General features: G+C 47.4%; 3 protein-coding genes and 1 long non-coding RNA gene across 4 annotated transcripts; 3 read left to right on the forward strand and 1 right to left on the reverse strand.

Annotated features, from left to right (window-relative positions):
* Positions 1 to 13,533: 13,533 nt before the first annotated feature.
* Positions 13,534 to 14,696, forward strand: LOC122370905 (uncharacterized protein K02A2.6-like). Its single transcript, XM_043346855.1, has 2 exons — positions 13,534 to 13,731; positions 13,965 to 14,696. The coding sequence occupies exons 1-2, from the start codon at positions 13,618 to 13,620 to the stop codon at positions 14,694 to 14,696; spliced, it is 846 nt and encodes a 281-aa protein (XP_043202790.1). The 5' UTR covers positions 13,534 to 13,617.
* A 30,845-nt stretch (positions 14,697 to 45,541) lies between these two features.
* On the reverse strand, positions 45,542 to 180,013 carry LOC122370902 (serine/threonine-protein kinase/endoribonuclease IRE1-like). The gene is made up of 8 exons (XM_043346853.1): positions 179,948 to 180,013; positions 179,383 to 179,474; positions 176,602 to 176,733; positions 163,011 to 163,180; positions 141,830 to 142,011; positions 136,925 to 137,046; positions 93,346 to 93,487; positions 45,542 to 45,979 (listed from the first exon to the last, which is right to left on the reverse strand). Exons 1-8 carry the CDS (start codon positions 179,987 to 179,989, stop codon positions 45,758 to 45,760), a joined length of 1,104 nt encoding a protein of 367 aa, XP_043202788.1. The 5' UTR covers positions 179,990 to 180,013; the 3' UTR covers positions 45,542 to 45,757.
* Positions 180,014 to 198,382: 18,369 nt separating this feature from the next.
* Positions 198,383 to 202,242, forward strand: LOC122370903. The gene is made up of 4 exons (XR_006254637.1): positions 198,383 to 198,839; positions 199,830 to 199,982; positions 201,183 to 201,293; positions 202,078 to 202,242. It is a non-coding gene; the product is annotated as an uncharacterized LOC122370903 (long non-coding RNA).
* A 197-nt stretch (positions 202,243 to 202,439) lies between these two features.
* Positions 202,440 to 205,563, forward strand: LOC122370904. Its single transcript, XM_043346854.1, has 3 exons — positions 202,440 to 203,442; positions 203,741 to 204,036; positions 204,495 to 205,563. The coding sequence occupies exons 1-3, from the start codon at positions 202,560 to 202,562 to the stop codon at positions 205,179 to 205,181; spliced, it is 1,866 nt and encodes a 621-aa protein (XP_043202789.1). The 5' UTR covers positions 202,440 to 202,559; the 3' UTR covers positions 205,182 to 205,563.
* The last annotated feature ends 10,041 nt before the right edge of the window (positions 205,564 to 215,604 follow it).

The raw sequence follows: 215,604 nt of genomic DNA on the forward strand, positions 1-215,604 counted from the left end.
GGCCTTTGAAAGTCGCAGGATATTATAGGTTATTAGTATCTACAATTCGTATATATCGGAATTTTGATATCGGTGACCTAAGGTCAGGTCAATTTCGCGACCTCCCCATTATAAGTCATAGGGGGAAAATCAACTCACTGTTTTTTACCACTAAAAGGGGTCGGAATGGCCCCATATACCATACATGACTTCATATACGATCAACCTTCAATACCTTGAGGTCTGTTTTGCGTTGGGCAGCTGTGAGTCATGTGACGTCATCAAAGGTCACCAAAGGTTTTTGGCCAATAACTCAGTACAGGAAAAGATACAGACGCGTGGATGGTCTCATTGTGTTCAGCTCGTCAGACGCATCGAGATATACATGATGACCTCGAGGTCACGTGACCTGAGGTCAACCTTTGACGACCTTTCGAGGTCAACATATATATCATTTGTAAATGATTAGACATGATTGAGTTTATTCACGATCGATGGCAACACAAGTCAAATTCCTAAAACCAGACGTTTCGGCCACAGGGTGCCTTCGTCAGTGGACACTAGTGATTAATTAAATTAAAAACACATAGTATCAAAAACAATCGGTATAAATCGTTCGAAGTTTCGAAATGGTTTCGAAATGCATTTCGAAACCTGTGCATGCATTTCGAAACCTAATGCATTTCGAAACCTGTGCCCGATGTGTCGACTTCGAACGATTTATACCGATTGTTTTTGATACTATGTGTTTTTAATTTAATTTATAACTAGTGTCCACTGACGAAGGCACCCTGTGGCCGAAACGTCTGGTTTTAGGAATTTGACTTGTGTTGCCATCGATCGTGAATAAAACTCAATATATATCATTCGATGCGGATTGACGAGAGGATCACGATGATGCCCTTAGTTTGTTCCTATCTTGACTAATTCGAAAGTTATTCGAGAAAAAACTCTCTCCATATCTAGCGCCGCCATTTTGACTTTTTCGACCCCTGTGACGTCATCTTTGACCTGACCTGAAAATGACCTCTGTAAAAATTGTAGATCTTGGCCGTGCGTATCCGATGCCGTTTACCGCTTGTCGCTATCTTGCTTCGTTCTCGAGATCTCAGGGGGGGGCGGTCATCCGCCCCCCCCGTCGGTGCGAAGTTGGCGCAGACCCCCGTCGGTGCGCGGGTTAACCCTCGCATGTGTGCGGCGTTTTCCAGCTTCTAATGTGTAGGGGGGGGGGGGTTCGGTTGGACCCCCCCCCTTGCCGTTTGGCCCCTGATCGAGCTAGAGCTTCGCGGAAAAAAACGAGCGTGTTGCCCGTGACCAGAAGAAGCCGATGATACCCAATTTTAAGGTCCTAGGTCATTGGTTGACCTTCCAGGTCAGGTCAATGACCCAAAGTCGGGAAAATCGGGACCTATTAGAAAGTCGTAAAGTGTGGCTGCTAAGGGGTTTTTCGGGGTGCTGATCACGAATATCGTGTTAGTTTTGATCAGAGATGATGTCTTTAAGCATTTAGACCAGGTCGGGTCAGGTAAGGTCAGGTCAACCAGTAGGCGTCGTGACGGGTATTCGTAGTACGTGTCAACCGCCTCTGACAGCTTCGTAACATGTTACGAAGGCACCAAAACTACTTCGTAAATGTTCAAATGGTTGCTAAATTCGAATTCAGCTCCAAAAAACTAGCCTAGAAACATGTAAAACTCGAAAAAGTGAACCGAGGTCACCCGAGGTCACCAAAGGTCAATGACCTGACCTGACCTTCAGGTGACCTTGACACCCACCGTAATGCATGGGAGCAACATCAAATCACATGTTTGAACGTTTGAAACCACGAAAAGCTTGCAAACGCACGGCTAATGCGAGCCGACGTACGCCGAATCGCGATTCCGGCCAAACATGGTCTCGGCAAAGAGGTCACAGGTCAAAGGTCATTTGGGTCAGGGTCATGAAATTTTCAGGGTAGGTGTAAAATTGATCAATGCGAGGGTATTGAAAGTTTCGTCGCAATCGGCCGCTTTTTACGCGAGTTATTCGCGAAAAACCATGGGGGGGTCCATCCGACCCCCCCCCCCCCTACACATGCGAGGGTTTAAAACACCGATAGGCACCTCAGTGAAGCGAATGCCGGCCTATACCACCGATAAGCGCCCCGGATGAATAAATACCACCCGTCAACGCCGATAGGCGCCTCAGTGAAATTAATGCCGCCCCAATCTCCGATAGGCGCCCCAGGTGATACATGTCGCCCATCAACACCAACGGGCGCCCCATTGAAATGAATACCGCCCTTCAACACTGGCAGACGCCCCAGTGGAAGGAATGCCGCCCCACAATGCCGATGGCCGTCCCTGCACTGGAAAATCAGTTTCGCCCCTATACAGGCGCCCATAGAAGTTTGCAGAGTGCTATTCCTGGTCATAATCATCTCCCCAGTAAAAAAAAGCGCAAAATACGCCCTAGCACTAGGGGTGTAACCGCCCATACGGACAGTGCAATTTTACAGGCCCCAATCTCGGACCTCCCTTAACATTCATATGTTGTAAACGGCAAACCGCCCCCGATAAATGTTACACAAACTAATTTCCTCTCGCATATCGGCCATCAGGCGCCCCTTTTTGTCGCATGGAGCCTGCAACGCTATAAGCCCTCATATGTTCGTGCATTGGCGTTCGGAGGCTATCGCCTTCAAAGACGTCTCCATAAATGTTTCTTTTCGTCCCACACACAGGCGTCCCTCTTTCGCATGCAGGCGCCCCTCTTCCGCATGGCGCGCTTCTCGAGTGGCTGCGCCCTCCTAGCCTTTATCGCCTGGCAAGATTATATTCGACAGGGTCGGCAGCATCTGCCTTTGTTTCAGATAAGGATGCCCTCCACTCTTCAGCATATCAAAAGATGCTTTTCCCACGTCATTGCCACCCTCTTCGTGTCACAAGTGCCTTTATCAGTTGCGGTGTCGCCTCGCACTGCTCAGCTTTATGGCTGCCACACCTCTTAACTTCCTGCCTCCTCTACATATTTTCGAGGCGCCCCTTTCCATAGCTTTAGGGTGCAGCTGCCCCCCTTGCCCCCCTGCTTCCGCCGCCACTGGGGGGGGGGGGGGTGGTTGCCACCCCCCCCCCCAGGTAGTCTTTCTGCTCTGCACTCAACATTTTTAGAGCTAGAAGGCTGATTTTTCGTATAGCTGCTCCTCTATCTTTTCTTGATGTCCACTGAAAATTTCAAGTTTCTGTGACTTTTGGTGTCGGAGATATGACCTTGTTTTTCAGGTCATGTCATGACCCAAATGGCCAATTCTCGACATCTTGCGTTGGCTATGGGCCTTGTGAGCTTTTGACACCTTGATTTCGGCCTTTTTTACCAGTCTTACCTCCCACCTATCATGGAACATGTTGTTCGACGATGTACAGATGTCAAGGTCAAGGTCAAGGTCAACCTAGATCATCTGAGATAATTGCGTTTTAGGCAAGCGGAATTTACTTTTTGTGAAGTTTTTTGACTGCATTTTTGGTAAAAGCTTCTCAGATCATGATTTCATGTAATATGGACACATAAACAATCGGTGCACACATCAGTATACACACAGACACACACAGACATACAAACACATATAATTGACCTTGACCTAACTTGACCTGAAATGACCTCAGCAGCAAAAACCTGGTCGGGTAGTGTGAGACAGAGGTTCTAGCTGGCTTGGCACCAGAAAACGGCATCGTCATCGGTATATGATAAGCAGCGCACTTGATATCAAACGGTGACCCAAAACAGCAACATTTTTTAGTTTGACCTGACCTGGAAGGTCAATGACTGACCTGAGAAGGTAAAACTGGGTATCATTGGATTCGTCTCTTCCCAAAGAATCTTTTTGGTCTTTACCGCTAAGCTCTATCTCCAACAGGAACGAAATGGCGCGGGGGGGTGGCAACCACCCCCCCCCCCCATGTGCGTTCTAGGATGGGAAAATGGCATGTGCGGGCGAGGGTTAAGCTGCGATTGCATTCATGCAACATATTTCTTGGTCAGTTTTGTGACAAAGTATTGGAAATATAGTGCGGCAGAAAGCAAAACTTTGTTGTGAAACGACCATATGATAGTCCTCGGCAGGTCACGGTTAACCCTCGCCCCGTTGGGGGGTGGGCAATTTAGCGCAATATAGCGTGTATTTTCCTGAATAGCAAGAAAACGGCGGCGCGCAGCCCCGCCAAATTTTCAATAGCTACCTGGGCATTAATTTGACACCTTCACACAAAACTTCAAGTCTTAGGTTACCCAAGGTCAAGGGTTATTGAGGTCAAACTGAGGTCATGTTCGAGCAAAAATGAGCAAAAAACATTAAATCTTGAAACGCTCACATGACAAAAGCTACAGTTAACAAGCAATTTCGAAGCTCTATATCTGGTCGTGTAGAGAAAGAACGGCGCTACAAAACCGCTATCTGGGATTTTAAAGCTTTTGAGCTTTTGACCCCCAAATTGAAAAATTGGTCTGTTATAAAATTTAAAAAAGTTTTTTCGAGTTTAAAAAACGGAATATATATGATAGTCCCTGTTCTCGGTGATCTACATAACAAATTGTAGATCGATGGCTCCTTTTTTTGGCCAAGTTATAGCGAAAAGCTGTTCAAAATTTATGGCGTCAATTTTTAACTCAATTTTTAACAATTCTAGACTACGTAGCGCAAAACAAAGACCAGCATTAGACTCCCCGTGACGAGCTGCATCGAAACGATACCATTTTAAGCAAAAATGTCAAATTAGAAATTTGACCCGATTTGACCTGACCTTTACCTGACCTTCACCAGAACATAACCCAAACTGGCCCCCAAGGGTTGCCTGACCCACATAATCGCATTTGTCATGTAAAATGGACCAGACAACATGCATCACATAATAGTTATCTTCATATTGTGACTCTCAGTGACCTGGCCTCTGTGACCTAACCTGGTATCAGTGACCCCAAACAACAAAATATGTGTTTGACGAACAATTCCCCATCGAAAATAATTGTTATTCATCGATTCCTTATCGATGAATGACATGCATTTTACTCGATTTTACAACACATTTCTTGAAATGCCTGTAAACGGTGAAAATTCGACATTTGACCTGACCTGTGACGTCATCGGTTTGGCTGAGGTCAATGAAATTGAGCCAAAAGGTATTTTCTCGTTGGGGCCATCCAACACCGTTTGCTGCTTGTCGTTATTTTGCGTGGTTCTCGAGATCTTAGGGGGGGGGGGGGGCAAAATGCTCTCCCCCATGGGACCGATGCTCGGGAGACCATAACGGGGCGCGGGTTAAATGACAGAACTGTTCCCAAGAAATAACATTACAGTCGTCTCCCGGCTTCCGCTAAAACTTTGGACGACTACCTATGAAAATCGGCACGCTGCCGGCTCACCCCGCCCGCTGGCTACGGGTGGCCTTGACCGTTCAATGCCGATTGGCCAACGGCCGAGGTCTTGCGCTGGTCAGCAGGCAGAGAGGACGGGACGCGGTACTGCACATTGTGAGTGACCTCTGACCTTTCCCCGTCCCCTGACGGCATGCCTTAGCGCCGGCCCAGGCGATAGAAACCGGTTTTAGCCTCTACGCAGGCTGCCACTCTAACCCTTCCCTCCCCACTTTACTATGTGCCGTAGTACGCGCTCGCGAGTAACTGGGCGGAGCAAATGGTCACCGATACAGAGGCGGAACTGGTTGCCCTCCCGCTCGCCGAGCGACATACCGCTAAAACCCGCGAGACCTGTACATAGATAGAAGACGGTAGGTACTATCACACATATTCCGTTTTTTTTTCGGAACTCAAAAAACTTTTTGGATTTTTTGGCTAATATATAAAAAAAATGCATTTTTGATTTTTTGGGGTCAAAAATCAAAAATTTCAAAAATCCGAGATAGCAGTTTTGTTCAGTTTTAGCCCTGTCAATTCTACACCTTTAATATCTTGATCATTTTTCTGTATCTTCAAAGCTGTAGGCCTTACAGCTCTTCTCGCGAAGGTCTTTTTTTTCGGTCGAAAATGGCAGAACATGACGTCATTCTGACGTCATTTGTGGCTAACCTATCATAGCCTCTGGAATATTTTTTGGTCACAATGTGTAAAATTGATGCTCGGAGGGGTCCTGAAAGTTTGGTGGCAATATCTCCAGCCGTTTAGGAGATATCAACGGAAAAGGACAGGGGGGCGTTTCGCCCCCCCCTAACGGGGCGCGGGTTACCCGCACCCTACTAGGGCAGGCTATTTATAGCCCACCCTCTCGGTTTTCTTGCAGGAAATCGCAATCGCTTTGCCTATCCTATGTGTCAATGTAGGTCACAGGTATATTGTCACATGTATATGTCAGGTATATTGATACATTTTTATATGGAGACACTTGACCTGTACGTTTCTAGGAGGGAGACAGTCTGCAAACTTTTTGCACCCCTGCAGCTGAGATACTCGTAGATGTCTCTTTATTCCTATGGCTGTCGCCTACGCAAGCAGGCGAGTAGCAAGTTTCTCACCTCTATTCGAGCCCCGCGAGTGGCTCGGGGATCGACAGGTGAAAACTTCGTGAACATGTGAATGACCGTACGGGACAGGGAAGACCGTTTTTGAGGATCCAGTGCGACACAATTCACAACAAGTTTCTTTTTTTCCATTCTGCGAAGAACCTTACCAATCATGATAAGTCTTAACCCGGCAGTTGCTGGGGTATTTCGCCACCCACCGTTTGCTGGGGGGGGGGCGTTAAACGCCCCCAGCCGATAACTCGAGAACCAATAGGCGCAGCGAAACGCACGAGGCGGCAAACGAAAGAACGCGACGAGACGCTTTAGATGAGTACTTTAAAGTTGAATTTTGAGGTCACAGGTCGGGTCAAGGTCAGGTCAAACACCCAAAATCGGGCTTTCAGTACCATGGACTTCAGGACTTCGCAATGGGCGCCTCTCGTCATAAACTCTGTCAAAACGGTACACAATCCATCATATAGGGCCTACAAGAGTGTCAGCTCCATGTAGGGGTCAGTCAAGCATAGGTCAGGGTCAAGGTCAGGTCAACCGGGTAGGCACATATCCCCGAAAATCAAAACTGATATTCGCAGCCTGTGACATATGTTTTATGGGTAATTTAGGGCGTAGAATACGATGGCTACAATCATTTTATCATATGTGTACGTGTTTGGCTCAAAAAGTTCAATTTAAGAAATTCATGTATCATGGTCGTGAAGTAGTCACGAGAAATTGCCAAGATTCAGTTCAAGATTTTGGAAAATGCGGAATGATAATCAACAATCGAAGATAGACATTTGATTGTTCATGGTATTGGCAGTCTAATGGCGTTTACGGCATGTCTGTATGTTTATCGTGTGATTTTATATGATTTTTTGAACATTTGCCGTTTTTGGTCGAAAACTCAGCAATCATGACGTCACTAAAACCCTGATATCTCAAAAAAATTTCCAACCGAATTTTTTGAAACTTTGTGGCAATAAACTTCAATCAATTCCCTACAGGTACCCTAAATTTGGCGCGCCTGCGGCGTGCCGTTTTTATGCTATGGCCCGGCTAAAAAAGTGGGGGTGTTTAACCCTCGCCGGCACAGGGGGGGGTTGATGCAACCCCCCCTAAGGTTTTTCGCAAATAACTCGCGTAAAACGCAGCCGATCGCAACGAAACTTTCAGTACCCTCGCATTGATCAATTTTACACCTTCCCTGAAAATTTCATGACCCTGACCCAAATGACCTTTGACCTGTGACCTCTTTTCCGAGACCATGTTTGGCCGGAATCGCGATTCGGCGTATGTCGGCTCGCATTAGCCGCGCGTTTGCAAGCTTTTCGTGGTTTCAAACGTTCAAACATGTGATTTAATGTTGCTTCCATACATAAGGGTGGGTGTCAAGGTCACCTGAAGGTCAGGTCAGGTCATTGACCTTTGGTGACCTCGGGTGACCTCGGTTCACTTTTTCGTGTTTTACATGTTTCTAGGCTAGTTTTTGGAGCTGAATTCGAATTTAGCAACCAATTTGAACATTTACGAAGTAGTTTTGGTGCCTTCGTAACATGTTACGAAGCTGTCAGAGGCGGTTGACACGTATTACGAATACCCGTCACAACCCCTACCGGTTGACCTGACCTGACCTGACCCAAACTGGTCTAAATGCTTCAAGACATCATCTCTGATCAAAACTAACACGATATTCGTGATCAGCACCCCGGAAAACCACATAACAGCCACACTTTACGACTTTCTAACAGGTCCCGATTTTCCCGGTTTTCGGGTCATTGACCTGACCTAGAAGGTCACCCGATGACCTAGGACCTTAAAGTTGGGTATCATCGGCTTCGTCTCGTGACGGGCAACACGCTCGTTTTTTCCGCGAAGCTCTAGCTCGATCAGGGGCCAAACGCGAGGGGGGGGGTCGTACCAACCCCCCCTCCCCTTGTGCCGTCGAAGGATGCAAATTGGCCTGTGCCGGCGAGGGTTAACGCCCCCCCCCCCCCCAGCAACTCGCGGGTTAACCCTCGCCCTGGCAGGGGGGGGGTCGATGCGACCCCCCTAAGGTTTTTCGAAGATAGTGTAAAAACGGCGGCGCGCAGCGCCGCCAAATTTTGCACAGCCTATGGGGCAACCTTTTTACATAAGACCTGAAAATTTCAGGTCCGGGTGACCTTGGGTCAGGTCACCAGGTCAGAAAAACCGGTAAAAGGTCATGGTCAAATTTCAATTTTCTTTTTGCACCTGTCCAACTCACAGTTTTTGACTGATTTCCTTCAAACTTTCAGGATGTGCTAAGTTCACCGAGTTGTATAACATATAGTTCGGGTTTTTTGAGGTCACTGACCTGAGGTCAGTTAGAGGTCATTACGTCGTAATGTTAAGCCTATGGGAAAATACTAAATTCGGAAAATACTGGAGATATCCGCTTCGTTCTATCACTTTTGTGCTTTGAAACCACAGTACTTAACAGCAGGTCACTTGGTGCTTCTTTTTTTTGGTGTACTTATCCATGGGTCAGGTCAAATGAGGTCAACTGAGGTCAAATGACGTTTTTGCCAATAACTTGGCACATAATGACGCTAGAGCTTAAAAATGGTAGCATTGTGTTCCTGGTGATCAGCCGAATCGAATGATATGCGATATGATGCAATTTAGTTAACTTGAACTTAATTTATTAATTTAAGTTTACTTAAAATTTAAGAAAAACTTTAAGTACACTTAAGCAAGCTAAAAAGTATGTCATTCGACGCGCCTTGACGTGCTGAGTTCACTGGCGCTTTCCTTTTTGCTCTATCCTAATTAGATCAAAAGTTATAAGCGAAAAACTTTTGACCTGTTTTTAGCGAAATTTTTACATTTATACCCCCCAAAACCCCCCTAAATTTTGACGTAGAGCAACCAAATTTGCACAGGGGCGAGAACTCCAGGGGGCCCACCAACCTACCAAATTTGGTGTTTCTAGGTGCCATAGGAGCCAATCGCGAGGGGGGGGTCGCATCGACCCCCCCCCCCTGCCAGGCCGTGTTATGAAAAATGCCCTGCCAGGGCGAGGGTTAATTCCTGGAATGTATCCTTGCCCACTCTTGTTTGCCCACCTGTTGTGTAACGGCCGAGGCTGTTGTGTGACGGCCGAGGCCCGAGACTGGGTGACCTTGACCGGCGGGCGGTCAAGGCCGTGTCTGGCGCGGCGGGGCGGCGCCGGGGCGGAGGGCAGTTGTCAGTTGAGAATACAGAGCCGACCGAGAAGGGCGTGTCTGGAGCAGCTGCCTAGCGGAAGGTGGAGCTGGAGCAGGAGGGGAGTGCGAGGGAGAGGACACAACATTGGCGACGAGGATCTGTCTACTGCAGGCATTGGTAAGCGGCCTCACAGCGCTATGGAAACCGGCGTTATTCCACCGATTGCTCCCTTTGACTGTTCGGACCCCGGGAAGTGGGAACAGTGGAAGATAAGTTTTGATTATTATCTCGTGGCATCAAATGTTACCGACGAGGCTCGGAAGGTTGCGTTGTTCTTGCACATGGGTGGGTCTGAGTTGCAAGAGTTGTTTCATGCCGTGTCTGACCCCGCCGTCAAGATAGAGTCGTTGAAGCAGGCCATTGACGTGCTTGACGGTCAATTGTTACCACGTAAGAACGTGATTTATGAACGGCATATTTTTCGCAGAGAGGCCCAACGCCAGGATGAAGGAGTTGATGCTTTGTGGCCCGCCTCCGTAAGTTGTCACGGACTTGTGAGTATGGCCCGCTACAGGAGGATATGATACGGGATCAGCTGGTAGATAAATGTTCGAGCCACAAGCTCCGTTGTGCCTTACTGCGTGAGCCCAGTCTCACCCTTGCTACTGCTGTTTCCATTGCCAGGACGATGGAGGAGGTTGACAAGCAGGCGGAGGTGATGGAGAGTGGCGGAGGCCAGGAGAGCGGCTTCGCAGAGGCTCATGCCGTCCGTCACAGAGGTCAGCAGCGGCTCGCCACCGGGAGTCGCAAGGCAGACGAGCCTTCCGAAGGTGAGAAGCAGAAATGTTTTCGGTGTGGCCGGAAGAATCACGACTCTGAAGATTGCTTCTTTCAGGGCAGAAAATGTTTCAATTGTGGGAAGCTAGGACACATGGCAAAGATGTGCCGAAAACCGCGGCTTGATGCTAAACGCTCACTGGCTAATGTGGTGTCTGAACACGAGGATCATGTCTTCGGAGTCACGTCTAATTCTACGGCTGCCCGGTTCCCAGTGCAGGTTGGTGACGCTGTCTGTCACGTGTTGATCGACTCGGGAGCCACCTGCAACGTGATGGGGGAGGATACGTTCAGAGCGAATTTCACAGGCGTTGAACTCGAGCCCAGTGGCATTAACCCTATTAGTGGCAGGCTCCTGGCTACCCCCTATTAGTGGCAGGGGGGGGGCTGTTTACGACCCCCCCTTGATATCTCGAGATCTAACGGGCCGATTTTCAAAATTCAAACGGCATTCGATTTCGCTCAACGTGATCTACATTTCTAAAAAATAAAAATTGAAAAATGTCAATAGGGGGGGGGGGGGTAGAGGGGGGTAAAAACGGGCAAATTGCAGATACATTTCAGACTGTTTATCACGGCCAGGTTTCTGAACCAATCTTAACGCAACTTTTGCCGATCGATAGAGAATGAACCAGGAATTCACATGGATCCTAAAAATATGCATTTTCAAAAATCATAGGCGGATACAGATCATTGAGATTGGGGGTACACAAAAAGTATAGTAAATAAGGTTTTTGTTGGTACTGTTTCTAAAAAGGGTGGTAATGGTCTTGTTATGTTATAATTTTCTTATGAGAGAACGACTAAAATTGTATTGGTAATGCATAGGCGGTGTCAGGGCACCTATGTTGGGAGGTAAAACATAACCCCCCTTTTTGGACGCCTGGATCCGCCTATTATAGCAAAAACGTGTCAAAACAGGATGCACAATAACTGTATATGTTATCACATGATACCTTTCATTCACTGTTCGTAAAACTGGTGCAGCATCGTGATCTTCGCCCAAATGACTCGCTTCACGAATAGGACCCCCCAATTCCCAGTGCTCTGGAGCCGCCCCTGGTAAAGTTATGAACTTGAAATTTTCAGGGAATGTGCCCAATTTAGTTTTAGGAAAAGTCAGAAAATTTCAGCATCGTAGCTTCAGCGGTTTCGGAGATATTCCCGAAAAACCTGAGGGGTGGATAAAAACAACCCCCCCTGCCACTAATAGGGTTAACTTATACTCTTATGCCTCTCGAAAGCCAATGCATGTGCTTGGCAGGTTCCAGGCCCAGGTTTCTCATGGTGACGAGAGCACGTCTGCAGTATTCTACGTCGTTCCAGGGCGCAATGCATTTCTTCTGGGGAAGGAGACGTCAGAGAAACTGGATCTACTCCGCGTCGGTCCACAGGTGAGAGTGGTGACATCTGACAAAAAGTTTGTTGGACAGCATGAGAAATTGTTCGCAGGCCTCGGAAAGCTGAAGGGTTTTCAGCTACAACTGGCAATCAACCAAGAAGTGAAGCCGGTTGCTCAGCGACTGCGGCGGATCCCGTTCTCTGTCCAGCCAGCGGTGGAGGCCAAGCTGGATGAACTTCTTCAGCACGACATCATCGAAAAGGTGACTGGGCCAACCCCTTGGGTGTCTCCCATTGTTGTCATTCCCAAGAAGGACGGCCAGATCAGGCTGTGTGTTGACATGCGTCAAGCAAATAGTGCTATTGTCCGTGAGCGACATCCCATGCCTACCATTGACGACCTGCTTCACGAGATGAATGGTGCAGTCATGTTCTCAAAACTGGATCTCTCACAGTCATTCCATCAAATAGAGCTGGACCAGAGTTCTCGAGAAATCACCACGTTTGTCACCCACAAGGGTCTCTTCCGATATAAAAGACTATTTTTTGGTATATCTTGTGCCCCAGAAATCCACCAGCGCATCATACAGCAGGTCATCAGCGGATGCGAAGGTGCCAGGAACATCGCTGACGACATCATAGTCTTCGGCACCAGCATGGAGGAGCATGCCCAGCGGCTGGAGTCGGTGCTGCAACGCCTCTGGGAGGCGGGCCTGCGTCTGAACAGAGAGAAGTGTTCGTTCGGACTGCCGGAACTGACATTCATGGGGTATCGTCTCAGCAAGCACGGTATCTCTGCTACGGATGAGAAGGTCCGAGCGATCTCCAACGCCAGGGAGCCTCGCACGGCGTCTGAGGTACGATCCTTCCTGGGACTACTCAACTTTGTGGGTCGTTTTCTACCTGACATGTCAACGGTTTCAGCTCCACTCCGGGACCTGACGAAGGCGAAGACGACATGGCGGTGGACTTCAGTGGAGCAGAAGGCGTTCGATGAGCTGAAGAGATGGATCGCGCAGCACAGTACGCTGGCATACTTCTCTGCAACGCCAGAAACCAGGTTGGTGGTTGATGCTTCGCCTGTGGGTCTGGGAGCGGTTTTGCTTCAGTGTCAGGGGGGGCGTATTTCGACCCGTTGAATACGCTAGCCGAAGTCTGTCAGATGTTGAACGTCGCTACTCCCAGACTGAACGGGAGGCACTTGCAGTCGTTTGGGGGTGTGAACGTTTTCATCTGTACCTTTTTGGCATCGAGTTCGAGCTGATTTCGGATCACAAACCTCTCCAGGTCATCTACTCTCCAAAATCAAAACCGCCAGCTAGAATTGAACGTTGGGTCTTACGCCTTCAGCCATACAAGTTTCGAATCAAATATGTGCCTGGGAAAGACAACATCGCTGACTCTCTCAGCAGGTTAACACAAGAGTCTGCGATGTCTGGAGATGACGGCGAAGACTTCATCCGTTTCGTTGCTGCGCACGCTGTCCCAGCGACTTTGACGCTCCGAGACATACAGATGGCGACATCTCGTGACGGCGAGCTTCAAACAGCTCTGAGGTGTGTAGCTGCCGGCGATTGGCGTCGATGTCCCAAAGGGTACGTGCAGGTTCGGAACGAATTGTGCGAATATGATGGCATGCTGATGCGAGACACACGCTTGGTCGTTCCAGCAACCTTAAGGGCTAGGGTTCTCGATTTAGCGCATGAGGGTCACCAAGGGATTGTTAAAACGAAACAAAGACTGCGGAGCAAAGTATGGTGGCCGGGGATCGACGCCGATGCTGAGCGACGTGTGAAATCGTGTCATGCGTGCCAAATTGTGTCGCCAGGCAACCCACCAGAGCCTGTCATCGCTGGAGACTCACCGAACGGGCCCTGGGAGGACCTTCAGCTGGACCTGTGTGGACCGTTCCCGAGTGGTGAGCATCTGTTGGTCATCGTGGACAAGTTCTCCAGGTGGGTGGAAGTGGATGTGCTGAAGGATACTACTACTGCCGGTATCCTGCAGTCCCTGGAAAGGACTTTTGCATGTCATGGGTTCCCACTCAGTGTCACCTCCGACAATGCCAGGAATCTCACCTCACATGAGTTTGAGGAGTATTGTAGAATACGAGGCATTCGTCATCACACAGTTACCCCTCTGTGGCCACAGGCGAATGGGGGAGTAGAGCGGCAAAACCGGACTCTTCTCAAGGCGATCCGTGCAGCTGTGGCGGAGAAGAGGGACTGGAGATCGGCACTGGTGACGTTCCTGATGGCGTACCGCAGTACGCCACACCCTGCTACAGCCGTCAGCCCTGCTGAGCTCATGTTCGGCAGGACCATTCGCACCAAGATGCCGGAGATTGGCAGGGGACAGCCTCGTCCTGCCACTGATCGCGTGCGGGACAATGACCGACAGTATAAGGCGCGAGCAAAGGTGAACGCGGATCGCCGCAGGCGGGCAGAGCCTGCCGAGTTGAGCGTTGGGGACTTGGTGTTGGTCAAGGTTCCAAATAAGTCTTCTAAGTTGTGTGGGTCATTCTTTCCCAACCCGTATGTTTTGTTGGAACTGCGTGGGACTCAGGTACGTGTTCGCCGAGGGGATGGAAAAGTGTTCCGCCGCAACAAGTCCTGTGTCAAGCGGTTCAGGTCTTGCGAGAGTGATGGTTTTGTGCCATTATCTGTTACCGATGAAGACTGCGCTGCGTCGCAGAAGGTGGTACAACCGAGCCACCATGCCGTGCAGGATGCAGTTCCGAGTTCCGACGAAGACTGCGCTGTGTCGCAGAAGGTGGTACAGCCGAGCCACCCTGCCGTGCAGGATGCAGTTCCGAGTCAGCGCACTCGTAGCGGCCGTACTGTAAAACAGACACAGTTCTACGGCCATCCAGTTAAGCATTAGTTTTGTTGTTGGTGGAAAGGGAATGTTGTGTAACGGCCGAGGCTGTTGTGTGACGGCCGAGGCCCGAGACTGGGTGACCTTGACCGGCGGGCGGTCAAGGCCGTGTCTGGCGCGGCGGTGCGGCGCCGGGGCGGAGGGCAGTTGTCAGTTGAGAATACAGAGCCGACCGAGAAGGGCGTGTCTGGAGCAGCTGCCTAGCGGAAGGTGGAGCTGGAGCAGGAGGGGAGTGCGAGGGAGAGGACACAACACCACCGTTGCTTTATTTAGCTGCACTATTACATTGCAGTGTTTTAGTCACGAATTATGCGCAGAAAAAAAAAATGGTCAGCAGGCGAACGAAATGCACTGCCTATTCGCCGTTTGCGGATTGTTTGCTGTCGCGCTGTCGCATACGACAGTCGTAATTCCTGAACCTTAACCCGGCAGGCGGTGGGCCTACCAGCCACCTTCCACGCGGTGGGGGGGGGGCACTTTTTTGCCCCCCCCCCGTATCTCCGAAACTACTGGACGGATCCGGAAAATTCAAACGGCGTTCGATAGCCCTGTCAAATTTGTCGAGGGAAACCAAATTTCATTGACCTCGGGGTCACCGATGACGTCACAGGTCAGGTCAAAGATAAAATGTTTCACCGTTCACAGGGCTTCTAGGGAAAGCGCTATAACACCGAGTAAAACGCATTTTGTCGAAAATCAGCGATAAGGCGTCAGTTGTCTAGTACATATGTTGCTATTAGAGGTCACTGGTCATACCAGGTCAGGTCACAGGTCAGGTCACCAAAGGTCACCAAGGGTCACCACATAAGCCCAACTTTACTAAGGTTATGTGATGCATGTTTTATGGCCAGTTTTTCATTTCCAACTCAATGGTGTTGGTTATAAGACCATCAGGTACGGTTTAGGTCACTTTCTGGTGGAGGTCAGGTCAAGGTCAGGTCAAAAAAGGTCAAATTTCAAAATTGATATTTTTGCATAAAATGGGTATCGATTCGATGCAGCTCGTCACGGGGAGTCTAATGGTGGTCTTTGTTTTGCGCTACAAGGTCTAGAATTGCTAAAAATTGAGTTTGAAAATTTGACGTCATCAATTTTGAACAGTTTTTTTCGCTATAACTTGGCCAAAAAAAGAGGTATCGATCTCAAATTTGGTATGTAGATAGAAGGCGGTAGGGACTATCACATATATTCCGGTTTTTTTTCGAAATTCAAAAAACTTTTTGGATTTTTTGGCTATTATATTCAAAAAATCTATTTTTTGATTTTTGGGGGTCAAAATCCAAAAAATTCGAAAAACAGAAATAGCAGTTTTGTAGCCCTTTTGATTCCACACCTTTTATGTCTTAAACATTTTTCTGTATCTCTAAAGCTGTAGGCCTGACAGCTCTTCCCGCGAAACCTTTTTTTGAGTCGAAAATGGCAAAAATGACGTCACTCTTACGTCATTAGCGGCCAACCTATCATAGCCTTTGGAAAAATTTTTGGACACCATGTGCGCTAGCTACTCCCGGGAGGGTACTGAAAGTTTGGTGACGATCGGCGCAGCGGTTCTCGAGATATATCGAAAAAAGTAAAAGGGGGGCAAAAAATGCCCCCCCACCGCCTGGAAGGTTAACCCTCGCCAGGCGAGGGCCTTTTCCATAACACGGACGGCGAGGGGGGGGGGGGGTGGTGGTAAGACCCCCTGGCGATTGGCTCCTATGGCACTTAAAACACCAAATTTACAGGGTAGAATGGTCTATACGAGGTCTCGCCCCTGTGCAAATTTGGTTGCTCTAGGTCAATATTTAGGGGGTTTTGGGGGTATAAGTGTAAATTTTTTACTAAAACAGGCCAAAAGTTTTTCGTTTATAACTTTTGATCTAATTACAATAGCGCAAAAAGAAAAGCACCAGTGAAATCAGCACGTCAAGGCGCGTCGAATGATATACTTGTTTGCTTGCTAAAGTGTACTTAAAAAGTTAAACACATCTTAAGTACATCTTAATTAACCCGCGATCCACTGGGGTCTGCGTATTACACGCCCTACTGGGGGGGGGGGCTCTCCATAGCCCCCTCCTAACTCCGAAACTACTGGGCCGATCGTCAAAATTCAAACGGCGTCTGATAGCCCTGAAAAACTGACGAGCGAAACCTAATTTCATTGACCTCAAGGTCACCGATGACGTCACAGGTCAGATCAAAGTAAAAATTATTAGGATTTCGGCTTGTTCATATTTTGGGCTCTGGCCGCCGTCTTACAAGTCATATCAGGCTCGTTTTTGGTTTACACATTCGTGAACAGATGCTCTAGATACCTTGAGGGTACCAAACTTGTACTTTGATTTTCAGGTCAGGGTCATGTCATCACAGGTCACGGAAATATTATATCATGCGTCGGTCACGTGACACATGTTTTATGGTTCATTTAGGCCATAGATTTTGAATTTGATGTCGTCTGTGTCATTCGAGGTCATTTTGAGTCAAATTTAACTTAGGTCAGGACACTTTCAGGTCAAAAAAGGTCAAATTTTGAAATTTAAATTTTTCAACAAAAGAGGTGTCTATTGGATGCAGTTTTAGCTCAGGAACAAGATGGTTCTATTTATTTTGGCGTACGATGTCAAAAACGTACTGAAAAATTGATTTAAAAAACTAATAATTGTGAATTTTTTGCAATAATGCTTATATTTTTGAAGATATTTCGCTAAAACTTGCTAGAGTTAGTCATAAGCATGCGTTCTGTCACATATATTCCGTTTTTTTTTCTCGAAAAGTCAAGAACTTTTTGAAAAAATATAAAAATATAGATTTTGAATATTATTCTATAAAAATTTCGACATGTTCCAAATTTTGAAAATCCGAGATAGCAGTTTGATCGGACAGTCAATTCTGAGTCCTTTCATGCAAAGAAATTGGATCTAGCTTAACCCGCGCGGGGCTGGGGGGGTAAATTTTACCCCCCCTCGTGAATATTTGCAATATCTCAAAAACGGCGGCGCGCAGCGCCGCCAAACTTTCAGTACCTTTTCTCACCTCAATTTGACACGTTCTCTGAAATTTTGAGCGAAATCCGTCGGAACGTTTTTGAGAAATTGACGTTTTAGTGACGTCATGTTCGCCATTTTCGCCTCAAAAACGGCAAAAGTTCAAACGCCGCTAACATCTTCATTTTTAAAGGAATCAAGACGTAACAAAAAAGGATATACGTAATTCTACTTTGTCTATCAAATGGCTATCTCGGTTTTTTGAAAATTTTGGATTTTGGTCCAATTTTTTTTTTCAAAAAACTGACTTTTTTGGGAAAATAACTATAAAATCCAAAATTTTGAGTGTATCGAAAAAAACCGGAATATATGTCAGAGAAGTGGTCTATGTGCACCGACATACCAAGTTTTAGAAGAATCGGTTCAAAAATGTTGGAGTTATTCAAAATTGTATGACGTCACGACACACAAAATTTTTGAAAAAGACTTTTTTGGAAGTTGTAGACCTCGTACGGAAACAAAAATAGCACCATTCGATTCGCCGTGAAAAACTGCATCAGATAGACACCTTTTTAGGCCTTAACAACCAACTTCAAAATTTGACCTCACTTGACCTGACCTTGACCTGACCTCGACCTGAAATTCATCCAGAGGTGGTCCATATCACTTATTGAGTGTGCCTATTGAACTCTATGAGTAAAATGACCCATAAAACATGTGTCGCACATGCCCTTTTCTATATTTTGTTTTTGGTGACCTGACCTGACCTGACCTGACCTTGACCTTGACCTCTGAATGATATTGTATGCAACGGATATTGTCTTGGTAGCCTAAGAACACGTTTTGGGCGATCAGTCTCAGTCCATGACTCCATTCTTCGGCAACTACGGTGCAAGGCCGATACTGTAGGAACTTGCAATTTGTACCCTTGACCTGACCTTGACCTTGACCTCAAACTTAAAATTAAGTACAAGTTTTTAGTTGTTCGTGATGAGATCTCTCGATTGGCGTTTGAATTTTCCAAATTGGACCATTAGTTCGGGAGATAACAGGGGGGGGGGGTAAAATTTACCTCCCCCCAGCCCCGCGCGTTCGACTGGAGACCCCAGCCCCGCGCGGGTTAAAAACTGAGCTCTTGGGAGCGATTGCCGTGGTTCAATGTTTTGCGTCGAAATCGGCCGAACATGACGTCACTCTGACGTCATTTCCGGCCGACCTATGGTAGCTACGAAGTTTAAATTTTGACACAAGATGTCAAATTGATCAGCCGAAAGGTACTGAAAGTTTGGCGTCGATACGTCAAGTGCTTTGGAAGTTACTGCAGAAAAACGGGAGGGGGCTATGAATAGCCCCCCCCCCAGTGGGGCGCGGGTTAACCCTCGCCCCAGTGGGGGGGCATATGTTACCACCCTGTCGTGTTTTTTGCGTGTGAATAAAAAACCGCGGCGCGTAGCGCCGCGCCGCTTAAGGTAGCTTTTGGTACTTCAGTTTTGGACAATGTGTGAAATTTTTGACCCCAGGTCATGTCAGGTCAGGTCACCAGGTCAAGTTAACTGACCAAGCCTAAAACTAGTTTGCAATCATGTCCAGCCTGCAGTGTTTGTCAGAAAGGTTTGAAACGTGGTGGATTGCATGCTGTTATGGGCGCCTACAATTTGTATATCTCGGATTTTTTTATATCCGTGACCTAAGGTCAGGTTAGTGGCGTGACCTCTCCATTACAAGTCAATGGAGAAAAATGAAAATGCCTCTAGATCCGTGTGTACGCATTGGAACAGTCCAAATATTTCAGAATCACAATGATTTAGTCCACTCGTGATGACCAAGGTGTCATTTTTGCTGATAGCCTCTAGACAGGTCATCCGAGGTCACTTGAGGCTACAAACAGTTTTTTGCCAATAACTCGCGATTGGAAAGAGATAGAACGCTGGGGATGGTCTCATTGTGTTTGTCTTGTTCAGACGCATCGACTGATATGCATCATGACCTTTTCCGGTAAGGTCATGACCTTGACCTGAGGTCAAATTTTAAAGTTGACCTTTCAAGGTCAAATTATAGTTCATTCGACGCGTCTCGGCGAGGGGAGTACGATTCTGGCAACGGAAATGTCGTGGCTTTTTGTAGTCGAAAGTTATTGTCGAAAAACACTTTTCGTAAAAACAGCTGTTTTTGGAGTTTTTGCCCTCTGGAGGCTAAACCGTTGACCTGATGTCAAAATTGATAATATCCTTTTCAAAAGAAGAGTTCAAAAGCTATCGTTTGCTTTTCCATGCGTTTTTCTAGCTACCATAGTTCCTGAGATAGCGGCATGTTTTCTGAAAAATATAATGACCATTGGCTAATTTTTACTTTTAATGACCTCTGGTGACCCCAATATTGCTCTAATGTGAAAAATGACCGAAATACTTTCAAACGTACGCATTGAGAGCTATCGACTGCTTTTTACCGCGTCTTTCTAGCCCTCTTAGTTTTTGAGTTAGAGGTGTGTGGTAATTCATATGCCCCCCCCCCCCCACTAGGGCGAAGTTGGCTGAGACCGCCACTGGGGCGCGGGTTATGTCTTAACCCTCGCCGGCACAGGCCATTTTGCGTCCTTCGACGGCACGAGGGGGGGGGGGTTGGTACGACCCCCCTCGCGTTTAGCCCCTGATCGAGCTAGAGTTTCGCGAAAAAAAACGAGCGTGTTGCCCGTCACGAGAGGAAGCCGATGATACCCAATTTTAAGGTCCTAGGTCATCGGTTGACGTTCCAGGTCAGGTCAATGACCCGAAAACCGGGAAAATCAGGACCTGTTAGAAAGTCGTAAAGGGTGGCTGGTATGTGGTTTTCCGGGGTGCTGATCACGAATATCTTGTTAGTTTTGATCAAAGATGATGTTTTTAAGCATTTAGACCAGGTCAGGTCAGGTCAGGTCAACCGGTAGGGGTTGTGACGGGTATTCGTAATACGTGTCAACCGCCTTTACGTGTCACGGAAAAGAGGTCACAGGTCAAAGGTCATTAGGGTGAGGGTCATGAAATTTTCAGAGAACGTGTAAAATTGATCAATGCGAGAGTAATAAAAGTTTCGTCGCGATCGGCCGCTTTTTACGCAAGTTATTCGCGAAAAACCTTAGGGGGGGTCGCATCAACCCCCCCCCCTGTGCCGGCGAGGGTTAACCTGCGTCCCGCTGGGCTATTCAGCCATACGCGCCCTGCTGGGGGGGGCAGATTCTGCCCCCCTGTCTAACTTCCGAACCGATGGTCGTAGAAAGACGGAGAAAACGGCAATCGAAAGCTCTCAACAAGGCGGATCTTAAGAGCCCAATTTTTTGCTTAAGTAGGTCAGAGGTCAGGTCAAGGTCAGGTCAAGGGTACAAAATGCAAGTTTCTACAGTATCGGCCTTGCACCGTAGTTGCCGAAGAATGGACTGAGACTGATTGCCCAAAACGTGTTCTTAGACTACCAAGACGATATTCGTCGCACACAATGTCATTCAAAGGTCAAGGTCAAGGTCAGGTCAGGTCAGGTCAGGTCACCAAAAACAAAATATAGAAAAGGGCATGTGCGACACATGTTTTATGGGTCATTTTACTCATGGAATTCAATAGGCACACTCAATAAGTGATATGGACCACCTCTGGATGAATTTCAGGTCGAGGTCAGGTCAAGGTCAGGTCGAGTGAGGTCAAATTTTGAAGTTGGTTGTTAAGGCCTAAAAAGGTGTCTATCCGATGCAGTTTTTCACGGCAAATCGAATGGTGCTATTTTTGTTTCCGTACGAGGTCTAGAACTTCCAAAAAATCATTTTTCAAAAAATTTGCGTGTCGTGACGTCATAAAATTTTGAATAACTCCCACATTTTTGAACCGATTCTTCTAAAAATTGGTATGTAGGTGCACATAGACCACTTCTTTGACATATATTCCGTTTTTTTCGATAAACTAAAAATTTTGGATTTTATAATTATTTTCCCAAAAAAGTCAGTTTTTTGGAAACATTTTGGCCAAAATCCAAAATTTTCAAAAAACCGAGATAGCCATTTGATAGACAAAGTCAAATCACGTATAACCTCTTCTTGTTACGTCTTGATTCCTTTAAAAATGAAGATGTTAGCGGCGTTTGAAATTTTGCCGTTTTTGAGGCGAAAATGGCGAACATGACGTCACTAAAACGTCAATTTCTCAAAAAATTCCGACGGATTTCGCTCAAATTTTGAGGGAACGTGTCAAATTGATGTATGATAAGGTACTGAAAGTTTGACGTCGCTGGCGTAACGCGTTTAGAAGTTATTGGCGAAAAACGGGAGGGGGGCAGATTCTGTCCCCCCCCCCAGTGGGGCGCGGGTTAACCCTAGAACGCCTAGGGGGGGGGTTGTATCAACCCCCCCCCTGAGGTTTTTTCGAAGTGCACGCTAAACGGCTTGTCGTAGCGGGCTGAAATTTTCAATACCCTCTGCGGCAACCTTTGCGCATCTTTTGCCGAAAAAAATTGATCGGGTCATGTCAGGTCACGGAGTTATGACGTCATAAGAGGTACAGCCTCCGGCCGACAGTTACCAAACGTGTGCGCCGAATCCCTAGGTTTTCTGCCGGTGATACCCACATTGTTTGATGGATCATGATGAAACTTCCCATGCATATTGGGGCAAGCATTGGCTATCGTGTGGTGCAAGAAAATTGACCGGGTCAGGTCAGGTCACGGAGTTATGACGTCATAAGAGGAACAGCGTCCGGTACTATTTTTGAAAAGCGCCCGAACCACTATTTTGCTAATTCTTGTCACCTCAATGGGAATATGCAGCAATATTAGCTTCTATAAGGAGCAAATGGACCTTCCAAATCCAAAAATACAATCAGATTTCAAAAATTTAAATTTTGATTTTTCGAATTTCTGCCGCCGACTGTGACCTTGCCGACTTCCGGCGCTCCCAACGCGCCATTTTTAGAGCTAGGGAAACGAACAGGGCTGGGAAACATCCTCGGTGTGTCACCATTGGGAGTTGGAGCCCAACAATTTGTCACCATGGGTTTGTCACCAATTCCACGCCTTCAAGCGCTAAAATACGAACAATTCAAGATTTTATGACGATTCTAGAACTTCAGCTGACATTGATTGCACAATTAGGTCACCAATGCGCAGCATCTCATATGTATGAAAAATTTCAAACACAATGACTCTTTAATATCTCACGGATGCAGATGTGATGTTCGCTAGAATGTTCATGTTACTCACACAAAAAAAGCGCATCGCAGCATCTGCAACGTATACAACTGACCAATATTTACGGTGCACGCCTCCATGGGCGTTTCCAATCGAAACACCGAAACCGAAAGCATCCGGGCGATGAAAGGGTGTCGGCTACTGTTTGAAGCCGACGTAGTGAAATAGGTGAAATAAACGAGAGAAAAGCAGCTTTAAGGGCGCTCGTAATCATATTTCAAGTTTCACAACTCTTGAGGAGAGTGAATCTCATCAACAAATCTTGAAGTACAGCATTGCATAATGGCAATTTCCGCAATTATTATAGGTACACCATGATGTAATGAATGCGAAATCCCTGCTTCATATGAGCCAAAGGAAGCTTCATAAAGGAGCTCCATATAACCAAAGGAACACTACAACCCATCACCAAAGGACCAAACCAAAGAAACACTTCAAAGGAGCTTCATATAACCAAAGGAACACTACAACCCATCAATTTAGGAAACAATATGCCTCAAGAGAACATCATACGAAAGTGCAGAAAAGGACAATAATATCACTTTTTGTCAAGCTGGATTGCCCCTATTGATTCTGTTCATCTTTCCGGCCTGTCCCCACCAGACTGGAAAACACCTTTGCAATACGCCGGACGCCCGTGAGGCCCTCATGCGCTGAAATTCGGCGCAAGGGATTTTGCGCATAAGTTTCTGCACGATTTGCGCCGAAAGTTGGGTGCCTATTTGTGCCAAAAATAAGCCACTTATATTTAAAGCACGTGTGCACATCTACCGACTAAGGCTATATCAACCAGACAGAGCGTCCCGGAGCCTTGAGCGCTCTCCCATGTTTGAACGTCTGAATCAACTAGTTGATCCAATACCAAAATACGTGTAGCGCACTGTATCGTGCCGTGGAACAAGGTTCAGGCCAGAAGTTCCAGGGCCACAAAAATCGGCGGAGCGGTGTGTTCGAGGCTGGCATGGGCGCCAGCGAGGGCTGGGCAGCGGAGCAGCACGTGCTCCAGCACATCAGCCTTCTCGGCACTCGGCGCAAAGCGCGACGGGCACCGCTTGTCCGGGCACTGCTGGCACGCCGCAGAGGGGAGACAGCCGATTCGGTGCACTTACTGAAGCGAGCGGGCCCAGTAAGTGCCCAGGGCCCGCCCTCATCAGGTGCACCGAAACGGCATCCTCCCGGTCGGTGTCCTCCCGATCCTCTCCGGGGATGGGGAGTGGCAGCGTGCTAGCTAGAAGTGACTTGAATGGTAACTCGGACCAGTTGTCGCGCCATTTGACGCGAGGCCGCACAATGGACCACCCGGGTCAGCGAGCGGGCGTCCGAGGGCAGGGCGGCCCCTTGTTTCGCCAGGTCGTCAGCGCTCTCATTTCCCTCGATCCCGCAGTAGGCAGAAACTTGGGCAGGAACCCGCTGCAGGATTACTTCACGACCCTCGGCGATGTTCAACAAGGTTTCCCATACCTATCTCAGCGCCGAGGGTGGAGGCCTCACCTGGGCGGCCGCTCCTCCACTGAGTACTCATGGTGGCTCGTGAGTCGGAGCACGCGACGACGTGAGTCGGAGCATTGGGGACGTCTCGTCCCGAACAGACGTCCCGAGCCTCTCCAGAGCCGCCCGCGGGGCGAATGTGCTGCTAGATCGACCAGCGTGCCGAAAATTTCGGTGAACGCCATTCGCCGAAAAATTCAGCGGCCGCCATGCGCTGAGTTCAGCGTACACGAAGTTACGCCGGACGTGCGCTAAAATTTCCGGAACAATCTCGCCACTACGCCGGACATATTCGGCTTAACTTGTACTTTTTCCAGTCTGGTATCCACAATTATTGGCCATTATATTTGTTGGCAAATGAATCAATGAATAAATACCTACCATGTTTATTAAATATTAGCTATTGGAAAATTTGTCACTTTCTGCCTAACTAATCAATAAAGGGTGCATATACTAATATATTATACAATGCATCACTGATGCAGTGTCTAGGTGGTGAATTGAAAATATAAAAAGATGCAGGCTGGGAGATTAAGGTACTTTGTGGCACACCAAGCCCACTGCCTACCCAGCCATACATAGGGCTATACCTATCTAATTTTACTTTTTACACCCTCTAAAAACTGGAGAAATTGAGAAAATAAAGATATTAAAGGAAAGGAACCATCCTCCTTAGCTTGAAAAAAGAAACTACACAATACTAAGAATACTTTTTTACACAAAACATTTCTACATTACACCTGACCACATGTTGATTCAGGTAAGGTTAGGTTGCATTAGGTAAGCTTAGGTCAGCTTAGATAAGATTTTGTTGTTTTTGCTTGAGGTGTAGCTGTTTTTAAGGAGTGAATGATTATGTCAACAAGTTTCTAGGTTGATATATGGCTTGTGATAATATGGTGTGGTTTTTATTGAATTTTGAGCAGCCAGCAGTGAGGATAACCTAATGGTGCATCCGATGGGTGGAACTAAAAGCTAAGAAGAAGAAGAAGAAGATGAGCCTAGGCTAGGGTGCAAAAAGGCAATTTCACCATGCAAAGGAAAAATGCATAGTCCATGAAATGCATTCAATGGATTGATACTCCCTCAACATGTAACTTCAAAAGAAATTCCGCAAGTAAATTTATCCATTCCACAATTCGCCACATTTCCAGAAAACCAACAAATTTGAAATTTTGGAAAGAAAATCTTAAAAGGAAAAACATTTTGGGTATTTTTATGATGTGCGAATGAACTCGCAGAAGCTTGATGTAGCATCATTATAAAATCAATTGGCCTTTGGGTAGGTTGGTACTTTCTCCACCAAGGTAAGTACGTATCTCAGACTGATGGGAGAAAATGTAATATCAAGACAATAGACAACTAGATTTCAAAGTTCATTTTTGTTTTTGGAGGATATTAACTGACATACCTATCAATATCATGAGGCTGATGACATCATAGTGCCTAGTGGAGTGAGTACCTAATGTGTCATCAGTGCAGGGATTACACTGCCATCAAATTCTTTATATTTGACTGGTTTTCCTCCTGGTGGCCATCCCAACACATATTTGGTTTTGGCTCCTTGAAAAAAGCTGGGTTACAGCTCACCCAACTTGAACTCACCCCACCAAAAAACGTAGATTGTGATGGGCCGCCGACTTGATGAAATAAGGCACTTGTTCTGGTCCAGTCACAGATAAATCACAAAGGACAAATCACAAGTAATCTGGCAAGGCTGTATCAAAATCTTAACAAAACGCATCAACTAGCACGCTTGCCTCAAACGCTTCTTATTGTTATACTTCTACTGCTTCTACTCTGCTATTCAAAAATTTGCCAAGGCCATCTATAGAGCAAAGCAAAACGCTGTTCTGTTTGTCCGTACGCAGTAATTTCCGCCTGGCGGACCAATGAGCGTTGGTGACAGAATGGCGACAAATGGTGACTGTGTCACCATCGCATTGCGTTAGCATGGGACCGCACTGGCTCGTTTCTCAGCCGGACCACTTTGCTTACGTGAGAGTTTTGCTGATTCTGCTCATAGAACACATATGGAGCTCAAACGTTGAGGGACGGTAGAGATGCAACTTTTGACAAAGAAATGTAGAGATGCAAGTAGAACTGAAGGTATAACAAATGCATGCTCCTACTTGCTCGCGTGTTACAGGCCCTATGCAAGATGCAGTCAATATGAGAATGCGACAAGAATGCAGCCTCTCAGTCACAATATTTGTCACCGGGCACATCATATTTTGTCACCATTTACAATGGCACAATGGCAGCTTTTTTCAGCCCTGGAAACGAAATACATACCAAACGATAGAGAATTGATCAAGGAACACGATAGTGAAGGTTTCAAGTCGATGTCTCCCACCGTTTTGCCGCAATCGCCGCGGAAAGTTGAAAAAAGTCTATTTTTCCGAAAATTTGACCTTTGACCGGTCAAAAGTAGGTCAAATGTTGACCTAGGACCAAAAAATATACCACCAATCGCGAGATCTCGTTGAGAGCAGTCCGTTGGTTTTTTCCGCTAAGCTCTACGACCTTCCGTTTCGAAACGCCAGGGGGGGTTGTCGCAACAACCCCCCCCCCTGGTCGTTCGTGTTATGAGAAATGGCCTGGTCGTGCGAGGGTTAAGAATGGTCGAAATGCTTAATGTTGCATATCATTCGACTCGGCTGTTCCAAGAGGAACAGAATGATGCCATTTTGAAAGCTTTATCTTTATTTTGGTACAAGTTATTGGCACAAACGTCATTTGACCTCAGTTGACCTCAGTTGATCTGACCCATGAGCAAGTACACCACACAAAGAAGCACCAAGTGACATAATGTTAATTACTGTTGTTTCAAAGCACCAAAGTGATAGAAGTAAGCGGATATCGCCAGTATTTTCCGAATTTAATATTTTCCTATTGGCTTAACATTACGACGTAATGACCTCTAACTGACCTCAGGTCAGGACATGAAAAAAAATCGAACTTAATGTTATACAACTCGGTGAACTTAGGACATCCTGAAAGTTTGGAGGAAATCAGTTCAAAACTGTGAGTTGGACAGGTGCATAAATAAAATTGAAATTTGACCATGACCTTGTACCGATTTTTCTGACCTGGTGACCTGACCTGAAACAGCAGAGACCTGAACTTTTCAGGGAAGGTGCGAAAAGGTTGCCCAAGAGGGTATGCCAAATTTTGCGGCGCTACACGCCGCCGTTTTTACGTTATTTGCGAAAAACTTTAGGGGGTTGCATCAACCCCCCCCCCCACTCGCCGGGCGAGGGTTAATCTTATTTTTAACCCGCGACCGCCTGGGGGGTGTCGGATCCGACCCCGCCCTCCGTTTTTCTTGAATAACTCATGAACCGCTTACGCTATCAACTTGAAACTTGGCATACCTTTTTCCCCATCAATTTGACGTCTCCTGTGTAATTTTTAAGAACATTTCTTCAGAACTTTTTTGAGATATATCGATTTTAATGATGTAACTACATGGCGTTTTCAGTCAAAAAGTGGTAAATGTTTTAAAAAATCGCCAAAAATCAAGGTTCAAAGCAAATTCCAAATTAGGGACATAAATACAAGGTGTCCCAGAAGTCTTGAAGCTTTTTTATTTTAGTCGTGTGACCTTGCTATGCGACCGATTAAGGCGAATCATGCCTCAAACGAAAGAGAATGAACTGAAATTTTATATTTTCATGCGTAGAGCACCACTTTAGTCAGGTGGTCACCGTTGTGAGTCGCACAAGAACGAGCGCGAGAGAGCACGTTTTCGCTGCCGCCAAGATCTCCCGGTTTGCGAAACACCGGTGTCGCCATGACCGTTTCTTGTCAGCTTCAGAGTCTTATTCCCTGAAGCGAGCGACATAATATTAGCGACATATGTTTGCGACGGGTTGATATTTGTTTAAGCACCATAATAATGCGACGAATCAAAGGATTACAACGGGCTGTTGCTTAGCGCGCTCAAGCAGCTGAGCCTTATTTTCGTAATGGATGCGTGCAAACATGTCAGGAGACTTTCTGATCAGTAAATCATTATGTTGCTAATGTTTTCTCGGAGATCCAATAATCTGTTTCCTGGCTCGCTTCATGAAATAAGGCTCTGAAGCTGACCAGAAACGGGCATGGCGACACCGGTGTTTCGCAAACCGGGAGATCTTGGCGGCAGCGAAGAACGTGATCTCTCGTGCTCAATCTTGTGCGACTCATAATGGGGGCCACCTGAATTAAGTGGTGCTCTACGCATGAAAATACAAAATTTCAGTTTATTCTCTTTCGTTTGAGGCGTCATTTGCCTTAATCAGTGGCATAGCAAGGTCACACGACAAAAATAAAAAAGCTTCAAGACTTCTGGGACACCCTGTAGATGCAGCTCAACGAGTTCCTTAAAATGGTTATCTCGGATTTTCCATAAAATGCGTTTTTCATCCCTAAAAAATAAAAAAACTATGTTTTCGGAAAACAGCTAATAAAATCCAAAATTTTGAGAATTTAAAAACGGAACGTATGATATAGAGCTATATCAGAACATAAGCTGTCCCAAATTTCAACTTTCTATCTTGATTTTTGACCCCCAAATTGCAAAAAATAGCTCCAACATGCAAAGGGCATGGTGACGTCATAAGCATTTTCGTGAATTAGAGCCACTTCTGAACATCGCATATGAAAACAAATGGCACCACTAGGTTCCTGGGACAAAGCTCGTCTAGAAAAGTGCATTTTTATGTCAAAAATAAAAAGTTGAGTAATTGACTTTTTCTTAGCACTCGTTTATTTATGTATGGTATAAACGATTTTTTATGCTTTCAATGCACACTTATCACCAGCACAGTGACTTGGGGTCACATTTAACCCTCGCCCGCACATGGGGGGGGGGTTGCCGACCCCCCTCCCAGGTAGTCTTTCTGCTCTGCACTCAACATTTTTAGAGGTAGAAGGCTGATTTTTCGTATAGCTGCTCCTCTATCCTTTCTTGATGTCCACTAAAAATTTCAAGTTTCTGTGATTTTTGGTTTTGGAGATATGACCTTGTTTTTCAGGTCATGTCATGACCCAAATGGCCAATTCTTAGCATCTTGCGTTTGCCATGGGCCTTGTGAGCTTTTGACACCTTGATTTCGGCCTTTTTTGCCAGTCTTACCTCCCACCTATCATGGAACATGTTGTTCGACGATGTACAGGTGTCAAGGTCAGGGTCAAGGTCAACCTAGGTCATCTAAGATAATTGCGTTTTAGGCAAGCTGAATTTACTTTTTGTGAATTTTTTACTGCATTTTTGGTAAAAGCTTCTCAGATCATGATTTCATGTAATATATGTAGACACAAAAACAATCGGTGCACACATCAGTATACACACAGATAGACACAGACATACAAACACATATAACTGACCTTGACCTAACTTGACCTGAAATGACCTCAGCAGCAAAAATCTGGTCGGGTAGTGTGACAAAGAGGTTCTAGCTGGCTTGGCACCAGAAAACAGCATCGTCATCGGTATATGATAAGCAGTGCACTTGATATCCAACGGTGACCCAAAACAGCAACATTTTTTTAGTTTGAGCTGACCTGGAAGGTCAATGACTGACCGGAGAAGGTAAAGCTGGGTATCATTGGATTCGTCTCTTCCCCCCCCCCCCAAAAAAAAAAAAAACTTTTTGGTCTTTACCGCTAAGCTCTATCTCCAACAGGAACGAAATGGCGCGGGGGGTGGCAACCCCCCCCCCCCCCATGTGCGTTCTAGGATGGGAAAATGGCATGTGCGGGCGAGGGATAACCATCACCATCGGATTCGGCGTGAGAAATTAGCCATAAAATATGTGTCGCACGCCCATGTAGCAGAAAGTGAAAACCGTGACCTTTCGTGACATGACCTGACCTTGACCCGTACTTAGTATGACCCCTATACGCACATGGTACAGGGACCCGCAGTTGCTACTGTGCACATATATTACCAATTTAGAATTGTGCTATTATTTGCTAAGTGCTGGCCATTGGAGAAAGGAAATGTAGCGCAAAGCATGGAGGAATAACACATGTTTGCTCCTAGGACGTATGTTTTGTATAATTCCTCTTACCGCAACAGATATTCTTCCAAAACTACAATCGTGCTATTTTTCCGTGCCGGTTGCCTCCCCAGAGCTCGTCCTTGGTATCGCCACTAGCTCCCGCTCCCGCCACGTGAATGAAAGTCACGTGACTACTACACGTTTGCGCTCAGTACTAACACAACTAGCCCGAGGGCCGGTCCGTAGCGGGGAGGGGTAGAACGCCAGAGCTCCAGCGCAGTGGAGGTGGTGGTGGCCCGTATCATTAAGAGGCAGCCGTAAGCAGAATTACAATTGCCGCAGTATGATATTATAATAAAGTTTTCTTTGAATGTATTGATTTACAAGAAAGTGCAATGCTTATCAGATATAATAAAACGGCATCCAAGGCCTTGGAAGAACTATAAAACATATTCAGCAACGTATAAATTTCTGATACAGGCCATGACCTTCCACCTTGCCTCCGGGGAGGACCGCTCAGGAATCCACATACCGAACGAATCGAGGCCTCGCAGCGCGGCGGCAGACGAGGTGGATAAACCATCGCCAGATCTTTCGATTACTTATGTTTCCAGAAGAAGGAGGGGGGAGGGCTGTTTTCAACCCACTCACCAATCCTTTCCTTATTAACTTATAGCTTATCGAGACGTACCGGGACGGCTGGGACCACTTCTGCGCCTGCCATCTATCGGGCAGTGTTTGAAACTACAGCGGGCGCCGGCCGGCCGCGCCGCGCGGCGCCGTTACCGGGCTATGGAGGCCAATGAAGTGGTGTAAAACCAGACGAATTTTTGCTTGTAAAGCAAAGAACGAAAAATGTACACTCACCACAGTGTTCAGCAAAGTACTGGGAACAATATGGATATAATTTAAAGCTAGTACGATGCGAACTGTTGGTTCCCTAGAGCAGTATTTACATACTTGTAGGAGATAGGACTTTAACATTACGGGAGCTTCTAAACTGAGCTCGCAAAGTACTTGATTGTAAATATTTTCATTTAGAGGCAAAAATCTAAAAATGTACAGTCAGAGTGTTGTTCCCAATGCTTCTAGGTACACAATGAGCATAAATTTAGCTCGAAATGTCATCACACATTGGTTCCCAGTCAAGTTTAACACGCGCAGTGGAAGGGGGGGGCGGATTTCGCCCACCCCTCCTGTTTTTCGCCAATAACTCGCGTCGCAAACATATTATTAATGTGACATTTCGGCTCCCTGTCCAGAATTGAATTGCGGATCTTCTCGTGCAAGAAATAAGGAAATCGGTTCACAACTTTTCTAGTAATAGCTGTGTAAAGTCAAACATCCTGCCGCCGCGGCGGCGCGGCGGCGCGGCGGCCGGCGCTAGCCGTTACGCGCCGCCTGAATTGTAGACTGTGCCGGGGCGGGACGGTTCCGTCTTTACATCGCGCTCCTTACCGCTGATTATATCAGATTCGCGTCAAATTCGGTGAGAAGACTGAGAAATGTACAGGCAATCATATGATTAAGGAATTTTGAAAATCGGCCGGTAACAATTTGAGTTATGAGTGTGTAAACACAAAATTGTGATTGCCGCGTTTCCCGCGTCGGCCGATCCCGCTTCAGCCGGCGACATCTTACCCTTAGCAGGCTTCTAACTACCATATTTATTGTTGGATTATCTAGAAATTCACCATACATACTAACAAATGTTTGTTCTTTCGTATAGTGAAAGAAAAAAGAAAATCGGCCGGTAACTTTTTCAGTTATCGGCGTGTAAACGCAAAAAGTCGCTAATATGGCAGATTTGACCACATTTGACCTCATTTGACCTTGAAGATATTGACCTAGGGTCATGAAATTCACACACAATAGAGTTCCCCATAGCCCCCACCTACCCTCCAAATTTCGTTTTTCTAGCTCCAGTGGGAGCTGAGATCTTAGGGGGGGGGGCGACATCCGCCCCCCCCCCTTCCACTGGGCGTAGTACTCGCAACCCTTCCACTGCGCGTGTTAAAACGACACTTTGTGCCGCAGAGCCTATCTCTTCCAATGGATGGCGGCTGGGTGGCGGTTGTAGTGGTGGACAAGACAATTCTTGAGTGAAATGAAATCATTTGCTTTCAAAGAAGAATTTTGAAGAACTTGTAATAATTGACAAATGATCGTTAATTACAGTGTATAATTTCAAGTTCATGGCAAATGAAAATATTGTAAACAATGCTAGTGAACCCCAGTACCGCCGCGCGAGAAAGCAAGTACTCGACGCACGGTCTGCCCGCCACTTCTGAAAATGGTCCGCGGCCGGCCGGCCGCGACCCGACACGAAAAAAATGCAACCCAATGGTGGCTGTCACGAAATGTAGCGAATAGTGCCTCAGCCAGAGTAAACTTTAAGCATTGGAATTCAGGCCAGTGATCCTGAAGCATTATTTTATTTTTGTCGTGCATAAGCTGGGATGACGTGGGCCAAGTTAATTGCGAAGAAACGGTTTTAGTTTCAGAACATTTCTGAGGCCAGTCGCGCCAAATAGTAGGTATACGTTTGTTGCAAAATGTCAAATAGAATGTTGACGTGCTATCCAGATGATGGAATTTATTTGACACAAGAAGTCAAAAGATGGCATCGTTCGTCATCCTGCATATACCTATAAATTGATTCGTCACCTCGGTTCGAGCTCAATAGTTCTTTTCGCGGATGATCGGTTTCGTTTTTAGGGGGGGGGGGGGGGCAGCAGCCATCCTCCCCAGTCCCCCCAACAATTGTTGACAAATATTGTGATGGCCTATGCATTTCAGATCCCCTGGAACAGTCCTTTTTGGCTCTTTCTCGTTACCTATACGCTTAATTTCAACAAAAATTTGACACAATCAGTTTCAAGGGCCTACCTAATTTTTACTAATATGGTCTTTTAACAAATTGTCAAAATGAAAGGCACTTGTCATTGACTTGTAATGGTAATCGATCGGAAAACTCTGCGCCGTGGTAGAGGCTAGCATAGCGTAGCAGCGTCAGCTGTTGCGCCGCGGCTAAGCTCCGCCCACTGCGCCGCGACACCGAGACCGGTCATTCGCCTCTCGGGGTCGGGGCGGTGCGGAGCTCTGGCGGACTGGAACAAGGCGCACGCTAACGCAGGTGTCCTTGCGTGAATGTGGATCGTATCTCGCGCGGAGAGAACGAGGATGAAGAATGCAATGCAATGCAGATCGGTGCATGTATAAAGCGATAAGCACTCCTTCTAACTAGAGAGTAAGCTCTAGAATGTTATTGCCTACAAAATAAAAAGAATCTTACAGTTTCAATAATGTATAACCGATAACGAGCTTCTCCGCTGCCCTGTTTTCCTACAGGCTATGGTATATTTAAGGAGCAACGAAACAGAATCTACTGGATTGTCTTAAGATACGTATGTGCTATGGAATGTGACATTCAACGGCCTTATTTAATCGAGGATATCCACATATGTACTTACATTTCATTTTTTTTTTTAATAAAATTGTGTTATTTTTTTGGTGTGAAAATATTCAATTTTCCATAATAGTTCCACAATGCTTTGAGGATATCGTTGATAGATCTTATGGCTGAAAAAAACATTAACCCGCGCCCCACTGGGGTCTGCGTTTAAGACGCCCTACTGGGGGGGGGGCTATTCATAGCCCCCCTCCTAACTCCAAAACTACTGGGCCGATCGTCAAAATTCAAACGGCTCTGATAGCCCCGGAAAAACTGTCGAGCGAAACCTAATTTCATTGACCTCGAGGTCACCGATGACGTCACAGGTCAGCAGGGGCGGTTCTCCCATATAGGCAAGGTAGGCAGTGCCTACGTCATTTGTCGTCTCCCCTGCGTCTACACCCTCACTAGACTGTGGCTTTTGATTATTTGATTGCTTTTGTTAAATATCTTTTGCTTTCCGTTTTTCAAAATGGGTTGAAGCGAAAGAAAATTGCCTAAACTTCTCAAAAACGTCGATCAAAGATCGTATTATAACAACAAGTTGACAAAAACCTTTGCCTAATTGTGCCTACCTCGTCCTACTAGATTATCGACTATTGCCATGTTGAGGCTATTGAGTCTTTTGGTAGAAAAAGTTTAGATGGTCGGCACATCGACTAGGTGCTACCTTCTAGCTTTCAAACTGAACTTTTTATTAAGTCCATTTATCATAGAATAAAACACATTTTACGTTATCAATTTTTATCATTAGCTTAGGGAACCTAGCGTTGTTATGCCTGTTGTGTTATTCTATTGTTTCTTAAAGGAAGGGTGCCACCTTCCGAAATTTTTGTTCTATGAATCTATTTTACTTATTTGAATTTTTAGACGCGTCCACAATATACAAAAAACCGAAACATTGCATTTAATACATTGGCCAAAAAAAAGATCGTTGTTTATATCACCACTACAACTCAAGGTCGTTTGATGTGGCAGCAAGGACGGCTGGCATATCCTGTTGTCATGGCAACATATCATTCTGCCATTTGCATTGATGGCGCAACTGAGACAAAAAGATGAACAAATAAAAAGGAAGAAGATAACATGATTTGAACTTAGTTGTAGTAAGTAAGTTGAACTAAGTAAGATACGTCAAAAGAACATCAAATAAGTCGAGTAAAGGTTTTTCCTTTACAATGCTTAAGAGATCTATGGAACCCTTCACCCTTCATGCAACTTACTAGAAAAACTTCCCAATTAAAATTTTAAAACTTAAGTGTATACCATAAAGAAAAAATATACCCTTTCAAAATGATAAAACATGCTTCAAAAGTATAACTTTTATACATACCTTTGCTGATTTCATGTTTTATAAAATACCCTTAACACGACGAGGAAATAGTGCTGAAGATTTTTGCCTGCCCGAATGCTGGCAGCAAAACTCGCAAATGATTACTTCACGTGCGGATTCAATGCTGACCGTCTCGAGCATAGGTAAGTGAAGCCGGTTTTTAGGTTCATGTGAGGCTAATCTTGTAAAAACTGCGTTGTGTCCAAAAGGTGGCACCCTTCCTTTAAAAATTATATGGGACGAAATAGACTCCTACTGGGACACTAGCTTCCCTCTGGCGGCAGACGTGTAAGCTCTAGTTAAGTTAATGGTTTTTGTAGATGACGCTGCTGTCGCTGCTTGACGCATCCCGACTGAGCAATAAGGCTGTCTTTTCCTCCCTTTTACCTATTCTGTATTCAGCTTTTCTGTCTCACCTACCAAGTGCCTACCTACTTTCAATAGGTCAGCGCCGCCCCTGCAGGTCAGGTCAAAGTAAAAATTATTAGCATTTTGGTTTGTTCACGTTTTGGGCTCTGGCCGCCGTCCTACAAGTCAGAGCAGGCTCATTTTTGGTTCACACACTCGTGAACAGATGCGCTAGATACCCTGAGGGTACCAAACTTGTACTCTGATTTTCAGGTCAAGGTCAGGTCATCACAGGTCACGAAAATATTATATCATGCGTCGGTCACGTGACACATGTTTTATGGTCCATTTAGGCCAAAGATTTCGAATTTGATGTCGTCTGTGACATTCGAGGTCATTTTGAGTTAAATTTAGCTTAGGTCAGGTCACTTTCAGGTCAAAAAAGGTCAAATTTTGAAGTTATAATTTTTCAACAGAAAAGGTGTCTATTGGATGCAGTTTGAGCTCAGGAACACGATGGTGCTATTTATATTGGCGTACGATGTCAAATACGTGGTGAAAAATTGATTTGAAAAATTATAATTGTGATTTTTTTGCAATAATGCGTATAACTTGGCCATTTTTGAAGATATTTAGCTGAAACTTGCTAGAGTTAGTCATAATAACGCGTTCTATCATATATATTCCGGTTTTTTCGAAAAGTAAAAAACTTTTTGGAAAAAATGTAAAAATGTAAATTTTGAATTTTATTTCATAAAATTTTCGAAATTTTCAAAATTTCGAAAATCCGGGATAGCAGTTTGATAGCGCAGTCAATTCTGAGTCCTCTCATGCAAAGAAATTGGATCTAGCTTAACAACTGAGCCATTGGGAGCGATTGCCGTGGTTCGATGTTTTGCGTCGAAATCGGCCGAACATGACGTCACTCTGACGTCATTTCCGGCCGACCTATGGTAGCTACGAAGTTCAAATTTTGACACAAGGTGTCAAATTGATGCAGCCGAAGGTACTCAAAGTTTGGCGTCGATACGTCAAGCGGTTTGGAAGTTATTGCAGAAAAACGGGAGGGGGGGGCTATAAATAGCCCCCCCCAGTGGGGCGCGGGTTAAAACAGAGAAAGATGTCTTTCGTCTACCGTTTTTGTCTCGGGTCTCCTGTCTCTGCTCTAGCGTTTATGCACATTGTTTGCTGTCCACCAGCCACCGTCTACCGTTAGTCTCATTGTCACTTTTTCTCATCTTCCTTTTTCTTTCTTCCTCCGTCCTTATTTGTCGTAGAACACCTTAATAAATACAACTTCATGACGTGCAAACAAGTGCTCCACTCCGCTGCGCTGCGCGCACGGCCCGCACGCCGGCCGGCCAGACTGCGACTGCCGCCGACATGACCCGAGGCTGGACCGCAAGTGGGCGGAGCCAAGCCGCAGTGACGACCAATCAGAGGGGAGACAGCGCCCAGCCTGTGCCAGCCTCTAAGCAGGGCTCTGACGACCTTAACATTATCAGTCAATGACAAGTGCCTTAATTTTTTAATTTTTGTTAATAGACCATATTGATAAAAATTAGGTAGGGCTCTCAAACTACCAATGCCAAAATTCGGTTAAGATCAAACGCATATACAACGAGAAATAGCCGAAAAGGACTGTTCCACAGGGTCTGAAATGCATAATAAAATGCCCTCAATTGTGTTACGTATTTGGGGCTCTCAACTTCGATTTGTTAAAGCTATTTGTCTATTTATTATAAAAGCTGTCAAATTTGCCGTATCATTAAAATTCTATTGAGTTTGTATTTCACACTTATCTAAAATGAACAATTTTATCACTGGCCTCTTTTATGAATGGATGGTCGCATGAATGAACGAATGAATAGCTCTACGTCATTTGAGCATCAGCTGAAATCAATCCTAAAATTTAATCTACCAGTCTGCAACGAAAAGGTTTAACCTTCGCCCTGGTGGGGGGGGGGCCATTTTGCCCCCCCCCCCCTGTGGTTTTTCAGCGATAACTCAGAAACCACTTGAGTTAGCGCCCTGAAACTTTGCATAGCTGTTTATTCAACATTTTTACATCATGTCCTTTTTTGGGGGGTTCGGGTCAGGTCAGGTCAGGTCACAAGGTCACCAAAACTGACACCACCTCTAAAAAAGTTCAAAGCTCTCTCAAAGGCACAGCTTTTATCCGATCGATGTAAAATTTACAGTACTTGAAGATGTCACCCAGCTCTACAAAATGGCTATCTCGGATTTTTTATAAATGTGACCTAAGGTCAGGTCAGGTCATCGCTGCTCCCCATTATAAGTCAATGGGAGAATCGAAAAGTAGTTGTTTTTCAGCTAAATCGGGCGTGATTGTTCCTATATTTCGTTATTGAAGTGTCTTGGGTCAGCAAATCACAGCCCATGTGAAACCATTTGCTTGTGACCTCGCTGAGGTCACGCTAGGTCATCTCCCTGGTCACCAGAGGTCACCAGCGGTTTTTCTGCACTTACTTGTTATTGAATAGAGATAGAGACTCCGTTCGACGTTTATCGTGTTTGTCTCGTCAATGCGGATCGAATGATATGCAGCATGACCTATTTCGGTAAGGTCATGACCTTGACCTGAGGTCAAATTTTCAAAATGACCTTTCGAGGTCAAACTATATATCATTCGACGCGTCTCGACGAGCCAAGCACGATGGTGCATGAATCGTTTCTCTATTTTCTCGTGAATGCATGCTATAGTTAAAAACATTTTCAACGAAATTTGCCAAGTTGACCTTGCATGACCTCTGTAGGCCAAACCGTTGAGCTGAGGTCAAATCTGACGAACCTTGGCGAAAGAGCTTGAAAAGAGCTATCGATTGCTTTTTTCCGCGGCTCTCTAGCTCTTCTAGTTTCCGAGCTACAGCGGAATATGTCCGGCAACACCGAAAACACTGAAATTTGACCTATGATGACCTCTAGCGACCTCAATATTGACCTTAGCGAAAAAATGACCGAAATACTTTCGAACGTACTTGTTATGGGCTTTCGTTTGCTTTTTTCCGCGTCTTCCTAGCCCTCTTCGTTTTCGAGTTAGACGGGGGGGGGTCATTTTGGCCCCCCCCACCAGGGCGAAGGTGGCTCAGACCCACACCAGGGCGCGGGTTAAAAACCAGTGCAAGTTAGGTGCAGTTACTAGTCTATGCCGTTTTTTATTAAGTGTGTCATAGCTCCTTAACCCTCGCGGGCCCGGGGGGGGGCGTTTTTCGCCCCCCCTGGCGAATATTTGCGATAACTCCCGAACGCTTAGGGATAGGAAGGCGAAACTTTCAGTACCTTTTCTCCCATCAATTTTACATCTTCTCAAGTAAAAAATTTGGACCTAGCCCCCTTGATGACGTCACAAGGTCCATTTTTCTAGACCCCTGCACGGCAAAAATCGGCGTCACAGACGCAAACTTCAAATAGCTGCTAAAAATAGAGTTTTAGAGATAAAGACAAATTACGAGCACGGCTGTGTAGCGTTTGACCTAGAGAAAAATAGAAAAATAGTTTTGGTGACCTGAGGTCAGAGGTCAGGTCAACGACCCCGAAATGTGGTTTTAGTTTTTCGCAAATAACTTCGACAAAAATGGTCCTAGAGCTACGGCAGTGGTACCATCGCATTCGCCTTGTCAAGCCGCGTCGAATGATATATATTTTGTTCGGAAAAGGTCAAGTTTCATGTTGACCTCATGTGACCTCGAATGACCTCTGGTTGACCTTGACACATGAAAGGTCGTTTATGATGGATTTGTACCCGCTGATCACGAATCTGGCATCTATTTTCCTCTAAGCCTTCATTTAGAGCTTCCGGATGGCAAAATTGTCTTATTTATTATTACTAACTTGAATCAGTGAAATAGCCTCTAGCAGGGATACTCTTCTGTGACCTTGACCTTTGAGCAGCCTTGTATCGTAAGATGAACCACAAATAGGGAACTGATAAGCCTCAAAACATTTCAAAACATCTTGGAAGTTAGCACGCAAGATGTGCGAAAAAGTGCCAAGTTTGAGGTCAATTTTGAGCGTGACCTTGACCTTGACCTTTGATTTGGAGCACATTTTCAGAATCCTCAGATTCTCTTCTTTCGTTTGACACCCAATTTTGCCGGTTTGATGCAGCCTACCGTCCTCTAGAAGGCTTACTTTGAGATCACTACACATGTGCCGGTTTTGGCCTTTGACCTTGACCTCTGACCTTGAAAATTGACCTGAGGTCAAAAATTTTAGGTTCATTAGAAACGTCTCGTAAGGACCTTTCGTTTGGTATCGCTTTTGTTTCCGTAGCTCCCTTATTTACGGAGTTAGACAGGGGGGCGAAAAACGCCCCCCCCCCGGGCTGCGGTGGTTGGGATTACCCCCCGGGCCCGGCCGGGTTAATCTTGAGCCGCTTCTCTCACAATTCATTTTATGTAGTGCTTTCATTGTTCAAGAAGTTATACCTAGTATTCGAGCTCGTTGGTCTTAAAAACTGCTATCGAAGTAAATTAAAGTGTTTCGGGCTTCGGCACTTAAAAACCAATCGATATTTAACCCTCACCCATTTAGGCATTTCTTTTCAGCGTCTTACATGTAGCGGAGGGGCGTAGAAACCCTCAGCCATTCGGCCCTTGATAAAAAGAGCCAGTGCTTCGCTGAAAAAAGCAAAAAGAAAAAGAAAAAAGAGCGAGCTGCTCGTAACGAGAGAAATCCGATGATTTGAGGGTCCTGGTCATCGCTGACGAGAGAAAGCCAATTATTACGAGCGAGCGAGCGCAGCGAGCGAAGTGAGTCTTTTCAATATAACGGAAAAATCTCAGTATGAGCGGCCCGGCCCGGCCCGGCCCAGCCCGGCCCGGCCCGGCCCGGCCCGGCCCGGCCTGTAACGCTTTTGAGAGGCTTATATCTCAGCAACCGCTGGACCGATTGGCCTGCGGTCTTTTTTGCTGGGTAGCCCCATCCCTTCTACCCTGTAATTGACTACTTTTGATACACCTCAGTGACTGTCGTGGCACGTGCCACGTGAAAAGTCAAGGGTGTTCAAGCTGTTTTGCAAAAGTAGTGATTTTGAGAGGCTCATATCTCAGCAGCCGCTTGGGCGATTGACTTGCGGTAATTTTTATAGGGTAGCAGCATCTCTTCTACCAAAAATAGGATACTCTCGATGCATGTGGGTCAACCCCAGTGCACGTGCAAAATACAACAATAAGAGGTGTCAAATTTGTTCCCATTTTAATAACTCGGTAATTACTGGGGCGATTTTGCTGAAACTTGGCATACAGGTAGGCACCCACCAGGCAATGCATTCCCATGTGTTGCGGTTAAGGTGCTACTGCACGTGCGCACGTGCAGGGGGCGCTTCCAGATCTCGAGAACGGCTGGGCCGATTGCGCTCAAATTTGGTACACGGTTGGGGACCAGTTAGTAGGGTGCCGTGCAAAAGTCAGTTTGGACCCCGTTTGCACGTGCGCACGTGCAGAATGCCGCTTCCAGATCTCAGGAACGGCTGGGCCGATTGCGTTCAAATTTGGTACACCGCTAGCGACCGGTTAGAAGGGTGCTTTGCGCAAGCCCGTTGGAAGTACCCTCTCGCCCTTCCGCACGTGCAGGGCTCACTCATGGGCTCATGGGCTCACTATCTCGCTCGCTCGTTCTTCGCCCAAAAGGCGTTTTACTGGTTTGTATGTCCTGGTCAATGTTAAGATCCTAGGTCATTGGTTGACCTCCCAGATCAGGTTAATAACCCAAAGGCACGGAAAATTGGGTCGTGCTAGAATTTCTAAAAGTGAAGTTTGCTGGGACTTAGCTTGCTTCTGTTTCCGAATTTGCACTTGCTTTGATCAAGGATGATGTATCAAAGCATTTGGGGTAGGACGGGTCACGCCAGATCACCCATCAGGCGTTCTGCCGGCTATCCATAGAATGTTAACCAGCACTTACAGCCTTGCAACATATTGCATAGGCACTATAACTGATACCTAAGTATGCCTAGTTTTCAAATGCTAAAATGGGTGCTAAATTTCAAACCAACGCTTCCTAAAAACCACAGTAAAAAGGTGTTAATTTAAGAAAGTTAACCGAGATCATTTCAAGTAAATGACCTTGGCTTAGCCTGAGTTTCACGTGACCTTGGCACCCACAACAGTCAATGAGGCAAACATTAGATAGTATATTTCACATGTTGTCACGTCCCTAATTACGCAACGACTATGGAAACACACAGAAGATGTGCGCTGACTTTCAATTGCTATTCTGGCCTGACATGATCTTGAGAAAAATAATCACAGGTTAACCTCGCCCCGTTGGGGGCGGCCAATTTGGCCCCCCTGTGGTTTTTCCTGAAAAGCAAGAAAACAGGGGCCGCCAAATTTTCAGTACCTTCCCGGGCATCAATTTGACACCTTCACACCAAATTTCAAGTCTTAGCTCACCTTTGGTCAGGAGTTATTGAGGTCAAACTTAGGTCATGTTCGAGCAAAAATGAGCAAAAAACATGCAAACTTGAAACGTTCACCAAATCTACAGTTACCAAGAAATTTCAAAGTTCTTTATATGGTTTAGTAGACAAAAAGCGGCGCTACAATATTGCTATCTCGGATTCTCAAAATTTTGGGTTTTTGACCCCCAACAATAAAAAAATGATTTTTTTAGAAAAACTCAAAAAATCAAAAAAATCCGAATTTCGAAAAACGGAATATATGTGATAGTCCCTGCGCTCTTCTATATACATACTAAATTTCAGATCGATATCTCGTTTTTTGGCCAAGTTATAGCGAAAAAACTGTTAAAAAATGATGACGTCAAAATTTTTAATACAATATTTATCGACTCTAGACCACGTGTGGCAAAACAAAGACCACCATTGAGCTCCCCGTGACGAGCTGCATCGAATCGATGCCCATTTTATGCAAAAATATCAACTTTGAAATTTGACCTAATTTGACCTGATCTTGACCTGACCTTGACCTGACCTTCACCAAAACGTGACCTAAGCTAGCCCCAAAGGCTGCCTGACCCACATGATCGCATTTGTCATGTAAAATGGGCCATAAAACATGTATTACACGACACTTTCATATTGTGACCCCCCAGTGACCTGACCTCTGTGACCTGACCTGGTATCAGTTACCTCAAATAGCAAAATATGTGTTTGAAGAACATTTCCCCATCATTGATTTTCAATTAAATGCATTTTACTCGCTTTTACAACGCATTTCTTGAAATGCCTGTAAACGGTGAAAATTCGACCTTTGACCTGACCTCTGACATCATCAGTTTGACCTAGGTCAATAAAATTGGGTCACAAGGAAGTTCCCTGATAGGGCTATCCAACACCGTTTGCCGCTTGTCGCTAGGTTGCGTGGTTTCTCGACTCTCGAGATCTTGGGAGGGCCAAATTGCCCCCCCCCCCTGTCGTGATTTGTGCCTAGCGCCGTTCAGTTTGTTACGCGCTCAGCGGTAGCGGTCAGCCGGCCGGCGAGCGGCCGGCGCGGTGGGTGCACGCGTACGGGTCGTGGGCCGTGTGCTGTGTCTATGGCCCGGGGCGGTGACCCGAGCTTATGTCAGGGCCGGCCAGGTAGCGCCGGCCAGTTGATCTCTGGACCTCCTCGCGAGCGGGTACGGTACTGATACCGCCCCGGTCTGTGAGGCAAGGGCCGGTCGTATCAACTCGGGCTCCGGGCGGAATCGGTTTAGCTACCGGTCCACTGCACCCCGGTGTCGGCGAAATTAAACACTGGCAAATAACTTAAACTATCAATGTCCCCACTTGAATATTACGATGTATTGATCTCGATGTAAGGTCCGCTGGTTTAGTTTGCCTCGTTTGGGTCGCTTCAATTAGGCAATTATTAATTGCCTAATTGAAGCGACCCAAACAAGGCAAACTAAACCAGCGGACCTTACATCGAGATCAATACATCGGTGTTAGGCATAGTGTGAGCCTCGTCATATCTCTTTGCTCAGTTGTATGCAATACAGATCCAATTGAGTTAATTTCTTGTTATTTGAAAATCAAGGTAAATCGTTCGGTTGGTGTCGTCACCATCGTTCTGATCGAAAGACGTAAATGTAACAAATACAGTCCACTTTTATCAGTAATCACAACACCCCCCCCCACGGGGGGGGGCTCCGGGGGGGTTGCTCCGCAGAGCCCAACGGGGCGCGGGTTAAAGGTAATTTGGTTCAGGGATTTAAAATTCTCGGAGAAGATGCAAAAATGATGAGGGCTATTTAATTTTCCGGGAAGTTGTAAAATTGATTAACCCCAGGTCACCAAAGAATCGTCGCAATCCTTCGCTTTGCCGCGATTTATTGGTGAAAAACAGGGGGCGCGGTCTATTTACCTGGCTCTACTTATATGTGTGGTGAGGGTTAATATTCATTTTATCTATTTTTTCACAGGTTGTTAAGAATATGGTAGGGAATAAAATATATGAAAATTTGCCAAATCGAAGGTGCCGTGTTTTTTGCTATTTCAATTTGTGTGCTTAAGAACAGAGTTAAGCAAATTTCAAGGTCATATATTTAAGTAGGTGCAATTCTAAACAAATGCTTAAGAAATTACCTAAACAGTAAGGTTTATTTCATTCAAATCAACCAAGTACAACCAAAGTTATGGTCGTTCAAAAATATAAAGATGCAACATTTTGTAAAAATTCGATGCCCTTTATTTAGAAGACCTGTTGTCAGAATGTGCAAAAAACATCAATGTAATGTTCGGGGCGACACAGGAACTCGCTCACAAATTTATAATGAAATCGCTGATGGTAAGGTGCAAAACAGCCGATTTTTGTTCGATTTGACATGGAATGCCCCATATACCACCGCGTGCTACAAAACGTTTTAGTCAAACATTTAAAAATCGTTAGATATTTGCGCTGACGTCACACATTCAGAGGGGTATTCCTAAGCATTAGCCCCTCTGAATCAAAATGCTGCAATTTTGAAATTCAATATTTCCGATTTAAGGCATTTCTCGATGTTGTGAGTGCCGAAACCGGTAATTGAGCCAGGGACCCCATTTTGGCTATCTCAACTCAAATCTAATGTTAAGGTGGGAGGGTCCCTTTAATGTAACACAATTCACTTTGTATACGAAACCTATAAGTCCCTAAAAAATAATCCTATTTACAGCTTTTAAAAAGATACAGCTTATACAGCTTAGGCATACAATTTTTTCCTGCACTAAGATAATATTCATTTATCTCCACAGAATATGGTAAATTAGTGCTGCTGAAGTTCGCTTTCGAAGCGTCTCCTCCAGGCATTCCACATTTCTCTAGTGCCATTTTGGATCACGGAACATGGCTGGACGCGGGACAAGTCCGTCTGCGAGCTTGGACGGACCACGTGACCACCTCCTCCCCTCCCCCTCACTCCCGTCCCCTTCCCCAGCAGGGCGTCCGATCTAACCGCGCCCCAGGCAGTCGGCTCTGTCCGACCCTCACTGGTCGAGCCACGGCCCGGTGCCGCCTGAGTTTGTGCCGGGTGCAAAACTGGAGCAGTAACTAGCGCCGGAACTAGTAATCAGCACGACCATCGTCAGATGGCAGGAGTGAATGGAATAAGCGGTTCCAGGTTTCAGAAGGAATGGGGCAGGAAAAAGCACTGAAAACAATGTTTTGCTGATATAGCCATAAAAAGTTCACTGAATTAGGAGAGCAGCACATCAGTTTAAAGCCCTTCAGATGGTGGTTTTAATAAACGCACAATCATTTCCCAATTCGCCTCCAACGGTGTCACAGGCCAAGAATACGCTGAAATACTAGTGTGTACAGAAGCAACTGCGGGTCCCTGTACCTTCACTAGGTCTTTGAGGTCATTTTTGGTGAGTTTCGAGCAGTAGCTATCGATTCCGCTGTCTGTAAGCCTAATCATGCAAAACCCCAGAATTTGACCTTTGACCTGACCTTGACCCGAAAGTTGACCTCAATCTTAGAATCTTAAGAGTGCTTTGGGAAGGTGTCTTAGAGACCTTTCGAAAGCCGCCTCTCGGGGCTCGATACGACCATTGGTTCTCGAGATAACAGGGGGGGGGGTCGGAAAATACCCCCCCCCCCAGGCTGTCGTGGGTACGGAAATAGCTCAGGCGGTGCCGGGTTCAGGCGACAGCAATACCTTTTGAAAATTTCTTTTGCGACAGCTTGAACTATTTTTCACCTTTGTCGATACGACCATTGCTTTCGAGACAGCAGGAGTGTGCTGAATCCGACACCTCCTCATGCCGTCTTGGGTTAGGAAATAGCCCAGGTGGTGCCGAGCAGAACCGACTACCATCAGAGCGCGGGCAATAGACACCGTCACACATGAATCCTCACCTTATTTCGAATCAACCGCAGCAGCTGAGATACGGTCGCCTCCCTGTAGCTCTGGAAGTGGCCTTTGTCCAGTGACTTGTCGATTATCGTCCTCCAGTCCCTGGGTTCACCCTGCTCACCCTGCTCTCCGAACACCCGAGTGGGACATTTGTCGACCGTGGCCTTCAGCTCTTCGTCTTTTGCCATGATGAGGTCGCTAATGGCCTGTAAACAAAGCCACATTTACGAGTAAGGGCTCTACTAAGAGACCTTTCGTCAATCATATTTTTCTCGTTTAGCATCTGACTCCTTTCAATCCCACTTCTATTGCCTAAATATCAAACCAATTCATGTGTATTAGGGTGGTCATTTTTTCGCAAAGTATATGGAGTTATCGTTCCAAGCCTCGATTAGGATGCACTTTTTCATGCTGATTCTAAATCCGTCGAGAAAAAATGAAAAATTATAAATAATTACCCCTGTACCTAAGTCTTTGAAGTTTTTCGATGACGTCAAACATAGACCTCTGTACACATGGACTGGACACATAAAATCTTGCCATAACCACAACGGCCCTAAAAGTAAACATTATAACTCGGGAGCCCGTTTACCTACGACATCCATTTTTTTCACCGCCGCATAGCCCAATTCATCGAAATTGATGGGCACCATCCGCCACACAGATGCGGTGTGATGGGGGAGCACCTGCACGTGGCGCGTGGGAGATGTTTATGGAAATGGCTTGACAGTATCTCTGGAATGGCTGGGCGGAATGACTTCAGATTTGGCACACAGCTAGGTATAACATACTTGCCAATAACACAAGACCCCAATTGTGAGGTGCCGATGTATAGTATATCTAAAAAGTATGCCCCCTGGTTTCGCTCTCCCACAGGAGGCGAATCGGTAACTTGGCTGAATCCCAGTTGCGGCACCCGGCCGCCAGGGTCGCTGCCGCGCGAGCGCGGCCTTGACCGCTCGCATGTCATTGGCAGTTCGGTCCCTCCCCATCTCTACCGAGGTGAGGAGGGGAGAAGAGGAGAAGAGAGGGGAGGGAGCGGCATCCGCTCGGCACTGGGCGATACCTGGCTGACCCCGCGCTCCCTCGCTGACCTCCGTCCTGCCCTCAGGCAAAGACCGACTTCCTCGGCCCGTAGCGGCCGAGCGGAAAACCGAGCTCGCGGGGTGGGACTCCATTGGCCCAATCTTATAAATGGAATGCTGTCGTATTCACGGCATTAAATAATATCAATAGTGATACCAGCAGTGGATGTGGTAAAATACAGTCCAAAACAAACGGAAGCACACGATTCGTGCATAACCCTCGCCCGACGAGGGCCTTTTCCATAACACGGACGGCGAGGGGGGGTTGGTACGACCCCCCCTGGCGATTGGCTTCTATGGCACTTAGAAACACCAAATTTACAGGGTAGATGGGTCTATGGGAGGTCTCGCCCCTGTGCAAATTTGGTTGCTCTAGGTTGAGGGGGGTTTTGGGGGGTATAATTGTAAATTTTTGGCTAAAACATGCCAAAAGTTTTTCGTTTATAACTTTTGATCTAATTAAGATAGAGCAAAAAAGAAAAGCACCAGTGAACTCAGCACGTCAAGGCGCGTCGAATGATATACTTGTTTGCTTGCTTAAGTGTACATAAAAAGTTAAGCACATCTTAAGTACATTTTAAGTCTTGACCCGCGCCCGGCTGGGGGTCCTGGATTTCCACGCCCTGCTGGGGGGGTGTTTGAACACCCCCTTCTAACTCGGCTCCTGGGCCACGTAGCGATACGCGGAAGGCGGCGTTCGAAAGAGCGCCAAAAATAATGACGAAATCACTTCGGTCACTTTTTGGTCAGGTCAAAGGTCAGGTCACCAGAGGTCATTGAAGGCAAAATTTCGCCGATTTTCAGGTCAAATGTCGACAATTTCCAGGAAGCCAACGCATAACTCGGGAACCAATAAAGCTACAGCGCCACAAAAAAGCGCATTCGATAGCCCTATTAACGCCCTTTCTGAGTTATTCTCTCAGATTTGGCCTAACTTCAACGGTTTTGCCTGCAGGGGGCAAAAACTGCAAAAATAGCCGATTTTTTCGGAAACAGTTTTTCTGCAATAACTTTTGACCCAAGCCTTTTACGAGCTTACTTTTACCGGCATCGTGTTCCTCTCGTCAAGACGCATCGAATGAACTGTAATTTGACCTTGAAAGGTCAACTTGAAAATTTGACCTCAGGTCAAGGTCATGACCTGACCGGAAAGGGTCATATTGCATATCAGTCGATCCGTATCGTCGAGCTGAGCACATCTAAGGCGTTTTCACCGCTCTAGCATGCCTCTATAAAAAGTTATTTGCGAAAAACTGTTAGACACCATTCGTGACCTGAGATGACCTCAGGGGCATAAATAGGGGTCACGGACACCATTTTCATGTTCAGTGTGTCTAAACCACTTGTAATTCAGTGTTTGGGAGTGTTTATAATGTCTTTCGTCCAAAAGAGGCGCAGTTCAATTTTCTCCCATTGACTTATAATGGGGAGGTCGCAAAATTGACCTGACCTTAGGTCACCGATATCAAAATTCTGAGATAAACATTTGATAGATACTGTTACCCTTATTAATCGCTGAAAGTTTCAATGCGATCGGTCACTCGGTGTAGCTATGGCAGACATTGAAACTTTTTATGAGGTGAGGTCACTTCAAGTGACCTGGTGACCTGACCTTGAATGACCTTGGTCTGAAATTTTCACAACATGTGCAGAATTGATGTATGATAAGGTGTACCAAAAACAGCGGCGCTCCGCGCCGCCGTTTTTGAGATATTCGCAAAAAACCACAAGGGTTTTTGAGATATTCGTTTTTGAGATATTCGCAAAAAACCACAAGGGTTCAAACACCCCCCAGCAGGGCGCGGGTTAACCCGCGAGTTGCTGGGGGGGGAGGGTTAAACGCCCCCACTTTTTTTCGCCGGGGCATAGCATAAAAACGGCGCGCCAAATTTTGAGTACCTGTAGGGAATTGATTGAAGTTCATTGTGACAAAGTTTCAAAAAAAAAAAAAATTGTCGGAAAATTTTTTGAGATATCGAGGTTTTAGTGACGTCATGATTTCTGAGTTTTCGACCAAAAACGGCATACGTTTAAAAAAAAATCATATAAAATCACAGAATAAACATACAGATATGCCGTAAACGCCATTAGAATGCCAATACCATGAACAATAAAATGGCTATCTTCAATTATTGATTATCGTTCCGCATTTTCCAAAATCTTGAAGTGAATCTTGGCAATTTCTCGTGACTACTTCACGACCATGATACATGCATTTCTTAAATTGATTTTTTTAGCCAAACACGTAGACACATGATAAAATGAATGTTACCATCGTCTTCTACGCCCCAAATTACCCGTAAAACATGTGTCACAGTCTCTCTGAAATGTTCAACACAACAATACGAGGGGGCGGTAGGTACGCCGGCACGGAGCGCCCGCGGGCCTAAGATTGCTGGTAGTGGGGTCGCTCGTGACAGCCTGGACACAATGGGGAGACGCCAGCAAGCAAAGGCGTGACTTACCGGATGCCCTTTCGCGTGTGGAGCGTCCCATCTCCGGGAGATGATCGCAGCGGCTGGAGCGCGCACGCACGAAAAACATGAGCGGCCGCCGTCTGACGTGCCACTCACGCACTGGAGGCGCCCGGCGGCCGGCGCAGTGTCCTCGCCAGGCCGGGCGGGCTGTGTTTGCTTACCCGACCGCTGGCGCTTATCTAGCCTCCAATTGGCGCCCGCACCCTCTGTGGCCGGCTCCCTCATATGCCGGTCACCTCCAGGAAACGGGGGGCCGGTTGTACCTCTAACGCCAACCGTTAATGTATTTTGCACGGAACTGACGTGAAAAGACCATTATTGATTATCGTTCCGCATTTTCCAAAATCTTGAAGTGAATCTTGGCAATTTCTCGTGACTACTTCACGACCATGATACATGCATTTCTTAAATTGATTTTTTTTTAGCCAAACACGTAGACACATGATAAAATGAATGTGACCATCGTCTTCTACGCCCCAAATTACCCGTAAAACATGTGTCACAGTCTGCGAACATCAGTTTTGATTTTCGGGGATATGTGCCTACCCGGTTGACCTGACCTTGACCCTGACCTATGCTTGACTGACCCCTACATGGAGCTGACACTCTTGTAGGCCTTATATGATAGATTGTGCACCGTTTTGACAGAGTTTATGACGAGAGGCGCTCATTGCGAAGTCCTGAAGTCCATGCTACTGAAAGCCCGATTTCAGGTGTTTGACCTGACCTTGACCCGACCTGTGACCTCAAAATTCAACTTTAAAGTATTCATCTGAAGCGTCTCGTCGCGTTTTTCGTTTGCCGCCTCGTGCGTTTCGCTGCGCCTATTGGTTCTCGAGTTATCGGCTGGGGGCGTTTCACGCCCCCCCCCCCAGCAAACGGTGGGTAGCGAAATACCCCAGCAACTGCCGGGGGTAAGGTCAGGTCACCAGGTCACTTTGAATGACCCAACCTCAAGTCACTTTTTTGCAAATTTGTCACCGTGTCAGAGCTGCAGTAGATGTCGGAGGCCTTTGAAAGTCGTAGGATGTTACCTATAAGGTCAATAGTAGCTACAATTTGTATATCTTGGAATTTTGATATCGATGACCTAAGGTCAGGTCAACTTCTCGACCTCCCCAGTATGTCAATGGGGGAAAATCAACTCCGTGTTTTCACCACTAAAACGGGTCAGAATGGCCCCATAAACCATATATGACTTTCATATACGATCAACCTTCACTACCTTGAGGTCTGTTTTGCTGATGGGCAGCTGCAAGGTCATGTGACCAGTGACGTCATCAAAGGTCGCCAAAGTTTTTTTTGCCGATAACTCCGTACAGGAACAAGACACGGCCGCGCGGATGGTTTCATTGTGTTCAGCTCGTCAAGGCGCAACGAATGATATACATGATGACCTCGAGGTCACGTGACCTGAAGTCAACCTTTGACCTTGATCTTTCGAGGTCAACATACATATCGGTCGATGCGGATTGACGAGAGGATCATGATGATGTCCTTATTTTGTTCCTAGCTTGACTAGTTCGAAAGTTATCCGAGAAAAACTCTATGCATATCTAGCGCCACCATTTTGACTTTTTTGACCCCTGTGACGTCATCTTTGACCTGACTTGAAAATGATCACACTAAAAATTGTAGACCTTGTCCGTGCGTATCCCATGCTTTACCGCTTGTCGCTATCTTGCTTCGTTCTCGAGATCTCAGGGGGGGGGGGGCGGTCATCCGCCCCCCCCGTCGGTTCTAAGTTGGCGCAGACCCCCGTCGGTGCGCGGGTTAAAATCGACAAAACCTTGACATCCCATGACGTCATTTGTCTCCTGAGTCCTCTCTATGTGGCAGCATAGAACCGTAAGCCCCTGAAAAAACACCTTTCAACCCTGAGGCCAGGAATTCAATAAATTTCACCTGACCGCATCGCTTTTTTAGCGGAAGCACCTCGGGCCTGTAACGAAATTCATTCCTACCCCGTCTTCCGCCTCCCTCTGTACCTACTGTCCAGCCCCCTTTCCCACTAACAATATTCTTATATGGTCCTCGCTCCTCACCTGTGACGCCTGTCCTGGCCCACTTCTCATTGGTGCTATGATATGACGTACATCTATATCCCTCGCACGACCAGACCATTTCTCATAACACGAACGACCAGGGGGGGGGGTTGTTACGACCCCCCCTGGCGTTTCGAAACGGAAGGTCGTAGAGCTTAGCGGAAAAAACCAACGGATTGCTCTCAACGAGATCTCGCGATTGGTGGTATATTTTGTGGTCCTAGGTCAACATTTGACCTACTTATGACCGGTCAAAGGTCAAATTTTCCGAAAAAATCAAACTTTTTCAACTTTGCGCAACGATTGCGGCAAAACGGTGAGAGATATTAACTTCAAACCTTCAACAACGTATTCCCCCCTCAATACTGCATCATATATGGTGTTTTTGGTGTATTTACCCTATAAAAGTAAGAGGCCTATTGCTGATGAGTGATATGGTGTCACATCACCCTCCGGTGTTTGTCCCGATTCGTCGGCTGTTGACCACTGCTCCGCTATAAATACTGTAGGTAACGACTCAGAAAAGATATGTGGATATCCACTGCAATGTGGATAGCATCAGCAGAAAACCTCGGGACTCGGTACACACTTCGTGAAAATCCGGCCGGAGGCTGTACCTCTTATGGCGTCATAACTCCGTGACCTGACCTGACCCGGTCAATTTTCTTGCACCACACGATAGCCAATGCTTGCCCCAACATGCATGGGAAGTTTCATCATGATCCATCAAACAATGTGGGTATCACCGGCAGAAAACCTAGGGATTCGGCGCACACGTTTGGTAACTGTCGGCCGGAGGCTGTACCTCTTATGACGTCATAACTCCGTGACCTGACATGACCCGATCAATTTTTTTCGGCAAAAGATGCGCAAAGGCTGCCCCAGAGGGTATTGAAAATTTCAGCCCGCTACGACAAGCCGTTTAGCGTGCACTTCGAAAAAACCTCAGGGGGGGGGGGTTGATACAACCCCCCCCCCTAGGCGTTCTAGGGATATGTATGACGTGTGTGTATGACGTTTGGATATAGCGGCCGATGCCGAACGCCGAGCAGGAGCTGTGAAAGGAACATTCGAAAGCCAACCGCCGTAGTGGCCTGACGTATCGTTATTCAAAGTCTCGGCCGATTGTTTATTACTTTTGGATTCTATCGTCAAATTTACAATACATACTTGAAGAAAAGAAAAACCGTGTTGGTTATACGGCTGGAACAAGAGGTCCCAAAACAGACTATCACAGAAGAAGAAATTGTTTATTTACTTTTTACATTTCTTACAAATGGTGCCGTGACCCGGATCTAATAAAAAAACTCAAGAATCGAAATTGGTTCCGCAAGAAATTGTCCTACGAGTCTACGAACAGTAAGCTGTTGTTATGGGGGCAGACCCGTACCTGTTAGGCCCGCATACTGGCCACTCTGTGACGTCACCGCCTGGGGCGACCGACCGGCCGCTGACCGGCGGTCGGGTCGCGGCGCCGGGTGGGCGTCAGTCTGCGGCGGAGCGCCGAGCGAGGAACAATACAGACTGGAGTGCACCACGACTGTGTAGTGCACGGAGGACGAAGAGGAACGGGCGCGTGTGGCACATAACATTTTGGCGCGGTAACTTACCTCTCATTGTATGATATTTGATATGTTGAAATGCATATGAGCGGCATGCTCCAGGAACGTGACTGAATATTTCATATTTTTTCTGGATATTTTACCGAGCATAATTTTTTGGATATAAAACAATTTATACCATTTACAGTTGAGTATTTATAGAACATTCATATTTATTTAGATCAATTGAAATATCTAAAAATATTAACGATACATATTTTGTTTATTGAGCGGAAAGCTCACCGTCCTCAAGTATGGATCCCAAGCTGCTATTCCTCACCCAGGCAAGGAAATTCTCTGGCAAAGGTGGGGAAAACTGGGACACTTGGATATCCCATTTTGAGGCTCAAACTCCCACCTTTGATGAGGAGAGTCGCCTTCAGTGTCTTTTGAGTCTACTTGAGGATGATGCCTTGGATGCCATGCTAGCCCTGCCCGTGGGGGTCAAGGTCAAATATGCTACTGTGAAAGCAGCACTTGACGGTAGGTTCGGCAGGAAGGTCGATCGGCTCCAGGCGCATGCTGAACTCAGTCGCGCAGTACAGGAGCCCGGTGAGTCGGTGGAAACATTTGGTGACCGGATTAGGAAGCTAGGAAGGCTAGCCTATCCAGATGCCAGCGACGGCGACAGAGCGGTGGAAAGCTCTCTCACCAGCCGTTTCATATGTGGGCTGCAGGACGAATGGACCCAGAGCAAAGTTTGCAGTCGTAACCCTGAGACACTAATGGAGGCAATCCAATTAGTGCAGACCCTACGCAGCCGCCAGGAGGCACTCCAGGCGGTGCGCGCGACAACAGCAATTGCTCTGTCTGCCACATCGGGAACCAGCCGTGGTCCCGGGGGAGGTGACATGGACAGCAACGATCGTGTTCGCGCTCTGGAGCATCAAATCGACGAAATTGGTCGCACTCTGCGAGCACTCACAGCAACGGATCGCCAGGCGGGGTCATGGCAACCAGCCAACGAAGGAAGCAGGTGCTACAACTGCGGCATGACCGGCCACTTCCGAAGGAGATGTCCCACCCTGAGGCAACGCACACTGGACGACAACAACCAGCGAAGACAACCAGCGGCCCCCCCCCCCCCCGGGGTAACGTGCAGGGCGCTGAACCTCCCGTGCCGCCGTTCTGCATGTGCTGTGGACGTCAGGGACACTGGATGGCGGACACTGGACTCAAGAATTGTCTTGTCCACCACTACAACCGCCACCCAGCCGCCATCCATTGGAAGAGATAGGCTCTGCGGCACAAAGTGTCGTTTTAAACTGGACTGGGAACCAATGTGTGATGCCATTTCGAGCTAAATTTATGCTCATTATGTACCTAGAAGCATTGGGAATAACGCTCTGACTGTACATTTTTAGATTTTTGCCTCTAAATGAAAATATTTACAATCAAGTACTTTGCGAGCGCAGTTTAGAAGCTCCCGTAATGTTAAAGTCCTATCTCATGTTGTGAAACATGTTGTGTTGTGCACATGTTGTGAAAATTTCAGACCCAGGTCACCTTAGGTCAGGTCACCAGGTCACGCCAAGTGACCTCACCTCAGAAAAAATAAGAATGCTCGTCATAGCTACACCGACTGAACGATTGCCTTGAAACTTTCAGCGATTGATTAGAGCAACACTATCTATAAAATGTTTATCTCGGAATTTTGATATCGGTGACCTAAGGTCAGGTCAATTTTGCGGCCTCACCATTATAAGTCAATGGGAGAAAATTGAAAAGCATCTCTTTTGCACGAACGCTATTCTAGACACTCTCAAACATCGAGATGTAGGTAAAATAGACACACTGAACCAGAAAATGGCAACTGTGACCCCTCGCTATGTCCCCGAGGTCATCTCAGGTCACGAACAGAATCTAACAGTTTTTCGATGATAACTTCTGATAGAGGCGTGCTAGAGCGCTGAAAACGCCTTAGATGTGTTCGGCTCGACGTTGCGGATCGACTGATATGCAACATGACCTTTTCCGGTCAGGTCATGACCTTGACCTGAGGTCAAATTTTCAAGTTGACCTTTCAAGGTCAAATTATAGTTGATTCGACGCGGCTCGACGAGAGGAACACGCTGCTGGCAAAAATAATGTCATTGCTCTTTTGAGTCAAAAGTTATTGCCGAAAAAACGTTTTTCGTAAAAACGGCTATTTTTGGAGTTTTTGCCCTCTGGAGGCTAAACCGTTGACCTGAAGTCAAATCTGAGAACATTACTCAGAAAGGTCTGTAAAAGGGCTATCGAATGCGCTTTTTTGCAGCGCTGTAGCTCTACCGGTTCCCGAGATAGCCGTTGGCAGTTTCCAAAATGTTGAAATAGTCAACATTTTACCTTTGGTGACCTCTGGTGACCTGACCTTTGACCTGACCCAAAAAATGACCGAAGTGTTTTCGTCCTTATTTTTTACGTTCTTTCGATTGCCACTTACCGCGTGTCGCTACGTGCCCCAGGAGCCGAGTTAGAAGGGGGAGGGTGTTCAAACACCCCCGCGGCCCGGCGCGGAATCTCAGAGCAATGGCCCGGCGCGGGTTGAATTATATCCATATTTTTCCCAGTACTTTCCTGAACACTGTGGTGAGTGTACATTTTTCGTTTTTTGCTTTACAAGCGTAAAATTCGTCTGGTTTTACACCACTTCATTCGCCTCCATAGCCCCGTAACGGCGCCGCGCGGCCCGGCCGGCCAGCGCCCGCTGTAGTTCCAAACACTGCCCGATAGATGGCAGGCGCAGAAGTGGTCCCAGCCGTCCCGGTACGTATCTATTACGTGCGACTCAGAGCGCATGTGTGTTTTGGCGACCATCACTTTAACCCGCACCCCAGTGGCGGTCTCAGCCAACTTCGCCCTAGTGGGGGGGGGGGGGGCATATGTTACCACCCACCTCTAACTCAAAAACTAAGAGGGCTAGAAAGACGCGGTAAAAAGCAGTCGATAGCTCTCAATACGTACGTTTAAAAATATTTTTTGGTCATTTTTCACCTTAGAGCAATATTGGGGTCACCAGAGGTCATCAAAGGTAAAAATTTGCCAACTGTCATTATATTTTTCAGAAAACATGTCGCTATCTCAGGAACTATGGTAGCTAGAGGAAAACGCATAGAAAAGCAATCGATAGCTTTTGAACTCTTCTTTTGAAAAGGTCATTATCAATATTGACCTCAGGTCAACGGTTTAGCCTCCAGAGGGCACATAGGCGTAGGAACCGGGGGGGGCCAGGTGGGCAAGTGCCCACCCACTTTTTGAGGTGGGGGGGCCAACCTTGTGTTTTGGCCCCCCCCCCCACTTTTTACTCGAGGCCCTCCCGTCTCGAGTTGAGAGGACGTCGTCAGTCGTCACCTTGCAGAATAAACAAACTCGGTAAAAATAAGTTCCACGAATCCCCACGCACGGACTCCAAGGGACCCTAGAGGGTCCAAGGAGGCCCTCTATCCATACTTGTCAGCGGAGGCCTCTGAGACTTATGGCCTGAGGGGCCCTAGTGGATCTGAGGAGGCCCCAATATCCACACTGGTCTGGGGAGGCCCCTGACACTGGCGGTCTGGGAGGCCCCTCTATCCATACTAGTCAGAATAGGCCCCTGACACTGGCGGTCTGGGAGGCCCCCTAGTCCCTACCCTCACTAGTCAGAGGAGGCCCCTCCATCCTCAATAGTCAGAAGAGGCCCCTGAGACTGATGGTCCAGGAGGCCCCTCCATCTACACTGTAGTCAGAGGAGGCCCCTCATGAGACTGATGGTCTGAGAGGCCCTTAAAATCACACCAGGCAGAGGAAGCCCATGAGACTGATAAACTGAGAGGCCCTTCTATTCATACTGACCACAGGAGGCCCCTGAGGCTTGTGGTCTGGGAGGTTCCTCTATGCACACTAGTCAGAAGAGTCACCTGAGACTGATGGCCTGCGAAGCCCTTATATTCACACTAGGCAGAGGAGGCCCCTGAGACTGATGGTCTGAGAGGCCCTCATATTCACACCAGGCAGAAGAGGCCCCTGAGACTGATGGGCTGTGAGGCCCTTCTGTTCATACTGGCCACAGGAGGCCCCTGAAACCGGTGGTCTGGGAGGGCCCTCTATCCACACTAGTCAGAAGAGGCCCCTGAGACTGATGGTCAGAGAGGCTCTTATATTCATACTGGCCACAGGAGGCCCCTGAGACTGGTGGTCATAGAGGTCCTATAGTGAATCTGAGGAGGCCCCTCTATCCACACTGTTCTAAGGAGGCCCCCGAGACTGATGGTCTGAGAGGCCCTTTTATTTATACTGGCCACAAAAGCCCCCTTAGATTAATGGTCTGAGAGGCTCTTCTATTTATATTCACCAGTGGAGGCCCCTGGGATTGATGGTCTAACAGGCCCTTCTATTTATACTAGCCAGAGGAGGCCCATGAGACTGATAGTCTGAGAGGCATTTCTTTTCATACTGGCCAGAGGAGGCACCTGGGACTGGTGGTTTGAGAGGCCCTACTATTCATAATCGGCAGAGGAGGTCCCCGAAATTGAGGGTCTGAGAGCCCCTCCTATTCATAAGTAGCCAAGAGACGACCCTGAAATTAATGATCTGAGAGGCTCTTCTGTTTATACTAGCCAGTGCAAGCCGCTGAGGTTGGTGATCTGAGAGGCCCTTCTATCAATACTTGCCAAAGGTGGCCCCTGAGACTGATGGTGGCCAAAATAGGCCTCCGATACTGATGGTCTGAGAAGCCCTTCTATTCAAACTAGGCAGATGAGGCGCCTGAGAATAATAGCCCGAAGAGCCATGTGGCGGCAACTGGCCGTTGAAAAAAACTCGGGCCATATTGCGGCTTGTTAGGGCCCCACAGAGCTCATGAGAGCACCTCAAGGGCTCCTAAGCAGACACGCTTATCTCCATAAGGGTGCCACACCGGCTTCTGAAGGCTCCTTGTAGGCATCCAAGGGCCCTTTCCGGCCTCTAACGGCTCCACCCGCCCGTGATGTCTCCACACCATTGTTTATGAGCGCCACACACCGGCGCCTTTGAGGGTCATACCAGTGTCTCTTAAGGCCCTACATCGTTGGCTCTGGGGGCCCCACACCGGCGCCTCAATGGGCCACACACCTATGCATCTCAAGGCTCTATAGGTGCATCAGAAGGATCCACACCGACACCTCTGAGGGCCCCACACCAGTATCTCTGAGCTCTGAAGGCCCCACACCGGTGACTCTGAGGACTCACCGGCGCCTGAGAGCACCATGTTGATGTTTAACGGCTCCAAAGGCCACTGAAGGCACCACACAAGCTCTCACTGAGCTCTTATGTCCCATACCGGCGTCCCTGAGGGTCCACATCTTTCGGGCACCCATCGGCGACTCTGAAGGTCCCACACTGACACTGTCGGCTCCGAAGGCCCCACCTGCGTCTGAGAGCATGGTGCAGTCTCTAAGAACCACACAGGGCTTCTGAAGGCGCCTGGCAAGCTCTATAGTCTATCGTTTTAGCTCTGATAAGTCTCATGCCGCCCTCTGCATAATTAAGTCGCATTCATTAACGCACGTGCCGATTTTGTTCCAAATTCATGTGCTTATAGTGCAAGATTTGGCAAAACTCATGAGCACTGTAATGCGTCGTTGGAAAGTTGTCTGCTTGCCCTCCGAGATGGTCAACATGACCATCGGTCACCTGCAGACTGTGCTAGTGCTGGAGCTGATCCGCCGGAAGGCCGCTCACATTGAGTATCTGCTTTGAGGAGCTGCCGCGACTAACCAAAGTGTTAACATGCCATGTGGCACCTGCTGTCTGTTTTGCCATATTTTGGCGAATACAAGCATGTGCCATTTTAAAATGTAAGGTGTTTATTTTCGAAATTACAGCAAAAAATAATAGTATCCGTTTTTTCTGGACACCCTGTAAGAGTCCAACGCCGGCGCTTAACCCTCGCCCATGTAGGGGGGGGGGGGTGGTGCAACCCCCCCTGAGGTTTTTCGGAAATAGTGCAAAAACGGCGGCGCGCAGCGCCGCCAAATTTTGGGTACCTTATGGGACAAACCTTGCGCATCTTTTGATAAAAAAAATTGACCGGGTCATGTCAGGTCACGGAGTTAAGACGTCACAAAGGGAACAGCCTCCGGCCGGATTTTCACAAACTGAGTGCCAACGCCCGAGGTTTCCTGCCGGTGGTACGGAGATCGGTTGATGGATCGTGATGAAACTTCCCATGCATGTTGGGGCAAGTATTGGCTATCATATGGTATAAGAAACTTGACCGGGTCAGGTCAGGTCACGGAGCTATGACGTCACAAGAGGAACAGCGTCCGGTGCTATTTTTGAAAAGCGCCCGAACCACTATTTTGCTAATTCTTGTCACCTCAATGGGAATATGCAGCAATATTAGCTTCTATAGGGAGCAAATGGACCTCCCAAATCCAAAAATACAATCAGATTTCAAAAATTTAAATTTTGATTTTTCGAATTTCTGCCGCCGACTGTGACCTTGCCGACTTCCGGCGCTCCCAACGCGCCATTTTTAGAGCTAGGGAAACGAAATACATACCAAACGATAGAGAATTGATCAAGGAACACGATAGTGAAGGTTGCAAGTCGATATCTCCCACCGTTTTGCCGCAATCGCCGCCGAAAGTTGAAAAAAGTCTATTTTTTCGAAAATTTGACCTTTGACCGGTCAAAAGTAGGTCAAATGTTGACCTAGGACCAAAAAATATACCACCAATCGTGAGATCTCGGCGAGAGCAATCCGTTGGTCTTTTCCGCTAAGCTCTACGACGCTCCGTTTTCAAACGCCAAGGGGGGGGGGTCGCACCAACCCCCCCCCCCCCCCTCTGCATGGGCGAAGGTGGCAGATCGCCGTTTACGGGCGAGGGTTAAAGGGACCCCCCCACCTTCAAAAAAGTTTATGAATTGGCATGAAAGTGATGTCGCTCGGTACAGAAAGAGCGAAAACGAATATCTACCAAATTTCAACGAAAAATATTCACCGGTTTTCAAGATATACGACTTTTACTTTTGTTTACTTTTTGGGATCTCCGCTGTTCCTAGCGACTTTATTTGGAAGCAATAGTTTGGCAGCTGAAAGTGCGGCACTTGTTGCGCGCAAAGCAGCATATACCACCGCGTGCTACAAAACGTTTTAGTCAACCATTTAAAAATCGTTAGATATCTGCGCTGACGTCACACATTCAGAGGGGTATTCCTATGCATTAGCCCCTCTGAATCAAAATGCTGCAATTTTGAAATTCAATATTTCCGATTTAAAGGGACCCTCCCACCTTCAAAAAAGTTAATGAATTGGCATGAAAGTGATGTCCCTTGGTTCAGAAAGAGCGAAAACGAATATCTACCAAATTTCACCGAAAAATATTCACTGGTTTTCAAGATATTAGGCTTTTACTTTTGTTTACTTTTTGGGATCTCCCTGTTACTAGCGACTTTATTTGGAAACAATAATTTGGCAGCCTTAAAGTGCGGCAGACGTTGCGCGCAAAGCAGCGTATACCACCACGTGCTAACGATGGTTCTAGTCTAAGATTTAAAAATCGTTAGATCTCCGCTGACGTCACAAATTCTAAGGGGGCATACCAATGCATTAGCCCCTTAGAATCCGAAAACTGCAAGTTTGAAATTCCATATCTTCGAATTAAAGCATTTCTCGATGTTGTGAGTGCCCAAACCGGTATTTGCAGGCCATGGCCACCAATTTGGCTATCTCAACTCAAAACTAATGTTAAGGTGGGAGGGTCCCTTTAAGGCATTTCTCGATGTTGTGAGTGCCGAAACCGGTAATTGTGAGCCAGGGACCCCATTTTGGCTATCTCAACTCAAATCTAATGTTAAGGTGGGAGGGTATGAATTCATAGGAAAAGGGGCGCCCGCCTGTGTGCAAGAGAAGGGCGCCTGCCAGGGTCGTCGCCATGGATTTTTGACTGGGGGGAGGGGGACATATCGGCAGGTCGGGTCACCGAGTCAAGCAGCCTCTAAGTTTTGTGGTCCTGCATCAACCGTGCAGCTTGTTTCCTTGAAGATGGAAATTTAGTGTAAGTCTGCACAACTGCGGGGTTGAATCCGGAGACGGTCGGAGTTGACTATTCTGCAAATAGTCATTTTTAAGCATCTTCGGGTGTTTATTTTGGGGGATTTGCCCCTCGGATTCCTCAACCGGGGGGACGCGTCTCCCTGTCCCTCCGTTTTCGACGCCCATGGCGCCTGCGATGCCCATACGGCCGCCTGTGATGCTTATAGGGGTGTCTGATTGCAAATAACGGTACATATGATGCCTACTGGAGTGTCGACATGCAATTGAGGGGCGACTATCAATGCCATAGCGGCTCCTCCGTACGAAAGACGGGCGTCTGCATGCCAAAGAGGAGCGGCTCTGAGGCAGTAAGGGCACCTACATGCAATAGAGGGGCGCCTCCGAGGCCTACGTATATGGGCGTCCATATGCAATAGAGGGGCGCCTATCAATGCCATAGGGGTGCATTCATACGAAACAGGGGCGCCGGCATGGCAAAGAGAGGCGCCTCCAATGTCAATAAAAGAGTGGCGTCTAAGACAAGGGCACATTTTATGCAACAAGCAACAAGCCTGTTGGTCATATAGGGATGTCTCTGATGATGACTATAGGGTGCTTATATGCTAAAGAGGGGCGCCTGGGAAACGAGGAAGAAATTTGTATAAGGGTTTTCAGGGGTCATGCGCCGTTTACGACAAATAGATTCTAAGAAAAAAATCGGAGAGGGGAATAACTTTTAAAAATAGTGCGGACTTTCCGCGCTGTTCGCTTAAGCGGTTACGCCCCTGGCCCCTGGGTACATCTGCCCGATCTCAGAAGCTAGATTTGGAGGTCATACTTGAAAGCAGTACGATGAAAAAGTTGGAGGCCCCTGAAAATAGGAGGCCCCTTGGAAAAGAAGGCCCCTCAACAGGGTGGCCCACCCACTTTTCATGACGTTCCTACGCCCGTGAGAGGGCAAAAACTCCAAAAAAAGCTGTTTTTACGAAAAGTGTTTTTCGACAATAACTTTCAACTACAAAAAGTCACGACATTTCTATTGCCAGAATCGTGTTCCCCTCGCCGAGACGCGTCGAATGAACTATAATTTGACCTTGAAAGGTCAACTTGAAAATTTGACCTCAGGTCAAGGTCATGACCTGACCGGAAAAGGTCATGTTGCATATCAGTCGACGCGTCTCAAGAAGACAAACACAATGAGACCATCCCCAGCGTTCTATCTCTTTCCAATCGCGAGTTATTGGCAAAAAACTGTTTGTAGCCTCAAATGACCTCGGATGACCTTTCTAGAGGCTATCAGCAAAAATGACACCTTGGTCATCACGAGGGGACTAAATCATTGTGATTCTGAAATATTTGGACTGTTCCTATGCGTACACACGGATCTAGAGGCATTTTCATTTTTCTCCATTGACTTGTAATGGAAAGGTCACGCCACTGACCTGACCTTAGGTCACGGATATGAAAAATCCGAGATATACAAATTGTAGGCGCCCATAACAGCATGCAATCCACCAAGTTTAAAACCTTTCTGACAAACACTGCAGGCTGGACATGATTGCAAACTTTTTTTAGGCTTGGTAAGTTAACTTGACCTGGTGACCTGACCTGACATGACCTGGGGTCAAAAATTTCACACATTGTCCAAAATTGATGTACCAAAAGCTACCCCAAGCGGCGCGGCGCTACGCGCCGCGGTTTTTTATTCACACGCAAAAAACGCGACAGGGTGGTAACATATCCCCCCCCCCACTGGGGCGAAGGTTAAACGGATCCGCTGGTGCGTACAGTATGTCTAAAAAGTATATCCCCTAGTTTGGCTCTCCCACAGGAGGCGAATCGGTAACTTGGCTGAATCCCAGTTGCGGCACCCGGCCGCCAGGGTCGCTGCCGCGCGAGCGGCCTTAACTGCTCGCATGTCATTGGCAGTTCGGTCCCTCCCCATCTATACAGAGGTGGGGAGGGGAGAAGAGGGGAAGAGAGGGGAGGGAGCGGCATCCGCTCGGCACTGGGTGATACCTGGCTGACCCCGCGCTCCCTCGCTGACCTCCGTCCTGCCCTCAGGCGAAGACCGACTTCCTCGGCCCGTAGCGGCCGAGCGGAAAACCGAGCTCGCAGGGCGCGACTCCATTGGCCCAATCTTATAAATGGAATGCTGTCGTATTCACGGCATTAGATAATATTAATAGTGATACCAGCAGTGGATGTCGTAAAATACAGTCCAAAACAAACGAAAGCACACGATTGACGCATAATGCGCCCTCCCATTCAAATAAGCCCGCCCACTTCAACAGATGGTGTAGTTTCTTAGGGCGTAAAAGATTCAAAACACTACCAAACTTTTTTAGCTCGGCCACTGGGACCGTCAATATACAATTGACTGAAATGCATGAAAACCATTTTGCATTTTAACCCGCGCACCGACGGGGGTCTGCGCCAACTTCGCACCGACGGGGGGGGGGGGGCGGATGACCGCCCCCCCCTGAGATCTCGAGAACGAAGCAAGATAGCGACAAGCGGTAAACGGCATCAGATACGCACGGCCAAGATCTACAATTTTTACGAAGGTCATTTTCAGGTCAGGTCAAAGATGACGTCACAGGGGTCGAAAAAGTCAAAATGGCGGCGCTAGATATGGAGAGAGTTTTTCTCGAATAACTTTCGAATTAGTCAAGATAGGAACAAACTAAGGGCATCATCGTGATCCTCTCGTCAATCCGCATCGAATGATATATATGTTGACCTCAAAAGGTCAAGGTCAAAGGTTGACCTCAGGTCACGTGACCTCGAGGTCATCATGTATATCATTCGATGCGTCTTGACGAGCTGAACACAATGAGACCATCCACGCGTCTGTATCTTGTTCCTGTACGGAGTTATTGGCCAAAAACCTTTGGTGACCTTTGATGACGTCACATGACCTCACAGCTGCCCAACAGCAAAACAGACCTCAAGGTAGTGAAGGTTGATCGTATATTAACACGCGCAGTGGAAGGGGGGGGGCGGATTTCGCCCACCCCTCCTGTTTTTCGCCAATAACTCGCGCCGCAAGCATAATATCAATGTGAAATTTCGGCTACCTGTCCAGAATTGAATTGCGGATCTTCTCATGCAAGAGGTAAGAAAATCGGTTCACAACTTTTCTAGTAATAGCGGTGTAAAGTCAAACATCCTGCCGCCGCGGCGGCGCGGCGGCGCGGCGGCGCGGCGGCCGGCGCTAGCCGTTACGCGCCGCCTGAATTGTAGACTGTGCCGGGGCGGGACGGTTCCGTCTTTACATCGCGCTCCTTACCGCTGATTACATTAGATTCGCGTCAAATTCGGTGAGAAGACTGAGAAATGTACAGGCAATCACATGGTCAAAGAATTTTGGAAATCGGCCAGTAACAACTTAAGTTATGAGTGTGTAAACACAAAATTGTGATTGCCGCGTTTCCCGCGTCGGCCGATCCCGCTTCAGCCGGCGACATCTTACCCTTAGCAGGCTTCTAACTGCCATATTTATTGTTGGATTATCTAGAAATTCACCATACATACTCACAAATGTCTGTTCTTTCGTATAGTGAAAGATTGAAGAAAATCGGCCGGTAACTTTTTGAGTTATCGGCATGTAAACGCAAAAAAAGTCGCTAATATGGCAGATTTGACCACATTTGACCTCATTTGACCTTGAAGATATTGACCTAGGGTCATGAAATTCACACACAACAGAGTTCGCCATGGCCCCCACCTACCCTCTAAATTTCGTCTTTCTAGCTCCAGTGGGAGCTGAGATCTTAGGGGGGGGGGGGCGACATCCGCCCCCCCCCCTTCCACTGGGCGTAGTACTCGCAACCCTTCCACTGCGCGTGTTAAGTCATGTATGGTATATGGGGCCATTCCGACCCGTTTTAGTGGTAAAAACAGGGAGTTGATTTTTCCCCCATTGACTTATACCCAGCCAGCAATTTTGCTCCGGGCCCAAGCAGGCTCAAGTGCGGATTGCCCGAGATTTTTAGTCGGGCTAAAGTCGGCTAGGGCTTGGGCTAAAGTCGGCGTATGACACAGAAACGCCGACTAAAGCCCATGCTCTGCCGGAGGTATGCCCGCTCTGCGAGCTCCGGGCAGCCGTAGTTTAGCCCTAGTTGAGCGACGATTGGCGTTAGCCCGATTTAAGCCCGAGCAGTGAATCCAGTTATATAATGGAAATTACTCTGGGCCCGAGCGGGCTGAACTCCGGCAAGCCCACTCTGTGTGCCCTGTCTATCCCGACTTAAGCCATAGAAGTGAATGGGGTTTATACATTGCAAACTGCTGTGGCTTTGCTCGGGTTCGGCTCGAGTGACGGCTCCTGTTTTCTCAAGTCTCGACTTGACTTCATCTTGCTTTTGCTTCACACTGGATCAAGTAGCAAGAAGCAGCCAATGCACTTTCAGCAGGTTGTGTGGTTTTAATGCATATTTAAAATTGCTACGGTCACTCATATGCTCTGTTAACCGGTCATCGAGCATTGCGAAAGGAAAGTAGTGCTTGACTTTGATTGAATGTTTATTTCAAACGACTACAGACACGTCAAATGAAACACAAAAATACATGAAATAGTGGACTGCAAACTGCAGCAATAATATGGCATGAGTCATGAAAAAGCGCCATCAAATCTATAAATCAATCACAAGACCCGCTAGCCTTCCTCCCCGTTCGGTGTTCATAATACTTGGTTGAACACTTAACCGAAAGCATAAAGTAAGGACAGCAAGTAATCGCTCATAAGACATAAAGCAATTAGCAAACAATCGTTTATAAAGAACTTCACTCTGGTGAATGGGAGCTTTGGAGGCGTCTGGCTCCTCCACACACACACAACTGCAGTAGGTGGTCGGCCAGCTTTCGGCGCAGTTTCCGTATATGTAGGTATACCTACTTAATTATAAGCAGGCAGTTTCCGCTAAACCACTTGGCGAGGGCGACAGCGGCGTCCACCCGGTCCTGGTTTGTATAACTATTCCATTTTTTGGAACAATTTGCTCTAATGGTACGTACCTGAAAAAGAGGTCAATTGGTTTAATTTACATTGCATGTTTGCTTGAAAAATAACTTATTGTTGCATTAACTGTAACAGCACTTCTCATTGATCCGTATAAAATGTTCATTCGCATTTTTTCAACGCGGACAGAGAATGAGCGTGCTCGGTGATAAGTAGATAAATATTTGTGTTTTGTATTTCATTTTCCTGGTTCAGAAGTGCTGGTATTTCACAAAGATATACATAAAGGCACGGAATGCGGCTTTTCTGAGCGAGGGTATAAGTCGCCAGGCTGAACAGCTATTCAGCTTCATGTTTGATGGCGTGAAACTCAGTCAAAATAATGACGTTTACATACGATCAAGCGCACCATTCAATACAATTACCTACCGTAAAACTCCATGCCAGTCCACTTGAAAAGAGCAATGAGCACTATCCCTTCTTCGCGCTGTCACACGCGCCCAAACATCAACCACCAAATGCCCCAACACCGGTGTGTCGTTTCGTCGCACAGCGCGCAGACTGTCACAAACGCTGCACATGATTGGCGCAGAACTGCGCATGCGCGAACAGCCGAACAAGTATGGCTAAACTCCGGCTTTACTCCAGTTAGCCGAAGGACACAGCCAGCTTGATCAGCCCGCGCTCCGCCCAAGTTAAGCCTGTTTTGGATGCGTGTGCAGATGTCGGGCTGAGCTACTGCTATCCGCACGTGGGCATAGCTGCGGCAAGCCCAAGCTCAGCCCTAGTAAAAAATACATTGGTTTTGATCAAAGTGGGCAAACCCAAGCTAAGCCCAGGCTGCCCGACGTTTGCCACAGTTCAGCCCAAGTGAATTGCTGGCTGGGTAATGGGGAGGTCGCGAAATTGACCTGACCTTAGGTCACCGATATCAAAATTCCGAGATATACAAATTGTAGCTACTAATGACCTAATAATATCCTGCGACTTTCAAAGGCCACCGACATCTACTGTAGCTCTGGCACGGTGACAAAGTTGCAAAAAAGTGACTTGAGGTTGGGTCATTTAAAGTGACCTGGTGACCTGACCTTAAAAGGTAGGAGGTTCAAACTTGCACACCATGTGTAAAATTGATGAGGTTATAGTCATACCAAATTTCGCGGCGCTACGCGCCGCGGTTTTCCCGCTATTTGCGAAAAACCTCAGGGGGTGCGGATATCCGCCCCCCCCCCCGTCGGTGCGCGGGTTAATAGCCGTTTCCAGCACCCAAACTTTAGCCAGTGACGCCCTGTCCATTCTAAAGCGTTTATAAGATTGGTCCCAGCACCCGATTTGATATGAGGAAGTCGTTTAAAAAGCATCTTATCTCTAACCAATTTATTTATTATGGCCACTTTTACAGGACGTCTATAGAGCTTTGACTTTTACATTTCTTCCTCGTTCAGGAGCAACGTTTTAACCCTCGCCCATGTAGGGGGGGTTGGTGCACCCCCCCCCCCCCTGAGGCTTTTCGGAAATAGTGCAAAAACGGCGGCGCGCAGCGCCGCCAAATTTTGGGTACCTTATGGGGCAAACCTTGCGCATCTTTTGATAAAAAAAAAATTGACCGGGTCATGTCAGGTCACGGAGTTATGACGTCACAAAGGGAGCAGCCTCCGGCCGGATTTTCACAAACTGAGTGCCAACGCCCGAGTTTTCCTGCCGGTGGTACGGACATCGGTTGATGGATCGTGATGAAACTTCCCATGCATGTTGGGGCAAGTATTGGCTATCATATGGTATAAGAAACTTGACCGGGTCAGGTCAGGTCACGGAGCTATGACGTCACAAGAGGAACAGCGTCCGGTACTATTTTTGAAAAGCGCCCGAACCACTATTTTGCTAATTCTTGTCACCTCAATGGGAATATGCAGCAATATTAGCTTCTATAGGGAGCAAATGGACCTCCCAAATCCAAAAATACAATCAGATTTCAAAAATTTAAATTTTGATTTTTCGAATTTCTGCCGCCGACTGTGACCTTGCCGACTTCCGGCGCTCCCAACGCGCCATTTTTAGAGCTAGGGAAACGAAATACATACCAAACGATAGAGAATTGATCAAGGAACACGATAGTGAAGATTTCAAGTCGATATCTTCCACTGTTTTGCCGCAATCGCCGCGGAAAGTTGAAAAAGTCTATTTTTTCCGAAAATTTGACCTTTGACCGGTCAAAAGTAGGTCAAATGTTGACCTAGGACCAAAAAATATACCACCAATCGCGAGATCTCGGCGAGAGCAATCCGTTGGTCTTTTCCGCTAAGCTCTACGACGCTCCGTTTTCAAACGCCAAGGGGGGGGGGGGGTCGCACCAATCCCCCCCCCCCTGCATGGGCGAAGGTGGCAGATCGCCGTTTACGGGCGAGGGTTAACCCTCACCGGACCTTCAGGTTTTCTGAATACCGAGGGGGCGTTGGGGGGTTGGAAGTGAGGGAACAACCCCCTTTGCCGATTCGCCCCTTAATGAGCTAGAGCCTCACGAAAGAAACGATCGTGCGCGTCGTTACGAAATGCAGCGATTGGTTTCCGATTTTAAGGACTAGGATCAGCCGATGACTTCTGAGGTTAGGTCAAGTGGCCCAAGGCACAGGTTCGGTTTTTGGTAAATAGCTTCGCTAAACATGATCGCAGATCCGCGATTTTAGCAGCATCGTGTTTGTCTAGCTCAGGCGTGTCGAATGGTATACTTTTTCTTCGGGTGAGATCAAGTTAAGGTGTTAACCTCGGGTCAAGGTCAGGTCACAGCCCGTCAGGTCACGAAGCTGGTCAAAGCATAGAGATCTTATATACAATTTAATTTAGGATAGTTTAATTCAAGTCGGTATGAATCCGACTTGACAATTTACTAGGTGGGTTTTGCAGCGCTATTACTTCGGCATGTAATTATAAATAATTGCTAATTTCGATCCGGATGTCGTTATTCAATGCTGGCCTTTGCGCCCTCAGAAAAGTTTATAGTCATGAAGGCTTGCATTGACCAATACTTTCCATTTTTCAGCGACATTATTCGCCGTAGTTGACCAGGTATTTTTTCAGCTCTCCCCCGAATCATTTGGCTTAGACCCATGGCGTATCACCCGTGCATCGCAAGACGCACCTACCACACACAAGTTCACGATCCCCACGAACCCACATCAGCGTCCGTTCGCTTGGTGTGTGACCCCTTGACCTTTGGCCGCGACAACTGCCAGCTTGCCGGAGCACCCCTCCCTGCACGCGCTGCCCCGCCCGCTCCCCTCCCTCTCTCCCTCCCCCCCCCCGGGTCGTGTCACGAAGGTTCGGGCTTACGCCAGGCACGTAGCTAGGATTTGGCCAAGGGAGGGGCGGAGGAATCCCGGGGGCCTCCTTTCTACAGAGGGCCTCCTCCCTAAAGGGGCCTCCTTTCTACAGAGGGTCTCATGCCTACATAATTACATATACAATATAATGCAGACTTTTGTTCAGCTTTCATATGGCCAGCGCACTGGTATGTTTCTTTATTCTAAGCGCTGCAGCGGTAAGAAACATACGCATATCACAAGTCTCCGAGTGGCATGGTGACTGGCAAAAAAAAAAAAAAAAACTCGGGCGCCGTCGGCGGCGGCGGCGTCGGCCGGACCGCAGCAGGAGGGGGAGGATCTGCGAGGAATGGGTGGATACTGGATGACGCCAGAGTAACACTTGGTGTATTATCATATATCTTTCAAGCGCTTAACCGTATTCCGGGTGGGCTCTGAAAGACTCTGAATCGGGCGGGGGCCTTTTTGGCCCTCGTCAGAACTCGAAAAGCACGAATCGTAGCGACAAACGGCTACGGCGTTTGATAGTTCGTTGAACGACTTACAACTTTTGTAAACAACTTTTTTGGGTCAGGTCAATATTGATGTCGCCAGAGGTCATAACAAATAATATGATTTATAACGACCTGCATTACATAGTTAGGTCAACTTCAAAATCTGACCTAGGAAGGTCACGCTGGGTACCAATCGGCGCGTCATGACCAGGCGAACGCTTTGTTACACTAACAACTATTTAGCCTCATCATGTCGTGATTTATTGGCTAAAAACTGTTGATGACCTCACCTCGCCTCAGATGATCCTTCCCGGTGCCACTGTCAGTAAATGCCACCTGGGTGCTTACAGATCAGATAATCTGACGTAATTCAGAAAGAATTGGGTGATCTTGACTCGTTTACTCGAAGCAGGACACAGTTCATTATATTTTCCAATAGGCTTGTCACGATTCTGACCTGACTGACGTCTGCAAGATTGAACTATACGGTTATCAATTCTTTCTGTGTGAATGATGCCACGTTTACTTGCTGTAAGTAAAACATGGTTTCGTTAGTAAATTTTCCTAGGCCCAGGTGGTTTGCTTCATTTACGCCGTAGATGAAACAAACAAATCGATGGATAGGTATATATTAATTTCCCGGTCAAATAAATTATTATGAGTTGTGCGAAGCATGGCTATGGGAATATCATCACGGTCTGATAAATGGTTTGGGTAATTGCATGCATCGTAAAAATACCAACACAGCCACAGGTATGAGGTAACTATATATTACAGAAAGGGGCTGCTGTGTTCATGGATTAACCCGCGCCCTGCCGGGGGGGACACCCCCTGCAGTTTACCGTGAATATCTCAAAAACGACGGCGCGCCACACTTTATCCTACATCATTTCTACATATGTTGTGAAAATTTCAGACCCTGGTCATGTTGGGATATTGTGACCGCGGACCGGCCGTGTGGGGCCGTGGAACAGGATGGGTCAGCGGCCCGGCCGTCCGGCCGGCGAGCCGCCTGACCGCCGCGCGGTCACCGCGCATGCGCTCTGTGCCGTGGTTATATAAGGGCGCGACCGTGACCGGACTGGGTCAGTCGGCGGGTCGCCGTGTCCGTGCTTGGTCGTCGGTCGCTGGAAGCACAATACACCGTGTCGTGGTATATGCCGCTTTATTTGGCCCTAACATATTTTGGCGCGGTCGGTAGGACCAATAACGTAAATGGGCTGCATATGAGTTTTTAAGAAAGGAGATTGCTGTGAGAGTTCTGTGACGGCCTACGCAAGCTCACGGTGGAAAAGGTGGACGGAGCCGGTGAGTAGAGACTTTGGGTGATGAGAGGTTCTCTCCAGTAGAGTTCAGTGTAACAAACTATGGATTTATCTACCATTTTCCTTTCAAGAGCCTCGAAATTTAGTGGAGAGTCGGGGGAAGTGTGGCAGAAATGGTTCCGCCGATTCGAAGCTCAGACGGCGAGCATGAAAGCCGGGGACCGGCTGGCGGCTATGGTGGGTCTTTTGGACGGAGTCGCACTGGACACATTCGCGTCACTCACCGAAGAGTCGCGGAAGGACTACGGCAGGGTGGTTGAAGCACTGAAAAGTCGGTTCGGTCGGCAAATAAGCACGTTGCAGGCTCATGCCGAGCTCAACCGAGTTTGCCAGTCACCTTCGGAGTCTGTTGAAGACTTCTCAGCCAGGATCAGAGAGCTGAGTGGGCTAGCCCAGCCGGCTCTGCCCATGGACCACAGCGCTATGGAGGGATTCCAGTGCGGCCGATTCATCTGTGGCCTCCTTGACACGCAATTGCAAGAGAGGTTAACCCTCGCCCGCACATGCCATTTTTCCATCCTAGAACGCACATGGGGGGGGGTGGTTGCCACCCCCCGCGCCATTTCGTTTCTGTTGGAGATAGAGCTTAGCAGTAAGGACCAAAAAGATTTTTTGGGAAGAGACAAATCCAATGATACCCAGTTTTACCTTCTCAGGTCAGTCATTGACCTTCCAGGTCAGGTCAAACTAAAAAATGTTGCTGTTTTGGGTCACCGTTGGATATCAAGTGCGCTGCTTATCAAATACCGATGACGATGCTGTTTTCTGGTGCCAAGCCAGCTAGAACCTCTTTGTCACACTATCCGACCAGTATTTTGCTGCTGAGGTCATTTCAGGTCAAGCTAGGTCAAGGTCAATTATATGTGTTTGTATGTCTGTGTGTGTCTGTGTGTATACTGATGTGTGCACCGATTGTTTTTGGGTCCATATCACATGAAATCATGATCTGAGAAGCTTTTACCAAAAATGCAGTCAAAAAAACTTCACAAAAAGTAAATTCAGCTTGCCTAAAACGCAATTATCTTAGATGACCTAGGTTGACCTTGACCCTGACCTTGACCCCTGTACATCGTCGAACAACATGTTCCATGATAGGTGGGAGGTAAGACTGGCAAAAAAGGCCGAAATCAGGGTGTCAAAAGCTCACAAGGCCCATGGCAAACGCAAGATGTTGAGAATTGGCCATTTGGGTCATGACATGACCTGAAAAACAAGATCATATCTCCGAAACCAAAAATCACAGAAACTTGAAATTTTCAGTGGACATCAAGAAAGGATAGACAAGCAGCTATACGAAAAATCAGCCTTCTAGCTTTAAAAATGTTGAGTGCAGAGCAGAAGAAAGACTGCCTGGGGGGGTGGCAACCACCCCCCCCCCCCCATGTGCGGGCGAGGGTTAATCAGCCAAAACGTATCCACACTGACTGACGCGGTACGCGTTAGTAAAGAATTCGAGGAGACGAGGAAGACGATCAAGGCAGTGCGAAATCATGAGATCGACGTCATCGGGGCGGTCCGCCCGGTTGGGGGTGAAGCAACCGTGGGTCAAGCAGAAAAGACTGTGACGGACAACAACCGGCTCACAGCCATCGAAGATCATATTCGTGGGCTACACGAGTCGATATCGGCCATCACAATGGCGCCGAAGACAACTGATGCGAGTAAGTCTCGCCGACTTCCCCGGTGCTACCGCTGCGAGCAGCCGGGTCATTTTCAGCGAGACTGCCCCGAGCGTAGCCGTGGTTCACCTAGCGTCAGCTGCTTCGGCTGTGGAGAATTGGGTCACCTCAAGCGACACTGCCCCATTTCATTGCCGTCGACAAGGGATGGGCGCGCGCTGCCGCTCTGCTTATTTTGTGGGCAGCAGGGCCACTGGATGGCGGGGTGCCAATACTTCCAGAGTGGCAGCAATGGCGGAGGCCACTCCGAGACAAGAGCTGCTGATCCCCGGCGGGGCGCCGGTGCGCATCAGGAAAACTGAACCGGACTGGAGCCGTGGGACAGGTCCCAGTCCTCTCTAAAGCGTCCCCACTCACGGCGTCGGCCGTTCGGGTCGTCATTCACGGCGCTCCGACATGGGCGCTGGTGGACACTGGTGCCGACTTCACCATGATGCGAAGAGGATTTTATGAGGGGAACCCAGCACTAAGAACAATCCGGCTCAGCCCGAGCGCGCGCAATGCTATCGGAGCGGGAGGTACCTCCCTCCAGATAGTTGGTGAGTTGGAAAACCTCTCATTATGCATTGATGGAGTCGGCTTCCGATGCCCGGTAGTGACCGTGGCAGACGACCTCGTGTACGACGTGATACTAGGTCGCGACTTCACGTGCATGCATCGCACGGTCATTGACGACGACACTGGCTCATTCAAGATTGGAACCATGAGCGTTCCCCTGCCGAGCCGGGAGCAGGTTCGACCAAGACGTGCGCGAGTGCGATTACTGTCGAACGTCGGCATTCCAGCACGGTCAGAGTGCGTGGTAGCTGGTAAGCTGGAGAGAGTGGACGGCGTGCAGAGTGATGAAATGGGTGCAGCCGGGATATTCGAGCCATCAACCGTAGCGGAGCGGGAGGGACTCCTGACTCCAAGGGCTCTGGTCGTTGCAGACGACGACGGGTGCGTCTCGATCATTTTGACAAATGTTGGGTCTGAAGAAGTCCGTGTTCTCAGAGGCAGTGACCTAGGGACATTTTATGATGCCACAAACGAGAAGGACTGCGAGTACAAGTTGTGCCTGGCTGCAGACGGAGGCGTTGGGGACAGTGATGATGATGACATTGATGATGTGAGCTGCAGAACAGAAAGGCGTCAGAATACGACGGTGACAGAAGTACTTGATGTGGACGGATCTGACTTCTCAGCGGAAGGAAAGGAGAAGCTCAGAACCATTCTCAGCGAATATGCAGACATCTTCAGTCAGTATGCGGGTGATATCGGCAAGACAGATTTGCTCGAACACCACATCGACACAGGGGAGGAGGCTCCCGTGAAGCAGAGACCACGGCGGGTACCAGTTAAACTCCGCGAGCAAGTCGAGATGCAGAAGACGCAGATGATGAAAGATGGAATAATTGAAGAGAGTACAAGTCCGTGGTGCTCCCCAGTCGTCCTGGCCAGAAAGAAAGATGGAAGTTTCCGCTTCTGCGTCGATCTCCGCGCGATCAACAGCCGAACTCGCGGATGTGCGCATCCTCTGCCGAGGGTCGACGAGGCGTTGGATACCCTAGCGGGGGCAACGTGGTACACGACGCTCGACATGGCGACCGGTTACTGGCAGGTCCCGCTGGCCACAGAGGACCGAGAAAAGACGGCGTTCTCCACGGGCAAAGGACTCCATCAGTTTAGGGTGATGGCCATGGGTCTCAAAAATGCTGGAGCCACATTCCAGCGACTCATGGAACAGGTGCTTGCAGGTCTGGACTCGAAACGCTGTTTAGTCTACCTTGATGACATCATCATATCAAGCAGATCCGAGGACGAGCACATCGCAACGCTCCGTGATGTCTTCAAGCGAGTGAGGTTGGCGAAGCTGAAGCTCAAACCAGAAAAGTGCCGCCTCGCAAAGCGCGAAGTTACGTTCCTCGGTCACCGGGTCGCAAAGGAGGGACTCCTACCGGACCCACATAACATCCAGAAGATACTCGACTGGGCTCCACCGAAGACGGAAGATGGCATGAAGAGCTTCCTCGGATTGTGCGGATATTACAGCCGTTTTGTCCCACAATACATGGATCTCACGAAGCCGCTGAGGGAAGCCAAGGTGGTGGGTGACCACCTGACGTGGACGCCGGAAGCTGAAGCAGCTTTTGAGAGTCTGAAGCAGGCGCTGACTGCACCTCCAGTGTTAGCCCTCCCTACGTTCCGTGGTACATTCGTCTTGTACACGGATGCATCCGACTCTGCAGTCGGTTCAGTGCTCGCGGAGCGGGTGGGTGACACGGAGAGAGTCATCGCCTACGACAGTAAGGTGCTGACAAAGCAACAGCGCAGATGGCCAACATATGATAAAGAACTCTGGGCCATCGTTCACGCCATCCGGCGATTCAACCAGTACACAGTTGGAGCAGAATTCGAAGTCGTGACCGATCACAAACCACTCACGGGTGTACCGGAGTCCATCAATGTGGAACGGGACGGGACGGGAAGACGTGGCCGGTGGGCCATCGAGCTGAGCTCTTACCAGTTCCGGGTGGTTGTCCGGCCGGGTCGTGATCACGGCAATGCCGATGCGATATCCCGGCAGCGACCAGTCAACGGCAATATCTGGACGGGCAAGCGCAGCAAGTCTTATCCCGCCGAAGCCGGTCAAGCACCCGTGCATACCGCAGCAACAAGAGCCCAAGAACCTGTTTCTGGTGGAGAGGAGGAATGTGTGGGGAAGACTCGAGGCGCAGCAGAACTTGACCAAGTCTGCGCACTGCCTACTGCGCCACCTAGTGCGAAGGGTGACCAGGCGGGACGCCTAATCACTGAAGCACCAGGACAATCGGAGTTGCAGACGGCGCAACAAGAGGACGAGGTCCTCAGTGTCATGCGGAACGCCTGTCTGGGCAGTCGAGAACCACCGCCCGATCACCCTCTCGCCGAGTGGGAGCTACTGCGTGGGAGCTGGACGCAGCTCGAAGTGCGGGAGGGCGTTCTCGGCATGAGGACGAAGTGGGGCTTCCGGGCCCTGGTCCCCGATTCGATGCGATCAAGAATCATGACGCTCGCCCATGACCATCCGACGTCCGCACACTTGGGACGGAGTCGAACAACGGAAAGAGTGCGACAGCGCTTCCTCTGGCCCGGCATGTTCGCGGACATCCGTCGGTACTGCAGCACGTGTGACCTTTGCCAACGGCGCCATCGCCCTGCACCGAAGAAACGGGCTCCTCTGGTGACGGAGGTCACGAGTCAACCATTCCGCAGAATTGCGATTGACATCACTGAGGTGCCGGTGTCGGAGAATGGCAACCGATATGCAGTAGTCATCATGGACTATTTTTCTAAATACGTACGAGTGTACCCAGTCAGACGGCAGGATGCCGAAACCGTAACCACGGTGCTGTTGAATTGGGTTTACGACATGGGGGTGCCAGACAGGATTCACTCGGACCAAGGAGGCCAATTTGAGTCTGCATTGTTCCAGTGCATGTGCAAGCGACTGGGCATCCAGAAAACGCGTACAACGCCCTATCACCCTGAGAGTGATGGTATGGTAGAGCGTTTTATGAGAACACTCAAGGACATGGTCGCCAAATACGTTGACCCTCAAGGAGCGAACTGGGACGCTGACATCAAGGCGTACTGCATGGCCTACAACACCTCTGTGCACAGCGTCACCGGATATTCCCCGTTCTTTCTGCTGCACGGATTCCACCCGAAAACGCCACTCGATGCGGTCATCAACCCTCCGGATCGGGCGGTAAATATCCGGTGCTACCTTGAAGAGCGTCTAAAGGCCATTTCAGAGGCTTATCAGACGACTATCAGGAAAACCCGGGCCAGTGCTACGGAGGCTGCGACCCGATTCAACCAGCGCGCGAGCGGAAAAGGGTTCGAGGCTGGTGACCGGATATGGATTCGGGATAATAGGGTCTCGGTCGGCGGGAAGCCGAAACTGGGACTGTACTACAAAGGCCCGGGCACCATCATCGGCCGCCTCGGAGGAGAGAGAGGAGTAACGTACCTCGTCCGTGACGACAAGGGCACGGAAAAGGCTCTGCACTTCAACCAGTTAAAGCCAGCTGTGGAACGGGAGTCCCACAAACAGGAAACGTCTAGAAGCACCCGGAGGGACGACGCATCGGACACAGCCACAGAAACGCGTCCCAGGAAGCAGACGGGGTCCGAGGAGACTGGACCGGATCCGCTGGCGTTGTATTACCTCTGCCGGCGGGCCCGAGATCAGGTGGGGAATGGGGGTACATCTGTGCGGGGCGCGTATGTGACCAGGTCTGGCACACTGTAAAAAAAGTTTAGCATTTGGGGTACTAACGGCTGCTATTCGTAGCACCTTTTAGCGTCAAAAGAACCCTACGACGTATTTACAAAGAAGCATGGTGCTAATACTGTGCTAATGATAGCTAACATTCCCATCAAATATTATAAGTTTAGATCACCTATTCTTCTACTGAGCTTAACGTCTACTTCTGCTAGTACCCAGTCCATCAGTGAGTGCTCTTTCAAGCTGGATTTCTAATTAGAACCATTTTAAGTGTTTTAGAAGTTGGTAATGCTGAATATGGTGCTTACGTTAGTATCACAATAGAACCGGACATGCTTACAGAGGAAACAAATTTGAAATTGGCGCCAAAGAAAGTAGCTAAGCCCTGCTTTACAAATCTCTGGGAGTCTTATCACCAGCCCTTTAGCACGTTTTGACGGCGCAGAGCGATATGCGCATGCGCGTGCCACGGCCACGTGTTGCGCCATTTTAGTGGAGTCCGTTGGTCGTGGTGGGAGTGTGTGCACGTGCTCCGGTATATGAAGTGAAATGAAGTGAAGTGAAGTGCTCCGGGCACATGCCACCGAGTGATAGCTCTGGAATGATAGCTTAAATCAGCTATTATCGGTGGAATCCGTCGTGCGTGGCATGGGAGTGCGTGCCCCTGCTCCGGGAGGCAGTGAGGTGGAGGGAAGTGCAGTGCAGCAGTGCAGTGAAGTGAAGTGAAGTACTCCGGGGCCGGGTGGTACATGAGCATTTGCCACCGACACATGCCACAGACACCGACGTTGATCGACTTTGGTGAGTCTGACAAGTTGTATCTTTTGACATTATCTTATATTGTTTAAGTGCTTCATATTCCGACTTTGGCAAATCGCGCTTCTTGGTCTGAAGGAAAGTTGTGTTGTTTGCGAAAATAGCTCCCAACAGAAAAAAAAATCTTGGAACTGATCCAGTTTTTTTTTTTGCTCCAGGCATGGGGCCTGGCCAGTTCTTCCGTCGACTACCACTTACAATGGAGGACAACTACGACAACAACACGGGGTCTCCGGTTCCGTCTATCACTAAACGCCGTCTGGTCGTGCATGAGGTCGAACTTATGGCCATGAACGGAACGTCGGTTCAACGACCCCCCCCCGCCTCCCCCAGTCGATCTCGCGTTAATCGTCGGTCACTGCGAGTGTGCAGGTATATGAGCGACCTTTCGTTATTTCCCGTGCGTTTGTTTGTTACGAGCGAGCGAGCGCAGCGAGCGAAGCGAGTCTTTTCAATATAACGGAAAAATCTCAGTATGAGCGGCCCGGCCCGGCCCGGCCCAGCCCGGCCCGGCCCGGCCCGGCCCGGCCTGTAACGCTTTTGAGAGGCTTATATCTCAGCAACCGCTGGACCGATTGGCCTGCGGTCTTTTTTGCTGGGTAGCCCCATCCCTTCTACCCCGTAATTGACTACTTTTGATACATCTCAGTGATCGTCGTGGCACGTGCCACGTGAAAAGTCAAGGGTGTTCAAGCTGTTTTACAAAAGTAGTGATTTTGAGAGGCTCATATCTCAGCAGCCGCTTGGGCGATTGACTTGCGGTAATTTTTATAGGGTAGCAGCTGCATTCTTTCTACCAAAAATAGGATACTCTCCATGCATGTGGGCCACCTCCAGTGCACGTCCAAAATACAACAATAAGAGGTGTCAAATTTGTTCCCATTTTAATAACTCGGTAATTACTGGGGCGATTTCGCTGAAACTTGGCATACAGGTGGCACCCACCAGGCAATGCATTCCCATGTGTTGCGGTTAAGGTGCTACTGCACGTGCGCACGTGCAGGGGGCGCTTCCAGATCTCGAGAACGGCTGGGCCGATTGCGCTCAAATTTGGTACACGGTTGGAGACCGGTTAGTAGGGTGCCGTGCAAAAGTCAGTTTGGACCCCGTTTGCACGTGCGCACGTGCAGAATGCCGCTTCCAGATCTCAGGAATGGCTGGGCCGATTGCGTTCAAATTTGGTACACCGCTAGCGACCGGTTAGAAGGGTGCTTTGCGCAAGCCCGTTGGAAGTACCCTCTCGCCCTTCCGCACGTGCAGGGCTCACTATCTCGCTCGCTCGTTCTTCGCCCAAAAGGCGTTTTACTGGTGTATATATTTACATTTGTTGTTCATGCAGATGATATGAAGTGTTAATAAATGTTCCATTATTATTTTTTAATTTTATAATGTGTTGGATGCTTGAAAGATGCACTTACACGGGAATATTGCAGAATGCAAAACACAATCATTGAGACTTGTAGTTATCACTTATCTAGGATATAACCTTTTTTGCACGTCTTTTCGGCCTTACACAATTTCCTTTTTGGTAATTGATTAGTCCTTTTTGCAGTAACTAGTGAAAGTATGTGCTGCTAAAGAAAGCAGTTTTTGCGAACTTTTCATGCAGCAGCTTTAACTAGTATAGATATTCTACTTTCAGCCCCAATGCTTTCGTTAGCATTATTCTACTTGTCGTGGGGTAACAATAGCGCTAAAACGGTTCATATGTGAGTACGGAAGGTACTAACTGCATGCTGTTCTTAGCACCTTTTAAAGTTTAGCACCGCTAGGGTACTGAAAATTGGTCTAGCAGGTGTAGGGTACTACATTTAGTACACGGGTGCTAAACAAATATGGGTACTTATATTAGCACCTTGATACTAAACTAGATCTCAGTTAAGTACGAATAAAATGCTTAGCTTAGCACCGCTAGGGTACTGAAAATTAGTCAATTGAAAAGTACCTCTATGGTGCTTAACTTTTTTACAGTGCAGAGTGTCGCTCCCCCCAGATCGCTTTCAATCCTAGGCCTCGGATGCTCTCGATGTGCATCACCAGTGTCTGAATCAGTTTGTATTTCCGGTCGCGTTCCGGTCGCGTAGTGTGTCGCGTTTCTTTGTTACTTGACCAAGTGGAAACGTTTCTTTTATTCTTATACTCGTACTTAGTCAGATCACCAGGTCAGGTCAAATGGCCGCACTACATAAGTTTCAATGTCTGCCAAAGCTACACGGAGTGACCAAACGCTTTGAAACTTTCAGAGATGCAAATGCACAAGAGCGACAAAATGCAAAAAATGTATGCCTTGGAATTTTGATATGGCACCCGTGACCCCTTTTTATAACCCTGAGGTCATCTCAGGTCACCAATGGTATCTGACTTTTTCGCGAATAACTTTTGATAGAGGCATGCTAGAGTGATGAATACACCTTAGTTGTGTTTGGCTCGACGATACGGATGGACTGATATGGAACTTAGCCCTTATCGGTCAGGTCGTGACCTTGACCTGAGGCCAAATTTTCAAGTTGACCTTTCAAGCTCAATTGATAGTTCATTCCACACGTTTTGACGAGAGGAACACGATGCTGGTAAAGGGAAGTTCGTGCAAATTTTGAGACGAAAGTTATTGCCGAAAACTGGTTTCCGAAAATATCGGCTATTTTGGCAGTTTTTGCGGCCACTGCAGGTAAAACCGTTGACGGCAAAACCGTTGACGGCACCCGGCATTATTTCTCTGAGCGCATTTATGCAAATAATTTGTTTACATAGGATAGGGCCTTCTGTTTACAGAGGACCTCCTCCCCTGTCCCTTCCTACAGTGGGCGGCGACGCGGTTGGGAGTCTATTCTGTACAGTTTCCTGAGTTCTCAGTTCTCACTATTGTGAGAACTGAGAACTCTCTATAGAGAGTAGCAGGGAATAGAAGCCGGAAGGTAATTTGCTTACAGTGGGCCTCCACTCTATGTACTTAATATACGACGCTGTCTTTGACTACCGGGGGCCTCCTGCCCACAGAGGGCCTCTTATCTACAGAGGGCTTCCTCTCTACAGATTGCCTCTTATCTACAGAGGGCCTCCTTTCTGCTAAGGGTGTCTTTCTCTCCAGAGGGCCTCCTTTACAGAGGGCATCCTCTCTACAGAGGGCCTCCTCTCTAGTCTCTACAGGGACCTCCTCTCTACAGAGGGCTTCCTATCTATGTAGGGCCTCCTCTCTTCAGAGTCTCGTCTCTACACAGGACCTCTTCTATACAGAGGACCTCATCTCTGCGAAGGGCCTCCTCTCTTCAGAGGGCCTTCACTCTACAGACGGCCTCCTACCTACAGAGGACCTCCTTTCTACTGAGGGAGTCCTCCTCTACAGAGGGCCTCCTCTCTTCAGACGATCTCCTCTCTACAGAGGGCCTCCTCTCTTCAAAGGGCCTTCTGATTTCAGACGGTTTCCTCTTTACAGAGGGCCTGCTCTCTACGGAGGGCCTCCTTTTTACAGAGGGCCTCTTTTTTACATAGGGTCTCTTTTTTACAGAGGGCCTCCTTTTTGCAGAGGACCTCCTCTCTACAGGGGGTCTCCTCTCTAAGGGGGCCTCCTCTCTACACAGGGCCTCCTACCCACAGAGGGCCTCCTCTCTACTGAGGAGTCAGAGGGGCCCTAGCGGTCAGACACAGACACTAGTGGTTATTCATAGGAGATTAGAAGGGTCCTAGCTGTCACTTGTCAGGCTGGTCAGAGGGCCCTGACTGTTCTGACGTCATTTTTTAGATTCCCGCGTGAATTTCGTTCGCCTCCGACGTGATTTTGGCCAACGTGGGCCGAAGGCCCACGTTTGATTTAGGCCGAAAGGATTCAGGTCGGCCCACGTTGGCCTGAATCCTTTCGGGGGGCCTCCTGAAAACCCCAAGGGAGGGGCGGGCGCCCCCTCCGCCCCCCCCCCTTGGCTACGTCCCTGGCTTACGCTACTACCGGCCGCTGCGCAGCTGTCACCTAGCGCGTGGGAATGTGTGGTCTGGTGCGGATTCAGCCAACTACCGGCTCGCGACACCAGCGCCACGTAGTGGCGACGTTACATTCTTTTTAGACATACTGTACGCTTCACGCATGCTAAAAGTAAACCCCCAAATCACGTGGTCGGAACTCCGACGAAAACTAAAGGGAAGATATAGCGAAATGACCGACCCGTACCTGGCTTCGGAAAAATTCAGGCGTCTAAAACAGAACCGTGGTGAGTCGGTACAAAATTTTGCTGAAAAGCTGCGGACAATGGCATCGGAGGCATTCGAAAATCTCTCTGCGTACCGGGACGGCTGGGACCACTTTTGCGCCTGCCATCTATCGGGCAGTGTTTGGAACTACAGCGGGCGCTGGCCGGCCGGGCCGCGCAGCGCCGTTACCGGGCTATGGAGGCGAATGAAGCGGTGTAAAACCAGACGAATTTTACGCTTGTAAAGCAAAAAACGAAAAATGTACACTCACCACATTGTTCAGCAAAGTACTGGGAACAATATGGATATAATTTAAAGGTAGTACGATGCGAACTGTTGGTTCCCTAGAGCAGTATTTACATACTTGTAGGAGATAGAACTTTAGCATTACGGGAGCTTCTAAAGTGCGCTTGCAAAGTACTTGATTGTAAATATTTTCATTTAGAGGCAAAAAACTAAAAATGTACAGTCAGAGCGTTGTTTCCAATGCTTCTAGGTACACAATGAGCATAAATTTAGCTCGAAATGTCATCACACATTGGTTCCCAGTGACCAGTCCAGTTTAAAACGACACTTTGTGCCGCAGAGCCTATCTCTTCCAATGGATGGCGGCTGGGTGGCGGTTATAGTGGTGGACAAGACAATTCTTGAGTGAAATGAAATCATTTGCTTTCAAAGAAGAACTTTGAAGAACTTGTAATAATTGACAAATGATCGTTAATTATAGTGTATAATTTCAAGTTCATGGCAAATGAAAATATTTTAAACAATGCTAGTGAACTCCAGTACCGCCACGCGAGAAAGCAAGTACTCGACGCACGGTCTGCCCGCCACTTCTGAAAATGGTCCGCGGCCGGCCGGCCGCGACCCGACACGGCCCCTGAGGCGCAACGCTTCCTAGTAGAAGTGTTCCAAAAACGCGTGAGCGACGACAGCTTGGCGCGAAACTTGATCAGGAAAAGATTCACTAACCTCGACGACGCCCTCGCTTTCGCTGAAAGTGAGCAGCAGGCCGACAGGACTTTCCAAGTCTGCTGCCATCACTCCCCTCCTCAGTCCGACGCCGAACCCATGGACTGCAGCGGTATTCAGTCCGCTACAGACTCTGAACTTCGGACCACTATTCAAAATCTAACCTCCCAAGTGCAGCGAATGTCTTGCGACATCCAAAAACTGAAACCGCAAAAACGTGCTCAGACTGCCCCACCGCAGGAGCGTTTCAACGTACCTCCGACTACTCCTCCACAGACTTATTTCAACGTTCCCCCGACAGCTCCCCGCAAGTCCGCTTTGATGTTCCACCCCCACTGATGTCGTACTATGGCAACGTACAAACTCCCCCTCAAGCCCCTCAGACTCCCAGACCGAACTACCAGTGCACCGAAGATTGATCCCCCATCTGTATCGCTTGTGGCACACCTGGACATGTACGCCGTCGCCGTACGTGCCGACGCAACTCAACCCGTCCCCCTCCCCAAAGTACCAAGGGAAACGCGAACGCGCGTCTCGAAAAATAGCGACCAGAAACGCGCCAAAAAAAGATGGTCCGAAACGGACAGTTTCTACGAAGAAAACAAAACTGGACCGCAAGCAGCACAAATTAACCCGCGCCCCAGTGTCAGTCTGGATTTTCCACGACCTAGTGTGTGTGTGTGTGGGGGGGTGTTTGAACACCCACCCCCTTCTAACTCGGCTCCTGGGCCACATAGCGACACGCGGTAAGTGGCAATCGAAAGAACGTCAAAAATAAGGACGAAAACACTTCGGTCATTTTTTGGGTCAGGTCACCAGAGGTCACCAAAGGTAAAATGTTGACTATTTCAACATTTTGAAAACTGCCAACGACTATCTCGGGAACCGATAGAGATACAGCGCCGCGGAAAAGCGCATTCGATAGCCCTTTTACAGACCTTTCTGAATAATGTTCTCAGATTTGACCTCAGGTCAATGGTTTAGCCTCCAGAGGGCAAAAACTCCCAAAATAGCCGTTTTTACGAAAATCGGTTTTTCGGCGATAACTTTTGACTCAAAGGAGCCATGACATTACTTTTGCCAGCATCGTGTTCCTCTCGTCAAGACGCGTGGAATGAACTATAATTTGACCTTGAAAGGTCAACTTGAAAATTTGACCTCAGGTCAAGGTCATGACCTGACCGGAAAATGTCATGTTGCATACCAGTCGATCCGCAACATCGAGCCGAACACATCTAAGGCGTTTTCAGCGCTCTAGCACGCCTCTATCTGAAGTAATTAGCGAAAAACTGTTAGATTTTGTTCGTGACCTGAGTTGACCTCGCGGACATAACGAGGGGTCACAGTTGCCATTTTCCGGTTCAGTGTGTCAATATTACCTATATCTCGATGTTTGAGAGTGTCTAGAATAGCGTTCGTGCAAAACAGACGCTTTTCAATTTTCTCCCATTGACTTAGGTATAATGGAGAGGCCGCAAAATTGACCTAACCTTAGGTCACCGATATCAAAATTCCGAGATATACATTTTATAGATACTGTTACCCTCATCAATCGCTGAAAGTTTCAAAGTGATCGGTCACTAGGTGTAGCTATAGCAGACATTGAAACTTTTTATTAGATGAGGTCACTTGAAGTGACCTGGTGACCTGACCTTGAATGACCTTGGTCTTAAATTTTTACAGCATGTGTAGAATTGTTGTATGATAAGGTGCACCAAAAACGCGTTTTTGAGATATCTGCGAAAAACCGGAGGGGGGGGGGGGTGTTCAAACACCCCCCACACTTGCGCGCGGGTTAAAATGAAACCTGATATTCGCCGATGTGCTATGTATCTCTAAGCGACCAAAAAGCATATTCGTTAGTAGATTCAGGAGCGGATATATCCCTTATTTCACGTGAAGCTTTTGACAAAATCCAGTGCAGGAAAATCAAGGGTTTTTCTACGAGAAGCTGCGTTCCTAATCGTTCTATCTCTGGTCATAGACTCACAAACTTCGGAACCGCCGTACTACAAGTCAAAATTGCAGGATTTAATCAACCGTTCAAGTTCCAAATCGTAGAAGTTCTGAAAAACGACTCTATCCTAGGCAACGACTTTCTTTCTGCATTCGGTGTTCAATTATATTGTGGACAAAAGACGATGAACCTTGACGGTAACGTCATCCCGCAGCGAATTCAACGTCTGACCTGCCAAACGACTACATCTTTAGTTCGAGTGCCTCACAAAGTTACAATTCCTGCTCAGTCGTACATAGAGATTCCTGCGTAGGTCAACCGTGTTCAATTGCTAGATCAAGATTGCATAGTTCAACCTTTGAGTAATGCAACAGTCCTAGGAGAAGAACCTGGTTTGTGTTTGGTCGAAAGTGTAGGCCACGTAGACAAAAACAAGCGTATTACAGTCGTGATAGTGAACGACACTGGCAGGGATTACGTTTTGCCTTCCCGATAAGTCATTGGCATTGCAGAAGTTTTAGACGATCCTGAGGTATGTATCTCAGCAGATAGCGAAGATGACGAAGCTAAAGTAGAGCCCAAAAAGAGCGACATCTCAGAAGCTAGCAAAGTATATTTATCTGACGTGTAAGGATCCGAAAGACGGTAAAGACGGTACTTAACGAACGAAATTTACTCATTGAGGCGCATGGTTGAAGATAACTTGTCCTCCGTTTCAGAACTCGATTCGATGTTGGACACCATGTTCGCTGACTTACTTAACGCCATCCAGGACTTCCGGAGGAGCGTCATTAACATGAAAATTATTTTCAGCTTCGTGGAAAACGGTATCGTGCCACGATCATTCCTTCCGCCAGCTCGTTTCACAGTCATTCTTGAAGAAATTCAGAAAATGGTGCCTCACAAACTTGCTTTACCGTTCGCTCCAACTAAAACCGATAGATATTATTCTGCTATTCATACCTAAACGCGGAGAACCGCAAACGGACTGTCAGTTTTGATCAATATTCCCCTCATGTCTGTCACAGATCACTTTAACCCTCGCCCGTAGGGGGGGGGGGGGTCGAACGGACCCCCCCATGGTTTTTCGCGAATAACTCGCGTAAAAAGCGGCCGATCGCAACGAAACTTTCAGTACCCTCGCGTTCATCAATTTCACACCTACCCTTAAAATTTCATGACCCTGACCCAAATGACCTTTGACCTGTGACCTACTTTTCGAGACCATGTTTGGCTGGAATCGCGATTCGGCGTATGTCGGCTCGCACTAGCCGCGTGTTTGCAAGCTTTTCGTGGTTTCAAACGTTCAAACATGTGATATGATGTTGCCCCCATGCATTAGGGTGGATGTCAAGGTCACCTGAAGGTCAGGTCAGGTCATTGACCTTTGATGACCTCGGTTCACTTTTTCGAGTTTTACATGTTTCTTGGCCAGTTTTTGGAGCTGAATTCGAATTTAGCAACCATATGAACATTTACGAAGTAGTTTTGGTGCCTTCGTAACATGTTACGAAGCTGTCAGAGGCGGTTGCCACCTACTACGAATACCCTTACTGGTTGACCTGACATGACCTGACCCGACCTGGCCTAAATACATGAAGACATCATCTGTGATCAAAACTAACATGATATTCGTGAGCAGCACCCCGAAAAACCCCATAGCAGCCACACTTTACGACGTTCTAACAGGTCCCGATTTTCCCGCCTTTGGGGTCATTGACCTGACCTGCAAGGTCAACCAATGACCTAGGACCTTAAAATTGGGTATCATCGGCTTCCGCTCGTCACGGGCAACACGCTCGTTTTTTTCCGCGAAGATCTAGCTCGATCAGGGGCGAAACGGCAAGGGGGGGGTCCAACGGACCCCCCCCCCCCCCTTATACGTTCGCGGCTGGAAAAACAACAATACGGGCGAGGGTTAACCCTCGCCCACACATGGGGGGGTTGCCACCCCCCAGGTAGTCTTTCTGCTCTGCACTCAACATGTTTAGAGCTAGAAGGCTGATTTTTCGTATAGCTGCTCCTCTATCCTTTCTTGAGGTCCACTGAAAATTTCAAGTTTCTGTGATTTTTGGTTTCGGAGATATGACCTTGTTTTTCATGACCTTGTTGTCATGACCCAAATCGCCAATTCTCAACATCTTGCTTCTGCCATGGGCCTTGTGAGCTTTTAACACCCTGATTTCGGCCTTTTTTGCAAGTCTTACCTCCCACATATCATGGAACATGTTGTTCGACGATGTACAGGGGTCAAGGTCAGGGTCAAGGTCAACCTAGGTCATCTAAGATAATTGCGTTTTAGGCAAGCTGAATTTACTTTTTGTGAAGCTTTTTGACTGCATTTTTGGTGAAAGCTTCTCAGATCATGATTTCATGTAATATGGACCCAAAAACAATCGGTGCACACAGCAGTATACACACATACACACACAGACACACAAACACATATAATTGACCTTGACCTAAGTTGACCTGAAATGACCTCAGCAGCAAAATTCTGGTCGGGTAGTGTGACAAAGAGGTTCTAGCTGGCTTGGCACCAGAAAACAGCATCGTCATCGGTATTTGATGAGCAGCGCACTTGATATCCAACGGTGACCCAAAACAGCAACATTTTTTAGTTTGACCTGACCTGGAAGGTCAATGACTGACCTGAGAAGGTAAAACTGGGTATCATTGGATTCGTCTCTTCCCAAAAAATCTTTTTGATCTTTACCGCTAAGCTCTATCTCCAACAGGAACGAAATGGCGCGGGGGGGTGGCAACCCCCCCCCCCCCCATGTGCGTTCTAGGATGGGAAAATGGCATGTGCGGGCGAGGGTTAAAGTATTTCAAGTTTTCAACGTTCCAGTACCGAAACTCTTGAAGGATCAAACGTTCATGGCTAACTATAAGATCGAAAAGGTTAACTTCGTGGCTCTGTCCGAGGATTCCCACAGATTCGCTTTTATTTACGATGACGACATGCATGTATACCTGAGACGACGACTACCGTTCTGTCCCCTGCGCCGACCGATTATGAACACTATGACATCAAGTATGTGTATCCCAGCTTTACTGACGGACCGCACTAAAGACATTAAACAATTTTGTGACAAGGTTATTTCAGTCACGTAAATACCGACCCGACTGCAGAATACTTTGGCAATGGATACTGGGTCGTTGTTAGTGCAACTATTCCGATCAGCTTTGACATTTCCTGTAAAGACAAATCTATCATCAACTCTAGTGAAACTTTGAGACTTGATAACCATCTATCGCTTGTGAAATTGGATTTCAGTTGTACTGCTCTGAACAAGTACTTTCGCCTCCCTACCCATTTCCGTACCGATTCATACTTGGACCCCGTCCAGATCCAACACGTCAACATGTCTCTCGCTTTGAACGATGTTTGGTCAAATGTACTCGTTGATCTTTCGGAAACTAATGTTTCACTCCCCGAAGCAGTAAACTTTATTCCCCCACTTTAAGACAAAAGTGTCCATTTGTCTAACTTGAAGAAACATATTCAGCAGATTCGAGTACGCAATGCTCAGCATAATAAAACTGTCGTTATCCCCGCCATCTCGGTCACAACGTGTATTGTGGTGTCGTTAGTGCTATTAACTGTTCTATACGTCCGATGTCATGTGTTTAAACCCGTTATGATCCGACCCCAGAAAGTATCCGCTCAAAATCCTGCCCCTGACAGCGCTATTGTTAAAGAAACGTCAAGTGTAGCTCCAAATATCAAGCCCCGGTAAAAACTCACGGACCGAAGTCCCTCGTGCTTTCAATGGTTAAAACCGTCTCCGACCCTCGCTTCTCAGAAATCCGCAGATGTCTGATACAAATATTTTCCAGAGGAGTTCTTTCTCCGCAGCAGAGGTGTACCGGTAGCGGCGCTCCCACACTCGGTCGAGCCGCCGTCGGTGCTAGTCAGCGCCACTGAGATCGGGCCGCCCCGCATCGGACACCCCACGTCCGGGGGCCCCGATAAAACTTACGCTGACGCGTGGTCTGGTCAGCCCGACACCGGACGGGCGACCCACAACAAGACGCGAGACGTGAGAACGTCAATGTGTCAACATCTGACACATCATCTGGCGACAGCGTGTCGACATCTGACACACGATCTGGTGTCAATGGACAATGGACTGACAAACACGTGTCAGACAGCAGCGTCAAAGGTGACCTAAACCCTCTGATTTCTCTGAACTCTCTGAACTCCCTGAACTGATGTGCCCGCAGCGGAATCTTACCAGTGATTGTGAAGCGAGAACCGAATCGATGTGCACGAGTGGGACAGTAGACTATATTTCGTAAGCGGACAATGATGAATACTCTACGGACTTATATCTACGAGGACTACAGCGATCGAGGAAAACGGGAAAATTGTGTGTTGCTGTGCTGTGTATATTGTTGTATTAATTAATTAACCCGCGCCCCTTAGGTGGGGGACCGAAACGGCCCCTCCCTGTCCTTTTCCGTCGATGTCTCCTAAACGGCTGAAGATATCGCCACCAAACTTTCAGAACCCTCCGGGCATCAATTTTACACATTGTGATCAAAAATTTTTCCAGATGCTATGAAAGGTCGGCCACAAATGACGTCAGAATGACGTCATGTTCTGTCATTTTCGACCGAAAAAAGACCTTCGCGAGAATACCTGTCAGGCCTACAGCTTTGAAGATACAGAAAAATGATCAAGACATACAGGGTGGAAAGTAATTACGCGAACATGTATTTTCTTACAATTTCGCCCGTCAGTGGAGATTTTGTATGAGCGCGGGATGTCATGGTTCATGATTGGTCGTGTTTGTTGTCGCCTCATCTACCAAAAGTGACCTTACTTTGAAAAATGACTTGGAAGGTCTTTAACACGTCTCGACTTCGAATGGTGCAAACGCCATACGCTGCACAAGACCACAATGGGCAAAGATCGCAATTTGGTGTTGCCAGGGAAAGCGTTTGTGATTATTTTGGCTGGATTGGTGCGGAAGGGACTCGGAACGGTCTCGGCACCAGCATTAATCAACTACACGTTTGGTTGAAGCATAATAAAACTTAAGAGGACTTAAAAAGCAAAGCCGTTGGCGGCAGCAAAACCTCGGCGAATTCAGGCGCCGAATGGGTGGTCACCATTTCCGCGACCAAACGACAACAGTCGACCCGAAAACTGGCGAAATGGTTTACTATGGCCGGGCACCCGATCTAAGATATCACGATTCATACATAAATCCGTGAAAATTCGAAAATCAAGCCGTACAAACAATCGAGATGGCCAAAATTCATGAATTAACAGCAGGATTGTCAATTTAAGTTTTCTAAAGACCGCCAAACCTGAACAGAGGAGGACAGGCAACTGGCTTTGTGGTTGGTGAGACATCTTCGAAGCTATTTCATCCGTCAAACCTGCAGAACAACTGCGTTGGGGGCTGCTGATGCGTCCGACGTCCCGCCCGTCCCAACCCTCAAACATCCGGCAAAGGAACACACATCAGCGTGTTATGAGCGCGCGGATGGTGTCAGAATTGCATGTAGTGACCAAAAAGGCCACCAAAAATAAAGTATACAACTAGTGGAACATCCTTCCAGACGAGTCTCTTTATCATCCACCAATGCACCAAAAGGGGCAAAATGATTGAGCGCACTTTTGTGCCCGACGCAAAGAAACTCTTCTTCATGATTGATAAAGTCCTTCCTCTCACAACCAAAAAGGCGCAAGACTGGTGCTTTGAGAACCTGTTCTTCTTCTGGGCATATGATGGTCAATCTGGGAATAGCCCAGACCTCAATTTGATCAAAAATATCCAGGCGACTCTTCAGGAGAGCGTCTAAGAGCTGCTAGTAGCCACCAACATCAATTGCCTCACCAGAGAGCTCCAGGAGGCGTGGACTAGGCTTTGGCCAACAGTGCTTGACATGCTCATGTCAATTATGCCTGAACGCCTTTGTCAGTGCATCGCACATAAATAGGAATATATGAAAGGATGAAATTTTCGTGTCACCGCCACTTTTTCCATTGCTATAAGACGAAAAAGTATGTTCGCGTAATTACTTTCCACCCTGTAAAAGGTGTAGAAGTGACAGGGCTACAAAACTGCTATCTCGGATTTCTGAGATTTTTTAGTTTTGACCCCCAAAAATAAAAAAAAACATTTTTTTGGGATATATTAGCCGAAAAATCAAAGAAGTTTTTTTGAGTTTCGAAAAAAACCGGTATATATATGATAGCACCTACCGTCTTCTATCTACATACCAAATTTCATATCGATACCTCGTTTTTTGGCCAAGTTATAGCGAAATAAACTTCAAAAATGATTACGTCAAATTTTCAAACTCAATTTTTTTGCAATTCTAGCACGCGCAGTGGAAGGGTTGCCAGTACTACGCCCAGTGGAAGGGGGGGGCGGATGTCGCCCCCCCCTAAGATCTCAGCTCCCACTGGAGCTAGAAAGACGAAATTTGGAGGGTAGGTGGGGGCCATGGGGAACTCTGTTGTGTGTGAATTTCATGACCCTAGGTCAATATCTTCAAGGTCAAATGAGGTCAAATGTGGTCAAATTTGCCATATGAGCGACTTTTTTGCGTTTACACGCCGATAACTCAAAAAGTTACCGGCCGATTTTCTTTTTTCTTTCACCATACGAAAGACCAAACATTTGTGAGTATGTAAGGTGAATTTCTAGTTAATCCAACAATAAATATGGCAGTTAGAAGCCTGCTAAGGGTAAGATGTCGCCGGCTGAAGCGGGATCGGCCGACGCGGGAAACGCGGCAATCACAATTTTGTGTTTACACACTCATAACTCAAGTTGTTACCGGCCGATTTTCAAAATTCTTTGACCATATGATTCCCTGTACATTTCTCAGTCTTCTCACCAAATGTGACGCGAATCTAATATAATCAGCGGTAAGGAGCGCGATGTAAAGACGGAACCGTCCCGCCCCGGCACAGTCTACAATTCAGGCGGCGCGTAACGGCTAGCGCCGGCCGCCGCGCCGCCGCGGCGCCGCGGCGGCAGGATGTTTGAGTTTACATCGCTCTCACTAGAAAAGTTGTGAACCGATTTTCTTATTTCTTGCACGAGAAGATCCGCAATTCAATTCTGGGCAGGTAGCCAAAATTTCACATTAATATGTTGATTGCGGCGCCAGTTATTGGCGAAAAACAGGAGGGGTGGGCGAAATCCGCCCCCCCCTTCCACTGCGCGTGCTAGACCTCGTAGAGCAGAACAAAGACCACCATTAGACTCCCCGTGACGAGCTGCATCGAATCGATACCTATTTTATGCAAAAATATCAACTTTGAAATTTGACCTAATTTGGCCTGACCTTGACCTGACCTTCAGCAAAATGTGACCCAGACTGGCCCCAAAGGCTGTCTAAACCACATAATCCCATTTGTCATGTAAAATGGACCATAAAACATGTATCACACCACACTTTCATCTTGTGACCCCCGGTGACCTGACCTCGCTGTGACCTGACCTGGTATCAGTGACCTCAGATAGCAAAGTATGTGTTTGACGAACAATGTACCATCGATGGTTTTCAAAAATTACCAATTTTCTCGATTTCACAACACATTTCTTGAAATGCCTGTGAACGGTGAAAATCCGACCTTTGACCTGACCTGTGACGTCATCGGTTTGACCTAGATCAATGAAATTTGGTCACAAGGTAATTCTCCGGTGGGGCTATCAAACACCGTTTGAACTTTGAAAATCGGCCGGTAAGTTTCCGAGATCTTAGGGGGGGGGCCGAAGCGGCCCCTCCCCTACGGGTGGTAGGGGCCGCCGATAGCCCTACGGGGCGCGGGTTATGTGATGCTTGCGCTGTGTCGTGTGTTGTGTACGTTATATCATGCATCATATTAGGAGTATCCCAAGCCGAAAATTTTGGTCAAAATTTCAGCTTTAAAGACCTCGCGTTGTGTTGTAACGAAATTCATTCCTACCCCGTCTTCCGCATCCCTCTGTACTTACTGTCCAGCCCCCTAACCCACTAACAATATCCTTATATGGTCCTCGCTCCTCACCTGTGATGCCTGTCCTGGCCCACTTCTGATTGGTGCTATGATATGACGTAGGTACATCTATATGTATGACGTGTGTGTATGACGTTTGGATATAGCGGCCGACGCCGAACGCCGAGCAGGAGCTGTGAAAGGAACATTCGAAAGCCAACCGACGTAGTGGCCTGACGTACCGTTATTCAAAGTCTCGGCCGATTGTTTATTACTTTTGGATTCTATCGTCAAATTTACAATACATACTTTAAGAAAAGAAAAACCGTGTTGGTTATACGGCTCGAACAAGAGGTCCCAAAACAGACTATCACAGAAGAAGAAATTGTTTATTTACGAGTACCTACTTTATACATTTGTTACAGGGCCTGACGGCCCTCGGAGCTTTTGCTAGAAAAAAACAAACTCGATGAAAGCTAACCTGGTAAAACAGTTCCATCTTCTTCGGCTCCCAGAAGGCCGGATGCCTGGCCATGTACTTGCTTGATGGTCTGTCACCTGGTGCTTTCTGAATCATTTCTTCGATCAGGCTCCTCACGGAGCCCTCCGGTACGGCATCCAGGCTGAAAAGGATTTTTTTTTAAGAACATCAGCCGTCCCGTAGTGTGGAACAACCTCGATGTCTCGCCGATTGTGACACCTTCCAACTAACACGGAATAATACATGCATATTCTTACTTTTCAACATGGGACCGACGACGAGAAATGTTATCTCTAAGACATTAACCTTCCAGGCGGTGGGGGGCATTTTTTTGTCCCCCTTTAGTTTTTTTTTTTCGATATATCTCGAGAACCGCTGCGCGGATCGTCACCAAACTTTCAGTACCCTCCCGTGAACAGCTATTGCACATTGTGACCATTTTTTTCCAAAGGCTATGATAGGTTGGACGCTAATGACATCAGAGTGACGTCATTTCTGCCATTTTCGACCCCCCAAAAAAAGGTTTCACGAGAAGAGCTGTCAGGCCTACTGCTTTAGAGATACATAAAAATGTTTCAGACATACAAGGAGTAGAATTCAGAGTGCTACAAAACTGCTATCTCGGATTTTTGGAATTTTTGAATTTTGACACCCAAAAATCAAAAAATAGATTTTTTGAATAAAATAGCCGAAAAATCCTAAAAGTTTTTTGAATTTCGAAAAAAACGGACTATATGTGATAGTCCCAACCGGCTTCTATCTACATACCAAATATGAGATCGATACCTCTTTTTTGGCCAAGTTATAGCGAAAAAAAAAAAACTGTTCAAAAGTTATGACGTCAAATTTTCAAACTAACTTTTTAGCAATTCTAGACCTCTTAGCGCAGAACAATGACCGCCATTAGACTCCCCGTGACGAGCTGCATCGAATCATACCCGTTTTATGCAAAAATATCAACTTTGAAATTTGACCTTTTTTGACCTGACCTTGACCTGACCTCCACCAGAAAGTGACCTAAACCGTACCTGATGGTCTTATAACCAACACAATTGAGTTGGAAATAAAAAAAACTGGCCATAAAACATGCATCGCACAACCTTAGTAACGTTGGGTTCATGTGGTGACCTTTGGTGACCTTTGATGACCTGACCTGTGACCTGACCTGGTATGACCAGTGACCTCTAATAGCAACATATGTACAGTCTGTCTTGAAAGTACCGCAGCATGGACTGCGGCGGCCCGGCGAACTGAAGGCCGGGAGGTCGGTGGTTTGAGAGCCCCAGAGCACGTGACGGCAGTGGGCCAGGAGAGAGTGACCGGGCAGGTCGCGTGGGGTGCCGCTCTCCCTTACTCTTTCCACCCCGCTGCGGCGCCTGTCGCCCGGGGGCACGGGCCGTCTGCGAGCACGAGTGGATAACTTGACCGGCCCGGCCGATCCCCCGGTGGCCGGTTCACCCTTGGAACCGTTTTATTCTCGACGAAAAGACAGACGTAGCCAATCTAAAGGATGAGCGCGACTGCTTGCATTGTCACCTTTCCATGCTTCTATCCTCAGCATACTGAAATCCTTCTCCTCCACGCCGCAACCCCCCTCCGGACTGGACAGGCAACTTAATCTCCTGCGGGCTGCTCCCTTGGAGCGGCACCGCTACTCCTGAGGGAGCGCACCCCGTAGCCGGGTGCAGTGAGTGCCTTGGGGCTGGGTGGCCTGTCCTCTGGACGGGCTCAGCCCCGGCGACTCACTAGGGTGCCTGCCCAGACCAATGTCTCCCCCTAATTCCTATCATCCTTCCGGCTCTGCAATGGTCTTGTCGACCGAAAGGGCCTAACCCAACTAAACAAACAAAACAAACTTGCATTGTTATCAGAACATGACACATATTGAACAATAATTTACGGTCATGGAACGGAACAGAATAAATGTAATAAAACTAAATAATAATGTGAATAACAACATAGAACAAAGTCAACGCAGTAGTTTTGTCGAAAATCTCGATGGATTTAGATCTGATCGATTGATCCATAACTTAGGATAAAGTAACTTGTTACGTATTTATTTATGCGAGATAAAAAAGAACTCCCATTCTGACCACCCTTGTTGAGATTGAAGCACAATAGTATTTAAGTGAAAGCTAATGGAAGTAAGATGGAATGGTAACCTTTTGCTCATAAACTAAAGGAAGCCAAAGCAAATCCTACACTTGGGTGTTCTTTGTCTTTATTTATGTGCCAAAGATTCCACCTTATTACAAGTATAATCATTATCATGCCAAAAGAAAAAACACGTTTCGAACCATTGATACTATAGAAGGTCAATGGCTGCTACATAAAAACATCACAAAATAACTAACACATTATACTCCATTCTTTCCTATCCATATAAGTTATAGGCAAATATTTGCATTTTACGATCGACTGGCCAAGCAAATGTTCGTAGCGCCTACTTCCAGGTAGAGGATACTGTCACAGTCTCCCATTAGCGCTCCCGTAACTTCCCAGCAAAAAACGCCCTTGTCTGAGTCTCGCAGCACACTGCCGTGTATTGAGCACCGGCACCGCGCCCCGGCCGGACGGCCCAGCCAGCCTCCGGGCATCACGTGATCGCAAGGGGCAGCCAGGTCAACCAGCGCGGCGGACAAACACAGCGCCGCCCCAGGGACGGCTAACACTCCCCCCTCTTGACGATTTTGGCAACAAAATATGCGATCTTGCACAATATTACAAACATTCCATACAATGAAAACACACTAACAGCGTGCACGTCAAACACACATGAAGCCAAAAACCCCAGTAACTGCACACGCAAGGGAACAATAGCTTAAACGTCTCGCTGGTAGACTGGTTTCAGGAAACGTACATGAGTGCGACGAGTGCGGCCAGTCTCCGGGTCCAAACATTCTACATGACGACGACCGGCCATTCCCAACACCGCGGTGGTGGCACCGTATACATATGCGACCATGGATGCTCCATTTTCTGAGACACGCCCCTCTGCCGCTCGAAATTGCGAATACGGACGCGATCGTGGGTGAGACAAAATGCTTACTTCGAAATCTAAGCTGTGTTGCGGCATTGGCGGTTATGTGCGGCGTGTATGCCGCATGATTAGTAAGCGGCGACCACTAAATTAAAGACTGAAACGCTCCAACCTGTTTTCAATGAAAGACACTGCATACTAAAAATGCCAATCGCTCTCGTCATAAGATATTTAGATTTAACCCTCGCCGGCCGAGGGGGGGGGGGGGCGGGTGCCGCCCCCCCCCATAGGGTTTTTTCGCGATAGCTCCGAACACGCTGGCGATAGAGAGCTGAAACTTGGCATACCTGACCTTTGATCCAAGCCGGATCTTTTGACACCAACCGCATTTTTGGGTCAGGTCAGGTCACTGACCTATGACGTCATAAGTGAACCTCTGCACGGTCTTCAGATGTCGCAGCTTCGCAACGCCCTCACTGCCAGAGGAGATGTCACAGGGAAATGAAACTTGCAGGATCTAGTATCCATTATGAATCCCACAACTTGTATATCTCGGATTTTTCCTAAAGGTCATATGAGGTCAGGTCATTTTCGTGACCTCACCATTATAAGTCAATGGGGAAAAATTCAAACTGCTATTCTGGCGCCGGGAACGATCTCCAACTATCTCAAGCACACAGAATCGTGATTTGATACACTCCTTGCAAGGTTAGATGCGTCACTTTTGCAATGTTGACCTTGCGTGACGTCATTTATGACGTCATCAAGGTCAAATTAGTTTTTCGTCAATAACTCTTGATCAAATTGAGCTAGCGAGTCGGGAAAGGCACCAATGGACTCAGGAAGGCCTGCCGAATCGAATGATATGCGACATGACCTCTTTCGACCAACTTCGTGACCTGGGGGTGCTGACCTGACCTTGACCTGAGGTCAACACCCCAAGTTGACCTGACCCGGACAAAAAGTATATCATTCGACGCGCCTGAGCGAGGCGAACACGATGCTGCCAAAATCGGCGCTCTGCGGCCGTTTTTTGCGAAGTTATTCACCAAAAACTGAACCGTACCCTGGGGCACTTGACCTGACCTCAGAGGTCACCGGTTGACCTAGGACCTTAAAATCGGGTACCAATCTCTGCGTCTCGTAACGGCGCACACGCTCGTTTTTTCCGCGACGCGCTAGCTCCACCAGGGGCGAAACGGCGAGGGGGGGGTCGTACCCGCCCCCCCCCCCCCTCGGCCGGGGCGTATGTAGAAAACCAATAGGTCCGGCGAGGGTTAAATAACTAAGTTTTCTGCATCATCATCTTGAACCAAATTAATGCTGTCAACTTAGTACTCACTCATTCCTTCCTTCGTTGGCTCCAAACAGTCTTTCGATTGTCTGGAAATCGTATGCCAAATCCCGCACCTGTATACGACTGGTGCATATAAAGGCCGATGTAAGAATTTCAATAGGCTCTCGCATGCGATTTCCTGGCTACCCAAAAAGTCTGTTTCAGTCATGCTATCAAAACATGGTATGTCAGCCCTGTCACCAGCTTATGACTGTTCTGCTTGTAGTGCCCCTGACCGTCACCGACTTCCTTCCCTCCTTAGCCCTAGAACGCCTAGGGGGGGGGGGTTTGTATCAACCCCCCCCCCTGAGGTTTTTTCGAAGTGCACGCAAACGGCTTGTCGTAGCGGGCTGAAATTTTCAATACCCTCTGGGGCAACCTTTGCGCATCTTTTGCCGAAAAAAAAATTGATCGGGTCATGTCAGGTCACGGAGTTATGACGTCATAAGAGGTACAGCCTCCGGCCGACAGTTACCAAACGTGTGCGCCGAATCCCTAGGTTTTCTGCCGGTGATACCCACATTGTTTGATGGATCATGATGAAACTTCCCATGCATGTTGGGGCAAGCATTGGCTATCGTGTGGTGCAAGAAAATTGACCGGGTCAGGTCAGGTCACGGAGTTATGACGTCATAAGAGGAACAGCGTCCGGTACTATTTTTGAAAAGCGCCCGAACCACTATTTTGCTAATTCTTGTCACCTCAATGGGAATATGCAGCAATATTAGCTTCTATAAGGAGCAAATGGACCTTCCAAATCCAAAAATACAATCAGATTTCAAAAATTTAAATTTTGATTTTTCGAATTTCTGCCGCCGACTGTGACCTTGCCGACTTCCGGCGCTCCCAACGCGCCATTTTTAGAGCTAGGGAAACGAAATACATACCAAACGATAGAGAATTGATCAAGGAACACGATAGTGAAGGTTTCAAGTCGATATCTCCCACCGTTTTGCCGCAATCGCCGCGGAAAGTTGAAAAAAGTCTATTTTTCCGAAAATTTGACATTTGACCGGTCAAAAGTAGGTCAAATGTTGACCTAGGACCAAAAAATATACCACCAATCGCGAGATCTCGTTGAGAGCAATCCGTTGTTTTTTTCCGCTAAGCTCTACGACCTTCCGTTTCGAAACGCCAGGGGGGGGTCGTAACAACCCCCCCCCCCCCGGTCGTTCGTGTTATGAGAAATGGCCTGGTCGTGCGAGGGTTAAAAGCCTAGTTTCCCTCCATCATCTCTACTAGATTTAGGTGATGCTCCGACAAATTCACAAACAAGACCGAACTTGTTCGGAGTTCGGACTGTGAGTTAACCCTCGCCCTTTAGGGGGGGGGGGGGGGGGTCGAACGGACTCCCCTCGGTTTTTTCGCGAATAACTCGCGTAAAAAGCGGCCGATCACAACGTAACTTTAAGTACCCTCGTGTTGATCAATTTTACACCTACCCTGAAAATTTCATGACCCTGACGCAAATAACCTTTGACCTGTGACCTACTATTCGAGACCATGTTTGGCCGGAACCGCGATTCAGCGTATGTCGGCTCGCATTAGCAGCGCGTTTGCAGTCTTTTCGTAGTTTCAAGCGTTCAAACATGTGATATGATGTTGCCCCCATGCATTAGGGTGGGTGTCAAGGTCACCTGAAGGTCAGGTCAGGTCATTGACCTTTGGTGACCTCGGTTCACTTTTTCGAGTTTGACATGTTTCTAGGCCAGTTTTTCGAGCTGAATTCGAATTTAGCAACCACATGAACGTTTACAAAGTAGTTTTGGTGCCTTCGTAACATGTTACGAGGCTGTCAGAGGCGGTTGACACCTACTACAAATACCCGGCAGGACCTCTACTGGTTGACCTGACCTGACCTGACCCGACCTGGCCTAAATGAATGAAGACATCATCTGTGATCAAAACTAGCATGATATTCGTGATCAGCACCCCGAAAAACCCAATAGCAGCCACACTACGATGTTCTAACAGGTCCCAATTTTCCCGCCTTTTGGGTCATTGACCTGACCTGGAAGGTCAACCGATGACCTAGGACCTTAAAATTGGGTATCATCGGCTTTCTCTCGTCACGGGCAACACGCTCGTTTTTTCCGCGAAGCTCTAGCTTGATCAGGAGCGAAACGGCAAGGGGTTATACCTTATACGTTCGCGGCTGAGTATTAACCCTCGCCCATGTAGGGGGGGTTGGTGCAACCCCCCCCTGAGGTTTTTCGAAAATAGTGCAAAAACGGCGGCGCGCAGCGCCGCCAAATTTTTGGTACCTTATGGGGCAAACCTTGCGCATCTTTTGATAAAAAAAAAAAATTTGACCGGGTCATGTCAGGTCACGGAGTTATGACGTCACAAAGGGAAAAGCCTCCGGCCGGATTTTCACAAACTGAGTGCCAACGCCCGAGGTTTCCTGCCGGTGGTACGGACATCGGTTGATGGATCGTGATGAAACTTCCCATGCATGTTGGGGCAAGTATTGGCTATCATATGGTATAAGAAACTTGACCGGGTCAGGTCAGGTCACGGAGCTATGACGTCACAAGAGGAACAGCGTCCGGTACTATTTTTGAAAAGCGCCCGAACCACTATTTTGCTAATTCTTGTCACCTCAATGGGAATATTCAGCAATATTAGCTTCTATAGGGAGCAAATGGACATCCAAAATCCAAAAATACAATCAGATTTCAAAAATTTAAATTTTGATTTTTCGAATTTCTGCCGCCGACTGTGACCTTGCCGACTTCCGGCGCTCCCAACGCGCCATTTTTAGAGCTAGGGAAACGAAATACATACCAAACGATAGAGAATTGATCGAGGAACACGATAGTGAAGGTTTCAAGTCGATATCTCCCACCGTTTTGCCGCAATCGCCGCGCAAAATTTGAAAAAGTCTATTTTTCCGAAAATTTGACCTTTGACCTGTCAAAAGTAGGTCAAATGTTGACCTAGGACCAAAAAATATACCACCAATCGCGAGATCTCGGCGAGAGCAATCCGTTGGTCTTTTCCGCTAAGCTCTACGACGCTCCGTTTTCAAACGCCAAGGGGGAGGGGTCACACCAACCCCCCCCCCCCCCTGCATGGGCGAAGGTGGCAGATCGCCGTTTACGGGCGAGGGTTAATTTGGTTCAAAACAATGATGTAGATAGTTATTTAACCCTCGCATGTGTGCGGCGTTTGCCAGCTTCTAATGTGTAGGGGGGGGGTCGGTTGGACCCCCCCTTGCCGTTTGGCCCCTGATTGAGCTAGAGCTTCGCGGAAAAAACGAGCGTGTTGCCCGTGACGAGAGGAAGCCGATGATACCCAATTTTAGGGTCCTAGGTCATTGGGTGACCTTCCAGGTCAGGTCAATGACCCAAAGTCGGGAAAATCGGGACCTGTTAGAAAGTCGTAAAGTGTGGCTGCTAAGGGGTTTTTCGGGGTGCTGATCACGAATATCGTGTTAGTTTTGATCACAGATGATGTCTTTAAGCATTTAGATCAGGTCGGGTCAGGTCAGGTCAGGTCAACCAGTAGGCATCGTGACGGGTATTCGTAGTACGTGTCAACCGCCTCTGACAGCTTCGTAACATGTTACGAAGGCACCAAAACTACTTCGTAAATGTTCAAATGGTTGCTAAATTCGAATTCAGCTCCAAAAACTAGCCTAGAAACACGTACAGCTCGAAAAAGTGAACCGAGGTCACCCGAGGTCACCAAAGGTCAATGACCTGACCTGACCTTCAGGTGACCTTGACACCCACCCTAATGCATGGAAGCAACATCAAATCACATGTTTGAACGTTTGAAACCACGAAAAGCCTGCAAACGCGCGGCTAATGCGAGCAGACATACGCAGAATCGCGATTCCGGTCAAACATGGTCTCGAAAAAGAGGTCACAGGTCAAAGGTCATTTCGGCCAGGGTCATGAAATTTTCAGGGTAGGTGTAAAATCGATCAATGTGAGGGTACTGAAAGTTTCGTCGCGATCGGCCGCTTTTTACGCGAGTTATTCGCGAAAAACCATGGGGGGGGTCCATCCGACCCCCCCTACACATGCGAGGGTTAAATATAAATATCCTATGACGAGAGCGATGGACATTTTTGGTATGCAGTGTTATCCATTGAAAACAGGTCAAAGCTATTGAGTTTTTAATTTAGTGGTCGCCGCTTACTAATCATCGGCATACACGCCGCACATAACCGCCAATGCCGCAACGCAGCTTAGATTTCGAAGTAAGCATTTAGTCTCACCCCGCGATCGCCTGGTTTGTATGTCGGTTCTTTCGCCTTGTGTCTCAAGTCATAATGCCGCTTTTGAAAGGCTTGGGATTCCCGCAGCTGCTCGTTCGCTGCCCTCAGCGTGGCTGCTACGGCCCGCATTCTCTCATGAACGTAGTCCTCAGAATACTTTGGCACTTGCCTCTCAAACAAGTGTGACACAGGGGTGTTAACATGTCTCATGAAATAAAGAAAGTAAGGTGGATAACCATGAGATGAGCAGACCTCTGTGTTTAAAGGTAGTGTGCCAGCTTTCCTGGACCGTATGGAGTTAATGGTCCAGATAAGGAGAACCGGATTTTTAGAACTTATCCATACCTTCAAAACTCATGGAAACGTCTTAAATTCTTCAAATTTTGAGTACCCCAGTGCGAAATTCGCCTCGACGGGTTGTCGGTCGTACTCGTACCCCAACCACATTTCACACCACTATGAACAATAAATGCACACACTGAAATCGCTATTACCGATATGCTCATCCAATCAAGTTTCGATAAACCCGTTCATCATCATCTCCTGCGGTTTCGAACACGCCTGTTAGTTGGTGCGGTAGACCGCGCCCAAAGCCAGGGCCCCGGTAACGTGAGGTAGCCGAGTCGGGGCAGCGTGCGCTGACCCAAGCCGGGGCCGCGCGTCCTCCCGGTGTCATGTGATAGCCCGGGGCTGCCCGCGGGGATGCGGTAGACCGCGCCCAAAGCTGCGGCCCCGGCTTGGGTCAGCGCACGCTGCCCCGACTCGGCTACCTCACGTTACCGGGGCCCTGGCTTTGGGCGCGGCTTCTGCTCATACTTTGTGGTGCGGTGGTGGTGCGTCGGGCCGCGCGCTCTGACTTCGGCCAAGAAAAATGCGTCAGCTGATCATTGTCATTTCTGCCACTTGCGTGTGGTGAAATGGGGTCATAACTTAACCTTCGCCCCAGTGGGGGGGGGGGGGCATATGTTACCACCCTGTCGCGTTTTTTGCGTGTGAATAAAAAACCGCGGCGCGTAGCGCCGCGCCGCTTGGGGTAGCTTTTGGTACATCAATTTTGGACAATGTGTGAAATTTTTGACCCCAGGTCATGTCAGGTCAGGTCACCAGGTCAAGTTAACTGACCAAGCCTAAAAAAAGTTTGCAATCATGTCCAGTCTGCAGTGTTTGTCAGAAAGATTTCAAACTTGGTGGGTTGCATGCTGTTATGGGCGCCTACAATTTGTATATCTCGGATTTTTTATATCCGTGACCTAAGGTCAGGTCATTGGCGAAACCTTTCCATTACAAGTCAATGGAGAAAAATGAAAATGCCTCTAGATCCGTGTGTACGCATCGGAACAGTCCAAATATTTCAGAATCACAATGATTTAGTCCACTCGTGATGACCAAGGTGTCATTTTTGCTGATAGCCTCTAGACAGGTCATCCGAGGTCACTTGAGGCTACAAACAGTTTTTTGCCAATAACTCGCGATTGGAAAGAGATGGAACGCTGGGGATGGTCTCATTGTGTTTGCCTTGTTGAGACGCATCGACTGATATGCAACATGACCTTTTCCGGTAAGGTCATGACCTTGACCTGAGGTCAAATTTTCAACTTGACCTTTCAAGGTCAAATTATAGTTCATTCGACGCGTCTCGGCGAGAGGAACACGATTCTGGCAATAGAAATGTCGTGGCTTTTTGTAGTCGAAAGTTATTGTCGAAAAACACTTTTCGTAAAAACAGCTATTTTTGGACTTTTTGCCCTCTGGAGGCCAAACCGTTGACCTGAGGTCAATATTGATGATGACCTTTTCAAAAGAAGAGTTCAAAAGCTATCGATTGCTCATCCCTGCGTTATTCTAGCTACCATAGTTCCTGAGATAGCGGCATGTTTTCTGAAAAATATAATGACAATTGGCAAATTTTGACCTTTGATGACCTCTGGTGACCCCAATATTGCTCTAAGGTGAAAAATGACTGAAATACTTTCAAACGTACGCATTGAGAGCTATCGACTGCTTTTTACCGCGTCTTTCTAGCCCTCTTAGTTTTTGAGTTAGAGGTGGGTGGTAACATATGCCCCCCCTCACTAGGGCGAAGTTGGCTGAGACCGCCACTGGGGCGCGGGTTAAGAGACGGCTTTTTCATATCAATTATTTTACATAAAATCATATTTCAAACCATAAATAATGTTCGACAGCCAAATAAAAGAAAAAATGCCAATACAGGCTTACAGTTTAACCCTCGCACGACCAGGCCATTTCTCATAACGCGCCACAAAGTATGAGCAGAAGCCGCGCCCAAAGCCAGGGCCCCGGTAATTTGATCGGCCGCTTTTTACGCGAGTTATTCGCGAAAAAACCGAGGGGAGTCCGTTCGACCCCCCCCCCCTAAAGGGCGAGGGTTAACTCACAGTCCGAACTCCGAACAAGTTCGGTCTTGTTTGTGAATTTGTCGGAGCATCACCTAAATCTAGTAGAGATGATGGAGGGAAACTAGGCTTTTAACCCTCGCACGACCAGGCCATTTCTCATAACACGAACGACCAGGGGGGGGGGTTGTTACGACCCCCCCCCCCTGGCGTTTCGAAACGGAAGGTCGTAGAGCTTAGCGGAAAAAACCAACGGATTGCTCTCAACGAGATCTCGCGATTGGTGGTATATTTTTTGGTCCTAGGTCAACATTTGACCTACTTTTGACCGGTCAAAGGTCAAATTTTCGGAAAAATAGACTTTTTTCAACTTTCCGCGGCGATTGCGGCAAAACGGTGGGAGATATCGACTTGAAACCTTCACTATCGTGTTTCTTGATCAATTCTCTATCGTTTGGTATGTATTTCGTTTCCCTAGCTCTAAAAATGGCGCGTTGGGAGCGCCGGAAGTCGGCAAGGTCACAGTCGGCGGCAGAAATTCGAAAAATCAAAATTTAAATTTTTGAAATCTGATTGTATTTTTGGATTTGGGAGGTCCATTTGCTCCCTATAGAAGCTAATATTGCTGCATATTCCCATTGAGGTGACAAGAATTAGCAAAATAGTGGTTCGGGCGCTTTTCAAAAATAGTACCGGACGCTGTTCCTCTTGTGACGTCATAGCTCCGTGACCTGACCTGACCCGGTCAATTTTCTTGGACCACACGATAGCCAATGCTTGCCCCAACATGCATGGGAAGTTTCATCATGATCCATCAAACAATGTGGGTATCACCGGCAGAAAACCTAGGGATTCGGCGCACACGTTTGGTAACTGTCGGCCGGAGGCTGTACCTCTTATGACGTCATAACTCCGTGACCTGACATGACCCGATCAATCTTTTTTCGGCAAAATATGCGCAAAGGTTGCCCCAGAGGGTATTGAAAATTTCAGCCCGCTACGACAAGCCGTTTAGCGTGCACTTCGAAAAAACCTCAGGGGGGGGGGTTGATACAACCCCCCCCCCCTAGGCGTTCTAGGGTTAAGGCTCGACATTGTGTTGTCTACGATTAGACAGCTGATAACTCATTCCCGTACGTCGTAACTCTATAATGACCTTTGCTTATTGTCACATGTGCGCCGCATTCGCGATTGTTGCCGACGCCTATTTGCAGGTCAGCCCACTACAGTTTTTATACATATCGAAAAACCGATAAACTTTTAGTCGAAAAAGGCACTATTCCAGGCCCATTTTTGATTTTTTTTTGCGATATTAGGTAAAAACAGAAGCTTCTTATCCTAGGAAAAATAAAATGGGAAATCTTTCAAAGGGGGCACACTACCTTTAAAGAAAATACGATAGCAGCCAGATAGGCTTCCCAATCGGTCCCGTATCTGTCCGAAAGGGTCTTCAGCCGCCGCTTAATATCCCTGTGCCGCCTTTCAACTTTCCCCACTGCTTCGTGGTGAAAAGGTACGCCATGCCGGAGAGTTACATTCCAAAACCTGCATAAATCTGAAAGCTTCTGACTTTTCATATTTGTCCCAGCATCAGTCTCAATAAAGCGCGGTGGACCGAATGTAAGAAAGTGCCCAGCCAGTGCATCGGTCAGACTTTCGGCAGAGCCCGAGTCCAGGGGATAGTAAACAAAAAAAAAACGTAAATTTATCCACGCATGTAAGAACCAGCGTCTTTCCTGTGATTCTACTACTGGGCATGTGCACAACATCCGCTACCAAGATATCACCCGGTCCAGCCGCCGGCTGTGGCAGCAGCGGCGGAGGGGCTACGCCCCGGTCATCCTTGCTGCGACTGCATCGTCTGCAACTGATCACGTAATTGTTGCAATCACGTTTCAGTCCTGGGTACCAGATCTGCTGAGAAAGCTGCTATAATAATTTTTCCCATCCACCGTGCGCGTGATGCGACGTATCGTGGTACTGACGCATGATTTCAAATCGTTTAGCGACCGGCCAAACAATTCTTAGGTCATCATTTGTGCCTCCTCGGCGGCACAGAATACCATCCTCCAGCGAAAATGAATCCACCTTCTCCCGTTTCAAAATCGGAGGGCAAAATTTAGGCCATTTTCCATGTTTCAGTCTGTGGACGACAGCTCGACAGTTCTTGTCGTGTTTTTGATACCACAGTATCTCATCCCTGCTGAGCGACATTGCGGGGACATGACTGACCAAATTCACCCCGGACGGTGAGTCCCTTCGGGCTTCCCCACCGCTGAGGGCGGCGGGGGGGGGGGGGGGGGTGCAGCAGCAGCAGGCTGTGGCGGCGCAGGACCGTCGGCGGCCGGCACAGTGGTCCCCGGCGGCACCGGAGAGCTTTCTCCCGCGACTTCTGATTGGGAGTTTTCCGGAATTCGCGAGAGCATGTCGACATGCCTCATCACTCCCGCCGGACGATGCTCCGTCAGAAATCTGAATTGACTGACGTACGCGCGCCACCTCACGATCCGGGGGTTCACCTCCTCTTTACTCTGAAGAATCTGCAGCGCACTCTTACAGTCGCATACCCAAATGAAATCATTGCCAGAAAGGTACTTAAAAAATTTCTTCAGACCTACAATGAAACTAAACAGCTCGAGCTCATAGATGGTCCACTTTCTTTGAGCCTTACTATATTTACCTCCGTTGAACGCAATAACTTTCTCAGTGCCCCCTTGAATCTGGCAAAGGACCTGTCCTGATCCCACTGTACTGCTGTCTGTGTATAGAATGAACTTGTCCTTTTCCTGCCGTGTAGGATACGCCAGTACGCGGTCGGACAGCAAACATTCTCGCAGAGAGTGAAACGCCTGTTCTAGCTCGTCATTCCAATAGAAGGAATCAGAATTGGCCAGTTCGACAAGCGGAGCCGAAATTCTCGAAAATGAGGGAATAAACTTTCTGAACCAGGCATAAAAGCCATAGATGCGCTTTGCCTCTCTCACGCTTGTGGGAGGCTTCAGTTCGGAGATGCAACGCACCCGTTCTGGATCAATAGACACCCCGTCAGGCGTGATCTGGTGTCCCAGATATGACAGCGTTCTCATGCCGATGCTGCATTTATTCGGAGACAGTTTAAGACCGGCACGACTCAGTCTCTCCAGAACAGCACGCAAAAGTTTTAGGTGACTGTCAACGTCCGGACTTGTGAGTAATACATCGTCCGCGTAAATAGATACGCCCTCGAGGTCCCCCAAGATACGATGCATCACCACATGCAGAAAGTATGAAGACTGTGCACAGCCCATGGGCATTCTTTGCGGGTAATACGTCTTCCCGAGCGCATAGAAAGCACAAATTTTCTGCGACTCGTGAGAAAGTCTTAAATTCCAAAATGCGTGTTTAATATCTAACTAACTAGCAATGTTCCATCCCTGCAGTAAATATAAAAAATCGTCAATGCTGGGCAATACAAACTTTTTTGGCAACAGATTCTTGTTGATCTGACGCATATCCTGTACAATCCTAAACTCCGACGCATTTCCTTTTGAGACAAATATAACAGGGGAGTTCCAATCGCACGGCTCTCCCACCGCAATGACCCCGCTAGCCTCCAGCTGCTGTAGCTGCTGTTCCAGCGCTTTCTCTTTTGCCCACGGAAATGGATACGGCTTAGCGAACTGCGGTCTCGTCCCTGGCTGAAGTTCCAAATCAACATTCCCACCCCTGTAACATCCAATGTCAGCGTAGCTCTCCGAAAATACCTCGGGAAATGACTGCAGAAGTGATGCCACCTTCTCACGACATGGCCCTTTTAACTGTTCACCCACCTTGAATTGTCCTAATACCTCCTCCGGCTCCTTTCCAACGAATTTGCTATCCCCCGCAGAAACAGCGTTTGTTTCGAAAACATTTCGATCTGATACATTACATTCAACATCCACACCATCCGCTGGCTGTAAATAGCCGACAACGTCTCGCCGGTGCAGGGTGACGAACCGATCAGAGCGATTTCTTACCATCAATGGCATTTCATGAACAGAATACGGTCGAACTAAAGCATCAGTAAATTCTAATTGACCACACTGCTGGCCAGTGAACACATAATCCAAATCAGTCGCCATGGGCTGGTCAGTTTTCACACACAAACATGACACTGATTTCGGCGGTATGCGAACGGGCCTTTTCAGTCTCACTTTCACCTGTCCCGACCCGCCCGAACAGTCCAACACCGCCCCGTGACATTGCAGAAAATCCCAGCCGAAAATACAATCGTGGGTTAGACCCTCCACCACAGTGAACTCAAACGTTACTTCATTATTCTGTCCCGAATCGGCAATTGCTACGGGCAGGCTGCAGGTACCTAAGGCTTTCAATGGGCGTCCAGAAGCCGACACCAACTGGGGAGCCGGCCCCAACGGTCGCTGGGGTGAAATAACTCTAAAGATGCGGCCATCAATCAGAGTCTTCTCGCTCCCAGAATCTAGAAGGCAATCACCGATAACATACCCGCCTATTCGAGGCGCACCGCCTATACCCGCCTATAGGCGCTGGGCTGCTGACCGCCAGGACCCTCATCAGTTGCAGTCTGCCGCCCCGCGCCCGGCGGCGAGTTCGCCAATTGTATTACACGAATCGGCCGACCAATAGCGTGCCTCCTGAGTGACGTCAGCGTGGCGTCATACTTTCGGTCCTCACCCTTGGTGGCGTCTATTGAAGCTAGGTTTTAAGTTAATGACATTTAAGCTATCTGGACTATGTTATCGCCGTGGTGAAGTGGTTAGAGTATCGGGCTTGTGATTCAGAGGTAGGTGGTTCGAAACCACTCGGCGACTTCGATTTTCGTGTCATCTGTCATTGTGCGTTTTTTTATACATTTGCAGCGCCGTGCACCTAAGAAATCAGACGTAGGCATTCTTCTAATGAATATGTTGCATAAGATAGATATTTGCAGTCCAACCGATTGGCTCGGTTTCGGTATTTTCCAATGGTCTTTGTTTGTATTTGGTTGGTAGCGGTGTTCTGATTTTCTGTGATTGACATCACTAATGCATAATGCATACTATGCGAACGTAGCCAATGGAAAGACAAATGGTGCTGAGCGATGGCCATTCATTGATCAATATTTCTCACTGCCAATGGGTGATAGCACGCAGCATTGACAGGGGCGGCGCTGACATTTTGAAAGTAGGTGGGCACTTGGCAAGGTAAAGTACCTAAATAAAAGTAGCGAAAACTAAGAGGGGCATTCCACGATAGATCGACCAAGGCCTAACACCCGACCATTTTTGATTTTGATGAAATCTTGTCTATAGGGTTCTCTTATGCCCTGAAGTCAATGGTGACAACGCCAGCCCCCTACGGTCAGCGGTTTAGGAGATATAGCCACGGGCATTTTGACGAGGTCACTCTGCAGAGTGATTTTTGAGGTGCTATATCTCCTAAAGTAATGAAGGAAATGCATTAAACCTGTACATCGTTGCGATGGCGGTGAAATGGGCAATTAATTGGCCATCTCGGATTTTCAAAAAAATGATTTTGATTTTTAGCTGTGACGTCATCAATTTTTAAACTTTCTGGCTATCCCCCTAGTACATTAAAATTTGCCATTATTTTTGCTCAGAAATAAAGTTCCGTCAATTTCCTTTCGACTGGGAAAAAACAAAAATGGTAATCTTTCTACAAATATTTTATTTTATTTTTTGAAAATCGCACTACAAACTCTGATTTACAGAATCGGGTTATTAAGCAATATAAGACACATCTGCGAGGACCAGTTACTTCCAAAAAGAGGTTATCTGGGTTTCGGCATATAATATTCTTCTCTTTAACTTCACTTTTGATAACAAAAAAAAAGAACTTTAATATTACTTGCACACCTGTGACTGTATCATCTCTTAGAGTTCACGAACTCTCAACGGATGAGGGTCGTGTCGTGAGCATGCATGCTCGGACGAAACGTTCCAAGTAAAAAGTGTGTTTGTGTGGCCGTGATCTCGTTCCTGTCTTGGTGCTTTGCCGTCTGTTATTGCAACTGCAATAGAAATGCACTCCGTTGTTTATGGCTTTCATTGCATCCAGCGTTGAAAATGATGATTCGCTGATGAAATACCTAGTCACATTACACCACCTTTTGCCTTCCTGAAACTACCAATTATTTTGTTCGTTTATAATTAGTCGGTTCGTAAATATGCTTTGCAAATCGACTGTCGGTTGGTCATTTGAGCTACGTTGATAAACAAGGCAGCTGTGGCAGCTCAAAAGTATGTATAATTTTGCCATTATATTGACTCCTGTGCAAGTAATATCAAAGTTCTTTTTTTTTGTTATCAAAAGTGAAGTTAACCTGCGCCCTGCTGGGGGGGGGTGTTTGAACACCCCCCTTGTGGTTTTTCGCGAATATCTCAAAAACGGCGGCGCGGAGCGCCGCCGTTTTTGGTACACCTTATCATACATCAATTCTACACATGTAAAAATTTCAGACCAAGGTCATTCAAGGTCAGGTCACCAGGTCACTTGAAGTGACCTCACCTCATAAAAAGTTTCGATGTCTGTCATAGCTACACCGAGTGACCGATTGCTTTGAAACTTTCAGCGATTGCTAAGAGCAATAGCATGTACAAAATGTATATCTCAGAATTTTGATATCGATGACCTAAGGTCAGGTCAATTTTGCGACCTCCCCATTATAAGTCAATGGGAGAAAACTGAAATGCGCCTCTTTTGGACGAAAGACATTATAAACACTCCCAAACACTGAATTACAAGTGGTTTAGACACACTGAACATGAAAATGGTGTCCGTGACCCCTGTTTATGCCCTGAGGTCATCTTAGGTCACGAATGGTATCTAACAGTTTTTCGCAAATAACTTTTGATAGAGGCATGCTAGAGCGATGAAAACGCCTTAGATGTGTTCAGCTCGACGATACGGATCGACTGATATGCAACATGACCCTTTCCGGTCAGGTCATGACCTTGACCTGAGGTCAAATTTTCAAGTTGACCTTTCAAGGTCAAGTTATAGTTCATTCGATGCGTCTTGACGAGAGGAACACGATGCCGGTAAAAGTAAGCTCGTACAAGGCTTGGGTCAAAAGTTATTGCAGAAAAACTGTTTCCGAAAAAATCGGTTATTTTTGCAGTTTTTGCCCCCTGCAGGCAAAACCGTTGACGTTAGGTCAAATCTGAGATAATTACTCAGAAAGGGCGTTAATAGGGCTATCGAATGCGTTTTTCCGCGGCGCTGTAGCTCTATTGGTTCCCGAGTTTTGCGTTGGCTTCTTGGAAATTGTCGACATTCGACCTGGAAATCGGCGAAATTTTGCCTTCAATGACCTCTGGTGACCTGACCTTTGACCTGACCAAAAAATTGACCGAAGTGATTTCCTCATTATTTTTGACGCTCTTTCGAACGCCGCCTTCCGCGTATCGCTACGTGGCCCAGGAGCCGAGTTAGAAGGGGGGGGGGGTGTTCAAACACCCCCCCCCCCCAGCAGGGCGTGGAAATCCAGGACCCCCAGCCGGGCGCGGGTTAAAGAGAAGAATATTATATGCCGAAACCCAGATAACCTCTTTTTGGAAGTAACTGGTCCTCGCAGATGTGTCTTATATTGCTTAATAACCCGATTCTGTAAATCAGAGTTTGTAGTGCGATTTTCAAAAAATAAAATAAAATATTTGCAGAAAGATTACCATTTTTGTTTTTTTCCCAGTCGAAAGGAAATTGACGGAACTTTATTTCTGAGCAAAAATAATGGCAAATTTTAATGTACTAGGGGGGTAGCCAGAAAGTTTAAAAATTGATGACGTCACAGCTAAAAATCAAAATCATTTTTTTGAAAATCCGAGATGGCCAATTAATTGCCCATTTCACCACGATCACAACGATGCAAAGGTTTAATGCATTTCCTTCATTCCTTTAGGAGATATAGCACTTCAAAAATCACTCTGCAGAGTGACCTCGTCAAAATGCCCGGGGCTATATCTCCTAAACCGCTGACCGTAGGGGTCTGGCGTTGTCACCATTGACTTCAGGGCATAAGAGAACCCTGTAGACAAGATTTCATCAAAATCAAAAATGGTCGGGTGTAAATCTGATAAAATTTTGGTCGATCTATCGTGGAATGCCCCAAGATGGAAAGTAAAAATCGCACGCTGGTAAGCAGGCTATTAGATAGCTTTTCGTGTAAGAATCACCATGCACAAAAAAAAGTTCGGCATAGCTGTTAGCGTAATCACGGGAAGAGATTATCAGTTTCCAGCCGTCAGAGCGTCATCTATAGGAGCTATGCCCTAACTATAACTTTTACATTTCAGCCGCCAGGGGGATACCTAAGTCCCCTTACTTGGAATCTAGTTAAAGTCAAAAAGATTTATATTAGACGTTTATGAAGATAACTTGGGACTGGTTGTTAAGTTGCATGCTCACGGCGGGCTGTCATCAATTTATCTCTATACATGTCTTATGTGATCGATGAAATAATACAGGAATCCGTTGTCATTCGAGTGTGTTACTTTCATAATAGCTCTTCCGACTTTGACGAATATCGACAGTGCCGTAACAAAATTGGTAGTTCAGGTATAGACTGCAACTGCAGTTCTTTTGCAACTTATTTCTTAATCAGATGAATACTTGTCAGAGATTTATTGGGCGTACGATATTGGCGTGCGAACGTAGGGGCCAAAAATACGCGTCTACGACCGACTTCTTTTTAAGAAAAAAGAACCGCTAAAGCAAGATTCGATCCACCGACCTTTCGTCCATCACACCGAGACTCTAATCACTCGGCTACGGCGACACACATATCCAATTGTACAATTGCAAAAAAAGTCTCAACTCAAATCTAGCCTCAATGCATGCGTTGTCGCGGCGGATGGCTATGACGTCGCACTAGAGATGTCGCTAGTTGATGGGCCGATTCGTGTAATACAATTGGCGAATACGCCGCCCGGCGAGGAGCAGCGCCGTCCGGCGCAGTTGTCGACATGTTTTTCACGGCTTGAGCCAGGTGGGCGCTCACGAGACGGCCATCGTCGCTGGGACCGGCCACGGCGCCTCTCCGGTGGTGAAGCGGATCGACCGCGGCACCGCCAGCACTCGTCTCTGGGCGGCGACCCCCGGCACGACGGAGGCGGTGGCGAGCGAGTCAAGCTCGAGCTCGCACGATGCCTCGGTGATGAAGATTGGGGCGCACGCCCCACGTCCCCGTCGCGGACTGGTGGCTCCAAGCTGCTCCAGCGAACCCGCTGCGAGGTAGTGGTGACCTCGCTCGCCGGCTGCAGGCGCTCCTCCCGGGTTAACTCCGCCACACAGCTGTCGAACGTCACCGCTTTCAGACGAGACAGTAGACGCTTCTCGGCCGGCGACAGCCCCACCAGGAAGTGACGATACAGAGCTGCATTGTAGGCCGGAACAGATATTTTCTTCACCCGTCCATCTTCACCCAGGAAGTCCGGGCACGCCAGTCGAGCGAGCCGTTTGATCTTCAGCCCGTACTCCTGCGCCGAGAGCGTACCCTTGACAAGCGTCGCTAAGGCTTGCGCCGCCTGCTCAACAGAGTCCCGGCCGCCACCGAACTGACCCTTCAGCTCGGCCTGTAACACTGAGAGGGTCAGCTCTCCTCGCGCATCTCCCAGAGTGTTGACAGCTTCGAGAGCAGCCCCTTGAGGCCTTGACACTTTGAAGCAATGATGCAACAAAGCTGGGCCTCTGGGATCCCGCCAAGCGCAGCCAACCGGCAGCACTGACGAAGAAAATGCTCCGGCGGAGAAGAGCCGTCGTAACACGGGAAGTCGCCGATAGACACTCGCAACTGAACACCGTGACCGTCCTCCATGTAGCGGAAATTCTTCAAAACTCCCAAACCGCTGCCACCATGTCACAGTCTCCCATTAGCGCTCCCGTAACTTCCCAGCACAAACGCCCTTGTCTGAGTCTCGCAGCACACTGCCGTGTATTGAGCACCGGCACCGCGCCCCGGCCGGACGGCCCAGCCAGCCCCCGGGCATCACGTGATCGCAAGGGGCAGCCAGGTCAACCAGCGCGGCGGACAAACACAGCGCCGCCCCAGGGACGGCTAACAGATACGATGACTTTGATAATCGTATACCAAACACGAAGTATGCAGATTTATGCGGAAGGTCACTGAGATTATGGGTATTAACATGTAGCGACATATTAATCTTTCAGTTCCTGAGTGCTCACTGTTCATTGTTCAGTTCAAGATGATAGTTGAGATCATACGAGGCTGTTTGGTGTGAATTTCATTCGTTTAACGATCTAGCAAAACCTCTCTCTCCTCTCTTTCTCTCTCTCTCTCTCTCTCTCTCTCTCTCTCTCTCTCTCTCTCTCTCTCTCTCTCTCTCTCTCTCTCTCTCTCTCTCTCTCTCTCTCTCTCTCTCTCTCTCTTTCTCTCTCTCTCTCTCTCTCTCTCTCTCTCTCTCTCTCTCTCTCTCTCTCTCTCTCTCTCTCTCTCTCTGTTGTTGCTCTCTCTCTCTCTCTCTCTCTCTCTCTCTCTCTCTCTCTCTCTCTCTCTCTCTCTCTCTCTCTCTCTCTCTCTCTCTCTCTCTCTCTCTCTCCCTCCATGATGCTGAAAATGTTAGCAGACTCCAACAAATGTTGCAGAGTCTACTATAATAGCTACCAAAGCAGTCCGGAAGAGTTGCGTCAATCCCCGTGCCTGCAAGTGATACATTTATGCTTATGGCAGTGCACTGGTCCGGAGCCAGAGTCGGAGTCGGAGCCGATTAGAAGGCCGAAGTCAGATTTGGAGTTGCGGTGGGAACAGCGCCGTCGCGACTCAGAATCCTTTTTCTTTATATGTACTTTCAGCTTCAAAGTAGCTGGCTAGATTTAGTACTTAACAAAGCAGGCTCTCTGCACACTGCTGCGTTGGGGGGGGGGGTTGCAACATGCCTCCACCCATACCTGATATTGCATCTTTTTTTTTACACTTGTGATGGCGGAATGAATTAGACCCAGATCTTCAAGGTCGGGTCACTTAGGTTACGTTATAATGTCCTAGCCTCAGGAAAAGTTATAATGCTCACCGGCACTGAAGAATGCTCGAGAGGTCACCGGTTGACCTGAGCTCTTAATCTTCACACTTACAGGAGGAGGTCGAACCAATGCGTCCCTCACGGCTTTTTCACGAATAACTCGCGTAAAAAGCGACCGACCGACCGACCGACCGACCACGGCAAAACTTTCAATATCCCGGAATTGATCAATGCTTTATCTTTCCTTAAAATATAATGACCCTGAACCCAATAGCCTTTGACCTGTAACCTCTTTCTCGATACCATGTCACGCCAAAATGCCGATTCCATGCATGTCAGCGCATATTATCTACGCGTTTCCAGGCATTTTGTGATTGGCACTATTTATTGATCACACCCTGATCATTCCCTGCAGGCGAAATGATCAGGGCCGACCTGATCATTTCACATGTCCGATCAGGAGCCGAACGGCTGTAAGGCGGGTCCCTAGTCCTACGGAGTACGGACCATTTCCATCAGTAAATGCTACAAAGCGGCCAATACTGGCAATATTAGAATTAGTTACCAGTCAATGTGTCTCGTAACCACCCACACAACTTTCTGGAAGCCCTATAGCTTAATCTGAGCGAAACGACGGAGACCGCACACGCTGCCCTCTGGCCGGATTACATGTGAAACACATAAATGTCTGGCGATGCTCGAAAGGGAAGCTTCACTTCCCATTTATCAAAACTTCATGTCAGGAAGAGAATTACTACGCTTAGCTGGTGTCTATGTATAACGTATTCATAAGAGAGCGCCTTGTCTGTCGCACTGGTAGCACCGAGAGCCCGCTTGCTCGCGCCCACCCCTCTCCTCCCTCCCTCCCCTCCCTTCCCCAAGGGTCAGGCGATTCAGTGGCCCTCAAACCTGACCGCCCTCCGCCGCGCCGGATCACCAGCGCCACCCCGCCATGCTGCGGTACTTTCAAGACAGACTGTACTTGTTCGATTGCTACGTGATATAACGTCATACACTAGGCGGCTGTTTTCACCGATAAGTCTACCTTTGATGTAAGGGCTGTCTGTGAAGAACTATTTAAACGGTTAATCACTTTTTTTGAACCTGTTGGCTATAGCTGTTAAAATTATTTTGTAGTCGACATTCAAAAGGGATGTTGGGCGCCAACCTTTCAATGAATGATTCGTCTGTTCCGATTTTGGTATTAGCGTAATTAAGCTTTCTTGATGTGTTGCTAGTAATTCCCCCTTCAAATAGCATGTTTTAAACGCCCCGTAAAAATGTCCCCAGCATATTCTAGAACACTCTAGCTGAACGATGACCTCGTCCTTCTCATCTACGTGACTTTCCAGGTCCTTGACTCGGTCGCCCAGTCTGTCGATCTCTGCCTTTAGAGTTTCGCGAAGCTCGTAGAAGTCACGGAAGAGAGCCGAGGTCATGCGGCTCTCCAGAGCGTCGATTGCGACGTCGAGCTGATCCTTGATCCTTCTGTTGCCTGTCGTGGAAGGGCTATGGGTCGGCTCGCCACGGCGCTCCCTGGCGCCGCGCTTACCAGCCGGAGCAGGATCACCCGACTCAGAACGATCACGCTTCTGACTGTCCGTAACTGTGAGTGAGTCGCCGTTAGTTCTCACCATTTCAATCACAGACTGACGCTGACCGGCGTCGACTTGCTCGCCGACAGCTGCGGAGTCGACGCTCCTCTCGTGACCAACACTGTCATTGGTGCGATCAGTCTGCGCGGGCGTGTTAGGGCGCGGCATCGTGCACTGAGGTCAAATCGCAGTTAGATCTGTCGGCACACTTGCACTGCTGCAGGCTCCGAAAAAGGGGTTAAGCAGCTGGCATTGTCGCTCAACAGCCCTTGGAAAAAGTCACCGGTTCCGCAGGTCGCACAGGACGCACTCCGCTGGCTCGCAACGTACGCGGGACGGGGCGGAGCGGCGCGCGCACGTCTGACCTCGACCGCGGTCACCGGTCGACTGGTCCTGCAAGTTTCATTTCCCTGTCAAAGCTCCTCTGGCAGTGAGGGCGTTGCGAAGTTGCGACATCTGAAGACCGTGCAGAGGTTCACTTATGACGTCATAGGGCAGTGATCTGACCTGACCTGACCCGAAAATGCGGTTGGTGTCAAAAGATCCGGCTTGAATAAAAGGTCAGGTATGCCAAGTTTCAGCTCTCTATCGCCGGCGTGTTCGGAGCTATCGCGAAAAAAACCTATGGGGGGCGGCACCCGCCCCCCCTTCGCCGGCGAGGGTTATATCCATACGTCTAAGATGGAGTTCCTCTTTACACTAAGCTAGCTCTTTCGATACGTTTTTATCTGACGTGGCTAGGCCTTCCAGCTGCTGTATTCTAGCGACTAGTTCATTTTCCGGCTTCTCCGAGGCCATTTTCTTTCTACTCCCATACTGTACACTGGGTCTATTTAAGATCTCCAGAGCCACCACGTGGCGCTACGGTCGGGGTAAGGCGAGTCCAAATCCCGAGGGAAGTGAGGTCAACAGTCATTGTGGGGGAAGGAGGGAGGGGGAGTGACGCGCTGCTATCGCGGCGTGGAGCGTGCGTAGCGCCAGGAGTGGGCTGTCCAGGGCCGCCCACCACTGCGCCAAGGCTGAGGGGAGGGGTATGATGGTTGCGGGTGCGTTCACTCCGGTATGGTGATTGGTGGTATCCTGTTCATGTGGAACCAGCAAGAATGCGACTGAAGGGAATCATTATCTCAAACAAACGGGCAAGCCAGAGGCAGCGTCAGTTCCAGTCAACATGTTGAACAATGATAATTGAAATCTAGGACGTATTCATAGCATGCAACTATATTCAGTCGATAGTTGCATGATGCTTTTCATGTTGCATGATGAGGCTTTTCTAAACTGTTATTTGAATTAGATATTTTTCATCTGGCACGCTCAGTTTTGGTGGGTTTTATCGGGTCGAAAATAATCAGAAAAGAAAAAAGAGTTGAAATGGCTCCAGACAAATGACCGAAAATATTTTCTTTCAAACCTACCTAAACATTTATAAGCGATAATTTTGACTTTTTGAGAGGATATTGGGGAAAGATATTGGGGAGAGATGTCATCGTGCTTATCTGTGTTGCAGTAGAAGATTTTTTGGTTTTGGTTCGTGTCGAGATAAAACCAGACCCGGGAGTGGGGCTTGAACCCACGACATCGCATTCAGCTCACAGGTTACCCAGCCTCAACGCTACGAGCACCTATCGCCCTGCGCAGCTTGCTCAGTGTTTCGGCTAAAGTTCGGCCAAAGCGTCTGACGTCTGTCAATGTCACGAGGCGAAACCCCAAGGTAAATGTCCGTCCCGGTAGCTCGGTCGGTAGAGCGTTGAACTCCATGTGCCATGTGGTGAGAACGCACGTCCCGGTTGCAAAGGTCCGGGATCGAAACGCGACGTGTGCTTGACGTTTTTGAGCCTCCTGACGGGTATGGTTGTGGTTGGTGGCAGGCCGCTGCCAGGCGAAGTCAGTGAGAGGACCGGCCGTGCGCGGCTATGTGGGCACGTTAAAATTTGGACTTTAAATTCTGCCATAGACCAGGAATTGCTTGATCGGAAGGTAGAGAGCAGGGTCAACGCAACAAGCTCAGCTTAGCGGGACTTTGTCCTTGTGATTCCTTTCATTCAAAAGGTTCAGGCCAAATTTATATTAACCCGCGCCCTGCTGGGGGGGGGTGTTTGAACACCCCCCCTTGTGGTTTTTCGCGAATATCTCAAAAACGGCGGCGCGGAGCGCCGCCGTTTTTGGTACACCTTATCATACATCAATTCTACACATGTTGTGAAAATTTCAGACCAAGGTCATTCAAGGTCAGGTCACCAGGTCACTTGAAGTGACCTCACCTCATAAAAAGTTTCAATGTCTGTCATAGCTACACCGAGTGACCGATCGCTTTGAAACTTTCAGCGATTGCTAAGAGCAATAGCATGTACAAAATGTATATCTCAGAATTTTGATATCGATGACCTAAGGTCAGGTCAATTTTGCGACCTCCCCATTATAAGTCAATGGGAGAAAATTGAAATGCGCCTCTTTTGGACGAAAGACATTATAAACACTCCCAAACACTGAATTACAAGTGATTTAGACACACTGAACATGAAAATGGTGTCCGTGACCCCTGTTTATGCCCTGAGGTCATCTTAGGTCACGAATGGTATTTAACAGTTTTTCGCAAATAACTTTTGATAGAGGCATGCTAGAGCGATGAAAACGCCTTAGATGTGTTTAGCTCGACGATACGGATCGACTGATATGCAACATGACCCTTTCCGGTCAGGTCATGACCTTGACCTGAGGTCAAATTTTCAAGTTGACCTTTCAAGGTCAAGTTATAGTTCATTCGATGCGTCTTGACGAGAGGAACACGATGCCGGTAAAAGTAAGCTCGTACAAGGCTTGGGTCAAAAGTTATTGCAGAAAAACTGTTTCCGAAAAAATCGGCTATTTTTGCAGTTTTTGCCCCCTGCAGGCAAAACCGTTGACGTTAGGTCAAATCTGAGAGAGTTACTCAGAAAGGGCGTTAATATGGCTATCGAATGCGCTTTTCCGCGGCGCTGTAGCTCTATTGGTTCCCGAGTTATGCGTTGGCTTCTTGGAAATTGTCGACATTCGACCTGGAAATCGGCGAAATTTTGCCTTCAATGACCTCTGGTGACCTGACCTTTGACCTGACCAAAAAATTGACCGAAGTGATTTCCTCATTATTTTTGACGCTCTTTCGAACGCCGCCTTCCGCGTATCGCTACGTGGCCCAGGAGCCGAGTTAGAAGGGGGGGGGTGTTCAAACACCCCCCCCCCCACGCAGGGCGTGGAATTCCAGGACCCCAGCCGGGCGCGGGTTAACAGCAGGTCACTTGGTGCTTCTTTGTTTGGTGTACTTATCCATGGGTCAGGTCAAATGAGGTCAACTGAGGTCAAATGACGTTTTTGCCAATAACTTGGCACAAAATGAAGCTAGAGCTTAAAGAATGGTATCATTGTGTTCCTGGTGATCAGCCGAATCGAATGATATGCGAAATGATGCAATTTGGTTAACTTAAACTTAGTTTATTAATTTAACCCGCGCCGTGCTGGTGGCCTGAACTTTCCGCCGAGTGCTGGGGGGGGGGGGGCGTTTTCACGCCCCCCCGTCTAACTCGGCTCCTGGGCCACGTAGCGACACGCGGTAAGCGGCAATCGAAAGAGCGTCAAAAATAAGACGAAAACACTTCGGTCATTTTTTGGGTCAGGTCAAAGGTCAGGTCACCAGAGGTCACCAAAGGTAAAATGTTGACTATTTCAACATTTTGGAAACTGCCAACGGCTATCTCGGGAACCGATAGAGCTACAGCGCCGCGGAAAAGCGCATTCGATAGCCCTTTTACAGACCTTTCTGAGTAATGTTCTCAGATTTGACCTCAGGTCAACGGTTTAGCCTCCAGAGGGCAAAAACTCCAAAAATAGCCGTTTTTACGAAAAACGTTTTTTCGTCAATAACTTTTGACTCATAAGCGCCATGACATTACTTTTGCCAGCATCGTGTTCCTCTCGTCGAGACGCGTCGAATGAACTATTTGTTGACCTTGAAAGGTCATTTTGAAAATTTGACCTCAGATCAAGGTCATGACCTGACCGAAAAGGGTCATGTTGCATATCAGTCGATCCGTATCGTCGAGCTGAACACATCTGACGTGTTTTCACCGCTCTAGCACGTCTCTATCAAAAGTTATAGCCAAAAAACTGCTGGCGACCGTTCATGACCTGAGATGACCTCAGGGGCACACAGAGGGGTCACAGGTGCATTTTTCCTATTCAGTGTGTCATGTTTACCTATGAACCGATGTTTGAGAGCGTTTTGAACGATATTCGTCCAAAAGAGGCGCATTTCAATTTTCTCCCATTGACTTATAATGGAGAGGTCGCAAAATTGACCTGACCTTAGGTCACAGATATCAAAAATCCGAGATATACATTTTATACATACTGTTACTCATATCAATCGCTGAAAGTTTCAAAGTGATCGTTCAGTCGGTGTAGCTATAGCGAGCCTTTGAACTTTTTCTGAGGTAAGGTCACTTGACGTGACCTGGTGACCTGACCTTGAACGGCCTAGGTCTGAAATTTTCACAACATGTGCGGAAATGATGTAGGAACACGTGTACCAAAAACGGCGGCGCTGCGCGCCGCCGTTTTTGAGATATTCGCGAAAAACCTGAGGGGGGGCGTAAAAACGCCCCCCCCCCAGCACGGCGCGGGGTTTACTTTAAATTTAAGAAAAATTTTAAGTACACTTAAGCAAGCTAAAAAGTATATCATTCGACGCACCTTGACATGCTGAGCTCACTGGTGCTTTTCTTTTTGTTCTATCTTAATTAGATCAAAAGTTATAAACAAAAAACTTTTGACCTGTTTTTAGCGAAATTTTTACATTTATACCCCCCAAACCCCCCTAAATATTGACCTAGAGCAACCAAATTTGCACAGGGGCAAGAACTCCAGGGGGTCCACCTACCTACCAAATTTGGTGTTTCTAGGTGCCATAGGAGCCAATCGCGAGGGGGGGTCGCATCGATCCCCCCCCCCCCTGCCAGGCCGTGTTATGAAAAATGCCCTGCCAGGGCGAGGGTTAACCTCTCAATCACTTGAAACAAACAGCTTCTCTCATCCTACAGTTCTGCGATATTCTTAGTTGACCGAAGGAAGTTTCCTCTAAAAGAACGAACGCGTTTACCCGAAAGAATAATTTCCGTATTGAGCGTTTAACCCTCGCCCGGCGAGAGGGGGGTTGACGCAACCCCCCCTCCCTAAGGTTTTTCGCAAATAACGTAACAACGGCGGCGCGTAGCTCCACCAAATTTGGCGTAAACTTTGGGGCAACCTTTTCGCACCTTTCCTGAAAACTTGAAGTCCCCGTCTTTTCAAGTCAGGTCACCAGGTCACAAAAACCGGTACAAGGTCAGGGGAAAATTGGACTAGCTTAGCAGCAACTGAATTCCAGAGTTCACTTAAATTGGTAACAAAGTATATCATTCGATGCGCACGGACGTCCTGAGTTCACTGGTGCTTTTATTTTTGCTCTTTCTTTACTAGGTAAAAAGTTAGAAGCGAAAAACGTTTGGCGTGTTTCAGCAAAATATTTTGCACTTATACCCCCCAAAGCCCCCCTAAATATTGACTTCACAGGTCACCAACTCACCAAACTTTCACAGGGGCGAGATCTCCTATGGACCCCAGGGACAATATACTTGTCGACGACAGGTTAATTCTCATCACGTTTTTCTTCGGAGATTCTTTGCACCTATGTTCTGTATTCGGTGTCAGGAACAAGAGTCGATTTATCTACCAGCGGGAGAGCCGACTATTGGGGGGGGGGGGGACAAAAGATAGTATGTCCCACCCAACATTTTGGTTGGGGGGACATGTCCCACCCGTCCCCCCCCCCCCGGTGGCGGAGCCCTTGCTCACTTATCCCTCATTTGGGGCTCTGGCGGGCTCCTGAGGGCCCATGTCTATCTCCGGGAGCCCTAGACGGGCTCCTTTTGGTCCTTTCAGTCCACTATAGCATAAGAGGTCTCCACGCGAGTCCTATACATCTGAGGGCGTACCCTGACGTCTGAGGTACCCAACTGCAGCTCCAATGGTCTCTTACACTGGCGGATCCAGGGAGGGGGCATTTAGGGCCATGCCCCCTTCCCAGAGGCCTTCCCAGAGGCCAGTGGCCCATTTGCCCCCTCCCCCAAACGATAATGAAACATAGTTCAATCAGTGCGTGGCCCAGGAGCCGAGTTAGACAGGGGGTGTTTTACCACCTCGACCTCCCGGCCCGCAAAGGGACCCAAGCACTGACTCGAAGCGGGTTAACTGGTCGACAAAAGCAATGGTAAGTGTTTACAAAGTAATATAAAGGCATGGGTCGGGTGGGCTACCATTTATATCTTTTTCTTTTTAGTTAAAAAAAATATTAATAGTGTCAGGACTGTGACGAAAAATAAGTGGCCTAAACCCGATGAGAAAACAGGATTTGGGGGTACCCTAGGTTTGGCTCCTGCATGAGTTGCCCCCCCCCCCAAAACGCAAGCCTGGATCCGCCAGTGCCCGGAATTAGCCTCTGTTTTGTCTGACCATGATTGCGTGTAAGACACCGCTCCAACTGGGTTCAACCCAGCCCAACCGATTCGGCTCCCCCTTTTTTAACCCGCGCCCGGCTGGGGGTCCTGGATTTCCACGCCCTGCTGGGGGGGGGGTGTTTGAACACCCCCCCTTCTAACTCGGCTCCTGGGCCACGTAGCGATACACGGAAGGCGGCGTTCGAAAGAGCGTCAAAAATAATGAGGAAATCACTTCGGTCAATTTTTTGGTCAGGTCAAAGGTCAGGTCACCAGAGGTCATTGAAGGCAAAATTTCGCCGATTTCCAGGTCGAATGTCGACAATTTCCAAGAAGCCAACGCATAACTCGGGAACCAATAGAGCTACAGCGCCGCGGAAAAGCGCATTCGATAGCCATATTAACGCCCTTTCTGAGTAACTCTCTCAGATTTGGCCTAACGTCAACGGTTTTGCCTGCAGGGGGCAAAAACTGCAAAAATAACCGATTTTTTTGGAAACAGTTTTTCTGCAATAACTTTTGACCCAAGCCTTGTACGAGCTTACTTTTACCGGCATCGTGTTCCTCTCGTCAAGACGCATCGAATGAACTATAATTTGACCTTGAAAGGTCAACTTGCAAATTTGACCTTAGGTCAAGGTCATGACCTGACCGGAAAGGGTCATGATGCATATCAGTCGATCCGTATCGTCGAGCTGAACACATCTAAGGCGTTTTCATCGCTCTAGCATGTCTCTCTCAAAAGTTATTTGCGAAAAACTGTCAGATACCATTCGTGACCTAAGATGACCTCAGGGCATAAATAGGGGTCACGGACACCATTTTCATGTTCAGTGTGTCTAAACCACTTGTAATTCAGTGTTTGGGAGTGTTTATAATGTCTTTCGTCCAAAAGAGGCGCATTTCAATTTTCTCCCATTGACCTATAATGGGGAGGTCGCAAAATTGACCTGACCTTAGGTCATCGATATCAAAATTCTGAGATATACATTTTGTACTTGCTATTGCTCTTATCAATCGCTGAAAGTTTCAAAGCGATCGGTCACTCGGTGTAGCTATGACAGACATTGAAACTTTTTATGAGGTGAGGTCACTTCAAGTGGCCTGGTGACCTGACCTTGAATGACCTTGGTCTGAAATTTTCACAACATGTGTAGAATTGATGTAGGATAAGGTGTACTAAAAACGGGGAGCGCCGCCGTTTTTGAGATATTTGCGAAAAACCACAAGGGGGGGGGGGTGTTCAAACACCCCACCCAGCAGGGCGCGGGTTAAAAAAACTGAGTGGAAACAATCAGAGCCGGCAGGTCATTGACCTTTGACAACGAAGGCCGACACAAGGCACCGCTCGCCAAGGGGATTCGCCAGTACCTAAATACAATTAATTTGTTTTTGCAATATCTCTGAAATTAGCTGAAACTTGGACTGTCGGTGGTAGTGTAGTGAAGGGTTGGGTAGGGTAGGGTAGGGTAGGGTAGGGGTAGGGTTAGGGTAGGGTAGGGGTAGGGTAGGGTAGGTTAGGGTAGTGTAAGGGTAGGGTAGGGTAGGGTAGGGAAGGGTAGGGTAGGGTAGGGTAGGGTAGGGTAGGGGTATGGTAGGGTAGGCTAGGGTAGTGTAAGGGTAGGGTAGGGTAAGGGCGGCGATTGGTGGTTCTGGTGTGGGCGGCAGCGATGGCCCCAGTGGACCTGTGGTAGTGATGGCCGGGGAGGCGGCGGGTTGTCTCACCTCACACCGCTTCTTCTGTCTGCATCCCTGGCACCACAGGTTCTTCTGCTGGGGACCAAAGTGCGCCCGACGGGTCTTGCCTCTTGGTGTGCCGCCCTCAACGTTGCCGTCTCTTGGAGGCCGTGTCTTCCTGCCGCCGCCGCCCTCCGGTGGCCGGGCTGTCGGTCGGGGCCCCCGGCGCCCCTCCCGCCGCCGCAGTCACATCGGGGGGACGGCGGCTGTCGCCTGCGATGGTCCGATGGTCCGTGTCCGGGTCCGGCGAAGGTCGCACCCCCTGTGGCTTCTGCACCCCCGGCACCACTGTGTGCGGTCCAGCATTGTGGTCCGGCATGCTCGAGGGAGCGTGGCTCTGGGGGGCGAGCTCATCTTCTCTTGGGGTTCCCCGTCCCAGAGGGCCTCTCAGGTCGGCCTGTGTGGGAAGGGGGGCCCGCCCCCCGTCCAGCGTTTTGTAGGCTCCTCGTTGTTGTAGTTGTAGTGCTGGCCTCTGCTCCCTCGAGCGTCTCCGCCGGTGCCTGTGGTGGTGGTTGCAGAGATGACGGCGCCGGGGGTGTTCCTGCCCCAGGGGGAGGGTCCGGAACCGGGGTCCAGTCTGCGCGCGCGGCGATGTTATAGCCGGGGAAGGTAGGCGCCTCCTGGCCCGCGCTGAGCTTGGTTTCCTGCAGGAGAACCAGGTGCGGGCGCTCAGAGGCTAGCCTCGCTCTGAGCTCGGTGAGCCGGGGCCAGATTCCGTTGCAGTTCAACTGCATGATCCTGAGGTCCCCCGGCCCACCATCCCGCCCGGTCTCCGGCAGGTCGCGCTGAGCTGTCTGTCGGCGTCACAGTTGGCCGGTTGACCTCGACCCGGCCGGTCGTGCGGGGCGGCGGCGCGCGCGCGTGACCGGCTGCCAGTGTGGTGAGCGAGCCTGGCCGGCTATCAGTGTTTCCGTGTTGGTTTTGCGAGTGCTACGCGCCGCACACCAATCATGACCAAGAAACGTAAGACGCTGTCACCGCCCCAGGAAGGACAGAGTGATATTTGTGCAGATTTGAAGAGGTTTATTGTGGAGGAAAATGAGAAGTGCGTCAAACAGATCGTGGACTCAAACAACAGGCGGTTAGCGGCGATAGAGGAGTCCTTAAACTTTGCGATGGACTCTCTCACGTCAGTGTCTGAGCGACAGCGCGCAGCGGAGTCAGACATTATACAACTGCAGAGGGAGACAGCTGACCTGCGGAGGCGCCTGCAGCAGATAGAAGTCGGCGAGGATAGACAGCAGCAGGACAAGCGACTCACCTGCTTGATCTTCTCCGGGCCGGCGCTGCAGCGCCTGACGAGCCGAGAGGACGCCGCGCGCCTCATCAAGTCGCTGGTGCAGCAGTACCTGCAGCGCTCCCTGGATGGCTCCCAGGTGAAGGCGATGGTTCGCCTGAAGAACGGTAAAATACTTACCGAGTTCACCACAGCCACGCCGGGATCTGATCGTGACTTCTTGTTCCGAGCTAAGTCCCGGCTACGCGGTTCAGGACTGTATATAGCCGAGTCACTCACACCCCGTCGGCAAGCTATGTTTGTGGAGCTACTGCAGCTCAAGAGGGAGGGTGTCATCTTCTCCGTCTTTACCCGGTCCGGTGATGTGTTCGCGTGTCGGGAGCGTGACTCGGCCCCAATCCGGGTCGATGACCTGGAGGCGGTGCGCCGGCTGGCCGGTGACCGCGCGCCCGACCACCGCGCGCAGGGGCGCGCCCAGGCGCGAGGCTCGGGAGGACAGCAGACATCGACTCGGAGTGCGGAGGAGAGGGGGCTCTACGGAGGACAGAGGAGGGAGGAGGCAGTCTTCAGTCCTCGGGGCAGGATGGAGATGGACACGCGCAGCACTGGTGACGCCGCGGACCCAAGCCGGCACGGCTCCTACTCTGGACCGGATCGCCCTAGCGGGGCGGCGAGCTCGGTCTCCCGCGACGCTGGCGGAGAGCGGGTATCGCTCCTGGACTGCGCTCGCGAGTCGCCAGTCCAGCTGGTGCAGTTGCAATCCAGTTCCCCACCAATCGAAGAGGGAGTATCTGAGGCTGACGTCGAAGGCGGCGGCGTCCCGGTCGTGCCCCGTGCGGGGCTCGGCGCCAGAGTCCGGTCAGCGTCGGTAGGTGCTCGACCGGTCGTGTCTACCTCCCCCGGTGTTGGCGACCTAGCGGCGCTCGTGTCGGTGACCGTTCCGAGCCAGGCGGCTGCGGCGGCCGGCCGGAGAGACGTGGTAAGCGAGCAGAGAGACTCTCTACTGCCCGGTGGACAGCGGAGTCAGCTGACCGAGCGGCTGAGGGGGGCGGGGGCTGGGGCGGTGGGGCCGTCGGGGCGTGGGAGGGGCGGGACGAGGACTCCGTCTGGCACGTCCAGGCCGGGAGCAGGGGGCGGGGATGGGAAGTTTAGAGATATTAGACAGTACTTCTAGGGTGTAATGTGTTCTGATTTGATGTGTATCAAGTCCGAAGCGTTTCCGTTTCCTTTTGTGGAGTGGAGTTGCTCAATGGCACATTGCCATTGGCCTTCGTATGCAGATGTTTTGTCGATTGAACATCCAAGAGTAGATAGCGCCGTGTCCCATGTGGACGTGTTTAGCATTGTATTCATACTGGAGGTCGGCTTCTGGACGATGTATCTGAGGTGCCGTTTCGCCATGTTTCTTACGTTCTGTTCATGTGCCCATAGACAGAGTGGTGTCCCAGGACCTGAGCGCCGGAGGAGTTGCTGCGTTGTCCGTGGCTGCGGCGGCGGGTTCGGCGCGGCGCGCGGCGGTGGCGACTTCCGAGGCGTGCCCGCGGGCCCTGGTGTCGGAGACTGCGGCCTCTGGATCGACGGTGAGGTTGGTGACACTCTGTGTCATTCCTCTCGTGGCCTGGGCTGGTCGCTGCCGCCCCCGCCGGCGACTTCGGCGTCGGCGGTGTCTATCGCGCACTCCTCTCCAATAATCCTATATTCCGACTCACATAACTACCTACTGTCCTACCCACTAGCAAATAAGTACAAACTACACCACGTACCCACTCATTCCCAGCGACATAGAAACTATGGCTGAGCTAAAATTTATGACATATAATTGTAGAGGGCTAGGGAGTCGAGAGAAAAGGAGAGATGTTGTTAACTTTCTTAAAAAGCTCGATTTTGATATTTATCTGCTCCAAGACACGCACCTTACCGAAAGAACTGTACAATATTTCAACACTATATGGAACGGAAAATGTTATCACTCTTTTGGAACTTACAATAGTAGAGGAGTGTCAATATTATTCAAACCAAGAGTACAGCACAATGTGATTCATGAGGAACATAGTCCTGATGGAAATTTTCTAACTCTTACCTGCACTATATTTTTAAACACATACACTATTACGACAGTATATGGACCTAATGACGATTGTCCAGCTTTTTTCGACAGATTGCAAGGCAAATTTGAGACGATACCTAACGAAAATATGATCATCGCCGGAGACTTTAATTTCGTAGCAGATCATTCACATGATTCAAACTATAATCGACAAAATAACCCAGGAGCAAAGAGAGCGTTTTCTGAAATTATAGAACGGTACAATTTGATCGATACTTGGAGAGAATTGCATCCTAATGGCGATGGTTACACTTGGACAAGATCAAATCCGGTCAAATTCGGTCGGCTTGATCGAATATATATTTCAGATCACCTTATTACTCACATAATATCAAGTAAAGTATGTCCTGGATACCGTTCAGACCATAATATGGTAACTCTCAGTATCAAAGAGCCACAGTTGAAAAGAGGCCCTGGGCTATGGAAGTTTAATTCGGCATTACTGGAGGACACTGCTTACAAAGAACTTGTTACAGAGATCACAATTAATACAGTAAGGCAATACGCAATTCCTATTTATGACGAGGAATTTATTTCAAATCCAAGTAATTTCAAACATATCCAGATGACTATCAGTTCTAGTTTATTTTACGAAACATTACTGATGATGATCAGAGGAGAAACGGTGCGGTTCTCAAAGCAAAAAGCAAAAACAAAGAGAGAAAAAGAAAATAAGTTGTTAACGGAAATAAACAACCTAAATGACATATTTAACAGAAGCAAAACACAAGAGGATTTAAAGCGATTAGACGATGCTAAACGAAAACTAGAAGAGATGAGAAAGCCCCAAATACAAGGTTTAAAAAAAAAAAGAGCTGTCTGTCGGCGCCGGCTCCCCCGGCGTGCCGCGCGCGCTGAGGCATCGGCTTCCCCCCGGCCGGTGGGGCCGGGGTTCAGCTCGATGTCGCCGGCTCGGAGTCGTATGAGGGCGAGGTACGCCGGTCTACCTCGCCCCCCGGCCGAAAACCCTGGCTCCGGCTCGGCTGCTGATGACGTCCTTGTTGTTGTGGCGGCTTGAGTTTTTGAGTCGAGTCCGCGTATTGGAGGCACTTGGCCCCCTCTCTCGAGGGTCCACCGACCCCACGGGCAGGGGGCCTCCATGTCGGCATGGTCCGTGCTCCCACCCCACCTCACTCCCCAGCCCTCGCCTGCCGCCGCGCCGCGCCGACCCGAGCCATGCCTCCGGGTTCGGCCCTCACCGCTGCGCTGACGTCACAGGTGGCCCACATCACCTTCCAGCCACCGACCCAGACCGGTGGCATACGGGTGGGTAGGCTGTGCCGCTTGACAAGTAAGTGAAGCGGCACAGTCTACCAGTACCAGGCGGCTGCTGCCAATGCTGAGCCATATGAACCCGGTGGATAAAGAGTTGTAGAACATCAATCTGCACCCGAGTGTACCAACCAAATGTTTGAAATATAGATGACCACAACATAAAAACATAGAAATCTTGATAAAAACTACAGATTCGGCCATGTCCGCTTGCTGGAATCTTCCACATCATCTCCAAACACAAAGGTTATCAAGGATTTCGAAACAGATGCGCCATAACAGAGACTTTAACCCGGCAGTTGCTGGGGTATTTCGCCACCCACCGTTTGCTGGGGGGGGGGGGGCGTTAAACGCCCCCAGCCGATAACTCGAGAACCAATAGGCGCAGCGAAACGCACGAAGCGGCAAATAAAAGAGCGCGACGAGACGCTTCAGATGAGTACTTTAAAGTTTAATTTAAAGTCTTTAAAGTCGAAAACTCAGAAATCATGACGTCACTAAAACCTCGTTATCTCAAAAATTTTCCGATCGATTTTTTTGGAACTTTGTCACAATAAACTTCAATCTATTCCCTACAGGTACCAAAAATTTGGCGCCGTTTTTATGCTATGGCCCGGCGAAAAAGGTGGGGGGCGTTTAACGCCCCCCCCCCAGCAACTCGCGGGTTAAACCAGCTGATTAAGTTGCTGCAAAAAAAAGATTTTGGATTGCTACATGATGCCTCGTGAATGATTTTATTGATGTAAATGACCCAACACGATATTGAATTCTAATGAAATCAATGCTGTGAGTGTTATTCACTACGAGAAAATTGATTTCCCTTCAATAATTCAAACGAAAAGGGCATATAAATAAATATTACGTCATCATCTTACATCCTTTCATTAGGGAAGAGAGGATCTTAAAAGTCAATCCTTGGTTCTTCTATTATTTTGCGCCACTTTGTATTCATTTTGTCTGCATAATGTGTTTTCTTGTAAAGATAAGAAAAATGCCGGTTAAATGAATTTCCATATCATTTTTGGGACGAAATTCAGGCTCAGGGCTACCTAATACCTGCCTTGTCAGCTAGACTTTCAGTGTCAAATTCTTTGTAGAATATCTCAGACCACATCTCAAGACTCAAGGCCAGTTTCCAAGCAGTGTTGATTTGTTTTGTGGTATTTTGATTCTGCCTTTTCTCCTAGGGAATGCTGTCATAAACATACCTATTACCAACCATTAGACTTACTAATTGATCGTGCTTTTGCAACATGAATGAGTATTCTTCCTTACATAGACCACAGTAGATACTTGACAATTCTAATTAACCAAATCTGTGAAATGCTGAGGTCCATGTGTTACCCCTACACTTAGCAATGTAACTTCTACCACAAAATGTATTTTGCAGTGGCTAAGAATTGACTGAACTTGGACTGAAATGCCATTTCCCATTACTTTCCATCATAATTTACCAAATAACTTAATTTTTGGGTAAAGTAATAGCAAATATAATTTCGGTCAAATTTCGGTCAAATTTTGGCTTGGGATTTTATCGGTCGGTATGCGGTCGGAAATTTTTCCCAAATTTCGGTTTCGGTCGGTATCGGTCAGACATTTTTGGGAAAATGACACCACTATCAGTCATTGACCTTCCAGGTCAGGTCAAACAAAAAAATGTTGCTGTTCTGGGTCACCGCTGGTTATCAAGTGCGCTGCTTATCATAATCCGATGACGATGCCGTTCTCTGGTGCCAAGCCAGCTAGAACCTCTTTGTCACACTACCCGACCAGGTTTTTGCTGCTGAGGTCATTTCAGGTCAAGCTAGGTCAACGTCAATTATATGTGTTTTTATGTCTGTGTGGTGTGTATACTGATGTGTGCACCAATTGTTTATGCATCCATATTACATGAAAATCATGATCTGAGAAGCTTTTACCAAAAATGCAGTCAAAAAAATTCATGAAAATTAAATTATGCTTGCCTTAAACGCAATTATTTTAGATGACCTAGGTTGACCTTGACCCTGACCTTGACACCTGTACGTCGTCGAACAACATGTTCCATGATAGGTGGGAGGTAAGACTGGCAAAAAAGGCCGAAATCAAGCTGTCAAAAACTCACAAGGCCCATAGCCAACCGCAAGATGTTGATAACACTGATCAACAGCCAAAAATGTACAGAGAGGTGAGCATTCGTTCCTACCTAATTCGAGCCCGCTGATTCCAAATCTGGTCACCGTTTTGCCCCATCGGGCTCAGTTTTTTGTCTGGCACATACTGATGCCTTAACCCGCGCCCTGTGGGGGGGGGGGGCTATTTTTTGCCCCCCCCTCTAGACTTTTTGATATATCTCCAGAACCGCTGCGCTGATCGTCACCAAACTTTCAGTACCCTCCCGGACATCAATTTTACACATTGTGACCAAAAATTTTTCCAAAGGCTATGATAGGTTGGCCGGAAATGACGTCAGAGTGACGTCATGTTCTGCCGTTTTCGACCTAAAAAAGGGTTTCGCGGGAAGAGCTGTCAGGCCTATAGCTTTGCAAATACAGAAAAATGATAAAGACATAAAAGCTGTAGAATCAACAGGGCTACAAAACTGCTATCTCGGATTTTTGAAAATTTTGGATTTTGACACCCAAAAATCAAAAAATAATTTTTTTGCATATAATAATCAGAAAATCCAAAAAGTTTTTTGAATTTCGCAAAAACCGGAATATATGTGATAGTCCATACCGCCTTCCATCCACATACCAAATTTGAGATCGATACCTCTTTTTTTGGCGAAGTTATAGCGAAAAAGCTGTTCAAAATTGATGACGTCAAATTTTCAAACTCAATTTTTAGCAATTCTAGACCCCGTAGCGCAAAAAAAAGACCACCATTAGACTCCCCGTGACGAGCTGCATCGAATCAATACCCATTTTATGCAAAACTATCAACTTTAAAATTTGACCTTTTTTGGCCTGACCTTGACCTGACCTTGACCTGAACTTCACCAGAAAGTGACCTAAGCCGTACCTGATAGTCTTATAACCAATACCATTGAGTTGGAAATGAAAAATTGGCCATAAAACATGCATCACACAACCTTAGTAAAGTTGGGCTCATGTGACCTGACCTGTGACCCTTGGTGACCTGACCTGTGACCTGACCTGGTATTGTCAGTGACCTCTAATAGTAATATATCTACTAGGCAACTGACGCCCTATCGCTGATTCTCGACAAAATGCGTTTTCCTCGGTGTTATAGCGCATTCCCTAGAAGACCCGTGAACGGTGAAACATTTCATCTTTGACCTGACCTGTGACGTCATCGGTGACCCCGAGGTCAATGAAATTTGGTTTTCCTCGACAAATTTGACAGGCCTTTCGAACGCCGTTTGAATTTTGCGGATCCGTCCAGTAGTTTCGGAGATACGAGGGGGGGCAAAAAATAGCCCCCCCCCACCAGGTCGCGTTATAAACAGACCCCACCAGGGCGCGGGTTAAATTCCCACTTTTTATGCATTGTTGTTGGCCTATTGTAGATATCCTTAGATCTTGATTATCTATCTTTTTAATCCATATTTACCACAGCCAGGCAACACAGATGAGCACAAAACTATTGAATTTGTTGGAACAGAAATGTATATCACACATCACAGCGCAATGTAGGTAATCACATATTGTACAATCACGGCAAAGTGCAATCAACCAACGGTATGGTCATCCATCTGTGCTACCTCTCGACCACACAGGCAAGATTTTTGGTCATTTCAAACACTTTGGCATCTTCCTTTCGCTCAGCAACTCTTCTTGTTAGAATCGCTTCTGATTCTTGCTTTGTCTCCTCCCCTGCTGACGTTCCTCTCTCTGCAGTGTCCAGCAGTAATCACCCATCATATTGGGACCAGACTTGCCCTGATATCTGCTCTCCATCACGGCGATGTCCTGATGGAACCTTTCCCCATGCTCGTCACTGACATCTCCAAGATTTTCCATTTTCCGGCAGTAAAAGAACATTACAAATATCAAGATAGTTCATATGCATTCTCAGTGTCGTGTCGACGGTGACGTGCGGACGGCTCACCGGGTCTCCATATTTGTGTTTAAAGGGTGATGTAAATCTGCCGTGTCTTACCCCAAGTGTGCTGTATAGCATCGATTAACATTTAAGAAATTAACAGCCATAAGATATCACCAATATTTTGATTGTCGAAAGTAAATTGGATCACTAGCCATGTAATATAAAGACAGAATAACAAGCTGAGTACATGCACCTAAGAAAAGGACGCAGTAATGCCAAAACCTAGCACGATAGTCGATACCCCATTTCTAGTGCCAGATTTGTATTTTGCATCCTAAATTACTAGGTGCGTTCAATAACTAAGTTCCGGAGAGCAATTACATAAAATTCACGCGGTCTACGCACGTGATTTTTTCAGGGACTAGAATTCAGACCTTTATGTCGAAGTGACCGCATTTTCAGCTTCTTATTCCATTTCTGTGACGATATGGAGCAGATCAAATAACACCATTTTTTTTACTGCTCTAGAAATGGCATCGGCCACCCGAGAGGATCAACGTTCAGTGATACGATTCCTAGCTATCCAGGGCTAGCCGGCGGCTAACATCCACGCCAACTTCGTGAATGTGTACGGGAGCCATGCTCTTAGTGATTCCGCAGTTCGGAAGCGGAAGAAAAAGTTTGGGGAGGGGAGGGAGAGCGTGCGCGACCTGGCACGTGCAGGCAGGCTGAGGACGATGGTCACAGCCACTGACGTCGCCAAAGTGGAGGATATGGTGATGGCCAACAGAAATATTACTGTCCAGGCGATAACAGAAACCCTAAACATAAGCCTACGCCAGAATCATTAGAGACCATCTCCTGCCAGTAATCGCCAGTTGCCGCCCCGAGAAGGCCCGTGGTCGGTTCATCCTGGCACCAGGATTACGCGCCTCCTCACCGTGCCCTCGTGGCGAGGGATGCCTTGCAGGCAGAGGGCATCGAGGTGCTCTAACACCGTTCCTACTCTCCAGACGTTGCACGCAGTGACTATTGGCTGTTCTCAGACATGAATAAAAATCTCCGGGGCCGGAGGTTCGGCTCGCGGTCTGCACTCGGGTCTGCTATTTACCAGTATGGCGAAAAGACCCCCACTCAAAGCTTCCGTGCGGCCGTCCGGGACCTGGCCAAGCGATGGGAACGATGCGTTCGCCTGCAGGGCGAGTTCGTCGAGCCGTGAGCCATGTTTGGTTGAGATGTGCCAAAAAATAAACGAGTTATATCAAAACGGAACTTACTTATTGAACATACTGGTACCCCAGACACAGAGCTTTTTCATTCGGAGTCACCGGCAATGTCATATAAAGGAAGAGTGAAATGTTGAAAATAGCCATTCAGAGCAGATACACAGACATACTGGATCTCAAAAACCTAGCCTTATACGCCATTTCTGATGCCAGATTCGCGTTCAGCGTCACAAATTACCACAGAAATGGGTATTCTGCTTTCTGTACTATGACAAAAGTCAAATTTTGTTGTTCAGTGTAATTGGTCATTTGGGTCATGACATGACCTGAAAAACAAGGTGATATCTCCGAAGAAACCAAAAACCACAGAAACTTGAAATTTTCAGTGGACATCAGGAAAGGATGGAGGAGCAGCTATACGAAACATCAGCCTTATAGCTCTAAAAATGTTGAGTGCAGAGCAGAAAAACTACCTGGGGTGTGTGTGGCAACCATCCCCCCCCCCCCCCAATGTGCGGGCGAGGGTTAACCCGCGCACCGACGGGGGTCTGCGCCAACTTAGTACCGACGGGGGGGGCGGATGACCGCCCCCCCCTGAGATCTCGAGAACGAAGCAAGATAGCGACAAGCGGTAAACGGCATCGGATACGCACGGACAAGGTCTACAATTTTTACTAAGGTCATTTTCAGGTCAGATCAAAGATGACGTCACAGGGGTCGAAAAAGTCAAAATGGCGGCGCTAGATATGGAGAGGGTTTTTCTCGGATAACTTTCGAAGTAGTCAAGATAGGAACAAACTAAGGTTATCATCATGATCCTCTCGTCAATCCCCATCGAATGATATATATGTTGACCTCGAAAGGTCAAGGTCAAAGGTTGACCTCAGGTCACGTGACCTCGAGGTCATCATGTATATCATTCGATGCGTCTTGACGAGCTGAACACAATGAGACCATCCGCGCGGCTGTATCTTGTTCCTGTAAGGAGTTATTGGCAAAAAACCTTTGGTGACCTTTGATGACGTCACATGACCTTACAGCTGCCCAACAGCAAAACAGACCTCAAGGTAGTGAAGGTTGATCGTATGTGAAGTCATGTATGGTATATGGGACCATTCCGACCCGTTTTAGTGGTAAAAACAGGGAGATGATTTTTCCCCCATTGACTTATAATGGGGAGGTCGCGAAATTGACCTGACCTTAGGTCACCGACATCAAAATTCCGAGATAAACAAATTGTAGCTACTAATGACCTAATAACATCCTGCGACTTTCAAAGGCCTCCGACATCTACTGTAGCTCTGGCACGGTGACAAAGTTGCAAAAAAGTGACTTGAGGTTGGGTCATTCAAAGTGACCTGGTGACCTGACCTTAAAAGTTAGGAGGTTCAAACTTGCACACCATGTGTAAAATTGATGAGAGAATAGTCATACCAAATTTCGCGGCGCTACGCGCCGCGGTTTTCCCGCTATCCGCGAAAAACCTCAGGGGGGGGGGCGGGCGGATATCCGCCCCCCCCCCGTCGGTGCGCGGGTTAAATAGCAAGATATGTACTACGCAACTGACGACCTATCACTGATTTTCGATAAAATGCGTTTTACTCGATGTTATAGCGCATTCCCTAGAAGACCCGTGAATGGCAAAATATGTGATCTTTGACCTGACCTGTAACGTCATCGGTGACCCCGAGGTCAATGAAATTGGATTTTCCTCGACAAATTTGACAGGGCTTTGGAAGCCGTTCGAATTTTGCGGATCCGTCCAGTAGTTTCGGAGATACGGGGTGGGGCCAAAATCCCCCTCCCTCCACCGCGCGGAAGGTGGCCGGGAGGCCCCCGCCTGCCGGGTTAAGTAACTATTGACCTGATATGAACTAGGACCTATTTTTTCGGTAGTTATGTGAAATAGATGTCCGAAGAGGTACTGAAAGCGGCGAGTCGAAATTTACGGCCACTTTTGAGTTAGCTGTGAAAAAAACACGCGCCCCCCCCTCCCCCGAAGTAGTCTCGGGTTAACATTACAGTAACTTACCATGCGTTTGCATCTCGAATGTTCATCTTCATGTGCCGTGCAGTTTTGAAAAATGGATGTCTTCCTTTGGAGAGGACGTAGAAGAAGACCAAGCCGAGGGAAAACACGTCCGCCGCACCAGGCTGAAAAGCAAACATTCTAATAATTGGCTGGATGGATGAAACCCAGAAAAAAAGTTAGCCGTATTCCATGCACCCCATGATATTGGCCAAGGAATCCTCATATTATGCATTGACTAAGAATTGCCTCTCCAACCATGGTCATATTCATTTCTGGACAGGTAGTCGACATTAGACGCGAAAATAGCTACCACTGAAATCACAGGCTTCCTACGTTTACGTTGAATTCGTTCTCAAGCAATGACGAGAGTATAGCAGTGAGCCATGATTAACGGGTATTACACTGAGAGCGCGACCCCTGGTAACCCCTTAGTGACATTTTTTACCAGATGGGGATGGTCACCACCCTAGCAGAAACTAAACCTAAACCAGGGTCTTACCTACCATGGGGGTGGTGGTTATAGCAATCATGGCGTAACTAGCCCCCTAGTCACTACTTTCACCGGTATACCAGCCCCCTAGTCACCAAAAACTTTGACGTAATCCCCACCTGCCTAAGGCCCTTATATCTATTAGCGAGTACATCTAACACGACCGTTAACCCTCGCCCTGGCGGGGGGGGGGGTCGATGCGACCCCCCCCTAAGGCTTTTCGAAGATAGCATAAAAACGGCGGCGTGTAACAAATTAAAATTTTCGCAGTGGTTACTTCTTGATAAAAAGAGTTCAGTTCGGCACCTCACTGTATTTCTTGACTCGAGACAGACGAGAGATAGAGAGATAGAGAGAGTCCAGGAGAGAGACCGAGAGCGAGAGAGACTGGGTCACATAGCGAGTGACCGACGATTCACGACTGACCACCCGGCGGCGGCCGGCGCAGTCGACGACTCCGAGTAGGGGTCGCCTCGGTCGTCGGTCGTACAAGCTCTGACATATGGCCTACAGCATCTGACAATGTTACACGGCGCGCAGCGCCGCCAAATTTGGCACAGCCTATGGGGCAACCTTTTTACATACGACCTAAAAATTTCAGGTCCGGGTGACCTTGGGTCAGGTCACCAGGTCAGAAAAACCGGTACAAGGTCATGGTCAAATTTCAATTTTCTTTTTGCACCTGTCCAACTCACAGTTTTGGACTGATTTCCTTCAAACTTTCAGGATGTGCTAAGTTCACCGAGTTGTATAACATATAGTTCGGGTTTTTTTTTTGAGGTCACTGACCTGAGGTCAGTTATAGGTCATTACGTCGTAATGTTAAGCCTATGGGAAAATACTAAATTCGGAAAATACTGGAGATAACCGCTTCGTTCTATCACTTGTGTGCTTTGAAACCACTGTACTTAACCTTCGCCCCAGTGGGGGGGGGGGGCATATGTTACCACCCTGTCGCGTTTTTTGCGTGTGAATAAAAAACCGCGGCGCGTAGCGCCGCGCCGCTTGCGGTAGCTTTTGGTACATCAATTTTGGACATTGTGTGAAATTTTTGACCCCAGGTCATGTCAGGTCAGGTCACCAGGTCAAGTTAACTGACCAAGCCTAAAAAAAGTTTGCAATCATGTCCAGCCTGCAGTGTTTGTCAGAAAGGTTTTAAACTTGGTGCATTACCTACATGCTGTTATGGGCGCCTACAAATTTTATATCTCGGATTTTTTATATCTGTGACGTAGGGTCAGGTCAGTGGCGGGACTTTTCCATTACAAGTCAATGGAGAAAAATGAAAATGCCTCTAGATCCGTGTGTACGCATAGGAACAGTCCAAATATTTCAGAATCACAATGATTTAGTCCACTCGTGATGACCAAGGTGTCATTTTTGCTGATAGCCTCTAGAAAGGTCATCCGAGGTCATTTGAGGCTACAAACAGTTTTTTGCCAATAACTCGCGATTGGAAAGAGATAGAACGCTGGGGATGGTCTCATTGTGTTTGTCTTGTTGAACCACATCGACTGCTATGCAATATGACCTTTTCCGGTCAGGTCATGACTTTGACCTGAGGTCAAATTTTCAAGTTGACCGTTCAAGGTCAAATTATAGTTCATTCGACGCGTTTCGGCGAGGGGAATACGATTGTGGCAATAGAAATGTCTTGGCTTTTTGTAGTCGAAAGTTATTGTCGAAAAACACTTTTCGTAAAAACAGCTATTTTTGGTGTTTTTGCCCTCTGGAAGCTAAACCGTTGACCTGAGGTCAATATTGATAATGACCTTTTCAAAAGAAGAGTTCAAAAGCTATCGATTGCTTTTCCATGCGTTTTTCTAGCTACCATAGTTCCTGAGATAGCGGCATGTTTTCTGAAAAATATAATGACAATTGGCAAATTTTGACCTTTGATGACCTCTGGTGACCCCAATATTGCTGTAAGGTGAAAGATGACCGAAGTACTTTCAAACGTACGCATTGAGAGCTATCGACTGCTTTTTACCGCGTCTTTCTAGCCCTCTTAGTTTTTGAGTTAGAGGTGGGTGGTAACATATGCCCCCCCCCCACTAGGGCGAAGTTGGCTGAGACCGCCACTGGAGCGCGGGTTAACAGCAGGTCACTTGGTGCTTCTTTGTTTGGTGAACTTATCCATGGGTCAGGTCAAATGAGGTCAACTGAGGTCAAATGACGTTTTTGTCAATAACTTGGCACATAATGACGCTAGAGCTTAAAAAATGATGTCATTGTGTTCTTGGTGATCAGCCGAATCGAATGATATTCAATGTGATGCAATTTGGTTAACCTAAACTTAATTAATTAATTAAAGTTTCCTTAAAAATTAAGAAAAACTTTAAGTACACTTAAGCAAGCTTAAAAGTATATCATTCGACGCGCCTGGACGTGCTGAGTTCACTGGTGCTTTTCTTTTTGCTCTATCTTAACCCGCGCCCCACTGGGGGGGGGGGGGCTATTTATAGCCTCCCCTCCCGTTTTTCTGCAATAACTTCCAAACCGCTTGACGTATCGACGCCAAACTTTCAGTACCTTAGACTGCATCAATTTAACACCTTGCGGCAAAATTTGAACTTCGTACCTACTATAGGTCGGCCGGAAATGACGTCAGAGTGACGTCATGTTCGGCCGATTTCGACGCAATACATTGAACCACGGCAATCGCTCCCAAAAGCCCAGTTTTTAAGCTAGATCCAATTTATTTGCATGAGAGGACTCAGGATAGACTGCGCTATCAAACTGCTATCTCGGATTCTCAAAATTTTGAAAATTTGGAAAATTTAATATAATAAAATCCAAAATTTATATTTTTACATTTTTTCAAAAAGTTTTTAACTTTTCGAAAAAAACGGAATATATGTGATAGAACGCCTTATTATGACTAACTCTAGCAAGTTTTAGCTAAATATCTTAACAAATTGCCAAGTTTTACGCATTATTGCAAAAAAATCACAATTATTAATTTTTCAAATCAATTTTTCACCACGTATTTGACATCGTACGCCAATATAAATAGCACCATCATGTTCCTGAGCGTAAACTGCATCCAATAGACAACTTTTTTGTTGAAAAATTATAACTTCAAAATTTGACCTTTTTTGACCTGAAAGTGACCTGAAACATAAGCTAAATTCGACTAAAAATGACCTCGAATGACACAGACGACATCAAATTCGAAATCTCTGACCTAAATGGACCATAAAACATGTGTCACGCGACCGACGCATGATATAATATTTTCGTGACCTGTGATGACCTGACCTTGACCTGAAAATCAAAGTACAAGTTTGGTACCCTCAGGGTAACTAGAGCATCTGTTCCCGAGTGTGTGATCCAAAAATGAGCCTGATCTGACTTGTAAGACGGCGGCCAGGGCCCAAAACGTGAACAAGCCAAAATGCTAATAATTTTTACTTTGACCTGACCTGTGACGTCATCGGTGACCTCGAGGTCAATGAAGTTAGGTTTCGCTCGACAGTTTTTTTCCGGGGCTATCAGACGCCGTTTGAATTTTGACGATCGGCCCAGTAGTTTTGGAGTTTGGAGGGGGGCTATGAATAGCCCCCCCCCCCCCCAGTAGGGCGTGTTATACGCAGACCCCAGTGGGGCGCGGGTTAATTAAATCAAAAGTTATAAGCGAAAAACTTTTGACCTGTTTTTAGCGAAATTTTTACATTTATACCCCTCAAAACCCCCCTAAATATTGACCTAGAGCAACCAAATTTGCACAGGGGCGAGAACTCCAGAGGGTTCACCTACCTACCAAATTTGGTGTTTCTAGGTGCCATAGGAGCTAATCACGAGGGGGGTCGCATTGACCCCCCCTGCCAGGCCGTGTTATGAAAAATGCCCTGCCAGGGCGAGGGTTAATTTGTGACCTGCATGCAGTAGTACTGGTGGCCACTTATATAAAACATTACGTAACGCAATTCGCTTGTAAGTTTCGCACGGTATCGATTACTAGCCACTAGGGCTTAATGCTGACCGAAAGGTAAACTCAAATGACTGAGTCGGGTTTCTTAAGACTTTCGCCAACATTTCCTGCTATAATTGTGGCTTTGTAATCACTCTTGTTAAATTTATTGAGCTTGACTTAAATTCGTATGTTACCGACGTTAACGTCCTGCCCTCTAGCGGCAAACTGCGCCGGCCGGGCTGTGTACCTTGCCGCCAGATGGCATTGCTCCCGAAACGAATTGACTAAACCGTTACTAAGGCCACTGACAGCGTGACCCCTGGTAACCCCTTAGTGTCAGCTTTTACCAGGTGGGGATGGTAACTTTTACTAGCAGAAACTAAAGTGGTACCAGAGGGTCACTTAGTCTGACCCCTGGTATCGACCTGGTCAAACCCTTGTAAGTGTCGAGGGCTGGTATACCCCTGATAATTTTCTCTCTCAGTGTATGGGTACTTACAGTTTCCTGCTCGTCCGCAATCACCTCCGGAGCCATCCATCCTTGAGTGCCGACGGTACCAGACATTGTCCATTTGCTCGTTGTCAGGTCCTTGGATACGCCAAAGTCGGCGAGTTTAGCCACGGTTTCACCTCTCTTGTTCTTAACCAGCAAAATGTTCGATGGCTTGATGTCCCTATGAACTGAAGAAGAAACGTGCTGAGTTTGTTTTGGGCAATAATTTGTGACACAAAAGGCCCAGTTAGTAACTTAGCTATCCAGTAGCGGCCGGTCTACTAAGGCATAAAGGGCAGTACAAATCTACCAAATGTGATACACTGCAACACAACACTCTTTGTCCTATGTGATCCACACATTACGCTTAAAGGAACTCTCCCACCTTAACCCGGCAGGCGGTGGGCCTCCCAGCAACCTTCAGCGCGGTGGGGGTGCATTTTTTTGCCCCCCCCCCCTCGTATCTCCAAAACTACTAGACGGATCCGGAAAATTCAAACGGCGTTCGATAGCCCTGTCAAATTTGTCGAAGGAAACCCAATTTCATTGACCTCGGGGTCACCGATGACGTCACAGGTCAGGTCAAAGATAAAATGTTTCACCGTTCACGGGGCTTCTAGGGAAAGCGCTATAACACCGAGTAAAACGCATTTTGTCGAAAATCAGCGATAAGGCGTCAGTTGTCTAGTACATATGTTGCTATTAGAGGTCACTGGTCAATGGTCATACCAGGTCAGGTCACAGGTCAGGTCACCAAAGGTCACCAAGGGTCACCACATTAACCCAACTTTACTAAGGTTGTGCGATGCATGTTTTATGGCCAGTTTTTCATTTCCAACTCAATGGTATTGGTTACAAGACCATCAGGTACGGTTTAGGTCAGTTTCTGGTGGAGGTCAGGTCAAGGTCAGGTTAAAAAAGTTAAATTTTAAATTTGATATTTTTGCATAAAATGGGCATCGATTCGATGCAGCTTGTCACGGGGAGTCTAATGGTGGTCTTTGTTTTGCGCTACAAGGTCTAGAATTGCTAAAAATTGAGTTTGAAAATTTGACGTCATCAATTTTGAACAGTTTTTTCGCTATAACTTGGCCAAAAAAGGAGGTATAGATCTCAAATTTGGTATGTAGATATAAGGCGGTAGGGACTATCACATATATTCCAGTTTTTCGAAATTCAAAAAACTTTGGATTTTTCGGCTATTATTTTCAAAAAATCTATTCTTTTGATTTTTGGGGGTCAAAATCTAAAAAAAATTGAAAAACCGAAGTAGTAGTTTTGTAGTCCTCTTGATTCCACACTTTTTATGTCTTGAACATTTTTCTGTATCTCTAAAGCTGTAGGCCTGACAGCTCTTCCCGCGAAACCTTTTTTTGGGTCGAAAATGGCAAAAATGACGTCACTCTGACGTCATTAGCGGCCAACTTATCATAATCTTTGGAAAAAATTTAATCACCATGTGCGCTAGCTAGGGGAGACTGGAGAGGAGTGGGACAATATTTTGACGTCAACTTTGAAAAATCGTAAAAAATAGAATATTAAAGATTTAACCCGCGCACCGACGGGGGTCTGCGCCAGCTTCGCACCGACGGGGGGGGCGGATGACCGCCCCCCCCCCCCTGAGATCTCGAGAACGAAGCAAGATAGCGACAAGCGGTAAACGGCATCGGATATGCACGGTCAAGATCTACAATTTTTACAAAGGTCATTTTCAGGTCAGGTCAAAGATGACGTCACAGGGGTCGAAAAATTCAAAATGGCGGCGCTAGATATGGAGAGTTTTTCTCGAATAACTTTCGAATTAGTCAAGATAGGAGCAAACTAAGGGCACCATCGTGATCCTCTCCTCTCGTCAATCCGCATCGAATGATATATATGTTGACCTCGAAAGGTCAAGGTCAAAGGTTGACCTCAGGTCACGTGACCTCGAGGTCATCATGTATATCATTCGATGCGTCTTGACGAGCTGAACACAATGAGACCATCCACGCGGCTGTATCTTGTTCCTGTACGGAGTTATTGGCCAAAAACCTTTGGTGACCTTTGATGACGTCATATGACCTCACAGCTGCCCAACAGCAAAACAGACCTCAACGTAGTAAAGGTTGATCGTATATGAAGTCATGTATGGTATATGGGGCCATTCCGACCCGTTTTAGTGGTAAAAATAGGGAGTTGATTTTTCCCCCATTGACTTATAATGGGGAGGTCGCGAAATTGACCTGACCTTAGGTCACCGATATCAAAATTCCGAGATAAACAAATTGTAGCTACTAATGACCTTATAACATGCTGCGACTTTCAAAGGCCTCCGACATCTACTGTAGCTCTGGCACGGTAACAAAGTTGCAAAAAAGTGACTTGAGGTTGGGTCATTCAAAGTGACCTGGTGACCTGACCTTAAAAGGTAGGAGGTTCAAACTTGCCCACCATGTGTAAAATTGATGAGGGAATAGTCGTACAAAATTTCGCGTCGCTACGCGCCGCGGTTTTCCCGCTATTTGCGAAAAACCTCAAGGGGGGCGGATATCCGCCCCCCCCCCGTCGGTGCGCTGGTTAAGCAAATTGATTGCATTTACTGGTAAACGGTTTATACTTCTTCATTCTTTCTGTTTTTATGCGTGTTTGTTCACGTGTTACTTCTCAAATTTAAATTTTAGGAAAGGTTGACAATGGGGTGAACTGGGACACGTCCAGGAGAAGTGGGACAGATGATGGGGAGAACTGGGACTGGTCGAGAAATGTGATTTAAATGGAATACAATAAAAATTTGATGACCCATCACGAAGAAGAAGGTGTTTTTAAAGTTGACACCTAAAGAAATCACCTCGATTATCTTTTTTGAATTACACTGACAGCACTGAGTATCCTGGAAAAATTCTCATGCATTTGCATGCGGGATAACTGGGACATGGTTTAGGCACGTTGTCCCAGCTCTCCCCAAGTCGTCATTTTTATTTCAGCTGCTCTCCCACACAAAAAGTATAACTGATACATAAAAAAGTGTTTCTGCACAATTAAGATGACTTCACTGATATCCAAAGGTGAACGGCCTGAACATTTCACATCGCTGAATAAGCGGCAAATTGAATTTGAGTAAAATGCCAAAAATCACATTTTAGACCCTAACTCAATATCTCAGAGACAGGCAACCGGAAAAGGAAACCGCTTGGCTGAGACGTGCCCCGACTAAATTCATGAGAAAATATGCAAAAACAAAATTGTTTGTTCAATCGGTCACTAAGATATTGAAGGTGTCCCACTTCTCCCGCGTCCCAGTTATCCCCACTCTCCCCTACTCCCGGGAAGGTACTGAAAGTTTGGTGACGATCGGCGCAGCGGTTCACGAGATATATCAAAAAAACTAAAGGGGGGGGGGGGGCAAAAAATGCCCCCCACCGCCTGGAAGGTTAACCCTCGCCCGCACCGCCATTTTCCCATCCTAGAACGCACATGGGGGGTTGACACCCCCCCCCCCTCCCCGCGCCATTTCGTTTTTGTTATTGGAGATAGAGTTTCGCAGTAAGACCAAGAAGATTCTTTGGGAAGAGACAAATCCAATGATACCCAGTTTTAACTTCTCAGGTCAGTCATTTACCATCCAGGTCAAGTTAAACTAAAAAATGTTGCTCTTTTGGGTCACCGTTGGAATGTCAAGTGCGCTGCTCATCATATACCTACTGATGACGATGCCGTATTATGGTGCCAAGCCAGCTAGAACCTCTTTGTCACACTATCCGACCAGGTTTTTGCTGCTGAGGTCATTTCAGGTTAAGTTAGGTCAAGGTCAATGATATGTGTTTGTATGTCTGTGTGTGTCTGTGTGTATACTGATGTGTGCACCGATTGGTTATGTGTCCATATTACATGAAATCATGAAATGAGAGGCTCTAACCGAAAAAAGTCAAAGAAACTTTACGAAAAGTGAATTTAGCTTGCCTTAAACGCAATGTTTTTAGATGACCTAGATTGACCTTGACCCTGACCTTGACATCTGTATATCGTAGAACAACATGTTCCATGATAAGAAGGAGGTAAGACTGGCAAAAAAGGCCGAAATCAAGGTGTCAAAAGCTCACAATACCCATAGCCAACGCAAGATATTGGGTATTTGTCATTTGGGTCATGACATGACCTGAAGAACAAGGTCATTAATCCGACACCAAGAACCACAGAAACCTGATATTTTCAGTGGACATCAAGAAAGGACAGAAGAGCAGCTACACGAAAAATCAGGCATCTAGCTCTAAACATGTTGAGTGCAGAACAGAAAAACTATCTGGGGGGAACTAATCCCCTCCCATGTGCGGGCGAGGGTTAACATAAGATAAGCCTTAACCCTCCCCGGCACAGGGGGGGGGGTTGATGCAACCCCCAACTAAGTTTTTTTTCGCAAATAACTCGCGTAAAAAGCGGCCGATAGCGACGACACTTTCAGTAGCCCTCGCGTTATTCAATTTTACACATACCCTTAACCCTCGCCCGCACATGCCATTTTCCCATCCTATAACGCACATGGGGGGGGGGGGTGCCACCCCCCCGCGCCATTTCGTTCCTGTTGGAGATAGAGCTTAGCGGTAAAGACCAAAAAGATTCTTTGGGAAGAGACAAATCCACTGATACCCAGTTTAACCTTCTCAGGTCAGTCATTGACCTTCCAGGTCAGGTCAAACTAAAAAATGTTGCTGTTTTGGGTCACCGTTTGATATCAAGTGCGCTGCTTATCATATACCGATGACGATGCCGTTTTCTGGTGCCAAGCCAGCTAGAACCTCTTTCTCACACTACCCGACCAGGTTTTTGCTGCTGAGGTCATTTCAGGTCAAGTTAGGTCAAGGTCAATTATATGTGTTTGTATGTCTGTGTGTGTCTGTGTGTATACTGATGTGTGCACCGATTGTTTATGTGTCCATATTACATGAAATTATGATCTGAGAAGCTTTTACCAAAAATGCAGTCAAAAAACTTCACAAAAAGTAAATTCCGCTTGCCTAAAACGCAATTATCTTAGATGACCTAGGTTAACCTTGACCTTGACCTTGACATCTGTACATCGTCGAACAACATGTTCCATGATAGGTGGGAGGTAAGACTGGTAAAAAAGGCCGAAATCAATGTGTCAAAAGCTCACAAGGCCCATAGCCAACGCAAGATGTCGAGAATTGGCCATTTGGGTCATGACATGACCTGAAAAACAAGGTCATATCTCCGAAACCAAAAGTCACAGAAACCTGAAATTTTTAGTGGACATCAAGAAAGGATAGAGGAGCAGCTATACGAAAAATCAGCCTTCTAGCTTTAAAAATGTTGAGTGCAGAGCAGAAAGACTACCTGGGGGGGGGGGGGGGCAACCATCCCACCATGTGCGGGCGAGGGTTAACCCGCGCCCTGATGGGGGCCATTTTGCCCCCCCCCCCCTGTGGTTTTTCTTAAATAGCGAGAAAACGGCGGCGCGCAGCGCCGCCAAATTTTGGGTACCTTACCGGGCATCAATTTGACACCTTCATACAAAATTTCAAGTCACAGGTCACCTCAGGTCAGGAGTTATTGAGGTCAAACTGAGGTCATGTTCGAGTAAAAATGAGCAAAAAACATGACATCTTAACCCTCGCCCTGGCAGGGCATTTTTCATAACACGGCCTGGCAGGGGGGGATCGATGCGACCCCCCCCTCGCGATTGGCTCCTATGGCACCTAGAAACACTACATTTGGTAGGTAGGTGGGCCCCCTGGAGTTCTCGCCCCTGTGCAAATTTGGTTGCTCTAGGTCAATATTTAGGGGGGTTTTGGGGGGTATAAATGTAAAAATTTCGCTAAAAACAGGTCAAAAGTTTTCCGCTTATAACTTTTGATCTAATTAAGATAGAGCAAAAAGAAAAGCACCAGTGAACTCAGCACGTCAAGGCGCGTCGAATGATATACTTTTTGGCTTGCTTTAGTGTACTTAAAGTTTTTCTTAAATTTTAAGTAAACTTAAGTTTATAAAATAAGTTCAAATTAACCAAATTGCATCATATCGCATAGCATTCGATTCGGCTGATCACCAGGAACACAATGATACCATTTTTTTAAGCTCTAGCGTCATTATGTGCCAAGTTATTGGCAAAAACATCATTTGACCTCAGTTGACCTCATTTGACCTGACCCATGGATAAGTACACCAAACAAAGAAGCACCAAGTGACCTGCTGTTAAGTACTGTGGTTTCAATGCACAAAAGTGATGGAACGAAGTAAATATCTCCAGTATTTTCCGAATTTAGTATTTTCCCATAGGCTTAACATTACGACGTAATGACCTCTAACTGACCTCAGGTCAGTGACCTCAAAAAACCCGAACTATATGTTATAAAACTCGGTGAACTTAGCTTATCCTGAAAGTGTGAAGGAAATCAGTCCAAAACTGTGAGTTGGACAGGTGCAAAAAGAAAATTGAAATTTGACCATGACCTTGTACCGGTTTTTCTGACCTGGTGACCTGACCCTATGTCACTCGGACCTGAAATGTTCAGGTCATATGTAAAAAGGTTGCCCCATAGGCTGTGCCAAATTTTGCGGCGCTGCGCGCAGCCGTTACGCTATCTTCGAAATACCTTAGGGGGGGGGAACGCATCGACCCCCCCCCCCCCTGCCAGGGCGAGGGTTAAAACGCTCACCAATTCTACAGTTAACAAGCAATTTTAAAGTTCTTTATGTGGTTGTGTAGAGAAGAGACGGCGCTATAAAACTGCCATCTCGGATTTTCGATATTTTTGGATTTTGACCCCAAAAATAAAAAAAAATGATTTTTTTAGAAAAAAAACTCAAAAAATTTCCAAACTTTTTTTTCGAATTTCGAAAAAACCGGAATATATGTGATAGTCCCTGCGCTCTTCGATATACATACCAAATTTGAGATCAATACCTCTTTTTTTGGCCAAGTTATAGCGAAAAAACTTAAAAATTGATGACGCCAAATTTTTGAACTCAATTTTTAGCAATTTTAGACCTCGTAGCGCAAAACAGAGACCACCATTGAACTTCCCGTGACGAGCTGCATCGAATCGATACCCATTTTATGCAAAAATATCAACTTTGAAATTTGACCTAATTTGACCTGACCTTGACCTGACCTTGACCTGACCTTGACCTGACCTTGACCTGACCTTGACCTGACCTTGACCAAAACGTGACCTAAGCTGGCCCAAAAGTCTGCCTGACTCACATAATCGCATTTGTCATATAAAATGGACCATAAAACATGCATCACACGACACTTTCATATTGTGATTCCCCAGTGACCTGACCTCTGTGACCTGACCTGGTATCAGTGACCTCAAATAGCAAAATATGTGTGTGAAGAACATTTCCCCATCGATGATTTTCAATGAAATGCATTTCACTCGATTTTACAACGCATTTCTTGAAATGCCTGTAAACGGTGAAAATTCGGCCTTTGACCTGACCTGTGACGTCATCGGTTTGACCGAGGTTAATGAAATTGGGTCACAAGGTAGTTCCCCGTTGGGGCTATGCAACGCCGTTTACCGCTTGTCGCTATGTTGCGTGGTTCTCGAGATCTTAGTGGGGGGCCAAAATGGCCCCCCCCCCACAGGACCGCGTTGCTCGGCAGACCCCATCAGGGCGCGGGTTAAAATGTAATGACCCTGACCCAAATAACCTTTGACCTGTGACGTACTTTTCGAGACCATGTTTGGCCGAAATCGCGATTAGGCTATGTCGGCTCGCATTAGCCGCGCGTTTGCAGTCTTTTCGTGGTTTTAAGCATTCAAACATGCGATATGATGTTGCCCCCATGCATTAGGGTGTTTGTCAAGGTAACCTGAAGGTCAGGTCAAGTCATTGACCTTTGATGACCTCGGTTCACTTTTTTCGAGTTTTACATGTTTCTAGGCCAGTTTTTTTTAGCTGAATTCGAATTTAGCAACCATATGAACATTTAGGAAGTAGTTTTGGTGCCTTCGTAACATGTTGTTGTGAAATGTGGAGCTCCCTCGCATCATCCTCACGCGATCAATACCGATGTTTTGATGGTTGACCGGGATTTCGAAATATAGGACAGTTGGACCCCAGAACTCAAGTGCATGGATGCAATAACCAGTAGAACGCCTTTTGGGCGAAGAACGAGCGAGCGAGATAGTGAGCCCTGCACGTGCGGAAGGGTGAGAGGGTACTTCCAACGGGCTTGTGCAAAGCACCCTTCTAACCGGTCGCTAGCGGTGTGCCAAATTTGAACGCAATCGGCCCAGCCGTTTCTGAGATCTGGAAGCGGCATCCTGCACGTGCGCACGTGCAAACGGGGTCCAAAATGACTTTTGCACGGCACCCTACTAACCAGTCCCCAACCGTGTACCAAATTTGAGCGCAATCGGCCCAGTCGTTCTTGAGATCTGGAAACACCCCCTGCACGTGCGCACGTGCAGTAGCACCCTAACCGCAACACATGGGAATGCATTGCCTGGTGGGTGCCTACCTGTATGCCAAGTTTCAGCGTAATCGCCCCAGTAATTACCGATTTATTGAAATGGGAACAAATTTGGCACCTCTTCTTTTTGTATTTTGCACGTGCAGTGGGGGTCACTCACATAGATCAAGAGTATCCGACCTTTGGTAGAAGGATGGTAGAAGGGATGCAGCTACCCTATACAAATTACCGCAAGACAATCGCTCAAGCCGCTGCTGAGATATGGGCCTCTCAAAATCACTACTTTTGCAAAACTGCTTGAACACCCTTCACTTTTTACGTGGCACGTGCCACGACGGTCACTGAGATGTATCAGAAATAGTCAATTAACCCTCGCCGGCCGAGGGGGGCGGGTGCCGCCCCCCCCCCCCCATAGGGTTTTTTCGTGATAGCTCCGAACACGCTGGCGATAGAGAGCTGAAACTTGGCATACCTGACCTTTGATCCAAGCTGGATCTTTTGACACCAACCGCATTTTTGGGTCAGGTCAGGTCACTGACCTATGACGTCATAAGTGAACCTCTGCACGGTCTTCAGATGTCGCAACTTCGTAACGCCCTCACTGCCAGAGGAGATGTCACAGGGAAATGAAACTTGCAGGATCTAGTATCCATTATGAGTCCCACAACTTGTATATCTCGGATTTTTCCTAAAGGTCATATGAGGTCAGGTCATTTTCGTGACCTAACCATTATAAGTCAATGGGGAAAAATGAAAACTGCTATTCTGGCGCCGGAAACGATCTCCAACTATCTCAAGCACACAGAATCGTGATTTGATGCACTCCTTGCAAGGTTAGATGCGTCACTTTTGCAATATTGACCTTGCGTGACGTCATTTATGACGTCATCAAGGTCATATTAGTTTTTCGTCAATAACTCTTGATCAAATTGAGCTAGCGAGTCGGGAAAGCCACCAATGGACTCAGGAAGGCCTGCCGAATCGAATGATATGCGACATGACCTCTTTCGACCAATTTCGTGACCTGGGGGTGCTGACCTGACCTTGACCTGAGGTCAACACCCCAAGTTGACCTGACCCGGACAAAAAGTATATCATTCGACGCGCCTGAGCGAGGCGAACAATCGAATATCAATCGAACAGAACAGATCGAAGAAATAAGAACAAACTACTCTGAATCTATTTTTACATAGATGATTGCATTTCAATATAATATCTTATTAATTAAGAATAAACCTCAACATAGAAAGATATAGGATTCCTCATGGCTCACTCGTGGAAGATCGCATATCTTTTCCACGCGTGTTACAGAAAAACCTCGCTCCTTCGTCGCTCGGTTTTTCAGTAACCCGCTTGGAAAAGATATCCTTATCTTCCACTCGGAGCCATGAAGAATCCTCTATATCTCAGCAACCGCTGGATCGATTGGCCTGCGGTCTTTTTTGCTGGGTAGCTCCATCCCTTCTACCCCTTAACCCTCGCCGGACCTATTGGTTTTCTACATACGCGCCGGCCGAGGGGGGCGGGTACGACCCCCCCCCCTCGCCGTTTCGCCCCTGGTGGAGCTAGCGCGTCGCGGAAAAAACGAGCGTGTGCGCCGTTACGAGACGCAGAGATTGGTACCCGGTTTTAAGGTCCTAGGTCAACCGGTGACCTCTGAGGTCAGGTCAAGTGCCCCAAGGTACGGTTCAGTTTTTGGGGAATCACTTCGCAAAAAACGGTCGCAGAGCGCCGATTTTGGCAGCATCGTGTTCGCCTAGCTCAGGCGCGTCGAATGATATACTTTTTGTCCGGGTCAGGTCAACTTGGGGTGTTGACCTCAGGTCAAGGTCAGGTCAGCACCCCCAGGTCACGAAATTGGTCGAAAGAGGTCATGTCGCATATCATTCGATTCGGCAGGCCTTCCTGAGTCCATTGGTGGCTTTCCCGACTCGCTAGCTCAATTTGATCAAGAGTTATTGACGAAAAACTAATATGACCTTGATGACGTCATAAATGACGTCACGCAAGGTCAATATTGCAAAAGTGACGCATCTAACCTTGCAAGGAGTGCATCAAATCACGATTCTGTGTGCTTGAGATAGTTGGAGATCGTTTCCGGCGCCAGAATAGCAGTTTTCATTTTTCCCCATTGACTTATAATGGTGAGGTCACGAAAATGACCTGACCTCATATGACCTTTAGGAAAAATCCGAGATATACAAGTTGTGGGACTCATAATGGATACTAGATCCTGCAAGTTTCATTTCCCTGTGACATCTCCTCTGGCAGTGAGGGCGTTACGAAGTTGCGACATCTGAAGACCGTGCAGAGGTTCACTTATGACGTCATAGGTCAGTGACCTGACCTGACCCAAAAATGCGGTTGGTGTCAAAAGATCCGGCTTGGATCAAAGGTCAGGTATGCCAAGTTTCAGCTCTCTATCGCCAGCGTGTTTGGAGCTATCACGAAAAAACCCTATGGGGGGGCGGCACCCGCCCCCCCCCTCGGCCGGCGAGGGTTAATTGACTACTTCTGATACATCTCAGTGACCGTCGTGGCACGTGCTACGTGAAAAGTGAAGGGTGTTCAAGCAGTTTTGCAAAAGTAGTGATTTTGAGAGGCCCATATCTCAGCAGCGGCTTGAGCGATTGTCTTGCGGTAATTTGTATAGGGTAGCTGCATCCCTTCTACCAAAGGTCGGATACTCTTGATCTATGTGAGTGACCCCCACTGCACGTGCAAAATACAAAAAGAAGAGGTTGTTTGTTGTTGTTGTTGTTTCCCCCGGAGTCCACCGGTGGTACTTATATTTAATCATCAACGAAAGAAGCATTTGAGATCAGCATCGGGAGATTGAGTGAAACGTGAATCAATAAATGGCGCTGCATAGGGCTAAAGGTGAGGATAGGATTTGTTTAACAGTTAGAATTGATTAGAAGAGTGCAGAAGATTAGTGGTTAGAAGGTTGGGAGGCAGCACCATTTATGATACGATCACAGAAACACAGGACTACAGAGGCCACCATCCATCTCGAACTGGGTTTGTCGCAGTTCTCCACCGCAGTCAAGGCTGGAAGGCCCGGGAAGGGCGGCGCACATCAACAAAGCGACGAGAGCGACATCTATAGGCTGGTGTCAGTCAACCGCAGAGCGTGAGGGAGGGTTACACGTGTGCAGAATCAGCACTACCTGTCAGGCCAATTCGCACACAGAGTCATAGGCGGCGGAACGGGGGGGGCACCGGGGCACCGTGCCCCCCCTTGAATTCTGCAAGGGGGGCACCAATAGCAAGGTGCCCCCCTTAAATTTGATGTATTAGTACCAGGGGCGGATTCGGGAAAACTCTAAGGGGAGGTTCATGAATCGAAGTGGTGCCCCTACCTACGCCCAAAATTAAAACCTCAACGGATTTCGGCCACTTAATTTTGGTGGTGCCCTATTTTCAGTTTTTTTTTTCTTTATTTTTGGTTACCTAGTCATGTGATGACTGGTGCCCCTGCTAAGCCGCTGGTGCCCCTGGAAAGACTGTGGTACCTACCTACCCTGCCCCCTGACAAGCCTACGGTGGGCCCTGACATGACTTAGGTGCCCATGGGCCCTGACAGGCCCGTGGTGCCCCTGACAGGCCTGTGGTGTCCTTGCTAGGCCTGTGGTGTCCCTGGGCCTTGGCAGGTTTGTGGTGCCCCTGTTAGAACGTAGGTGCCCTTGACAGGTTTGTGGTGCCTCTGACAATCCTAAATTGCCAACGACAGGCTTGTGGTGCCCTTGACAGGCCCATGGTGCCCTTGCGAAGCCGGTGGTTCCCCTGCGAAGCCGATAGTGTCCCTGACAGGCCTCTGGTGCCCCTGGCAGGTCTGTGGTGCCCCTGGAAGACCTGTAGTGCTTTTGCTAGGCCGATGGTGCTCCTGACAGGCCTGTGGTGCCCCTGCTAGGCCTTTGGCACCCCTGACGGGCCTGTGGTGCCCCTGTCGGCTGTCAGGCCTGTGGTGCTCCTGGCAGGCATGTGGTGACCCCAGGCCCTAAGTCATGACACATGTGACCTCCACCCTGGGATTCGCCACTGATTAGTACTGCGATGGCTTCTTGGGAATTATACATGTAGGATAAATGGAATTTATCAAACGACAATAAGGAAGAGACAAACACATAGGTACTTGAAGATCAGCTTAAAGTTAACCACACATACGGGCAGGGGTGTAATTTTCCTAAAATGATTGTGGGTGCCCAGCTCTAGGGGCGCCCGGCGCCAGACCGTTTTGGGGCGCGATAGATATTTTTTATGTGGGAGCCTAAATTAACACCGAATTCGATAACATTGCTAGCCGAATGGCGCTTCAAGTGACGTGTCTGACTAAGCAAATACACGCTTAAAAGTGGAAACTGACCGGAAGGACGTAAAAAATATGTAGAGAGGCGCCATCCAGTAGGAGGGGCACCAAATGTGGAGGCGCCGGACGGTTACGACTTACGAGGGCGCCGTGAGACGATGAAAAGGGCGCCATTCTCTTAGGAGGGCGCCGAGTGATTGAAAACGCTATGTGGTCCGGGGGCGCTAAGAGGCCAGAAGGGCGCCGCACAGTCATTAGTGCTACGTTGGTGGGGACGTGGGGGCGCCAGATGGTTACGAGGGCGCCTTGAGATCATGAAAAGGGCGCCATTCTCGTAAAAGGGTGCCGAGTGATTGAAAACGCTATATGTGGTTCAGGGGCGCTGAGAGGCCAGAAGGGCGCCGAATAGTCGAGGGATGCACGGTGAACAGAGACCTAAGGACGCGAGACGGTCAGGAGGGCGCCGTTAGACCATGAGAATGGCGCGGTGCTGTCAAAAGTGCGCCATTCTCCCAGAAGGGCGCCGAGTGATTAAAAACGCTATCCATGAACGCGAGACGGTCAGGAGGACGCCGTTAGAGCATGCGAAGGGCACCGTGCTCTCGAAAGGACGCTTGCAGCCTTGTAAAAGAATTGTGGGTGCTTTTTCATCATTGTGGGGGCATAATTCAGGATTGTGGGTGCATATGCCCCCACAAAGAGATATAAAATTAGGTACACCCCTGCATACGGGGGTGAACTGCCATTTTCGTTTAGTAAAAAAAAAAAAAAATAAAAGAAATCATCGTGTCAGGGCTGTGACGAAAAATAAGTGGCCTAAATCCGATGAGAAAACAGGATTTGGGGGTACCCTAGGTTTGGCTCCTTGAGCCATGGTGCCCCCCCTTGTCTCAAATCGTTCCGCCGCCTATGCACAGAGTAGCGCAGCCGCGGGACCGCTCCATCAGCGATAACAGCGCCACCTACAAAATCCGGAGTCACATGTTGGACCAGCTCGCAGACTGAGCGCCAGGTCGCGAGCGGGTTTAGCTCAGCTGCGACAACGGCGTCCGCCGCAGACAGGTTCAGCGCCACCTGTTGTTCCGACTTGTAGCTAGAAGTTGCCTTCAGTCACTGCAGCACAAACAGGTTGACACTGGAGAACAGAGCCGACCTGCAGATAAAGTTGCCTTCAGTCGCTGCAGACCTCACGGTGTCACAGGCAAACAGTCCTTAGCCATGAGTGAGAGGCCTTAATCAGGGCGGTCAACACTAGACTGACATGGCGCACAGTCTCTGACGAACAGTGCAGCCCGCTGAGGTAGATACTATCCAGGGGGGCGACACGGCTATTCGCGCAATGTATTAATTTATGGGCCGCGCGGGGCCTCGCGATGACGCGACTGGAGGCAACTGCTCAGCGCGCTAGGATACTTCTGGCGGGGCGGGGCGCTGAACGGTGTGCAATGAATGGGTTATGGTCGGGCCGACAGAGATGAGGTATTGAATTTGAATTGACATCAGCAATCGGGTGGGGTAGGAGAACGTTCCTAATCGAGCTTGGGTTGGGGAAAGCCGAAAATATCGCGATCGGCTCATAGCTCAGACAGGGCCGGGTGCCGTACCATGTGCTGTATACATATTTAGGCGGGCAGACAGAGATGAGTTATTGGATTTAAATTCACCTTACCATCGGTTTCTGGTGGGGTTTGAAAATGGTTTTAGTCAAGCTCGGAGTGGGGCAACCCACTGGCGGATCCAGGGGAAGGCATTTGGGGCAAACGTCTTCCCCCACATTGGCAGCGCCCGAAATCGCTTTTCGAGAATCAAAGAAAACTTCACAACTTTTCTGAGGAAATGTTGGTTAATCACACTGCACAGCAGTGCGCAAGGAATCGAAATCAGAGTTTTTTTTTAAAATTAATTCCGAGAAACCTTTTTGGGGTAAGCCCCCGCAGTGTCCAAGACCGCTTCCTGGATCCGCCAGTTGTGAATAAGTCACGGTCGATACCGAGCTTCGGCGGGACCAGGCGCTGTATACGTTGTTCTTTCAATGAAGAGGTGGACAGAACAGACACCTAGCCCCACATCCTACTGCTATGCCCGTGCTTCTGTGGGTGAAGCACTAAAGCATCACGGAATCCCACAGGACCTGCGAGTCGACGAGGTGGGCCGCTTTGGCCGCCGGGTACTGCAGCTCCCTGGAGTTGCCGACCGATGGCAAAACAACAGCTCCGGCGGTGCCCCTATGGGCCGTAGTAATTAGCGAATTCCTGTAATGTAGAGATCATATCCTCAATATTCTCCATTACCATTTTATATTCCTAAACAGTATGACAGAACAATTATGCTTGCCTACGTTCAGGCATTACCTCTGATGGTCATACGTCCAGTACAACATGTGTTGTCTGTCAAACAACAATCGACGACGGGATCTCTTCTCATTATCTCTTAAGCCATCGGTTGTCAATTCACCCACCCCGTTTCCCTAAAAATAGACGGTCAGATTCGGCCTGGGTCCTTACGACCCCTCTAGATTCGCCAGAGACGGGATCGGATCGCCGTTATTGCACCCGTCTTAGTGTCTTTAATACTATGACAGCTTCGACCACGGACTTCGGACGGGGTGATCGTTCCACGAATGTACGAACCATCCAGGCCTTGAGTGCATCGAGGTTTAAAAGAATGCAGTCTGTAGATCAATAAACATAAGAATGGTGGTATACAACCACATTAAAATATCTCCCCGGCTCCCGCAACGTTCCAACGCCCCTCCGTTATGCATTCGCCTTGTGTGTCCGCCGAGCCGGCTTGCCTCCAATGACGTCATCGGCCGGCCGGCGGCGTTCAAGGTCAAACGGCTGGTGTCCTTACCTGGAGTTCTAATCACTCCTTTCGCTGCACGGGCGAAGCATCTCCGCGGGCGGCCCGGAGACCAGGCGACCAGTCAGTCGTAGCGGAACTATTCTTGAGTGCAACAACACCAGTGACGTCGGTCTTCGCAGGAAACTCTAGATAAAGCGCATCCAGGCAGGTGACGCCGTGAACTGGTGCGGCTGGCCGCCGCCAGCGCAGCATACCGCATGGTCTTCAGACCTCCCCACTCTTCCACCGAACCGACCGTAGGCCCACGATCCTGTTCCCTCCTCCGACCTCTGCAGAGCATTTGCCGCTCCCCGGCCGCTACCCCCTGCAGCCGAAACCACCGCCAGAGAGCGGATTTTGTGCCAAATTTGTTCCCATTTCAATAAATCGGTAATTACTGGGGCGATTACGCTGAAACTTGGCATACAGGTAGGCACCCACCAGGCAATGCATTCCCATGTGTTGCGGTTAGGGTGCTACTGCACGTGCGCACGTGCAGGGGGTGTTTCCAGATCTCAAGAACGACTGGGCCGATTGCGCTCAAATTTGGTACACGGTTGGGAACTGGTTAGTAGGGTGCCGTGCAAAAGTCATTTTGGACCCCGTTTGCACGTGCGCACGTGCAGGATGCCGCTTCCAGATCTCAGAAACGGCTGGGCCGATTGCGTTCAAATTTGGCACACCGCTAGCGACCGGTTAGAAGGGTGCTTTGCACAAGCCCGTTGGAAGTACCCTCTCACCCTTCCGCACGTGCAGGGCTCACTATCTCGCTCGCTCGTTCTTCGCCCAAAAGGCGTTCTACTGGTTATTGCATCCATGCACTTGAGTTCTGGGGTCCAACTGTCCTATATTTCGAAATCCCGGTCAACCATCAAAACATCGGTATTGATCGCGTGAGGATGATGCGAGGGAGCTCCACATTTCACAACAACATGTTACGAAGGCACCAAAACTACTTCCTAAATGTTCATATGGTTGCTAAATTCGAATTCAGCTAAAAAAAAACTGGCCTAGAAACATGTAAAACTCGAAAAAAGTGAACCGAGGTCATCAAAGGTCAATGACTTGACCTGACCTTCAGGTTACCTTGACAAACACCCTAATGCATGGGGGCAACATCATATCGCATGTTTGAATGTTTAAAACCACGAAAAGACTGCAAACGCGCGGCTAATGCGAGCCGACATACGCCGAATCGCGACTTCGGCCAAACATGGTCTCGAAAAGTACGTCACAGGTCAAAGGTTATTTGGGTCAGGGTCATTACATTTTAACCCGCGCCCTGATGGGGTCTGCCGAGCAACGCAGTCCTGTGGGGGGGCCATTTTGGCCCCCCCCCCCTAAGATCTCGAGAACCACGCAACATAGCGACAAGCGGTAAACGGCGTTGCATAGCCCCAACGGGGAACTAACTTGTGACCCAATTTCATTAACCTCGGTCAAACCGATGACGTCACAGGTCAGGTCAAAGGCCGAATTTTCACCGTTTACAGGCATTTCAAGAAATGCGTTGTAAAATCGAGTGAAAAGCATTTCATTGAAAATCATCGATGGGGAAATGTTCTTCACACACATATTTTGCTATTTGAGGTCACTGATACCAGGTCAGGTCACAGAGGTCAGGTCACTGGGGAATCACAATATGAAAGTGTCGTGTGGTGCATGTTTTATGGTCCATTTTATATGACAAATGCGATTATGTGAGTCAGGCAGACTTTTGGGCCAGCTTAGGTCACGTTTTGGTCAAGGTCAGGTCAAGGTCAGGTCAAGGTCAGGTCAAGGTCAGGTCAAGGTCAGGTCAAGGTCAGGTCAAGGTCAGGTCAAGGTCAGGTCAAGGTCAGGTCAAGGTCAGGTCAAATTAGGTCAAATTTCAAAGTTGATATTTTTGCATAAAATGGGTATCGATTCGATGCAGCTCGTCACGGGAAGTTCAATGGTGGTCTCTGTTTTGCGCTACGAGGTCTAAAATTGCTAAAAATTGAGTTCAAAAATTTGGCGTCATCAATTTTTAAGTTTTTTTCGCTATAACTTGGCCAAAAAAAGAGGTATTGATCTCAAATTTGGTATGTATATCGAAGAGCGCAGGGACTATCACATATATTCCGGTTTTTCGAAATTCGAAAAAAAAGTTTGGAAATTTTTTGAGTTTTTTTTTCTAAAAAAAATCATTTTTTTTATTTTTGGGGTCAAAATCCAAAAATATCGAAAATCCGAGATGGCAGTTTTATAATAAGCGCCGTCTTTTCTCTACACAACCACATAAAGAACTTTAAAATTGCTTGTTAACTGTAGAATTGGTGAGCGTTTTAACCCTCGCCCTAGCAGGGGGGTCGATGCGACCCCCCCCTAAGGTATTTCGAAGATAGCGTAAAAACGGCTGCGCGCAGCGCCGCCAAATTTGGCACAGCCTATGGGGCAACCTTTTTACATATGACCTGAACATTTCAGGTCCGAGTGACATAGGGTCAGGTCACCAGGTCAGAAAAACCGGTAAAAGGTCATGGTCAAATTTCAATTTTCTTTTTGCACCTGTCCAACTCACAGTTTTGGACTGATTTCCTTCACACTTTCAGGATAAGCTAAGTTCACCGAGTTTTATAACATATAGTTCGGGTTTTTTGAGGTCACTGACCTGAGGTCAGTTAGAGGTCATTACGTCGTAATGTTAAGCCTATGGGAAAATACTAAATTCGGAAAATACTGGAGATATCCACTTCGTTCCATCACTTTTGTGCATTGAAACCACAGTACTTAACAGCAGGTCACTTGGTGCTTCTTTGTTTGGTGTACTTATCCATGGGTCAGGTCAAATGAGGTCAACTGAGGTCAAATGATGTTTTTGCCAATAACTTGGCACATAATGACGCTAGAGCTTAAAAAAATGGTATCATTGTGTTCCTGGTGATCAGCCGAATCGAATGCTATGCGATATGATGCAATTTGGTTAATTTGAACTTATTTTATAAACTTAAGTTTACTTAAAATTTAAGAAAAACTTTAAGTACACTAAAGCAAGCCAAAAAGTATATCATTCGACGCGCCTTGACGTGCTGAGTTCACTGGTGCTTTTCGTTTTGCTCTATCTTAATTAGATCAAAAGTTATAAGCGGAAAACTTTTGACCTGTTTTTAGCGAAATTTTTACATTTATACCCCCTCAAAACCCCCCTAAATATTGACCTAGAGCAACCAAACTTGCACAGGGGCGAGAACTCCAGGGGGCACACCTACCTACCAAATTTAGTGTTTCTAGGTGCCATAGGAGCCAATCGCGAGGGGGGGTCGCATCGATCCCCCCCTGCCAGGCCGTGTTATGAAAAATGCCCTGCCAGGGCGAGGGTTAAGATGTCATGTTTTTTGCTCATTTTTACTCGAACATGACCTCAGTTTGACCTCAATAACTCCTGACCTGAGGTGACCTGTGACTTGAAATTTTGTATGAAGGTGTCAAATTGATGCCCGGTAAGGTACCCAAAATTTGGCGGCGCTGCGCGCCGCCGTTTTCTCACTATTTAAGAAAAACCACAGGGGGGGCAAAATGGCCCCCATCAGGGCGCGGGTTAACCCTCGCCCGCACATGGTGGGATGGTTGCCCCCCCCAGGTAGTCTTTCTGCTCTGCACTCAACATTTTAAAAGCTAGAAGGCTGATTTTTCGTATAGCTGCTCCTCTATCCTTTCTTAATCTTCACTAAAAATTTCAGGTTTCTGTGACTTTTGGTTTCGGAGATATGACCTTGTTTTTCAGGTCATGTCATGACCCAAATGGCCAATTCTCGACATCTTGCGTTGGCTATGATATCTGGCTACAACTTGTTAGAATATATATTATGAGTATGTGTTCTATCACATAGGTATATTCTTTTTTCTCTTCGAGAAGTAAAAAAAAAAAATATGGAAAGAAAGATAAAAATATAAAGTTTTGAAATGTAATACATTAAATTTTCAAAATTTGAAAAAATTGTGAAAATCAGAGAAAGCAGTTTGATAGGACAGTGTATTCTGAGTCCTCTCATGCATATAAATTGGATATAGCTAAAAAAAGAGCTTTTGAGAGCAATTGCTGTAGTTCAATGTTTTGCGTCGAAATCGGCAGAACATGACGTCACTCTGACGTCATTTCCAGCCGACCTAGGGTAGCTACGAAATTCATATTTTGACGCAAGGTGTCAAATTGATACAGCCAAAGGTACTGAAAGTTTTGCGTCGTCACGTCCAGCGGTTTAGAATTTATTAACCCGGCCGGGCCCGGGGGGTAATCCCAACCACCGCAGCCCGGGGGGGGGGGCGTTTTTCGCCCCCCCCCCTGTCTAACTCCGTAAATAAGAGAGCTTTGGAAACAAAAGCGATACCAAACGAAAGGTCCTTACGAGACCATTCTATTGCACCTAAATTTTTTGACCTCAGGTCAATTTTCAAGGTCAGAGGTCAAGGTCAAAGGCCAAAACCGGCACATGTGTAGTGATCTCATAGTAAGCCTTCTAGAGGACGGCAGGCTGCATCAAACCGGCAAAATTGGGTGTCAAACGAAAGAAGAGAATCTGAGGATTCTGAAAATGTGCTCTAAATCAAAGGTCAAGGTCAAGGTCACGCTCAAAATTGACCTCAAACTTGGCACTTTTCGCACATCTTGCGTGCTAACTTCCAAGATGTTTTGAAATGTTTTGAGGCTTATCAGTTCCCTATTTGTGGTTCATCTTACGATACAAGGCTGCTCAAAGGTCAATGTCACAGAAGAGTATCCCTGCTAGAGGCTATTTCACTTATTAAGTTAGTAATAATAAATAAGACAATTTTGCCATCCGTAAGCTCTAAATGAAGGCTTAGAGGAAAATAGATGCCAGATTCGTGATCAGCGGGTACAAATCCATCATAAACGACCTTTCATGTGTCAAGGTCAACCAGAGGTCATTCGAGGTCACATGGGGTCAACATGAAACTTGACCTTTTCCGAACAAAATATATATCATTCGACGCGGCTTGACAAGGCGAATGCGATGGTACCACTGCCGTAGCTCTAGGTCCATTTTTGTCGAAGTTATTTGCGAAAAACTAAAACCAGATTTCGGGGTCGTTGACCTGACTTCTGACCTCAGGTCACCAAAACTATTTTTCTATTTTTCTCTAGGTCAAACGCTACACAGCCGTGCTCGTAGTTTGTCTTTATCTCTAAAACTCTATTTTTAGCAGCTATTTGAAGTTTGCGTCTGTGACGCCGAAGTTTGCCGTGCAGGGGTCTAGAAAAATGGATCTTGTGACGTCATCAAGGGGGCTAGATCCAAATTTTTTACTTCAGAAGATGTCAAATTGATGGGAGAAAAGGTACTGAAAGTTTCGTTTTCCTATCCCTAAGCGTTCGGGAGTTATCGCAAATATTCGCCAGGGGGGACGAAAAACGCCCCCCGGGCCCGCGAGGGTTAAACAAAAAAAAACGAGAGGGGCTATGAATAGCCCCCCCCCCCTCCCCAGTGGGGCGCGGGTTAACAGTTAACACAAGGGTACTGAAAGTTGCGTCGTGATCGGCCGCTTTTCGCTCGGGCTATTCGCAAAAAAAAAAACGAGGGGAATGGGTCCATCCGACCCGCTACAAGTGCGAGGGTTATGATGCCACTTACTGATAGTCTGGCCGTGTAGCCATTCAAGTGCAATGGACGAGTCTCGGAGGATGGCCATTTCATCAACCTCTGAAGTGTGCTGCTTTCTTTCCACGTAGTCGTCCACTGTGCCGACTGCTAGCTCCATAGCGATGAAGTAGAAGCTTTTTGACTTTTCCACGTGGTAGTACCTGGTAAATAAAAAAGAAAATAACGTTAACAACAGCTATTGTAGATTTCACACTTGAGCGTTTCCTATGTGCAGGCGGGTCCGCGTCAAAACAGCTAGTGACAATTGAGCTATTGACTTTTGCTAAGTTTTGACCTAGTACAAAATTCGCAACAGAAAGCGAAAGGCAACCAATGCTGAGGTCTTTCCACGTAGTCGTCCACTGTGCCGACTGCTAGCTCCATAGCGATGAAGTAAAATATTTTTGACTTTTCCACGTGGTAGTACCTTGTACAGGGTGTCCCAAAAGTGTTTTAACACTTTTTAACATCAAATAAAATCTATATAAGTGTACTGAGGCCGTTTATTTGCACCTCACAAGATCCGCCGTTCAATTTAGCATACAATCAAACACAAAAGGACATGTTTTCCAAACGAGCACTAGAGCCAATTAACGAAAATGTGCGAAGATGTCAATTTTAGCCACACCGAAAGCTCAGTTAGGCTGGGCGCCGGGTCTCAGATCATTTGGGCCGTATTCCAATATAAATCGGAAATTTGCACGGGTTTTTAATTGGGTTAGTCTTAACCATGTCTCGTCATCCTAGTAACCAGGAAAGTGGCATTTGTGGTGCCAGTTTCGGGTACATTTTAAAGAGTGCTTGATGACGCCCAGTGTTGCGAAACAGGGCCTCTGATCTGCTTTTAAGCATTTTCTTCTCGGTAATACGCATGTTTTCTGGGAAACGGCTAGCCGCTGCAATAAGTGATCTTCACGGGTGACTTTTTTTAACTGTTAAAAAGTAAACGTCAATGGTGGTCCTTAAATCGAAAAATCACGTGCAAAACATTAATGCACGTGATAAATAAAACTGGGACATTTTGCATGGTGTTATGATTTGTCCCTTTTAAAGGCACTATCCCACCTTTAATTCCACTATCCCACCTTTACTTGTAAGAAAGGTAAACCGCGCCTTGGGCATGTACTTGAGGTCGCTTCAGAGTTATCGAGCTCCCGCCGGCCGTAGGCTACCGCCAGGACCTATAATGACAGGTTTCAATGCCCACATTCGTGCAATCATGGAATTCGGTTGCGTGATATGGGGCGGAGCAGCAAAAACTCATATTGCGAGATTGGAGCGTATCCAACACAAGTTCCTGATGTGGTTGGGCAGGCATTCAAACAGTCCATGTGCTTCTCTTGACTATACTGATCTGCTTCGTCATTTTGGTGTCTTGCGAATTGACCAGCGGCTTGTTCTGAATGACTTGAACTTCGTGCAGAACGTGTTCACCGGCAGGATCGACTCCGGTGACATTCTTGCGATGTTTTCACTCGCTGTACCATCGCGAACTCGTTCCAAGCCTGTGCTGTATGTGCCTGCAGCAAGGGTTGACACAATCAGAAACGGTTTGTTCTGTCGCTTGCCACGAGCTGTGAACAGTCTATGTGAGAAACGGCCCACTGCTGACCTGTTCGGATCCCGGGCGGCGTTTAGAAGTCAGGTGAAGGCATTCGTATCGAGTCTGTAACCTTATTTATACATGTGTTAGTTAGACATAGGTAGGTGTGTGAAAATGTGGCGTATATTTATGCTTGTGACTCCGTCTGTAAATGGGGTGCACCTGTGGACGGTATATTTCAATACACAATACACAATACACAATTAATATGGGGTTTGAGTTGAGATAGCCAAGTTTGCGGCGAGGTTCAGAAACCACTATCTATCTAGGTTGCAACCCCCGCGGCCTCTTGGTTTTGAGGAAATTCGTTCCCTTCATTTGAAAATGGGCCTTGCGCAAGGCCCTATCTTCAACATGGAGCGACCGTTAGTGTGACGTCACCTCGTTTAGTCATTCTGATTTAAATGGGTTTGTTCGTTGAAAAATCGCTTAAAACTTGGTCTGAACTTTGTTGTGGTGCCTACAGAGTAAAAAGAATCAGCTTTATGGCAGTAATGAGGCCTGGGGAAGGAGGTAATTTTGGGCTGTGACGTCACATATTTGAAAGTTTGTGTTTGGAATATGGGAAGCCTAAGATGTTTAATGAAAAATAAATGCCAGAACCGTGTTCCTGGTCATCCAATCTATAAAGTCGGGCACAATTTAACCCTATTAGTGGCAGTTGTTTTCATCCATCCCTCAGGTTTTTCGGGAATATCTCCGAAACCGCTGAAGCTACGATGCTGAAATTTTCTGACTTTTCCTAAAACTAAATTAAGCACATTCCCTGAAAATTTCAAGTTCATAACTTTACCAGGGGCGGCTCCAGAGCACTGGGAATTGGGGGGTCCTATTCGTGAAGCGAGTCATTTGGGCGAAGATCACGATGCTGCACCAGTTTTACGAACAGTGAATGAAAGGAATCATGTGATAACATATACAGTTATTGTGTAACCTCTTTTGACACGTTTTTGCTGTAATAGGCGGATCCAGGCGTCCAAAAAGGGGAATTATGTTTTACCTCCCAACATAGGTGCCCTTACACCGCCTATGAATGACCAATACAATTGTAGTCGTTCTCTCATAAGAAAATTGTAACATAACAAGACCATTACCACCCTTTTTAGAAACAGTACCAACAAAAACCTTATTTACTATATCTTTTGTGTGCCCCCAATCTCAATGATCTGTATCCGCCTATGATTTTTGAAAATGCATATTTTTAGGATCCATGTGAATTCCTGGTTCATTCTCTATCGATCGGCAAAAGTTGCGTTAACCCTCGCCGGCCGAGGGGGGGGGCGGGTGCCGCCCCCCCATAGGGTTTTTTCGCGATAGCTCCGAACACGCCGGCGGTAGAGAGCTGAAACTTGGCATACCTGACCTTTGATCCAAGCCGCATCTTTTGACACCAACCGCATTTTTGGGTCAGTTCAGGTCACTGACCTATGACGTCATAAGTGAACCTCTGCACGGTCTTCAGATGTCGCAACTTCGCAACGCCCTCACTGCCAGAGGAGATGTCACAGGGAAATGAAACTTGCAGGATCTAGTATCCATTATGAGTCTCACAAATTGTATATCTCGGATTTTTCCTAAAGGTCATATGAGGTCAGGTCATTTTCGTGACCTCACCATTATAAGTCAATGGGGAAAAATCCAAACTGCTATTCTGGCGCCGGGAACGATCTCCAACTATCTCAAGCACACAGAATCGTGATTTGATGCACTCCTTGCAAGGTTAGATGCGTCACTTTTGCAATGTTGACCTTTCGTGACGTCATTTATGACGTCATCAAGGTCATATTAGTTCTTCGTCAATAACTCTTGATCAAATTAAGCTAGCGAGCCGGGAAAGCCACCAATGGACTCAGGAAGACCTGCCAAATCGAATGATATGCGACATAACCCCTTTCGACCAACTTCGTGACCTTAGGGTGCTGACCTGACCTTGACCTGAGGTCAACACCCCAAATTGACCTGACCCGAACAAAAAGTATATCATTCGACGCGCCTGAGTGAGGCGAACACGATGCTGCCAAAATCGCGGCTCTGCGGCCATTTTCCGCGAAGTTATTCACCAAAAACTGAACCGTACCTTTGGGCACTTGACCTGACCTCAGAGGTCACCGGTTGACCTAGGGCCTTAAAATCGGATACCAATCTCTGCGTCTCGTAACGGCGCACACGCTCGTTTTTTCCGCGACGCGCTAGCTCCACCAGGGGCGAAACGGCGAGGGGGGGTCGTACCCGCCCCCCCCCCTCGGCCGGGGCGTATGTAGAAAACCAATAGGTCCGGCGAGGGTTAAGATTGGTTCAGAAACCTGGCCGTGATAAACAGTCTAAAATGTATCTGCAATTTGCCCGTTTTTACCCCCCTCTACCCCCCTATTGACATTTTTTAATTTTTATTTTATAAAAATGTAGATCACGTTGAGCGAAATCGAATGCCGTTTGAATTTTGAAAATCGGCCCGTTAGATCTCGAGATATCAAGGGGGGTCGTAAACAGCCCCCCCCTGCCACTAATAGGGGTAGCCAGGAGCCTGCCACTAATAGGGTTAACTGGTTTTAACCCTATTAGTGGCAGGCTCCTGGCTACCCCTATTAGTGGCAGGGGGGCTGTTTACGATCCCCCCCTGATATCTCGAGATCTAACCCGCCGATTTTTAGTCGGGTCACTTTCAGGTCAAAAAAGGACAAATTTTGAAGTTAAAATGTTTCAACAGAAAAGGTGACTATTGGATGCAGTTTGAGCTCAGGAACACGATGGTGCTATTTATATTGGCGTAAGATGTCAAATACGTGCTGAAAAATTGATTTGAAAAATAAATAATTGTGATTTTTTTTCAATAATGCGTATAACTTGGGCATTTTTGAAGATATTTAGCTAAAACTTGCTAGAGTTAGTCATAATAATGCGTTCTATCACATATATTCCGTTTTTTTTTCGAAAAGTTAAAAAGTTTTTGAAAAAATGTAAAAATATAAATTTTGGATTTTATTATATTAAATTTTCCAAATTTTCAAAATTTTGAGAATCCGAGATAGCAGTTTGATAGCGCAGTCTATCCTGAGTCCTCTCATGCAAATAAATTGGATCTAGCTTAAAAACTGAGCTTTTGGGAGCGATTGCCGTGGTTCAATGTTTTGCGTCGAAATTGGCCGAACATGACGCCACTCTGACGTCATTTCCGGCCGACCTATAGTAGTTACGAAGTTCAAAGTTTGCGTTGATACGTCAAGCGGTTTGGAAGTTATTGCAGAAAAACGGGAGGGGGGCTATGAATAGCCCCCCCCCCCAGTGGGGCGCGGGTTAACCCGCGCAGCACTGGGTCTGTGTATAACACGCCCTACTGCGGGGGGGGGGCTATTCATAGCCCCCCCCCTCCTAACTCCGAAACTACTGGGCCGATCGTCAAAATTCAAACGGCTTATGATAGCCCCGGAAAAACTGTCGAGCAAAACCTAATTTCATTGACCTCGTGGTCACCGATGACGTCACAGGTCAGGTCAAAGTAAAAATTATTAGCATTTTGGCTTGTTCACATTTTGGGCTCTGGCCGCCGTCTTACAAGTCAGATCAGGCTCATTTTTGGTTTCCACACTCATGAAAAGATGCTCTAGATACCTTGAGGGTACCAAACTTGTACTTTGATTTTCAGGTCAGGGTCAGGTCATCACAGTTCACGGAAATATTATATCAGGCGTCGGTCACGTGACACGTGTTTTATGGTCCATTTAGGCCATAGATTTCGAATATGATGTCGTCTGTGTCATTCGAGGTCATTTTGAGTGGAATTTAGCTTAGGTCAGGTCACTTTCAGGTCAAAAAAAGGTCAAATTTCGAAGTTGAATTTTTTCAACAAAAAAGGTGTCTATTGGATGCAGTTTGAGCTCAGGAACACGATGGTGCCATTTATATTGGTGTACGATGTCATCTACGTACTGAAAAATTGATTTGAAAAATAAGTAATTGTGAATTTTTTTTTGCAATAATGCGTATAACTTGGCCATTTTTTAAGATATTTAGCTAAAACTTGCTAGAGTTAGTCATAATCATGCGTTCTATCACATATATTCCGTTTTTTTAAGTCAAAAGTTTGAAAAAAATAAAAATATAAATTGTGTATATTATTATAACAAATTTTTCGAATTTTTCAAAATTTTGAAAATCCGAGATAACAGTTTGATAGCGCGGTCAATTCTGAGTCCTTTCATGCAAAGAAATTGGATCTAGCTTATTAAAAACTGAGCTCTTGGGAGCGATTGCCGGGGTTCAATGTTTTGCGTCGAAATCGGACGAACATAACGTCACTCTGACGTCATTTTCGGCCGACCTATGGTAGCTACGAAGTTGAAATTTTGACACAAGGTGTCAAATTGATGCAGCCGAAGGTACTGAAAGTTTGGCGTCGATCCGTCAAGCGGTTTGGAAGTTATTGCAGAAAAACGGGAGGGGGGCTATAAATAGCTCCCCCAGTGGGGCGCGGGTTAAATGTCGTACGAAGAAGCTTATAGTCATAGATGACTTCAAACGGTTCATTAAGCGTATGTGCAGTCCTCTGAAGAAGCAGTCTCCAGGGAGGAAGAAAAGCAGCGAATCAGACACCACCATGATCGCCAGTGTCGAAATCCCGAACTGCCCTCCATAGACCACTGGTTTTGGGACGCCACTATTGCAGATATAACAAGGAAACAGTGGAAATCTCTGGCAGAGCTGAAAATGGGCGATAGGAGCCTTTTCAGTCCACCTAATGAGTCTCGGAGTCCCTGATGCTGGTTAGCACGTGCTCAGGCGGGCTGAGTCGTGTCGGCGAAAAAGGGGGTAATTTCAAGCACGAGTAAAATACACGATGGACGTTCCTTCACATCGTGTCTGCATAAAAGCAAAATGTCCCAGAATGCTCGTAATCCTAGTATATAATTCATCAATACCTATACATTTTATTTTAATGCCAGTAGACCTCCTTACTTTTTAACAAGTACAAAAAAAAATCAGCCTGTATTTGAGAGGCGCTCTTTTGGGCCTTCGCAACCTGTTTTATTGGCATTCTATGAAGTTCTGTCAACGTATCGGCGTATATTGGTCCCCAGACCATCCCCATTGCTCAGTTCCTCACTGCATGGACGGAAGACATTTAATAGCATTATTTGGTCTAAATACCACTGGATTAACCAGTGTGGTTAATGCTGGTATTTGAATACGAATTCATCATTAAAAATAGCTTATTTTTTTTCATAAAAAGTCTACGTTTACCTATTTTGCAAAGCCTGCAATCTGCAAATACTGCTGATTTTCTGTTATTTGGTTAAAGGAACCATATGTGCCGTTCCAAAAACAATAAATACCATCAAAAACCTGTATGTGTATACTGATTGTGATCCCTTTCCTGATAATCGCATTGTAAATTTTTGCACACTGTACCTATTCCCGCTTGCCCTTAGCCTCCGAACAAACGATTTTCACAATATTCACCACCAGAGATGGCAGGCCGGACCACCATTTTCTTTTCAAGTTTAATTGTGCAAGAATATCGTTTCCACCAATAATAACCGTCGTTCGGGGTACATCAAACCGTTATACGCCAGGCGCGGCCATAGCGGGGACGCGACACCAGCGCCTGCTAACGGCAACGCCAGAGAACTAAGGCCAGCGAGAGGGGGGCGGCAACCGTCCCCCTCCCCCTCGGCCGGCGAGGGTTAAAAAACTCTATTAGAACATAGGATGTCCCACATTTCAACTTTCTATTTTGATTTCTGACCCTAAAATTGTAAAAAATAGCTCCGACATGTATAGGGCATGGTGACGTCATAAGCATTTTCGTGAGTTTTAGGCACTTTTGAACATCGCATGTGAAAACAAATGGCAGCATTAGATTCCTGGGACAAAGCTCGTCTAGAAAAGTGCATTTTTATGTCAACAATAAAACAATCAAAAAATGATTTTTTTCTTAGTCCTCACTTGGTGATGTATGGTATAAACGATTTTTATGCTTGCTGATGACCAGGACAGTGACCTTGAGTCTTATAGAACCATGACCATCGAATTCGGTGTGAAAAATAAGCCATACAACATGTGTGGCATGCCCATGTAGCAGAAAGTGAAAACCGTGACTTTTCGTGACCTGACCTGACCTTGACCCGTGCTTAGTATGACCCCTATACGCACATGGTACATTCATTAGGCCTTTGAGGTCATTTTTGGTGAGTTTCGAGAAGGAGCTATCGATTCCGCTGCCCGTATGCCTCATCATGCAAAACTTCAGAAATTGACCTTTGACCTGGCCTTGACCCGGAAGTTGACATCAATCTTAAAATCTTAACTCGCACCGGGCCGGGGGAGGGGGCGTTTGAGCACATCCCCCTGCGGTTTTTCGCAGATATCTCAAAAACGGCGGCGCGGAGCGCCGCTGTTTTTTGCACACCTGTTCGTGCATCTTTTCCGCACATGTTGTGAAAATTTAAGACCCAAGTCACCTTAGGTCAGGTCACCAGGTCACGCCAAGTGACCTCACCTCAGAAAAAATAAGAATGCTCGTCATAGCTACACCGATTGATCGATTGCCTTGAAACTTTTAGCGATTGATAAGAGCAACAATATCTATCAAATTTATATCTCGGAATTTTGTTATCGGTGACCTAAGGTCAGGTCAATTTTGCGGCCTCTCCATTATAAGTCAACGGGAGAAAATTGAAAAGCGTCTGTTTCACACGAACGCTATTCTAGACACTCTCAAACATCGAGATAAAGGTAAAATTGACACACTGAACCGGAAAACGGCAACTGTGACCCCTCGTTATGTCCCCGAGGTCATCTCAGGTCACGAACAGAATCTAACAGTTTTTCGCTAATAACTTCTGATAGAGGCGTGCTAGAGCGCTGAAAATGCCTTAGATGTGTTCGTCTCGACTTTGCGGATCGACTGATATGCAACATGATCTTTTCCGGTCAGGTCATGACCTTGACCTGAGGTCAAATTTTCAAGTTGACCTTTCAAGGTAAAATTATAGTTCATTCGACGTTTCTCGACGAGAGGAACACGATGCTGGCAAACGTAATGTCATGGCTTGTTTGAGTCAACAGTTATTGCCGAAAAAAACGCTTTTCGTGAAAACGGCTATTTTAGGAATTTTTGCCCTGTGGAGGCTAAACCGTTGATCTGAGGTCAAATCTGAGAACATCACTCAGAAAGGTCTGTAAAAGGGCTATCGAATGCGCATTTCCGCGGCGCTGTAGCTCTATCGGTTCCCGAGATAGCCGTGGGCAGTTTCCAAAATGTTGAAATAGTCAACATTTTACCTTTGGTGACCTCTGGTGACCTGACCTTTGACCTGACCCAAAAAAATGACTGAAGTGTTTTCGTATTTATTTTGGACGTTCTATCGATTGCCGCTTACCGCGTGTCGCTACGTGGCCCAGGAGATGAGTTAGAAGGGGGGGGGGGGTGTTCAGACAACCCCCACCTCGGCCCGGCGCGGAATCTCAGAGCACCGGCCCGGCGCGGGTTAAGAGTGGTTTCGGAAGGTCTCGTAGAGACCGTTCGAACGCCGCCTCGCGGGGCTCGATACGACCATTGGTTCCTGTCGTGGGTACGGAAATAGCCCAGACGGTGCCGGGCAGTGGCGTAGACAGGGGGGGATGGGGGCCATGGCCCCCCCTTTCCGCCCAGCCGCCCAGATGGCGCCCCAATTAGCGCCGACTAGGCTGATGCCGCTTTACAGAGGGAACATGAATTAAAAAGTGATGTGCAGGCAGGGATCGAACTCAATATCTCTTTGGGGGTACCTGGACACCCCAATGTCCTCCAGGGCACCCCCAAATAGGACCTGAGCCCCCCAATGTTTAAGGGCGCCCCTCCGGAAACCAGAATATTCCGAACCCCCAGGGTCGATGGCGCCCCTGAAAGCCGCTGGCACCCACCTGAACGGAACAGTCGCCCCATTAAAGGTTGATTGCGCCCCTCTGAAGTTCACAGCTGCCCCATTCGGCCCCACCCAAGATCGATGGCGCCCCCTGAAACCACTGGCGCCCCTCTAAAGCACCCGCATTCTTCTCAAGATCACAGTCGCCCTATCCGAGATCAATAGCGCCCTCAAGAGAGCCACTAGCGCCCCCCTTGAGACTGAAGTCGTCCCGCTTGAGACTAAAGTCGTCCCATTCAAGCCCAATGGCGTCCATTCAGAGCGTCCGTTGCGCTTCTGAAGATCACAGTCGTCCTCATCCGAGGTCGCTGGCGCCCCTCAAAAGTCACTGGCGCCCATCTAAACGGAGATCACATCTGCCCCATCTTAAGATCATGGCAACCCTCTGAAACCAATGGCGCCCTTCTAGAGTACCCGGCGCCCCTCTGAAAATCATATTCGCCCCATCCGAGACAACGCCCCTTGAGACTACAGTCCCAACATCCAAGCTCAAGGCGCCCCTCTAACTAGAGCGTCCGGAGTCCTGCTGAAGGGAACAGCGGCCCCATCCATGCCCAATGGCGCCCCTCAACTCCCTTCTAAAGATCACAGTCGCCATCAATCCAAGGTCGCTGGCGTCCCTCAAGAGCCACTGGCGCCCACCTGAACCGGGACTTCAGTCGCCCCATCCTAAATCAATGGCGCCCCTCTGAAACCACTGGTGCCCCTCTGAAAATAACAGTCGAATCATCCGAGATCAATGGCGCCCCTTCAGAGCGTCCGACGCCCTACTGAAGGCAGCAGTGACCCCATCTGAGCATTACACCCCTCTAGATCACCCGGTGCCCTTCTTAAGGTCATATTCGCCCTATCCGAGTTCGTTGGCGCCCTCCAGTAGTCACTGACGCCCATCTGAATGGAGACTTCAGTCGCCCCGCCCCATTCAAGATCGATAGCGCCCCCCCCCCCGAAACCACTGACGCTAGGTAGGTACCTAATTATTTGACAATGGGGCTGTCTCATCGACACCAAGGACCCTTTTCAAGATGCAGCAGCCAGGCGGCGCCGAGCTGGGCTAGGATGTGCCAAGCGTTTCTTATAAGGCAGCCTCGTTAGTGCCACCCCTCGTTGCGATACCGCCCCTCAATGCGACGCCGCCCCTTCACCGTACAATGCCACCCCTCAATGCAAGTGGTGCCCCCCGGCCCCCAGCGCATTGCCGCCTATTATTGCGATGCCGCCCCCGCCTAGCAGTGCGGTGCCGCCCCAGCGTACGCTACACCGACGGAACGATCACTTTTGAAACTTTCAGAGATTGATTAGACTAACAATATGTATAAAATGTTTATCTCGGACTTTTGATATCCATGACCTAAGGTCAGGTCAATTTTGCGGCTTCTATTGGAGAAAATTGAAATGCGCCTCTTTTGGACGAATGTGGTTCAAAACCCTCTCAAACATCGGTTCATAGGTTAACATAACGCACTGAATCGACAAAATGCACCTGTGACCCTTCTGTGTGCCCCTGAGGTCATCTCAGGTCATGAACGGTCACCAGCATTTCTTTCGCTATACCTTTTGATAGAGACGTGCTAAAGCGGTGAAAACACGTCAGATGTGTTCAGCTCGACGATACGGATCGAGTGATATGCAGCATGACCCTTTCCGTCAAGGTCATGACCTTGACCTGAGGTCAAATTTTCAAAATGACCTTTCAAGGTCAACGTTCGACGCGTTTCGATGAGAGGAGCACGATGCTGGCAAAATAAATGTCGTCACTGTCTTGAGTCAAAAGTTATTGCAGAAAACGATTTTAATAAAAACTGCTATTTTTGGAGTTGTTGCCCTCTGGAGGCTAGTGGCAGTCAGTCACTGGAGGCAGTCATGCATGTCCACAAGTAGGGGCTGCACGCACTAGACATCGAATTGTAAAGGTGATGTGTGGAGAAAAAATCCAGAACGTATGTAAGTGTTCGGTCTCGCTGCTGGTATGACAATGAGTTGAGATCTCATGGTGGATCTCATGGTCTTAAATGTTCAAGTCTTTCCTTGATCCCAATTTAGGCAATGAGTCGCAGCGTGAATCCTACATGCATGCGTTTTGAGATTCTAAGCACAGCCACCCCGGTCGACCACAGGCTGCAGCCCACCGGTCACTTCGGATCAGTGAAAGAGCCCGCACACAGAAAAATATTAACACCGTTAGCGGTGTAATTGCACAGTACATATCTGAGCACTTGAGGAAAGTTAATTTAGTCCCTTCCCCGCTTAAATTACTCGCGCTTCTAAATGAACACCAGGAAGAAGGTAAAAGAACACTGTTAGGAGGGTTGGGTGTTTTGCTACATGTAGTAAAACACCCAACCCTCCTAACAGTGTTCTATTACCTTCTTCCTGGTGCTCATTTAGAAGCGCGAGTAATTTAAGCGGGGAAGGGACTAAATTAACTTTCCTCAAGTGCTCAGATATGTACTGTGCAATTACACCGCTAACGGTGTCAATATTTTTCTGTGTGCGCATACCTATTTTTCTTTTTTGCAAAGAATAAAGATTGTGCCTATCGATCAACGTATACTTATTTTATCGTTTCGCATTCGCATGGATGCGTTTGAGAATAAAATGTCCGTAGCCTGAGCTCGTTTCCTGTATCATGCTAAAAATTCATCCAGATCAAGGTTTTTTGATAAAAAAAAAAACACCAGGCTGCAAATTGCATTAATTGGATTTTATTAAAATCAGCGAAAGCTGGTTCTTATGTATTTTGCAACACCTAGTAAATCATGCATGAACATGACGTTACATTTTAGACTGACGCCCCTGTCACTAGCTGACAATGGCGCCCCTCTTAAGGGAAAAAGTCGCCCCCTCGAGCACCATGCCCCCCCTTTCGCTGATCTCTGGCTACGCCACTGGTGCCGGGTTATGAGCATGAGTGTCGATTCTGCTGAGATGGAGGCGTCCGAGCACTGCAAATCCGCCGCGACCCAAGCGGTGGCATTGACCCGCGCTGTCTGATGCGGCTCCAAAGTCGAGCCGGCGTGGAGTGTGGAGGGCTCGGGCACCCGCAACTGGACAAACATCGGCCTCCATGGACGAAGGTATAGTTGTATAATTTTTAAAACCCTCGCCCGCACATGGGGTGGTTGCCACCCCCCCCCCCCCCGGTAGTTTTTCTGCTCTGCACTCAACATTTTTAGAGTTAGAAGCTTGATTTCGTATACCTGCTCCTCTATCCTTTCTTGATGTCCACTGAAAATTTCAAGTTTCTGTGGTTTTTGGTTTCGGAGATATGACCTTGTTTTTTCTGGTCATATCATGACCCAACTGACCAATTCTCAACATCTTGCGTTGGCTATGGGCCTTGTGAGCTTTTGACACCTTGATTTCGACCTTTTTTGCCAGTCTTACCTCCCACCTATCAGGGAACATATTGTTCGACGATGTACAAAGGTCAAGGTCAGGGTCAAGGTCAACCTAGGTCATATAAAATAGTTGCGTTTTAGGCAAGCTGAATTTACTTTTTGTGAAGTTTTTTTACTGCATTTTTGGTAAAAGCTTCTCAGATCATAATTTCATGTAATATGGACACATAAACACTCGGTGCACACATCAGTATACACACAGACACACACAGACATACAAACACATATCATTGACCTTGACCTAACTTGACCTGAAATGACCTCAGCAGTAAAAATATGGTCGGGTAGTGTGACAAAGAGGTTCTAGCTGGCTTGGCACCAGAAAACGGCATCGTCATCGGTAGATGATAAGCAGCACACTTGATATCCAAAGGTGACCCAAAACAGCAACATTTTTTAGTTTGACCTGACCTGGAAGGTCAATGATTGACCTGAGAAGGCAAAACTGGGTATCATTGGATTTATTTCTTCCCAAAGAATCTTTTTGGTCTTTACCGCGAAGCTCATCTCCAACAGGAACGAAATGGGGCGGGGAGGGGGGGTGGCAACCCCCCCCCCATGTGCGTTCTAGGATGGGAAAATGGCGTGTGCGGGCGAGGGTTAATTCGCATTTGCTATGTGTCACAAATCGTCAGGCAATTCGTGATGAACATTTTTGGAACTCGTAATCTTACCTGATGACATTGGTTCCATCTTCTTCTAGTTTTTGAAGGTGCTTGATTTCTTTTTCAATGAAGTCTTCTTGATTTTTATCGGAGTAGGGTATACGTTTCACTGCCACATTTTCCCGCCTTCCGCACTGTCCCCTGTGTGCAAAAACATCCATAGTGTCACTACTTCCAGACAAAAGGGACACATTTAACAATATTATTACCGGCTAGATGAGGAAGCGATATTGCATGCAAGTGCCAAAAAAGGTTGCATAAGCTGCATGGAGTTCGTTTTTTAATCCGCGCCTTGCTGGAAAGGGGATGAACACCCCTCCCCCCTGTGGTTTTTGGCACATGTCACCTCTCTCTCTCTCTCTCTCTCTCTCTCTCTCTCTCTCTCTCTCTCTCTCTCTCTCTCTCTCTCTCTCTCTCTCTCTCTCTCTCTCTCTCTCTCTCTCTCTCTCTCTCTCTCTCCCGTGGCTCCATGACCATTTTTGATGAAGTTATTTGCGAAAAAAAACTCAAACCCCAGGCTCGGGGTCGTTGCCCTGACCTCTGACCTAAGGTCACGAAAACTATCCTCTCTTTTTTCTGGGCCCGCTACACAACCGTGTTCGTAATTTTTCTTCATACTTGCAGGATAAAGATGTCAAACGGATACCAACAAACCGATACCAACTTGGTATTTGGTATTTCAATCCTAATGTACTTGGTATTTTGTTGGTATTATGAACCCTCACTAATGTAGCAGAAGGCTGAGAAATTGGTGCTATTTCCCTCATGTTATGAAGTTGGTTCGGTATCGGTATTTCCTTACGATTTATGTTGGGATTTGGTTTGGAATCAGTATTCAGATGTTCTGTAATTGACATCTTTATTGCAGGATATAGGAGTCTAGAAAAATCAAGCATGTGACGTCATCAAGGGGGCTAGGTCCAACTTTTTACTACAGAAGATGTTAAATTGATGGGAAAAAGCTACTGAAAGTTTCGTTTTCCTATTCCTATGTGTTCGGGAGCTTTCGTTAATATTCGCCAGGGGGCTGAAAACGTCCCCCCCTGGCCCGCACAATTTAACCCGGCAGGCGGTGGGCCTACATGCCACCTTCCGCGCGGTGGGGGGGGGGCATTTTTTTGCCCCCCCCCCCCCGTATCTCCGAAACTATTGGACAGATCCGGAAAATTCAAACGGCGTTCGATAGCCCTGTCAAATTCTTCGCGGGAAACCAAATTTCATTGAACTCGGGGTCACCGATGACCTCACAGGTCAGGTCAAAGATAAAATGTTTCACCGTTCACGGGGCTTCTAGGGAAAGCGCTATAACACCGAGTAAAACGCATTTTGTCGAAAATCAGCGATGAGGCGTCAGTTGTCTAGTACATATGTTGCTATTAGAGGTCACCGGTCATACCAGGTCAGGTCACAGGTCAGGTCACCAAAGGTCACCAAGGGTCACCACATGAGCCCAACTTTACTAAGGTTATGCGATGCATGTTTTATGGCCAGTTTTTCATTTCCAACTCAATGGTGTTGGTTATAAGACCATCAGGTACGGTTTAGGTCACTTTCTGGTGGAGGTCAGGTCAAGGTCAGGTCAAAAAGGTCAAATTTCAAAGTTGATATTTTTGCATAAAATGGGTATCGATTCGATGCAGCTCGTCACGGGGAGTCTAATGGTGGTCTTTGTTTTGCGCTACGAGGTCTAGAATTGCTAAAAATTGAGTTTGAAAATTTGACGTCATCAATTTTGAACAGTTTTTTCGCTATAACTTGGCCAAAAAAAGAGGTATCGATCTCAAATTTGGTATGTAGATAGAAGGCGGTAGGTACTATCACATATATTCCGTTTTTTCGAAATTCAGAAAACTTTTTGGATTTTTTGGCAATTATATTAAAAAAATCTATTTTTTTAATTTTTGAAGGTCAAAATCCAAAAAAAATCGAAAAACTGAAATAGCAGTTTTGTAGCCCTTTTAATTCCACACCTTTTATGTCTTAAACATTTTTCTGTATCTCTAAAGCTGTAGGCCTGACAGCTCTTCCCGCGAAACTTTTTTTTTGGTCGAAAATGGCAAAAATGACGTCACTCTGACGTCATTAGCGGCCAACCTATCATAGCCTTTGGAAAAAGTTTTGGTCAGAATGTGCGCTAGCTGCTCCCGGGAGGGTACTGAAAGTTTGGTGACGATCGGCGCAGCGGTTCTCGAGATATATTGAAAAAACTAAAGGGGGGGGCAAAAAAAATGCCCCCCCCCACCGCCTGGAGGGTTAATTGTATATCGGCACGATTTGGTCTTTCCTGAACTTTCTATGAAGTCGTAGGGCGAACGAAAATGGACAAGGATGATTATGTGACTTCAAATGTATGACATACCTTCATTACGACCCTAATGCTTATTCACTTGGCAGCATGTCGTTCCACTCGTGACGCCATATGTCTTTTGGTTGGTCGAGGGCGCGGGTGTTACGAATGGGATCGACAGAAACTTTTGACACTAACTACAACTTCTTATTCAGAAATATGAGTGGCAACTTTGGGCTTTTCTATGAATCCGTATTGGGAGCGTATCGTCGAAGAAGTAACGAGGAAAACAAAGTATCTCATCCCCTCCCCCCCCCCCCCCCCCCATCAGCGACTGGTGTTTCGCGCGGAGGCCCAGCCACTGCTTGATTATATAGTGCGGAATATTGCATCGGACCGACTATGCATCGCTGCGAAGCTGGCCCAGATGTGGTCCGTGCTTTGAGCTGGTTCGCGGATTGTCTTGTCTTGTAAGTGAATCGATCGAATTAGGGATGACTTACTGATAAACAGCCGTCCCAAAGCCTCCTTGTCCCAGAAGGTTCTTCCGATTACACTTGATGGAGCCGACATGAATCACGTCTCCTTTATAAACCTGTTGACAAATATGTAAAAATTATTATTTCCGCTCTGTGGTACACAGGCAAAAACAGAAAATAGTTCCGTGGTTTTATCCAAAGATAGATTTGATTATTTGAACAAGGCAGTGTCTAAGTACCTATTGTATGTATGTATGTATTTACCGAATAAGGTCGCTCCACTGGTGCAGGGCTATTCTGCGACCTTCGTCATATACAATGCAATATGAGCACACAATGAACACTTCATAAAAGACACCTAATAAGACCGATCAATACAGTGGACCTAATATGACACAAAATACACGACCGTTGTGTTCAATGGCTGGTTAGGTCATCACGGATAGATGCCTTGATACTGCGCAGTGACATGTGATCTCTGTCCCTGGCGATCACCATTCGGTTGTACAGGTCGTACAACCGATTGCATTGTTATCGTGTCGCAAAACTCCAAACGTGCATACATTTGGATGCAGCCATTTTTACTTACCTCTTTCTCAACTCGCAGCTCGGAAGAAACCTGGCCTCCCATCGACAGCTTTCCAGAGAAACCGTCTGTCTGGAAAGGGTTCAAAGTTTTTTTCATGTACTAGGGTTGTCTAAAATAATGGAAATGATAGCAATGATAAGTTTTTGCACGTGCATGCGTTTGTTTCATGTCATCACACACACCGATGTTTTTTTTTCCAATGATGAAGACCCGATGTCTTTATCTTCATTCCGCACTGAGCTATCACCGTTTTTCCGAGAGACCCCCTTATCCTGTGGCGCACCATAAACAGAGCCTGGAAATGGACAAAAGCGCGTGCCAGCGCGGTGCGAGGTCCTCAGAGGTCAGTTTGTGGTAGGAATAAGTTCTGCCGAGATAGGAGATTTCTTTTGAGAAAGTGTGTGGAGCGACTGTAGCCTCTCTACAGACGATATATAGGTGGTGTCATCGATTTCAAAAGGGGAGGGGTGCTGACATCGTGGACAGGCAGCGTCCGGGGACACCCAAGAGAGTGCACATGGCGCATGCGCGAGACCAAATGGGGAAAATGATCGTAGGCGATAGGCCATTAGATATACGCGATATGACAATCAGATATGAGCTAGTGAGATATGGCAATGAGCTGCTGAGTTCTGATAACCTGGCGATGGTGCGCAATTTTGGTCATTGCCCGGCTCCTTTTTTATGGTGCGCCACAGGTTTAGGTGGTCTCTTGGGAAAACGGTGATAGCTCAGAGCAGAATATAGCTTAGCCCTCGCCCCGCTGGGAGGGGGCAATTTGCCCCCCCCCCCCTGCGCTTTTTCCTGAATAGCAGGAAAACGGCGGCGCGCAGCGCCGCAAAATTTGTAAGTAACTTCTCGGGCATCAATTTAACACCGTCACACAACATTTGAAGTCTTAGGTCACCTTAGGTCAGGAGTTATTGAGGTCAGACTGAGGTCATGTTCGAGCAAAAATGAGCAAAAAACATGAAATCTTGAAACGCTCACAAAAGCTACAGTTGCCAAGCAATTTCAAAGTTCTTTTTATGGTCATGTAGACAAAAGACGGCGCTAAGAAACTGCAATCTTGGATTTTCGAAATTTTGGGATTTTGACCCCAAAAATCTCAAAAAAGTATTTTTTACGCAAACAATCCCATTTTTCCGAATTTCGAGAAAATGGAATATATGTAATAGTCCCTGCGCTCTTATATACACATACCAAATTTTAGATCGATACCTCCTTTTTAAGCCAAGTTAAAGGGAAAAAAAACTTCAAAATTGATGACGACAAATTTTTTAACTCAATTTTTAGCAATTCTAGACCACGTAGCGAAAACCAAAGACCACCATTGAACTCCCCGTTGCGAGCTGCATCGAATCGATACCCAGTTTCTGGAAAAATATCAACTTTGAGATTTGACCTAATTTGACCTGGCCTTGACCAGAACATAATTTAAATGACCCCAAAGGCTGCCTGACCCACATAATCGTATTTGGCATATAAAATGGACCATAACACATGCATCACATGATATTTTCATATTGTGACCCTCAGTGACCTGACCTGGTACCAGTGACCTCAAATAGCATTAATGTGTTTGACGAACATTTCCCCATCGATGATTTTCAATGAAATGTATTTTACTCGATTTTACAGCGCATTTCTTGAAATGCCTGTAAACGGTGAAAATTCGACATTTGACTTGACCTGTGACGTCATCGGTTAGACCGAGGTCAATGAAATTGGGTCACAAGGTAGTTCCCCGTTGGGGCTATCCAACGCCGTTTGCTGCTTGTCGCTATGTTGCGTGGTTCTCGAGATCTTAGGGGGGGGCAAATTGCCCCCCCCCCCTCCAGCAGGGCGCGTTGCTCGGCAGACCCCAACGGGGCGCGGGTTAAGACATCTGGTCTTCACCAGTGGAAAGAAAAAACATTGGCGCATGTGTTGGCACTAAAAAATGCATGCACGTGCAAAAACCTATCATTGCTAAGGGCACTTCCATTATATAATAGTCAACCCTTGTATCTCGGTTTATTCACTTCACACGGCCATAGGCGGCGGAACGATTTGAGACAAGGGGGGGGGGCACCAGCTCAAGGAGCCAAACCTAGGGTACCCCCAAATCCTGTTTTCTCATCGGATTTAGGCCACTTATTTTTCGTCACAGCCCTGACACGATGATTTTTTTTTACTAAACGAAAATGGCAGTTCACCCCCGTATGTGTGGTTAACTTTAAGCTGATCCTCAAGTACCTATGTGTTTATCTCTTCCTTATTATCGTTTGATAAATTCCATTAATCCTACATGTATCAAATTACCAAGAAGCCATCCCAGTACTAATCAGTGGCGAATCCCAGGGGGGAGGTCACATGGGTCATGACTTTGGGCCTGGAGTCACCACATGCCTGCCAGGAGCACCACAGGCTTGACAGCCGACAGGGGCACCACAGCACGGTCTTGCCGAACACCAGTTTAGCGCGAATTTAATCAAAAACCCGGCTTTCGACAAACTGTTACTTATACCTATCAATGGGTAGGAAATTGTCTGAAGTTATCGGATAGAACCGTATTTTTAGGCCACGTTGCCATTTGAGGACTTACATCCATGCCGAAACTGGACCCACGCTCCGGTTCCTGAAATCGGGCTATGATGGTGAAAAATAAGTCCAGTTTTCAATGTAAATGTAACTGAAATTTCGAAAAGAAATATGAGAAAATAGCATATCACCGGAAAGCACAATTCATCATGAAGCTGTTGCTGTTATCAAGATAACTCTCTGATGAATGGTTTGCGACTTTAATGAGTTAGAACGGTAGCCCTGCATGAGTATCGTTCTCAAAATAGTATTTCATAAAGAAGATGAAAAATATCAAAATGGATAAAAATGGATATGACGAATAGGGCATGGCGGAACACCCTGCACATTTCTGAACATGAGCGAGCAAGTTTCGGCTGCTACCTTTTGCAACCTTGGCGTCAATTCAGCTTTGAACATGTCTAGTCGGCCGCCCGGCGTGACCTGACCAAGGTCGGGGGCGGCGCGACCGGACAGGCTCCAGCCTAATAAACTATCTCAAGCACACGAAATCGTGATTTCATGCACTTCTTGCGAGGTTCCAAGCTTCACCTTTGCATTGTTGGCCTTACGTGACGTCGGGTAATAAGAGTTTTTCGTCAATAACTCCTGAAAAAATTGAGTTAGCGAGTCGGGAAAGCCACCACTGGACTCAGGAAAATCTGCCGAATCGAATGATATGCAGCATGACCTCCTTCAACTAGCTTCGTGATCTGGAGGGCTTTGACCTGACCTTGACCCGAGGTCAACACTTGAAGTTGACTTCAGCCGAACAAAAAGTATGCCATTCGACACATCTGAGCGAGGCGAACACGATGATGCCAAAATTGCGACTCTGCGACGTTTTTTTCACGAAGTTATTAATAAAAACGAATACGTGCCTTGGGCCACTTGACCTGACCTCAGAGGTCACAAGTTAACATGAGACCTTAACCCTATTCCTGGCGGGCTCCGCCGGGACAAGAAACTGGCGGGGGGGGGGCCGATTCGGCCCCCCCCCTGAGATCTCGAGAACGAAGCAAGATAGCGACAAGCGGTAAACGGCATCGGATACGCACGGCCAAGATCTACAATTTTTACAAAGGTCATTTTCAGGTCAGGTCAAAGATGACGTCACAGGGGTCGAAAAAGTCAAAATGGCGGCACTAGATATGGAGAGAGTTTTTCTCGAATAACTTTCGAATTAGTCAAGATAGGAACAAACTAAGGGCATCATTGTGATCCTCTCGTCAATCCGCATCGAATGATATATATGTTGACCTCGAAAGGTCAAGGTTAAAGGTTGACCTCAGGTCACGTGACCTCGAGGTCATCATGTATATCATTCGATGCGTCTTGACGAGCTGAACACAATGAGACCATCCACGCGTCTGTATCTTGTTCCTGTACGGAGTTATTGGCCAAAAACCTTTGGTGACCTTTGATCACGTCACATGACCTCACAGCTGCCCAACAGCAAAACAGACCTCAAGGTAGTGAAGGTTGATCGTATATGAAGTCATGTATGGTATATGGGGCCATTCCGACCCGTTTTAGTGGTAAAAACAGGGAGTTGATTTTTCCCCCATTGACTTATAATGGGGAGGTCGCGAAATTGACCTGACCTTAGGTCACCGATATCAAAATTCCGAGATATACAAATTGCACATACTGGTACCCTAACTAAACCCTGAAGAGAAGAAATTGATCGGTCAAAAACTCTAGCTCTGGCGTGATTGCAAACTTTTCTGAGGTAGCGTCACCAAACCGCCTCTGGTGACCTGACCTGAGGTCAGATCAACTCAAAATTTTCAGACATGTTGCGTAGAAGCCTTTTAGGAAAAGTCAGAAAATTTGAGCTTCCTAGCTCAACGCGTTTGGGAGATATAACCAAAAAACCTCAGGGGGGGGGGGGGCTCCTGAGGCCCCCCCCCCCCGCCAGGAATAGGGTTAAAATCGGATACCAGTCACTGCGTCTCGTAACGGCGCACACGCTCGTTTTTTCCGCAAGACTCTAGCTCCATCAGGGGCGAAACAGCGACAGGTGGCGTAACAACCTCGGCGCGGCCGGCGCGTATTTTGAAAACCAATAGGTCCGGCGAGGGGTAAGTGTCAGTTTTGGAACCAGAGAACCATTTTCAGTGGATCCGAGCGGCGCTGTGATTAAATTCGCGCTAAACTAGTGTTCGGCCACACTGTGCACAGGGCCGCCAGGGGTACCATAGGCCTAGCAGGGGCACCAAGGGCCTGTCAGTGGCACCACAGGCCTGTCAGGAGCACCATCGGCCTAGCAAAAGCACTACAGGTCTTCCAGGGGCACCACAGACCTGCCAGGGGCACCAGAGGCCTGCCAGGGACACTATCGGCTTCGCAGGGGAACCGCCGGCCTCGCAAGGGCACCATGGGCCTGTCAAGGGCACCACAAGCCTGGCGGATTGTCAGGGGCACCACAAACCTGTCAAGGGCACCTGCGTTCTAACAGGGGCATCACAGGCTCGCCAGGGGCACCACAGACCTGCCAAGGCCCAGGGACACTACAGGCCTAGCAAGGACACCACAGGCCTGTCAGGGGCACCACGGGCCTGTCAGGGCCCATGGGCACCTAAGTCATGTGCAGGGCCCACCGTAGGCTTGTCAGGGGGCAGGGTAGGTAAGTACCACAGTCTTTCCAGGGGCACCAGCGGCCTAGCAGGGGCACCAGTCATCACACGACTAACCAAAAATAAGGAAAATAAAAACTGAAAATAGGCACCACCAAAATTAAGTGGCCGAAATCCGTTGAGGTTTTAATTTTGGGTAAAGGTAGGGGCACCACTTCGATTCATGACCCTCCCCTTGGAGGTTTCCCGAATCCGCCCCTGGTACTAATACATCAAATTTAAGGGGGGCACCTTGCTATTGGTGCCCCCTTGGGCACCTTGCTATTGGTGCCCCCTTGCAGAATTCAAGGGGGCACGGTGCCCCGGTGCCCCCCCCCCCCCGTTCCGCCGCCTATGCACACGGCAACGATGGCTCACGCGAATCAATCCGAATGGTTGACACTTGACACAACCTCAGCAGCGCCAAACACCACCCATACATTGTGTAAGTACGTACAGTCCGCGTTTATGCCCAGAGGTATACATGTTACGGTTTCTTTGAAAACTCGGCCCGTATTAATGCTGCCCCGCCCGTATTAATCCGCGCCGGGCCGGTGCTCTGAGATTCCGCGCCGGGCCGGGGGGGGGGGTGTATGAACACCCCCCTCCCGTCTAACTCGGCTCCTGGGCCACGTAGCGACACGCGGTAAGCGGCAATGGAAAGAACGTCCAAAATAAGGACGAAAATTCCTGGGTCATTTTTTTGGGTCAGGTCAAAGGTCAGGTCACCAGAGGTCACCAAAAGGTAGAATGTTGATTTTTTAACATTTTGGAAACTGCCCACGGCTATCTCGGGAACTGATAGAGCTACAGCACCGCGGAAAAGCTTATTCGATAGCCCTTTTACAGACCTTTCTGAGTAATGTTATCAGATTTGACCTCAGGTCAACGGTTTAGCGTCCAGAGGGCAAGAACTCCAAAAACAGCCGTTCTTACGAAAAGCGTGTTTTCGGCAATAAGTCTTGACTCGAAAGTCGAAAGAGCCATGACATTATATTTGCCAGCATCGTGTTTCTCTCGTCGAGAGGGGTCGAATGAACGATAATTTGACCTTGAAAGGTCAACTTGAAAATTTGACCTCAGGTCAAGGTCATGACCTGACCGGAAAAGACCATGTTGCATATCAGTCGATCCGCAACGTCGAGCCAAACACATCTAAGGCGCTTTTAGCGCTCTAGCACGCCTCTATCAGAAGTTATTAGCGAAAAACTGTTAGATTCTGTTCGTGACCTGAGATAACCTCGGGGACATAACGAGGGGTCACAGTTGCCATTTTCCGTTTCAGTGTGTCAACTTTACCTACATTTTGATGTTTGGGAGTGTCTAGAATAGCGTTCGTGCAAAACAGACGCTTTTCAACTTTCTCCCATTATTGACTTATAATGGAGAGGCCGTAAACTTGACCTGACCTTAGGTCACAGTTATCAAAATTCCGAGATAAACATTTCATGGATAATGTTGCTCTTATCAATCTCTGAAAGTTTCAAGGCAATCGATTAATCGGTGTAGCTATGATGAGCATTCTTATTTTTTCTGAGGTGAGGTCACTTGGCGTGATCTGGTGACCTGACCTAGGGCGACCTGGGTCTGAAATTTTTACATGTCCGGAAAAGATGCAAAAACAGGTGTGCTAAAACTGGCGTCGCTCCGCGACGCCGTTTTTGAGATATCTGCGAAAAACCGCAGGGAAGGGGTGTTCAAACACCCCCCCGGCCCGGCGCGGGTTAACCCGCGCCCCGTTGGGCTCTGCCGAGCAACGCGCCCCGTTGGGGGGGGGGGGGCATTTTGGCCCCCCCCTAAGATCTCGAGAACCACGCAACCTAGCGACAAGCGGCAAACGGTGTTGGATAGCCCTATCAGAGAATTACCTTGTGACCCAATTTTATTGACCTAGGTCAAACCGATGACGTCACAGGTCAGGTCAAAGGTCGAATTTTCACCGTTTACAGGCATTTCAAGAAATGCGTTGTAAAATCGAGTAAAATGCATTTCATTGAAAATCATCGATGGGGAAATGTTCTTCAAACACATATTTTGCTATTTGAGGTCACTGATACCAGGTCAGGTCACAGAGGTCAGGTCACGGTGGGTCACAATATGAAAGTGTCGTGTGATACATGTTTTATGGTCCATTTTACATGACGAATGCGATTATGTGGGTCAGGCAGCCTTTGGGGCCAGCTTAGGTCACGTTTTGGTCAAGGTCAGGTCAAGGTCAGGTCAAGGTCAGGTCAAGGTCAGGTCAAATAAGGTCAAATTTCGAAGTTGATATTTTTGCATAAAATGGGTATCGAATCGATGCAGCTCGTCACGAGAAGTTCAATGGTGGTCTTTGTTTTGCCGTACGTGGTCTAGAATCGCTAAAAATTGAGTTCAAAAATTTGACGTCATCATTTTTGAACCGTTTTTTTCGCTATAACTTGGCCAAAAAACGAGATATCGATCTGAAATTTGGTATGTATATAGAAGAGCGCAGGGACTATTCTATATATTCCGGTCTTATCGAAATTCGGAAACATTTTGGATTTTTACACAGTTTTTCTAGAAAAATCAATTTTTTGATTTTTTGGGGTCAAAAACCCAAATTTTGAAAATCCGAGAAAACAGTTTTGTAGCGCCGCATTTCGTCTACTAGACCATATAAAGAACTTTGAAATTGCTTGGTAACCGTAGATTTGGTGAGCGAAGATTGCTTGTTTTTTGCTCATTTTTGCTCGAACATGACCTCAGTTTGACCTCAATAACTCCTGACCTAAGATGACCTAAGACTTGAAATTTTGTGTGAAGGTGTCAAATTGATGCCCGGGAAGGTACTGAAAATTTGGCGGCGCTGCGCGCCTCCGTTTTTTACTATTCAGGAAAAACCACAGGGGGGGGCCAAAATGGCCCCCCCCCAACGGGGCGAGGGTTAATACTGACCGGAGGGCCGGTCCGTATCAATACGGGCCGGCCCATTGAGCAACCACGCATGAATAGTGTGAACTTTGGGTACATTGTTTCTAGTTTGCTGGGAATATACAGATAAACCAATGCTATATATCGAAAGTTAAAACATTTTTTAGTCCAGCTGATGAAAAAAGGTAATCAAAAACCCAAAAAAGTTTTTCGAGCTAAGACGCGCTAGATCGAAAAAATACCCATTGTGCAAAATTGATGCCCGGAGGCGAGTTACCTAAGTGTGGAACTACAAGTCGATTCTAGGGCTCTGATTGGTGACTTTGGTCGGGGGATGACGCTTATAGCATGACGTCACTCGCGTACAGTAGGTCTATTAAAAAAGTCCCCAGCACCAGTGGGCGCTGCCTTCGCTGAGCCGAACCCCCGTCTGCCTGTCCCATATCGCGCCGGGCTCAGGTCAGGTAGGGTCAGCGGGACCGCTCGGTCCGGCCCGCGGGCGGTGGACGGGCGGCCGGTAACGCTTTCCACCAGCCAGCTGTAGAATCCAACAAACGGGACGGCCACCGCTCAGCGCAGCGAAACCGGTGTAAAAGAATGGCAGTAGATGTTCATGGCCATAATGATTATGAGATAGTCATTGTTAGCCCGTGCCCCACAGGAATGCCTAGACTCTCACACCCTGTTGGAGGAGAAATGGGGATTGAACATCATTCTTATAACTCAGCTTTGGGCATTGAAGTGATATTCGAAGTAGCGTCAAAAGTAGCAAAAAGAAGAAAAAAATACTTCAGCCAATTTTGGATCGGGTCATAACCAGAGGTCATGTGACTAGAGGTCATCGATGGTAAAATTTTGCTTAGACAGGGTGCGTTGCGCGCACCGGTGCATTGGGTTTCCAATTTCCATGGAAACATCAACAGACTCGGAAGCTCGCAACAGGGGCGCGGGAACTACTTTCCGACTGGGGGCACACCATAATAGAGATTAACCTGGGGTCCCCCCAAATCTAGTTTTCTCACCGGTTTTAGGCCACTTATTTTTAAACCCTCGGCTTATTCAACAAAAAAGAAAACATTTTGCAAAAAAGTGTGGTATTCCGTCTAAAAGCTGTGAGGGCACCGCCCCCACGGCCCCAGAGTTGGGGGGGGGGGCAAGCTGCCCGGTGCATTGGGTTTCCAATTTCCATGGCACCGCCCCCACGGCCCCAGAGTTGGGGGGGGGGGTAAGCTGCCCCACGCCCCCCCCCCCCGGCTCCCGCGCCTATGGCTCGCAACGCTAGCGTGGAGCCGAATTCATATCAACCGCCGCAACAATACACCGCTCAGGGCTATCAGTATCCATGTGTCAGGGCAATCCAACCCACGTGATGGGCTCGGCCCCAGCGGAGCATGAGGTCCAGAACTCCCGCCCAGGCCCCCTGTCTCCCCCTAATTCCTAGCATCCTTCCCACTCTGAAATCGACCGAAAGAGCCTAATCTAACACAACAATCAGCTCGTTTACCGCTATGTCTGAAGTCTGAATAATATTGTCAGATTTAATTAGGGTCAACGGCTTAGCATGTAAATAACAACTGCCACCATCGGTATTATGAGAAAAACAATTGCTTTTCCACAAACACTTAAAAGTTTTTAGCTTAAAACTTGCATGAAATTAATTTTACCAGCCTCGTGTTCCTCTTATCAAAACGCTTCGAATGAAGCAAAAGTTTATCTTTAAAGGTCATTTGAAAAAAAATTGGCCTATGTTTAAAGACATGACCTGACTAGAAATGGTCATAATGCATAGCAGGATATTAGTTCCGTATCGTGTAACTTTACAAACACTTCAGATGATTTCATAACTAACCCTATTAGTGGCAGGGGGGGGGGTTGTTTTCATCCACCCCTCAGGTTTTTCGGGAATATCTCCGAAACCGCTGAAGCTACGATGCTGAAATTTTCTGACTTTTCCTAAAACTAAATTGGGCACATTTCCTGAAAATTTCAAGTTCATAACTTTACCAAGGGCGGCTCCAGAGCACTGGGAATTGGGGGGTCCTATTCGTGAAGCGAGTCATTTGGGCGATGATCACGATGCTGATGTATTATAACTGTATGCACCAGTTTTATCATGTGATAACATATACAAAGTTATTGTGCATCCTCTTTTGACACGTTTTTGCTATAATAGGCGGATCCAGGCGTCCAAAAAGGGGGGTTATGTTTTACCTCCCAACATAGGTGCCCTGACACCGCCTATGCATGACCAATACAATTGTTGTCGTTCTCTCATAAGAAAATTGTAACATAACAAGACCATTACCACCCTTTTTAGAAACAGTACCAACAAAAACCTTATTTGCTATACTTTTTGTGTACCCCCAATCTCAATGATCTGTATCCGCCTATGATTTTTGAAAATGCATATTTTTAGGATCCATGTGAATTCCTGGTTCATTCTTTATCGATCGGCAAAAGTTGCGTTAAGATTGGTTCAGAAACCTGGCCGTGATAAGCAGTCTAAAATGTATCTGCAATTTGCCCGTTTTTACCCCCCTCAACCCCCCTTTTGACATTTTCTTAATTTTTTTTTTAGAAATGTAGATCACGTTGAGCGAAGTCGAATGCCGTTTGAATTTTGAAAATCGGCCCGTTAGATCTCGAGATATCAAGGGGGGGTCGTAAACAGCCCCCCCCCCCTGCCACTAATAGGGGTAGCCAGGAGCCTGCCACTAATAGGGTTAAGTATGTCTATCAAAAATGATTATTACATGGCTCATATGTAAGCTGGGTGTGTGAACAGGCTTGCGAGTATGTTGAACGCAACTGATAATGCTCTGTTGGCCACAATTTCTATATTTAATTTATCCTCCCGAATTTCATATTTTTGTTAATGACACCTTGACGATGTCGAGAAAAAAACGCTTAGGAGATTTAACAGCCTGAGATACATTCAGTAGAAGGAGGGTTCAAGGGTGCTAGATTCCTTCCGTCCTCGCTATCCTCAGGAAAAACCAATCCGCATCGCCCCTAGTCTTCATGCTTCCCTCTCTGGACTGGAGGTCACCCCACCTGCAGCCAACCTGTAGTTAATGTCGGATCCATTCCAGCCTCCAGGACACATAATCCTCTTCGGGTGACCGTTTGGAAGACGGCTGGACCGTCCTGACAGGGCAATCGTCCCACGTGAACAGTCTCGCTTCCGCAGATCACTGTCGCTGTCTCGCACAACCCAATTACTACACCACAGCATAGTTATGTCATAGCTCTGCAAGGGCCTTTTCAGACCGAAAAAGATGGCCCTCAACAAAACAAACAATTTTCTCATTCAGTATTGTATCTCATCAAGCACCACATGTTTTCAAAGTGTTTATTATGCATTCTGTCCAAAAAAGCGCAGTTCAATTTTCTCCCATTGACTTGAGCCTTGAGCGATCTCATAACTGACCCGGCCTTTCTGTCAACAATGTCAAACTTGCAAAGTACCTAAACGTTTCAAATACATATACTGTTGCCCATTAAAAACGCTGAAAGTTCTGAAGCGATTGGTTAGTCGGTGTATTTAGATATGATAAGCACAGGAACTTTCCTTGAGGTAAGGTCACTTGACGTAACCTGATGTTATGACCTTGAATTGAAAGACTTGGGCGGGGAAAAATGGGTCATTTGAAATCTTAAAATGCTAGATTTGAACAATAATTGCAAACACTATCTGGCGAAATGGTGAGTGAGAAGGGAGCGATTCCCCGACCCCATGTTAAGCTCCTATAATTAAGCTAGCTGCTAGAGCCTCGCGAAAAAAAAAAACGGGCGCTTGCGTCGTTACGTGACGCAGCGACTGGCACCCCATTTTTAAATATCAGTGACCTCTAAGGGCAGGTCAAGGGCCCCAAGGCATTTGATCGGTTCTGAGTAAATAACTAAACGCATTATCGTCATTTCGATACAATCGTGTTTTCTGTTCTCAGACGCGTTGATTTATATGCTTTTTTGTTTAGGTGAAGCAATTTAGGATGTTTACCTCAGGTCAATGTCATGTTAGGGCAACGCAGGTCACGAAGCTGTTGAAAGTAGGACATGTTGCATAACATTTGATTCGGCAAGTCTTGCAAAGTCCATTGATGGCTGTCCCGACTGGCTAGCTCATTTTGATCGGGAGTTATTGACGAAACACTCCTATGACCCTAGTGACGTCATAAATGACGCCACGCAAGGTGAACAATGCAAAAGTGAAGCATTAGACCTTGTCAAGAATGTATGAAGTCACGATTTCATGTGCTTGAGGTATAGTTTCAGATCATTTCCGACGCCAAATTAACAGTTTCCATAATTCCCCATTATGCTTATACGACACTAAGTGCATTGCGGATTGCATCATTTTATAACCGACAACCGTGCAGAGGTTTACCTAAGACGTCATAGTTAAGTGACCTGACCTGAAAACGTGGTTGATGTCAAGTGATCCGGCTTGAATGAAATGTAAGACATGTGAAATGTCAGCCTTCCATCATCAGTGTGCTTTGAGCTACCGCAAAAAAATGCATGGTGGCGGCATCCACCCCTTCTTCTCGGCCGGCGAGGGTTAAACCTCGCTTCGAATTATTGCAGATAATGATGTGACCGAAAACAAAGCATTATTCTGTGTCTAGAACGGCCGCTGACTTGTTGGACAAGATCCCCAATCTTAATTCGCTAGATGGGAATAAAATACTCGGTATGTGATACATATAGTTATACCCCTCCATTTGCCCTCGCGCTAAGTCTATTCTAATCATCAATGTCGCTTTTTTATCCGAGATGATGTCGCCGCTAAACGGGTTTTGTTTGCTTGCTTGCGCTGAATTGCCATTACAGATTATTGAAGGATTATGATAAAATAGGAATGGGGCAAGGGAGGATATGCACTGCAGGTGTTTAATTTAGATCACAAAGGCATCATTTCCGGCATCGTGCAGAGTCATTATCTTCCCGTCCTCTGCACTGCGGCATCTCTGCGCCCCACACACGGCGTCCTCACTCCACGGCCGGCCGCCGCCAACTGACCCACTCGCCGGGCGCCGCGACCTGACCCGTGTCGCTGCCGCGGCCTGCGCAATAGAGTCGGGGCTGGAATCCGGGGGTTCGGCCGGCCGGCCGCCTCTGGAGCGGGGGACTTTTTTAGTAGACCTACTGTACTTGGCCGGACCAACGGCGCAGCGCAGGCGCGCCGAGCCAACCCAGAGGCTCTCAAACTCAATTGTACAGATCCTGCGCATTGAATGGCGAAACTTCGGCGAGTTCGCTTGAGTTTGGAAGCCCCTGCCAGAGGACTGGAGACGGCCGGATTATTTGCTGGACAGTGGGCAGCGCAGATGGCGATTGACGGTGCCAAAAAGATGATAGGGGAAAAGGAGTTGAGATTTTAGCAGTGAATTATAAGCCTGTTGCATAGCTGAGTGGTAAATTGTAAAATACTTAGGGTTTGAAGAGATGCAGTGTAGTTTAGCCGACTCAGGGGCATTCTGCCGAGTTATGTAAGGCGGAAGGGTCGCAACTCGCAAGTCGTTTGTTTCCATGATTGCCTGATTAACCCATTAATGCCGGAATTTATATTTTTTGATTCTTTAGTTGTCCTTAACCCATTTATGCCCAGGAATATTGACCATCATGAAAATCGATGAAATCAAAATATGTTATGCTCCTACCACGGCCTTGCATGGAATCGAAAATAATTTTTGCCTGCAGCAAAAGCTTTTCGAGAAAAACGTAAAAAACATGCGTTGCGAAATCGCAACGAAGGGCACACCGGGCGCCATCAGTGTTGCGAAAACGCAACGACGGGCTCATCAGACGGACATAAAGTACACTGAACTGCCGTATATGCTAATATGTTTTGACAAAACAACAATCAACTGTTGACAACTATTGCTTGAAAATGCGGAACCCACATCCGTCATGCTCTATAACCCGCCTAAGAGCCTCAGTGAGGAAGCATAACTTCATGATTCGCGAACGGGGAGATGACAACACGGTCATTATCAACCATTTACGTTGTCCATTGTTGTCCATGTAAAGTTGTGGTCGACACGTATCCAGGGTGATGCTTTCTTTTTGGAAGCTAGACAGAGCCATTACCCCCACCTATCAGACCCCACACTGAATACAATTAAACGGAGGATTAGGAGTAAACCTGTGCCTCACGTCTGCGCGTATATCCGCAATCATTGTTAACCACCCTCTTAGGAGTAAAGTTAAATTCCATTGCAGGTTAGTCGTACCCACTCTCAGCAAAAAGAAAAAAGGACCGACCCGGCTCTCACAAATTACCCGCGTAAGGCGTAGCGCATCACAACAAATCGACTCCCAGTTTATCATGTTTACACCTAATCCAAAATTTTCATGGCCCCACTCTCAGCGACCTTCACGTGTAACCTCTTTCTCGAGACAATGCCAGGACAGAATGGTGATTCGACGTCAATCCGTCCTTTCCATCTTCAGGATAGTTGAATCCTTCTCCTCCACGCCTCAACCCCCTGTTCCGGGCGGGACACAGGACGGGCAACTATATGTATATCGCAATCGGGCAGCTCACATAGGAGCGCGCCTGTAGCCGGGTGCAGTGAGTGCTTGGGAGGGGGGGGGGGGGAAGGGGGTGGGTCATGGGTGGCCTGCCCACTGGCTGGGCTCAGTCTCCAGTCTACGATTAACCCTGTCCGCTCAGACAAATGTCTCCCCTAATTTCAATAATCCTGCTAGCTCTAAAATGGTCTGATTGGATAAAAAGCCTATCAAAGTAAGAAAACAAGCATATACTCCACATCAAGCAGCTTATAAATCTATGCAAGTTATGAATCCTAAAAAAATATTATTTTCCCAGGTCCGCCCTCTTTACCCCCATGCCGAATGGCTCTGCTACCCCCAGAGGGAGCCTATCCCACTATTTGCCGACCCTCAGTTATCTTTTCTAACGTAAAGGTTGGTAGTCACTAGTCAGCAGATTGTATCCAGAGAATGGCGATGCCTATCTGTCGCCTGATACCAGACTACATCCCCGCTATTCATTATATATGCACAATGTACATAGTAGATCCAATTTCCAAAGAACCTAATTATCTTTCAGCTCCGTTAGCATCGCCGACCGTTTGATGCATGGGTCCTTTTCGTACCATGCGATTTTCAGATGCATGGAAACACATTGCTTAGTGAACGAACAGCCCGAGGCCGATAATCTGCGAGGGAAAAAGAAAGGAGTGTTAGTGGCTGTTTGAGCCAGTAAATGTGAAATGTGTCGCAACATTTTACGTGCGAACGCACCTTGCACTAAACATACCTATACACGTCCCTCATGGCATAGGCGGCGGAGCGGGGGAGGCACCGGGGCACCGTGCCCCCCTTGATTTTGCCATTTTAACATTATTCCTATGGGCGTTGCATGGAAATGGAAATGGAAAAAATGGGACCAAAAGTCGGCAGTGCCCCCCCCCCCCTTAATTGAAGATGTTCCGCCGCTACAGCATCATGGCTACAAAATGAGAGAGAGAGAGAGAGGGAGAGAGATAGAGGGAGAGAGAGAGAGAGGGAGGGAGAGAGTTGGGGAACGAGGAGGAGAGGGAGGAAGATGGGGGAGAGAAAGAGAGAACCCACAGCGTATCACGAGTGAAGTCTATTGTTGATACTCATACTTCCGCTACCCTGCCAATGTGCCCATCGTTGCGTTTTCGCAACACCGCTGTCTTTCCGATGTGCCCTTCGTTGCGTTCCCGCAACGCGACCGTAGTCATATTTGAAAATTGTCACAAACCCTTTTTGTAGCATGATTTCTTAACAAAATGCATATCTAAGCTATTGTAGGGACTCTGCAGAATATGTTTACACAATATTCATTACGATATTATTAACCCGCGCACCGACGGGGGTCTGCGCCAACTTAGTACCGACGGGGGGGGGGGGCGGATGACCGCCCCCCCCTGAGATCTCGAGAACGAAGCAAGATAGCGACAAGCGGTAAACGGCATCGGATACGCACGGACAAGGTGTACAATTTTTACTAAGGTCATTTTCAGGTCAGGTCAAAGATGACGTCACAGGGGTCGAAAAAGTCAAAATGGCGGCGCTAGATATGGAGAGGGTTTTTCTCGAATAACTTTCGAAGTAGTCAAGATAGGAACAAACTAAGGGTATCATCGTGATCCTCTCGTCAATCCGCATCGAATGATATATATGTTGACCTCGAAAGGTCAAGGTCAAAGGTTGACCTCAGGTCACGTGACCTCGAGGTCATCATGTATATCATTCGATGCGTCTTGACGAGCTGAACACAATGAGACCATCCGCGCGGCTGTATCTTGTTCCTGTAAGGAGTTATTGGCAAAAAACCTTTGGTGACCTTTGATGACGTCACATGACCTTACAGCTGCCCAACAGCAAAACAGACCTCAAGGTAGTGAAGGATGATCGTATGTAAAGTCATGTATGGTATATGGGGCCATTCCGACCCGTTTTAGTGGTAAAAACAGGGAGTTGATTTTTCCCCCATTGACTTATAATGGGGAGGTCGCGAAATTGACCTGACCTTAGGTCACCGATATCAAAATTCCGAGATATACAAATTGTAGCTACTAATGACCTAATAACAACCTGCGACTTTCAAAGGCCTCCGACATCTACTGTAGCTCTGGCACGGTGACAAAGTTGCAAAAAAGTGACTTGAGGTTGGGTCATTCAAAGTGACCTGGTGACCTGACCTTAAAAGTTAGGAGGTTCAAACTTGCACACCATGTGTAAAATTGATGAGGTTATAGTCATACCAAATTTCGCGGCGCTACGCGCCGCGGTTTTCCCGCTATCCGCGAAAAACCTCAGGGGGGGGCGGATATCCGCCCCCCCCCCGTCGGTGCGCGGGTTAAGCACTTAGCCTACTTATCTTGGTTTTCGTGACGTCATCACTCACAAAACCTTCGACTTCACTCTGGGAGCTCTAGGCAGTAACTTACCGGCTGCACAGACTTGTAACTGCGTAGCGTCATGCGCACAACCATGCTACACACGCTGAAACTTGTCTCATCGGTGAGCCTCTTTTACACACTTCTCAAGCTACGATCACGTCGACCCTTGCTTGCGTTGCGAAAACGCAACGAAGGGCGTAAATGGGTTAACAAATGTTAGCCACACGGGTCCCAGTAGGAAAACTGTGCAAGCTTAAAAAAGTTGTTCCATCGGTTCTCAAGTTATAAGTATGGGTCATAAATGACCCAACCGGCATTGGCATAGTCACAAATAAGGAGTTATCACGACAACCGATTTAGCTAGATACCTTATTGTGTATACTGTATAGCGGTCTCAGCCAAACAACATTAAGAGGCACTGCATTGTAATGCTTTGCAACGTCTCATTGACGAGGCCGTTGGTGCCGCTGGCAGGCCTGTGGTGCCCCTGTTAGGCCTCTGGTGCTCCTGAGGGGACACCATAGGACTGACGGACCTGTGGTGTCCCTGGAAGGACTGTGGTGCCCCTGGGCCCTGACAAGCCTGAGGTGCCCCTGACAGGCTTGTGGAGCCCCTGACAGGTCTGTGGTGCCATTGCTAGGTTTGTGGTGCCCTGGCAGGCCTGTGGTGCCCCTGGCGGGCCTGTGGTGCCCCTGGCGGGCCTGTGGTGCTCCTGTTAGGCCGCTGGTGCCCCTGGGTCCTGGCAGGACTCTGGTGCCCCTGACAAGCCTGAAGTGCTCCCGACAGGCCCGTGGAGCCCTTTACAGGCCCAAGGTGCACGTGCGAGGCTGGTGGTGCCCCTGCGAGGTCGATGGTGCCCCTGGCAGACCCAGGGCTGAAAAATCTCATCGTTTTGTCGTTGTCGACGACAACCGAGAACGCGAGCTATGGCGACCACAACTGACACTTCAGCAGAGATCCGGTTGGATCCGGTTACGGCTGGATTAGCGCGCGCCGCGCATGCCAATTCCCTCTGCCCTGTCCCCTTGGCCCCTCTCCATTCATTTTCCTTGGGGCCCCGGCTCCCGAGCCCTCCGTACGCGCTGGCGGCAATGGAAAAGTACCCATGTAGTATACATACGAATATTCCAACACCCTCTGGCTATTTAGTATATACTGCGTCGTTCGACCATCGTTTGGACGGCCAGATCGGCGACCACATAAAGGCGACCAATGACATACCGCGATTGCCAGATGGTCGCCGTGGTTGTCGGCCGCCGTTGGTCTAAGTCTGGCAACTCTAGTTGTTTTGTTGTTAGGTAGTGCATTTTAAATAGGAAATGAAATTTGTGTTTAATTTACTGTCAAAAGAATATTTTAATGCTTACAATTTTCAATTAACTAGGATATCAATGAGCAAAAATTAATAAAATCTGAAAAGTTTAAGAGCACGGCAGTGCTGTTTCCGATTAGGCGGCGTCGCAGTGCGTCGCTGTGCGTGGTGCGTGTCCCTGGTGCGTGTCTCGTGGTTGCGCGCGCAGTGCGGTTTCAAACCTTTCGAAGGGGGCTCGCGACTCGCTGTCTGCGGTCGCAGCAAGGCCTGCCAGTGCTGGTAGACAGCTTAGATACAGTGTGTATTAAAAGGCAGTGATATGAAGCCTTGGTTTGGTCTAAAGCAGGCTACGGTGAACAGTGAGCCAAGGGCCTGTCCTTGCCCTGCGAAAAAGAGAGTGAGAAGTGCTTGCAGGTGTGGACATTGCGGATGGAAAGGCACGGAGCAAAGCATTTACAAGCATACGAAAACAAGACATCCTGGCCAGCCTGTGCTAAAAGCGTTCAACAACAGTCATTTTGGCCCTGGCAGGCGCTTTGACTGGACCCAAAGAGGCTCGGCACATGTCACTGTTGCTGTGCCACTTTCTTCAATCTCAGGTGAGATGTGGAGCCCGTTTCCATACCTCTTCCCCTAAAAATATGAGAGGAGTTTAATGTACATACCAGATGAGAACAGATGAGCTCAGATGAAAATAAGGCTGCAATAGGGGTTGTATAAGGATGAAAGCCATTTCAATTTTAGGCTGCCTGGGAATCTTTTGCAGAGGAAATCAGCTGTTTGAAAGTTGTACAGTTTTAAAGTTATGGCCCAGCAATGTTTATTTTGTAAATAAGCATTTTTGGGGGAAGACAAAGCTAATGGGGAAAACCTGCATTATGATCACTAACATGTTTTTTATAAGCCAAACACTGCATTGAGCCAAACCTTATTGGGTGTTTGATGTATGAACTATGAAGGTTAAAATAAAGTAAATTTTAGAGTTTGCCAATCATGGAAAATGCTTTTTTGCTTTTTTCATTGACCTACAGCACACTATGTTTTGTTAACTTTTGGAAGTTCACCAAATGTCTGTTGTCAAATTCTGGTGCGTGTTGTGGCATGCCTGGCTGCTACCTACTTCATATTTATATACCTTGTCAGAGGCTTGAAATTAGATACATTTCTCCTTCAAAAGCTTGCTATGATTTGTTTCCCCTATCATGGCAACACAAAATCTCCATGAAATAGCATGAAGTCCATGCATATTGAAATCATGTTGATAAGTATATTGCATATGCATACAAGATCACCATTGTTTCTACCCTAGTTAGAGACTTGCAACTATATACATTTCTTCATAAATTTGCTACGATTTGTTTGCCCTATAGGTACAATTAGGTAATGATGGTGTCATGAAATCTACATGGAATAGCATGAAATCCTTGTCTTTTGATATTATGTGTCCATAGGTATATTGCATAGGTATGCGTTCAAGACCATGTTTTGTACTAAAAACTGTGAAAGACCAGTGATATTTGTAGTATAATGGAGATGCTGGTGTTTGCTGGTGGGTACAAACATTTCATCCCTCATGTCTCCTTTTTCAGGACAACGTGGTGCACCATCCAGTGCGCCTCCCTCTGGGACGAGTCCTGCCTCGTCAGAGAGGGAGGCTATGGACGATCCTACCACTCCTACGGACGATCATCCAACCACAACTGGAACTGCAGCACCTGATTTGGAACCTGAGCAACGTGAAGGTATGGTGTAATTATGATTCTTCATTTGTTGTGGCATTTCCGGTGAATTTTGAACTTACACTTTCTGTTTTCAGGGTTTTTATGTTAATCCGCGCATGACTGGGGGGGGGGGGTATCTTCTGAACCGTTAGACGGATCAACACTTAACTTGCGGTACCCTCGGTGGCATCAATTTGACACCTTGTGTTCAAAGTGTTCCTGAGCTCAAACTGCATCCAATAGACACCTTTTTTGTTGAAAAATTTTAACTTCAAAAGTTGAACTTTTCTGACCTGAAATTGACCTGACTTCCGGTAAATTCAGCTGAAAATGGCCTCAAATGACACGGAGAACATTATTTTCGAAATCTACGTGTTAAATGGATCATAAAACATTCGTCACGTGACCGATACATGATATACAATTTTCGTGACCTAGGATGACCTGGCCATGACCTTAAAAATTCGAAGTAAAAGTTCGGTACCCTCAGGGTTGCAGGGTATCTAAGGCATATATCAAGGAGTGCGTGAACCAAAAATGAGCCTGATCGGACTTGTCAGCCGGCGGCCAGAGCCTAAATTGTAAGCAAGCAAAAAGCCGATAGTTTTTACTTTGACCTGACCTGTGACGTCATCGGTGACCTCGAGGTCAATGAAAATAGGTTTCGTTCGACAGTTTTTCCAGGGCTATCAGACGCCGTTTGAATTTTGACGATCGGCCCATTCGTTTCGGAGATAGGAGGGGGGGGCTCTGGAGAGCCCCCCCCCGTCCCTCGCGTTATGGAAAATACCCCAGTCATATGCAGGTTAATTGCAGGCTTTTATGTAAGATAACTCAAATGTTAGCCATTTTGAAAGATATCTTCATCTCTAAAACCCCTCTCAGAAATGTGTATCTGTTAATAATTATTGATTAATTGAGTATTCATTTATCTCAGTGCAGAATTGAAATTTTATAGCATGGGTCAAGGAGTTGAAGCCGTCTCGGGTTTCCATGGTTACTGAGTATCAATACCGTTTAAGCGTCAGACAGATTCATTGCTCTGAAACAGGGCCATGCAAGGGTCAGTTATGTACCCGTGGCTCCAATTTCCTATTGTTCGGCGCGTAGATGTCGCTGGGGCGCTGCCAGACCGCAGCGACATCTATTCCACAGACTGCCGACTCTATAAAACTAGCACTTCTTACAAATGCTTTCTGCATGCACCTTGTTTGTTTTCAGCTGTAGTCCATATCTCCGCTGGTGAACCTTCTAAAGAAAGGAGTTATCGCCAACATCAACCAAGCTCTTCCACAGACATCGGCCACCAGCGACATACCTCTGACAAGACAGGTGTGTAATCATGCGGGGGGTAAGGGGGCGCCTCGAGAATCGGAAAGCGCCGCCGATTCATACCTCAATCCAAAAGTGGTTGTGAGTCGTGACTAGTAAAGCAGCCCATACGCAAGTATGTATGCATTACATATCAGATTGGTGGAATACATCAGCAATTGTGCCCTGATAGAAGACCAGTCTTTGCCCTTAACTGTGTCAAAATGAATCTGACTTCAGACATGCACTGTGTAGCAATTTGGTCCATTTCCATTAGACAGACAATGCATCGTCCTGAAAAAGTACGATAACAATACCTAATTCTGGGTGTTTGTCGGCCGATCCGCCCCCTCCCCTGTCGAAAATCCGTGGCGACGCCCCTGTGTGTAGGTAATGAAGTTACTTTGGGCTGCAATTATTACATAAAAAAATTCTCATCAGCATTTCTCTGTTCTATAAACACACGTCTATACATAAAACTCAACGAAATGCAACATGTCTATGACACAAAATTGTTAAAATCGGGAAAATTATGCCTTTGGCGACCTATAGTGATGTCAGCACTAGAATTCACCACCTCAGCATTGACGTGACCAAAAAGTGACCGTTATTCGTCTGAATAGGAGCTATCGTTTTTTTCTTTGTCTTTTTAATCTTCCTTAGCTTTTGCGATACCCACCTAATGGTATGTGGCCGAAAAGTTACCAACCACCATGACGAAGTTGGCTGAGACAGACAACCGGGCGCGGGTTAAGCTATGAAACGCAATGCAGCTGAAATAATTCGCTTATCACATGCGTTACAGGTCTCGGAGTGTCGGTGGAGTGCAGACTACGACGCATCGAGGAGAGCCTGCTAGAAGTGAAACAGGCGCTAAAGGGTGACCAGCGAGAGTCACGTGTGTGTGCCGACAAGGACACAGAGGCGCGCATTAACTCGGCACGTGACATGGATTCTCTTCTTGAGGCGATTTCTGATCACCGATGGGTTGCGATGCCGGATCGTAACATCGTTGTTTGCGAGCTGTGCGTCCCAAACATGGGTCCCGAGGTCGAGCTCGATCGAAACAAAAACAACGTCCATGGTATATGCCGCTATACCTTTTCAGCCGGAACCTCTTTTCCACGGCCAATGACGATACCAAAGCCGTTCACCCGTCTGAAAGAGTCTGTGAAACACCACATCGCATCCAAAAGGCACAGAGATGCTGTGGAAAAGGCCAAGAGAGACTCGGCACATGCTGAAACACGTGAGCGTTTAAGGCAAAGTGCTTGCAGAAACTCCTTGATGGCGGCATACCACGTTATGAAACATTCTCTGGCCCGTGTGATGTACGAAAACACTATAGTGCTTTGTGATCTCACTGGATCAAAGATGGGCGATCTTTGCCACTCTGGTCCCCAAATGCAGCGCTTTAGGCATGCCTTCAGTGACGTTGTCCTGGATCATGTAGCACGCTACGTTGAGCGGATGCCCTGCGTTGGTATCGTGGCGGACAAGGTGACAGTACAGCACCGGACTGTGGACATCACCGGGATATTAACGCTTGTCCCAGAAGCTCATTGCGATGAGCTAATTCAGAGCTTTGTAATTGGTGCCCCAGTGGTAGCGCACCATGATGGCGAATCCCTTGCGGAGGAGTGGGTGAACACTGTGAAGCGAGTGAACATTCAGGACACGGCTAAAATAGCCGCTGTCTGTACAGATGGACAATACCACGGTGCCGATGTTCCTGCCAAATTCTTGGCGAAACTGCAGTCCAGCCACTCGGACTACGCGGCGCGTTCAAGATCACCATCCGTTCCGTGCCTGTGGGACAACGCGCACTTACTGGACCTCGCCGAGAGCAGTGCGAGAAGGGAGCTGTCTTCCAAGTGGGTGGATGATGTGGTCGACGCCATCAGCCGCGTCGTTAAACGGTTTTCCTACGGGAAAGGCCGCGAGGTTTTCATAGCGGCGGGCAAACGCATGGGGATAGAAACCAGAGGCTTGCTCCTTTGGTCAGAGACCCGTTTTTCCCCTCACGCTGCCAATGTCATCGAGGCATTCGTCACAAACCTGCCCGTACTGGCAGTCGCTCTGGAGGACCAGCTAGTGGCCAGCTGTGCCTCAGCGGGCAGCCGTACAGTTCAGCAAGCCGAGATCAAGCAGGACATCAAACTTCTGAAAGGTAATAACCGTAAATTATATTAAACATGGCTGTTCTGAACTCCAGAGCGTTAAATATTTCATGGTTTGCTAACGTGTCGCAGAGATTTTCACAAGCATTTAATGCTATTACCAATCTTGATAATAACAAGTTAAATTGTTTTGTTTATCGTGTGTATGATACTACACGATTAATATAAAATAGATGGTACCTGACTCGCGATGGAATGGGGCTGCTTAGGTAAATAATTTAAAGTGCCTTCTATGAGTAACACTGTTCTGTGACGCGCCTGCTTTAAAGTGAAATTGCTGGCTTTCAGATGCGTCATTTCGGGCGCGCCTACTGGCACTGCTAGATCTCTACTCGGTTATGTCGAGGACAAGCAAGTCTCTTCAGAACCTTCAGCTACTCCCATGGCAGCGTCAGAACACTTACGAGGAGATGGTGAATGACCTTGGCGAGAAAAGGAAAAAGCTGGGCTTTTTTCAACAGAGAGGCTCCGCCGCAATGTCTGCACTTCAAATCCAAGAAATGCTTCAGGAAGGCGACGACGATGACATGGCGGCGTTCTGGCCGAACCTCTCCAAATGCGGCATAAACCTGCCTCAGTCAGTGGTAAGTAAGACGGGACTAACGTCGTGGTAATAGTATGCACCATCAGCCGCCCGCGTGATAATTGTGTGCAACTCATTATGCATAAGCACAACATACAGACAAGATTGGATGGCTTCATTGTGATATCATTTAAGAGAATGGAAGGACGGTTACAGACACCTAATCACTTTGAAGTTACCATTTGACCCGGTAAAAATGTTTCGAGTTGCCTTGATCATTGATACTTCTTTCACTCGCGGTTGATGCCTATTGATCATTAGAATATTAAGGCACTCAATAAATGGATTTCTTTATCCTGGTGGGTCATAAACTGATGCTCACACGGGCGCAAAATGACCCAATTAGTCGGCGCGCCCTCACGCCTCAATAAAATCGATGCTCAGAAAGAAAGTGGCTTGCATTCAGAATGGTTATTGTCCACGATATATGATAATTTATAATGATCTCTTATTTTATAGGTGAAGGAAATATTGGCGTTCACGCGAGCCCTGGAGACTCACTGCGCCAGCAGAGAACATGGTGTGGACGCCAGAGGGCGGACGCGGGGCTGCCACAATCTGCAACTGAAGGAGAAGATGGTCCAGGTCAGACAGGCAGCAGATCTCGAGAGGCTTCAACAATCTCCCACCTCATCCGCCATCACCGAGGTAGGAAGGGCGCTGAGTGCCCTGCAGCACGCTTCGTTGATTCCACCCGCTCCGATTCCCTGGGAATCAGTCGCTGCTACTTTCAAGGAACTGAAAAGCATGCAGCATGGCACCAACCAGAAACTGTTCAAGGAACTCTGGCTCAGGGATGACCATCGTCTCTTGCCTTACTTGAGTTTAGTGGCGCGTCTGTGGCTATTGAGCCCGTCCGAAAGCGTAGTAGAGAGTATGGCCTCGGTGGTGAAGGCCGTGTTCGGTGTATCGTCGTCCCGCGTCCTTGACCATGGCAACGCCGAAAAAGAGCTCATCGTTAGATGGAACGGCCCTAGCGTGCCGCAGGCTGACGGTCTAATAGCGGCAGTCGTGCAGAAGTATCCTCACCTGGATAACTTCGTCAGGTCCACGCTGTCACAGCAGGTGGAAGGCAAAGTGATAGCCCGCCACAAAGCTCACAGATGTGCAAAATCGCATATATATCCGCGCACTACACCGAGCTAAGTGAAGAGGTGTGTACATTGCGATGTGATAGCAGTAGCTCCCATGTGTTTGCTGTATCTATTCTGCACCTTTGTAATGTTTCGTTGTCCTCGAATGGTGTGACAGTCACGTGCTGAGCAGCATATAAGTGATGATACGTTGGAGGCTGTCAGAGCCCAGCTCACTCACTTTTGACATTGGTTGTAAGTGAAATGAAGTGTACTTGGATGTAAAATCAATGAAGTTTTACATTAGTAAATTGCCATTGTTCCGCAACAATATTACCAATACACCATGCTTGTGTATCTGCAGCGCTATTTGTCATTGCTATGCTTTGTGACCTTTTTACGCATACGTCTATAACATTTTTTGCAATATCTGTAAGACCAACCTTACAGTTGAAAATAAGCAGTATATATATATATATATATATATATATATATATATATATATATATTATATATATATATATATATATATATAACCACGAAAGGACTTTTTTCAGCCCTGGGCAGACCTCTGGCTGGTGCCCCTGGCAGGTCTGTGGTGCCCCCTGACAGACCTGTGGTGCTCTTGCTAGGCCGATGGTGCTCCTGCAGGCCTGTGGTGCCCCTAACAAGCCTGTGGTACCCCTGACAGAACCGTGGTGCCCCTCGGCCGGCCAAGTCGCCGGCCCGCCCCGCGTCACGGCCCCGGACAACCGGTACGCTCATGATATCCTAATATCGCAACACTAGGCCTGTGGTGCCCCTGATAGATCGGTGGTGCCCCCGGGTCCCAGGGGAGGTCATGAGTGACCCATATGACCCCCCTCCCTTGGATCCGCCACTGTGATGTGATCACAACCCCCAGAAATAAGTAATCGTATAATCATCAATTGCTTCCCTCGTATTCAACATACGAGAAAATTGACAACACTGTTGCCGGCTGGGTCATTTATGACCCAAGGATATCTATCGAGGAAAAAAAGTTATCCGATGGCGACAAGAAGGGCAAAAATATACATCATGTCTTTTTCAGACAAATTTAGATGCCAGGTGGACGATCATTCAATAGATAGTAAAGTGCAAACATAACATAATATTACTTTTTGGGAAGGCGCGCCATTGCCAGTGACCGGCGGCTGTGCAGTCCCGTCGTCTTTGGCTCCAGAAACTTGAGTGGACGAGCTCACACGAGTTTTATGCGGCTCCGACGCTCGTCACTGAACCCACAAATCCAACAAAAACACACGCACAAGTTCCTCAAAGTGCCACTTGCCTCCATTTAGAAAAAATGTTAAGATGTTGCTTTTGGGTCATATATGACCCAAGCGGCATTAATGGGTTAAAATGTAAAGCGTATCTAATGTTTAGTTGATAATACAGCGAGGTTGGGCATCTGCTCAATCCATTTCTTCTCTGCAATAGTGCATTCGCCACTGTAATTCATTGTAAGAGGCACTGGGCTGCGCCGCCTGTTAATTATTCCGAAACCACCAGTGAATTTATTTGCTGTCGCCACAGTCACTCACAACAATACGAATCGTTCAGTCGCCGCTGGGGGTCCGCCAAGTTTAATTGTGCTGCAGAATGCAGACTGGACCGCCGAGAATATAACACTTCCGTCTCCCTGGGCGAGCGGCGCATTGGAGCCGAAGGAAACTGCTTCAGTTTTTTTTTGTGGGGAGGACACCCATGTTTGAAAATTATGTTATGGAATGGTGTGATAAGGAAAAGGACGGTTTCTTGAATTGAGGGCTGTGGAGAAGAGGCAGATTTTCTCATTTGCTACCCGATGCAACGCGAAAAGACGCAAATGTTGCACATTGCTGCTTAATAAGTCTAATAAGAGATAAGGGACTTCGTGAATCATGCCTAATTGACCGCGACCAAGTTATTTGCCAATGCAGGTAGGCACTAGGTAGGTAGATACTCATTTGTGAACAGAACGTTCCCCCACCCCTCGCCAGAAATTCAATCAGCAGTTGCTTATTAAAACGTTTGAGTGCACCTGACAACCTTTAAAAATGACGTCCTCCCTTTCAATGGTTCGTGCGAAGACACAAAGCCAGAATCAGCCAAGCAATATCGGAATCCATTGCGCAGTGTGTCGGATGTGTCCCCAGTTTTCAATCCACATAGCATAGCACACACTGCTAATGCAGGTACGCTCACCTACACATTAGGTATTCGAAGGACTTAACCCGCGCGGGGCTGGGGTCTCCAGCCGAACGCGCGGGGCTGGGGGGGTAAATTTTACCCCCCCCCCCCTGTTATCTTCCGAACTAATGGTCCGATTTGGAAAATTCAAACGCCAATCGCAAGCTCTCATCACGAACTACTAAAAACATGTACTTAATTTAAAGTTTGAGGTCAAGGTCAAGGTCAGGTCAAGGGTACAAATTGCAAGTTTCTACAGTATCGGCCTTGTACCGTAGTTGCCGAAGATTGGAGTCATGGACTGAGACTGATCGCCCAAAACGTGTTCTTAGGCTACCAAGACAATATAAGTTGCATACAATATCATTCAGAGGTCAAGTACAAGGTCAGGTCAGGTCAGGTCAGGTCAAAAAAACAAAATATAGAAAAGGGCATGTGCGACACATGTTTTATGGGTCATTTTACTCATAGAATTCAATAGGCACACTCAATAAGTGATATGGACCACCTGTGGATGAATTTAAGGTCGAGGTCAGGTCAAGATCAGGTCAAGTGAGGTCAAATTTTGAAGTTGGTTGTTAAGGCCTAAAAAGGTGTCTATCTGATGCAGTTTTTCACGGCGAATCGAATGGTGCTATTTTTGTTTCCGTACGAGGTCTAGAACTTCCAAAAAAGTCATTTTTCAAAAATTTTGTGTGTCTTGACGTCATAAAATTTTGAATAACTCCCACATTTTTGAACCGATTCTTCTAAAATTTGGTATGTAGGTGCACATAGACCACTTCTCTGACATATATTCCGGTTTTTTCGATAGACTCAAAATTTTGGATTTTATAATGATTTTCCCAAAAAAATCAGTTCTTTGAAAAAATTTAGGCCAAAATCCAAAATTTTCAAAAAAACCGAGATAGCCATTTGATAGACAAAGTCAAATTACGTATAACCTTTTTTGTTACGTCTTGATTCCTTTGAAAATGAAGATGTTAGCGGCGTTTGAACTTTTGCCGTTTTTGAGGCGAAAATGGCGAACATGACGTCACTAAAACGTCAATTTCTCAAAAATTTTCCGACGGATTTCGCTCAAGTTTTCAGGGAATGTGTCAAATTGATGTAAGAAAAGGTACTGAAAGTTTGGCGGCGCTGCGCGCCGCCGTTTTTGAGATATCGCAAAAATTCGCGAGGGGGGGTAAAATTTACCCCCCCAGCCCCGCGCGGGTTAACCCTCGCCCGTAAACGGCGATCTGCCACCTTCGCCCATGCAGGGGGGGGGGTTGGTGCGACCCCCCCCTTGGCGTTTGAAAACGGAGCGTCGTAGAGCTTAGCGGAAAAGACCAACGGATTGCTCTCGCCGAGATCTCGCGATTGGTGGTATATTTTTTGGTCCTAGGTCAACATTTGACCTACTTTTGACCGGTCAAAGGTCAAATTTTCGGAAAAATAGACTTTTTCAACTTTCCGCGGCGATTGCGGCAAAACGGTGGGAGATATCGACTTGAAACCTTCACTATCGTGTTCCTTGATCAATTCTCTATCGTTTGGTATGTATTTCGTTTCCCTAGCTCTAAAAATGGCGCGTTGGGAGCGCCGGAAGTCGGCAAGGTCACAGTCGGCGGCAGAAATTCGAAAAATCAAAATTTAAATTTTTTAAATCTGATTGTATTTTTGGATTTGGGAGGTCCATTTGCTCCTTACAGAAGCTAATATTGCTGCATATTCCCATTGAGGTGACAAGAATTAGCAAAATAGTGGTTCGGGCGCTTTTCAAAAATAGTACCGGACGCTGTTCCTCTTGTGACGTCATAGCTCCGTGACCTGACCTGACCCGGTCAAGTTTCTTATACCATATGATAGCCAATACTTGCCCCAACATGCATGGGAAGTTTCATCACGATCCATCAACCGATGTCCGTACCACCGGCAGGAAACCTCGGGCGTTGGCACTCAGTTTGTGAAAATCCGGCCGGAGGCTGTTCCCTTTGTGACGTCATAACTCCGTGACCTGACATGACCCGGTCAAATTTTTTTTATCAAAGATGCGCAAGGTTTGCCCCATAAGGTACCCAAAATTTGGCGGCGCTGCGCGCCGCCGTTTTTTCACTATTTCCGAAAAACCTCAGGGGGGGTTGCACCAACCCCCCCTACATGGGCGAGGGTTAATAGCTCATACATATGGAAGAAACACATAAAATGTGATTTATAGCTGCAGCAGAAGTTTGGCGTCCGATGCCTCTTCGCCAAGTTAAGACCATGCCAATCTCGGCCAGTCTGCCGCCGCGCCGGCACTGGCCGTGGTGTGACGTCATCCGGCCGGCTCGGCGCTGGGTAGTTCCCCCTTAGGTAACTCGCTGCCCGGAGATGTCGTAAAATTTTGGTGACGACATCTGCAGTTCTGCAGACGTTTCAGGAGACATAGAAAATAGATATTTACGGAAAAGGACAAGGAGGGCCATTTCGCCCCTCCCCCTACGGGTTGACGGTTAAAATAATAATTGTCCAGATACACATATGAATAACTGTTACAACGGGAGCTTAACCCTCGCCCGTATAGGGGGGTCGAACGGACCCCCCCTCGTTTTTTCGCGAATAACACGCGTAAAAAGCGGGCCGATCGCGACGAAACTGTCAGTACCCTCGCGTTATTCATACACCTACCCCTATATTTCATGATCCTGATCCAAATGACCCTCGCCCCTCGGGGGGGGGGGGCAGTTTGGCCCACCTGTGGTTTTTCCTGAACAGCAAGAAAACGGTCGCGTGAAGCGCCGCCAAATTTTCAGTACCTTCCCGGGCACCATCACATCACATCAAATTTTAAGTCTTAGGTCACCTTAGGTCAGGAGCTATCGAGGTCAAACTGAGGTCATATTCGAGCAAAAATGAGCAAAAAACATGCAATCTTTAAACGCTCATCAAATCTAGAGTTACAAAGCAATTCCAAACTTCTTTATATGATCATGTAGACAAAAAGCGGTGCTACAGAACTGCGATCTCGGATCTTCAAAATGTTGGGAATTTGACCCCCAAAAATTCAAAAAAAATGATGTTTTTAGAAAAATTCAAAAATTTCCTTGTTTCGAATTTTAAAAACCGGAATACATGTGATATTCCCTGCGCTCCTCTATATACATACCAAATTTTAGATCGATATCTCCTTTTTTGGCCAAGTTATAGCGAAAACACTGTTTAAAACTGATGACATCAAATTTTTGAACTCAATTTTTAGCAATTCTAGACCACGAAGCGCAAAACAAAGACCACCATTGAACTCCCGTGACAAGCTGCATCGAATCGATACCCATTTTTGCAAAAAATATCAACTTCAAAATTTGACCCCATTTGACCTGACCTTGACCTGACCTTGACCTGATCTTCACCAGAACATAATTTAAACGGACCCCAAAGGCTGCCTGACCCTGATAATCGTATTTGTCATATAAAATGGACCATAAAACATGCATCACATGATATTTTCATATTGTGACCCTCAGTGACCTGACCTCTGTGACCTGACCTGGTATCAGTGACCTCAAATAGCAAAATATGTGTTTGAAGAACATTTCCCCATCAATGATTTTCATTGAAATGCATTTTACTCGACTTAACAACGCATTTCTTGAAACGTCTGTAAACGGTGAAAATTCGATCTTTGACCTGACCTGTGACGTCATCGGTTTGACCTATGTCAATAAATTGGGTCACAAGGTTGTTCCTTGATGGGGTTATCCAACAACGTTTGCCGCTTGTCGCTAAGTTGCGTGACTCTCGAGATTTAGGGGGGGCAAATTACCCCCCCCCCCCCACAGTAGGGCGCGTTGCTCGGCAGACCTCAACGGGGCGCGGGTTAACCTGTGACCTAAGGCCGCCGTTCACTGTGCGGACTGCTTGCGGTCCGTACGGAATTTAACACAGAACCCTATTGGCGCATGTGGTCTGTACGAAAACCGTGTGTGGACCGCATCCGCTGTGTCGTGGAAATATATCGTTGATAGCTGATGAAGTTTTATTCAGTCCCAACTCGGAGGTCGCATTATTCATGTCGCACGTGACCTCCCTCGAACTAAATTTATTCAATTCAGAATCGAATCAGATATTGACAAACATCGGAAGTGGCAAGGGAAGTGGTTGCCGCAGAGACGAAATGCAAGTATGAGGTACGACGTGTTGAAATTTGTGCGGAGAACGCAGACGGAATGGATGCGGACACGGACGGTCTTCCGTCTTCGAGTTTTCAATTAACCCGGCAGGCGGTGGGCCTACCAGCCACCTTCCACGCGGTGAGGGGGGGGGGGGCACTTTTTTGCCCCCCCCCCCGTATCTCCGAAACTACTGGACGGATCCGAAAAATTCAAACGGCGTTCGATAGCCCTGTCAAATTTGTCGCGGGAAAGCAAATTTCATTGACCTCGGGGTCACCGATGACGTCACAGGTCAGGTCAAAGATAAAATGTTTCACCGTTCACAGGGCTTCTAGGGAAAGCGCTATAACACCGAGTAAAACGCATTTTGTCGAAAATCAGCGATAAGGCGTCAGTTGTCTAGTACATATGTTGCTATTAGAGGTCACTGGTCATACCAGGTCAGGTCACAGGTCAGGTCACCAAAGGTCACCAAGGGTCACCACATGAGCCCAACTTTACTAAGGTTATGTGATGCATGTTTTATGGCCAGTTTTTCATTTCCAACTCAATGGTGTTGTTTATAGAGCATCAGGTACGGTTTAGGTCACTTTCTGGTGGAGGTCAGGTCAAGGTCAGGTCAAAAAAGGTCAAATTTCAAAATTGATATTTTTGCACAAAATGGGTATCGATTCGATGCAGCTCGTCACGGGGAGTCTAATGGTGGTCTTTGTTTTGCGCTACGAGGTCTAGAATTGCTAAAAATTGAGTTTGAAAATTTGACGTCATCAATTTTGAACAGTTTTTCGCTATAACTTGGCCAAAAAACGAGGTATCGATCTCAAATTTGGTATGTAGATAGAAGGCGGTAGGGACTATCACATATATTCCGGTTTTTTCGAAATTCAAAAAACTTTTGGATTTTTTGGCTTTATTCAAAAAATCTATTTTTGATTTTTGGGGGTCAAAATCTAAAAAATTTGAAAAACCGAAATAGCAGTTTGTAGCCTTTTTGATTCCACATCTTTTATGTCTAAAACATTTTTCTGTATCTCTAAAGCTGTAGGCCTGACAGCTCTTCCCGCGAAACCTTTTTTTGGGTCGAAATGGCAAAAATGACGTCACTCTTACGTCATTAGCGGCCAACCTATCATAGCCTTTGGAAAAATTTTTGGTCACCATGTGCGCTAGCTGCTCCGGGAGGGTACTGAAAGTTTGGTGACGATCGGCGCAGCGGTTCTCGAGATATATCGAAAAAAGTAAAGGGGGGGGCAAAAAATTGCCCCCCCCCCACCGCCTGGAAGGTTAAGATTGAATTAGAGCTCTTTCATGTTGAAGTAAATGAGCATCATTTCCTTGGTATGACACCATCATTGTCTGTGATGCGAGTCAATTGCCATTTTTTTTTGTAACAACTGAAAACTTGTGTCCACCAGTGTCCGTGAGCTCTCCGTCGGCAGTCCGGATGCGGGCACATTCCTGACCGACTCCGGACGGAGACCGCATGCGCCCATAGGCTTCTGTGTTAAATTCCGCACCGACCGCAAGCCGTCCGCACAGTGGAGGCGGCCTCTACTTTTCGAGACCATGTTTGGCCGGAATCGCGATTCGGCGTATGTCGGCCCGCATAAGCCGCGCATTTGCAGTTTTTCGTGGTTTCAAGCGTTCAAATATGTGATGTGATGTTGTTCACATGCATTAGGGTGGTCAAGGTCACCTGAAGGTCAGGTCAGGTTATTGACCTTTGATGGCCTCGGTTCACTTTTTCGAGTTTTACATGTTTCTAGACTTTTTTAGCTGAATTCGAATTTAGCAAGCATTTGAACATTTACGGAGTAGTTTTGGTGCCTTCGTAACATGTTACGAAGCTGTCAAAGGCGCTTGAAACCTACAACAAATACCTCGCAGGACCCTTACTGGTTGACCTGACCTGACCTAACCCGACCTGGTCTATCTAAATGCATGAAGACATCATCTGTGATCAAAACTAACATGATTTCGTGATCAGCACCCCGAGAAACCGCGCAGCCCTCGAGTATTCACAGCGATATCACAGGTACTTACGTGCCGCCGCGGCCAGTGCAGTCTTGGAGACTGGTAAGGAAGGAATAGCGAGATGAGGTGAAGAAATCTGCTGACGGACAGGATCTTAGGAATGAGCTTGTGTGCGTTGGGATACAGCAGAGGAGACTACGGAGGACGGTGTTAACTCTGGCAAAAGGAACAGACCAGTGAGATGAGCCGCGAGTTCGCTTCTCATTACTGTCATCACCTGGGAACAATCCCCAATCATCTTCGGTCTAGTCGGTCTCGGTGCACCTACTATGTACGAGCAGTATTCGAAATTGCGACGCTTAGGTACAGGTCTCGCGGGTTTTAGCGGTAGGTTTTGCACCTAGAAAATTCAGCGTTCTTCAGGGTATAGCTTCGTCGTCTTAACCCTCGCATGTGTAGGGGGGGGGGGTCGGATGGCCCCCCCCCCCATGGTTTTTCGCGAATAAATCGCGTAAAAAGCGGCCGATCGCGACGAAACTTTCAGTACCCTCGCATTGATCAATTTTACACCTACCCTGAAAATTTCATGACCCTGACCCAAATGACCTTGACCTGTGACCTCTTTTCCGAGACCATGTTTGGCCGGAATCGCGATTTCGCGTATGTCGGCTCGCACTAGCCGCGTGTTTGCAAGCTTTTCGTGGTTTCAAACGTTCAAACATGTGATTTGATGTTACTCCCGTGTGTGTCAAGGTCACCTGAAGGTCAGGTCAGGTCATTGACCTTTGGTGACCTCGGGTGACCTCGGGTCACTTTTTCGAGTTTTACATGTTTCTAGGCTAGTTTTTGGAGCTGAATTCGAATTTAGCAACCATTTGAACATTTACGAAGTAGTTTTGGTGACTTCGTAACATGTTACGAAGCTGTCAGAGGCGGTTGACACGTACTACGAATACCCGTCACGACGCCTACTGGTTGACCTGACCTGACCTGACCCGACCTGGTCTAAATGCTTCAAGACATCATCTGTGATCAAAACTAACACGATATTCGTGATCAGCACCCCGAAAAACCCCTTAGCAGCCACACTTTACGACTTTCTAACAGGTCCCGATTTTCCCGACTTTGGGTCATTGACCTGACCTGGAAGGTCAACTAATGACCTAGGACCTTAAAATTGGGTATCATTGGCTTCCTCTCGTCACGGGCAACACGCTCGTTTTTTCCGCGAAGCTCTAGCTCGATCAGGGGCCAAACGGCAAGGGGGGGGGTCCAACCGACCCCACCCCCCCTACACATTAGAAGCTGGCAAACGCCGCACACATGCGAGGGTTAAGCTTTTAAGTGTTGAAGATGCGATCGACTTGTTAGATAACATGCCGGCCATGATCGTGTAAAATGGCTTCGTCGTAGATCGATTAGTTTCTGAGATATAACCGGAAATGTAAAAGTGCAAAACCTACCGCTTAATCTCGCGAGAGCCGTACTTGTTGCTAGGACGACAGCACACACGCTACCTATTCGTCAAAAACCTATTCTTGCGTTGCTATTGCCGTTTCATACGTAAGTTTTCCACTATGGCTCAATAGACTCGCTTTGTGCTCACTCGCATCTATCCCAAAGAAAGTTGATCGGATATGCTCTGCTCCCATTGTCGTGTGTTCGAGCCCTTTTCCTTTATCCTCCCCGTGCCTATACTAGTTTCCTCTCCGACTTTTAAAGTATCCTCTGTCTGGTAGCCCGTCCTGAATCCTTCACATTGCGCTGTATAAACCGAGTTGATTTCGCCCCCGTTTCGTCCTCGTGGTTGAGTTCCGCCCTGACTGCCGCCGTGATTGTGTCGCCGCCACGTGTTGCTGAGAGTCGCCGCCGCCGAAGATAATAAAGTAAAATCAATTCAACTCTTTCTTGACAACGAACCGGCTATTTTTATTGTTAATTCACCACATAGTCCTCCGCTGGCCGGATCAAGATTTGCTGTTGGTTGTTCTTTGCTTTGATTTTGATTGAGATTTTGATTTTGAGATTGAGATTGAGATTGTGCCTTCAAGATTTGAGTGTTTCTGTCAAGAGCTGTGATGGAGGAAAGTGAACTGCGCCAGAAGCGAACCTTAGCCAGAGGTAAGGTAACCAGACTTTTGCGTGACCTCTCTGCCAGTGATCAGTCGCAGGAGGATGAGCTGGCCCTACGCA

Source organism: Amphibalanus amphitrite, unplaced genomic scaffold (assembly GCF_019059575.1).
Source record: "Amphibalanus amphitrite isolate SeventyFive unplaced genomic scaffold, NRLGWU_Aamphi_draft 001183F_arrow, whole genome shotgun sequence".
NCBI classification, from domain to species: Eukaryota; Metazoa; Arthropoda; class Thecostraca; order Balanomorpha; family Balanidae; genus Amphibalanus; species Amphibalanus amphitrite.

What these genes read in the sequence shown, in the direction of transcription:
- LOC122370902 (XM_043346853.1), bottom strand. Translation starts at nt 179,989, where the DNA reads ATGGGAGGCCAGGTTTCTTCCGAGCTGCGAGTTGAGAAAGAG. An exon ending in AGCTGCGAGTTGAGAAAGAG is followed by an intron (nt 179,475 to 179,947) that starts GTAAGTAAAAAT and finishes ATTTGTCAACAG; the next exon opens with GTTTATAAAGGAGACGTGAT. An exon ending in GCTACACGGCCAGACTATCA is followed by an intron (nt 142,012 to 163,010) that starts GTAAGTGGCATC and finishes TTTCTTCTTCAG; the next exon opens with TTCATAGGGACATCAAGCCA.
- LOC122370905 (XM_043346855.1), top strand. Translation starts at nt 13,618, where the DNA reads ATGCGTGCCAAATTGTGTCGCCAGGCAACCCACCAGAGCCTGTCATCG. An exon ending in GTGTGGACCGTTCCCGAGTG is followed by an intron (nt 13,732 to 13,964) that starts GTGAGCATCTGT and finishes CTGTGGCCACAG; the next exon opens with GCGAATGGGGGAGTAGAGCG.
- LOC122370904 (XM_043346854.1), top strand. Translation starts at nt 202,560, where the DNA reads ATGGCGGCATACCACGTTATGAAACATTCTCTGGCCCGTGTGATGTAC. An exon ending in GGACATCAAACTTCTGAAAG is followed by an intron (nt 203,443 to 203,740) that starts GTAATAACCGTA and finishes GCTGGCTTTCAG; the next exon opens with ATGCGTCATTTCGGGCGCGC. An exon ending in TAAACCTGCCTCAGTCAGTG is followed by an intron (nt 204,037 to 204,494) that starts GTAAGTAAGACG and finishes CTTATTTTATAG; the next exon opens with GTGAAGGAAATATTGGCGTT.